General features: G+C 36.4%; 1 protein-coding gene, 3 long non-coding RNA genes and 1 pseudogene across 5 annotated transcripts; 3 read left to right on the top strand and 2 right to left on the bottom strand.

Moving 5' to 3' along the window:
• Nucleotides 1-31,812: 31,812 nt before the first annotated feature.
• LOC108586079 lies at nucleotides 31,813-157,563 on the bottom strand. Its single transcript, XR_001902803.3, has 5 exons — nucleotides 157,503-157,563; nucleotides 140,564-140,610; nucleotides 67,638-67,716; nucleotides 42,185-42,386; nucleotides 31,813-32,033 (listed from the first exon to the last, which is right to left on the bottom strand). It is a non-coding gene; the product is annotated as an uncharacterized LOC108586079 (long non-coding RNA).
• Nucleotides 156,912-165,458, top strand: MAD2L1 (mitotic arrest deficient 2 like 1). Its single transcript, XM_003899132.5, has 5 exons — nucleotides 156,912-157,841; nucleotides 158,681-158,827; nucleotides 162,436-162,556; nucleotides 163,577-163,680; nucleotides 164,585-165,458. Exons 1-5 carry the CDS (start codon nucleotides 157,769-157,771, stop codon nucleotides 164,755-164,757), a joined length of 618 nt encoding a protein of 205 aa, XP_003899181.1. The 5' UTR covers nucleotides 156,912-157,768; the 3' UTR covers nucleotides 164,758-165,458.
• A 13,380-nt stretch (nucleotides 165,459-178,838) lies between these two features.
• On the top strand, nucleotides 178,839-204,404 carry LOC103884594. Its single transcript, XR_647235.3, has 5 exons — nucleotides 178,839-179,050; nucleotides 198,698-199,052; nucleotides 201,576-201,685; nucleotides 202,531-202,720; nucleotides 203,925-204,404. It is a non-coding gene; the product is annotated as an uncharacterized LOC103884594 (long non-coding RNA).
• Nucleotides 181,818-190,991, bottom strand: LOC103884593. The gene is made up of 3 exons (XR_001902798.3): nucleotides 187,689-190,991; nucleotides 187,278-187,374; nucleotides 181,818-182,490 (listed from the first exon to the last, which is right to left on the bottom strand). It is a non-coding gene; the product is annotated as an uncharacterized LOC103884593 (long non-coding RNA).
• An 18,783-nt stretch (nucleotides 204,405-223,187) lies between the features above and the next one.
• Nucleotides 223,188-224,067, top strand: LOC101022084 (annotated as a pseudogene). Its single transcript, XR_160841.5, has one exon. The product of XR_160841.5 is annotated as a signal recognition particle 19 kDa protein pseudogene (transcript).
• Nucleotides 224,068-288,358: the final 64,291 nt, after the last annotated feature.

Genomic DNA, 288,358 nt, shown 5'->3' on the forward strand with positions numbered 1-288,358 from the left:
CACACAGTGTGAATTTTAAAAGATCCTTAACTTTTTAATATATATCTGGTATGGCTAGATGCCCAATTTTTAAAAAGATTTTTTATGGAAACTATTTTTTGTAATTTTATTTTCATATGAACATTACAATTAAATTAGTTATGGCTACAGCTAAGGTTACCATTAATGTGAGGATTAGTTTTGGTGTAAGAGTTGCCATATTTTTTATGCTCCATCCTTCATGTCTTTTGTAGTTAGGATTTTCTTAGATTGCAAGTAATGAGAAATTAAACCAACCTGACTTTCAAATTAAGGGACTCTTTTTCTCACAAAACAAGAATGCTAAAAGTTAGCACCCATTGTTATTAATTCCACCGTTCAAAAATACAAGGATGGATTTCCCAGTTCTCTGGTTTTCTCCTTGTTGTCTCAAGATGGCTACAGCTCCAAGCATCAAGTCTTCACAGTGTATTTGAAGACAAGGCACAGGACTTTCCACAGTTCTTCTACTAAATCACCAGGTTATACCCATCATTATTTTCCTTATACTCCCAAATTCCCATGCCTTTCTTTCTTTCTAAGTTAACTGTCTGGAAAACACAAGACACAGAGGAAACAAATCTCTTCCTTCCCACTACTACTATGCACTGAGACCCTAATTGTATATGAAAAGAAACAGACCGCCACATTGACTCCCAAATTAGCAGCTGTAGTTTGGACCTCTCAGGTGAACTCCATATTCATAGAGTCACAAAATACTTAACATCTATACCTGGATGTATAATAGACATCTTCATGTGTTTTCATGTCCAAAATGAAGCTCTGCACATTTCCGTCTGAATGCTATACTTCCACTGACTTCTCTTTAATTTGCGTTGTTAATATTTTTACCCTTAATATTCCTGGTTGTTTTTTTTAATGCCCTAGATGAATGTTTCTTATTCTCTGTGTTTTCCTTCTTTAAACATGTTAACATAGTTGTTGCATACTCTGACTTAATCATTTCAATACTTGAAACCTTGGCAGTCTTTTCCTGATATCTGTGCTTCTGCTGAGGCTTGCTTTTTTTTTTTTATGTGTTTGGGTATATTTGTATATCACTCATTACCCTATTCTGACATTACACATGAAGGCAAACCAGCTGGATATAATGGAGCATTGGCTGATCTTGTCTCTTTAGCGGTTTCTAATCTTTAATCTTTAGGAAATTAGAGTGAGTCCCATGCATCTATTTTCCTTTATTACAGTATTTGCAATTAGATCAATAATTTATTTATCAATGATTTGGTAGAGCACATTTATTTCTTAATGTTTTGTTCTATGTGGCTTTACCACACAGTATTTAAAGGATTATCTATAAAAGCTTACTTTGTAATAGGATTTTGCTGAAAAACACACCGGCAGGAATAAAATATATTTAATATTTTTAGTTTGAAATTTCTCCTCTCATCATTTTGTTTATGCCAAATCAAAATAAAAGATAGTATATGGTTAGCTTCATTTTTATTCAGAATATACTTAAAGACTTAAGTATGTTTTCTAAATCTTACTGATACTTTTAATAAAATGTTCAGTGTCAAGAATTATGATACTTGAATAACCAAAAAGACTAATAATGTTCCTGGTTGAGAAAATTCAACATTGTAATTGTAGACCTGTAAATTTTTTAAAGTATACCTGCAAATTTAATGTATTACCAATTGAAATACTATGAAATAATATTTTGGAGATTGACAATTGACTCTAAAATTTATGTTAAAGAATCACTAATAAAAAGAAATGCTGAAAAAGAATAAAATTAAGGAAACTTTTCCAACTAGAGGTTAATATATATTCCTGACTCAGGAATAAATAAATCAATGAAGAACATAAAAGATTCAGAGACAAACTTAGTATATAAGATCATATATTTATAGTGAAAATAACTATTTAACTATTGGTATTTGGACAAGCGTTTAACCACTTGAAAAAATTAAATAGCAAAATACTCACTATACATTAATATAGTTTCCAGATAGAGTAATAGTTGAAAGCAATGAATATGGTATTATGAGAATCAAGCCCTACTAAGTTTTGTAATGTAGAATCCTGAGAATAACAGATTTCAAAATTACTAAAAAAAAAATGGGTAAATAGTCATATAATCTTAGGGATTACATGCCGAAAGCAAAGATCATGAAGGAAAATAAATGGTTTTCTACATAAATTTTAAACCATTAGATAATTTTTAAAAACCACAAAAAATATTTGAATATTTTAAAAACCACAAAAAATATTAACACATTGAAAGATAAATGACACACTGGAAAAAATACATTTTCAAAAAATTATTTAGTCTCATTATTACTAGATAAATGCTGAATATAATATTTTTCAATTATAAATTTGATAAGTATAAAATATTTATATTTAATACTAAAATTGGTGACCTTTTCAAGAAAATAGGTAATTTTATAAACTATCGTTGAATAAATTCTGCCAATTTTTCTGAATACTTTAAAAATGTTTTATCGGCCGGGCGCGGTGGCTCAAGCCTGTAATCCCAGCACTTTGGGAGGCCGAGACGGGCGGATCACCAGGTCAGATGATCGAGACCATCCTGGCTAACACGGTGAAACCCCGTCTCTAGTAAAAAATACAAAAAAACTAGCCGGGCGAGGTGGCGGCGCCTATAGTCCCAGCTACTCCGGAGGCTGAGGCAGGAGAATGGCGGGAACCCGGGAGGCGGAGCTTGCAGTGAGCTGAGACTCCGGCTCAAAAAAAAAAAAAAAAAAAAAAAGTTTTATCTTTAACCCATCAATTTTACATCTAGGAATTTTTTTTTTAATATGGAGAAAACATTTTACTTATATTTCACATTTATAATGCAAATCATTTTTTAAAGCCGGAAATACACAGTAGATAATTGCCAAATAACATTTATTGGATCCATGTATGGATATAATAAATATTGTATATTATTTTTATTATTAAGAATGTATTTAATTATTATCAAGTAAAAATACACAGATTGTAGGACAGTATTTACAGTTTATTTTTATATATACTCATGTAAAATTAGTTTTATGGGTAGGGTAGAGTTGGGTAGTAGGGGAGTCTAATAAATATGGTAGCAAATCTGAAGGGGCCATTTACTAGCTATATGAACATATTCTATAACTCTAAAACTCCATTTCTTTATATTATAATGCACATGTGTGTCTGGATATATATACAAGAATGTTCATAGCAGCATTATTCATAATAGCTCCACCTGTAATAAAATGGATTTTTTTAAATGAAGCATATTCACAAAGCAATGAAAGTAAATTGAATGTATATAGGATATAGCTACACACAAGTGTGGCTCTCGTAAATATAATGTTGAGCCAAATAAACCATAATTCAGCCATACAGTATGATTCTATTTATATAGCTTACAATTGTATTAAAACAAAACCACATTATTTATGGCAAACAAGTATATGTGGCAAAATTATGAAGAAAAGCAGGGGAACCATTATCACATAAGGATAGTAGTTACTTCCAGAGGCAGGTTATTATGATCAATGATCCTATGGCTTCTGGGGTACTAGTCATATTCTAGTTCCTAATTGCTGAAGAAAAAGGAAGGAATTCCATGAGAGTTCACATTATAATTATTCACTAATTCACACATTTATGTTTTTACTCCTTATATATGCTATGGATTACAATAAAATAAAGATTTTTAAAAGTTGTCATTATCAAGTCCTTTAATCATCTGATTAATGAGCTATCACATATTGCTATGGTTTGAATGTTTGTCTCCTCCAAATTTCTTGTTGAAATTCAATTGCCATTGTAATAATATTAAGAGGGGCCTCTTTCAGAGGGGATTAGGGCATTAGGGCTCCACCTTGATGAGTAAATAATGCTCTTATTGCAGGAGTAGATTCCTTGTAAAAGGGTGAGTTTGATCCCGTTATCTTTCTCTCTCTCTCTCTCTTCCTCTCTGCCTCTGTTTGCCTTGTCATGTGATGTCTTCTGCCATGTACTGATGCTACAAGAAGGTCCTTGCAAGATGCCAGTACTTTGATATTGGACTTCCCAACCTCCAGAACTATACACCAATATGTTCTTTTCATTATAAATTACCTAGGCTCAGGTGTTCTGCTATAGCAGCCCAAAATTAACTAAGACATACACAATGAGTTAGGAAGGAATGGGTTGATCCTCTTCAGTGTCTATCGTTCTGTTCGTGTCTATATGTCTCATGCTGTAGGGAATATACATGAGTTTTTCCAGTAGCGGGGTACATTTTGCTGCACTGTTCCTACCCTTAACCCTATTGCCACTGGAATTAACATGAAATATTCACAAAGCAGGTGGCCAGGTTTGCATGCCATGACTTTTATATGCTCATATGCAGTTTGAACTTATGACCTCATTAGTACCTACTGTAAATAACTGAAATAACTACCTCAAGCTAGTCCTAAAAGGAACAGTAAGTAGATAACAAAACATAAGAAAAAATAGGAATGTCCTTTACAGTAATTAATTAAAACAACTATTAGTTCTATGATGAAAACTTAGAGAAACTGATTAATAATGTCAAGGCAGGTAATTTTTATATGGTGTTAGGCTGTAATATTGAGATGTATCTTTTATTTGGAGCAAAAGAAACAAAAAGAAAAATGAAAACAGGTTAAGCACCATCTTGTGTGTGATGTACAGTCCATTTTTTATAATTACTCTATATGAGACACATAGCTAAATATAAAGAATGAAATTTTAATTATTTTCTAATATCTAGAGAAGGAAATAAAATTGGGATATTGATAATTATAAGTTATTCTTTAGAGAATAACTATTGATAAACAGAATCTAAATTACATATTTATATATTTTTAAGGTAATAGTTCAAAATTCAAGAAGGAAATACATGCAGAAGGAGATAAAGACTATATTAAATATTCCGTATCAACTATTATTTATCCAAATAATACTGTAATTAAATTTGAGATAAGCATTATAATTGCCTCAATCACTCAAGATTTAAAATAAACTCTATCTGGAAAGCATGCTTGTTTATATAGGATATTAGAATCATTTTTACTTTTAGTTTTATTAAATAAAATTATGACTAAGCATCTTGAAATTTTCTTAAAAGGAAAAATTAAAAATTTAAAACAAATGACTGCTTCTTATACTGATCTGATCATTTCTTCTCCGATTTTCATAGACCATTGACCAAATATTTATCCATTTCTCCCAATTTAAAAATGCTTAGTTTCTTTTAGATTTGCAGATTGTTATGAAAATAGATAATTTTTTTCTGATTTTGAAATTATTTAAACATATGTTTGTTTTAGTGTTAGCCTTAGCTTACCCTTTAGTTCGCCCCTCCTGCTTTGATGTAGAAACGATGAAAGGTAAAATGAATCTTGAGGAGCCCATTTATGTAAGTCTGAAATATTCAGGAGTGGACAATGTTCCTTTTCAAGGCAATGACCCTTCCTGATTTATTCGCTTCTCCTTCTGGATTTATCCATGTGGGAAAACATTGCCAAAGCTCATTTGTCTTTTCCTGCCTGTATCCTTATGCCATGACATTGAGGCACTTTGTTCTGAAAAAGTATTTTTAAAAGGTGACAAGCCTTTCCCTGTGGAACATTTAAATAATAATAAAAACCAGTTTTAATTAGGATCTGGAATGACTTCTAAGAAGGAAGTAGGAATGGAGCACAGCTCTCCACAGTTCTTACATGTGATTCATTTTATGTTTCTTGAGTTATCCTTGTCTACACTTGAATGTATCTCTGGTATATTTAAGATGTTTTTCTTTGGGAAAAATCCAGCTCTCTCTCCTCTCTCTCTCCCTCTCTCTCTCTCTCTCTCTCTCTCTTCTTGGTAGAGTAAACATTCTCTTATGCAGGGCTGTGAAGATTATTACTCCCGAAACTACTCCCCAAGATAATTAAAAACATTTCCACTTTAGTTCTCAAAATCATAGTTGCTCTCAATATTCAATTCAGAATATCAAGAAAACTAGATAGCCTAGATATTTTTCACCATTCTAATATTTGAAGCAATGTCTTCTTACAGGTATAGTTAAACATTTACAATATTTTTGTTGGGCAACATATTAGCAATATTAACAAAATAGTAACAAGATAGTATATTTTACCCATTTTATGGAATACAAAGCCAAGAACAAGAAACACAGAGTGGAAAATTTATTATAAACAATGTTAAATCTCTTGCTTTCCATTATAGTGCACCCATTTGATGAGTATAATAATTTAAGACTTCGCTTCAGAAAAATTAAAGATAGACAAAAGAACTTGGAAATAAGAAAATTCAGGAAATTCAGAAAAAAAAATAATAAAATTTTGGCCTTATCTATACAACAGTTTTATGAAGAACATTACTCAGAAATTTGCTTTTTCTTTATAAATGAATTTTTTTTCACACACATAAAAATAAGGTTTCTTACTTCTTACTCTCACCACTTGCATACATCTGATATCCCAAGCACAGACAATTGTCCTCTCATACACCTACCTGATGAAGAGTTACTCATTCTTTAGGAGGGAATGCAAATGATGCCTCATCTATGAAGTCTTCCCAGACACCCCAGTTTGTTCTCCCATTACACTTTGTACTTCCATCTGCTCATATTGTACTAATATATTTCAGTCTTTTCTATCAAAACGTGAGATTCTCCCAGGGAAGGGAACATACCAGGGAAGGGAACATATCATTAATTTTTCTATCTATGGTGACAGCATTATGGTAGTCATTCAATTAGTATTTGCTAAGTGAATCAATACATAAATTATTGCTTTGTGTTAATTTCCCTGAGGTATTCTTGAGTCTCTCACATATAATTTTTGTTTTATTTTTCCAAAAGTGTTCTCAGTGTTAATAGATCCACCTACCTAGGTTTCAGAACAATAAACCATCTATTTTCCATCCCCCTTCTCCCCTGCATATAACCATAATCTCAGCCTCCAAGGAGGATTATTATAAGGTATTCACGTAGTAATTACATGTTAGCAAACTATGGAATTTCAAATAGAGATATATTTAGGTTTACCACTCCCTTTATTATGTTGTCAAATTATTTCCAGTATGCTTCAAAGCCTAATACAATGCATTAATTAATATTCTGATGGTTTAAAAGGATTAATGTAACCCCCAAAAGTTTAATGTAATACAAGGGAATAACAAAGGTCCAAAGTAAAAACATATAGAATCATTATTAACAATAATACTAATAAGATATTTTATTTAGTTGGGGTTTCACAACTTAGAGATACGAAGAATTTAGAAAGGTTACAAAAAAAAAGAATTATGATACCAAAAGATAAGAAATTAAAAACTAAAGAAGAGAACTGTAAAACAAATAATAGAGAGAAGCATGCCTAGGTATTGTTCTTTTACCACTGAGTATAGAACTAAAGAATATGACACCAACAAGAATTATTTTAGCTATACAGAAGTTACCAGTAAGATTATGAGAGCAGAGGTGTTAACTCCTTCCTTGTTAATTTATGCACCTTTCAAAACATCAATAAACATTTGTTACTTTTTATAATTATATGAAAATAAAATAAATAACTAGAGAAATTGTTCAGTACTCGTGGTTCTTAAGCATTGAAACATTTTACTAAAAAATTTTCTGAAATATCCATCCCTGGAGATTATTAGAAATAGGATAGAGACAGATTACTTTGGAACAGGTCAAGTAAAACTTATTTAAATAGTGACCTCTACATCTGCCTTCCATTTCATAATGTCTATGATTGACTCTAAGTGTTGTTTAAAACAGTAAAATTGCTATTAAAAAATATAATCTACCATGCAACAGAAATAGATTTTTGTTTTGGGAACTAGTAAGATCCATAAATGCATACCTTACTGCATTATCAAATAAATCTTTTTTTTCTTGTTTTTTGAGATTTTCCTAAATTTCAGATTGTCTTTTGCTTTTTTCTCTTTCAATAGATATTTCCTTTGAGAAAATTCAGGACAAATCATACATAATGATAATAGATTATTTAATGCAAATCCCTATAAGGTACAACTATTGCCATAAAATAGATAAATGGTCTCAGCCACAAGTTAACTTAAATTTACAAAATGCTGTACATGAAAAATATCATGAGCCAAAGAAGTCAAAGATTTCCCAATACTCCCAAACTACTATGCAATGGAAATACAAAAAGAAAAAATTAAGCTCTGATACACATAAAAGTTGAATATTTTGAAATTGTTGGAACTTGGTTGCTTTGACTTAAACAAAAGTCATGTAATTTTTCATGTAATTCAACACAAGTCATGGCCCTTTCAAAAATAATTATTATACAATATTGTATTTAACAAAATAAATAGCATTAAGATAAATACTATTTAGATGTGAAATAGGAAATTTTTGTTTAACTCTTTTTAGCTTTTTTCATTTAGAAATTTTGTTTTATCTTTTCTCTTAGTATTTTAACCAAAAACTGCTTTCTGATAAATCCTTTAAAAATAAGTAATAAAGAGAAAATACACGATTTAATAATTTCATATGTATTAAAAATTAAATAAATTAAATAAACCAGGCAAAATTTAGTTATTATAAAGAGATAACATGCACTTCCTATGGCATATTTTAGTTTTCAAATCCCAAATGAATCTCGGTTAAGTTTCACTTTTCTGGCTATTTTCAGGTCTCTGATACTACTACTGCCAATGATACATACATGCATGAGAATTTGTGTAAGGATTTTATCTAAATTTTTTTCTGCATTTCTTTATTTCACATGTATATAATCTTAAAATTTTAAAATTTACAAAAGACATTGTAAATGAAAATTCTTAAAAAACAATGTAAAAATATATTAATTCATTAAAATCTAATGTATTTTAAATATGCAATACAATACCCCCTACATGGCAAGCAATATTCATAAGTAATGTTATTTTATCTTCAATTCATAAGGAAATAAATACTATGCTTGACTTTGAAATAAATTAAAATTCTTCAGCTAGAGTAAGAGGCTAGAAGACTCAGCTCTTGTAAATTCACATATTGAGAGCATCTTGCTTTATTTATAGAGAGGATACTTCTGCCTCATCTATCAAAATGGAGTCTGATTTCGATTATACATGATCAGACTCCTGTACCAAATGTTATTTCTGACAAAAAGAGGAAGTATCCCAGAATATCTTGGCAAAATTCATACACCATATCAGCTCCTGCCAGTACTTCTCAAACTGAAAGCATAAAGCTGTTTGTTGACATTTAAATCTCCAAAAACTCAGGACAGGATAGGACAGTCACATATTTGAACATGGAAAACTACTACCTGAGGGCAACTCTTCAACTTGTATTCATATAAAAAGGCAATGTCACACTAAAGGCATTTATTCTAACATCAACTTTTTCTAAGATTTGTGTTTTTCTTTAGTATTTCTATGTGTTATTTTTGAAGTGTACTGTTTAGTGCAGGAATATTGTTACTAATAATCCTCTCTTGATTAAAAAAACAAAAGAAAGAAGTCCCTCACTGGGTTGGTTTTATAATGGAAAAATGATGTCACTGGCATCTCTTTTAGCATCTCTGATCTCAATATGTAACGGAAATCAAATTACTGAAAACAAAAGCCATGAAAGGGATTATAAATTAATTTTCTCTACACTTAAATAAGCAGCAAGAGAAAAATTTGTCCTGTGATTAAAAATGACATCATGCTATTTTGTACAAAATAATATCCCCCAAGGTAATTATATTTTTAAAAAATTTTATTTAGTCCTTTATTATTTAAACTACAATAGATTGTTTCAAAAGATTTTTCATATTTTAAATGAAGTTAAATATTACATATTACATCATCTGGTGCCCAAAGTTGGAGAAATTAATGGGTTATTTGACTTTCTGCTATATTATTTCAAGCTTAAAGAAAATCACCTTATCTGTAATTAATTTCTTCAGTTAAAGAAAAAACTAGTAGAAAAGAGTGTTAAAAGCCTTATACAAAACAAAATGAGCAGAGTTTGAGCAAAGAATGATTTATAAATTGGGCAGCCCTCAGAACTGGGAGTTTACTGAGCTCCACTAAGCACTGTGGGCAGGTGGTATTTATAAACAGAGAAAGGAAATGACATTCAGAAACAGCCAATGACATTCAGAAACACCACTGTGTGGTGTTTACCTTATTTGTGCATGGCGTGATGAGATATTTGCCTTATATGGACATGGTCTGATTGGGGGTTACCAGCCTGTGATTGGCTGAAGCTCTGCTGCTGTGAGTGGCTGAAACTCACGCTATTTGTTACAATAATATACTCTTAAGCTAGGTTGCAGTTGGGTATGTAGGAACTAAAAGTATGGGGACAGCCTCAGACCAAATTTAGTTTAACAAGTGGCAAGCAGCCGGGCGCGGTGGCTCAAGCCTGTAATCCCAGCACTTTGGGAGGCCGAGGCGGGTGGATCACGAGGTCAGGAGATCGAGACCATCCTGGCTAACATGGTGAAACCCCGTCTCTACTGAAAATACAAAAAACTAGCCGGGCGTGGTGGCGGGCGCCTGTAGTCTCAGCTACTTGGGAGGCTGAGGCGGGAGAATGGCGTGAACCCGGGAGGCGGAGCTTGCAGTGAGCCGAGATCAGGCCACTGCACTCCAGCCTGGGAGCACAGCGAGACTCCGTCTCAAAAAAAAAAAAAAAAAAAAAAAACAAGTGGCAAGCAAGTATTTAGCAAATATATACCTTCATCGGTTTACACTCAGTCTTCCACTTCTGTTGATTGAAGAAATTACACATACCATTCCTGTTACACGAATTTGAAGAAAGTTAAAAATTCCACAATGCTCTCACTATAGTCTCTAATCATTTGCAACGTATGAAGTTTGTGATTAAGACTCTGTGTGTGTGTGTGTCTGTGAGTGTGTGTGTGTGTGTGTGTGTGAGAGAGAGAGAGAGAGAGATCATGGTGGGAACAAAGCAAGCAGGGAGGGGAGAGAGAAGTGAGTTGGAAAGGAGAAAGAAACAGATCTCTTTTCTCAAAGGAAGAAACTATTTAAAATCTGTACACTGAAAGTACTATCATCTCCTCATTCTATATGTGTTCAAAATCAAACTCTTGAATATAATTAAGGATGGACAATAGTGATATCCTAGAGTCATCCCATATGCTTGAAGACAAGGAAGAGGATCATGTGCATAGAAACTTCTCATGTTTTATCAGGGGAGCCACTCCCTGTGCTCTGCAGTGTTTCCACAGATGGAGCATATATCACCTGCCTCCCCACAACACACACACACATACACATACACACACACACGCATGCATGCAAACAAAGTACACAAGCTGGCAAAGTTGTTCTAAGATCAATCGATAATTTTCTTCTTGGATTATTCCAGTGTTAGAGTCTGTGAAACTTTCTGCTCTGGCTAAATATTTGGGAACACCTAATTTTACCCAGAGGCAGGTGAACTTAGAAAGGAGTTCCAGAAAGGCTAAAAATTTACCACTATCTCAAACCAATAAGCTATCTTCAGAAGCAATTTAACACTAGCCACAGACCTATATACCTCAGATATATAGTGAAGAGAAAATGCAGATGCTAACTGGACCCACATGCCTTGTGAGACAATTAAGTTGTAAGCTGATTGTTTATTGTTATTGCTGCAAGGTCTCTGAAGTTGTCTCAACCTTCCTTCATCCCTTCAACAACCCCAAGCCCCTTTTTGAACTGTTCCTTCCAACACATCCCATGTTGGAAGGTAAATGTGTGATTTCTATCCCATGGTGGAAGGTAAATGTGTGATTTCCATTTTCAAATGTGCCTTCAATGCTGCATTAATCATATTGTATTTATTTCCTTAATCTATTCACTATCTCTCCCATTCATTCAAGACAGATAATTACTGTGGCCTTTATGGAGCTTATATTCTAGCATAGGAAGACAAATTAAAAATAACTAAATTATATAATATTCCAGAAAGATTTGAGTACTATAAAAACATTAAGTAAGGACGTGGAAATGAAATACATGTTTGTTTGGAGGAAACTATTTCCAAATTTAATAGTTAGATCAGGCACCTAGTTATGTAGACATCTGTGGGAAGTGCTTTTAGGCAGTGGGTCACTGTAAAGGCCCTAAGGAAGAAACACATTATACATGTTCCAAAACATTAAGTGTCCAGTCAGCAAGGGGGACAGTAATCAGGGGTGATGTCTTAGAGGCATCAGGGGCTGAAACCATGGAGGTCCCTGTAAGCCCATTGCAAAGATTTGGTTCATGCTCTGAGTATGAAGGGAAGGCACTGGAGGCTTTGAACACAGGAATGATTTGATCTGACATATGCTTAAATGCTCTATTTGGCTGGTTTTATCAATAAGCAATAGAGGGACCAATTGTGAAAGCAAGGACACCAAGTAGGAGGCTATTGGAATAATCCAGGAGAAGAATGATGTAGCTTGAACCAGTGAGGTAGTGGTATATGTGGGTTAAAAAATGGTTGGATTTTAAGTGTATTTTGGCTCAGAATTTCATGAAGAACTGAAAATCTATGTGAAGAGGAGTCAAAAATGCCTCCAATGTCCTTGGCCTGAGTGCTGGCTGTCTTCAAACCCAAACAACCCCAATCCACTCTCATTCTTTGTTGATGACCTTACCTTCTATTTCACTGAAAATTTAGAGCAGAACTAGCTTAAATTCTCACCAAATGTATGTCACTGCCTTTATCTGTGCTCATATTTCTCTGCCTTTCCTCCTGTTACTGTGGATGAACTATCTGTGCTCCTAAGGTCAAACTTTGCATTGGCACAGGACGTCCCATTGCTTCTTGCCTACCTAAAAACACTGCTCCAGGTAATCTCTTCTTTCTCTCTCATCATTTTTTCCCATTTTTACATGATCTATCTCTTTCACATTCTTTTACCATTTTGATTCCCTCTCTCCCACCAGAGCCTCATTGCTTCCCTCTAGAAACCTATTTATTTACTCTCTTCAGCACTCTTCTAAAATGTTGTGCACATTCATTGTTGGATTCTTCCTTTCTCTCACCATTTCATGAACCCACTTCAACTATGTTTCCTCTCTAACACTCCATTGAAATTACTTCTATCGAGGTCCCCAGTTTCTTCCATTTCACTAAGTCCAAGGTCAACTTTCAGTCCATATTCTCTGATGTTAAGTAAGCATTTCATAATTGGTAACTTCCTCCTTATTGGACCACTGCCTTCAACTGAATGATAACACCATACTCTCCTGATTTTCAAGCTGCTTGATGTCACGATGAATCCTTTCATTATCTGCTGGCACAATGACCCAAAGTTAAAGCTATAGTTTTTATTTTTTGTTTTTTTGTTTGTTTGTTTGTTTTTGTTTGTTTGTTTTGAGACAGAGTCTCGCTCTGTAACCCAGGCTGGAGTGCAGTAGCGTGATCTGGGCTCACTGCAAGCTCTGTCTCCCGGGTTCATGCCATTCTCCTGCCTCAGTCTCCTGAGTAGCTGGGACTACAGGTGCCTGCCACCACACCCGGCTAATTTTTGTATTTAGTTTAGTAGAGACAGGGTTTCACTGTGCCAGCCAGGATGGTCTCGATCTCCTGACCTCGTGATCCACCCATCTCGGCCTCCCAAAGTGCTGGGATTACAGTCGTGAACCACTGCGCCTGACTTATAGCTTTGATTTTTATTGGTACTTTTATTTTGCCTCCTGGTAAGAGTAGGAAACAAAAACTTGTAAACCCATGGAGCTTAAAGTTGTACAGATGGATACATAAATTCCTCCCCAGTGAGTCACTGAGGGTGATGTGAGCAAAACGACTCCTATTTTCATGTTTTAGTTGCATCCAGGACAGCTCCTCTCCTTCCTAACGTGTTGACTCCAACTGTGCTACTCAGCAATTCCTCCAAGATGTTGATTTATAATTTATTTGGCTTCTGGGTGGTACAGGAGATCATCGGACCATTGCAAATCATGATCCTCCACTTTTTTAGTCTACTTGTTCCACTTCTGCTTTTTGGTATCTTAATATTAAGGCATCTTTGAGATTCTTCTCAGTCCTTAGATCTCTTTATCTACACCCTAGTCATTATAACCAGTCTCATGGCTTTGCATACTATATTCTCTTCCGAATTCACATCTCAAGCTTAGACCTTTGCACTTAAATGTATATATCCAGGCTTGGATATATCTAAAGGCATCTGAAATTTAATATGTAAAATACTGAGTCTAGATGTTCCCTACCACCACCAACAAAACCACAACAGAAACAACCTGCTTTAAAAAAACACTCTCAGTTGACAACCACCACATCCTTCCAAGTTCCTCACGACAAAAATCTGAGCCCTTGACTCCTCTTTCTCTCACATACTATATTTAATGTATTAGCAAATCCATGTAGATCTATCCCAAAAAATATATCTATAATCTGTCCAGTTCCTTTCAAGCTCACTACTACTCCTCCTTAGATCCAAGTCACTGTCATCTGCCACATGGATTAGATAACTTTCCAACTAATCTTTCAACTTCCACCTTCTTCCTCTTCAGTCTATTCTCAACATAGCAGCCAGAATGGATTTGCTTTTATTTATTTATTTTTTTGAGACGGAGTCTCACTCTGTCGCCCAGACTGGAGTGCAGTGACACGATCTTGGCTCACTTCAAGCTCCGCCTCCTGGGTTCATGCCATTCTCCTGCCTCAGCCTCCCGAGTAGCTGGGACTACAGGCACCCGCCACCACACCCAGCTAATTTTTTGTATTATTAGTAGAGATAGGGTTTCTCCATGTTAGCCAGGACGGTCTCGGTCTCCTGACCTCATGATCCTCCCACCTCAGCTTCCCAAAGTGCTGGGATTACAGGCGTGAGCCACCACGCTCGGCCGAGAACGGATTTGTAACTCAGCTCATTTTTCTCTGTTCAGAGTAAAATTCAAAGTCTTTACATTCAGTGCACAAGTCAAATTAGCCCCTTTTACTCTTCCATTAATGATGCCTGGTATGCTTCCTATCTCAGAGCCTACCTTTCTGACATTTTCTAAGCCTGATCACTCCTCTCTCAGGTATCCTCATCACTAGCTCCCTCAGATCCTCAGATGTTTACTGAAATGTCTTCTTCTCAGTGAGGCTTTCCCTGACCACCATACTTAAAATTACCTGCTTTCTCCCCACAAATTCCCAATCCTACTCTATTGGTTTATTTTTCTCTATAGCACTTATTGCCAACATTCTACATATTTTACTATATTTTTACACTCTACATATTTTTCTTTTTAAACTAGGATGTAAGTTTCCTGAGGGCAGGCTATTTGCCTATTTTGTTCCTTTCTGCATCTTTTATTCCTAGAAGAGAGACTGTGTAGTAACTGTTCAATATATGTTTCTTTAATGGATAAATATTGTTTTTTCAGTTGATAAATAATAAAATACTCTCCCTGAGAAATTAAATGAGGGTTTAGCTTTCTTAAACCATCAACCACTACTTTCCCTGATATCTTCCTCCAACTGAGTAATATTAAGCATATCATTAACTAAATAATTATTACTAACATTATTGTGACTATCTTAAGACCATTCACTACAGAGACAAGCAGTGCACTATGACTGTGTTTCCCTTTTTGTTCAATACTTGAATTTTTGCTGGAGTAAATTACTTATTGCTTTTTCAGTTTTCTTACTTATAAAAATATACTTCTACCAATTTGTTAACTTCTCCAATGTATCTGTCAAGCACCTATCCACATCATCATGTGAATGCTCACATAAATCAACAATCTACCATTGCTTTTTTTCTTTTTCATTTCCCTAAGATCTGCTCCCCAAAGTCTTATCTTCCTGCTCCAATGTGAACAGAGTATTTCCTGACCCTGTTGTTCAACTGTCATTCTAGAATTGCCTACAGTCTTCATCTTAGTTTTAGTTTACCACTTTGTGGTTTGGAATCTCCTGTTATCCTGATAACCTATCTTCTTCCATCTTTGTGAACTTTATCATTTTGCTGGAGTCAATCCTTCAATAATTTCCTACGCTAACATTCAATGGGAGGTTTAATCCTTGCATGCAATTGTTCTATTCTTATACTTGATCGAGAGTTTGGCTGGGTAAAGAATTACAAGATGAAAATACTTTTCTCTCCAAATTATGACATCATAACTCACTCTCTTCTGTCTTCTCAATGATGCCGTTAATGACATTATAATTCCCTATCTGGTCTTACTGTGCTGGGCGAATGAATCCCAGTTCAGTTCCATACCTATAGTATGAATAATTTCTGTGATCTCTAAACTATAGAGGTGGTCCTAGTTGCCTGGTATCTGTTCCTGGGATTATTAAAGGGGAGGAATATTGACTTCTGAGGGTCTCAGGCCAAATAGAGGAGGTGTGGCTCTGGATTGGTTAGTCTGCATAACAAAGACATGTTCCTGGTTGAGCCCTTTGCTGTCTCTAATTGGCTAGCCCTAGGAAAGGCAGTATCTCCCAGGCAGAAAGGTTGGGGTTTTCTTTGGAGGGGGGCAATGTTTTTTTAAGATGTCAAAATATAATATAGAAAAAAAAATATATATATATATATATAAAATCTATCTATCTATGTACCTACCTACCTACTATCTATCTATACATGGTCTGATCTTTTAGTGTTCTTACATTCTCTCATCTGTTTTCTGCCTCTTTTTGTTTTCCATTTCTCTTTCTGGGGGAATATCTGACATTATTTTCCAAAATTTCTGGGACTCAATTCTAATTTTCAAAGTGTTTTTATTGGTTATTTTTTATTTTCATGGCTTCAGATCTTCATTTATGGATAAAATACATTATTTTATGTGCACGGGGATAGTAATTCAAGTTTTCCTTATTTATCCCAGATTTCCTCTTCTATTCGTTTGTTTTGATCTCTTTGTATCAATGGAGGCTCTCCTAGAATATATGTTAGCTCTGTTTGCTCGTTCATATTTAAAAGTAAAGCATTAAGAACCTAGTGGAAGTTCCGTATTTGGAGTATTTGGAGGTGGTGATTATTTTCACTTGGGGCTTCACTGTAAGATCTTAATGTGAAGCCATTTTTTTTTTTCTTTATTTCAGGGGTCCTTATATGTCAGCATTTAAAGGCTGTTTTTTTCTGTGATTATTAAAAGAAGAAGCTTACTCTTTCTTTCCTTGGGGGTCATAGACCTTATCAACAGCTGATATTTTGAAATTTTGTTAGTAAGAAAAAAGGGCTGATGTTCTCACTTTCAGACGGGCTCTTAATTCCCATTTTTAGAGATGTCATTTGGCCCTGCAGGATCTACTGTGGTTAATGTTTCTGCACCAACCATTCTGGATGAAGCCACTCAATCACTATAAACTTTCCTCTTAATACTGCTTTTGCTGTATCCCAGAGGTTTTGGTATGTTGTATTTCCATTATCATTTGTTTCAAGAGTGTTTCAATTTCCTTCTTAATTTCTTCATTCACCTACTGTTTGCTCATTCATGAGCAAATTGCTTAATTTTTGTGTGTTTGTATAGTTTCCAAAGTTCCTCTTGTCACTTATTTCTAGTTTTATTCTCTTGTGGTCAGAGAAGATATTTGATGTTATTTCCATTTTCTTTTTTTTTTTTTTTTTTTTTTTTTAATGTTTTAGGACTTGTTTTGTGACCTAACATGTGATCTGTCCTTGACAATGATCCATGTACTAAGGAGAAAATGTGTATTCTGAAGCTGTTAGATGAAGTGTACTGTACATTTCTATTAGGTTCATTTGTTTTATAGTACAGATTAAGTCTGATGTTTCTTTGTTGATTTTCTGTCTGGGAGATCTGCCTGATACTGAAAGTCGAGTATTGAAGTCTCCAACTATTATTGTATTGGAACCTATTTCTCTCTTTAGCTCTAACAATATTTGTTTTATATGTCTGGATGCTCAATTGTTGGGTGCATATATACTTAAAATTGTTATGTCCCTTTGCTTAATTTTGATCCCTTTATCATTATATAATGACCTACTTTGTCTCTTATAGTTTTGGTCTTAAAATCTATTTTGTCTGATGTAAGTATAGCTGTACCTGCTCTTTGTTTGTATTGGCCTGCAATGTCTTTTTCCATGCCTTTATTTTTAGTTTATGTGCCTCTTTATAGGTGAAGTGTGTTTCTTGTAAGCAATAAATCATTGAATCATGTTTATGCATCTATTCAGCCACTCTATGTCTTTTGATGGGAGATTTTAGACCATTTACATTCAACATTATTATTGAAAGACAGGGACTTACTCCTGTTATTTTGTTATTCGTTTTCTGGTTGTTTTGTGGTCTTCTCTCTTCTTTTCTTCCTTCCTACTTCCTAGCTTCCTTTTAGTAAAGGCGATTTTCTCTGGTGGTAGGCTTTGATTTCTTGCTTTTTATTTTTTGTGTAATAAAAACTCTACATTTTGACTCCATCTCCCCCACTTTTTAACTGTTTGTTGTTTCTCCTTGTGTCTTATCATACTGTCTATCTCTTCAAAAGTTGTTGTAGTTATTATTTTTGATTGGTTCATCATTTAGTCTTTCTACTTACATTGAAACGTTTACATACTGAAATTACAGTGTAACACTATTCTTGTTTCCTGTGTGCTTACTATTTCCAGTAAGTTTTGTACCTTCATATGATTTCTTATTGTTCAACTTTTTCTTTCAGATTGAATAACTCCATTTAGCATTTTTTGTAGAACATGTCTGGTGTTGATGAAATCCATGTTTTGTTTGTCTGAGATCTTTATTTCTTTCATGCTTAAAGGATATTTTCACCAGATATACTATTGTAGGGAAAAGTTTCTTTTTTTCGGCAATTTAAATACATCATGCCACCCTCTCCTGACCTGTAAGATTTCTACTGAAAACTCTGTGGCCATATGTATTAGAGCTCTGTTGTATGTTGTTTCTTTTTTCCTCCTGCTTTAAAAATCCTTCTTTATCCTTGACTTTTGGGAGTTTGATTATTAAATACCTTGAGGTAGTCTTCTTTGTCTTAAATCTGTGTGGTGTTCTGAAACCTTCTTCTATTTGAAGTTGGTATCTTTTTCTAGGTTTGGGAAGTTCTCTGACATTATCCCTTTGAATAATCTTTTTACCCTTATGTCTTTCTCTTTCTTCTCTTTAAGGTCAAAAACTCTTAGAATTGCCCTTTTGAGGCTATTTTCTAGGTCCTGCAGGTGTGCTTCATTGTTTTGGATTTTTCTTTTTTTTTTTTTTTTGTCTCCTCTGACTGTGTATTCCCAAATATCCTGTGTTCAAGGTCACTAATTCTTTCTTCTGCTGAATCAATTCTGCTACTAAAAGACTTTGATGTATTCTTCAGCATGGCAATTGCATTTTTCAACTCTAGAATCTCTGCTTGATAGTTCTGAATTCTTTCAGTCACTTTGTTAAATTTATCTGATAGAATTCTGAATTGTTTTCTCTGTGTTATCTTGAATTTCTTTCAGTTTCCTCAAAACGCTATTTTGAATTCTCTCTCCAAATGATCTTAACAAATTATTTTTCTCCAAGATTGGCCTCTCAGTGCCTTATTTAGTTCGTTGAGTGAGGTCATGTTTTCCTGGATGGTGTTGATGGTTGTAGATGTTCTTTGGTGTCTGGGCATTTAAGAGTTGGGTATTTACTGCAGTCTTCACAGTCTGGGCTTGTTTGTGCCTGTCTTTCTTGGGAAGGCTTTCCAGGTATTGAAGGGACTTGGGCCCCAAGCCCAAGAACACTGTGTTTTTTGCAGACTCATAGAGATACCATTTGGTGGTCTTGGATAAGATCCAAGAAAATTCTCTGGATTACCAGACAGAGATTCTTGTTCTTCTCCTTTACTTTCTCCCAAACATACAGAGTCTCTGCGTGCTGAGCCACCTGGCACTGGGGGTGTAGTGATGCAATCACCCCTGTGTGGTCCCCACCACTGGAACTTCACTGGATCAGACCTGAAGCCAGCACAGCACTGGGCCTTGTCCAAGGCCCTCCCCTTCAGGGTGGCAGGTTCCTCCAGGTACTTTAGGCATGTCCAGAAATGCTGTCTGGGAGCTGGACATTCAAGTCAAAACCCTTAGCAATTTACCTGATGTTCTATTCTACTGAGGCTAAGATGGCATGGAAACCACAATATAAAGTACTTCCTGCTCTTCCATCTTCATTCCACAGGCAGAAGGGCATCGTCCTGTGGTCACAACCATCCCCAGTGCATGGGGGTGGGGGGTTCTGGCAGGCCATCACCAATGTTTGCTTAAAGGCCAAGAGCTCCTCTGTCAGCTTGTGGTGAATGTTGACAGACCTTGGACTCACCCTTCAAGATAGTGGGATGCCCTCCGACCCAGAGAAGATCCAGTAATGTATCCAAGCTCCTAGTCTGTACACAGTGCCCCCAAGAGCCTGGTTGTTCCTCTCCCCTACTATGGCTGTGCTGGTACCTAGGATGCAAAACGAAGTCCCCTTTACTTTTCCTTCTGCTTTTCTCAAACAGAAGAAGTCTTTTGCCATAGCCACCAGAGCTGGGAATGTGCTGGGGCTCCCTTGAAGCCAGTATATCTCAGAACTTGAGGCTCAAGGCATGCTCCCTGGCTATTGCTGGTGGTTATCCAAGGCCTATGAGCCCTTTAGTAAGCACTTCAGCTATTCTGCCAGTACCAGGTCTTTCTCTTCAAGGCAGTGGATTCCCTTTTGGCCCAGGGTGTGTCTAGAAATGCCATTCAGGAGCTATGGACTGGAATGGGGTCCTCGTGACTATGCCCAGTGCCCTATTCTACTGTGGCTGAGCTGGTATCCAACAGGCAAGACAAAATTTCTCTATTCTTCACTCATCCCTCCTTAAGCAGATAGAATAAATTCACTTTTGTTGCTACATGCTGCACTGCCTGGGGTTGGGGGAGGAATGACACAAGCCCTCCCTTAGCCATGCCAGCTGGTGTCTCCCTAGGTCATGTGCTACTCTAGTTCACCAGCTCTAAGCCCAGTCTAGCACTAGGAGTTGCCTAGGAATTACAGTCCTTTTATCCTAGACTGCCTTTCAAGTTTACCTAGGACCCCAGAGCACTTCAGCCCACAATGACAAGGCCTCCTGTGAAACTCAGGTTTTGACCACTGGGATGAGCAATTTACTTCCGGCTAGGGTTGGTCCAAATGATCCCTCCATGTGCAGGTACTGGCTGAGCACAGCATAGCTTTATTCTCCACTATAACATGGCAGCACTGAGTTCAGTGTAAAATCCCCCAGCGCCTGTACTCTCTCTCCCCAAAGTGCACAGATTCTCTCTCCACACTGCAGGCCCACTGCCAAGAGATTAGGAAGGAATATGTTAGTGCTTCAAGACTGTTTCTCCTGTTTTTCTGAATGCTTCTTTCCACAATGTGAAGTTAAAACTAGGTACTGTGATTGCTCACCTGATTTTTGTTTCTTGTGACAGTGCTTTTCTGTGTATAGTCGGTTGTTAAAATTTGGTCTCCCAGTGGCAAGGATGAGTGGTGTAGGCTTCTATTCTGCCATCTTTGCTTTGCCTTTCCTTAGATTTGATTCAAAACAGGCACGGGTTTTTAAACTGTTAGATTTGTTCATTTGTGGGAACCAACAACCAAAGAAAATTAGCCCTATATTTTCTAAACAGATCAATACTATCATTTCCACTATTACGTACCATTGCACCATTAGTTCCTCAAAGAAAGTCTTATTTGAATGATTTCCAAGAGTTCAAAAATGGGCCTGAGATGGCAATGTCAAGTATTTCATAATAGTGAATTAATTCTCATCTTAAAAATATAGAATCTAGTATTTTATTCCAAAATTGGAAGCAGAAGTCAAGGTTGCTCCAGGGTACCACAGGGATTCATATCAGTACATCAGGTTGTCAACAGTCTCACACTTTGTCTATCATATTTGGGGGAAAGTCCTCAGGTTTAAAATTCCCTTGTTGAAGAAGGTAATTTTCCTGCAGTGAAGAGTCTGGATGGTGTATTTGTCAGGGTTCTTCACGGGGGGGTCAGAACAAATAGGATATATGTCCACATAAAAGGGAGTTTATTAGGAGGAATTGATTCACATGATTACAAGGCAAAGTCCCACAATAGGCTGTCTGCAAGCTGAGGGAGAGAGAAGTTGGTAGTGGCTTAGTCCAAGTCTGAAAGCTTCAACACCAGGCAAGTCGACAGTTCCCTGTGAAGCTGACAGTGCAGCCTTCAGTCTGTGGCCAAAGGCCCAAGAGGCTCCTGGAAGCCATTGGTGCAAGTCCCAGAGTCCAAAGACAGAAGAACCTGGAGTCTGATGTCTAAGGGCAAGAGGAGTGGAAGCAAGCATCCAGTATGGGAAGAAGAAAGAGAGCCAGAAAGAGCCACACTTATCCCTCTTCTTCCCTCTGTTTTGTTGTAGCTGCGCTGGCAGCCTTTGGAAGGTGATCTGAGGGTGGGTATTTCTCTCCCAGTCCACAGACTCAAATGTCAGTCTCCTCTGGCAACAGCCTCACAGACACACCCAGTTCTTTACCAGCCACCTATGCATCCCTCACCCCAATCAAGTTGACACCTCATGTTAACCATCACAGACAGTCATATATTTACTATGTGAAACGAGTATACAAAATAGATCCAAGAAAGAAAAAATTAGGCCGGGCGCGGTGGCTCAAGCCTGTAATCCCAGCACTTTGGGAGGCCAAGGCGGGCGGATCACGAGGTCAGGAGATCGAGACCATCCTGGCTAACATGGTGAAACCCCGTCTCTACTAAAAATACAAAAAACTAGCCGGGCGTGGTGGCGGGCGCCTGTAGTCCCAGCTACTCGGAGGCTGAGGCAGGAGAATGGCGTGAACCTGGGAGGCGGAGCTTGCAGTGAGCCGAGATCGCGCCACTGCACTCCAGCCTGGGTGACACAGCGCGAGACTCCGTCTCAAAAAAAAAAAAAAAAAAAAAAAAAGAAAAAATTGGCTTTGATTAGGAAAGCTTTAGATAGGGCTCTTATTTTCTTCGTCTTTGTTTATTATTTATCATTTCACAAGAAATAAATGGATGAGTAAAATTGAGATGTAAACTTATTTAAGGAAGTCTCTGTTTTTAGCTATTTGCCTGGGTTTAAATTGTTAATGAATGCTTTAAACTAACAGAGACATTTTTGTGGTGATTATTTCCAGAATTTCTCCTGAATTACAGAACAACCTTGCTTAGACCTTGACTTGAAGACATCAATGTGTAACTTGCCTTCAATATGTGAGGTTCATACTTTGCCTATTTCATTAGTACATGATAATGCTATTCTTTTGTGAGACAGGTATCTTGAGTTCATTACAAGATACATGCTTAATAAATTAATAATAGGATCACTTGGGAATCATACTCAATGCTGAAGCCTTATATTTTAATAATGTAAATCATGTACTTGGCATGCTTTCATATAATCAGGCCTTAATCAGGCATGAAAATAATAAATACCTAATTTGAAGGCTGATTTTTGAGCCATAGATGTATTTGTGTAATGCTCACAGCCTGATTTAAACACCTACCTATGAAATGACAGAGAATCATTGAAGTAGATTTCTTTGTTTCGCCTTGAAGTTTTTCAGAATGTACAACTTTGACAATCATAAGAGAAAAAGAAACTGTGTTTGATTTGTGATTTTTATGTTATGGTTAAATAGAAACATGGTTCTTGAGTTCACTGGGGACTTGCAGGCCACTCCATCACTTTCTCATGCTGTCTGACATCTTAAAGGAAAGACAAAGTGTAGATGAAAGAAAGTACATGAACCGAGAAATCCAAGGAGAGTACCAAACGATGCTGACTTTCAAGGAAGGTGAAATATTATTTCTATGTAGATTCTTCTGATAAAATTCTGCCTTTCTAGTCACTCAGCACTTGATCGAGTAATCTGTCATTGTGCCCCCACAGTGATATTTTACCCAAATGCAGTGTATCGTAAGAAAAACTAATTAACTTTGACTTCTCTGCATCTATCCCCAGAAGACTCAGGTCTCTTGTTGTTTGCATGGAATAATTAAAGAAAAATAAAATTTCCCCAAAGAGAAGAACTTTTGATTCTGTTACTGTGAAACACAGAAATAAAGTAATTTGTTACCTTGGAAAGAAATGAACTGCAAACTCTTTCCATCTGTTTATTTAGGAGGGAAGGCAGGTTACTTCATCCTCACTGCCATACATGATTAGCTTTTTTGCTCTGGCTTCTGCAGCATGGAGAACTATTCTTCTGTCTACAGCTTCACACACCAGGCCTGGCTATGCCTATCCTTACTACAGGACGGGCAAGTCATGTAGGATGCCCAAAGTTGTAGACAATACTGAGGTAATGTCAGCTAACCAGGCAAATTTGTTACATGTTAGCTGCAGCTCAGAGGGAGACATGAAAATTTAAACCTCCTAGGCAAGAGGCAATCACTGAATCTCCAGCCCAAAGCCTGACATGTCATCCCCAATCAATCAGTTGTGAGGGATCACAGAAAATTTTCTAAGCTTTTATTCTGGAAGAGGTTAGAGATTGAGTATTACTTGAAGAAACCAGAGCTTATCACGCATTCCATCAACATCACTTTTGCAAGTAAGATAACAAATGAGTAAACTTTGTCACGGGTGGCCAGAGTCTCATTAATTGGACAGAGGACTTAGATGTTGGGTAAAAGATACATAATTCTTCAAATTAGAAGCAGTTTCATAAAATTAAAGTTGACTTTGTAAAAAACAAACCTTTGGAAAGCTCTAATCCATTTTCACCAAGTGTCATGAATTGCAGGACTTTCTGGAATTGTTAATATAAGATAATCGCAGCACTTTGGGAGGCCGAGGCAGGTGGATCACAAGGTCAGGAGATCGAGACCATCCTGGCTAACACAGTGAAACCCTGTCTCTACTAAAAATACAAAAAATTAGTCAGGCATGGTGGTGGGCACCCATAATCACAGATACTCAGGAGGCTGAGGCAGGAGAATCATTTGAACCCGGGAGGTGGAGCTTGCAGTGAGCCGAGATCAAGCCACTGCACTCTAGCCCGGCAACAGAGTAAGATTCTGTCTCAAAAAAAAAAAAAAAAAAAAAAAACAAAACACAAAGATAATAGGAAACGTTTATGAAACTGATGTCTTTGATTTACTTTTTATGCTATAAGTAAAATGTGTACAAAACAAACTTATCACCCATATTCAGAATGACTGGCAAGAGTAAATACAGAAGGATTAAAAATAAAATTACCCTGCATATTTCGAAAGCATAAAAAGAATTTTTAAAACATATTAAGCATTCTTATTGAGACTGGCAATGACTTGGGATAATCAGTTTTGACTTGAAAACAGATAGCAGGTTAGCAATTTTTTGTCTTCACATTCTGAAACTCAAAGAGAAATGTGAGATCTCTGAATGACAAAGTTTTGTCATTTCAGTCAAATCATATTTGAGAACAAATATAGTCCTTTTGATATTGCTCTGAACAACTGAATTACAGGAAAGTTTGGTATTAAAATTCTCTTTCTTCTATATGTCACTTTTCCTTCATAGCTTAAACATGAAATAAGTTTCCAGACCTTCAAATAATTGAACAAAAACATCATATGTCTTGCTTAGTGGACAATGTTTTCGGTTTTTCTGTTCTTAATTTTAGCAGCATTTTATCAGGTGGGGCTTCATACCTATGGAACCTCATTCTTTTGCTTTTAGTCACAGAACGGAGGACCTACTAAATGACTGTAGAAGACAAAATAGAAATTGATATTGGCATATATAAACTAAGCCCAGTTACAGGATATGTTAACTTCCAAAGACAAAAAATGGAAGAAAAGCCATGAGAATTTTTGGCTGTCTGCCTCTTTGGGAGATATGGCAGGGAATATAACACATTCTACATATATTCTTTTGTTTTGGGATTTAACATTAAATTCTGTACTCTTTTTTTTTTTTTTTTTTTTTTTTCCGATAAGGAGTCTCGCTCTATCGCCCAGGCTGGATGGAGAACAAGGATGCGATCTTGGCTCACTGCAACCACTGCCTCCTGGGTTCAAGCGATTCTCCTGCCTAAGCCTCTCGAGTAGCTGTAATTACAGGCGCCCACCACCGCACCTGACTAATTTTTGTATTTTTAGTAAAGATGGGGTTTCACCATATTGGCCAGGCTGGTTTCAAACCCCTGATCTCAGGTGATCTGCCTGCCTCAGCCTCCCAAAGTGCTGGGATTACAGGTGTGAGCCACTGTGCCCACCCTTAAATTCTGTACTCTTAAGTAAAATATTTCCAAGGTATTTTCATGTGGAATTTAAAGTGGGCTTCAACTCACCATAAGCTGAGTGTACAACCATTCAACAAGGTACAGGGGCAGATACAGCTGTGCTATGTTAAGGTAATATACTTAGCTGAGGGATTTTTTGTGGTCCCATTACTTTTTAATCCATTCACAAATAAGAGAAGGCCCAGTCTAGCTCCAGGATAGAATTTTTTTTTTTTTTTTTTTTTGAGACGGAGTCTCGCGCTATGTCACCCAGGCTGGAGTGCAGTGGCGCGATCTCGGCTCACTGCAAGCTCCGCCTCCCAGGTTCACGCCATTCTCCTGCCTCAGCCTCCGAGTAGCTGGGGCTACAGGCGCCTGCCACCACGCCCGGCTAGTTTTTTGTATTTTTAGTAGAGACGGGGTTTCACCATGTTAGCCAGGATGGTCTCGATCTCCTGACCTCGTGACCCACCCGCCTCGGCCTCCCAAAGTGCTGGGATTACAGGCTTGAGCCACCGCGCCTGGCCTCAGGATAGAATTTTTAAAACATTGTGTGGAGAGGAAGAAAAAAATAGAGCCTGTTTTGTTTCTGCCTTTCAAAATTGATATTGGAAACACACAATGGGGCAATTATGTTAAAGATAAAGTTTTCAAATCTCAGAAGGCTAGATGCTGAGGAAATCAAAGCATAAAATTAATGTCAAAAGAACATATTTGGAAGAATTTACAAAATATAAGAGCAAGTTTTTACTATTCCAGTGATGAAAAAAAAAAATCCTCTGAACAGAAAATGAAGCATCAGTGGGGAAAACAGTCATGTTTTCCTCATGTGTGAGGGGGTGCTGTGGGCTCTGAGAAGAGGTTAGAGTGGGCAGCAGATCCCTTTCCAGGTTTGAGGTCCAAAAGTCGAGGATCCCTCGTGATCCCTGGAGATGGCAGCCCTGCAAGACTCCACCCACTAGTGTGCAAGCTTCAGCATAAAGATGGCTGCATGCATGACAGTGCTAGAGAGTTTCTCATAATCCCAGTGGGGTATAATAGAGCAAGTAAATATTCACAAACCCCCCAAACAGAGTGGAATTTAGATAAGAAAGAGTTGGTGAGCTTGGAGAGGCCTCATAGTACAGACAACAGGTCTGTAGAAACAAACACAACATCACCAAAGATGAAACAGGGAACTGAAGTCCACCACATCATCATGGTGAGTCAACAGTGACTGTGGACTAGAGGAGACATTTCAGCAGATGCAAGCATGGAGCAGTGCCACACAAGGCCCACAGCGCTCTATTTTGATGCTATGTTATCCTCCACAATTTAGATATAACCTGGGACAAGGGGAAGAGTGAAAGTCTTGAACTACTCAAGATAAAGGAAGTGTAAAGAGTTCTATGGAAAGGATTTTAAAATATGAAGAAAGTTCAGTCATAGAGAATATATTTCTCCTGAAACTGAAGTTTTGGCACACATGTGTTTGTGTCCCAAAATTTCACACCACTTTATATATGAAAGGCTAACTTTAGTAAGATTAATTGCTGTCTAACTAGATACAGGAAGCAGTTCCTTAAGTTTCAAAATTATAGGGATACAGGAAAAGGCTGACATCTGAGGAAGAAAATTGTGCTATTTCATTTATATAAAGTCTTGTGGTTACTTAACATATTTGCTCATCTAACCCACAGTTTAGCAATCTATGGCCCCTGGACCAAATCTGGCCCACAAGTTGCCTATTTCATTATAATTCACCAGCTAAGAATTAGTTGAGTATGTTTAAAGGATTAAAAACAAACCAAAAGAAGAATTATATTCTGTGATATTTGAAAATTATATGAAATTCAAAATTTCAATGCCCCCAAATAAAGTTTTATTGGAACATGGCCAAATCTATGTGTTTATATAAAGTAACAGTTTGCTATAATAGCAAAGTTAAGTAGTTGTGACAGACTGTATGATCCACACAATCCCAAATACTTGCTACCTATCCATTTATAGAATTAATTTGAAAACCCATGGACTAGTAGCAAACTTCCTGGTTGAACAGCATCAGAGGAACCAAAATGCACCAAACAACTCTTAAAATACATTTCTTAGAACTCCCTAGTGGTTGCATATTAAATTAATTAAACCCATGCTTCCTTGAGTGAGTTACTGTGTGGAAAGGCTTTAGGTGAAGAATCTAAGTGAAACATAGTGGTCTTCTCATTTGTGATTTTGCATAATCTGAAATTAGACCTCTAGGTGCTGCTAGTATTTACTTCTATGGGTTCAATACTAATATTTTATTTTTTATTAAAGTAAAATATTTATTCTATTTTATTCAATGTGTTTACCAAAGTTAAAAAGTCACACCACTTTATAAGTAAAACCAGTACATTGTAATTATGCCTTGTTTGCCACTGAAATAAAGACCCACATTATTTTTTAAATGCCAGTATTTCTCCATGATCAGTAGTAGATAAATGCTTTCAATTTTTTGTTTCCAATAAAATAATAGAAGTAATAATTAGCATTTATTGCATTCCTTCCATATGTTAAGCATTTTAAATGCATATTTTCACTTAATTCTTATCACCACAGGCTACTGCCATACCCACTATATAAATGAGAAAATTTGAGCTCAGGGAGAAAAGGGAACTCACTCATGATTGTCAGTCATAAGTGGCAGATCCCACACCCAAATATTAGTCGTCTCTGCTTTCTCCACTGAAGCATATCATTTTTCTTTATAATTTCCAGTGTATTTCTAATTTATTCACATATCATTCACTGTCTCCTATTCAGTCTTCTTTTTGACCAAAACCTCACATTTACAAGTTGGTTAAGGAGAGCCAATTGGTGACCAGCAAATTTAATTCTCCGAGCGAAGACCCTGGGTAGGACCTGAGCTCACAGCCTTGCTGCTTTCACACCATGTTTGTAAGAACTGCTTCCTTGGGCAGCAGCAGCAGTTTGTGTTGCCCGTTGATTCCTGTGATGACAGTTTGGAATATGGCAAATAAGTACTTACTGTGCTTTGTTTTGTGATATCTACACAAAATTTTCTTGACCTTTGCTCGCAGAGATGGTGCCACCATCATTCTTTCAAAAAGGATAATTTGACTGAAAAAATTAATGAATGTGCATGTCTTTTGACTTTAAACATGAATTCTGGCTTCTCTTTGCTGAACATTTTGGTTTTTATAAACCCATTTCTTTGATCCCCAGTCACCATATTCCAGACATGACAGGTGTCAATGTTCTTTTTAAAAATTCACTACTTCAAAATGAAGACAACACAATAATTATTACCTAATTTTCAAAGTTAGCCAACTTATTAGCCCATCTGGGAAAAAAAAAAAAAAAAACTCAACTGATAATTATTTTCTTCCTCACTCATACCTCCAAAAATTGAATTTGCCAGTCTCTGTTGGTGCATTTGAGACCTTTCTCTCTGCCAAATTGAGATTTTAAAAATGTGTTAATAACTACTTCCATATTTGAGGCTTTATAACATCTCACATATTATTGACGCTTAAAACTAAATATTTCTTGGCATCCTCTGAATACTTTTATGATCATCCCAAACATGTTTAAATAAACAATTGGATTCAGTTCAGAAAAAAGTTGAACAATGAGTAAATTTTGTGTGCACAGCAGGTACAAAATGAAGAGGATATCATTTCCATCCTGCAGGAGCTTTGCTAGTCAGAGTGGTAGTAAGGTAAAGATGAAAAATGATGCAATGCTTACTCTCAAGTATGCTGGCTATTACTTGAATTTTGTCCCCTCCAAAACACACAGTGAGGTCCTAACCCCTCGGTACCTGTGAATGTGGCCTTATTTGAAAAACAGGATCTTTGCAGATGTAATCACATTAAGATGAAGGCATTGTAGTGGGTCCTAATCCAATATAACTAGTACACTTTTAAAAGGGTGAAGTTTGGACACAGACACATAAGGGGAATGCCATGTGAAGTCACAGACATACAGAGAGAACACTAAGTAAAGACAGAGATTGGAGTCATACTGTCACAAGTCAAGGAACACCTGGGCACTTCCAAAAGCTGAAAGAGGCAAGAAGGGATTTTCCCCTGGGGACTTCAGAGGGAAAGTGGCCCATCCAGTCCCTTGACTTTGGACTTCTTGCTTCCAGAACTGTGAGAGAATGCATTTCTTTTTTATTTTTCACTTTTATTTTAGGCTCTGGAGTACATGGGTAGGTTTGTTATATGGGTAGACTTGTGCCATGGGGGCTTATTGTACAGATTATTTTATCACCCAGGTACTAAGCCTGGTACCCAGTTGTTTTTTTCTGTTCCTCACCCTCCTTTCACTCTTCGCTCTCAAATAGGTCCCCGTGTCTGTTGTTCCTTTCTGTGCTCATATGTTCTCATCATTTAGCTCCCACTTATAAGTGATGACATGCAGTATTTGGTTTTCTGTTCCTGCATTACTTTGCTAAGGATGTTGGCCTCCAGCTCATCCATATTCCTGCAAACAACATGATCTCATTCTTTTTTTATGGCTATGTAGCATTCCACAGTGTATATGTACCACCTTTTCTTTATCCAGTTTACCACTGATGGGCATTTAGCTTGATTCCATGTTTTTACTATTGTGAACAGTGCTGTAATGAGCAAACACGTACATGTGTTTTTATGGTAGAACAACTTATATTCCTTTGGGTATATATCCAGTAATGGGATTGCTGGGTCAAATGGTATTACTGTTTTTAGCTCTTTGAGAAATTGCCACACTGCCTTCCACTATGATTGAACTAATGTACACTCCCACCAACAGTGTGTAAGCATTCCCTTTTCTCTACAACCTCGCCAGCATCTGTTATTTTTTGACTTTTTAATAATAGCCATTCTGACTGGTGTGAGATGATATCTCATGGGGCTTTTGACTTCAATTAAGAGAACAAGTTTCTGTAGTTTCAACATGCCCAGTTTATGATACTTTATTACAGCAGCCTTAAGGACCAATATTGTGGAATATACAAGTCTTCAGACATAAATGACTATGGTAAAAAGTGAGTGTTCAAGATTCTAAAGGTGGTATAAAAAATGTGAGGAAGGCTCAGAATTGAGAATCAGAAAAAGGTTTCTGGGGCAGAGACACAAGATCTAGGCATACAGGAATGATAAAATTCCTGATCTAGACATCTGGAAATAGGGTGCAGGGCATTCTAGATGGAGGGAAGAGGATGTGCATTTGCTTAGATGGTTGATAGCAAAGAGGGGAAGCATAGTGTGGTGATGGAAAAGGAGAACTGAACAGGTAAGCAAGAAGGAATGTGGGACTAGATGACAGGTGTAGAGTTTCAATGTTAGGCTGAGGATTTTGGTCTTAGGGAAATAATCATTGAAGGCTTTGAAGAGATTAGTGGCAACACCAATACTCTGTTTTAATAAAAATATGTAATGACTTTTATATAGATAGGTTGAACAAGGGAGAGACTTGGAGGCAAGAACACCAGTTAATAAGCTACCACCATAGTCCAGAATACAGGCAATGAGAAAATTGACTGGGGTAGTCAATAATTCAACAATAATTGAAAGGGAATGAAGTGTGAATGAGAATAGCACAGAGATATCATAGCTATCACTGAACAACTAATTGGACTTGGGAGATGAAATATAGACAGATAGGTGTTACATCTGTTATCCCTTTCCATAATAATCCGATGTAACACAAATTACAAAACTTTGGTGACATACAACAATAAGAATTTATTTTTGCTCATGTGTCTATGGGTTGGCTGGATAAGTCAGCTCCCTGAGTTGGGCTGTGGAAACGAGGTACTCACTCAGGAATCTGCTTATCTTGGAGGGGCTCTAGACTATGTATGGAGCCCTATCTGGGACAGCAGGACTGACTCCGCTCTTTCTAGTCTCTCATCCTCCAGCAGGCTGATGCAGACATATCCTAGTAGTGAAGGCAAAAAAGTAGGAGTGTGAGCAGAAAGGCACAGAGTGCTTCTAATTATATGTAGCATATTTGGTCTCATTAGTCAAAGCAAATTATGGGATGAAGCTCTGGGTCAGAGTGGGAAGGGACTACAAAGTGAAGGAGTCAAGGATGATTTCAAAATTTTGTGTCTTCCTTCAAAACTCAGTTCAAGAATCACTTCTGTAAAATCATGCCCACAGCTCATCTGGGGTCTCACTGTTTCTTTTGCATGTTTGCAATATATAAATGATCATATATTACACTTGTCCATTTGTGTGTCACAGAGCAGAGACCATACTGCTCTGCAGTCCAAAGGTCTAGGTTCAAATGCCAGCTCTACCCCTTACTAGCTATATGATTAGTTCTTCTTGTGTCTCTATCTGTAGAAGGGACATAAAAGCACTGCCAACCACATGGGTCATTGTGTGCATGACACAAAGTAATGTGTGAAAAGCCTAAGGAATATGGATGATTATTACGATTATGTGTTTTTATTTTCATTGATACATACTTTGTGCAGTGCTTAACACATAAAAGTCATTTTTTAAAAGACTTGAAGAAATGAATAGAGGAATAGGCAGATGAAATGTATGGGATGAAGCAGGTGATACTGAACATGAAACACAGCAGAGGGATATTTGATTGGATGGGCACTAAACAGGCAGAAGGAGATGGAATTAAGAGAATCAGAGAAAAGGCTGGCCTTGAGTGAGGAAGAACATTTTTGCCTGAGCTAACATGTTTATTTTGAAAACCTCTTTGAATATCCAGCATTTTAATTAATCGCAGTTATATTTTTGGTTTTTGATTTTTTTTTTCGCTGTTTTAATATGGTTTATGGTATAGAGTGTACATCAAGTGGTACTTTCTCTGGGTCAGTTACGATCAAGGAAACCCAATCTATCCCACCAGATAACATGTTGTTTTAATTTCTAAATGTAATGAGCTGCAGGAGATATTTATCAAGTTCACTTAATGCTTCTTAATAAACATGCCTAATTTAAAATGTAAAGAAAATAATTTCTTTTTCCAAGATATTAAAATATTTCAGCCTTCTAAAACTGTACCGCAGATTTCACAAAACACAATGCAATAATTGCTTTGCTTGATTTGTTGAAACAGCCATTTTCTTGACTTGACCATTGGGGCATAAGTATATTTATTCCCCATATAATGAGGCCACAATGCTTATAACTAGGTGAGAAGTTAATTTAGAGCAATACTCCTGATAATGGTCTGCTAGGAGCAATAAAATTTAACACAGCACATAACAGTTGAGGTACATGTATTAAAACACAGTATCTAAGAGGAAAAAAACCTACTACCTATTATCCAGGAAAGGAGCACTAAGTGAATGGGAAGCCATGTTGAACTTTCACCAGCTTCCTATTTTAGAAAAGGATTCCTATTAGAGTCAAATGTGTGATATCTGACAATCACGGAATAAAAGAAGTTACAGTTGGATAGGAACGTAAAGTGTCCCATCATTTCTCTGATAGTGTTAGGGCAGCCAGGCAATTTTTCCCAAGGACATGAAGAGAAAAAGCCAAGTAGGATTGTGCTAGTTGACTGTTGTAGGGCCAGCACCCCAACACTACCTTGTGCTCAGTAAGTATTCAGAAAATAATTAAGTAAATAATTGACAGAAACCTATGTGTTAAAATCAAATATTAATATTAAAATGTATTTCTATTGAAAAATTGAAGAGTTATAAAGAATATGTAATATGCCATCTTTTAATCAAGAAGAGATGTTATTTCTCTAACTCAATATTTATCTCAATGATGCTTTAGGAAATAAGCTAAAATAGGAAAAGTGCAAAAGTGAATTTAAGGAGAATTAGTTTGCCTCCAACGAAAGATCATTTTAAGTAAGTTCACGAACAGTGGAGATGAAGAATTTTATATTACATAGTGAAAAGAAATCAACTAGCCCTTAGCCTTGAAAATTGAAACTAAGAATTATGAAAATGAGTTGATTTAGATCATATCTCTACAATCATGTTATAATAGAAATTTTGCAATAGTTTTTAGAACAAATCAGAAATGAATCATTGATTTGTGGAAGGAATATTTTTCTAAGAAAATTGTGTTATACCACATTATTCCCTTCAAATTTGAACTTCATATCACAGATGCCAACAGGCTCATTTTTGTTTCCTAGACTCATCTCTTCATTTTATCATTCTTAAATCGTTGTCTATTTTTTATAGGATGTATCAGTCATTTAATTTTATTTTATTATTTTTTGTGGGTACATAGTAGGTATATATACTTATGGGTTACATAAGATATTTTGATACAGGCATACAATGCATACTAATCACATCAGGGTAAATGGGTATCCATCACGTCAAGCATTTATCTCTTCTTTGTGTTACAAACAATCCAATTATACTATTTTAGTTACTTTTAAATGTACGATAAATTATTATTGACTGTAGTCATCCTGTGCTATTAAATACTAGATGTTATTCATTCTACTTAACTATATTTTTGTAACCATTAATCATCCACATCACGCCTCCCCAACTACCCTTCTACTCTCTATCTCTATGAATTCAATTGTTTTAATTATTAGATCCAACAAAAAAGTGAGAACATACAAAGTTTGTCTTTCTGTGCTGGGCTTATTTCACTTAACTTAATGACCTCCAGTTGCATCATGTTGTTGCAAATGACAGGATCTCATTCTTTTTTTATGGCTGAATAGTACTTGATTTTGTATATGTACCACATTTTCTTTATCCATTCGTCTGTTGATGGACATTTAAGTTGCTTTCAAATCTTGCCTATTGTGAATAGTGCTGAAATAAACGTGGGAGTGCACATACCTCTTTGATATACTGATTTTCCTTCTTTTGGTTATATACCTAGCATTGGGATTGCTGGATCATATGGTAATTCTATTTTCAGTTTTTAGTGGAACCTCCAAACTGTTCTCCACGTGGTTGTATTAATCTACATTCCCACCAACAGTGTACAAGGGGTCCCTTTTCTCCACATCCTTGCCAGCATTTGTTACTGTCTTTGGATAAAAGTCATATTAACTCAGGTGTGATGATACCTCATTGTAGTTTTGATTTGCATTTCTCATCTAATGATCAATGATGCTGAGAACCTTTTCATATATGTTTGCCACTTGTATGTCTTCTTTTGAGAAATATCTGTTCAGATCTTTTGTCCATTTTTAAATCAAATTATTAGATTTTTTTTCTGTAGAGATGTATATATTCTAGTTATGAACCCTTTGTCAAATGGATAGTTTGCAAATATTTTCTCCCATTCTGTAGGTTGTCTTTTCACTTTGTTGATTGCTTCCTTTGCTGTGCAGAAGCTTTTTAACTTGATGTAATCTCATCAATGTTGTATAATTTTCATTGTAGAAATATTTCACTTCTTTGGTTAATTCCTAGCTATATTACTTAATTTGTAGATATTGCAAATGAGATTGCTCTCTTGATTTGTCATATTGTTCACTATTGACATATAGAAATGCTACTGATTTTTGTGTGTTAATTTTGTATCTTGCAACTTTACTGAATTTATCAGTTCTAACAGTTTTTTGGTGGAGTCTTTATGTTGTTTCAAATAAATATAAAATCATATCATATGCAAACAAGGATGATTTGTCTTTCTTTCCAATTTGTATACTTTTTACTTCTTTCTCTAATTGCTGTAGCTAGGACTTCCACTACCATGTTAAATAACAGTGGTGAAAGTGGCCATCCTTGTCATATTCTAGATCTTAAAGGAAAGGCTTTCACTTGGTCCCCATTTAATATGATACTAGTTGTGGGTCTGTCATATATAGTTTTTATTATATTGGGGTATATCCTTTCTATATCTATTTTTAGGGTTTTTAACATGAAGGGATGTTAAATTTTATCAAATGCTTGTGTAGCATTAATTGAAATGATCATATGGTTTTGCCCTTCATTCTGTTATGATGTATCATATTGATTGATTTGTGTATGTTGAAACACCCTTGCATCTCTAGAATAAAAGAATGATCTTCTTAATGTGCTGTTAAATTCAGTTTGCTAGTATTTGTTAAGGATTTTTGTATCCATATACATCAGGGATGTTGGACTGTAGTTTCTCTTTGTTTATGTGTCTTTGTCTGGTTTTAGTGTCAGTGTAATACTAGCCTGATAGAATAACATTGTAAGTACTCACTCCTCTTCTATTCTTTTATTTGAATAGTTTTGAGTAAAGTTAGAATTAGTTCTTCTATAGATATTTGGTAAAATTCAGCAGTGAAGCCATCAGGTCCTGGACTTTTCTTTGCTGAGAGACATTTTATTATGGTTTTGCTCTCATTACTCGCTATTGATCGGTTCAGGTTTTGGACTTCTTCATGGTTCAGTCATGGTAGGTTATATGTGTCTAGGAATTTGTCTATTTTTTTTCTGGGTTTTCCCATTTATTGGCATATAGTTGCTCATAGTATCCTTTAATGATCCTTCAAATTTCTGCCATAAAGATTATAATGTCTATCTTTTCATCTTTGATTTTATTTACTTGGGTCTTCTCTTTTCTTAGTTACTCTGGCTAAAGGTTTGTTCATTTTATCTTTTTTTAAAAAACAGCTTTTCATTTCATTCACCTGTTATATTGTTTACTTTGTTTCCATTTAATTTATTTCTGCTCTGCTCTCTATGATTTCTTTTCTTCTGCTTATTTTGGGTTTGGTTTGTTCTTGCTTTTCTAGTTCATTAAGTTGAATCCTTGGGTTTTTTATCTGAAGGTTTTCTACTTTTTGCTTGTAGGTTTTTATAGCTACTAACTTTCCTTTTAGGACTGCTTTCCCTGTATCCCATTGGTTTGGGTATGTTATGTTTCCGTTATCATTTGTTTCAAGGAATTTTTTGCTTTCCTTCTTAATTGTTTTATTGGCCCACTGGTCATGCAGGAACATATTGTTTAATTTCCATGTGTTTGTACAGTTTCAAAAAATCCTTTTGTTATTGATTTCCAGTTTTATTCCATTGAGGTCAGAGAGTATACTTGATATAATATCAAGGTTTTTGAATTTTTTAGGTTATTTAGTGGCCTAAAATATGGCATATTCTTGAAAGTGATCCACGTGCTGAGAAGAATGTGTATTCTGTAGCCACTGGATGAAATGTTCAGTAAATATCTATTAGGTCAATTTTGTGTATAGTGCAGAATAAGTCCAATTTTTTATTAATTTTCTGTCTGGATGATTTGTCTAATGTTGATAGTGTGGTGCTAAAATCTCTTGCTATTTGTATATTGGTATCTATTTCTCTCTTTAGCTGTAATAATATTTCATTTATATGTCTGGATGTCTATACATTTACCATTGTTATATCCTCTTGCTGAGTTGACCCCTTTATTATTGTATGATGATCTTCTTTGTCTCTTCTGACAGTTTTTGTCATGAAATCTTTTTTTGTCTGATATAAGTATAGGAACTCCTCTGTTCTTTCTTTGGTTTCCATTTGCACAGAATATCTTTCTCCATCACTTTATTTTTAGTCTATGTGTGTCTTTATTGGTGAAGTGTTTTTCTTGTAGGTGACATATCATTGGGTCTTTTTTTTTCTCTCTATTCAGCCACACTGTGTTTTGACTGTGAGTTTAGTCCATTAATGAGGGCTTACTCCTAGCATTTCATTATTTGTTTTGTGGTTGTTTTGTGACCTTCTCTTTCTTCTTTCCTTCCTTCCTATCTTCGTTTTAGTGATGGTGATTTTGTCTAATGGTGTATTTTGATTTCTTTTTATTTTTGGGTATCAATTGTATATTTTATTGATTTGCGGTTACCATGAGGCTTGCCAATGATATTTTAATTTTTTTATTTTTTATTTTTTTGAGCACAGTCCTGCTCTGTCACCCAGGCTGGAGTGCAGTGTCATGATCTCGGCTCACTGCAACCTCTGCCTCCCAGATTCAAGCAGTTATCCTGCCTCAGTCTCCTGGGTAGCTGTGATTACAGGCATGTGCCACCACTCCCAGCTAATTTTTGTATTTTTAGTAGAGATGGGGTTTCACTATGTTGGCCAGGCTGGTCTTGAACTCCTAACCTCAAGTGATTCGCCTGCCTCAGCCTCCCAAAGTACTGGAATTACAGGTGTGAGCCACTGTGCCCAGTGCAAATGATATTCTATAACCAATTATTTTAAACTGATGACAGTTTAACGCTGATTGCATGAGTAACAAACAAGCAAAGAGAAAACTATTAAAAACTACACTTTGCCTTTATTCTACTATTTTTAAACTTTTTGTTGTTTTTAGTTATCTTATAGTAATAAGACATATGTCTTGAAAAGTTGTTGTAGTTATTATTTTTTGACCTTTAGTCTTTCTACTCAACATATGAGTAGCTTGCAAGCCACAATTAGAGTGTTACAATATTCTGTGTATTTACTATTACCAGTGAGTTTTGGACATTCAGATGATATCTTATTGCTTATTAACATCCTTTTCCTTCGGACTGAGGTACTTACTCCCTTCAGCATTTCTTGTAGGACAAGTCCGGTGTTGATGAAATCCCTCAGCTTTCATTTGTCTGGGAAGGTATTTCTCCTTCATATTTGAAGGATATTTTTACTGGATATACTATTCTAGGATAAAAGGTTTTTTCCTTCAGCACTTTTTGTCATGCAACTCTCTCTTGGCCTGTAAGGTTTCTACTGAGAAATCTGCTGCTAGATGTATTGGGGCTCCATTGTGTGTTATTTATTTATTTTCTCTTGCTGTTTTTAGGATCCTTTCTTTATTCTTCAGCTTTGGGAGTTTGATTATTAAATGTCTTGAGGTAGTCTGATTGGGTTAGATCTGCTTGGTGTTCTATAATTTTCTGGTACTTAAATATTGATATCTGTCTCTAGGTTTGGGAAGTCCTCTGTTATAATCCTTTTCAGTGAACTTTCTACCCCTTTCTGTGTCTCTACCTCTTCTTTAAGGCCAACAACTTAGATTTTCCTTTTTGAGGCTATCTTCTAGATGGCACTGCCATCTAGGCAAGCTTCATTCTTTTTTATTCTTTTATCTTTTGCTTCCTCTGACTGTATTTTCAAATAGGTATCTTTACGATTACTAATTCTTTATTCTGCTTGATCAATTCTGCTGGTATGAGATTCTGATGCATTATTCAATATGTCAATTACATTTTTCAACTCCAGAATTCCTGCTTGATTTTTTCAGTAAATTCAATCTCTGTTAAATGTATCTGATAGAATCCTGAGTTCTTTCTCTGTGTTAACTTCAATTTTGTTGACTTTCCTCAAAAGAGATATTTGAATTCTCTCTCTGAAAGGTCACATATCTCTGTCTCTCCACAATTTGTCATTGGTGCCTTATTTAATTGGTTTGGATAGGTCACGTTTTCCTGGATGAGCTGATGCTTGTGTAAGTTCATGTCTGTGTATTGTAGAGTTAGGTATTTATTGTAGTCTCTGAAGTCTGGGCTTGTTTGTACCCATCCTTCTTAGGAAGGCTTTCTAGGAATTCAGAGACTTGGGTGTTGTGATCTAAGTTTCTGGTCACTGCAGCTGTATCTGCATTAGGGGCACACCAAGCCCAGTAATGCTGTGGTTCTTATTGACTCATAGAGGTACCAACTTGGTGGTCTTGGATAAGAGCTGGAAGAATTCTCTGGATTACCAGGTAGAGACTCTTGTTCTCTTCTCTTACTTTTTCCCAAAGAAACTGAGTCTCTTTCTCTGTGCTGAGCTGCCTGGAGCTGGGAGAGGAGTGACAGAAGCACCTCTGTGGGCACCATCATTGAGCCTGCTATAGGTCAGACATGAAGCCAGCACAGCATTGGGTCTTGCCCAAGGCTCACAGTAATCACTTTCTGATTATCACCTATTTTCACTCAAGATGCTAGGGCTCTATAATCAGCAGGTGGCAAAGACAGCCAGGCTTGTGCCCTTCCTTTTATGATAATGAGTTCCCCCTTGGTCCCTGATGGGTTCAGAGATGCCATCCAAGAGTCAGGGTCTGCAGTTGGAAACCTTAATTTTTGACTACCAGAGTCAAAATCTACCTGATGCTCCATTCTACTGCAGCTGAGCTGGGACCCAGGCCACAAGACAAATTCCTTTCTACACTTCCCCTCCCTTTCCACAAGCAGAGGAATCTCTCCCCACGGCCACCACCAGCCCAGGCCCATGGTGAGTATTGCCTGGCTCCTGCTAATGTTCACTCCAGGCCCAAGAGCTCTTCAGTCAGCTTGTGGTGAATGCTGCCAGGCCTGGGACTCTCCCATCAGGGCAGTGTGTTCCCCTCTGGCTCAGGGCAGGTCCAGAAATGCCATCCAAAAGCCAAGCCCTGGAATCAGGGCCTCCAAGAGCCCACTGTGGCAGAGCTGGTACCTAAGCTGCAAAACAGAGTCCCCTTTAGTCTTCCCTCTCCTTTTCTTAAGCAGAAAGAGGCCTAAATTATTACCTATTGAAAGCCCCTCACATATAAATCTTGTTGCTTTTCTCCTCTGACCTAAGCTTCCACAGCCTCATGTTTGTTTTATTGGCTGTGGATGAGATTCAAACAGTTCTCTCAGGTCACTTTATAAATCTTGAATCTTTTGTACTTTTAGTCATTAATCAAACTGAATTACATAATTGAACAGCATAAGCAACTGATAATCTTCAAAGCACTGATTGACAAAGATGTTGCCTGACACCACTATTGGTACTACAAAAGAAGAGATGTTTGAATGGGCATTAATTTTATGGTGCTTAGTTACTAATTAATACTTTTTTATTTATATAGTTTGTGTTCCTAAACCAAACATAGCTGTCTATCTTCAGGCAATCAATATAATAGATGAATAATATTATTCATTTTGAGTACTTTATCTGAATAGCAGTTAAGGGATTCATTGGCTGTGTACAAAATATCAGTAGGCATTAGATTCAAATGGGATTTTCTGAGAAATATTACTGTTTGAATTATCTTAGAAACACCTAATTTCAGCTTACCTGCTCCTCTAAGAGCCTCCATTCAACATATATAAGTACAACTCTCTAAAGCCTGTTATCCCTACCACACCTGACTTCATCAGATTCACTCATCAAAATAGTCTTTTATGAAAAGTCATCACTGTTTCATTTAAACCAAGTGTGAAGGCCATGGGAAAAAAGAGAAGTTAAAGTATGTGATATTTCTTCCATCAGACTAAAAATAAGGCCTTTTCCACCTATCTTCAGTTCAGTTCTTATTTCATTTTCTAGAAGTTGGAAAGTGAACTCAGGAAGAGATATATATTCACTGAGACTACTTTTTAGGGCTAGATAAAAGTTAAATGCATAGTTACTGCTGAATATACAAAATTATGCAAATTAACTTCCTACCCAAAGCCATAGTTAAAAAATGACAGCTTAATTGCTTAATGGTAGAAATTATAAGCCTTCAACTATCGTAAATGACTACCTACAAATATTATGACTTAATTTATTATATCCAAAACAAGCATAGACTACAAGTTAAATGAAATAACCTTTCCCTCTTCCTTACATAACTTATGTGGTTATATATCATACAGAGAATGATAACATTAGAAGAATGTTATCAATGTATTCAAACTCTAAGAACCATAATTCTAACAGCCAGAAAGGCAAAGTCCTGTGATTCTTCTATATTCAGTAGGGCAAAAATATTTTCTGATCAGTTTATTTTATAACAATTTTGATAGTACAGTTTCATTTGTTTTCTAACATAAATCTTCTGAAAGTCTTACAAAATTAGTATCCATACTGTAAAATTGACTCTACACATAACATTTTTATATCAGCAATACTATTTATAGCCATTCTTGTCAGTATGAAAAACGAGTCTCTTAATTCAACTTAATTTGCTGCAATCCAAAAGTACTTATTGAGCAACCGACCCCAGGGTAGCAATTGTGAAGATTCAGGTTATAAGATTTATTTGCTCCTTTAATTAGATTATAATCTTGTGGCACTGATAACATTTACCAATATGAAAATATCTCAGACTTCAGAAATAAATTAAAGTTGTTTCAAAATTGTGTGACTTCCATAGACAGCTACTTGAGTGTTCCCAACTTTTTGGAACTCCCTTTCCTTTAATATTTAATATATAGCATTGCTTCAGTCTCATGTACTATAAAAAAACAAATAACCACTCCAATACCTGAGAATTATTGGTGAGGCATTTCTCCTAGTTTCCTCTTGCTACATTTTCTGATTCTGTTCTTTCACTGTTCACACGCGGCATCTCACCTCTGCAGCCACTGCCTGTGGTTGGCAAACCTGTGCTCCCATTGGCCACAACTGACTCCTTCGCTACTCCAGAATACCAAAGACACAGGGCAGCTGTGTGTAATGGAATTTCACTGAGGATTTGAGATAGTAGAAGGTGGGGTTACAACATAGGACAGCCTTGAATTCAAAACTAAATGTTTATACTCTTCAGTTAGTCCTAAGCATGAGTAACTTCTCATTGTCCACTCTTCCCTAAAACTATTGAATTAGCTACATTTTCTCAAACTCTCTCTCACCTCTTCTTCTTCAGTTCCTACAAGTTTCCTACTCTCTCTTATCCAGGACATCAGATAATCTCAATTTCTACCCTTTAATTTTGAAGATCAATTTGGCATTCTTGTAAATTCATCTCCCAAGGAATCCTTATTTTCCTAAAAAAAAACAAGAATCATCTCTCCTAATGTAATAATGCCACTTGCCTAGTATGTGAAAGTGGTTGTAGTCAGTTCGTGTTTTATACAGAATTTTTTAAATGATCATATTACATGAACAAGTGAGAATCAGTAAGAGAGAGCTCTCTGCAGGTTGGACTTGTCAATCAGGCTTCATGAACAATAATGGTAATTAGGGCAGACCAAAGGGTCCTTAGTATTTCAACAGATTGAAAAGAAACAGGAAGATATTACATGATAGCAGAACAGAAAAAAGAAGGGTTGGGATGTGGAATTGTGCCTGATTATGTAGGAGAAGGAGAGAAGAGTTGCTTGACTAGAATTGCGACATGGTGGGTAGTACAATATGAGCTCAGAGAAATGGTTTGTAACCAATTATAGGATAACTAGAGAGGACAAAAGGAATTTAGATTTGGAACAACAGAAAACAAGAAATAGATGCTTTTCAAGATTCTTTAACAGAAGTGAGAAATGGTAAAAGAAATATTTGGAGAAGATTAATCTGGTGATATAATAGGAAATATGTTGATGAAGAAAAGGCTGGAGGCAGAGAAATTAGTTTATATGATTTGACAGTAACTGGGAAGGGCACTGAGGAAGTGAGTGAGCCTTATGACACAGGAAGGGAGGACAGTGGTAGGAACTGAGAACTAATGCAAAGGACCCACCATGTTCAGGCTCAAGGCTACTGATCATCAACGTGACCCCCGACATATTTAGTGATATCTGGGACTCAGAGGTGAATAGGGGAGGAGAAGAAATCTTCCTTCTGCACAGCTGGGGTCATGCCATGCGCTAGATTTAGTGGTAATTTTCCACCTCATCTGTCTTTTGAGACATCATTTGTACCTATCAAGACTTATGTACTACTGTTTACTAATATAGTTGTGAAAAATTTTTAAATATTTAAATATCTTAATCTTTTACAAATTATTTTTGTTGCTTTTTATAACAAAGGTAACCAATGTTTAAAAGGAATAAATGGTAAAAAGGATATAGGATAAAAACATCAATCATCTACTATCGACAAATATACCCTGCTAACATTCTGCAGTTAAATGTACTGTATTTTAACAAATTAACATAAAACATATTAAAGTCAGTTTTGTCTTGTGCCTAGTCCATATCACGTTTCATATTATATTTTCTATAAAGGTTTTAAAAATAGAACAGTTATTAAGTTTTCTGCATGTTTTCTCCCATTTAAAATAATAAAGAAAATGAACACTTGGTATTAGTATTGACAGGGTAGAATGATTAAAATAAAGAAGCTGATAAAATAATGCACGTTTCTCAAAAGAGCCCCATTAACAGAAATGTGTCTCAGGTTTCGATTCCATTCATTTTGGCCCATGACATTAGCTGTCTCAGAAACGTCATATTTGCAAATCACTCATGTTTAATAAAGACAGGCATTGTGCAAGTACTGAAGCTGAGGAAGATCTCTTGCATTCTGAGTTTACACTGGCCCCAAGATCTACAAAGTATTTGCTTTTTAGGCACTAGCCATTTGAAGAGTGGTTTTCTTTCTGCCACTTATGGCAGCCAAGAATGAAAAAATATAGTAAAATACATTATTTGAAGCCAAAGACAAAGCAGAATGCTCTCAGATGCCATTTATTTTACTTAATAACTCTAGCCATAGAAAACTCAGCAAATCCTATAGAGAGCTATTTTTTTTACAATTGAGAACTATTTTCTGTCCATAAATGATGACATATGTATAAAGAAGAAAAAATGACTTGCCATTATCTCCTTAGGGCTCTAAACATAGCTAGAAGTAAATTTTAAACTCTGTTATAAGTTTGCAATGTTTTTGATACATAGCAGTTTAGCCATAGCTTTTCTGGGCTTACATCTGACAACAAAATATATTTCCTATTTAGTAGGAAAGTTTTGTAGACCTTCACTACTCCCTGGAAAATAAGATGTCTAGGAAGAAAGAATGAGCTAACCTGGTACAATTATGTGGGGTTTTGGAGATAAGATCTGGTCCATATTTGTCAATGACCAGTGTGTTGACCTTGGGAAGGTTATTTAATCTCTCTATATTTGAACTTGATGCTAATATACTTTCAAGCATCCTTCACATTAGCCAAGTCATTACTTAATATGGAATACTAGAAGAAAGCAAACCAACAATGATTATTTAAGCAGAGAGTGTTGAAAAGACTGTTTACATATTAAGCAAAATTATACACCCATCACAGAGCGGGGAGCCAAGCTGCCCAATCATTCCATAGGATCACTTCATTTTGCACATTTGCAAATAGATTCCCAGTGATTAAGCAACAAAACAGAACAGTACACACCTTTGACATTTTCAGTAGCCAAAAATGCTTAGGAGCAATTTTAACTAGAAATAGTATGAATAAATTGTTTCAAGGACAATGTCATATTAGAAGAGAGGTCAAAGTAATGTACATATAGTTCTACATGACTATCTATTGATGCTTTAACATTAAAAAGAACTTTCAAGGCATTATCCTCAGCCTTCTGTTTCCTCCTTACCTTCCCTTGAAGGGTTTATGACTCTAACATGTTGGGCTAGTGCAGTTCTTTTATTTCTATGGGTTGAAGAAAGCAATAGTCCTAGAACATATTAAAAACGGGGAAAGCAGAGGATAGGAAGAAAGAAGCAATCATAGATTTGTCATTAAAGTTTCCTAAATAACCAGAGAAATGACCAGAGAAATAATTTCCAGAATTTGAAAATAGTCTAGTGACCCAAATAGGTAGGTCTGGCTGCCCTTTCCAAGTTCTGTGACTTCTAGTGTAGTTCTTATAAGTTCAAGTTGCTACTCTCAGACAATACCACTATCCTGAGTTGTACCAAATAAATGTAAAAGTTGAAAAGAAGCCTCCTTGGTTGTTCATACCTTCTGAAAGAAAACAAAAATTAGGTCATCAGAGAGAGATATGTCTTCTACTCTTGCTTTATCTTTAGATAAGCAACACATATTTGTGGAGCACCCATTAGATACCTAGTGCTGTGCTTGGCACTGCTGGGGAAAAAACGAAGGTATGTCAGGTCTCTTTCTTTAAGAGATTTCATTTAATTCAAGATGAAAGATAAAAATACATCACAGAGCCTGCCTATCAAAGTGAAGTTCAGTGGGCCAGCAGCACTGGAATCATCTGAGGTTGTTAGAAATGTGGAATTCCAGACCTTACTCCAACCCTAATGAAGTGGAATCTGCATTTTAACAACCACCCCCAGGTGATACATATGCACATTAAAGTTTGAGAAGCAATGACAAATACAGCAATATTTTCTCCCTCTACAAATCTATGTCCCACAATTATATATGGTCACGGGTCCAACTACATGCCAAGACTATTAATGTGCATGTTCATGGAAGACAGGGAATCACTTAAATAAAATTTGCTCAAATGTATCTAATATACATTAGACAATCTTAGCAAAGAGGCTGTTGTTTATTTTTTAATGCTACTGTAGTACAAAAAAAAAAGACTATTTTATTTAGTGTGCTATTTGTAGACTTCCAAAAGGTAACAATGATTTTGTTAAAGGGGGACAATATCTACTATCTGAAATATCTTTAGTTTACAAGGCTATGAAGATAACACCAGAGGTTATCCAACTCTATTTATTAAAGATTTCGTGATTTGGTGATTAAAGATTCTTGTCTCTTTATCCTTTTTCTGGAACTAGAATATCTCTAGGATATGTCAACAAAAAGAGATACCAGCTAGTGAAGGATTTTACTCAAAATTTGACGTTTAAGTTTGTGTGTAAGAATAAAAAAGTAGCGGGTTGAACTGTAGAAGGTTAAAGCATGTAGGTTAAGTATATCGTAAGTAATATAATATCAAAGCATTTTTATATTTAAAAGTTATTTGAAATCAATGACAGACCATTTCTGTACTCAATAAAGAATAAACTTGAAATCAGTTTAAAAGTGATGAGTGATACGAGTATAAAATGTACATTTGCTTTGTATCACTGAACCATGAAGCAAATACCTAAGAATTCTTAATGATGACTAAATTGCTCTTCACCGTACTGATTACACGTTGTACTATATTGTGCAATTAGGTTGATGTATAATTACACATTACATTCATATCACTATTTTTATACATTTATTCTTTATTCTTTTAGACCCCTTAAAGAATCAATGACATTCCTTGAAGTTAAAATAGATTTCATTTACATTAATGAAGATTTTGATTAGTTAATGGAAAATAATTCTATGCAAGTTCTTGTATTGAATTACCCTTTACAATTTTTTCACATGACTTTCCACTCTTTGTTTGATATTAGCAATTGTGGTGTGAAATGCAGTATGAAAGAAGAAGAAAGGTGTTCTTACTTTCTTTTTTCTAACTCCTTTTAAATCAAAGTTATAATTTCTGAACATCACATTTGGGTCAGGCTCAGTGGTTCACACCTATAATCCCAGCATTTTAGAAGGCCGAGGCAGGAGGATCGCTTGAGCCATGGAGTTCAAGACCAGCCTGGGCAACATGGTGAAACTCCATCTCTACTAAAAATATTTTTTAAAAAATAGTGGAGCATGGTGGCATACACCTCATCCTAGCTACCTGGGAGGCTGAGGTGGGAGGATCACTTGAACCCAGTAGGTGGAGGCTGCAGTGAGCCATGATCATGCCACTGCACTTCAGCCTGGGTGACAGAGCAAGATCCTGTCTCAAAAATAAAATAAAACCATGTTTTTTCATTGAAGAATGATTTTTTTTCCTATTTTACGGACATCAGTTCCCAATAGTGATGAAATCTTACCATTAACTATGAGAAATAAATATAGCTATGATCCTAAAATAAACTTAAAGTACACTTACATCCCTCTAGATCTGTAAAAATGGGAATATACATTTGTGAGAACACTGCAAAGGCATGTGCTTCCATCCAAGGTGTTTGTCTTGCTTATTCTGATGCTCTAGGATACAGGTTAAGAGATTGAAAAGGTAAGAATATAAATAGCCAATGCATTCTCAGACTAGAGGATTTGTGCTGTTGTTCTCTTTGTTTGGTTTTGTTTTTAAATAAGAAAATTGTCACTACCTCTAAAGTATTAGGTGGTTCTAAAATGCAAACACTTTGGAAAATAAACATAAATATGTAAGTATATTATAAGGAGAAGTACAAAATACATATAAAAATGTGTTTAAATTTTTATCACTTAAAATGCCAAAACATTAGGAATATTTGTTCCAGAATATAAAAGTTCTGATTTGCCATATACCTTAATTAGATACAAAACTCTTTTCCCTAAAACAAACACATTTGTTATAAAAATATTATTTCAATTTCACTTCTAGTAGGAATCTCTTATAATTTGAGACACATAAAAAATAATTTTACTCATATGCATGAAAGAATAAATATCCCATCTTTTTCAGTATGAGGTAGCCAGTTTTGTGGGACAGCCCCATAAAGACTTATGGAGATGATTTTTCAAGTTTTATACTGAAATGTATACATTGGACAATGCCAATTCTATTAGAATGAAATAAAATAAAAAATTGGAAAGGAAAGACAAAAACTATTCCAACAGCCCTCTGCAATGAGGCCAGGATCAGGATAGAAGAAAATTCTTAGAATTACAGGTTTCATATTAAAGTTTCTCTGTTCAGTTTCTTAATGTTTATTCAGCAATCATAGCCAAGATTTTCCCTTACATAATGTTTTGTGAGTGGATATCTGAATCATCATGGAATGGTTACATATTTTTTAAAACAGTGTCCTGCCATTAAAGACTTCTATAATGATGGGTAAGGAAAATGGCATTATGAAAACATAATGATTCCCAAGTGCAGCCACAAGATGCTTCACCTGCTTTACAGAGCTCAGAGTAAATTTTCTGCAAAACTATCGCAATGTCACAGACAGAATTTTGCTAAAATCTGATTATGTTAGTTAAATGTCATGTTTGTGTTCCAATCCACTCAAACATGTGATAAGTGGTATGTGATACCCCCTTGTCTTATAGTGTGTTGTATGAAAGGATCTTTCCTGGAATACAAACTAAATGGTATTGCCTTCTTCATAATTCTGTTAATTTCAGAGTATATTATTAAATATACACAAGTGCCTACTACGTGAGTAGTACAAGGCACTGTGTTAGGTTCTACAAGGGAAGGGGATAGAACAAGACAAATTGGGACACAAACGGACAAGAAAATTGCAATCTAATAAAGAAGAAGAACAAGCAGCTAATATTAGTCACTCTAATAAATTCTCTCTCCCCAAAAAAAAGTGTCATGAGAAAGGTTTAAACAAGGAGCAGACATGTAAAGAAGACAATTTCTTCATAGAGAACACTGAAGGAGGAGACATGTGATCCCATGATCCATACAGCAGTTGTAATGTTTTCTTTTTTTTTTGAGACAGAGTCTCGCTCTGTCCCCCAGGCTGGAGTTCAGTGGCGTGATCTCGACTCACCGCAAGCTCTGCCTCCCGGGTTCATGCCATTCTCCTGTCTCAGACTCCCGAGTAGCTGGGTCTACAGGTGCCCACCACCACGCCCGGTTAATTTTTTGTATTTTTTATAGAGAGAGGTTTCACCGTGTTAGCCAGGATGGTCTCGATCTCCTGACCTCGTGATCCTCCTGCCTCGGCCTCCCAAAGTGCTGGGATTACAGGAGTGAGCCACCACGCCCAGCCTGTAATGTTTTCAAGCTACACATTCAGGTTCACATTAAAAAATTATTACTATCTTAGTTCCATGATTTTCGATCATCAGATAATGCCTCCTTGGGATCATGTAGGATGTGCAAAATTCTCCCACAGTCTACATCATCGGTTTTGTGTTCAGTCGTCTCTCATCCTTACTCCCAGGAGTCTTTCATAGCCCCTCCATGCTATGGAAGACTCTGGCACTATTACAGCCCCTCTCTTCTTAGGCACACTGAGCTGCTCTGGGGATTCCTAATGAGAAGTTGGAAATTCCTCCTTTGAACTTCTCCCTCTAATTTCTGGGGTCCCATAAATATTTCTGTAGTTATTATCACCTGTCTTCTAAGGATGAAACAACTTTGAGGTGGAGAGATTTGGTGGCAAAGATCCTCACGAGTGTGCCCAAATGTATAGCTTCTTGAGAAATGGCTAAGATTTTGCCATACTGAGATGACAGAATGAAGCACACCCGGGAGATGGCAAATAGGTAACTTTAGAGGTCAGCAAGGCATCCAACTTTCCTGGGTTTGTGAGAAGTAGCAGAAGGTGACTCAGTCAATTACTCCACTCACAGTAAAATCAGAGTACAGTACAGTAAAACAGTCATTCTTTCATTCTGTTTTACATGAACCCAGTATATCTATCTTATACTTTATCCAATCACATGTCTCTTTGCGGTCATGCCTGATTATAACCACCGTCAGCATCTATCTGAGTACCTGGCCTAATCTAGGCTTATAATTGATTAATTAAGAGTACCTATAAAGGGACTTTGGGGGTTTATATTAAATGGTGGTACTAAGTATTAAATCACTGGATACTTGGAAGGAAAGGTTAAAGAGAGATTATACAGCTCTGATAATGTTGCTTATGTATTATCTACTTCATTTCAACCCCCTCACCAGTTTTGCTGAGAAGCTCTCACCCTGAATAAGCACAGAAAACAGCGGACACCGCTGTCATTGACCCTGCACCTTAAAAAGTGTAAAAGCCAGATTGTGACAATATATCCATATGAATCAGCAATCAATGCAGCATACATTTAAATATATAATGCTCTTGCAGAGTTAGCTGGATTATTAAAACATTCCCTTATAATAGGGTATACCTCAAGTACATCTAGAGGTACACTGAACAACTACTTTTTAAATAGAACCTAATCATTGATAAATTTATGCAATCATCTACATAGAGATGATATATAATTCCCCTCTATTTACCAGATGACATATCTGAATTACCAGTGAAGAATTTAAAGACCACTGATTTACAATATGGCCTTGACTTTTCCACTATTCCTGTACAAACACATTTTTTACCAAAACAAGGGTATTTTGCATATTGCACTATTCTACCTCTATACATTTATCCATGGCTCTCCTCTGCTCTCTTTTCTCTATTACTGAAACTGAATTACTCCATACCCTTCAATGCCCAGTGCAGAGACGATCTCCTTCAGGATGTTTTTGAGGTTTACGCCTCCTTTTAACCCCAAGCACTTGTTAGCATTAATGATTACTTGGCATTCAGTAACCACTTGCCTGTTTTCCGGCCTGTGTGTATGTACATGCATGTGTGGTTTCCGTATTTAAGTTCACATATATTTTATTTATCTAAGATCAAAAATAATAATAATTATGTTTATTGTGTCCTTTCCATATGCTATGAAGAGTCCTATGCATTTACATGATTTAATACATTGAATTATCACAAACTTTCACTTACTGCATATTGTGAATCCCATTTTATGGATGTAGAAAATGAAGCTTACAAATTTGGTAACCTACTAGAGCAAAACTGAGTTATGTGAAAATATAATTATGTTACATACCCTTAAAATTAAGCCCAATATTATTATTTAGGTTGTCAAAATAATATTTTAAAAATTAGAGACATCATAGCCTAATACTTCTCCTTCACATACATAGTACTCATTTGTACTTTTGCCAGAGAGCACCATGCAGTGACTATGACAAGGTGACCCTGGCCTCAGTTCCTCACCGTAAGCATGTAAAACCTCTGGGCATCCCAGTCTGGAATGAGAAAAACATATTACTGTGTTTCCTAATTCACTGGTTTTTTATATTTTTATTTTTATAGATTCAGTTAGTATAAGTGCATTTTTGTTACATGGAAATATTGTGTAATAGTGAGGTCAGGGCTTTTAATGGAACTGTCACCTAAATAGTGTACATTGTACCCAATAGGAAGTTTCTCTTTCCACACCTGCCTCCCACCCTCCCATCTTTTCAAGTCTCCAGTGTCCACTACTCCACTCTGTATGTCCACATGTCCACACTGTTACACTCCTACTGAGAATGTGCAGTATTTGACTTCCTGAGTGATGTAACCTAAAAAAAAAAAAAATGGTTCCCAGTCCCATCCATGTTACTGCAAAAGACATGATTTCATTATTTTTTATAAATGGATAGTATTATATGGTGTGTGTGTGAGTGTATGTGTATAATACCGTGCGTGTGTGTGTGTGTGTATATATATATTTCTCCAAGAATGTATACACATTTTCTTCATCCAATCATCTGCTAATGGACACATATTGATTCCATATCTTTGCTATTGTGAATAGTGCTGTGATAAACATACAAGCACAAGTGTCTTTTTAATATACTAATTCTTTTCCTTTGGGCAAATACCCAGTAGTGGAACTGCTGTATCAAACGGTAGTTTGACTTTTAGCTATTTAAGAAATAGTCACAGTGTTTTCCATAGAGGTTGTACTAATTTACATTCCCACCAACAGTATATAAGCATTCTCTTTTCTCCTCATCCTCACCAATATCTGTGTTTTCTTGACTTTTTAATGAAAGCCTTTCTGACTGGTGAAAGGTGCTATCTCATTGTGGTTTTAATTTGCATTTCACTGATGATTAGCAATACTGAACATTTTTTCACGTTTGTTGCTGCCTGTGTGTATTATTTTGAAAAATGCTCATGTCCTTTGCCCACTTTTCAATGGGGTTATTTGTATTTTTCTTGTTGAGTTGTTTTAATTACTTGTAAATTCTAGGTATTAGCCTTTCATCAGATACAGAGTTGGCAAATATTTTTCTTCCTTTTGATAGGTTGTCTGTTTGCTGATTATTTCTTTTGCTGTGGAAAAGCTTTTCGGTTTGAGTCTCATTTGTCTATTTTTGCTTTGTTGCATTTGCTTTTGAGATCTGAGTTATAAATTATTTGCCTAGGCCAACTACTTCGTTGCATTTGCATGCGAGAGAAAAAAAAACAGATGAGAAGGGTTTCATGAGCTATCAAAGATCATACAAATTTAAATGGTATTCTAATATTTTCCTCACACTACTGTGTATTAAGTATGGACTTAATTGTGAACATTGTACAAAGGAGGCAAATAGGTTCAGTGAGGCTAAGAGACTCTTCACGGGCCAAGGAAAGCACCAACGGCTGCCGTGAGGCTGGACCTCAGTGATCTGAGTTTCCTTCCAGTGCCCTTCTACAGCACCATGCCTCCGCTCTGCAGATGGAGATTTTGGTAGAGTTTCACATTACCATGATCAACCTTCACCTTCAAAATCAAGAGTAAAAGAGACTGAAACTTTGTGATCTAACTTAAAGGTCTCAATGTTGGATGAATAACTGAATAAAAATGACAGCCTGCACTGTCAACTTGTGTTATTTTTCCATTAAGCAAAAGTACCACTAACCACCACTTTGCAAGTTTTCACATGCTACCATGATGATCAGCTTCAGACCTCTCTGCCAAGTGGGAATAGATTTAAAGCTTTGTGCTAATTTAGTCATTTTCTTCTCTCTTGAGAGAGGCAACAAGGCCACCAGTTGGCATCCTTTTGCTTTAGCATTTAAAATAGTTCATGATAACAGTGGAAAGATCCTGTTGTCATTTTTACAAGGTTAGTTTTATTGGTGGCTTTTGTTCTAGCTCCAGTCTTTTACACATTGTGTCCCTACCATAAAGCAGTGAACCCACTGCACAGACTGATTTGATAGATGAAGGAAAATATGTAAGTGCCTCTGACATGTCCTGGGGCCACCTGAGTCAGGTTCCCCTTTTGGAAAATAAAGACGAATACATTATGTGCAATTAGATTTACCACACAAATATGTTTACATTTTTCACTCTCTCATACAAAAACAGAACATATTTAAATTTTTCACTGACAAAGCCAATAAGAGCAAAAGAATATGCCTGCTAAGTGTGTTTGCTTTGTCACCTTCCTTGAAAAGCCTGGAGTATACTTCCTTTTTGGTACATCATGTGGTATCAATTTTGCTTACTCGAATTAGGATCTAGTTTCAACTGTTCAGTTCCTGTGCAGTTTGGGCTCCATCATACAATGTTATTAAAAACAAGAAACGGTATTAGCAGTGAGGGTGATGCATCCCATTTCCATCTCCCCCAGGGAAATAATGGAAGTGCTGTTTCCCAGAGGCTGCAAGTGGGCTCTGGATTTTCATACCCTGCTCTGTACTAACTGTAGAGCCATTTTGGCCAAGTCTTTGAACATCTCTGGATCTGAATTGTTTAGCTTTAAAACAGGAGGATAAGTTAACATCTTAGACCTCCTCCACTTTTAAATCTTCTGTGAGCCTATGAAATATTGAAAAATCTACTGTACACATAACATATGGTGGGGAATACAAAGATGTCATCATTGTCCTCAGAGAGTTAGTGGTAAATGTGGAAAAGATGTAAGAAACTGAGGATAGAGATATTGCAAGTGAAAAAGCTTAGCTTTTCTATTAGTTATCTGAGGCTGCCATAACAAAATACTACAGACTGGGTGAGTAAACAATAGAAATTCATTTTCTCAAAGTTTTAAAGAATGGAGGAATTCCAAGATAGAAGTCCAAGATGGAAATGACATCAGGGTTGATTTCAGGTAAAGCCTCTTTCCCTGGCTCATAGTTGGCTGCCTTCTCACTGTGTCCTCACAAGGCCTTTCCTCTGGTCACATGCAGAGAGAGAGTGGGAGAGAGAAAAAGAGAGAGGGAGATGCATACTCTGGTGTCTCTTCTTATAAGAACACAAGTGTTATCAGATTAGGGTCCCACACTTAGGACCTCATTTGACATTATTACCCTCCTGAAGACCCTATCTCTAACTCAATACAGTCATATTGGGGGTTAGGGCTTCAACATATAAATTTGTGGTGGGGAGGACACAATTCAGTTTATAACAGCTCTTTTTTCAGCACCATCACATATAGCTGAATGGCTAAGACCAAATTATTTAACCAGAGATCTTATTTTCTTCCTGGACAAAAGAATAATCATACATTCTTCAGAAACAGGTTATAAGGACTGGCTAGAATAAAAGATTGTAAGAGGCTATATTAATTATAAAATGCTAAAGAAATCACATTCAATATGATTATAAAAACTATTAGTGCTGAGAATATTAAGTGCACTAGGAGTTGAAAAAATTAGCAAAATTTGTGGATTGGAATTGTCAAAAAAGAAAGTATTGGGACCAAAACACAAATATAGAATCTTAGTTACAAGTATTGATTTTTAAATCACAAAGCCCAGAGTCCAAATCCTGTTCCTGATTTACTTCTTCTGTGAATTTGGGCAAGTTTTAAAAACTTTTAAGATTTAACTTTCTCTCAAAATGAAAATAACATTCTGCCATAAGAGAGACAGTATTACGACTGAACAGATTACTAACAAATAAATATTAGTTGTCATCAATAGGATCTTAACAGGATTTATGGAAAAATGGAAAAGTTGTGTCAATAGGAATGGAAAAGCATATTTAGAAAACAGAGAAGAGACAAGAAATAATGGGCTATGTTAGGCAGAAAAAAAATGATGTATTTGAAAACATAAGATGGACCTAAGGTAATAGAGGTTAACTATCAGTCAGCTGCTGCTGTATAACAAATCACTCCAAAAAATTGATGGTCTAACACAAAAATTATTTATTCTTACTGGGTTTGCTAGGCTTTGGCTGATGTATGCTGAGCGCAGATCAGTAGTTCTGCTTCAAGTTGTAGGTCCACCTGTGCCTGACTCCTCACATTGTGTTGGGCTTATGTATGCTCTATATTTCTCTCATCCTTCTCAAACCAGCAGTCTAGCTAAGCGATGTGCCTCTCACAGGAATGGCAGAGTACAGTCAAGCAAGCCCAATAAACTATATGCATTTCATGGTCCTGCTTGTGTCAAGTCTGCTAAAAGTCTATTGCCAAGGCAAGATACATAGATGAGTCCAAATTAAGGGGTTTAGAAGTATACCCTGTTTATCATGAAGTCAAAGCAAGTCTCAGGACCAAGCCCAGTATCAAATGGACAGGAAGTATCCTCCCATGGAGGAGGAGGAGAGGGAGTAACAGTTTTGAATAGGAATCCAATATACCACTCTAAGAAATACAAGGTTTTATCTTGAAGGTAAATGAAAACAACTCTAGAGTTTTTTGAGCACTTGAACTATATGGCGTCCACGTATTTCAGAGAAAAATCAGCTTCTATAGGTGTACAATGGAGACTAAAAGAAAAGAATCAGGGATACTGGTTAAAAGGCTAAGCAATACGGCCATGTGGGAGGCAATACTCTCTGTTAAATTTGGGGTAACATGGCAATTAAATTTCAAAGGAGCAGATACGAAAATCACTTCAAAGTAAGAAGGCATGAAACTTAATTCTTCATATATGGTCATGTGATGCAGAATGATGTTTTGGTCAATGATAGACCACCTATATGATGGGGGACCCATAAATTTATAATGAGTTGAAAAACTCCGATCGCCTGTGATGTCTTGATGATCCTGACCTTGGGAATGCCTAGGCTAATGTGTGTGTAGATGTCTTCATTTACAACAAAAAGTTTAAGAAGAAAAAATAAAAATTTTAAATATAGAAAATAACTTATAGAATAAGGATATAAAGAAATCAAATACTATTGTACAGCTGTACAATCTGTTTGTGTTTTTATCTAAGTGTTATTATTACAAGAGTCCAAAAGTTTTTTTTTAAGTGTACAAAGTAGAAAACTTACAGTAAGCAGTTTATTTATTATTGAAGAAAAAATCTGTATAAATTTAGTGAAGCCTGTGTACCTTGTTTATAAAGTCTACAGTAGTGTATAGGAACCTCCTAGGCCTTCTTATTCACTCGTCATTCCCTGACTCACCCACAGCAACTTCCAGTCCTGCAAACTAATCTGTGGTAAGTGTCCTATACAGGTGTACCATCTTTTAATCTTTCATACCATATTATACTCTACCTTTTCTATATCTGGATATATTTAGATACACAGACACTTAACCATTGTGTTACAACTGTCCCCAGTATTTAGTGCAGTAACATGTCATATAGGTTTGTAGCCTAGAAGCAATAGTCTATGCCATATAGCCTAGGTGTGTAGTAGGCTATAGCATCTAGGTTTGTGTAAAGGCACTCTACAATGTTCACAGAACAAAGCTGCACAATACATTTCTCAGAATATATCGCTGTTGTTAGAAACTAATTACGCCGGTACATAATAATGCAAATGCAGAGTGGCTGTTGGAAGTGCTGGAGATGGCTACTACTGCTGCGTAAGCTACTACCCCAAAACTTTGTGGCATAAAGTAACAGTATTATCTCATAGACTTTCCTGCTTATGAAGCAGGATTTCAAGAAAATTTATCATGCCTTGTGGCTAAGCTAGAATCTCTCCTTAAATTACTATCAAGATGCTCAACAAGTTATCCACCTAAAAGAGACCAATAAAACTACTAAGATCCCACTTGCAAGCTGGCTCACACAGCTGGCCTGCAGGATTCTGGGGGCCACATGATGGAGACGGTTGCCTCAGCATGGACATCTATAGGAGTTGCTTGGCTATTGCCCACTTGAAGTATACTTGACAGCTGGGTGGGGACCTGCAAAGGAGGCTAGGGCCGGGAGGTTATAAATTATGGATTTTCGACCATATGAATCAGGAGTTACCACATGTGGATTCTATCCACATTCTATTCTAAGAAAGGATATTAAGGATTGGCACACCTTCAAGAGAGGATAGGCTCTACTTTTTCTTTTTCTTACTCTTTTCTTTTTTTTTCTTTTCTTTCTTTTTGAGCCAGGGTCTCATCATTTGCGCCGGGAAATCTAAGATGGCAGTGGCTCTGCCTCCCAGGTTCAAGCGATTCTCCTGCCTCAGCCTCTCGAGTAGCTGGGATTACAGGCCCATGCCACCACGCGCAGCTAATTTTTGTATGTTTACTAGAGACAGGGTTTCGCCATGTTGGCCAAACTGGTCTCGAACTCCTGACCTCAGGTGATCCGTTCACCTTGGCTTCCCAAAGTGGTGGGATTACAGGTGTGAACCACCACGCCTGGCCCAGCTCTACTTTTTCAAGAGGATCATGTCAAATAATTTTTGAACACATTTAAAAACTACAACAAGAAAATCTTTTGTAGTACCTAGTTTCAGACTTACCAAGATTTGTAATAAGTATAATAACCAATAGAAATACCAAATAAACAACTTAACTCTTGGAGTAGAATTGGGGTAAAATTATCATTTTTGGAATTACCTACATTGAGGTATTGGGTGAAGACCTAAAGGCGCTGAAAAACATGAAAACGGGGAATTTAGAAAGAGAAGAATGCAATTGTATGTACTATTTGAGAGCAGTTAGAAGAGAAGAGACATAGCAGAAAAGAAAATAAGAAAATAGAGAAGGGCCAGTAATACCAAATTTTATGTAAAAATCAAGGAGAGTGAAGCCACCAATGTTCTCTTCAGGGGCACTGACATTTCTTTGTCAATAGTACCAAATAAAGATGGGATCTAGAGATCAGAATAGCTTGTTTTGTCAGATGGACTCTTATCTTCTTCCTTAGAAGCTAAGAATTAGGAAGATAGGTAATTGGAGGAGAATCAGGAAACTATTCAGAGCTCTGATCAAAGCAATTAAAATATTACTAACCCAGCGCCACCTATATTGAAGACAATTTTATACCCTGTAAGTCATTCTTGAGGTAACCATAAAAAGATATTCAAGCAGAAATATGTTTGTATTGCATAGAAAAAGAAAATTAATGGCAAAATCTAAAAGCAAATCAGTATGTGAGTTAAAATGAAGTAGGGTTAAAATGGGCATTTAAGAACACAATACCTTGTAGTGGCATGGAAAAATATGTCACTATATTGTAAGTAAACTGTGAAGAAGAAATACCGCTAATGTTGACATTTGCAGTTATAGCACTCTCAAAAGATGTTTGCAAATGTGCAGTAGTAGAAAAGGGCAGTAATATCAAAACATGGCCTTCTTTTTATCTTGTTTCTTTGGAGGGTTGCAATTAACAAAATCAACTACATTCTAAAAAATAAGGGAAAACGTTAACTTTTAAAATTGCCCTCAGGAAGACCAAAGCATTGCTAGACAAAAAAAAAATAATGAAATCTTTTTTTTCCAAATAACTCTTCAGCAAAATTATGAAAGGCTCTGTGTGACAAGAACTCCATTTCAAGGACAAGAACTGAAAGTCATCAAGGCAGCTTGGCCAGGTAGAAAATGACATCACCTTATAAAATCCCTTTGATATCCACAGCCTGGTTTTCAAATAACCATTACACGCTTAGGTTAGCTTCTCAATAGCTAAAAGAACTATTTATTGTATACTTTTTCCCCAGGAAAAAGGGTTCTAAGTATTTTGCTTAAGAATTTTGGTTTACTTTGGTTCTTTAAGGAACCATAGTGCAGATCCCAACTCCATGAAACACACTAAGACAAGCTTCACCATTCCTAAGAAGCTGCCTTGCCACAAAGTGGCCATGTGGTGTCTGTCTGTCTGGGTTCTGTGCAGGTTCAATCGCTTCATTTAAAACATAATAAAACTATGGAGAATGGAACTTGGTGACCCTGTTTCACAGTTTTCCAAAGCACAAAAAAGGAATCGAGGGCATTGAAAAGTGAATCCAAACTTTTATGGGTTTTCTTTCCCCCAGACCTCAGACAACAGCATTGTCATGAAGCAGCAGTATTCCTAAAGGAGAGTCTGGGTATTGATATGCAAATGTAGACTACAAACATCCCATTTGGCCTCAGAATTCCTGTGTCTAGCACTGTCACACAAATAGGTTTTGAATCTGTGCAGTTTATTCAGGACCATAAATATGTGTTTCACCCTGTGAACAAATTCTGTTTGCTCACAGAGTTCACAGCAGTGAAATACAAGGTAGACTACAAAACAGCCTCTATTTGATGTGATGCGCCTCACAGTAAAGTTACTTTTAAATGGTCCAGATATATATTTACTACCCAAGATTTCAGTGCAAATGTAGCAGAACCCAGATGGTAAGGGTTTTCTTGTTTTGTTGTTTTTGTTTATTTTTGATTCTCTGTATCAAAATTATTTACTCGCTTTTTAAAAATAGAAATGTAAAAACAACTTTAGTTTACATTGTTGGTAAAATCATAAAAGTCATACTATTAATTCTGAATAGATCTGTGATAGTGGAAAGAAGAAAATTAATTTTGAGACACCTAAGGAGCAGATGGAATGAGGGGTAGATGTTTGCTAAGTCTCTCTCTCTCTTTCTTTTTGTCTGTCTCTCTCTCTCCCCCATCCCTCTCTCATTTTAAAAAATAATAAAAACTTATCCCTGGAAAAAATGTAAATTAACTTTCAAAATAGTTTGGATAAGCATTCCAACCACCAGAATTCTATTTAGTCCACAAAATTTTTATAGCCTCTACCCACATTTCCCGATGCTATTTCCGGCTTTTCCTGGCCATCCCCACTTCTTTCATAACTGCTCCACCTCTAGGAAACTGCTAGCATGGAGCAGACACACTGAATTCTCACCATACTTTCCCCCTGAACATGCATAGAAGAGTGTAAGGCAGAGGGTGGGAAAGTTCTCTTTTTCTATTATTTCATCCTGATTCTCTAAAGTACTGGACCTACCAACCATGTGTCTATTTTCATAACAAACTAAAGCTGAAACAATTAACAAAAAAGCAAATGATTTCAGAGGAAAATATAAAGCATTTGCCTATATGGATAAGCCAATGAGAGCAAATACTATCAGAATAGAGACTAAACTGCCTTAAAATATCTATTGCCGATATGTCTTATCACGTCTTCCGTATGTGAAAGTCCAACAAATCAATTATTCTTCAGATGACTATAAAATAATTAAAGAAATCTAGAGTCTGTAACTACATGTTCTACACTGGTGACCACATAAACTCACAGTATACTTTTTGTTGTTGTTTTGTTTTGTTTTCTCTCTCTCTTTAGTTTTATAACTTAGTATATTTTTATTTAATTTTCAGTATGAGATTGTATGGTACCTTGTCCTCTCCTAAGGCACACATTCTTGATTTTTATTCCTTCTATTTTTTATTTGCTCAAGATAATGACAACAAACATGAAGTAAAACTAGATGAGTCACTGAGTTAGAGAAGGTGAGGAGAAAAAGAGATAGGGAAGTCACAATAGGCCCCTCCCACTTTTGAGACTAGATGGTTCTATTCCTTTCTTTGAACATTATTATTAAATTACAGAATTTTTAAAAATCAACAAATTAAAGCCTTATGTTTTTACATATTAATCCTTAAGAATCCCTAATAGTTATTTAATGCTTAATAATCTTTAATAATTATTTCACCAAAAGCATGATTGAATGATAAAATCTCTCTATATAAATAGCTTCTCAGAGTATTTCTTAAATTTCTTAAGTAGAAGTGCTGTATTAAAGATCCAGTTAAGGGCAAATAAATGTTGTTTCTATGCTTCCACCAAATCATTACTTTGATCTTATTGAAAAAAGTGAGAATAGTTATTACGTTAATACTATCAAACTACTCTGAGGAAGAAACAGGATATTATAAAACTCTGTTTCTTTTAAATGAGTTGTTAATTTCAATCAGCTAATAATATTCATTAGGTTTGAAAAAATAGATTAAAGGGTGAACATATCAAATTTAAAAGTTACAAATAGTTAACAACTAATATAGCCTAACTGCATATAATAAGAAAGGCAGTAAAGATTTTTACTAATAAAAAAATGACATTTTAAGATTTTGTGAGTAAACATTTGTTCATTTCAGATTTTAAAAGAAAAGGAAAACTGTTGATTGCTTGACTGGGAAAAGAACATAACAATATTCAAGAAGGAGGATGTTATTATGAATCAAGGCTTTCAATGCCAAAAAATCTTTCTGAAAAACAATAATTTTTTCAAGTTAAGCTTTAGAAGTATTGGCCTATTCTTGCTTTTCTTCTATAATTTTCAACAGTATCTCATGCATGTCTCTTTCATAATTGTATACAATTGGTAGGGTACTAAAATACAACGAAGACAAGAGACAGCTTAGAAAAAGAAGAAATTGAATAGTTTTTATTCCTTTTTGTGATTATTTTTCATAAATTTTGCAGAGAAGATATGGCCAAAAAGCATCTTGGAGCATGTCCTGACCTTGGAGGAACTTTTTCTTCTGGAATATTTCCCCAGTTTGTGTTTGTTTTCTCCCCTTTGTAGTCTTTTATTTTTCTAGAGTAATTGCGATGAATTAAAACATAAAATTCAGAGAATTTTTTTAAAGATAAATACTTATTCAGCAATTTCATGTTTCATTTAACTATACAGATCTGAATATGTGTGTGATATTCTCTTGGATTTTTATAACATCAGCTTAGTTTTAAGGTATGCATGATCTTACATTTTCTTCAAACTGGAGTTTTAGTTGAGGCACTAGTGCCATCTGCTGGACACAATAAAATTAAAGACTCGTGAACACAGTTTCGTATGTGAAAAGTCCAACCAAGTAGAGCCCTTGTTCCTTAAAATTTAACCTTTATGAAACACTTACTACTCTTTTCAATGTACTCAGAAACGTAGGTTCAGACCTGTTTCCGTTGGTCATTCCAGGAAACTTAATGAAAAGTCTTTTAGGACTACTTGCCATCACAAATACAGTTTAAAAGTACATTCAACATTCAACAAAATTTGCACTGAGCATTCTGGGTACATAAAAATGAAGATGATTCAGAAACCAACTTCAAGATGCTCTCAATCCCATGGATTGATAGACTGAAAAAAGTAATTACAATTGTGAAATTAAAATGCTACAATAGAATAATACCTCACTCAAACAACATGGTAAAATTGGTGTAAAGATATACTTAGTCCTAAAATAACAAATATAATAGCTCTGGGAGAGATTTTAGATGACTGTCTACTTTTGTATTTGAGAAAAATGAGAGTAAAGTGTTCATATCTTATTCAAATCATATTGTTAGTTAGTGTCAAAGTTGAAACCAGAAGCTAGATCAACTAATGCTCTTTTCATGGTTTCCCTTTCTGCCCAATCATTTCTTACCGATTATTTTACATATAACAAAGTGAATATAACAAAGTCAATTTTAATAAAAGCTTAAACATTTAATATGTCATAAAGATAATACTGAAAGCATAAAAAAGCAACAAGAAAGACCATTTCAAAATCTTCTCACATTAGAAATCTATACACTTGTTTTCTTGCTCATTGGTTTAATATGTGTCTTTTGCCACAAGATTTTAAGATTCTGTAACAGAGCTTAGCAGAATGCTTGGCATTTCACAACAGGTACACGATGAATGAATGAATCAATGAATGAATGAATGAATGAATGAATTCTAGACTTGTTTATGTTCTCTTAATGTAGTGAGAAAGGAAGGACTAAATTAAGCATGACAGATTGCTGAAAAAAAAGGAAAATTGATGCAAATGAATGCAATGAATAAGACTTTGTAGATTTATGAAAATGTTTAGAGCTTGCTCTTACTTCTTTCAGGTAGAAAAAAAAATGTATTGACCTTGCCATAAAATTGACTATTTCTAGTGCTAAGAACGGTTATAATTGCAAATCATGTATTAATTTATTTAACCCTCAAAACACAGCTCGAGATATATTGTTGTTAATTCCATTTTGGAGGAGGAAGCACCGTAGCATAAGAAATCTAATAACCTGTCCAATATTACAGAACTAGGAGTGGAGAAGCTGATCTACACAAACAGGCAGTGGGCATCAAAGCCTGAGCTCTTAACCTCTATGTGAGTGGTTCTTAAGGTGTGTTCCAAGGACCTGATTCTCTAATGCACAGAACCTATCAACCATGTGTCTATTTTCATAACAAACTAAAGCTGAAACAATGAACCAAAAAAACAGATGATTTCAAAGGAAAATATAAAGCATTTGCCTATATGGATAAGCCCATGAGAGCACATACTGTCCGAGTAGATAAAACTGCCTTAAAACACTTACCGCCTATATGTCTTATCATGTTTACATTTTATCTGATTTACATTTTTTCCAGGAGGTCCCTGAGATATTTTGAGGGGGTCCACAAACTCAAAACCATATTCATTGTAATATTCAGAAGTTATTTGCTTTTTACATTCTCCTTCTTTCACAAATACATAGTGGAGTTTTTCCAAAGGCTATGTGATGAACTGGATACAGAAATAGCTATGAGGATTCAGCTATATTCTGTTAAGCAAAATAATGAAGAGATTTGAAAAAAAAAAAAATTCACTTTCCTCACAAATATTTTAAGAAAATGTATGTATGTGTTTATTTATTTATTTATTTTTTTTTTGAGGCAGGGTCTCAATCTGTCACCCAGGCTGGAGTGCAGTGGCATGATCTCGGCTCACTGCAACCTCTGCCTCCCAGGTTCAAGTGATTCTCCTGCCTCAGCCTCCTGAATAGCTGGGATTACAGGAGCCTGCCACCACGCCTGGCTAAATTTTTATATTTTTAGTAGAGATAGGTTTCACCATGTTGGCCAGATTAGTCTCTAACTCCTGACCTCAAGTGATCTGCCTGCCTCAGCCTCTCAAGATGCTGGGATTACAGGTGTAAGCCACTGTGTCCAGACTAAGAAAATGTTTAATTTTGATGAAATTATGCACTCATGTTAACATATAATGAGTTTATTACTTTTGATTTAAATTAATTAGTAGTTTAAATAGATAAAATACTCTAAATAAATTAATAGTTCTTGGTTTTAATTTCTAATAGAGTAAATATCTATAGATATAACCTACTTCAACGAAAGCTCCTTGGAGGCCTCAATAATTTATTTATTTCAAAATTGCCTTTCTCTTATTAAGAGTTTTTGTTTGTTTTTTGTTTTTGTTTTTGTTTGCTTTTTGTTTTTTTTTTTGGTTTTTTTTGTTTTTTTTTGAGATAGAGTCTTGCTCTGTTACCCAAGCTGGAGTGCAGTGGTGCTATCTCGACTCACTGTAGCCTCCCTCTCCTGGGTTCCAGGGATTCTCCTGCCTCAGGCCAAGTAGCTGGGACTACAGGCACATGCCACCATGCCCAGCTAATTGGTGTTATTTTTAGTAGAGATGGGGTTTCACCATGTTGTCCAGGCTGGTCTCGAACTCCTGGACTCAGGCAATCCTTCCGTCTCAGCCTCCCAAAGTGCTGGGATTACAGACATGAGCCACTGCACCAATAACTGCAAATGTCAGCATTAGCAGTATTTCCTCTTCACAGTTTTACTTGTGATATAACCTAACAGAGTAAATATCTATAGATATAACGCACTTAAACAAAAGCTCCTTGGAGGGCTCAATAATTTTTAAGAGTGTAAAGAAGTCCTGAGACCAAAATGTTTGAAACTCCTTCCACAAGACTTGTGTATAGTGGGTACACTATAATTTGAGTCCTGTTTTCACATTCACATCAGCTTGTAATTCTTACAATACAAAGAGTGCCTCAATAATGACTGGAGTCCATGGACCTTTGGGCATACTTATTCAATATCAACATCTCAAATATTAAGGTCACAACTTCTTAAGTCCATCCTAGTTCAGGCTGAAGCTCAATTATGTATAAGACATACATATGAGTTGAAAAAATTAAGGTTGCAATTGTAGATTGGATTGTATCACTTAAGGTTTTGGATGCCAGGCTAAGGATGTATTTGTCCATGCTGTAGAAAGTCAATTAAGATTTTGAATATGAAATAGTGGGAAACAGAATTTGAAAGAAGTGAGTAAAATCAAGTGTAGATACAAATATCGAGGGCAGAGGAGAATGGAGAAACACAAGTTCTAATGGAATAAAAATTACTACAAGAAAGTAATGTATGTTTTATTTTTAAAAAATTAAAGACATTTGGAAAGAGGAAATTATTTTTAAATGCTTTAAGTATATAAAGAGTATTCTGTGAAAAGTATAACTTACTTTCTGTTGTAATGCATGAGTTCTTTTATGGAGAAATGAACTTAAATTTTGGTCAAGTAACTTGGTTAAATTTTAGGTTAAATTGTGAATAGATCCTAAACAGAATTTCAACATCTCTCTCTGAATATATTATAGAGATTAGTGGTCCATATGATTATAAGCGACAGCAGATCTCTAATCAAGAGGCAATACAATGAAAAGTACAGTGAAACACAGCTGAGAAGATCTGAATTCTGGTCTGATTATGACATACATTAACTTTTTCATCAGTAACATAGACATATTCTGGGTATCTTTTTTCATATCTTATATGTTATTTATAAGGGCCATCTTGTACATGAAGGTACATGTTGAATATAAAATACTATTCACCAATCGATAACTTATGATGATGAGATCAGGGACATTAAAAAGCCTTTCTATTACTATGACTTTATGAAAATCTAGAATTCATTCTTCTTTTACTCATATGTTTCATTCCAGGGACTGAAAAAATAGCAGTGAGTAAACAGGTAGGATACTTGATGCTCTCAAACTAACAACAGAAACACAAGTTTTTAATAAAAATACTTGGGTTTATACTGGAAATCAATGTTCCCAGATCTTATAACAAACATAAGTATAAAAGTTATACGAAGTCCTGCTAAATGATATTTTCTTGATTCTTTTGGTGATTTTGTAAAAAGTTTAAGAAAAGGATAATTCAAAAATGTGGAAGTTGCAGAAGTTTGCAATTTGTTGATGGGTATGTTCCAAAAGGTACAGTATGCAGCCTGAATTTTATCCAGACAAAAATCACAAAAGAATTCATTAAAAATAAACAAAATCAAATAAAGTTGGTAATTTAATCAAGTTTTGTGGTTTGCTTTTCTAAAATTGACTCAAATACGTTAAAAGATAATCCCCTTTGAGAGGATTTCCTAGATTTGCATTCTATCCTGTAATGAAAAGAGGTAAGTGTACTGTATACACAGACATAAACAAAACTTCTGCTTATACACAAATACATATGCTATATATACATGTTTTTAAAGACAGGGATTTATTTAGGTGAAATATATTATAGTCTTTTGAAAAATGCCTTTAAAATTTTTCTTTACCATAATGAAATACAGTAGAGAAAATAAGATCATCTTACGAGAGAGTTTCATTGTTGCCATCTTTATATTTGAATAGAAACAAAAAGTTAATCTTATGACAAGCCAGGCTTTGATAAACGACTATTTGCATACTCACAGCACATGTAGCAATAGATAATAAGATTGCCACTATTCAGTTGAGTAAGCACATCAATTGACAGTAAGATCAATAACAGAGATATTAATAAGCATTTCCCCAAATACACACCACACACAAACACACACAAACACACAGAGCTATTCCACAAAGCTTTAAACTTAAGTCATTTGACATCAATTCCCTAATAATCAACTACTTTGCAAGAGGAAGGGAAAACCATTGGCTTAAGTTGGTAACTTTGTGACAACAGTCCAACCGCAAGTATATGTCACATTACACACACCAAGAAAGGAAACCTACTTGTTTCCTCAGGTGCCAAAGATAGAAAGATAAAGTTGCATATTGAATGTTCACGGTGATATTAGTAACATTTTAATATCATTAGACATAGACAATGTTTATATCATAACATATTAATATTATTAAACATGGACAACGTTTACAACAGCAGACATTGGAAAAGTATTCCAACCTTGTTTACATTTGGGAAAGTTTCTCCAGCTATATATTCATAACAGGTCTTCAGGGGAAAAATATAAGACTGGTTTAGAAAAGCTCTATATACTCCAGAGATTTTCTTTGAAAAATCAGCAATTATTAAAATTATTATTTTATAATATTCACCTTCTCAAGCATGTTTCTATTATATATAATAAATTTACAGATCAAATTTAAATACTCCAAAACAAGATTTTAAAAATTTTTAAACTGACTTCATTGAAGATAGAAAGTGCACAGTTTGAAAGTGATATTCGAAATCTTCACCAAAAAACTTAAAGACATTATTGACCTTCACTGAGAAAACAAAGTAAATAACTTATATGGCAATATTCAATAAATTGAGAACTTACCTCTTAATGATAGAGAAGAAACTGTTCAAAGCAGATGAAACCATTGAACCACTGCCAATAATTGTGAAATGATGCACACCTATAGAAAACAAGCAAACATTTTAACAGAAAAATTAAAAAGCAGTTGCTCTTATTAAAGGCAAATGGTTTCCCATGGGGGAAAAGTAATTGTTCACAGTAATTGATCAAAAACTCTACTGGCCAAGAGAAAACTCAATAAATTAAGAAAAGAAAATACAAATGACAGAAAAAAATTCAATGGGGTAGAGCTTACATTTAATTCCTTAAATTTCAAAGAGCTCCTTATATCCCTGATGCTTAAAACAAGGCATATATCAAAAGTCGGAGAGGACCACCACGTTATATTCTGGATTATCAGTCCACCAAGAAAGCAGTAGCATTAAGTTGTGATAGTTGAAGGACTGAGTGTTTGAATGTATCCAAAATGTTACCTCAATGGATCTAGAATCATAGGAAAATGGTTCCTCCATCAAGTTACTATATTTTCCAACAATTTCTCCACAGAAGCTTTATGCAATTTATCCTGCTGTCTAGCTTGGCATACTCTCTTTAGACCAGCAGAAACCAAAATTTACTGTCTTTTGTTAACCCTTAGGATTGGGCATCTTCAAACGTTGAATCCAGTAGAAATGACCCAAAGGATGATCTCAACAACTTATGTACACCTAATTCAGGTCCAATCTTTCTTCCTCTGCCTCCTCCCCCAGTCAGAAGTCACATGGGAAAGAAGAGCTCCAGGGGGTAGTTCATAGGAAGAGAACTTTTTTTTCTACCTCTCCATTCTACTCAAGATAACACGGGCATCCCAAAGAAGACTCATCATTGAGAGATACTCCTGGCCTAACATATTTTCCATTAGCAAAGAGAAATGTCTTCATACCCAAGCACTGGGTATTCCCCTATTCCCCCACTCTGTAGAAGAATCCAGCCCTTCAATGAGCCTACTTTGGAAGATTCTGAAGCACAGCAAAATTCTATTGTTTCTGTTCTAAAGAAATGTTGTGTTTTTCTTTTAGTTTCATTACTATTAAGTGATTAGACTATTATTCAGATATAGCTTGATAGAATTCCAATTCAAATATTTTACAAATGCAGCATATTTAAATGTGAGCCTTAAGAGTAAATTGCTTCCATTTTAAATTTATTTTGTCTGTCTTTTGAAATAATTTTGGAAATTTTCCCTTTTAATTTTACTGCTGTTAGGTGAATACTCAATTGCTTATATTGAAGCCTGATAGAATTATATACTTTGAGACAGAGTCTCACTCTGTCACCCAGGCTGGAGGGCAGTGGTGTAATCTCAGCTCACTGCAACCTCAATCTCCTGAGTTCAAGTGATTCTCCTGACTTAGCCTCCCCAGTAGCTGGAATTACAGGCACATACCACCACACCCAGGTAATTTTTGTATTTTTAGTAGAGATGGGGTTTCACCATGTTGGTCAGGCTGGTCTTGAACTCCTGACCTCAGGTGATCCACCTACCTCAGCCTCCCAAAGTGTTGGATTACAGGCGTGAGCCACTGCACCCGACAGAATTATAATTCTTAAAATATTATTTTATAAACATGGATTATTTAAATATGACATTAATAAATTTATATTTTACTCTATTTATAGCTAGTACAAATAAAGCATTTTGGTTTTAGTTTTTAATAAATCCCCTATACAATAAACTATAGTGAGAGTTTTACATGAACAGTTCAACAAATGACAATATTTGAAACTCAAAGGCCATGTCTATATAACCAAGGGCTACATTTAGTCCAATTACAACATAAAAGGAAGTAGCTTGATATCTACCTGAGTAAATGTTAATTCATTTTTAAAAACAAGTACTGATGGCGCCACCTTTGTGTCTAATTCTTTGTTATGTCCTGTGATTTATATATACATATTATACACACACACACACATATACATATATGTAAAGGGAAGTATATACTCTTAGGGAGTTAACAATAAAAAGTAACCATTTCAAGTTTTCTAGTTAAAATAAAAAAATTTTACAAATCACTATCTCCAAGAGCATATATTTAGCATCCTTCTTCTCATATCTGAATGCTATAAGGTTTTCCTGACTAAACATCCTTTGTAGGCAGGGACAATGTTGCAGTACAGTATCTTTGAACGCAGTTGCCCAGTAAACATTATAAATATATTGATATTATGATATTACCCTAACAAGCATTTAAAAAGCACTTTCTTTGTGCAAGACTTAGTCCTAAGTACTTTTAAATAACTCATTTAACTTCATAACATTTGTGAGTTAAGTAGTATTACAACTCCTTATTTAAATATGGGAAAACTGAGTACTAGGGAGAATAAGTAAATGACCTAAGGACACATGGCTCTAAGATGGCTCTGCTAGAATTCAAGCCCAGATGACCTGGGTTTAAAGTCTACCCACTTAAACACTATGCTATGTTGTTTGGATGAAGAAAAATAGCATCTAATGATTGAAGCTACTATCAGCAACGATTATTATGTCATTGTCATTAAAACTCGTACATGCCCCAGTCTGAATTCTTTTTGATCCAGGTAATTTCTTTTACTCTCTGAGACTCTAGTTTTTGCCCAATTGTTTGCACACTTGACGTGTAAGTTTTCTAACAATTCGCTGTTTATTATTTGAAAAGGAATGATATGACATGTTCCCTCTGATGTGTATGGGTTCATTTATGTAGTGTCCTTCTACTTGGAAGAAACATCCTTTTTCTGCCACACTCTTTAGAGGTATGATCAAATGGTTGGCCTTTCTAGTAAAATCATTCCTCAGAGATACTTTCTGACTTCCCAAAAATCAACTAAATATCTCAAGGTAAGACAGAGTCTCTGAGAAGGAGAGAAATTATCCTAAAAGAAAAAGAATACATAATATTCTAAAACAACAATAGCATTTAATAAATCTAAGAAACCTTGGCACTTTCCATACCATAAAATGCTAAGGTTACCACTGATAAATTACCAAATGCTTTTCTCTGTCAATGGGACAAAACTGCCTACTTGGAACTGAGCCAAAGACTGAGGCCTTCCAAAGAAAGAAACTACCCAACATTCAAATGTGTAAGTTATCCTCAGCTAGCATTTCGGTCCTGGTTCACAGGACAAGGGCTCCTGCCTTCCCCTTTGATACTTGTTGGTGTGTAAATCCACAGCACTTTGGAAAATATTATATAACTCTGTCAATACTTAAAGATAGACTTCAAGGTGACCAGGAAGTCCCCAGCCTGTGGGTCAGAGATTCAGTTCCTAGGGAGAATTGGAAAGCAAACATAAGAAGATTTTCTCATCTGCTGTTCAGTATCATTTGGGTACCAAAGCTGAATCAATAATTGGTCTCTTTGGAAGATGTAGTTGAATCAGCTCTTAGTCCCAGGGGGAAAAAAAAAAGTGTAGTAAGAGCCATATAAAGCCATATAACATAGTGATTCCACTAATGATTTTAAAACAGTGTCAATAATACCTGTATGGAACAAAAAAAATTATACTTACTGAATTTGGTTTAAGAATAAGACCAATTAAAACAAAGTCAGAAGTCAAAGAATAAGAAAGTTTAACTGCTATAATAATATCACTACTCCTGAAATTACAGTGAACACATTTACTCAAGAAACCAAAAAGAAAAATAAAATGTAGAGTCCAAAGACATTTTTCAGTGAAACTAAGAACGTGAAAAAAAAAAAAAAAAAAAAAAAAACCTGTTTTTCTTGTTTTCTTCCTGTTTATTAAGAAGAAAAGCCTTTCTTAAAAAAAAAAAAAAAAAAAAGAGCTGGGGATCACGTAAGATTCTCTAGACCTAGACTAAAGAAGGCAAATCTTTAGATAAATAAATAAATAACTTCTAAGGGAAAGGATAAGAGTAACTAATAACTAATTGGAATGGGTAACGTTTGGCTAGTAACTACTACCCTGGATGTTCCAGCACAAAACTTACAGATTAATGAGCTAGTCACTTTGATAGCATTAAAGAAAAAAATATATATATGCATATCTGAAGTTGGAGACAATGTATGTACAGAAGAAAACACGTGAATTTTGGAGTTAGAAGGACCTTTATTTAAATCTAACTTCTGCCTATAACATTTGCAATTAACAAAGTTACTTTGATAATTAACAAAGTAATAATACTTTGGAATTTTTAAAATTCTTAACTCAAATGATATTTTCAAATTCCATATGGAACACTGGCGTAATAGTGGTATGGGTAAGTTTTATGATGGTTTTGAGAAAAGGTCCCTTCTGATTGAATTCCTAGCTATGTCTGTATAAAATCAGATAATGTTTTAAGTGAGTGGTGCTTTAACAAATTGTTGTTGGCCAAAAGCCATTTGATTCATTGATAAAACTTCTAACATTTATGACATTCATGTACAGCATTCAAAAGCATTCCAATGGAACCTCTCTCATCATCCATCAGTTACTTTGAAAACAGGCAGAGCCCTTGAGTGAGACATCTGGCTAGACTCCTGCTCACCTTTGATCTCGTTATCTGGGACTCATCCACTGCAGCAATCACAGCCCTCCATGGCTTTCTAAGTTAATATCTTAGTATGTTTGAAACAATCCATATTTTGTATATCTTCAAATACGTTGTTAATTTAATGCTTTTATTATCTTGGGACAGTGGGAAGAAGGGAGAGATTAGGTGGTCTAGGTAAGTTACATCCTTTTTCGCTCCAGTTTATACGCACAGAACTTCTAGAAAGTTCATTTTACTCCTTTACATATAAGACAGAATCAGTGTGTTGAAGTGGGATTTAGGAGTGAGATGAAGCAACATTTACTGAGCACCTATGATATGCCAGGCACAGTATTCTGTAAATTTAAATATTATGTATTAAGTATCATATATAGTATGTAGAGATAAGTCTGTGTATATATTCATATGTATACATTCTTTGTGTGTGTGATTTAATTTAATAAAGATATAATTCCAATCTGCCTTCCAAGCTCAACCTTACTCTTTAGTTACCATGCGGTCTGAGGCAAATTATCTAATTACTCTGATTTTCAATTTCTTCTATTAAATGAATATATCTACTTAACAAGATTGTTCTGAGGAGTGAATGGAATAAAACATTAAAAAGTATTTAACATACTTCTCAGAACCCAATAGGCACTCAATAAAATCATAATGTCTATTATGTAAATACTTACCATTTAATATGTATCAGGCACTGTTTTAAGTGCTTTTTAAATATTGACTTTTAAAATGTTCATTATAATCTTTAGGTCACCCACTATTATTATCCATCCTTTACTGATAAACTGAGTACTTGAGAGGTTAAATGACTTGCCTGGGGTCACACAATTAATGGAGACAGAACTAAAATTAAAACCCAACCATTTTCATCCCAGAGTATCTGCACCTAATCTAACCATTACGTTCTACTGTCAAAGTTGACCCTGAACTCTCTAGCAAAAAAAAAAAAAGAAAGAAAAAGAAAAAGAAAAAATAAGTTTTCTTTAGGAAATTTAAAACAAAATAATATTTATCCAGTTAAATAAATTATCAGGGTAACTGCAAATCATATTAGTGTTATACAGACATATTCCAAATAACCAACTACTCACTCACAAAGAAGATAAACAATACATAGGAAATGACTGGTACACTCAATTAGGATAATTCAAAGAGGATTTAATTGAAACAATTATTTTTAAAAGTATGAGCTGATCATAGAGAAGAGTGCAATATCTCAGGCTAGCAGTATTGAGGTTGTGTCCATCAGAAAGGACAAAGAATGGGTTTTACTGGAACCCAGAAAGGGCAAGTCATGTGGGGAGAGGCAACCAACCTGAAGCAACTGGGCAGGGAAGGAGGCAGGGCATTTAGACCCTGACTTCACAGTTGCCCCCTGGGGATCTCCTACCAGGCCCCTCACTAGCAGGTAGAAATCAAGGAAACCAGCCAATGTCATCCATACAGGCCAGCCTGCTGGGGCCAGGACCAAGAGGGGAAGACTGTCAGAGGCATTTTTCCAGATTTATAAAATGTTAACATTTTAAGTACCAAAACATAATTTTTTCTTTGTCTTATTGGATATCTTTTTTTAAATTTCTGTCATTACCTTGGCTTCTAACATAAATTACATAGTCCGCTGATTTTTTCTGAACTAGCTCTAAAATAGTAGAGCCTTCGAGCACATCAAAGATGTACAACTGCTGGCCCTACACCAGCATTCAGAAGTGTACTTTTGTCTTTCTCAAAATACAGCCTCCAAGCACATTTTCAGGTGTTATATAAAAAAGGTTTTCTGATCAAAAGACAACATGGGACAAAACCAAACTAAACAGATTTCTTAACTGAGGGATAGCTCCAGAGCTAGTTGCATGGCAAAAATGACAGATTGGAATACAATATGAAGTGTATACATAACTAACTAGACACACAATTTTTTATTTTTTTCTTAAAAACAGATTTGGGCCTACTGTTGCAAGGAACATTCTTTGAGAAATGATTTTTCTTCATACCAAAAGGCCTCAGCATTCTGCAGTTTTCTAACACGTATTCATTTGTTGATCTTGTCAACAAAGACGTGTTCTCCTGAGTGCTGGGTGTTCAGTGGCGTACAGGTCAGATGAAGTCCCTGCTGTCGTGGATGTGCTCTGGTGTTGTGCTTTGTTTTGTTGGTGGAGTCTCTGTCTTTCCCCTGCACTGTCACTACCACTTGTCCCTTGAGTGCTTACTTCTAGCAACGTCTTTGTCCCCAGTCCTCTAACTTGACATTTTATAACCTTGCCTGTGTTTGGATAATCAGAAAATTAAGCCTATAGGAATGATGGGATAAGAGGCTGTTCTTTTTATGTAAGAAGTTAGAACGATTGATGCATATATCATTCATTTTAAATGAATGCATACAGCTATCAGGGCCTTTCTTGCATTCTTCCTTATCAGAGGCTTCTAACAAATAGTTACAGTTTCCAAGAAGGCAGCTTCTAGTTAAATAAGATGGGAGAGCAGAGTGGTCAAACACAGAATATTTGCCTTCTAACAGGCAGGCCTGCCTTCCAGGCCCAATCCTGCCCCCTCCTTCTGTTTAACCCATGCAAGTTCCAGTTTCCTCACCTGTAGAATGATGGTAGTAATTATGCCCACTCACTGGGATTATTACAGGGATTAAATAAGGCTATGTACTCAGAGCTCACAGGAGCCACTAACATCAACCATCATTTTTACAGAGCCTCGCACATAGTAGACATTCAACATATAGTTAGAAATAGGAGTTATGGGCCAAATGATGTGAATGACTTCCTTAATTTTTTTCTTTTTAAAAAATACATATTTTTTGTTTCCAGTGGGGTTGGAAGCTTTCTCAATTTCTTGAGCCAAGATATTACAGACAATTTTATTATGTTCTTGGAAGCACAGATAAAGCTTGGGCCCAAGTATGCTTACAGAGCTTTCTAAAATGCAGAACTGATGAGATTCCTAAAGATCAGGTATTATGGTGAAGTAGATGCAGTGACTCATGCACCACACATTTAGAGGACAACAAAGCAACACTGTGGCCCCACATAAGTGATGAGAGAAGTTCCTGGAATATTCACTTTCAGCATTGGATTTTCCTTTCTTCCCTGCACCTCAAGGCTGCTCGCTGAATACACAGTGGTATTTCCATTTCCTACAGGAGCTTTGGGTCTTTCAAGATGTCAAAGAAGTTTTACAAACTGGGCTTTTACAGGGAAAGTCCCTGAGGTGAACAGAGGACAAGTTGTATGCCATAGTAAAGGCTGCAGAAAAAATGGAGGTAAAGGCAGATACCCTGCCACTTGAATCTGGTGAGGTGGACAGAACAGGTGAGGCCTGGCCTTGGAGGGCAGGGGCCCAGGAAAGGCAGGATGAAATCTGCAAGGAGAGGAGAGATACCTTGTAATGTGCCGGGAGAGCCCCTGAGATGGCTAGCCAAAGGGCCCTGTAGAACAAAGCCCTAGGCCAGTGCTAACATGCACAGCTCCTCATCTACAGAAGGGAGCAGCCCTGAAGCCCATCTGTGGATTATTCAGCAAAGGAGCCAGCCTGTAGTGTCAACTGTGCAAGGCCCCATGGGAATTGCCCCCCTGGATTACAGGTTCCCTGCCAATCACCCAAAAACAGGTGGTCCTTGATAGCCCCACATCCCTCACAGTGATAGTGCTGGTACGGAAGGAAGCATTTCAGTCACTAATTGAGTTAGAACGATTGATGCATATATCACTCATTTTGGGCAAACTCTTTAAATTTAGATAAATTACTGCTGAAAGACAATGACTTTAGTTTTTAAAAATAACAGTAATAATGTGAAATAGAAAAGGCAATAGAGGTCAAAAAGAGCATAAACAAGAACAATGTAATATTAATCATAAACTATGAGCTAGAAACTTAGAGACTCCAACAAGCAAACTTACAAAATAGGGATTTATGGGCATTTTACACATGGTAAATGACAACTCAGAAAAATTAAGTGTCTTGCCCAAGGGTAGCAAGTCAGTTAACAGTGGTCATGAAAACAGCCAAATACTGAGTAATTTATGCCAAGTAATTTTAAGTAATTCTATCTATAATTAGTTATAATACCAAGTATATAATACCAATAATTACCAATTTTACATATTTTCTCTCATGTATAACTCATGCCATTCCTAGAAGGAAGGATTATTATTATTATTCCCACTATACAGATGGGAAAACCAAGGTAGGAAATACTAAGTGACTTCTTCAAGGTCATATTTAATTAGTAGTAAACCAAGGCTGTTTGACTTGGAACCTGTGTTCTTGGCCACATCCTTTCCATCCTCCTGTTTTGTAAACAAATTTCTTGATCATCAGAAATCACACTGAAATGGGAGAGTTCCCTGACCCCCACTGCAGGACATGTGACAGGGGTGTGGCTCATCTGTTGGGTCACTGCCACTGCTCAAACTCCTTACTGGAGGGGGAGCACACAGATGGACAGGTGCAGGAGCCCAAGTGGACGTGTGCTACAGTGCACTCTTTTAGCCTATAGACTAAAACAGTGCACAGCTTAAGTGTTGATATGGTTTGGCTGTGTCAACACCCAAATCTCATCCTGAATTGTAGCTCCCATAATTCCCATGTTGTGGCAGGGACCCAGTGGGAGATAATTGAATCATGGGGACAGGCCTTTCCCATGCTATTTTCATAATAGTGAATAAGTCTCACAAGATATGATAGTTTTATAAAGGGTAGTTTTCCTGGTCAAGCTCTCTTCTCTTGTCTGCCACCAAGTGAAACATGCCTTTCACCTTCCACCATGATTGTGAGGCCTTCCTAATCGTGTGGAACTGTGAATCCATTAAACCTCTTTATTTTGTAAATTGCCCAGTCTCACGTATGTCTTTATCAGCAGTGTGAGAACAGACTAATACAACTGTAACCAGCTCAGCTCAGTGGACCTTTTTGCAAGGGCAGAGGACCAATATGACAGCTTTTGGTATCCTGAGCTCTTGTCCAGCATTCCAAAAGAATGGAGTCACACATGGACTTAAAGAATGGTGAAAGTGGGGGTTTTGTTGAGTGGTGAAGGTGGCTCTCAATGGGATGGATGGAGAGCTGGAAGAGGGATGGAGTGGGAAAATAATCTTCCCTTGGGGTTTGGCCACCCAGCGGTCAATCTCCTCACCAACTGTCCCCAGTTGAATTCCTCTTGGTGTTCAGATGCTCCTTCTCTTTTCTCTGCCACACCACTCTGCTGTCATTCTGCTCTTCTGTTTGTTTTTTCATTTCTCTCTGGGGCTGGGGGTTTGGGGTTTATATGGATCTAGGATAGGGGGGCGTGGTGGGCCAAAATGTAACTTTTGGGTGCTAAAACAGAAATGCCTATTTCCATTTAAGGCCATGAGTATCCAGGCTTGAGGGTGGGACCTTTGCCAGGGAATCACCCTCTTCTACCCAATATTTCCCTGTCTTCTGTCTGTATCAACCCCTAGGTAGCTTATGTACTGTAGGAACACCAGAAACGTATTTTATAATTAGCCAAAAGTAAAGGATTCTTTTATATCATATCTGCTTAGTTACATTTGTAACTAATGTCATTGAAAATATTATGCACAGATCATGGAATCAGCATGTTATCCCCATTTTACAGATGGATAAATACATTGAGTCACAAAGAGTTAGTAGTTTATTATTTTAAAAATAATATATTAAGGTAGAATCCATCTCAGAATTAAATATCTTTTTATTATCACTCTTTATTTTTCATACGATAGATTTTTTTCTTAAAGTTGTTACCATTAACCTTGCTAGAACTACAGTGCATCTGTAAACATGTGCTTGTCTCCCAGCGGGAAGGCCATAAAACGGTTAACAACTGTGTTCAAATACATAGACAGTTTTTAGAGAGAAAAATGACTAACTGTTTTTCATTTGTTTCAACAGCAACACAAAAGGAATATCAAGTTCAAGGAAAGATTTAGACTAGAAATCACACACACACACACACACAAACACACACACACTTAGCTACTAGCTAATAGAATAAGTTTTGTAGGGGTAGTAAGAATTTTTTTTTCCTGGAATTTTTAGAGATTTCACAGATAATTATGGCAATAGTCATTACCTAAAATTAAATTCATAATGCCACTGAAAAATAGGATTTGGATACTTCAGGTAATTTTAGTTTGTGCTTTCTACCCAGTCCACAAAAATATTTGAAGACTGTCTACCGGCCTAGCATTATTATACAGTGATACATTTTGTCAGACAATATATTTATTGTCTGACAGTATATTATTCAGAGGGTGCAATCCCTCTGAAGCCTTGGCAGCTTCCACATGGTGTTGAGTCTGTGGGTGCACAGAAGTCAAGAAATAGTGTTTGGGAACCTTCGCCTAGATTTCAGAAGATGTATAGGAATGCCTGGACGCCCAGGCAGAAGTTTGCTGCAGGGGCAGCGTCCTCATGGAGAACCTCTGCTAGGGCAGTGCGGAAGGCAAATGTGGGGTTGGAGCCCCCACACAGGTGTCCCTCCTGGGGCACCACCTAGTGGAGGTGTGAGAAGAGGGCCACCATCCTCCAGACCCCTAACTGATAGCTTGCACCGTGCACCTTGAAAAGCCACAGACACTCAATGCCAGCCCATGATAGCAGCCAAAAGGGAGGCTGTGCCCTGCAGAGCCACAGAGGCAGAGCTGTCCAAGACCATGGGAACTCACCTCTTGTATCAATGTGGCGTGGATATGAGACATAGAGTCAAAGGAGATCATTTTGGAGCTTTAAGATTTCATTGCCCCACTGGATTTTGGACTTGCATGGGCCCTGTAGCCCCTCTGTTTGGGTCAATGTCTCCCATTTGGATTGGCTGTATTTACCCAATGTCTGTACCTCCATTGTATCTAGGAAATAACTAGCTTGCTTTTGATTTTACAGCTCCTAGGCAGAAGGGACTTGCCTTGTCTCAGATGAGATTTTGGATGGTGCACTTTTGAGTTAACACTGAAATGAGTTGAGACTTTGGGAAATGTTGGCAAGGCATGACTGGTTTTGAAATGTGAGGACATGACATTTGACAGGGGCCATGGGTGAAATGATATGATTTACCTCTGTGTCCCCACCAAAATCTCATTCTGAATTGTACTCCCATACCTCCCAGGTGTTGTGGGAGGGATCCAGTGGAAGATAATTGAATTGTGGGTACAGTTTCCCCTATACTGTTCTCGTGGTAGTGAAGAAGTCTCACGAGATCTAATGGTTTTATCAGGGGTTTCTACTTTTGCGTCTTCCTCATTCTCTGCCTGCTGCCATCCATGTAAGATGGGACTTGCTCCTCCTTGCCTTCTGCCGTGATTGTGAGGCCTCCTCAGCCACGTGCAGTTAAGTCCCATTAAACCTCTTTCTTTTGCAAATTGCCCGGACTTTGGTATGTCTTTATCAGGAGCATGAAAACAGACTAATACAGGGGCATAAATAAGAAAACGCATTTTTCCTACCATTTATTGTGTTCCAACAACGTGTGAAACACAGTAAGTACTTTTATATACAATACAATACCTTATTTGATCATCTTTGCAAATCATAAGTTAGCTATTCTTTTTATTTTTACTTTTTTTGAGAAAGAGTCCTGCTCTATCACGCTGGCTAGAGTGCAGTGGCACAATCTCGGCTCACTACAACCTCTGCCTGCCGCGTTCAAGTGATTCTCCTGCCTTGGTCTCCTGAGTAGTTGGGACTACAGCCGCCCACCACCACACCTGGCTAATTTCTGTATTTTCAGTAGAGACAGGGTTTTGCCAAGTTGGCCAGGTTGGTCTCGAACTCCTGACCTCAGGTGATTCACCCACCTCGGCCTCCCAAAGTGCTGGGATTACAGGTGTGAGCCACCGTGCCCAGGCTAGTTATTCTTATTATTCTTTTTCAGATGAAGAAATTGAGGCTTAGAGAAGTTAAGAAAATTACCTAACCTGGTAAATGATAGAGCTAGTAGTCCAAACCCTATCTATCAATACCCAAAGCTTAAGCTATTCAACATCATGCCACAAAGTGACAAACTGTATTAGCATATTTTAGGCAGTTGTAGATATTCTTGATCCCTGCAAAGGCTTCAATAAATCAATAGGAGTTCTTACTCAAAATTCAGGTCCATACAGCCAGTGGCATCTAGCTTTTTGTGGCTGTTTATTATAAGGTGTACTAGTGGTAGGAAACAACCATATCTGTGAAAGGCTCAAAATAGTGAGTCCAATTCCAGAAAATATATTTTCTTATAAGAAACAAGAAAGCGTTTTCATGAAAAAAAAAATTGTAATAGAAATTAAATTTCTGGATAATGTAAACTTTTCTGTTTTTTCTTAATTAGGCATGTCATATAATGTACATGCTTTATGTTGATTGAAATAAATGCCAAAAGTAATCATAATTATTTCTTTTTCTAAGATCCAAAAAATAATTTAAACTTTATGCCAGATGAATCAAAGTTATGTAAGACTTTTAGAAGTCTTTTTATGACGTCATTCATGAGTTGATCTCATGATCAAATTACCACCACACAAATTTTTCACATCTATAATTCTAAAAAGCCAGATTTCCAAGAAAATCCCCAATTTCCCAGAAAATAATACTTGAAACTCTAAATATTTCCCTTCAAATGACAACAGATAAGTGATAACTTTTTTGGCATTACCACCTTCAGCATTTAACCTCTGATAAGCCTGAACATAGACAAATATTACAGAGATCTTCATTCAACGCAGAGCAGTAAAAATTTCACTAAATCCTGCCTTGGGATATGAATGTCTTTTTACTGAGCCTTTGAAATCTATATATATTTTCTTTGAGAAATATATTTTTATGACCATGGAAATGTTTTCTTCTATGAATTATTGAAAAACATGCTATCTGTTCCTCCACATTAATAAAGTATCCATAATTATATAACAACTTTAGGTCATTCATAGTATTTAAACTGTTTGACTATTACATTGATAGTGTCATTTCCCTGAATAAAACAAGGTCTTATTTTTCTTTTCTTTTTGTTTTTCTTTTTGTCATTTCTTTTCTTTGCAGACCCCAAATAAAGATTTTATTTATTTCTCATTGACTACCCACTGTATTACTGTATCCCATACTAATTTCTTCCCATGGTTTTCCTGGTGTATCTACCAAGTAGAAAGTCCAGAAATTTTGAAGGAAGCAAAAAAGAAAATAGCAGCAGTTTGCAGAGATTCTAGATCGATTTCATCATGACATTCTGTCAAATGGAATTCTTATACCTCTCACTATAACTCAGTAAGGACTGGCTCCTGGAGACATGAACAGTTTTAGATAGTCTGACATTTAATGTCAACCAATGTATTGAGGACAGCCATTGTAACCATAAAATTGTATTTTTACCCTTAAAAACAATGTTTCATCATTATAGGCTGTCATTATTATTCGCTAGTACAATTAAGGTGTTTTTCTTTCTCAGTCTTTGTATGACTGCCTTTAAAAATCACATAATCATGACTTACACTAAACATGACTGAACCGTCTTAAATAGATATTTATGTCTGGTTTATAAGTCTGCATGTCTATGAAACAGGAAGATATTTTTAACTGTTAAAATCTCCCTGTAACATGACTTAAATATTCTCATATATTTCCTCTATTACCAGCTTTATTACTTGCTAACTGTTAATTCATCTATAATTGTTGCTTTAAATTAATATAAAATTTTCTATATACACACACGTAGATAGGCCCACCTGTAATTAATTATAAACCCACCTTTTAATATGGGGTTTGTTTTAATAGTAGAGCCTTTTCCTTCTATGGAACACTCAGGGAAAACAAATTATTTTTCCTCCCCAAATATTTTCTATCATACAATTATGAAACCCAAAACAGCATGATGTCAAAATTATCAACACTTATAGGACTTTTAAGGAAATAAAAGTTCACCTAAATTTCCATTGATTTGTACAAATTAAATTTTATATTTAAAAACATGAAGATAAGAGAATATGCAAGCTTCTAAAAAGAAGCCATGAATGTCTATATGGGTACTCTTACAAGTGCTTTAGGTTTATAATCAAGATTGAATTCATGAAGCTAAACACATCAATCCTGAAAAATCCCTAATTTCTTAAGTGCGGTATCAGTCAGTTTTGCTGCATAACAATTAATCCAAAATCTCAGTGGCCTATAAAATAAACATTTAATTTTTTCTGATTTTACACATCACTGGCTCAGAGATAGCTTCCTGGCTCTGGTTGTCTCTCCTTTATGTGTCTCCCCATTCCTGCTTCCAGGCTAAAGAAGCAGCCCTTTCTAAGACATTCTCATAAATACTTGAAAAGAAGAAAAGCAAGAGGCCTAGTTTAAAGAAGACATTGCATTTAAAGCTTTTGTTTATATGTGGCATACATTATATTTCACTGGACAAAGTAAGCCACATAGCCAAGGCCAAATTATGCAATCAGCAGTGATATGTAATTCTCCTGCTTAGAAGGAGGAAGTGAGTAACTGTAAATACAATCCACCTCGGTTGCCTTTGTTGGTCACAGATACTCACTTTGTTCACTGTACACACAAAATTTACTTACAGCCACATGGAAGACATCCTAAAAGTTTCAACCAATTCACAGCCTTGAAAGTTCATGATCTCATCGCCATCAGATCCAAATGGCAAATCTTGATCTGGACACATGAACTAAGTAAACAAATTATCTTCTTCACAAGCACCCAACACAAAATGGTACAGAAGAGGCAGAATAAACACATAAACATTCCAATTTGAATGTGAAATTTAAAAAAAAAAAAAAAAAAAAAAAAGGAAAACAGAAAACTCAAAGTAGGTAGCAGTTCTGAAATCCCACTGGGCAAACATGCTGGCCTTGGGGATAGAGGAAACTATTTTGATTAAGTCTTTGATTAGGGGTCTGAAACTTGAATTAACTTTCCAGAGAATATTCTCCAGGGTTACAGGCACCAGCCTCTTTCTTCCTTGTTCTTTACCCTCTGTTGCCAAATCTGAAAAAGAGTTATGAAATATTCCTTTCTTGGGGTGAGCAGCTTTTTTGGCCATCTTATCCTCAGAAAGTTGAGTGTAGGCAAGACATTTTAAGCTATAAAAAGCCACACAATCTTCTATTTTTGGCAATACTCTTGGCACTAAAACTTTTTTAAGTTTTAACTTTTCTCCTTTTTAATGTCCGTTTAATCTATTCTCCTCTATGTACTAATAGACTCACTCTCTATTCTTTTACAAATCTGTCTCTCTGTCTAAACTTCATTACAGGTATTTGAGCTCATCAGACTTCATGAGATTATTCCATTGGTTTTCTTTCCCCACCCAAGACATTTTGTCCAACTGAAATGATTTACTGAGAGATGCCTTAATCCAATCAGGTTTTGTGCACAGGCATTAACTTGGTCTTTGTCCTTAAAACGAGTCCTATTTTGAGTCTTAATTAGCCTTTGTGGCTCAAAATATTTATCTTTTCACCAGTTAGAGATGAGAAACAGTTTGATTTTCCAGGCCTGCAAATCCCGGAGTTTCTCAGCTCTTTAGTCTCCTTTTCATCTCCTGTGTCAAACAAGTCACTTACTTTTGCACTCATTCTTTTTCTTGTATTATCAAATGCAGTTTCTGATGACTAATTCACATTAGTAACATTTCAAATCCTCTTTACTGGAAGCCTTCAGTATATGATATATGTGTTGCCCAAAATATTTTGTCAAATATTTTGCTGCTGCATAAAATGTGTCGCCCATTTTCTAGCCTTTAATAAGTTTTCTCACTGCTAGCTGTCTCTGGCCCCCAAAATCAATGCCATATATTTCAAGTTTTTTATTTTGATAACATTCCACTTCTAAGTATCAAATTCTATACTGTTCAGCCTTCTACACAACAACCTTTAAATCCCATGGGCTTACAAAAACAAGCATTTTGTTCTTATTTATGTTTCATATAGGCAGTTATTAGATGGATGTAACTACGGGGGCTCTGCTTAACTCAGCTCTATAGGTTTTTTCACTCATGTAAGCTGAAGTGTGGAATATACCCATTTATGGAGCTGAGAAGAAAACCACAATACTAAGCTATTCCTTAGAATTTCATTTAAAGCCTCTAATTTCAGGTAGCATAGTTATAGCTGTTCACATTCCAATGGCCAGAGAAATTACGTAGTTAAATTCAAAATCAGTGGCAAAGGAGGGGAAACATACACCTTCCACACCAGGAAGCAGGGAAGTGCTGTGGCAATAAGCTGGGAGGGATAAACTGTATATAAGAAAAAGGCATCATGTATAATTGTGAACAGTAATACCACCTGCCAGAAGTGTAGTTTAACAATGTTTTCAAATGCTCTGTGATGCAAACATCCCCCGTAAAAAATGGTGAAAATAAGACTGTACACTCGTAACACTTTCCCAGAAAAGCAAATGATTTATTCAGCTTCAAAAATAACCTATAATTTCAAAAATGGCATTGGGTCTTGTCTTAAATTTCTATCATTAGTTGGCATCATTTTAGAAGCCATTTCTCTGCATAAGAAAACCTCCTATTCTATCTTAATCAGACCAGCTCAGAGCAGCTGTGACTATAATTACCCTTATTTGCAATAATCTCTGACACACACCTGGAAGACTAGGGCCACCCAGCAAGAAAGAGAAAGAAACTCAGAAGCCAAATATCTGTCATTCCTGTTCATTTGTGTGTCTATGGCTATCGCTGTCATTACCAATATGGGCACTGCAGTAAGACACGCCAAGACCTCCGAGGCCAGCCAGTGGCTGGGATATAACAGGCATCTGTAACTACACCCTGTTGAATTAGCTAACGTTATCAGGGCACTGGGATAGAATCTTTAAATGGACTTCACCATAATGCCAATCTGAAGTTTGGAGTAGATAAGCCACATAGTTCCACACATGGCCCTCACTCAGCACTCCGTTTCTCTCTCAAACCATTGCCTGAAAACCAAATTACAAAGTGATGTTGTTTACTTTCTAAAATAATTCACTCTAAGATAGACTTGATTTGATCCTTTTAAGGGATGTTTCATTTTGGAGGAAATATTTTTATCCAAAAATATTTTTCTGGTGGATGGCAATATTTTTTTGTGAAAGAAAGCTGCTTTTTCCTCCCCAATTTCAGAGTTCTGATCCATCAGCTTACTACCACAGTAGTGTAGTTTTCTGTCTCAAAGACATGGTACATGAGGTTTTTCTCTCTGGAACAGTCTCTTCCACACACCATACACTAAACTTCCTCCTGTAGTTAATTCTTCATTGTCTTTTAAAGCTGAGTCCAAGGAAGATTTCATGGCCCTCTAGATCTGCTTATGACCTTCTGATAGAGACTTTTATAGAAACATTAACTTCTTTATAACACTGACAACATTTGAAAATGTAAAATTATCCCTGTAATTTGTTACTGGTCGATTGCCTTGCCAACTAGCATTTTAGCTCCATGAGAGCAGAGACCATATCTAACTTCTTCACAACTCTATCTCTAGTGCTTATCCTATTACATATTGAATATGTATCATACATATTTGTTGACTATATGCATGTATGTATGACCAAATAAAAAAATAGGAATTTGAAGCTCTCATTATGTAATCCCTCTTTTTAAAGACAGTGGCGACTTTCTATATAGTCTCTCAAAGGAGTAAAGAATGCAGAAAAGCTCCTAGGTGCTTTCTTACTGCCTTTCTGAATTCGTCTGCTCTGCCATCTCTTGGTGGATTCTTCCCATTGGCCTGGCATAGTATATTCCCAGAGTATTTTTTAAAGCCTTTAGCACTTTATGACCACAAACAACTATATATGTCCTGAGAAATTCCTCTAGTCATATGATTTCATGTTACCTTGTGTGTTTGTGTGTGTGTGATTTAGAAATTATGTCCTGATTCATTTAGGACATGATTATTTAAGAGAAACAAATAGAAGATGAGGGTTTTTTTTAATTTTATGATCTACGAGGTATTGAAAATGTCGTCATTCCCTAATGATCTCATTCATGATGGGATTGTGAAGTGGATTATGACAATGAAAACATTTCTGGGAGAACTTCCAAAGCCATCTGGCAAGCATAGAGCCTATATTTTTAAAAGTGATAGCTTAGTTTCTAAATATAATGGGCCAGGATTTGATGTCAAATCAGTGGGAAAGTAAACATAAAAGACAGCAAACATAAATGATTGGTATAGACCCAAAGCAAGAGAATATTTTATATTTTGTAATTTGGTTATCGAAGTTTTAATATATTAATATCATGAATGCACATTTACCAAGGTAGTGAATTATTCTACTCTTTCTGACAACTTTTAACGGATTTTTTCCAGATAATGCAATTTTTAGTTAGCTTTATTAAGGTATAAATTATATGCAGTTAAATTCACCAATTTTAAATGTACATTTCAGCGACTCGTAATGTAACTTGACATATTTTTTTCTCCAAACTGGGTTTGCAAATTTCATGAAAAAGAAAAATTATATGATACAAAATGGCATTATATTTATAATTATTTATGTGTGTGCTTATATGTGTATACATTTTTATTTCATCTTACCCTGGAATTTTCAAGCAAAATTAAGAGTAGGAATTATCACATATCAAAAATTCTTTTTCAAAGTGAACTTTCTGTATGTAATTTCTAAGAAATGAATGTGATATTATTCATTATTCAAGTATTATTTTTATATCAGCTTGAGAAAAAACACTCAGTTTATGAAGTTCATATCATCCATTTTATCAAACTTGACCCCTCATCCACTTGACTTCTCAGGTGGGAGTCAGACCCCAGTCTGCTTTTCCCAGAGAATACTTGACACTCCAAATGGTCTTTTCAAGGCCCATTTCTCTTGAATGAGTGTAAAGGCGCAAATTTCACCACCCTGCCCACCATGTGTTAGAAGAGTTATAGCATATAAATATTTCCCTACCAAAAATCTTCTGTTTAATCTTCAATTCTCCTAAATGTTATATATTTTTGAGTGAGTTAAAGAGCTTAAAAATAACAAAAAATAGTTTTTGACATCTCTTTTGACAATTTTGCATCAATATTTTTCTCATCTCACTTTAAAGTCCAGCATATATTATCTTAGTGCACTAGCCAAAATTCCAACCTAATATTGTTTTTATAAAGGTGCATTAGAACATTTCACTAAGACCTAGTCGCTTATCCTCTGAGAACTTAACTGAAAGTTTGCTTAATTAATAATCCCAGACTATTCTTGGGATGGTTGTAGTAAACTGTTAACTGTAGTGAACACTAGGATGTGGGAATACAGAGGATCAGATAATTTTGACTTCCTTACCATGTATATGTGTAACTTTACACATTTTATACTTTTTGAATTTGCCTTCAGAAGCATATACTATTTATGTAATTTAAAACATGTTGAAGATTTAAAATATAAATAAAACACAGCCATTAAAAGTTTAAGAATAAAATAATTTATTAAAGGAGAAAGTGAAAATTTTCCTGTAAGGTATGGAATAGGAATAAAATAAGTAAAAGGGATATCTTTTGAAAATAAAATGTTGAAATTTTTATATTTGTACAGAATCATGCTGATACAGTCTCATCAAAACTGCTCTGTGAAGTTCTTCTCAGTCAAAACGACTGTATGAAAATGAAATTTTAAAATAGCTTCATCAAAGTGTCCTGTTTCCCTCACTATAGAGCCATCACTTGTCAACAAAAACAAGTGGGCGCAGCCATAAAAAAGAATGAAATCATGCAACATAGATGTAGCCGGAGGCCCTTATTCTAGGCAAATTAATGCAGGAACAAAACACCAAATACTACATGTTCTCACTTATACGTGGGAGCTAAACACTGGTTACTCATGGACATAAAGATGGCAACAATAGGCACTGGGGACAACTAGAGGTGGGACAGAGAGAGGGGAGAAAGGGTTGAAAAACTTACTATTGGGTACTATGCTCACTACCTGGGTGATAGAATCAGTTGTACCCCAAACCTCAGCATCACGCAATATGCCCATGTAACAAACCTGAACTTGTACTCTTTGAATCTAAAATAAAAGTTGAAGTTATTTTAAAAAGCATAATGTACTAGCACAGTCATACACATTTTTTAATTCAGAAAGGAATACAAAAAAGAAAAATAAGCAAAGAACAGATCATAGAGAGAAAGAGGCACAATAAACAACATAGAACTGATAGTAAATACAAGAAAAGAATATGAAAAAGTTACGAGCAAATGGTCATGATAATAAACATAAACATACTTATCTATTAAAAGAAAGAGGTTTCCAAGTTGGCTCAAAGAGTAAAAGCCAATGGCATGGTGAATATAAACGACATCTAAAATGAATTGCTTCAAAATGCTGAAAAAGGGATAGGCAAATTATATTAGGCAAAGGGAAACAATCAGAAATAAAGGTTATGATCCTGACATAAGACAAAGTAAAAGTAAGACCAGTGGTCTGGAATAGGAAGTGCAGAACAGCCCAAGTACATATGGAAGCTTAATGTACAACAAAGCCGGCATCTCAAATCACTGAGGAAAAGATGGAATTTTTGACAAATGGCATTAGGACAATCGAAATACCTTTGAGAAAATGATAAATGTGGCTTCTTTCCGTATATTCAGTAGAATGAACTCCAAATGCATAAGAAATTCAATGTAAATGATGGAACCATATAGGTACTACCTGCGGGGAAAGGCTTTGTAACTATACTTGGAGATACAGCTACAATTAAGAAAAACAATGATTATTTAGCTACATTAAAATAAACCTTAATATGGCAAAAACACCCAAGTAAAGTCAAAAGATGAGTGTGCGGCAAAGCAAGCAGTGCTCAAAAATGGATGGAAGCATGACAAAAAGGCCCAGAAGTCATCGTAAAAGGTTTGTATTGGCCAAATTTGAAATAATTTGAGTCTGAAAATTAATAAGGGAAAGTGATTGCCTAGAGTTAGTATAGTGCCTAACTAGGAAGGAACTTGAGGAAACTTTCTGGGGTGTTGGAAATATTCCATATTCCATATCTTGATAAGGGTGTGAATTATCTGCATGTGTATGCTTGTCCAAACTCATCTGAAATATATCTAATATCTGTACACTGCACTATATGCAAATTATAATTCCATTTTTAAAAAGAATAATGATAGTAATAGATTGTAACATACTGAACTAGAATCAAGAATCTATGAGTCTGTAATGATACTAAAAAAACAAAGTTGGGGAAAGAAAAGGTCTTTTTTACAGAAGAATGAGGGCTAGTAAATGTAAAAGAATTATAAAGTTAGAAAATCTCCACCTTTCAACCACCAATATAATAATTGATTCAGAGAAGAAAAATCAATGGATGATAAGATATTAAGTGAATGGGAGTGAATTTTTAAAATCAAGATATTAAAATAATCTCAAAATATCACCCAACAGGTAAGGGGAAAGGTGCCTTTGCAATAAAGAACTCTGGAAGACACCAACTCAACCTAATGATTAAACTTCATTGGTAATGGGACACACTGACGTTACATGATTCAGCCATGGCACTCTGAGTAGGATGCAGCCCCACCTATATATTATGCCCACCAAAAATGCTAACCTTAATCTCATCATGAAGAAGCATTCAGACAAATCCAAATCATCAGGCATTTTTCAAAGTAAGTGATCTAGATTCTTCAAAAGGACAATGTCATAAAAGACCAACAGAGAAAGGAAACTTCCAAATTAAAGAAGATTGAAAAGATATAAACTAAATGTAATTCCTGACCACTGACTGAATACTGAAAAAATATAGCCATAAAATACACTGTAGGAACAGTAATGGAAATTTAAGCATGGGTTACAAATTAAGACACAACTATGACATCTTTGTTAAATGTCTTAAATGTGATCATTATAATGTGGTTGTATAGAAGAACATATATATACACATAAATATATATATATTTTGTTGTGGTGGTGGTTGTTTTTGTTTTTTTGAGATGGAGTTTTTCTCTTGTTGCCCAGGCTGGAGTGCAATGGTGGATCTTGGCTCACGGCAACCTCCACCTCCCAAGTTCAAGTGATTCTCCTGCCTCAGCCTCCTGAGTAGCTGGGATTACAGGCATGTGCCACCACGCCAGGCTAATTTTGTATTTTTAGTAGAGACAGGGTTTCTCCATGTTGGTCAGGCTGGTCTCAAACTCCCAACCTCAGGTGATCTGCCCTCCTCGGCCTCCCAAAGTGCTGGGATTACAGGTGTGAGCCACTGCGCCTGGCCAGAAGAAAATATTTTTTCAACAAAGAGAAAGAAAGAAACAGGGCCTCCAAAATTGTTAATGATTGGTGAATTCATGTGAAGAGAATACGGGTATTCCTTGAACTATTTTTTTTCCAATGGTCGGTTTAAAAATTTTCTAAATAAATTATTAGGGAATACCCTATTAAAAAAAAAAATGGGAAAATAGCACACCCTTTGACAAATGGCTCAAAGCCATCCTTGCCTACTCTTAGCCTGCTTGTTGTACACATGATGCCTACCCTGTTTCCTGATATGAGTTCCACTTCTGTCTTTGGGATTTGCTCTTTGTGATATCTAGTGCTATGAACTGAATTGCATTCCTCCCCCAAATTTCCGTGTTGAAGTCCTGACTCCCCATAACACTCTATTGGAAATAAGGCCTTTAAGAAGGTCACCATGGTTAAATAAGGTCCCAACGGTGGAGCCCTGATCAGATATAACTGACTTTCTTATAAGAGACGGTAGAGCACGGTGGGCCACACCTGTAATCCCAGCACTTTGGGAGGCTGAGGGCAGGCAGATCACTTGAGGTCAAGAGTTCAAGATCACCCTGGCCAACATGGTAAGACCCCATCTCTACTAAAAATACAAAAAAAATTAGCTGGCCTGGTGGTGCACACCTGTAAGTCCAGCTACTTGGGAGGCTGAGGCAGAGAATCCATAGAACACGGGAAGCAGAGGTTGCAGTGACCCAAGATGGCGCCATTACACTCCAGCCTGGGCAACAAGAGCAAAACTCCATTTCCAAAAAAAAAAAAAAAAGACAAAGAGACACAGAACCCCCCTGCCCTCACTCTCTCTCTCATTTTGAGGACACAGTGAAAAAGTGGCATCTACAAGTCAGGAAGAGAGCCTTTGATCAGAAACTGGCCCTGACCTTGACCTGTGACTTCTATCCTCTAGAGCTGTGAGAAAATAAATTACTGTTGTTTATGCCACACAGTCTGTAGTATTTTGTTACCTTGACCTGAGACTTCTAGCCTCTAGAACTATGAGAAAATAAATTACTGTTGTTTAAGCCACCCAGTATATAGTATTTTGTTATGGCAACCCGGGCTGACTTAGACATCTAGCTACTTTATCTGGTAACTTAGCATTGATCCTGGAACAGAGACACTAGAATGTTACTTCTATACCTGAATGCCTCTTGCTGCATCACAAACTGTCTCCTGAACCCTGAAATGTAAGCCTCATTACATGTTCCTTCTGTCTACACATGGGTCCAGACTACATTTCTGAAATCATTTCTTCAGTTATTTTCCCTAGTTTTTCTAATTCTAGGGCAAGGGCACCTAGACACTATGCACATCCCAGTGTCTTCTTCATAATGCTAGCAGGAACACAAATGTACCTCATATGGTATGGTCAGAAGGCACTGAAATAATATTGCCCACCATTGTTTCCTGGTATTTAATTGCCATTACTCAGAAAGTGTCATGATGCTGTGGCCAGTGAAGACATTTCAGGTTAGACTTCAAATATAGAGTGACCCCCACTGAAAGGAAATTTAAATACCTGCATCAGCACTATGGTTCACATATACATAAATCCTGACACAAACCCATAGGCTTCAAAGAAACCACAGGGCATGCATGACTCCAGAGTTTGCACACAGAAACAACAACTAGGATTTACAATGGATATTGGAAAAGAACAGCACTTTTCTAAAAACAATTGATAAAATGTAGAACTCACAGGCTGGACTGCTTACCAGAACAGGACATAAAAATAAATGATGTCCATAAGTCGAGGCTTTACTGAGAACATCTACACCATGCTCTAATTCGAGAGGTCCCTTTAGTTAACCATAGAAATGTCTATACCACAAACTGCTGTCTAAGCTACAGTGTAAGGATCTAGAGGGAATCTATCTTCTTTTACGTTTTTTAAGACTTAGGGCTGTTGGGCAGAAAGTGATTAAGTGTCCAGGAGAACAAGTTGTGTTTCCTTATTGCAATTGCAAGTTGCTTTTTTAACACTGATAATTTTGATGTAGTGAGTCATGAGTTAAATTAGATTTGAACTTTATCTCATCCACATTGATTCCACTGTGATTACTACTGAAGCCAGTTGGTACACATATGATACAGTTTGGCTCCGTGTCCCCACCCAAGTCTCATCTTGTAGCTCCCATAGTTCCCATATGTTGTGGGAGGGACCCAGTGGGACATGACTGACTCTTGGGGGCAGGTCTTTCCCATGCTGTTCTCATGATAGTGAATGGGTCTCATGAGATCTGATGGTTTTAAAAATGGGAGTTTCCCTACATAAGCTCTGTTGCCTGCTGCCATCCATATAAAATGTCACTTACTCCTCTTTGCCTTCTGCCATGATTGTGAGACCTCCCCAGCAATGTGGAACTGTAAGTCCATTAAACCTCTTCCTTTTCTAAATTGCCCAGTCTCGAGTATGTCTTCATCAGCAGTGTGAGAACAGTAAATTTGTACCAGTAGAGTGGGGCATTGCTGAAAAGATATCCGAAAATGTGGAAGCAACTTTGGAACTGGGTAACAGGCAAAGGTTGGAATGGTTTGGAATGCTCAGAAAAAGACAGGATAATGTGGGAAAGTTTGGAACTCCCTAAAGACTTGATGAATGGCTTTGACTAAAATGCTGATAATGATATGCACAATGAAATCCAGGCTGAGGTGGTCTCAGATGGAGAAGAGGAACTTGTTGGGAATTGGAGCAAAGGTAACTCCTGCTATGTTTTAGCAAAGAGACTGGCAGCATTTTGCCCCTGTCTTAAAGATTTGTGGAACTTTTAACTTGAGAGAGATGATTTAGGGTATCTGGTGGAAGAAATTTCTAAGCGGCAAAGCATGCAAGAGGTGAGTTGAGTGCTGTTAAAGGCATTCAGTTTTAAAAGGGAACAGAGTGTAAAAGTTTGAAAAAATTGTAGCCTGACAAGATAGAAATGAAAAAAATCCCATTTTCTGAGGACAAATTCAAGCCAGTTGCAGAAATTGCATAAGTAACCAGGAGCCCAATGTTAATCCCCAAGACAATGGAGCAAATGTCTCTGGGGCATGTCAGAGGTCTTCATGGCAGCCCCTCCCATCACAGGTCCAGAGGCCCAGGAGAAAAAACTGGTTTTGTGGGCTGGGCCCAGGATCTCCATGCTGTGTGCAGCCTAGGGACTCGATGCCCTGCATCCCTGCCACTACAGCCATGGCTGAAAGGGGTCAACATAGAGTTCAGGCTGTAACTTTAGAGGGCGCAAGCCCCCAGCCTTGGCAGCTTCCATGTGGTGTTGAGCCTGCAAGTGCACAGAAGTCAAAAATTGGGGTTTGGGAACCTCTGACTAGATTCCAGAAGATGTATGGAAAGGTGAGGATGCCCAGGCAGAAGTTTGCTGTAGGGGCGGGGTTCTCATGGAGAACCTCTGCTGGAGCAGTGCGGAAGGCATATGTGGGGTTGATGCACCCACATGGAGTCCCTACTGGGGCACCACCCAGTGGAACTGTGAGAAGAAGGCCACCATCCTCCAGACCCCAGAATGGTAGATCCACTGACAGCTTGCACTGTGCACCTGGAAGAGGCGCAGACACTCAATGCCAGCCTGTGAACACAGCCGAGAGGAAGCTGTTCCCTGCAAAGCCACAGGGGCAGAACTGCCCAAGACCATGGGAACCCACCTCTTGCATTTGAGTGACCCGGGTATGAGACATAGAGTCAAAGGAGATCATTTTGGAGCTTTAAGATTTGATTGCCCCACTGGATTTTGGACTTGCATGAGCCTTGTGGCCCTTTGTTTTGGCCAATGTCTCCCATTTGGATTGGTTGTATTTACCCAATGTCTGTACCCCCATTGTATCTAGGAAGTAACTAGCTTGTTTTTGATTTTACAGGCTCATTGGTGGAAGGGGCTTACTTTGTCTTGGATGTGACTTTGGCCCTGGACTTTTGAGTTAATGCCGAAATGAGTTGAGACTTTGGCAGACTGTTGGGAAGGCATGATTGGTTTTGAAATGTGAAGATATGAGATTTGGGAGGGGCCAAAGGTGTAATGATATTGCTTGGCTCTGTGTCCCCACCCACATCTCATCTTGTAGTTCCCATAATTCCTCCCATATGTTGTGGGAGGGGCCCAGTGGGAGATGATTGAATCATGGGGGCGGGCCTTTCCCATGCTGTTCTCATGATAGTGAATGGGTCTCACGAGATCTGATGGTTTTTAAAATGGAAATTTCCCTGCACAAGCTCTCTTTTTTGTCTGCTGACACCCACGTAAGATGTGTTTTGCTCCTCCTTCTTCCATGATTGTGAGGCCTCCCCAGCCATGTGGAACTGTAAGTCCAACAAGTCTTTCTTTTCTAAATTACCCAGTCTTGAGTATGTCGTTATCAGCAGTGTGAAAATGGAGTAATACAACATACAAGTACACACATTGCCCATCAGATTTCTTGTTGAATGCTGAAGAAACTTATTTGTACTGAACCTTATTTGTACTGAACAAAAAAAATCAGAATTGAACAAAACAATCAGTCTTCATCCATGTGCAGAAGTGAGCAGAGACTAATAAAAGGAAAACTTTAAGGTCATTTATGGAGCTGACTTAATTGTGGCCGTCCGCCAGAATCCTGAATGTGCTCTTAATTTTCTCAAGCAAGGCTGGGCACGGTGACTCATGACTGTAATCCCAGCACTTTGGGAGGCCAAGGTGGGTGGATCATTTGAGGTCAGGAATTCGAGACCAGCCTGGCCAACATGGTGAAAACTCACCTCTACTAAAAATACAAAAATTAGCTGGGTATGGGGGCAGGCACCTGTATTCCCAGCTACTCGGGTGGCTGAGGCAGGAGAATTGCTTGAACCTGGGAGGTAGAGGTTGCAGTGAGCTGAGATCATGCCATTGCACTTCAGACTGGGTGACCAAGCAAAAGTCTGTTTAAAAAAAAAAAAAAAATTCTCAGGCATTTAAAGTACTATATATAAGAAGTGTTAAACTTTGTGTCTTAAGAAATCCTGCTGCTTCTGGAAAATAATTAACCCAGGCTCTTCAGGCTGAGTTTTACCAAACAGGCTAAAGACATCCTCCAGGATTTTGAACCTAGATGGATCTACTTGGCGGAGTTTTTGTTGTTGTTGTTGTTGTTGTTGTTTGTTTTGTTACCCCTAATTATATCAATCTATATATCTTCCATGACTCTTTTGATATAGTATTTAAACAGATATGAAAGAATTTTATTTTCTGAGACAGGGTCTCGTTGTGTCACTCAAGCTGGAATGCAGTGGCACTATCACAGCTCACTGCAGCCTCGACCTCCTGGGCTCAAGGCCTCCTACCTCAGCCTCCCATGTAGCTGGGACTACAAGCATGCACCACCACACCAGGCTAATTTTTGTATTTTTATAGAGACGGGGTTTTACCATGTTGCCCAGGCTGGTTGCAAACTCCTGAGCTCAAGTGATCCGCCCACCTCAATCTCCCAAAGTGCTGGAATTACAGGCATGAGCCATCGTGCCTGGCTACCTTTAAGATTTTAACAGATTTCTTTGTGGTGTTAGGTCTATATAGCAAAAAGAATATCTAGAAAATGAAACTATTGCTGGTTCAGTTAACTTAATGGATGTATTTGTTATTATAAAGTTATATCATTTCTTCTAATTTATAGCTGCAGTTGTGCTTTACAGGAGCCTAGTGAAAGTGTCAAATTTTAAGGGTAGTATTTGAAATAGGTTTTAAATGGACTTTTCCTTTTAAAAGCGAGCTAACAGTGAGACAACATTTTTATTTACAAATATGTTACATACATAATTCTGAGGCAGTCTATTTTTGCTACTACTTTATTGTTCAATTATGTACATAAAATAAAAATATGAAAGTTTTGAGAAAATAATGATATGAAAGTCTAATAATTTTTAGTTTGTAATCTATAATCTCACACATGACATTCATTATATGGTTATGAAAAATTATTCTTGTCAAATTATGCCAGTAAAGCAGATAAGAAAATTCTTGCATTTTGAGCAATAAGTTGATATAACGAATTTTTGAAATTTTATTCCATGCCTCTTCAGTAATTTTTTGCTTTGCAAGCCGTATGTGTGATTTAAGTCCATATGTGTTGCTGTTAGTCCAATAAACCTCTTTTCTAAATTACTATGGTTAACATTTATTTTAATTATTATTAATTTTTTAACAAAAATCCAATTATCTTAGAGTGAGATCCCATTCTGTGCACTATAGGAAGTCCACATCTACTAAGATTTTTTAACCTTTGTGTTTTTAAGAATTCCCAGGGAAGGATTACATTGTCTTACAAATATGTCTTGGCTATAGCTTCTCACCTCTGGTTCCAGACATTCCTCTTTTGTCACTTGGGACATCTCACAGGAGCTTCCCTACTAGCGGAACACCCACTAAGTTCTGAGTTTGCCTCCATGTATCAAAAGCATCTCATCTTCTACAGAAGGCAATCCTGTTTGTTCATTTAATTCTGCCTACAGTCTGGGCTCCCACTAACTCTTTAGGACTCCAGAAAGGAAATTATCCTGTTTCTCACATTTCACATCTTATTCACTGCCCAGTGATAGGATGGTTGACCAAATGCCAAGTGTGTTTAAGCAACTGAAATTAATTCCCTAAATCTGGTTTATCTAATCTATCATAACCTTAGTAGTGGAATACCAGCAGTTCAGCCCAGATTTCACTGTGCCAAGCCTAATCAAATCCATTCCCTTTTCAGTCTCATTTCTACTATAAAATAAACAGAAACTCACATATCTATTTCCCTCCTAGTTTGGTCTAGTCTTACAGTTCTATGAGCGCAAAAACTTATAGTGAAATAATGCACATGTTCCCCAAAAATTAATCCTTTTTAATCTGCAGTGCCTTAAATTTTGATTTCGGAAGTCTTCAAGCAAATTCAATTCAGACTTAGAAATAAAAAATAAAAAATAACTGTAAAGGAGCAATGTTACTGAAATGACACTCAACTTATTTTATTAAACAGAACATTTAATTTCTCAGCCTGAAAAATGATTTTAGAATGCTTTTTTTTTTTTTTTTTTTTTTCTGCAGGTGATGAAGGCCCCTTACAGGGAGTTTTAAAAGAATATTTTATGTGGTGAAAGAGTTCTCCAAAGATAAGATCAAATTTCATTTTCTACTCTTAAATTTTAGGAAAAAATTTTAAACCTTCAAAATGGAAGTTTGAGTCTATGTTTTAGCCATTAAGTTTTTATAAATATTGGGATTATTCTCAGAGTATCCTGCTACTATAAAATAATTCCTATAAAATTTCTGGAAATGGAGTGTAACAGTTGTTTACACCTTATGTATGGACTCAAGTTTCCCTCCTGAATCCAAAAGGCTCAGGTACAATACATTTCTTGTGAGTTCAACAAAAAGGGACAGTACTCTGAATGTTGCCAGTGCTATAGCTCAGTTACTGTGATCCCAGGGTAGAAATATAAAGAAAATGAAGCTGGAAATGTATTATTTTAGATTCAATGTTGTCAACTGTGGTCACTCTACTGACCTTCTTCAGGTCCATCCTTGACAATTTCGCCAGTTTGCTGCTTCACAAGAACATAGATGCAGTAGACTGTCATAGTGGCGTGATACTTTATCTTAGGTCTATCCAGACATTTTAACCCAATAAGAACGCTCAAGAACTTGAGAGTGCTGCTTTAGTAACAAACCTTAGATATACATAGAGTCAAGTGAAAAATAAAATTTTTTATTCACAAAATTGCTATTATATGAGTATAACATTGCAATATCTCTAGTGAAACTTAACCACTGTTGCCTTTAATTTGTAGGTCCAAAATAAGATGAGGATAATGATGACAATGCGGTAGCTTAGTCAAGCATCTGACACTTCATCTGCTGCAAGCCAATGTTTAATTTTCAACCTTTATAGCCTACTGTATTTATCTGAAAATAGAGGCCGGGTTAATGGGGGAAAATGCACAAACCTCAGGTGCATATATTTGTTTGATGTGATGCAGGTGTTTGATTTTTCCTCTGGAAGATCCACAGCAGCATGAGGAGATAACCTTAGGCTAGCAGCGACCCACTGGGGCCTTTTTTATATTTGGTCAGCCATTTATCTTGTTGGCACATGGCACCACACGTACGACTTTTACTGCTTTGTTTTTTATTTTCTCTAGATAGCCTCATTACTTGAGAAAGTGTAATAAAACCTTTGTTTTCCTGAGATCAGTCTTATCCTTCACTTTCAATAGCACCTGAGGGTTCTGCAAACATTCTAAAGGAAAACTTACAGCCCAATAGCTTTCTCAGCTCACACATTGCAGCAACACACAGTGGCCACATAAGACATGTATTTCCTGGTATGAATTAGACCCAACAATTCAGTTACAACAGTATGCCTCATGAGACAAAGAGGTCAACATGGACAAAGAAAGCCCCCTCCACAAGATGTCAGAAACATAGTTCTATACAATAATCCCTCTATATAATCCACTGAGACCATATGAGTAGAATAACATCCTGCTCCTTTATCCCAAAGAAAACAAAGCTGAAATATTAAATTCTAGAAATTTCATACAAATGAAAAGTCAGTCATCATAACAGGAGGAGTAAACCAAATAGAGGAGCTTAAAGGGATATTATAGCATTCAATTTTTTAATCAGTTAAAATTGGAAGGAGTTCCCATATAAATGACTAAATGTATGCCTTTAAGGACCCTCTTTGAAATAAGAACCTTCAATTGATCCTGATTTGAGCTACAGGCTAAAAGCAATAATGTAAGATTGAAACTGAAATAACATACATAGTTTACATAATTTACTCATTATCTCAAATGCTACATAAAGAAAAGAGGGAAGAAATAAGAAAAAAGTAGCAAGACTAAAGAAATACTAATAAAAATGAGACAAAATATTTTACTATAGTTGGCCAAGTTTTGGGCTTAGGGTTTCAGGGTTTTTTAAGCTAATATTTAGCATCAGTCTAAAAAGTCTGTATATTACCATTTCCTAAACTCACAGGAAATCATAAACTGGTTGCCTTCAGCATCAATAGCCCCTTTACCTTCCACACATGCACACACGTAGGCATGCATACTCCAGTTTACCCTCTACCATCATTACCCAGCAACGTGTAGGTCCTTACCTTGCTTCCCCTGTCCTTACAGATACCTAGGCAGCAAAGCTGTAAATTGGAGGGGAACATGGAAGATCTTGAGGCACAGATGGGCAACACTCTAGCTAGTCAGTCATCCAAAAAGTTCTAGAGATCATGGAGTGAAAAATATTCACAGGACATCAATTTGAAAAACATCCAGCCTATTTAGTCCCTGAGCACAAGAACTGGACACTATTTGGACATTAGAGTATTGCGTAAGGAGATAATCAGAAATGCAGGCAAAGAATTATGTACCAAGATATTCACAGAAGCAGTATTTGAAATTGCTGAAGAAGCAAAAAAAAAAAAAAATTGGACTGAACCCAAATAACCTCACATAGAATATACTTAAATAACATAGACTATTAAACAGACATTAAATAGCATGTTTTCAGAATATATTTAATTAGATAAAAAATACATGATACACTATAAAGTTAAAAAACATACACAGATATATATATATGTATATATACATATACACAAACACACACACACACAGAGGAGTATGTTTTAAATCAGTGTTAAAAGTGCTACATTCAAGATGAGCTGAGACTTGTGAAAGACAATTAGGATAATAAAAAGTATTTTTCCATCATATTTGAAGCAATAAGAAAAGACAGGAAAGGAAGAAGCTTACTAACTTGGGGAAAGGGGTAATTTGCTAACAAACAATAGAATCTATTTTTCTTTTATAAGCAAAAAGACTTTCAAATTCTAAAAATAGAATATACAATAAAAGTATATGAATTTCAACCCAAAGTAATAAGAAGGGCTAGTCTATAAGCTCTGTAAGGGCAAAATCATCTGTTTCTGTGTCTATAACACCTGGCACACCTATGCATAATAATATTTCAATTAAAATTGCGAAAAACACATGAATATAGAAATGAATACACAATCAGAAGAATTGAGGGCTTTGAAAGGATTCAGTAACGTCTCAAGTTGCTGAAGAAATGTATAGTATTTGTACGTAAGTATTCATAGTATGTGTAGATAAGCTATGAAAGGTTAATGGATCTCAAGTGGTTTCTAAAGAGTATATAAAGCAGATTTCCCAAGTAATGATTTATCCTGGAAATGGAAGAGTGCTACATTTGATCCTGATTCCCAAGGATATTTTACAGCAGGTTGCTAATCAGATGATTTGTAGGAAAGGACTGTGGTGCTCAATGCCAGAATACTTCCATATCCTTTCATCCATATGTGACCCAACGGAAGTTGGTATTGGGCCTCTGCTGGTAATTGCGTTTTATTATTTGGTAAAAGATAATTTTAAAAGAAAAAAAAAAACAGGGAATTTCTAAGATATTTGAACAAGAAAGTGGCAATCGCAGCTGTGCCATGAGCAGGGTAATCTGTCAGTTGTGCTGAACACACCGAAAGAAACTGAAGAGACTGGAGACCTAGTCAACATTCATAAGGCAAATGAAAATGTTCCAGGCAATGGCAATGGTAAGTCTTTTCTTTTTAACAGAGTAGAGAGAGTAGAGATGTAAACAGGTAAGCAGAGGTACAACTGACAGACCTAGCTGGAAGGTTGAACATGGAGAAAAATCACAGATTCTGCCAAGATTTCAAATTTGGACAGTTAAAACAGAAGCTGTGCCATGAGTATAAAGAAGACAGTGAGGAGGAGAAGCAACATGAGGCAATGCTTAATCCAAGCATCGGTCAGAATACATTTGAACTCTCTTTCAAATCGTGCAGCAAGATTACAGAACTGATGCACATTTGAGAGTCCTGTGCCTGAGGTGGTAATGGAATCCAGAGGCAGAAAACCCCCAGTGTTTGCTATAACTGATACTCAGAATGCGTCCATGTCTTCAAGAGAAGGCAAAAGTTCATTTATTTTGAGTGCAGTCCATTTCCACTGACTGCTTCCACTTATCTTACTACCCATTCTGTACCAAAGATGCATCAACAAATGAAGCTGTTTCTCTCTTGAAACTGCCACATAAGACAAAATTTTAGTTTCAATTTTCAGTATGCTACATCTAAGAATAACAGCAAGGTGTGTTACAGAAATATTTCTATCAGAAATGTAAAGAAAAAAAGTTTAAGGTTTGGAATTTACATTTCTATCCTTCAATTATCCAAGAGATATACTGATACACAACAAATTTTCGGCAATGCTGGGAAAATGAAGTGTTACTGTATTCACTTAGCAATATTAAATTATAGATTACATATAGACAGTGAAGTGATTTAGAGGTAATTTTGGGTTCCTCTTTCAAAAGAGGGATCAGAGGGATTTTCTAAAGATAATAATCATCAAATACAGTAATGGCAAATACTCTAAAAATATTGAATGTTGCTAGGCACTTAGTATGTCTATTACACCTCAGGAAAAACTATCAGTCAATATTTCAATCTTAAATATAAACTTACAGAATGCTAAATCCTCTTCCAAAATAAACTTCAAAACCCTCCAAAATGATTGTCTATAATAAACAGACAAAGTGTTTACTTATGGCCCAAAGTCAGACTTTGAAGTTCACTTTTAAAGAACATATTTGGAAGTAGTCCTCAAAAAGAATGTTATTTATGGAATGAAAGGATATTTTAAATCCTTTTAAAATTTTCCAGTCTCTCCTAAACATGCTTTAATGCCTCCTTTGATATGGTATGACTCATATCACCCCTTTAAAAAACATAACGACAAACATTTTGCTAAAATTAGCAATTTAAGAATTCTGTATTCCCACAATCTGTGTGTGTATCAGAATCACGGTACGGTACTGGTTGTGAGGATGCTATTATTTTATGTACCGTGGGGGGAAAATACTGCTAAAGAAGTTATAGTACAATGTTTTCTATAACCCAGAATTTTCACTTCATACTTATTGAAAAGGTTCTTTTTCTTTTTAGTACTTATTGAACTTTAGGTTATCTTATATCATTCCTAGGCCTTTGTAAAAATTAAAATATAAGCAAAACAAATTGGTTAAGGTCTTCCTGAAGTTTACCCACATTTTGGGTTTAGTCTTCCCAAGTATTTTTAATTCAAATTTGTTTACCACACAATACTGTTCTCTAGGTAGTAAGAGTGCTGTTGATGCAGTGCTGTTCCTGGAATTTCTCTCCAAGCTGCTGACATTCATTCTGCAAGTTTTTGATGCACATGGACAGGCAGTGATGAAATCAGGGCCCCCACAACACACAACCTTGTTCCAGAGATGTTAAAATGTGCAAAAAAGAATATTCATGTTATATATCTTGAGAGTTTTGAGATATTATAAAGACACATGGGCTACAATTTTGTTTTCTATAGGTATCTTGGAATTTCTTCACTGTTCATCTGAGTCTTTACACCTGGAATTTGAAAAAGTGTTAACTTTAAAGAGTAACACAGAGCTTTAAAAGAGAAGATGGGCCGGGCGCGGTGGCTCAAGCCTGTAATCCCAGCACTTTGGGAGGCCGAGGCGGGCGGATCACGAGGTCAGGAGATCGAGACCATCCTGGCTAACATGGTGAAACCCCGTCTCTACTAAAAATACAAAAAACTAGCCGGGCGTGGTGGCGGGCGCCTGTAGTCCCAGCTACTCGGAGGCTGAGGCAGGAGAATGGCCTGAACCTGGGAGGCGGAGCTTGCAGTGAGCCGAGATCGCGCCACTGCACTCCAGCCTGGGTGACACAGCGCGAGACTCCGTCTCAAAAAAAAAAAAAAAAAAAAGAGAAGATGGCAGCCTTTCTACTGCTCCTTTTCCACAGTGATAATGTCAGCACCTTCATCAAAATGGAACCAGCAGCAGACATCTTTACCAGCAGCAGAAAACCAGAAATGTGTTTGTAGTTACTTTTTCAGGGCTACTAATTTGCCATAGAATTGCATTCATCCTATTCCCACATTTTCCAAATTAAAAAAAAGGGGGAGAGACCTTGCTTCTAAGAGATTATAATTACTATATACCTGGGAGAGATGGCATTTTTTTTTAAACAAAAATATTTTCATCTCCTTAAGTTTATAGACTGATTTCTGGAAATAAGGTTCAAACATTCTGGGGTTATAAACATTGAGTCAAACATATCATCTTAAAGTAAACATTCTACGAGTTAGACTCCTAGTATGATATATCTGATTGAGATATTGCTATGCCTGCTTTTAGAAGTTTATACTTAAACCAGAGAAAATCAGCTAAAAGAAGAATCTAAACAAATATGCTTCAATATGTTATCCACAGTGAAATTTTAGTTTTTTCAGTTTTCATAGCAGTAGTAACTCAGATCAGCTTTGAGATTTTTTAACTTATCAAAAATCTCACAGGATAGAAAACACAGAAATAGCTAAATGTTTTCTAAAACTTATATGTAAATGTTTTTAAATGCTAAATTCTGATCCATGTGCCACTGACAAAATCATGTAAATCTGCAACTTGATCTTCAGATAGGAAGATTGGGAAAAAAGAAAAGAGCAAGTGATGTATTTCACTACACAGTTTTCTTACATATATTTATTGTTTCTTTAAGACATATCATTACTATCAATCTTTGATTGACAGCAAGCAAAGCAACCCGAGGTGGGTCAACTGTAAGTAAAAAATGAAGTACCTACCAAAAAAACTAAAACTCATCATACATTAATGCATGCCTTTATTTTAAATAAGAAATAGATATAGCCAGAGATTATATCCAAAGTATGTAATAACTGCTGGGTGTGGGTACCAATCAGTCAGGATGGGCACTGCTGTCAGCAGCCAACAGCCTCTTGGCTATCAACGGGATACCAACTCCACTGTCAGCATGATGCGCTCCACAAAATTGCTCAGCATCCTAATATGTAAAATACATTAATGAAATATTTCACTTATTATTTCTTTGTTTACTTACTAGAATATTTTTGTATTTCCTTGGACTAATCAGTTAATGTGAAAAACCTGGTTTTTTTTGTTTAGAAAAAAATGTCTACTTTTTCCACTGGTGGGTCAAGGGGTGACTGAGATATAGCAGCCAGTTAGTTGAATCCTAGAAATGAGAGAAGTATCTGATAGAAGGAGAATAATACATTCAGAAAAATGACAACCAAGGAAAGAGATGGCCAGTGAGAAATTCCTACTAGTCAGCATGGCCAGAGGACTTTTAAAAACTACTGTTCTAAGTTGAGTTTTTGTTCTTTCTGTGTTTAAACTCCCTATGTTATCCATCAAACCCAAGACAGTTACATGGGTAAACTTGTTGCATTATAACTTTGGGGAACTGGAAAACCACATCTGGGTCCTATACTTAAGAAAGAAGCAGAGCACAAGGTCAGAACCTAAAGAAAATAACAATTGAGGATTGAGACATCTATAGGAACAGGAGTTTAAAACAGACTAAAAATTATGCCACCCCAAACCAAGAATCAATAGAAATAATGGACAGAGTCATATGCCTCTCACAATGCTTGAGATACGGTTTAGTTTAATACATCTGGATATATGTCCCCCCAAAAGATAAAAAGTAATGCCAGAAAGCAAAAGTACTTGGGACATCTTTATGATATAACACTTTACTATATAATAATGCTTGTCATTAGTGTTTTATGTTTTAGTGTCAAAGAATCTAAAAAGCCACTGGAAAACAGGTACAAATTTATGCCCAGCTAGTACATATGTTGCTTTCCTTATTTTTCTTTCGAAATGTAGATTTTCTAAGGATTTTACATCTTTTAATTTTTGTGGGTACATAGTAGGTATATGTATTTATGGAGTATATGGTATAGTTTGATACAGGTGTATTTTAAATTACTCATATCTTTGATTCACTGTTTTCTACCATATTTCATCATTTAAAAATATTAAATATTTCCATCAAATAAAACAAACAAAAAAAAAAAACCTCATCACTTATCCTAAAAGATACAGTCAAATCAGCATTATTCTCACTCAAATACATGGATAGGCTGCCATGTATTTATGAACCATTTAGATGAAAATACAGAAAAGGAACATTCTTGAAGTCAGTTAAGCATAATCGCCCATATGGATCATAATTGACACTGAAATAATTGTTTCATGAATGGTTTTTTTATGAATATAGGAGATGGCTTGGAAATAGGCCAACCCTCTTTAAGGCCCACCTGTGTCAAATCAGACCCTGGGAACTGTTCTAGTGGTAGGAATTATGGGATGCAGATAAAATTTTTATTTACTTCTTGGAATTTTATTCTATGTCTAAATACCTGACATAAAAATTCCTAGGATATTGCTGGTTAGAATATGTGAGTGAAGTAAACAAGTCAAACAAAACAAAAGGTTGAAGAACATTATGAATCTCCACAATGAATAACAATCCTTGATTTTTGCGAAGTAATACATTTGTGGATAAAACAGTCTGGAATGCAAGAATTAGATGAAACAAATAAAGAACAGATATAAAATGGAAAAAAGTTGAAAAGTGGCAGAATCCTAAGAATAATTCCAATCATTGCTATTTCAGAAGACAGGCTATAAAGACTCTCAATAAAGAAAACAAAGTAGATTTCAGTCTTTGCATTGCCATTACCAATCTGACATTCATAAAAAAGTGATGCATTCTCACTGGGAGATACTTGACATTCAAAGGGATGTTTCTCCCATTTTGTTGATCCTAAACCTAGTTTAACAAAAATTCCACTAATAGAGGCCATTTTTTCTATTTTACATATACACAAAAGTATTATGACAAACATAAATTGGTTGGGTAGAGTAAGATAGGATGACAATGAATCAGAATTGGTGAACTAATCTTGACATCTAATTTGAAGGGAAAAGAAGCACAAGTACATGTAGCAAACTCAAGTCATTGGTATGGTCTACCTTCCCTTCCCTATAGTTTTCGTGTTTATGACAGTGAAGAAAGCTCTGTAACAATTTGCATTTCTTTATCTAGAGTGAATACTAACTGGTGATATCCTTTTGTCAGATTTTTTGGTTATTGCTATTTGGAGACTGTTTCTATTGGTTAGATAGCAAAAAATGAAGTTATTTGCTTTCCCCATCTTTGATAGGCAGGATCTTTGAAAAAGTGACACAACAGTATCTAAAGATAGTAATTGCGGTATGGTCAGAGGCCTCAGTAACATCGTGGTTAACACAGTGGGAGCTTTAAAATAAAAAATTAAAGGTTCAAAGATCTCTTCTTTACCAGCTACTTCATCTTATGTAAGCTACTTATCCTTTTTGTGATCCAGTTTCATCATCTGTAAAAAGGGCATACTCTATCACATAGGGTTGTTTTGAGCATTGGAGGAGGTAACAGGCATAAAACATGTAGAACGATGCTGGACATACAGTCAGTGCCCAGTAAGTGTGATCTGTTTTATTTATCTCAGGCAGCATCCCAGACACCAACATGTTAGACACACAGATGCCAATGGAATCTTTCCAGTACCTAATGACTGGAGTTCCACCTTGTAGTGCAGCAGAGGTCTTCAGGAGGCTATTAAGAAGACAGAAACCTCAAAATAATTTGGAGGCTTAGTCATTAATAGCCTTGCATTTCCTACCTCCCTACAGAAAGATCTGTGTAGTTATTCTAGAATTGGGAATATGAGGGTGATGGAAACACCATGAAAATGAGAAAGCATTTTGAAAAGGAGGATATGTGCTCCTACAACCCACACATTAGGCCTAATCATTCAATCATTCTTGACCCATCTTGATTATCTTGCTAAAAAGGCAAAAGACACTGGAGAGTAAAACATTCTTACTCTCAGATCCCATTGACTAATTTAAGGCTGCTAATTTTTCTATTGTACCATAGTAACTGTAGTTCATAGGTAGACTTGATATTCATTGTCCCTTTCCACTGTCTCAGGGAGAAACCATTACAAATGGGATTTTAGAAAATTTCCTATACAATGACTACATAAGGCCTTGATTACTGAGGAAATTGGGAATTAGTATCTATAAAAATTGATTATTTAATAACAAACAAGTACAGTTATATGTACTCTGAAAAAGTAAGGTTCACAAGATAGAATTTAGTGTAAAACAAAACCAATTTTAAAAGCTTGTGTCTATGTTACAAAGAATGACTACTAAAAAAACAGACTACATCTCATGTGTGGACTTTTAACTTGACACATTGAGTTCAAGACAATCTCTAAGTGACACTGAGCAGACTGGATGCAGCAATAGTAAATGGGAAACAAAGAGGATGAAGAAAATGGAAACTAGAAGTAAGAAAATAACAAAAAGTAAGAGATGCAAGAGTAGAAACTACAACATGATGAAATCAGTAAGACAGTGGTACAAAAGGATTGGTAGACAAGCACTAATTTTCCATTTGACCTTCAAGCTGACACTTCATATTTCATATTCAAACTCTGCTTGGCCTGACTTCCCCTTTCATCTCTTTCTGGCAGTATCTTGTGAGAGTTTACATATGTACATCAATCATGAATTTATGAATAAAAGGTACTTTAAATCACACTTCCACCTAACATAAAAAGCAGTTGATTAATATACAGACCTCATACACACATTGACATCTTCTCACAATTATCCCAGAAACTTACAGCAAACTTCTAGAAAATAATAAAAATAATAATATTTCTACAAATCTTCACAGTTTAAGAACTTAAGATGAAGAATATGAGGATTAGAGAAGATACATCCATCAACAAATATTAAAATAAGAGCTATTTTAATTTATACTAGCCATACCAAATGCATCATCAATAGTTTGAGGATTTTGCAAGTGATATCTGAAATCTGCCGTACTATGTAGTGTAATAAATATTAGATAGTAATGAAATCATTTCAAAATTAATGAACAGTCAAGTTTATACAATCTACATTTAAATACTTTCGAAGGTAGTAAAGTAGAATACTGTTTTATTGAAGAAAACTACTATAAATAATTACCAAAACAAACTATAAATAATTACATAGGGTCTTAGTAACTCTTTTAGAATAATTGCATAACATTTAATAAAACTCCAATTAAGTGAAACTTGACTGAATCATAATGAAATAGTTAACAACTGGTACAGACCACATTTATTATAAGTATAAAGTGGCCTTAAAGTAAGGTTGTAGTCACTCATATCCCACAATAAAGATCAAGCTTTTATTGAGTATTTATGCTATATCGATGCTTTCTGGGTCAGTTAACAGAGATACTTTTAATCTAATTTAGCAATTTTAATCTAATTGAGATTGTAAAATCATGCAAACATGAAAAATTAACAAATAAACAAGACTATCATTGAGGCAGTAATTTTATTATTCAAACAATTTATTCTTATGATCATTTATTTATTCTTAAGTTAAATATTTATTAATCCCTGCTATGTTTCTAGCCGTTCTTTATCTTTCTATTGTTTAAAGCACACGGTCTGAACAAAATAGAGACCCTTTACTCTATGGTTTTATAATCCAGACCAAAGAAGCAGACAAATAAATATGATTCAATGATAGATTTTAAACAGATTTACTGAGCATGAGATATAATAAACTGCAAATATTTCAAGTGTACTATTTGGCAAATGCTTACATTTCAATGAGCACATGAAACAACCATAATCAAGCTAGTGAACATACTCATCACCCTTGAACGTTTTCTCCTGCCCCTTGGCAATCCCTCCTAAACCTCCACATGCACCATTCCCCAAGACTATCCCAAACAACCACTCATTAGCTTTCTGTTACAATAGTTTAGTTTGCAATTTCTAAAAGGTTGTATAAATAGAATCAGACAGAATATATTTTTTGTCTGCATTTTTTCAGTCAGCATAATTATTCTGAGATCCATTCTTGGGTGTATTATAATTCTTTTATATTGTTCAGTAGTATTTCATTGTAGGGATACATGGTAATTTGTTTATCCATTCACCTGTTTATGGACATTTGCGCTGTTTCTAGTTTTTGGCTATTATAAGTAAAGTTGCTATGAACATTCATTTATAAGTCTTTGTGTAGATATGTGCTTCCATTTCTCTTGGGCATATACTTGGGAGTGATATGGCTGGGACATATAGTAGGTTTAGATCTAACTTTTTAAAAAACTATCAGACTGTTTTTCAAAATTGTTATAGCATTTTACATTCCCACCATGTATGAAAGTTCCAATTTTTACACACCCTTGCCAACAGTTCATACTGTTAGTCATTTAAATTTTAGCGATTCTATGAGTATGCAATGTTATCTTACTGTAGTGTTGATGTGCAATTTCCCTAATGACTAATGATGTTAAAATCATTGCGTGTGTTTTTTTGTGACCCACATATCTTCCTTGGTGAACTGTCTGTTCAAATTTGTTTGTCCTTTTTAAAAGTGAGTTGTGTGTCTTGTTAATGAGTTTGATAATTCTTTATATATTCTAGCTACATCTTCTTGTCATATACACATTTTGAAAATGTGGTCTGTGATCCGTTTCAAGTTAATTTTTCGCTGTGAGGTAAGAGTCAAAATTAACTTTTTGTGCATAGATTCTAACTTTTTAGCATCATTTGTTGAAACTAATTATCCCTTCCTCATTGAAGTGACATGGCACCTGTCTAAAACATCAACAGGCCATGTATGTGTGACATATTTGCTGGACTATCCAATCTGTTTCACTGACCTCTCTATCCTTAAGCCAGTGCCACATCATCTTGATGACCATTGTTGCATAATATGCCTTGAAATTAGACAGTGTAAATCTTCTAATCTTTTCTTAATTTTCAAAGTTATTTTAGGTATCCTAAGGCTTTTCCATTTCTGTAAATTTTAGAAGCACCTGTCAATTTCTACCAAATTGTTTGGGATACTAATTGTGATTGTGTTGAATCTGTAGTTCAATTTCAGAAAAACTGCCGTCTTAAAAATATTGAGTTTTCCAATCTATGAAGACCGTCCTAGTTTGTTTGGGCCATTATAACAAAATACCACAGACTTACAAACAACAGAAATTTATTTTTCACCATTTTGAAAGTAGGGGGACTGAGAGACACCAGCAGATTCTGTGTCAAGTGAAGACTCATTTCCTCACTGTTGGCCCTCTTCTCACTTCAACCTCACATGGCCAAAGGGTGAGGGATTTTTCCAGGGAGCCTCTACAATAAGGGTACCAATCCCATTCATGAGGCCTTTATATTTTCCAGGGAGCCTTTATATTTTCCAGGGAGCCTCTACAATAAGGGTACCAATCCCATTCATGAGGCCTTTATATCTCCTCCCAAAGATCTCACCTTCTAATACTGTCATGTTAGGTTAGGATTTCAATATATGAATTTTGGGGAGACAGAAACATGTATGCCACTGCAATGATGCATTCTATTTAGGTTTTCTTTAATTTCTCTCAATAATGTTTTGTAGTTTCCAGCATACAGGTCTTCCATATCTCTTGTGAAATTGATTCCCAAATATGCTACATTTTTATTCTACTGAAAATGGTACTTTTAAAAATTCAATTTCCAATGGTTTCTTGTTAGTATATAGAATTAAAACACACTTTTTGAATATTGATTTTGTGTATTGCAAATTTACAAATCTAGATTAGCCGTGGTAGGTTTTGTAGATTCTACTGAAGACAATCTTGCCACCTATGAATAGACAGTTTTACTTCTTCCTTTCCAATCTCCAACATTGCTCTTTTTTTCTCCCTTTATTGCACTGGCCAGAACCTACAATATTGACTAGAACTGGTAAGAGCAGACACCTTTCAATGATCTTAAGGAGAAAAACATTCAGTATTTCATGGAGTATAATTTTAATTGTAGATTTTACGTAACTATTAGATTAAGGAATTTTCCTTTTATTCCTAGTTTTCTAAAAGGTTTCGGTCAGGAATGGATATTGGAATTTGTCAAATGCTTTTTCTCACATATTAAGCTAATCGTGATGTATTAAATTGATAAATTTTCAAATGTTTAACTTTGCATTGCTGGGTTAATCCTGGTCATGATGTGTTATCACTTCTATATAGTGTTGTATTACTGACACTCTAAAATTTTGTTAAGAATTTTTGCATCTATGTTTATTATAGATATTGGTCTGTAGTTTTCTTTTTTATGTAATGTCTTTGATTGGGTATCAAGTAATGCTGGCTTCATAGAACAGGTTGGGAAGCATTCCTTCTCTTCAAATTTTGGAAGAATTTACACAATATTGGTATGATTTCTTCCTCAAATGCTTGGTAGAATTCACCAGAGAAGCCTCTGGAAATGATGTTTTCTTTGTGGGAAAGTTTTTAACTATAGATTCAATTCCTTTAATAAATTTAATAGATACAGAACTATTCTGGTTATCTATTTCTTTTTGAAGGAATTTTGACAATTTGTATCTTTCAAGGAATTTGCCCATATTATTTAAGTTATTGTAATTATTAGCACAAAATTATACATAACATTATTATCTGTATAATATCTGTACAATCTGTATTGATATTGCCTCTCTCATTCCTGATATTGGCATATGTATCTTCTCTTTTTAATGTCTGATTAGTCTTATTAGAGTGTTACCAATTTCATTGATATTCTCAATGAATCAATTTGGGTTTTTATTAATTTTCTGCTTTTTTTAAATTCATCGATTTGTGCTATTATTTCCTTATTTCCATTATGTTCTTTCTTCTACTAACTTTAGCTTTAATTTGCTACTTTAATAGTTTTTTTTTAATAGTTTGTTAAGGTTAAAGCTTAAGTCATTGATGACATTTCTTCTTTCTTAAAATATGTGGTTAGTGGCTGAGTGCAGTGGCTCACACCTGTAATCCTAGCACTTTGGGAGGGACTGCAAGGCAGATCACTTGAGCACAGGAGTTCAAGACCTGTCTGGACAACATGACAAAATCCTGTCTCTACAAAAATTACAAAAATTAGCCAGGCATGGTGGCATGCACCTGTAGTCCCAGCCACTTGGGAGGCTGAGGTGCAAGGATGGCTTGAATCCAGGAGATCAAGGCTGCAGTGAGCCATGATTGCACCCCGGGTACATACACACACATGTGTGTGTATTCCATCCCAGGTGACAAACAGACACACGTGTGTGTGTGTGTGTGTGCACGTGTGTGTGTGTGTGTGTTTAGTGCTATAAATTTCTCTCTACACACTCTGGTTACATCCTATAAATTTTAACTGCTGTGTTTTAATTTCATTCAGTCCAAAATATTAATCACCCTTTTGATTTCTGTGACCCATGGTTTAGTTAAAGTATGTTCTTTAGATTCCAAATATTAAGAAATTTATCTCAATACCTTTCTATTATTGATTTCTAATTTAACTCCTTCGTGGTCAGAGAACATACTTAATTTTAATCGCTATACATTTTACTGCTCAGCATATAATGTCTCTTAAAGACTCCTTGTGCTCTAGAGAAGACTATGAATTCTGTGGTTGTTAGATGCAGTGTGCTATAAATGTCAATTAGGTTAAGTTGGTTGATGATTATTAAATCTATAAACTTTCTTATATTCTGTCTTTCTATTAATTATTGAGAACAGGTATTGAAATCTTTATAATTGTGGACACATGTGGTTCTCCTTACAGTTCTATCAGTTCCGTTTCATGCATTTGGAAGTTCTGTTATTGGGCACATCGACATTTAGAATTGTTTTGTCCCAGTAGTACCAAGAAGTGGGGTGATGCTGCAAAAAATACCTAAAAATGTGGAAGTGGCTTTAAAACTGGGTAGTGGGTAAAGGCTAAAGGAGTTTTGAGGTGCATGCTAGAAATATGGACATGAAAAGCGATTCTGATGAGGGGCCAGAAAGAAAACAGAAGAGCTATAGAGACAGTGTCCATCTTCTTAGATAATACATAAATAATCATGAACAGAATGTTGGCAAAAATATGGATTATAAAGGCCATTCTGGTGATGTTTCAGATAGAAATGAGGACTATATTATTAGAAACTGGAGGAAAGGTCATCCTTGTTATAAAATGGCAAGGAAATTGGTTGAATTGTGTTCATGTCCCAGTTTTTTGCAAAAGGTAGAACTCGGAAGCAATAAAATTGAATATTTAGCCAAGAATATTTCTAGGTGAAGTTTTTAAGCAACGGCTTTGTTCCTCCTGGCTGTTTATAATAAAATGTGACAGGAGAGAAATAAATTGAAGATGTAGTTGTTAAGAAAAAAGGAACCAGAACTTGAAGACCTGGAAAACTCTCAGCCTATTTCTATTATAAAACATGAGAGAGTTTGTTCAGAAGAGACTCTTAAGGGTATGGCTGAGTAACCATTTGATAAAAAGATCATGAATGTGGCTCATAAATTTATTCAGCCATTTCAGCAGAGGCCAGGAATACAGATGGAATTATACCAGTAAAGACATTGCCCGTTTGAATGAAAGGGGACACAAAAAGTGGGAGGGAATAAAAGAGGTCTGCTCGGTTTTTCTGATTCTACAAACGGGACCACAGAGCTATTCAGCCATGAACATGTACCATCCTTCAAGAAAAGGAAGAAGGATAACAAACGCTATTTAGATATCATCAGGAATGCCACTATGACCACAGGCCAGAGTGTACAGGCCCAGGGAGCACGAGTACCTCCATGTCAGTTTCAAAGGGAAAACTGCAGTCCTGCAGAGAGCTGCAGTGTGGGTGGGCCCCTGCAGAGAGCTATAGCTCCACCTACCAAAAAAGGCATGGACATACTACCCAGCCATGGGGTGATGCTGCCACCCCAGTGGGCCCACAGGACACAGCATCAAACCAAAGAGGATTATTAATAGTCACACCTTACTATTAATGTTTAGTGAAATTTGCCTTCCTAGATTTTGGACTTGCTTGGGACCTATTACCCCTTGCTTCTTCCAATTTCTCCCCTTTGGAATGGAAACGTCTGTCCTATGCATAGTTCACCATTGTATTTTAGAAATGCATAATTTGTCTGATTTCACAGGTTCATAGCTGGAGAAAAATTCTGCATCAGAATGAATCATACTTAGAGTTTCACTCATATATGATTTAGATAATATTTAGATGAGACTTTGGACATTAGAGTTGATGCTGGAATGAATTAAGCATCATCTTATTAGGGGATGCAATGACTGTATTTTGCATGCGAAAAGGACATATATTTTGAGGGGCCAGGGTGGAATGTTATGGACTACATACTTGAGTTCACCCTTCAAGTTTATACATTAAAACCCTAATCCTCAATGTGATTGTATTAGGAGGTAAGGTCTTTGGGAGGTAATTAAGTTTAAATGAGGTCACAAGAGTAGAGCCCCCAAAGTGGGATGAATATCCTTCTAAGAAGAGGAAGAGACACCAGAGAGTTTTCTTTGCCATGGGAAGACACAGCAAGGAGATGGCACATCTTCAGGCAGAAAGAGGGCCTTCGCCAGGAAGTGAATTATCTGTCACCTTGATCTTGGATGACCAAGCCTCCAGAACTGTAAGAAATAATGTTTGTATTGCTTAAGCCTCCCAGTATATGGTATTTTGTTGGCAGCATGAGCAGTCTCATTCACTCAGTAAAATGTATAGTATTTTTTGTAACTTACAAAATTCAGAGGTTGGAGTTTATTACAAAAAAAAAAAAAAAATACTCCTCTCTAGTACCTTTCAAAGTGCCTGAGTAGATTCTAAATAAACCTGTTACATAGAAAAATGTAGATGAAAAATTCCACAGGAAGGTAGGGTAAGCAAATATTAAATGGATAAGAAGAGGTCTAGTGTTAGAAAAAGGTTACTTTGTGCTGAAATAAACAAGGGAGATGTGCATGGCTGCCCTGGATCTTATAGAATTTTCATAAGTAGAAAGAAGAAAGAGTAATCCAGGAAAAGACAAATTTTTAGAAAAATAATGGAAAATGGAGAGCATAAGGTGCACACGAATAGTGTATAAATAAGTTGCTTACAAGAGTAAGTCCATGTAGAGAACTGTAAAAGATAACACACTGAGGGCGCACCCAAGATGGCCAAATAGGAACAGCTCCAGCCTACAGCTCCCAGCATGAGCAACACAGAAGAAGGGTGATTTCTGCATTTTCAACTGAGGTATCGGGTTCATCTCACTGGGGCGTGTCGGACAGTTGGCACTGGTCCATGGGTGCAGCCTGACCAGCGAGAGCTAAAGCAAGGCAAGGCATCACCTCACCTGGGAAGCGCAAGGGGGAAGGGAATTCCTTTTCCTAGCCAAAGGAAATTGGAACACACAACACCCGGAAAATCGGGTAACTCCCACCCTAACACTGTGCTTTACCAAGGGTCTTAGCAAATGGCACACCAGGAGATTATATCCCACACCTGGCCCAGAGGGTGCCACGCCCACGGAACCTCCCTCATTGCTAGCACAGCAGTCTGAGGTCTAACTGCAAGGAGGCAGTGAGGCTGGGGGAGGGCCGCCTGCCATTGCTGAGGCTTAAGTAGGTAAATAAAGCCCCTGAGAAGCTCAAATTGGGTGGAGCCCACCACAGCTCAAGGAGGCCGGCCTGCCTCTGTAGACTCCTCCTCTAGGGACAGGGCATAGCTAAACAAAAAGCAGCAGAAACCTTGACAGAGGTAAATGCCCATGTCTGACGGCTTTGAAAAGAGCAGTGGATCTCCCAGCACAGAGGTTGAGATCTGAGAATGGACAGACTGCCTGCTCAAGGGGATCCCTGACCCCTGAGTAGCCTAACTGGGAGACATCCCCCACTAGGTGTAGACCGATGCCTCACACCTCACACGGCAGGGTACACCCCTGAGATGAAGCTTCCAGAGCAAGAATCAGAGAGCAACACTCGCTGTTCAGCAATACTCTATCTTCTGCAGCCTCTATGCTGATACAAAGGCAAACAGGGTCTGGAGTGGACCTCAGGCAAACTCCAACAGACCTACAGCTGAGGGTCCTGATTGTTAGAAGGAAAACTAACTAACAGAAAGGACACCCACACCAAAAGCCCATCAGTACGTCACCATCATCAAAGACCAAAGGTAGATAAAACCACAAAGATGGGGAAAAAGCAGGGCAGAAAAGCTGGAAATTCAAAATATAAGAGCGCATCTCCCCCTCTGAAGGAACGTAGCTCATTGCCAGTAACAGAACAAAGCTGGACAGAGAATGACTTTGACGAGTTGAGAGAAAAAGGCTTGAGTCGATCAAACTTCTAAGAGCTAAAGGAGGAACTACGTAACCAGGGCAAAGAAACTGAAAACCTTGAAAAAAGAATGGATTAATGGATAAAGAGAATAATCAATGCAGAGAAGACCTTAAAAGAACTAATAGAGATGAAAACCATAACACAAGAACTACATGACACATGCACAAGCTTCAGTAACCAACTTGATCAACTGGGAGAAAGAGTATCAGCGATTGAAGATCAAATGAATGAAATGAAGCAGGAAGAGAAGTGTAGAGAAAAAAAAAAGAGTAAAAAGAAATGAACAAAGCCTCCAAGAAATATGGGATTATGTGAAAAGACCAAATCTACATCTGACTGGTGTGCCTGAAAGTGACGGGGAAAATGGAACCAAGTTGGAAAACACGCTGCAGGATATCATCCAGGAGAACTTCCCCAACCTAGTAAGGCAGGCCAACATTCAAATTTAGGAAATACAGAGAATGTCACAAAGATACTCCTCGAGAAGAGCAACTCCAAGACACGTAATTGTCAGATTCACCAAAGTTGAAATGAAGGAAAAACTGTTAAGGGCAGCCAGAGAGAAAGGTCGGGTTACTCACAAAGGGAAGCCCATCAGACTAACAGCAGATCTCTCGGCAGAAACTCTACAAGCCAGAAGAGAGTGAGGGCCAATATTCAACATTCTTAAAGAAAAGAATTTTCAACCCAGAATTTCATATCCAGCCAAACTAAGTTTCATGAGTGAAGGAGAAATAAAATCCTTTACAGACAAGCAAATGCTTAGAGATTTTGTAACCACCAAGGCCTGCCCTGCAAAGAGATCTGAAGGAAGCACTAAAATGAAGAAAGGAACAACAGGTACCAGCTATTGCAAAAACATGTCAAAATGTAAAGTCCATTGATGCTAGGAAGAAACTGCATCAACTAGTGAGCAAAATAAGCAGCTAATATCATAATGACTGGATCAAGTACACACATAGCAATATTAACCTTAAATGTAAATAGACTAAGCGGTCCAATTAAAAGAGACACGAACTGGCAAATTGGATAAAAAGTCAAGATGGATCAGTTTGCTGTATTCGGAGACCCAACTCACATCACCGAGACACATAGGCTCAAAATAAAGGGATGGAGGAAAGATCTACCAAGCAAATGGAGACAAAAAAAAAAAAAGCAGGGAGTTGCAATCCTAGTCTCCTGATAAAACAGACTTTAAACCATCAAAAGATCAAAAGAGACAAAAAGGCCATCACATAATGGTAAAGGGAATCAATTTCATCAGGAAGAGCTAACTATACAAATTATATATGCATCCAATACAGGAGCATCCAGATTCATAAAGCAAGTCCTTAGAGACTTACAAAGAGACTTAGACTCCCATACAATAATAATGGGAGCCTTTAACACCCCACTGTCAACATTAGACAAGTTAACAAGCATATCCAGGTATTGAACTCAACTCTGAACCAAGCGAACCTAATAGACATCTACAGAACTCTCCACCCCAAATCAACAGAATATACGTTCTTCTCAGCACCACATCGCACTTATTCCAAAATTGACCACATAGTTGGAAGTAAAGCACTCCTCAGCAAATGTAAAAGAACAGAAATTATAACAAACTGTCTCTCAGACCACAGTGCAATCAAACTAGAACTCAGGACTAAGAAACTCAATCAAAACCGCTCAACTGCATGGAAACTGAACAACCTGCTCCTGAATGACTACTGGGTACAGAACGAAATGAAGGCAGAAATAAAGATGTTCGTTGAAATTATGAGAACAAAGATACAACATACCAGAATCTCTGGGACACATTTAAAGCAGTGTGTAGAGGGAAATTTATAGCACTAAATGTCCACAAGAGAAAGCAGAAAAGATCTAAAATTAACACTCTAACATCACAATTAAAAGAACTAGAGAAGCAAGAGCAAACACATTCAAAAGCTAGCAGAAGGCAAGAAATAACTAAGATCAGAGCAGAACTGAAGGAGATAGAGACACAAAATACCCTCCAAAAAATCAATGAATCCAGGAGCTGGTTTTTTGAAAAGATTAACAAAATCGATAGACCGCTAGCAAGACTAATAAAGAAGAAAAGACAGAAGAATCAAATAGATGCAATAAAAAATGATAAAGGGGATATCACCACCGACCCTACAGAAATACAAACTACCATCAGAGGATATTATAAACACCTCTATGCAAATAAACTAAAAAACCTAGAAGAAATGGATAATTTCCTGGACATTTATACTCTCCCAAGACTAAACCAGGAAGAAGCTGAATCCCTGAATAGACCAATAGCAGGCTCTGAATTTGAGGCAATAATTAATAGCCTACCAACCAAAAAAAGTCCAGGACCAGATGGATTCACAGCTGAATTCTACCAGAGGTACAAGGAGGAGCTGGTACCATTCCTTCTGAAACTATTCCAATCAATAGAAAAAGAGGGAATCCTCCCTAACTCATTTTGTGAGGCCAACATCATCCTGATACCAAACCCTGGCAGAGACACAACAAAGAAAGAGAATTTTAGACTAATATCCCTGATGAATATCGATGCAAAAATCCTCAATAAAATACTGGCAAACCGGATCCAACAGCATATCAAAAAGCTTATCCACCATGATCAAGTGGGCTTTATCCCTGGGATGCAAGGCTGGTTCAACATACGCAAATCAATAAATGTAATCCAGCATATAAACAAAACCAAAGACAAAAACCACATGATTATCTCAATAGATGCAGAAAAGGTCTTTGACAAAATTCAACAGCCCTTCATGATAAAAACTCTCAATAAATTCGGTATTGATGGAACGTATCTCAAAATCATAAGAGCTATTTATGACAAACTCACAGCCAATATCACACTGAATGGGCAAAAACTGAAAGCATTCCCTTTGAAAACTGGCACAAGACAGGGATGCCCTCTCTCACCACTCTATTCAACATAGTGTTGGAAGTTCTGGCTAGGGCAATCAGGCAAGAGAAAGAAATCAAGGGTATTCAGTTAGGAAAAGAAGAAGTCAAATTGTCCCTGTTTGCAGATGACGTGATTGTATATTTAGAAAACCCCATTGCCTCAGCCCAAAATCTCCCTAAGCTGATAAGCAACTTCAGCAAAGTCTCAGGATACAAAATCAATGTGCAAAAGTCACTAGCATTCTTATACACCAGTAACAGACAAACAGAGAGCCAAATCATGAGTGAACTCCCATTCACAATAGCTTCAAAGAGAATAAAATACCTAGGAATCCAACTTACAAGGGATGTGAAGGACCTCTTCAAGGAGAACTACAAACCACTGCTCAGTGAAATAGAAGAGGACACAAATAAATGGAAGAACATACCATGCTCATGGATTGGAAGAATCAATATTGTGAAAATGGCCATACTGCCCAAGGTAATTTATAGATGCAACGTCATCCCCATTAAGCTACCAATGACTTTCTTCACAGAATTGGAAAAAACTGCTTTAAAGTTCATATGGAACCAAAAAAGACCCCGCACTGCCAAGACAATCCTAAGCCCAAAGAACAAAGCTGGAGGCATTATGCTACCTGACTTCAAACTATACTAAAAGGCTACAGTAACCAAAACTGCATGGTACTGGTACCAAAACAGAGATATAGACCAATGGAACAGAACAGAGCCCTCAGAAATAATACCACACATCTACAGCCATCTGATCTTCGACAAACCTGAGAAAAACAAGAAATGGGTAAAGGATTTCCTATCTAATAAATGGTGCTGGGAAAACTGGCTAGCCATAAATAGAAAGCTGAAACTGGATCCTTTCCTTACTCCTTATACGAAAATTAATTCAAGATGGATTACAGACTTAAATGTTAGACCTAAAACCATAAAAACCCTAGAAGAAAACCTAGGTAACACCATTCAGGACATAGGCAAGGGCAAGGACTTCATGTCTAAAACACCAAAAGCAATGGCAACAAAAGCCAAAATTGACAAATGGGATCTAATTAAACTAAAGAGCTTCTGCACAGCAAAAGAAACTACCATCAGAGTGAACAGGCAACCTACAGAATGGGAGAAAATTTTTGCAATCTACTCATCTGACAAAGGGCTAATATCCAGAACCTGTAAAGAACTCAATCAAATTTACAAGAAAAAAACAAACAACTCCATCAAAAAGTGGGCAAAGGATATGAACAGACACTTCTCAAAAGAAGATATGCATACAGCCAACAGACACATGAAAAAATGCTCATCATCACTCGTCATCAGAGAAACGCAAATCAAAACCATAATGAGATACCATCTCACACCATTTAGAATGGCAATCATTAAAAAGTCAGGAAACAACAGGTGCTGGAGAGGATGTGGAGAAATAGGAATGCTTTTACACTGTTGGTGGGACTGTAAACTAGTTCCACCATTGTGGAAAACAGTGTGGCAATTCCTCAAGGATCTAGAACTAGAAATACCATTTGACCCAGCCAAACCATTACTGGGGATATACCCAAAGGATTATAAGTCATGCTGCTATAAAGACACATGCACATGTATATTTACTGCGGCACTATTCACAATAGGAAAGACTTGGAATCAACCCAAATGTCCATCAGTGACAGACTGGATTAAGAAAATGTGGCACATATACACCATGGAATACTATGCAGCCATAAAAAAGGATGAGTTCGTGTCCTTTGTAGCAACATGGATGCAGCTGGAAACCATCATTCTCAGCAAACTTTCGCAAGAACAGAAAACCAAATACCGCATGTTCTCACTCATAGGTGGGAATTGAACAATGAGATCACTGGATACAGGAAGGGGATCATCACACACTGGGTCCTGTTGTGGGGAGGGGGGAGGGGGGAGGGATAGCATTAGGAGATATACCTAATGTAAATGACGAGTTAATGGGTGCAGCACACCAACATGGCACATGTATACATATGTAACAAACCTGCACGTTGTGCACATGTACCCTAGAACTTAAAGTATAATAAATTTAAAAAAAAAGATAACACATTACAGAGCCATTTGATTAATATTGTGCAGGGACTTGCATCACAGGCCACTGTATTAGAACTTTATCATAAAGAACACTGGAGAGCTTTCAAGAGGAGACAGACACTTATGAAACATCTGCTATACCCTGCTTCATTTTCCATGCTTCTTCCCCTGAGCTGAATTAACTACTGCAGTTTCCGCCCCATAGTAGTTTACAACTTCACTGCCACTATCAGATTGGCCTCTCCAGGTCTGATGATCCAGCACCGACAGATGGACTACCATTACCTCAAGCCTACAGCCTCTTTCATCACCAACATACCTAGGGTCCAGTGAACTAGGTATAAGCTTGGGGTGATCATACAGCCATACCTTGTTGTTCTAAACCATCAGACTGAGCTTCTGGCTCCTGGCTCTAGTCTCCCTCTTTACTTTCTGCCATGTTACCTGGCCTAAAATCCCAGCCTCCGCATTCAGTTTATCCTACTCTATCCCATATACAAACTATAGAACTGAGATCCGCCCTGAACCTCCATAAGTAACTAGGGGTTCCTAGTCCTCTTTCTCTATCATAAGCCCTTTTCTTTAACTGATTATTGTACACTGAACTTGTCCCCCAATGGCAAGGGACCTGCTAAATGGGAAGACTTTGTGACATGCACTGTGACCCTGCCCTCTGACTTCCATGATTGCTATATATTTTTATTGCTGTTCCCCAGGAGAAAGAATGATTCCTGCTACTATAATTGCCTATTTACTACCTGAGCTTGTGAGCTTCTCATGGACCAGACTATATATGTGGGCCAGAATTCCAAGGCTCAGTTTTATCTGTAGAATTTTCTTCTCCCTTTCCTCACTTGCTATCACTATTGTCCCAGGATGTCACATACCTCTGCCCATCCAAATTTAACAAGGCTATCATCCATACCATTTTAAAAAGTCATTCAGTAACTTAAAATATATACTGAGTAAGTAAAGTCCAAATGACTTGATCCAAATTTAGGTTTCTCAACAATCTGGTCACAAGCTTCCTTTTCAATTATCTATTACTATCCAACAAAACTGATGACTGAGCTGTCCCCAGAATATTCCTAACATTCTCTCTATTCTTGGGCTTCCACTGGCAATTATTTCTTAACTAAGCATAAGCAACTAACTCCCCTCCTCATACTAAAATAATATTCCCATTACAAGACCCAATTTAAATCCCCTCTTCCCTCCAAAGTGATTGATTTTAGGGTACCCTCTCTGAGCTGAAGTAGGACTAAGTGATGGGTAATAAAAGCTAAACTTGAAGAAGTTCCACAAAGGAAGGTACTCACAGTAGACTCTAAGGCCTCTTGAAAGCCAAGACATAGAGAGCATATCCTTAGCCTTTGTCCAATAGACTTTTCTCCTTCATTATCAGACCAAAAAAAAAGCTTCTACTATAGCCAGAGTATTGTTTATATTACCTAAATTATCTTTTTAATTAGAAATAGCAAGATCAGAAGCAGTGCAATGAAAATGGCAGCAAAACAAAGCCTATCACTTTTAGAAGTGTAAATGAATGCTCTGTGGATTTTTTTTTTTCCCAGTTTCATGAGAGGAGACAAGGAAATGTCTCCATAAAACTGTCACTTCTCAGGGAAACGTGTTAATGCTATGTAAATTAAAATGTGAAAGTCTACTTAACTGAAATCAGCAACACCAAGAGTTCTGCATATGGAAAAGCACAATTCATCAGGCTAAGAAAGAAGCCATCCCGCCTGCTGATAGACAGTCATATCTCTAGCTTCGCCATTTTAGGGAAAGCACTACTCACTTTATGTTACAATGTAAGCAAGGAGTTCTAATTGGCTTTAAGGAGATTTTCCCTGGTTGGGAACTGGGAGGGTTAAGAAAGAGGAAACAAACATCATTTCTCTCCCTGAGAAAATTTAATAAAAGCTAAAGGATTCTTATGAAATAGAAGTTAACTGCACATGGATCCCCTGAAGAAACTTTTGGTCCAATGTGACTCATAAATTACTCTGTAAGATAAATATAATATTTAAAAAGCATGAAATGAACTTTTAAAAATGTGGCTATAAATATTAAAATATAAATTAAGTCGCATAACTATTCTTCTTTTTACATTCTTTAAATGTTAAAAAAAAATTCGATTTCCATTTTATCCCTCATTTCTTAACAGCTTCAGGCAAACATTCTTTAACCATGTTACTCTCCGGGAGCACTGTTAAAAGAAATGATTACTCACAGTGTGTATAATCTTTATCAATTTTAGCTTTGTATTAGCTAAGAAAAGCCTGAGGCTTTCTGACCTGGAAAAGAAATATGATTGACTTGCTAATGAATGTAATACACTGACTTGCTAATGAATGTAAAATTTGTTTAGATGACCAGCTACAATGACTGAAGAGAATTTAAGGAGTGCTTTACATTTAAAAAAATGCCAAATCAATAATTTAAGCTGAAAAACCCCACAATTTTCTATTTGCTGAAATAACATTTGCTGTACAGAGTGATTTGCCATTTTCAGAAATACACAACACAGCTTTATTTATTCATTTATTTATTTGTGTAAGGAGCTGTGCAACTTGCTGAAAAAAACAAAGACACAAAACTTGACCTCAAGGAGCACTGTCCTCTAAGGAAGACCAACAATCTAAAAATTAGCAGTGGTACAAAATGACACACTGTAATACAAGCTATTTACCAAATACTACAAGGAAGGGAGAAAGCAAACATTTGGGAAGCTTTAGTGGTGAATTAAATGTGTTTGGAGAAAATTTCATAGAGAAGATGACCTTTGAGTTAGATAAGTCTCGAAAATGAGAATGATTTCATTAAGCAGAGAAATGAGGAAAGGTCATTTCAGACAGTGAGATCAGATTAATTAGAAGAGTAAAAGTTACAGGGACACAAAACAACCTTGCAAGAACTTTAAGTACTTAGTGCTACGCTTCTCTAAGTGTGGTCCAGAGAGCAGAAACATCTGCAGGAGCTTATTAGAAATGCAGAACCTCAGGCCTCATCCAGATCTTTTGAATCAGAGTCTGCATTTTAACAAGATGCCCTGGTGAGCTGCAGGCACATTAACGTTTGAGAAGCACTACTCCAGTGCATACAGTAGATGGGAGAAGAATGATGTGGGAAGTGAAGATGCAAAGACAGATGGATGGATATCTTTGCTGTATGCCATGAAGTTTATACTGATCAGAAGAAATTAAGTGGTTTCTTAAGCAAAGAAGTGATGTAATCTGTGACTTATAAAGATAGTTCTGGTGACAATGCAGCAATATTTTATGGTGTAGAGACAGAAATGGACCATACAGAGATCAGTTTGGGCCTACAATAACATGTTAAGAATGATAGCTACCATTTACTGAGTGCTTAATGCATGCCAGACATTATGGGACAAACCTTGTATTTTATATGTTATTTTAATCTTCCCATAATCCCCATTCTGCAAATGAGAAATAAAGTAGGAAAGGTTTTAAAAAATGTTCAAAGTCATATAAGTAGTTTGCAGATAAATGCTAGCCCAAATCTGATTTCAAAATTTGAGTTCTACTTCCAAAATACACTCCAATCTATTTATTTCACTTCGTTTCCACCCAAGTTCACAATACCATCATCTTCAGAATCACCACAATAGCCTACTGTCAGCATCCACTCTTGCTTGCTACAATCCATCTTTTATGCAGCAGCCTAAGTCATCTTTTTAAAACAGAAATTCATCTATTTAGCATCACACAGAACAAAATCTAATTTTTAACCACAGCCCACAAGTCCCTAATAATTTGGACCCGACCACATCTGAGAGCTCATCTTGTAACACATGGCCCCATCACTGTATTCTGTCACACTGTACACTGAATGGCGTTAAGCTCTTTTCCCTCTCTAGATTTTGGATTTGTAGTAAGCTTCACCTAGATCGCTCTTGTCCCAGCTCTATACATGATGGCTGGTTCCCAAACCAAGATAACTTACTGATCTGAGCCAGTAGGGCTCATCTCTCATCCTGTCTCCACTGCATAACTGTTTACATATTAGCTGATAACACCTTTCCTCCTCTTTTAAGGTCATTAGCGTATCCTGTTAGTTCTATTCAGTGGCTCTTTTCACAGTTGAGTAAAAATTATCAGCATAATGATCGCCATTCTAACTGGTGTGAGATGGTATCTCATTGTGGTTTTGATTTGCATTTCTCTGATGGCCAGTGATGATGAGCATTTTTTCATGTGTTTGTTGGCTGTATGAATGTCTTCTTTTGAGAAATGTCTATTCATATCCTTTGCCCACTTTTTGATGGGGTTGTTTGTTTTTTTCTTGTAAATTTGTTTGAGTTCTTTGTAGGTTCTGGATATTAGCCCTTTGTCAGATGAGTAGATTGCAAAAATTTTCTCCCATTCTGTAGGTTGCCTGTTCACTCTGATGGTAGTTTCTTTTGCTGTGCAGAAGCTCTTTAGTTTAATGAGATCCCATTTGTCAATTTTGGCTTTTGCTGCCGTTGCTTTTGGTGTTTTAGACATGAAGTCTTTGCCCATGCCTATGTCCTGAATGGTACTACCTAGGTTTTCCTCTAGGATTTTTATGGTATTAGGTCTAACATTTAAGTCTCTAATCCATCTTGAATTAATTTTCGTATAAGGAGTAAGGAAAGGATCCAGTTTCAGCTTTCTACTTATGGCTAGCCAATTTTCCCAGCACCATTTATTAAATAGGGAATCCTTTCCCCATTTCTTGTTTCTCTCAGGTTTGTCAAAGATCAGATGGCTGTAGATGTGTGGTATTATTTCTGAGGACTCTGTTCTGTTCCATTGGTCTATATCTCTGTTTTGGTACCAGTACCATGCTGTTTTGGTTACTGTAGCCTTGTAGTATAGTTTGAAGTCAGGTAGCGTGATGCCTCCAGCTTTGTTCTTTTGACTTAGGATTGTCTTGGAGATGCGGGCTCTTTTTTGGTTCCATATGAACTTTAAAGCAGTTTTTTCCAATTCTGTGAAGAAACTCATTGGTAGCTTGATGGGGATGGCATTGAATCTATAAATTACCTTGGGCAGTATGGCCATTTTCACGATATTGATTCTTCCTATCCATGAGCATGGTATGTTCTTCCATTTGTTTGTGTCCTCTTTTATTTCACTGAGCAGTGGTTTGTAGTTCTCCTTGAAGAGGTCCTTTACATCCCTTGTAAGTTGGATTCCTAGGTATTTGATTCTCTTTGAAGCAATTGTGAATGGAAGTTCATTCATGATTTGGCTCTGTGTTTGTCTGTTATTGGTGTATAAGAATGCTTGTGATTTTTGCACATTAATTTTGTATCCTGAGACTTTGCTGAAGTTGCTTATCAGCTTAAGGAGATTTTGGGCTGAGACAATGGGGTTTTCTAAATATACAATCATGTCATCTGCAAACAGGGACAATTTGACTTCTTCTTTTCCTAACTGAATACCCCTGATTTCTTTCTCTTGCCTAATTGCCCTAGCCAGAACTTCCAACACTATGTTGAATAGGAGTGGTGAGAGAGGGCATCCCTGTCTTGTGCCAGTTTTCAAAGGGAATTTTTCCAGTTTTTGCCCATTCAGTATGATATTGGCTGTGGGTTTGTCATAAATAGCTCTTATTATTTTGAGGTACGTTCCATCAATACCGAATTTATTGAGCGTTTTTAGCATGAAGGGCTGTTGAATTTTGTCAAAAGCCTTTTCTGCATCTATTGAGATAATCATGTGGTTCTTGTCTTTGGTTCTGTTTATATGCTGGATTATGTTTATTGATTTGCGAATGTTGAACCAGCCTTGCATCCCAGGGATGAAGCCCACTTGATCATGGTGGATAAGCTTTTTGATGTGTTGTTGAATCCGGTTTGCCAGTATTTTATTGAGGATTTTTGCATCGATGTTCATCAGGGATATTGGTCTAAAATTCTCTTTTTTTGTTGTGTCTCTGCCAGGCTTTGGTATCAGGATGATGTTGGCCTCATAAAATGAGTTAGGGAGGATTCCCTCTTTTTCTATTGATTGGAATAGTTTCAGAAGGAATGGTACCAACTCCTCCTTATACCTCTGGTAGAATTCAGCTGTGAATCCATCTGGTCCTGGACTTTTTTTGGTTGGTAGGCTATTAATTATTGCCTCAATTTCAGAGCCTACTATTGGTCTATTCAGGGATTCAACTTCTTCCTGGTTTAGTCTTGGAAGAGTGTAAGTGTCCAGGAAATTATCCATTTCTTCTAGGTTTTCCAGTTTATTTGCGTAGAGGTGTTTATAGTATTCTCTGATGGTAGTTTGTATTTCTGTGGGGTCGGTGGTGATATCCCCTTTATCATTTTTAATTGCGTCGATTTGATTCTTCTCTCTTTTCTTCTTTATTAGTCTTGCTAGTGGTCTGTCAATTTTGTTGATCTTTTCAAAAAACCAACTCCTGGATTCATTGATTTTTTGGAGGGTTTTTTGTGTCTCTATCTCCTTCAGTTCTGCTCTGATCTTAGTTATTTCTTGCCTTCTGCTAGCTTTGGAATGTGTTTGCTCTTGCTTCTCTAGTTCTTTTAATTGCGATGTTAGAGTGTCAATTTTTGATCTTTCCTGCTTTCTCTTGTGGGCATTTAGTGCTATAAATTTCCCTCTGCACACTGCTTTAAATGTGTCCCAGAGATTCTGGTATGTTGTATCTTTGTTCTCATTGGTTTCAAAGAACATCTTTATTTCTGCCTTCATTTCGTTATGTACCCAGTAGTCATTCAGGAGCAGGTTGTTCAGTTTCCATGTAGTTGAGCGGTTTTGATTGAGTTTCTTAGTCCTGAGTTCTAGTTTGATTGCACTGTGGTCTGAGAGACAGTTTGTTATAATTTCTGTTCTTGTACATTTGCTGAGGAGTGCTTTACTTCCAATTATATGGTCAATTTTGGAGTAAGTACGATGTGGTGCTGAGAAGAATGTATATTCTGTTGATTTGGGGTGGAGAGTTCTATAGATGTCTATTAGGTCTGCTTGCTGCAGAGATGAGTTCAATTCCTGGACATCCTTGTTAACTTTCTGTCTCGTTGATCTGTCTAATGTTGACAGTGGAGTGTTGAAGTCTCCCATTATTATTGTATGGGAGTCTAAGTCTCTTTGTAAGTCTCTAAGGACTTGCTTTATGAATCTGGGTGCTCCTGTATTGGGTGCATATATATTTAGGATAGTTAGCTCTTCCTGTTGAATTGATCCCTTTAATGGCCTTCTTTGTCTCTTTTGATCTTTGATGGTTTAAAGTCTGTTTTATCAGAGACTAGGATTGCAACCCCTGCTTTTTTTTGTTCTCCATTTGCTTGGTAGATCTTCCTCCATCCCTTTATTTTGAGCCTATGTGTGTCTTGCATGTGAGATGGGTCTCCTGAATACAGCAAACTGATGGGTCTTCACTCTTTATCCAGTTTGCCACTCTGTCTTTTAATTGGACCGTCTATTTACATTTAAGGTTACTATTGTTATGTGTGAACTTGATCTTGTCATTATGATATTAACTGGTTATTTTGCTTGTTAGTTGATGCGGTTTCTTCCTAGCATTGATGGTCTTTACATTTTGGCATGTTTTTGCAATGGCTGGTACTGGTGGTTCCTTTCCATGTTTAGTGCTTCCTTCAGGGTCTCTTGTAAGGCAGGCCTGGTGGTGACATAATCTCCAAGCATTTGCTTATCTGTAAAGGATTTTATTTCTCCTTCACTTACGAAACTTAATTTGGCTGGATATGAAATTCTGGGTTGAAAATTCTTTTCTTTAAGAATGTTGAATATTGGCCCTCACTCTCTTCTGGCTTGTAGAGTTTCTGCCGAGAGATCTGCTGTGAGTCTGATGGGCTTCCCTTTGTGTATAACCCGACCTTTCTCTCTGGCTGCCCTTAACAGTTTTTCCTTCATTTCAACTTTGGTGAATCTGACAATTACGTGTCTTGGAGTTGCTCTTCTCGAGTATCTTTGTGGCATTCTCTGTATTTCCTGAATTTGAATGTTGGCCTGCCTTACTAGGTTGGGGAAGTTCTCCTGGATGATATCCTGAAGAGTGTTTTCCAACTTGGTTCCATTTTCCCCCTCACTTTCAGGCATCCAATCAGCATAGATTTGGCCTTTTCACATAATCCCATACTTCTTGAAGGCTTTGTTCATTTCTTTTTCTCTTTTTTCTTTAGGTTTCTCTTCTCTCTTCATTTCATTCATTTGGTCTTCAATCGCTGATACTCTTTCTTCCAGTTAATCGAGTTAGTTACTGAAGCTTGTGCATTTGTCACGTATTTCTCGTGTCATGGTTTTTATCTCTGTCAGTTTGTTTATGGCCTTCTCTGCATTGATTATTCTAGATATCCATTCTTCCATACTTTTTTCAAGATTTTTAGTTTCTTTGTGCTGGGTACGTAAATCCTCCTTTAGCCTTGAGAAGTTTGATGGACTGAAGCCTTCTTCTCTCAACTCGTCAAAGTCATTCTCCATCCAGCTTTGATCCATTACTGGCAATGAGCTGTGTTCCTTTGGAGGGGGAGATGTGCTCTGATTTTTTGAATTTCCAGCTTTTCTGCCCTGCTTTTTCCCCATCTTTGTGGTTTTATCTGCCTTTGGTCTTTGATTATGGTGATGTACTGATGGGGTTTTGGTGTGGGTGTCCTTCTTGTTTGTTAGTTTTCCTTCTAACAGTCAGGACCCTCAGCTGTAGGTCTGTTAGAGATTGCTTGAGGTCCAGTTCAGACCCTGTTTGCCTGGGTATCAGCAGCAGAGGCTGCAGAAGATAGAATATTGCTGAACAGTGAGTGTACCTGTCTGATTCTTGCTTTGGAAGCTTCCTCTCAGGGGTGTACTCCACCATGTGAGGTGTGGGGTGTCAGTCTGCCCCTAGTGGGGGATGTCTCCCAGTTAGGCTACTCAGGGGTCAGGGACCCACTTGAGCAGGCAGTCTGTCCGTTCTCAGATCTCAACCTCCGTGTTGGGAGATCCACTGCTCTCTTCAAAGCTGTCAGACAGGGTCGTTTGCATCTGCAGAGGTTTCTGCTGCTTTTTTTTGTTTGTTTGTTTGTTTAGCTGTGCCCTGTCCCCAGAGGTGGAGTCTACAGAGACAGGCAGGCCTCCTTCAGCTGCTGTGGGCTCCACCCAGTTCGAGCTTCCCAGCGGCTTTGTTTACCTACTTAAGCCTCAGCAATGGCGGGCGCCCCTCCCTCAGACTTGCTGCTGCCTTGCTGTTAGATTGTAGACTGCTGTGCTAGCAATGAGGGAGGCTCCGCGGGCGTGGGACCCTCCCGGCCAGGTGTGGGATATAATATCCTGGTGTTCCGTTTGCTAAGACCCTTGGTAAAGCGCAGTATTGGGGTGGGAGTTACCCAATTTTCCAGGTGTTGTGTGTCTCAGTTCCCCTGGCTAGGAAAAGGGATTCCCTTCCCCCTTGCGCTTCCCAGGTGAGGTGATGCCTCGCCCTGCTTCAGCTCTCGCTGGTCGGGCTGCAGCAGCTGACCAGCACCAGTTGTCTGGCACTCCCTAGTGAGATGAACCCGGTACCTCAGTTAAAATGCAGAAATCATCCGTCTTCTGTGTTGCTGGCGCTGGGAGCTGGAGACGGGAGCTGTTCCTATTCAGCCATCCAAAATATTATTTTCTTCTACTGAAATCCTGCATCTGTCTCTGGATTGGTTCAAGGTTTAAGATGGGGAAGAAAGGGATAGATCCCCACTAAACTCCAACATCTTGGTAGATATACAAGGAATCTTGAGAAATAAATAAGAAATTGACCAGGTGGGTAGGTTTTAGCGGGCAAAATCACATGGGAAATTATAGTATTTTGATCCAGGGCTGAGGGCTTCAGTGTGATAACCTATGTGGGCTTTCAACCCTGAGTGAGGCACGGAATCAGGCAGATAATTTAAGACTTTGGGCTGCTTTGGTTGACCTTGCGGTGTGGCTGAGACAGAGAGTGGGTGTTTCCAGGCATTGCTGGGTGGAATATTTGCAGCTTTCATTGTGTCTCTGAGCCAAGACTTCAGGTTTTTATCACAAAATCCAAAGGCAGAACTGTGGCAAGGCATTAAGATGTGGCTACTAACTGGGCCTTGTCCACTCCTGGGATGTAATGTCACCTGCTCTGTCTGGGACACTCAGGTGTATAGTTGCTGTTTTGTGGGGAAGCCCTACACAGTTGCAGAATGAGTTTGGGAGGGGGACATTTATAGAGGAGAAATATGTGTCTTTTCACATGGTCCACTCAAATCAAAGAGATTTTCAGTAGCAGATATCAATGTATCCCAGAGGAGTTATGTTGTCTACACATTTTTTTAAAAAACGATAAACAAGGTGAGTAAAACAGAGGAAGTTATGAAGTGTTTTGATGATGGCTGTGACAACCTAAAGCATCTGAAAGAACCATCTGGGCCCTCAGTGCTTATTCCCCTCATTCCAAAAAACACATCAGTACATGCAGGAAAAGAGATGAGAAAGAAGAAATTTTGTAATTCCAGGCCCTGAAATTAATTTGCCTTAATCAATGTTTACATCAGAGTTTAAGGAAGACATTAGATAGTTAATGGATTATGGATGAGAAAAAAAAAGTGAAAGCAAGGAATAATGACTGATTTTCAAAGCCTATTTTCAGATGAAGATTATTTATCTGCCTGGGAAAATCTCACAAAGTCATAGAAAGCCACTTTTTTAAGGAAGAGGAAATGTGTTGTCATTTCATAGAGTATAACTTCCTCAGTCCTAAAAATAAATGAGTAGCTGACCCTATAAAAAGAGAAGTTTGAGAACTTTTATGAACAATATGATGATTTTAAGATTGTAGCTCTGGATGATGACAAATTGGAGGGTTTCATTCACATAGACAGAGTGAACTCGAGTTACTTGAGCAATCAGTTACACAAAGTTTTGAATGACTGATACAAAGAAAAGGCAGCAAATTGTGTAACGCTGAATACTCCTTAAGCTTCTCAGGATAAAATTGTCTGCCAGTAAATGAGATTGATGAGTTGGAGGAGGTAGAGATAATTCCCATAGTTCTAAAAGAAGCAAAAGCAAATTGATTAAGAATCCATTTGCAGTGCATGCTCACATTTATATAACCATCTTTAGTTTATTCAGCATCAACCAAAGCCTAACAAATCCAAAAATCTGAAACAGGAATATCTCTCAATGGTTTGCCAAAGGAAGAACTCAATGCAAATCAAATTGAATATGTGGAGGTGATTAATGGCAAGGATCTGCATAGGTATTAAACTCACATTCTAAAAATGAAAGCAAAGAAAATAAAAGAGCAAGAAAGCAAGTTGTAAAAGAGCACAAGAGAATGGAGAAGAAAGCTAACAAATGAACCTTCAAACTAGAGAAAAGAAGGCACGAAAATGAACTGCTGAACCTGAAGAAGAATGTTGAGGGTCTAAAGTTATCACAATGGGACATTTAGAAAAAGGCGCATTCCCCATTAGGAACTCCTCATTATGTTCAATTATGAATCAGAACATTTTTACTGCCATTTTTTACTAATGGGTATTGAAAAAGAAAGTATAGTATTTTAATTAATTCTTTACCAAGGTTTTCCTGCTAATCCTCTTGTACATATTGTCATACTTTTTATTTTAATTTCTGTATTAATGTTATTTTAATGTTTAATTTTCAATGTTGACATTAAAATTAATGTTATAACCTTAATTAGAATGTAAGCTAAGCTTACATTAGCTCTTAAATAATTTGATTTAATGAAAATAAAATATCTGGACAAATTAATAAAAAATATTTTCAGAACTTGAAAAAAAAAATCCAAAGGTAACAGAGCTCCAGAAGGGCGAGAGTACTAACATGTAGAGTGCTAGCTTTACATTCTTAATGCAGGCCTTTGATAAGCAGCGGTAGATCAGCTATTCCAAATCATTTTTCTTCTTATTCTGTTTTAAACCATATTCACAGCCAAAGAAGAATATGTGAAAGGGCTCACTTCTGGAATCATGTAGCTTTGTCTATGGCTTCAAGAGCTACCCCTTCATCACCATATCACAAGTTATCTTTGATACACAAATTCTCATAATAGTTTTTGATATTAAAGACCTAAACTTTTATTTCACCAAGATAATGGTGATATTTTAACAATGAGAAAATAAAAACGGAGAAGGCTCTTATTATAAAGAGAATATATCTTTTCTTTTAAGGTAGAGAAACAACTTTGAAAATAAGGCAACCTAACGTGTAAGAAAGCAATCTAACAGCATTGTTCCTAGACCATTCTGACTCTAGACATCAGGGATACTCTAGAAATTAAGAAGGAATGGGAGAGATTTGAAATTATGCTAGAGTATTATTAGCAGAACAGGAGCAGTTTGAAAATAATAACAAAGAAAGGAGGACAGTATCATAAAACAGAGAGTACTAGAAGAACGGTTGAGATCTTAAAAAAACAGATGAGACATAGGTGAAAAAGGGAAATTAAATGATCAGAGGCCAGGCTAGATAGATATAAAAGGCAAAAAAGAGATGCACCCAAGTATAACAGCTACTACTCTTAATGAGTTTATTAAATGAAAGCAGTGATGGTTTATCAGTATTATCAGATCAGACAGTGAGATTTATGCCCAAAGACGTCTAATAAAGAGTGGCAATATATTTAAGAGCAGACTGAAATAACTACCTAAGGAATCAAGATGCAAAAAACAATGGAGAAATGTGCTCTTAGTATACCTATCAGTGCTCTACAGATTGTATTCAGAAAGACTGGAAATAGGTACTGAGGTACTATAAGAAAGACCACTGTAAGACATTTCAAGTACTGTTCGGTGAGTTACATGGTAACGTAGTTACTGTAAGTGGGATTCAGTTCTTATCTGTGTCCTGAGGAAGAGATACACAATATTTATGAAATTAGAATTCTAAGAAAGTATAGGGAAGGTAAGACATTCTAAAACCATATAAATATTAGCTATTATCTTGCTATGACTACTACTACATTACAGTTACTATTACTTCTATTGCTGCTGCTATAAAATGGTGACATGAAAAAAAAAATGATAGACTTAGTCTGGTTCTGTCTGGATGATGAAGTAGAACAGGATTTGTATGATACCTTTGGTCAACCTAGAACTATTTTATATCTTTTATTATGAGAAGACTGACAGAACAGAATCTAGAAAAGAATGTTAGAAAAACACATGTCTGGGCCCCAAAGACAAAAACTCAGATTCAGCAAACAGCACTATCTCTGCATGACATAAAAAAAGAAACAAAATAAACAAGTTACTTCATTAAAAATTCAACTGACCTTCCGAAAAGGATTATAGGAAAATAGAAAGTCAAACATTGGTGGTATAGTCTACTATTCAAGTCCTGGCACATTTAAAAAGTAGTATGTTGAGTCAGAGATAATGATTTTAATATGCCCTAAGGGAATGTCTTCAAAAACCCCTAGAGTAGCTCTGCACTATGAATCAGCTGTGGTAGTCAGCCTCAAACATACCCCATTGATCCCTGTTTTGTGATATTCGCATCTTTGTATAGTCCCCTTCCACAATGCATATGAGTTGGTTGGTGTGACCAACAGAAGATAGCAAAGGTAATGATATGTCACTTTGAAGGCTAGGTCAGAGAAGGCGCTGTGATCTTCTCTTTGCTTTCTCTTGAATCACTTCCCTGGACGGAAGCCAGCTGCCATCTTGTGTGAACAATCAAGGTATCCCGTAAAAAGTCTAATGTGGCAAGGAACTGAAACCTATCAAAGCCAGTGAGGATCCAACAGGTCCCACTAACAACCATGCCAGTGAGCCATCTTGGAAGTGAAATCCCTGGTCCCTATCAGTCAGATGACTGCAGTCACTCTCTCACACACACACATGCAAAGACTAAAGAAAAAGTTTATCTCTGAAGTATTATGGCCACAGAAGGTTTTTGTTTTCTCTATAATTTTCTAAAATTGGCATTGTTTTAAAATTTAAGAGAAGGCAGAGGAGAAACAGACACAGAAAGTATACATTGCTGATATGGTTTGGCTGTGTCCCCACACAAATCTCATCTTGAATTCCCACATGTTGTGGGAGATACCAGTGGGAGGTAATTGAAACATGGGGGCAGGTCTTTCCCATACTGTTCTCATGATAGTGAATAAGTCTCATGGGATCTGATGGTTCTATAAGGGGGAGTTTCCCTGCACACGCTCTCTTTTTGCCTGCTGCTATCCATGTAAGACATGACTTGCTCCTCCTTGACTTCTGCCATTATTGTAAGGGCTCCCAGCCACGTGGAACTGAGAGTCCATTAAAACCTCTTTTTCTTCCCAGTATCAGGTATGTCTTTATCAGCAGCAAGAAAACAGACTAATATAACTGCCAAGAAACTGACTTGAACAAAGAGTCAGAAATGGAACCATTTTGCAGCTGAGTGAGATTGGAATTGCCCAAAAAGCAGACTTTAATATTAAGACTTGATGCAAGTGGATCCTGGAACGAGCAGTAGAAAAGAGGAGACAAGGAAAGAAGGAAAGGCAACACGGGCTGTGGTAAAGATTTTTTATCAGTGTGTGTAACTGGGATTCAAGTCCACTAGAGACTCCTGGGGGACCCATTCAAGGGAGAAAACAGTTGAGCAATTTCTCATTGGATGAGAGCTATTACCAGTGGTATTTACGACACTTACAGCAATCCTGCAGTCAATGTACATGTGGTAAGAAGTGTATAGGAATGCAGACTACTGGAGAAAGATGGTCACACATACCAACAGACTCTGCTGGTCTGTCACATCAGCAGAGGATATATGTAGTAGACATTGGCCAATGACATTGGAAACACAGACTGGGATTGTTTTGTGTCTCTGAATTCCTAAATAAAGAGCCTGGATTCTATTTTATAAGCACTGAAAGAAATAAATGATTGACTTAATTTTTTATTATGCAGAATTTCAAATGTAAACATATGAGATTGTGAAGAAAAGTATACTGAACTTCCATGTACCCATCATCTAGTCCCAATAAACAACAATTCTGGCCTATCTTACCTTATCTATACTCCTATCCGTATTCTCCCATTCCATATTACTTGAATCAAATTCCAGACTTACATCAATTATTCATAAATATTTCAGTATGTATATATAAAAATAAGGACCTCTTTTTAAATACAATACCACTTTCTTTTTTGGGTTTTTGTTGTTGTTTTGTTTGTTTGTTTGTTTGTTTTGAGATGGAGTCTCACTTACTCTGTTGCCCAGGCTGGAGTGCAGCGGCAAGATCCCGGCTCACTGCAACCTCTGCCTCCTGGGTTCAAGCAATTCTCCTGCTCCAGCCTTCCAAGTAGCTGGGATTACAGGCATGCACCACCATGCCCAGCTAATTTTGTATATTTAGTAGAAACAGGGTTTCACTATGTTAGCCAGGCTGATCTCAAACTCCCGACCTCAAGTGATCCGCCTGCCTTGGCTTCCCAAAGTGCTAGGATTACATGCATGAGTCACCACACCCAGCCCCATACCACTTTCAAACCTAAAAACATTAGTAATAATTCCTTAATACCATCAAATATCCAAGCAATATTCAAATTATCCATTGACAAAGTTTTAAAGAGAATTGTGTGATTTAAAAAATGATTGAGAAAGGTTACTCTCCCATCGTGCACAGGATGGATTAAAGTCAAGAGGGCCAAAATACAGAAGGGGCAGTGTAAAGGCCACAACAACAGGAGAGAAATGAAATGAGACAGCCACGGTGTGAGCTAATGTAACTGGGATGAAGACATGGACCCTGAGAGACATGACAGGCAGGGAAAGCAAATATGAAGGAACACAAAAGTAGGAAGAGCAAAAATTCTGCTGGGACACACAGGCAAGCACAAGGGATTATTGGTTTAGTATGGGAAATGACAAATTTAGTCACGGACCTATTAAGTTTAATAGGATGGACGTCTGGTGGAAGTATATAGGTAATACCTCAAAGATGCAGAACCACAGTTTGAGGGAAAGACTGACATTCAAGATTTCAACTTGAGAATCACAAAGGTTATGACTAATTGAAAGTTTGTAAAAAAAAAAAAAAAGTAAAGGCAAGACAGAACTTCGTGCTTTCCTTAAAGAACTTGAAATTAAAGCAAAAAAAAAGTGAAAGAAGGCAAGAATGAAGTAGTCAAGGAAGTGAGAAAAAATACAACAAGCACTGAGATTTATCAAAGTAGCCAATTTCAAGAAGGATGAAGAAACTCATAAAAGGTGCAGGGAAATATTCTGGAGAATCTAAAGTCCATCAAATGCTCAGTAGTATTCATTTATATTCAGATATTCAGCAACTATTACAGAGTTCCTATTATGTGTGAAACACTGTCCTAGGTCCCGGATATACGATGGTGAAAAGAGCAGGCTCAAACCCTTCCTTCTTAGAGTTTACAGCGTAATGAGGGAGGCAGACATTAGTCAGTTGATGGTGCAAATAAATAACTATAAACCAAACTGAGTGCAACAAGGGGAAATCCAATGTGGCAGAGATGAGAATGCACAACAGAGGAACCTGATCTCTTCTGGGACAGTAGCAGAAGGCGAAGGATGGTTTCCTTGGGCGGCAGAGCGAGACTCCGTCTCAAAAAAAAAAAAAAAAAAAAGAGACGTTGAATGTACTAGATAGCCACAGCCTCTAGTACTGCTATTTGACCTGTGAGTAAAGAATGACATCATTGTTTTTGTCATTCAAAAAAGAGGTCTGGTAGAGGAAATAACCAGACCTCAATTCTAAAAGAAAAGGGATTTTTACAAAGTTCTTATAATCAGTTAACTGTTGCAACACTTTGTACAAATGTTTACTAACGAAAGGAAACATCATCAAAGGCAATATGTGAGAACATTCTAAATTATTTTTAACAATGTCTGACATATTATATGAGTGTCATAAAAGAAAATGTGTATTTTGGCTTTAGTTTCTGGTAATATACTGTTACCACTGAAACAAACCTTTTTTTTTTTTTTTTTTAATTGAAATCAGTATTTTGGTTCTCAAGCTCAAGCAAAGGTTTTGTTTGGAAATTCGTTTCTTTTGTACTTAACAGGAGGACAGAAATCTAGAATAGTGGAGCACCATGCCAAAATAAATCACTAATCAAACTTTTATTTTTTCCTATGCTGTTTACATCTGCGTAATTAATATACAAAAACTTACCTCCAGAAAGTCACAAAGCAAAGGTTTTAAGAGCTAGCCCATCTAATAAATAATAAACTTTAAATTCAATTAATCTAAAACTTAAGAAATCAGGATCAGAGACTTAAGCAGTGCTTGAATATTTTATCAAGTAACTTCAATGAAAAGTAAACTCTTAAAATATCCTTCAGAATGTGCTTCAGATTATCTTATTATGATTGAAATATTACAATTTATTTTTTTTTTAAGCAAAAGTTAGGCACCTTTCAGAAATCTTCCTTAAGAAATAGGCTAGGTTCAAAAGTCTGAAAATTGATTTATATAGTTTTAGATTTCACAATGCAACTAATCTGTAACAGACTATCACTGGTTGAGATTCACTGTAATATTAAAGAATATCCACAATCAACTGAAAAAGTTATTAAAATACTCCTTCCTTCTATAATTACATATTTGTGTAAAGCCAGATTTTACTTTAAACAAAATACCATATTGCCTCCAATTGAATGCAGAAGCAGGTAAGAGAATCCAGCTGTCTTCTATTAAGCCTTATATTAAAGGCATTTACAAAAATGTAAAACAGTGCCACTCTTCTCACTATATATGTGTGTGTGTGTGTGTATATATACACACATATATATACTTGTTTGTTTTGTTTTGTTTCAGAAAACTATATTACATATGTTAACATGTAATATGTTTTCATGGTTTTTAAATGATTTAGTAAATATTTTAAAAATGTTTCTGCTTCAATTTCTAATATGATAAATACCAATAAAACCTGCATAAACAAAGTTATTTGCAAAGGTCTTCAATAATTGTTAACAGTGTAGAAGGGTCCTAAGATCCTGCAGAGGTATAATTTCTGTTTACCATGTTTGCAGTTCGTCTTGGATCATTCCTGGGATCCTTTAAGCATAACATACCCCTTGCAGTTTACAATTATTACACTGTAACTTCCAGAGGGGTTTATATCAACACCATGAACAAATTAGTAATGCCAAGGAAAGAACAGGATATTTGCTCTGGCAGGTTTTTACAGATTCAAGAGGATAGGAAAAAATTATTGTCAACATTTATTATAAAATTTTTGTGAAAACAATATATCACCTATACTGGGATTGTCATATATGTTTTTGAAAATGAAAATAGCTGTACTCTACCGAATTATAAAGTAATCATTAAAAATTTAAGCCTGTATAATACAATAAAGAAGGTTCTACAGATCACTCAAGTCTATACACTGTCCAAAACATAGTAATGTATTGGTATGTTTTCTTTCAGACTTTATTTTTTCATATTATGGGGGGGGGGGGTGTGTGTTTGTGTCTGTAAAGAAGAAATAACCCAAGTATAAACTTAGCCACAAGAGCATCATGATAAAACAAATTTCAGTTTGAAAATCTCTGCATTCTGAAAATCACTGATATCTGAGTTAGAAAGCTATCATAAGAGCCTAAGTGTTAATGTTATTAAATCAAATGTAAACTGCCTTACATGCTATACAATTAAATTTGCTTTAAAATTAAATTAAGTTTTAAATCTAAAATGTAGCTGAGTAACAGATCTAGACATCAAACTGTTTTCTAGTTAAAAACTTTAAGACTGTAAATATGCTGAAGCCATTCTACTGACCATATTAAAATGCTCTTACAAATTAGAATAAGGAAAAGTGAATTGTCACAGTGCTTTTTGGTATTTTCGTATGACTAAGAATGTATGTATTTTTCAAATCTTGTATGAACATCTAATTATCTCACTGAATATCTACTTTATCTATCAATTTAGCTTTAAAATCTCACTTAAAAAGTAATGTAATCCTATACACTTACCAATATTTAAGTTGTGCGAAAAAGTAAGAAGTAATTAGCATCAAATGTTTCTTAAATTAGAGATCATCTGTTTTTAATTCTTCCTCAGATGTCTTATCACCCTTCACTATGGAAAATATTAAATTTCCATAGATTCAGCAGATTGAAACAATTTTTAGAAGGAGACAAAAACTGACAGAACTGACCATAGGCAATAAAGTCAAAATGATAAAATCCAAAATATGTGGTGAATGCTTTTTTTCTCACCTACCTTGCAAATGTTTCAATTTGGTGCTTTTGATTATGTAATCTGCTCTCCTAAAAAAGGAAATAGGTATTTATGTAGCCTCCTGAAGTGTTTTATGCATTCAGGTATCACTGACAAGTTCCAGCAATGAGATTTTGAACGATTATCTAAAATAATTTATTGAGGCTCAGGGTTTTTAAGTTATACTATATTGAAAATTATTTCATTATATTTCAATTTATCTTAGATCAAATGAGTTTTGAGCAAAATAAAGTCAATCTATTATTTTGACTTAATATACATTGTTTATAAAATTTAATTTTATATATTTTTTCCTGGTTTCAGAGTTATCTCACACACTGCCCATTAACACAAATTACAAGTATGAACTGAACAGGCATCAGATAGGAAGAAAGGCACTTATAAACTAATGTAAAAGTAATCCAAATAACAAATATGAGAATCATATTAACTTGTCATATTTTCAGTTCAAACAATGCTACTGTAATAATTAAGTTATTGTTATTAAGGAGCATACTGAATATATATGAAAGCACCTACTCAAAATATATAAATTCATTTTAGATTTTATCAAAAGCATAGTTAATTCAAATGGACATAAATATTTTAGACTGCAAATAGTTCCATTTATATGCATATAGATGTTCTCACAGGCTATATGAAGTCCCCACCATGTTCATTTGAAGATAAATATATACAGCATTTACTTCAGTTCACAAAGTGTGGGCATAAAACAATCTACAGAAGCTTTTTATAGGGTTTAAAAGAGTTCTAATCACCCATGCCAACTGCAGTCTTCTCTCAACACAAAACTTCTTTTGAAATCAAGCATTCATTTGCTAAAACAAGGCATCTGCTGTTAAGGAGATTGATTATCCTGGGGCCTGACCTAATTGGGAGATTAGATATGGTTCTCTACGCTGGATGGCATGGCTTACAGAAAAAAAAAAATGAGACTGAAAAAAGAGCAAACTTCTTTCAGCCTCCAATGCCCTTTATTTAATTCTAATTTTCTTTAAATAGAAACAAACAGAATTACAAATGTTAGGTTGGTGAAATTAGTGTGTTTTGAGTTACAAATTCATTGAGCTCACCAGGTCATTTCTTTAGTAACAGATACATATTTGTTCTCATTACATAAGTCAAACATTGCCAAATAAATGACTTTTGTCATATCCCACTGAGTGAAGATGACTACATAATAGGTATACACACACACACACACACACACAGACACACAAATCTGGTCTTTTGCTAATGGCATCATTCCAGTGTTTTCTGTTGCCATTTAGGTATTGGTTCTTTTTCCCTAAACATAGACATCACCTCATTGCTGTGGCTAATTGCATTTTTCTTCCTAGCCTTTGACAACCAGACCTTTGTTAATGCTATTCACCAATATATCAGACTCAGGTCATCCATCCAAAACATGACAAAAGACCCAGATGCTCATGTAAATTGCACTCCCCAAAAGTACTGCCCTCTTCCTCAGGGCAGATACAGATTCATGACCCCCTCCCATTTTTGTTCACTCCCTTTGTTTTCACTTAATCTGTCATGCTTGAAAAAAGTGGTTATTTATAGACTGTAAGAAACATTATGCATTTTTACATTATATGTAAACATTATGCATTTTTACATTATAAATCAACTTGATTATGAAGATATAATTTTCTATACAAAATTGTAAAACAGCCTGCTTCAGTTGAACTTCAAAATGAGTCCCTTTTCAGAATGAAGACTTCCTTCTATTCACTTTTTTCACCCTTTCTTGAACTCTTGAGTTAAAACCAAGTTTGATTGCCCTCTTTCACTGAGGAAAAAAGGAAGAAAAAACTTTCAAATAGAAGTGTTCAAGCAGAAGTGCAGGATTGAATCATTAATAAAATATTTCATTTATAATGAAAAAGTCAATTTTACTTGATGCTTATTATTGCCTTCAGTAAAATTTGCATTAAGCATCAATTACTCAGAATTTCTACTTTCTAAAGCCTTAAGTAACTTTTTTAAGTAACGTAAAAATAATTTCAAGATACTTTCAAGAAACTACTATAATAATGCTTTCAAAGGAAGCTTATTATAGATTAAATGGCTTCAGGAACATACTATGTTTGTATAAATATAGCCATATTCCAGAATCAAGATTTCTTTCTATTCATTCTTCATCTTTTATATATTTTCACCTATATATTTTAATATTCACCATTTTTGGAAACTAAGTCACTACAAAAGATGGCAGAAACAGATAATTAAACAGAAAAACAATTTATCCAGATAGAAACAAGCACTAATATTTTGATATTTTAGGAAAAGCACCAAGATCAAACTAACATATAAATTTCTGACCTTAATTTTAAAGACTTTCAAATTTAATTAAAATTGAGTGAAAACTTAGTAAAATGGTAAGAAACTTACAGGGTTACAAGTGCTACTATCCTTATCTTCCACTCACAAGTACAACCACACTGAATTTAATATGCTCACCTGTTAGTCATAATACCAAAAAAATCAGAAATATCTTATTGAGCTTATTAATAGGATAGCATAAAACATTAATACGACTAAAGCTTAGCAAATATTATGGAATATATCAGTAACATTAGGAAATGAATGACACACAGCATTATCAGTTTATTGGAATTCTCTATTGTGAAGTTGAAGTGTGCAGGTCTACGCTGAATAACTTCAGAACAGAAAGCAAGAAAGTTCACACAAAAAAAGAGCACAGAAAAACAGAGGAGGTCAAGAAAGGACGGGAGCTAAAGAGAAGACTGAAAATTTGGCAGAATTAAAGGACTAAAAATCATCAGACACGGAAGATACATAAAACGGTGAAACTAATGAATCTATGACAATGAGGCAAAACTAGAGATTTTCCTGGCAATTTTAGCACTTTCTGGAGTTTAAATAGTGAAGATAATTAAAATAGTGAAGTCTTAAGTGCCTCCACCTGGACTGTCACTATAGCTTTCCAATCTGTACTTCACCTCTGCTACAGTAATGTTACTAAAACACAACTTTATATTGTCCCCAGGGTAATTCCATAAAAACGTTTAGCATCTCTCTAACGTCTCCTGAGAAAAGTCCAAACTTTTAGCCTGTCACACAAGGCTCTCTAGAAAAACAACCCAGATACAATCTGATTACGTGAAGACTCTGTCCCGGGGAAAAAGTGTGCTAATTTGATGCTTCCACATTTTGTCCCATAGATTTTAAGTTCTGTGCCTGTGACATCCTCTCTCTACACATCTATACTTATAAAGGTATTTATCCCCACCTTTACTTTATTGTCCAGACTGGATTTTAATCATCTCCATTAAACCTTCTCTAATTGCCACCCATCTTTGCCTGCCTAAGTTCTAAGTACTCTTCAAGTTCTAAGTACTCTTCAAAATCTTTATAACATATACTATACCTAACACTGTGGAAAATGTTTATAACTCTTCCAAGTTTTACGTCCTCCAAGAAACACTTCTTTTGCTATGTTTGAAATCGTTTGGCAATTACTGCATACATTCACTTGTTTCTCATCCTGTACCTTCTCATGTGCAGCTATTTTTGTGTATTGATTCCCCAACTAGATTCCCAACTAGATTTTTCCTCTTGCATCCATACAGCACCACACTGTAAGATAAATAGTACTCAATAAGTATCTATTTAGGAAAATAAATATTCATTTATTTCTCCTTCATTGACTTCTCATCACACTCCTCAAAGTGGCTGCTTTAAAAATCTTTCCAACTCTTGGCCAGGCGCAGTGGCTCACCCAGCACTTTGGGAGGCCAAGGCGGGCAGATCACGAGGTCAGGAGATCGAGACCAACTTGGCTAATACGGTGAAACCCCATCTCTACTAAAAAATACAAAAAATTAGCCAGGCGTGGTGGCGGGTGCCTGTAGTCCCAGGTACTCAGAAGGCTGAGGCAGGAGAATGGCATGAACCCGGGAGGCGGAACTTGCAGTGAACCGAGATCTCGCCACTACACTCCAGTCTGGGTGACAGAGCAAGACTCTGTCTCAAAAAAAAAAAAAAAAAAACAATTCCAACTCTTTTCACTTATGTGACATTATCTTTCCCCTCTTCCACTTCCCTATCTCACCTCCTCCTCCTCTGAGAAGCTAAAGATTATCCTTTACATGCATTTCAAGAAAAATGAGAATTTATCTGCATCCTCACCTCTCCCTTCTTCCTTGTTTTCAATTTCCAAGAGGGAATTGTCTCTTCTAAGGTTTATTCTCTACTTGGGTCCTTGATGCCATTGCTTTCTGTGGCCTCAGATGCCTGGCTCTATTAGTTAGGCCTTTCCAACTTTCAACTTCAGTATTTATATTTCTTCTGGCTCTCTTTACTCTAAATATCCTAAATAAAAAAATTCCCAAGATCCAGCAATTGCTTCTGTGGTTTCTCCACTTTCCATTTCTCTTGCAAACCTTTGACTTCTATCTTCTTAGCCTTACTTCCAAACTCCTTGTAAACGACTTTTATACCCTACCATGTGAACCAAATTGTCTCCTCTTAGTTCACCAAAAAATCTTTCAAGTACAAAATCTGTGACTCTTCCTGGGTCACTCTTATTTGTGCTGAATTATTTACTAAACTACTAAAATAGTACCTTTCTACCTAACCCAAATTTACTAATAGGTTCTGACATTCCTCTCACAATTTGCCTCCTACTTCTCCATTTCTTCTGAGTTTCCTTCACTGCCTCTTCTTCCTCAATGTGTCATTTTACTAGCTATTACCTCAAAAAAAAATTTTTGTTTTTTTGCCTGGCCTAAAACCACTTGAAGGAAAACTAATCCAATGCCACAAACTTATCTATATCATCTCCACGTATAACAGTTCCACCATGATCCCCCAAAACCCAGGCTGTTCTTCGGAGTACATCCAAACACATCTCAATACATTTTTTAAATGCCTCTCAAATTTGTCATCTTTTTACATTCCTGCTGTATTGCATATTCTCATTTCCTTTTGCCTGAGCTATCAATGTTGGCAAAACAAACAGTAGGCTATTTCAACTGCCATTCTATCCCTTGGCCAAAGCATTTGTTTAATGCCTCCTCTTAGTTCACTGAAGATCTTTTAAGTACAAAATTGACAAGATCTTTTAAGCACAAAATTTTTAAAAAATTTCTGTCTTTGCAGCCCTAATCCAGGTACCCCTTTTGGCCATCCACTCTTAGCCCGATGAGCTAGTATTGTACCCTGGATCCCTCTTGTTTCTTTTCCTCCAGTTTTGGACTCTTTTCCTCAACTTTTGGATTCTTTTCCTTGTTCCAATTCTGTGACTTTCTAGCCATTCATCTCCTTTGGTTTCCATTGCCGAATGGGTCTCAGGAGTTACACAGCAAGGATGGAGGAACGATAAGGACCCGCTATAGTTTGCGGGTCCAAATTAGAGTATCTAAAATATAGTCAGATCTTCTACGCTTCCAGGATTCATATTCTGGTATCGTCTAGATTGCTTGGATTTGACTCCAGTTCTCCTAGCTGGGTGACTTTGGCTAAATCATTCAACTTCCTTCTGTAACTTAGTTTCCTTAGCTATAAAATTCAGGTAATAGTAGTATCTAACTCTTGAGCTAATGAGGGATTAAATAAAATGATTCTTGTAAAGCACATAGAAATGTGCCTGGCAGATAGTATGTGGTTAATAATGTTGGCTATCATTATTGTATCTTATATAAGAGTTTCTGTCTCATCTGTGCCTTAAGTTGTATTATCTAAAGAATCCTTCAGTTATGCTAAACTAAACATGTACCAACCCAGGAACGGTGCATGGAAAAGTGGGTGAAAAGCTGTCTTATTAACAACAACAGTAACAATAATAATAATACAACAATAACATATTAGCATTAAGCCAAAGTTTCATTTAAATTATCTCATGTAATACTCAGAAAAATTATATGTGACAAGTACTACTGTTACATCCATTTTACAGATAAGGAAAATAACTCCCATATAATTCTTCTTAAATTGTCCAGATCGTCTGCTTCTAAAAAGTTTCTCTGGAACATGCTAGGCTGACATCTTTTTTTTTTTTTTTTTTGGCATATCTGCATGTGATGTCTGCTGTTGGTAGATTTCTTGGAGATTCCTGCTTCTTTTAGACAAGACCATGACACTCTCTCATTATGCAACTGTAATAAAGTTTTTTTTTTTTTTTAATGTGATCTAAGTGTACTTTTATGACAGAATTTGTTGAAACTCTTAAGATGGCTTTTATTCTGTGCCTTGGGCAGTGTTAAATAGATGGGGTTCAAGAGTCTGGAGCACTCCTTCCCAATAAGAATGTATTTTCCTTACAGGATTTTTCTGGTAAAGTCCATTATAAAGAATGATAGCTCAGGCCAGGCACAGCGGCTTACACTTCTAATCCCAGCACTTTGGGAGGCCAACGTGGGTGAATCACTTGAGGCCAGGAGTGCAAGACCAATGAAACCTTGCCTCTACTAAAAAATACAAAAATTAGCTGGGTGTGATGGTGCATGCCTGTAACCCCAGCTACTCAGGAGGCTGAGGAAGAAGGATCATGTGAACTCGAGAGGTGATGGTTGCAGTGAGCCGAGATGGTGCCACTGCACTCCAGTCTGGGTGAAAGAGCGAGACTCTGTCTCAAAAAGAAAAGAAAAGAAAAGAATGATACCTCAAATTTCCACACAGGCATACAGGTCAGCCATCCTAATGAGGTCTATTCCATATTTACCTAGAAGAGAGGACAAGCACGAAACACTACTATTCCCAACTCAGGTGCCTCATCACTCAATCAGTAAGGTTTCTGCAAACATCCTCAAAATCAGTGACTTCCAAAGTGGAATATATGCAAAAAATAATCATTTTGGGGGTACAGGAAAGAATGTTACAACTTCTACTTATCTTTTAACCTCAGAAAATAAGCTTTAATAAAAAAAATGGATTTCAAAAAATGGACTGACATTGCACACTCACACAGTCTCCATGTCGGAAGGTCACATTCTTATTCATATTTAGAAGTTAAAAAAGTTGATCCCACAGAAGTAAAAAGTACAACAGAGAATACTAGAGGCTGGGACGGGTGGGGGAAAGAAAGGACAGAGAGATTTGTTAAAGACAACAAAATTACAGTCAGATCGGAGTAAGTTCTAGTGTTCTATAGCACCTGTAGGATACTATAGTTAATAATAGTTTAAAATAGCCTGAATGGTGATATTGAATGTTAGAAACACAAAAAAATTATAAATGTTTAAGATGATAGATATGGTGATTACCCTGATCTGATCACTATATATCGTACAGACCACAACATCACTATGCACCCTAAAAATATGTACAATTATTATTTGCCAATTTTAAAAATTTAGAAAAAAAGGTAGGCATAGGCCATGATTGGTACCCTGAGGAAATGCAAGTTAACTGTTCCAGATTTACTGGCTCTTTCTCTTTGCAGTACTGTGCTAACAGGAACTTCAGAAAAAATAACATTTTTTCATTCCGTTTTTAAAAAGTCACTTATACTATGGAAGCAGCATGTTTGAATAAACTTTCTTTTTTTTTTGAGACAGAGTCTCGCTCTGTCGCCCAGGCTGGAGTGCAGTGGCACCATCTCAGCTCACTGTAAGCTCTAGCTCCCAAGTTCACGCCATTCTTCTGCCTCAGCCTCCTGAGTAGCTGGGACTACAGGCATCCACCACCACGCCTGGCTAATTTTTTGTATTTTTTTTTTTTACGGGGTTTCACTGTTTTAGCCAGGATGGTCTTGATCTCCTGACCTCGTCATCCGCCTGCCTCAGCCTCCCAAAGTGCTGGGATTACAGGCATGGGCAACCATGCCTGGCCTGGTTAAACTATTTTTTAAAGAAATCTTCTCATCTGAACATTTGAAAAGTTTGGAAACAGAGTTCTCTAAACTATAATTTTTCTAAATTACAAATTAGTTCTAAAACTAACTAAAAGGTAAAACAATGCATTTAATTAGTTCCCAAATTAATATGAAGTTATTGTGTTTTGATATTTTTAAAAAATGGGTTAAAAACTGCTTAAACCATTGTTTTTGAACACATTCATTAAAATTATTAAAATATCATACGTCACTTTTTAATCAGCGTGTAAGAACACCTAATTGGTACCATTAAATTGAAATTTAATAATCCCTTTTCAACAAAAACTTTGCATAATTGCTAATACAGGTAAATAAAAAGAATAAGAAGTCAACAATGTACTTTCTTCCATTTCAACCTTCGTATCTTTGTGATGTACCTTTTTTAGCTCTGCTGGCCAAAAAACACAAACTTCCCAAAACAAACAAAAAAACTATTAAAATAAGCTTAATTATTAGACTTGTAAACTACTCTTTCAAAAATAATTAAACCATGATTTTTAAAAGTAATGAAGCATATTCACTGCAAAAATCTTAACATGGTTAATATTTTAGTGAAAGTAAAATACATGTTCTAATAATATAAAAAGAATTATTTTTAAAGTATTTCTCATCTTTATTAACTTCTAACAACTGGTATGATTTAAACACATATACTATACCTAACACTGTGGAAAATGTTTATAATTTAGAGATAAATAACCTACATTTACATAGGGTATACTCATTACTTTTTCTGTTACTGATAGTACACACTATTTTGGACAACAAGACCTTTGAGAAAGAGAAGAGAAAGGTGCATTCACATTTCCAGAGGGCTTCAAATAATCTCCCTACAAGTTTCAGTCTCCCAGCAGGTACAGGCAAGTGTACTTGGGGCTTAAGTTGAACTATGACCTCCCTTTTCCACACTCCTGATCTTTTTCCTACAGCAGGCAGGCAAGCATTGTAAGTGTGCAATGCTATACCTATAATGTCCTGAAGATGTTCATCTTCAATGTTATGAGTACTTTTGGCTGCTCTTGGGAGTTAAGTATTGTAATTTCTTATTATTTCAATGTAGACTAACTCAATAAGAATCTTATTATTCTTAAAATAATAGCTCAAAATTAATGAATCTTAATGTAAAATTCCAAAAACTAAAAGAACCTATCTTATCGTCTAACTATACAATTAATAACCATACCTTACATTTAAACCTCAAAATTCTGTGAATACATTTAAAAATAACTAAATGCTATGATCTATTGTTCCTCATACTACAGTCTACAAGAATATCCTTGGAAATATTCTTAAATAAAACTTCAAATTTTCTTTTATTTTGTTGATGTAACACAGATTAAGAAAAATATATTATGGATCATCTGAAAGATTACCTTAAAACAGAGAATTGCCATCTATTTGAGTGCAAAAAGTTAGAATCCGTATTTACAACCATATTAGGATTAAGCAATCATGAAAGATACCATTTATTTTTAATCCACTTGATCTCCAAGTTTAAACCAAAAGCTCTGAAGTTCAGTAAGCCTTTTAGTTGTTGTTGGCTGATGTTAAAAGTGTACATTATTCAAGAATAAAAAAAAAATTGCCATATTAAATTTATAAATTGAAAAGTTCGGCACAAATAATGGAATTAATATGCATGACTGATCTGAAACCTGATAAATACGGCTTGACTACCTTATTGTTTGAATGAGCTATAAGGCGAGTTCAAGGCAAGTTATGAGAAAACTGTTCCAGTCAAAAAGCTGAGTTTATCTAAATAGAAAAATACAAACAAATATAAATGATATTTCATGCTTTCAGAAAGTTTTGTCAACCTACAAATGTCTTATAAAATGGTACTGACAAATATTCAAGAAAGACCCAAATTTGTAGTCTATTTATTTTATGTATGGAACTCTTTAAGAAATATTTTCCTACTTACTCAAACAACACCTTAGTTTTATTGAGTTGATAAATTTAGCAGAACTAATTCACCAATATTTACATATTGAATAGTAATAAAAATAACGCCACATACAATGTATTTAGAAGTAACCAGCTAAAATTTACTACAGGCATAACATGACCAAATTTCATAAGTAATTATAAAATCATTTAACTTATTAAATTTATTTCTATTCATTTTAATAGGACTGTGGTTTATTATTGCTTCACAAACGCTTTGTGAACTGTTCTGAGTTCACAACTCACAACTATTCTGAGCTGTTCTGAATTTCAATTATATTTTAAAATATTTTGTGCTGTTAAATCCAGTTGATTGTACCCAGGATTCATATATATTTATACATATACACATACACACATATAGTCTATATAATATATATTCCATATTCAACATATATATGGCCCACATCTATATTCAGTCTCTGAAGATCAAATCTTAATAAATTATCATCTACCTTTCAAATTCTATCTTTCTGTACCTAACTGTGATTGAGATATGAGAAGACTAAGTGACTACATATCACTGACAAAATAAAATTATATCAAAATAAAATCATACTATAACATAATATCACTTTCTGGGAAAAAAAACTACCTGTAATTTTCATAACAATACATTATGGAATTATGTTTTCATAATATTTAGTATTTAACTACAGCTAAAATCTTAACAGCCTACATATGCAACTGAATCATTAAAAATTATTAATTCTGCCAGTATGGATATATACCTGTTGACTTTATTAAGCCATGTCTTATTGATAAAATGTTATTAATCAAATTTGTTGTGCTATTTTTTTGAGTATGCAAACCCAAATTGAAGAAGCCTTAGGAGAAAAGTATGGGACATGAGGGGACTTTAGGAGATGTAGATTATGCACTTTAATTCTTAGGCCCATGAAAAAAATCTACAAAATAAACCCTAAGTAATCAAAGCAGAAAATTACTGAATTATTGCCCTCACATAAAATGAAAAATAATCTCTATGATACAACAGAATAACCCTAAGTTTTATGACAGATTTGTTAAAAACGTAAATTCTCAAACTGACATAATCAAATGCACATGTGCAAAAATATTTTTTCAAAATTTGTTCTTATTAAAATTATCAAATTATCATAAAAATAAGTATCCCTTACTGTTTTATAAAATTTAAAAGAAACTGCTCTGTTTCAAGATGTTGGCCTCAGGAATAAAATAACTTCCATTTAATTTAAAAAAAAAAAACTCTGTAAGTTTATGAGAATAATAACATACTTTAAAAAATGTTTTCTAGGCCGGGCGCGGTGGCTCAAGCCTGTAATCCCAGCACTTTGGGAGGCCGAGACGGGCGGATCACGAGGTCAGGAGATCGAGACCATCCTGGCTAACACGGTGAAACCCCATCTCTACTAAAAAAATACAAAAAAACTAGCTGGGCGAAGTGGCGAGCGCCTGTGGTCCCAGCTACTCGGGAGGCTGAGGCAGGAGAATGGCGTAAACCCGGGAGGCGGAGCTTGCAGTGAGCTGAGATCCGGCCACTGCACTCCAGCCTGGGCGACAGAGCCAGACTCAGTCTCAAAAAAAAAAAAAAAAAAAAAAAATGTTTTCTAAGTACGAATAAGCAAATTAAATGGTGTATGTGCACACGCGCACACACACACCACACACATATACATGAATCCTCACACAGCATAAGTACCCTTTATCTGAAATGCTTGGGACCAGAAGTGTTTCAGAGTTTGGATTTTTTCAGATTTGGGAATATCTGCATTATATATATTTACTGATTTAGTATCCAAAATTTGAAATGCTCCAATGTGCACTTCCTATGAGCATTATGTCAGTGCTCAAAACATTTCAGATTTTACAGCATGTCAGATTTCAGATTTACAGATTAGGGATGCTCAACCTGTGTATGTGTGTTTTCAGTATGTGTGCATGTGTGTATGTGTGTATACTAAATGCTTAAGAGGATATTAAATGTTTAAAAGGACATCAGTTCTGGGCCAGGCGCGGTGGCTCACACCTATAATCCCAGCACTTTGGGAAGCCAAGTTGGGTGGATCACGAGGTCAGGAGTTTGAGACCAGCCTGGCCAACACAGTGAAACCCCGTCTCTACTAAAAATACAAAAATTGGCCGGGCAAGGTAGCAAGTGCCTGTAGTACCAGCTACTTGGGAGGCTGAGGCAGGAGAATCGCTTGAAGCTGGGAGGCAGAGGTTGCAGCAAGTCGAGATCATGCCACTGCACTCCAGCCTCGGCAACAGAACAAGACTCTGTCTCAAAAAAGAAACAAACAAAAAAGGATACCAGTTTTGTAATATATTATGATTCCACATGTCATTCTGAAGTATTCCACACATATTAATACCTTAGAAAATAATAAATTCATTTTTCCTTGAACTAAAGCATGTACTACTGGTTTTAAAAGGTAGTATTTATTTCACATGCATACGGTGCCACCTTGTGGCAGTTGCAAGTCTTTGTGTATCTACATAAAATTATGGTTCGTACAGAAAACCAAACACCGCATGTTCTCACTCATAGGTGGGAACTGAACAATGAAATCACTTGGACTTGGGAAGGGGAACATCACACACCGGGGCCTATTATGGGGAAGGGGGAGGGGGGAGGGATTGCATACTGAGTTTTACCTGATGTAAATGACGAGTTGATGGGTGCTGACGAGTTGATGGGGGCAGCACACCAATATGGGCACAAGTATACATATGTAACAAACCTGTATGTTATGCACACGTACCCTAGAACTTAAAAGTATAATAATAACAAAAAAAATTATGGTTCGTATTAAATAACTGCCATTTTTTTGGACAAGTTATGTGTATAGGTTATTGAGTAAAAATCATTAGCGTAAAATCAGGTGTTTTTTTTTTTTTTTCAAAATAACCTTTGAAAAAGAACATTTTTCAGAATGTCTTCAAATGGATATAATTTAAAAGGAGACTAAGTCAGAAACCCTAGATTGTCTGCTAACTATACCACTATCAAGATACTGAATCTGAGACTAACTGTATAGCCATTCTGGACCTCAGTTTCCATATCTTTAAGGTTGTTCAACTAATCATTAATTAAGTCACTTTCATCCTAAAATTTTATTTGATTTTAGCTTTAGAAAATTATGTTTCTGTTTTTAGCACCTTAATATAAAATATAGGCCTGTTTATGACACACTTTATCTCTTTTATTAATATGAGTTTGTTTGGTTATGCATTCTGCTTGAATTTTCTTCAGAAAAAAAGTCTTAATTTATTATTCTCCCTGTCCAAATAGCCTTCCCCTAAACAATACACATTAAAAAGATTTCATTGAATTATAAAGAAAAGTAAGCTAAAGTAACTGAAAACAAGTTTTGAAACATTCTGTAAAGATAAGTATGCATGTATTTGATAAGATGCGGTCAATGGCAAATAAAGTTCCCAAAAGTTAATGTGGAAGAAGTCCCTCCAAAGCTTTTAGAATCTTGGGTGCTACTCTGATAAACAAGAACTAGCACAAGTTCAGAGTTTGGGCAGCTATTCCTACCATAATGTGGATCAAATACTACCCTGTACTGCAGACGTGGCACCTCAGATTTATCTGAACTACCACTTCATTCTTCCATTATCAATCATCAACTCAGTCCTTGTTTCAAAATATCTTTTCCTAAAGTATCTCTTCTTATTCAACCTCTCTGGCATCCATTTATTTCAGACACTCAACTTCCTAGCCCTGCATGCTAAAATATCCATCACAGTATCTTGTTTTTTAGAGACTGGTCTAAGAGCTTGCATCAGAATCACTTGCAATGCTTGTTAAAACATATCATTCTCTAGACCCCATACTGTAGACAAATACTGTCCAATAAAAATATACGAGTCACATACATAATTTTAAATGTCATGGTAATCACTCTGAAAATAAACTAAAAAGAAGCCAGTGAAATCATTTTAATAATATATTTTATGTAATCCAATGCATGTAAAATATTCTTTCAAGATGTAATCAATGAGAAAACATATTAACATAATACTTTATATCCATTAGTTTAGATGTCTTTGAAATTTGGTATTTTACACTTGCAGCATGTATCAATTTGGATCAGCATACTTCAGGTGCTTCAGTGTGGCCTGAACCAGTTCTGGAGAAGGTGGAATAAAAGCCAGGAATTTACAAAACACACAGGTAATTCTTCTACATGATCAAGTTTGAGGTCACTACACTAGACTGTCCTGTACACAATCCATTCTACAACCATTACTGAATTAACATTTTTTAAAAATGCCCCTTTAATTATGTCAATCCTAAGAACCTAGAAAACCCTGGTACCCCCTATAAAATCAACACAGATGGGTATTCACAGTTCTCTAAAAGTGACCTCATTCATCCATCCAACCTACTCTTCAATTAGAAAACGTTTTGGATTCTTCCATAAAGGTCTCCTAAGCAAATATTCATTCATTCAACAAACATTTATTGAAAATCCACTAAATGCCATCATGGATCTTACAGGTGTTAAAAATAAATAAATAAAATAAACATGGAAGTCACAGTTTAGATATACATCAAGGCCAACTGCCCATAACCACATAACCGAAAGCTTAAGTCATCCTGATTTCCCTGAAATGCTCTAATCATAAACACAAAACACAAGCTTTACATCTTTGTTAGTATGATTCTGTGAAATTAAGCCAATCAACTATAGACAAATCAACTTAAACAGCTGTTTGCCCCCCACAAAAAAATCTTAATGTATAAGAACCAATCATGGAAAAGCTCCAAATGCTTCCTCCTTTATCCTTATAAGCTGTGCCATTATTGCTGAGTGCAAGTTTCTTACCACCCTTTCCACTTGGTTTGAAGTCTCCTAGAGTCTGATCTGTACTTTTTCTATGACAATAAACTTTTAGATTCATCCTAATTTTATTTTTGATACAAGAAAACAGATCAGGTATAACACAAATCATTATACAATTTTTTACAATAAAAGAAATGCTCTGAAGTAGCACTATGAATGCTATGAAAATACTTCAGAGAGGTCCTTATACAGTTCCGAAGGGCCAACGAAAATGTCTTTAAGCAAAGTAACATTTAAGTTAAGAAAGAGTGTGAATATAATTAGGAATCTGAGCAGATAAAGTGAAATTTCTGGGTAGAGAAGTAATGTACATTATGGAAAGTACTAAGGTGGAAAAGAACATGGAGGGCCAAGTTATTGAAAGGAGCAGACAGACGAGGAAAGTAATCTGATAGCAGGCTTCCCATGCAGGCAGAAACCAGATAAGGCCAAACTCATGAACTTCGAATTTTCATTAAAAAAAAAAAAAAGTGTAAATATTTAAACCGAAGTAGACTACAAACTCCTCAAAAGACACAGACCATTCCTTCTAAACCTCATGTCTTATGTCTCCTCATAGGGTACAGATATTTAGTACTTCCTCTGTACACAGAAAAATCGTAATTATGCCAGTCTTTTAATTTCTAGAATTTCCAGGTTATACTAAATTATTTGTAGCTTCAGGGAACTTAAAAACTACAATACCATGAAACTCAAGAAAATCTTTCCGGAAGTGCTGATTGTTAATATCAAGTTCCTTAGAAACAAGAGGCAGTTTTTATGTGGAAAAACATGGGCACCATGTTCTACCAGCGTGATGCCAAAATTCTAGCTCTACCCAAGCTTCCAGTGGAAGGCGCGAAGGACATCCAACTCTCTTGCTTCTTACTCCGCACTTTCCCTGACACTGTTCTTCACATCAAGGATTGTGATTTATACACACACAGAGATGAAAGGATTTAAGGAAAATTTACTGGGTCAAGTCAGCCTGCAACCTATCACACCCATCCCTTACTCTTCAAACTGATCAAAACATGATATACAACACTGTACAGGCAGAACTCTTAAGACAGTTCCCCACATTCCTGGCCCCTAGAGAGCACATCTACATAATCCCCTCCCCGGAGTCTGGGTAGGAAAACTACAAATATGAGCAGATATCACTTCTGGGACTAGGTTCATCAAAAGGGAGATGTGACTGGATCTGACTTAATCCGGTGAGCCTTTAAAAGGGGCTGGGGTCTCCCCGAAATCACAGAGATGGGAAGTGTGAGAAGGCTTGTGGAAGGGCTAGCTGACAAACATAGCTGGCCTCTGGCCAACAGCTGGCGAGACAAAATGGACCTCAGTCCAACAACCCCAAGGAAATTCTGCCAGAGGGCTTAGAAGGACCCCAAACCTCAGATGAGATCCCACTTGCAGACCCTTCGATTTCAACCTTGTGTGACTGAGCAAAGCAGTCAACAATGCCACGTCCAGACTTCTGACCTACAGGACTGAGAAAACGAATAGGTGTTGTTTTGAAGCCACTGATGTGTGTTAATTCGTTATGCAGCAAACGGAAAACTAACAACACTCAAGTATTTCTCTTATAATGTCTGGCAGATATGAGAGTTTTTCAGGCGTCGTTTTACAAATATCTTCCTAGCTGCTTTAAGAATAAACTTCTTTCAAAATGGACATGAACATTAATTGTGCAGTATCTCCTTAATAATTCTCACCCTTTTCAATGAAAAGTCATTGAGTTTGGTGAGTCAAGATTCATTGAAAAATTCTTCAATGTTGATGGGCCTCTTTGGTGAGGTGACCTTATTTCTGTCCTGCCCCCTAAGGGTGGGCAGGGTGGACAGAACGCAGCCTGGACTTCCGGATGCAGCCCCCTACCGCCCGACTTGCCTACCCCGCTGGCCTCGGAGGGGTGGCCCTAAGCCCAGGACAGACGCGGACAAAGGGCAGAAAAAAGGATGCAGTTCTCTTTAATCCCTAACCCAATTTCTCGGGAAAAGCCGCGCTCCCACACAGAAGGCGAACCCTCTAAAGCTGTGGGTTGGCTGCCGTGCACGTAGTCGCTTTAGGAATTCCCAAAGCATCTAGCGGAAGTTTAGATCTTTCACTAGTGGTCACATGGGCCAGTACTGGCGCAGCTGGCAAACCGTTCCTTTCAGTTTGAAAGTATCTTTGAAACTCGGAAACTGTGCTCCTTGGTCTTTCAGTTCATAAGCCTAGAGAGCGGCTACTGAAATTAGAATCGACATATTCGTCCCTCGGCCCCAACTAGTAAACCACGACCAGAAGACACAGCCTAACCTAAACCTACCGGAGTGTCACAACCGGCAAGCGCGAGCAGGTCCACCAACTGCGCCTGCGCAAACCGGCCGTTCCCGCGAGATCGCAGGAAGGCGGAGAGAAAGGGCAGGACCCCGCCGCGTGGGGCGGGGCTTAAAGGCTCGTCGCGCCTGCGCAGAGGACCGGACAACGTGCTGCGTCGTTACTTTTGAAACGCTTGGCGGGGAAGTGCTGTGGGAGCCGCTGTGGTTGCTGTCCGCCGAGTGCAAGTGCGTGCCTTTGTTTGTGTCCCTGGCCATGGCGCTGCAGCTCTCCCGGGAGCAGGGAATCACCCTGCGCGGGAGCGCTGAAATCGTGGCCGAGTTCTTCTGTAAGTCCTCGCGCCGGCCAATATATTGGGGGGAACTGAGTCGTGGCGGCTCAGTAGGCCCACAGCTCGGCCTCTGAGACCGGAGAAGTAATCTGGGAGCGGCGGCTGCAGGCTGTTCCTCCTGACGCGTTGCTATAACGTGGAGCTGCAAGCCTGCGTGCTGCTGGGGCCTACCTCGCGGCGTAGCCTGTTCCGGAGCGTTTCTTCCTTTAAGTGCAGATCCGTCCCACCTCCCACCCCTTACTTTCCGATACAGGACACAGCGTGACTGGGGTGGGTCCCAGTGTGGGTGTGTATGTGTGTGTTTTTTTTAACTGCGAGAGCACCCTCACCCTCCCACTCTAAGTGATTATTAGGCATGAGGCTGGCGGTAAACAAGATTTTGGGAACCCTTGTTCTCGAACAGGCCAGCTGCACGTTGTAAAGGAACCTGGCAGGATTTGGGAGGGAAAGGGGAAGATACAGGCTTGTCTGGAGCACAGTGACTATTCAGTCAGTTGCTGACTCGAATGCAACAGCCTATTTTGACATCCTCTAGCCTCATAATCTGAATTTGGACTTGGATTACAATGAGGTGAAATTTGGCAATAGTAGGTTGATACACTTTGGCTTTTTTTTTCCTTGGCACGTGAAAACAATTATCTTTTTTTACTTAGATACAAGACTTTTAAGGATTTTTAATGCCACTTTGTACCTACTCTGCTTTCAGCAAGATACACGTGTGTTCAGTCATTTATAGCTGTATAGCCTAATGAAAATATAGCCACATCTAAATATATTTTATTTTCCAGAGTTATGCAGTGATAATGAATTTTCTGTAACATTTCTTTTGCTTGCAGCATTCGGCATCAACAGCATTTTATATCAGCGTGGCATATATCCATCTGAAACTTTTACTCGAGTGCAGAAATACGGACTCACCTTGCTTGTAACTACTGATCTTGAGCTCATAAAATACCTAAATAATGTGGTGGAACAACTAAAAGGTATTTAATCATTGGAAATAATTTGAGTCTTGCAGATTTTCTAGCATCTCAAGTGGTCATTTTTCCGCTCTGCAAATAGAAGTGTACTCACATCTCAAATATATTTTAAGTTGAGAGGAAGCAAATAATATACAAAATGGAAGAAATTCACTCTTCCCCCACTACATTGTGAGTGGGCTGAATATTTTGATGTAAGAAATCTGATATGGCTGAAAAATAGTCTTCATCAACTCCCTTAGAAGTGGCTTTTGCAGTTAATGTGGCCAAATGGAACAGGTTGGAATTTTACATAATTATAATGGTGTTCACTATCTGAGAAAATATACACTACATATTCTCAATATAATGTATTTTCTGTAACTAATTAGTTTTCTGTAGTCTAATGTTATCATTAGATTAATATCAAGGAAATTGGATTCAACCAGATAAACTTCAAAAAAAGAAAAAGATTAGCTGCTAAATGACAGAACACTCACAGTTTTTTTTGTTTGTTTGTTTTGTTTTTCACGTATTTCTGTTTGTCGTTTTCAAAAATTCTGCCGGTGATTCAGTAAGCCTTTTCTGTCTGAACGTTCGTTTTTCTTTAGTTCGAGAAATTGCTGTATTACCTGTCGGGTGAATACTTGTTCTTCATCTATTTCTTTTTCCTTTCTAGAATTCCTGTTAGTTTCTCTTTCATGTTACCCTCCACTTAGGATTCTCATTTCTAATTTTTCAAATGTTTCTCCCATTTGATCTTCTAAAATTTTTGAAAGTACTACAGTGGCCATCTTTTTTTTTTTTTTTTTTTAGAAATTATTTCTTTTGTTGTTGACCAGAAATGTGTCTTTGTTTTGCCGTTTTTATTGCATTTTTACTAACCCATTTTTAATATGCCCTTCCGATAATGGCCGTGTGAACTTTTTTAGCTTGATAACTCTCTTTCAACCTATACTGTCCTCTAGATAAACTGTTAACATTGCCTTGCCTTTTATGTGTACAGGAGTGGAATGCCTCAACAACCTGTGGATGTTACGTCTTAAATTGACAGGCAAGGGAAGATAGATAGCCCTGTTGACATTTTGGCCTGGATATTTCTTTGGTGTGGGTGCTTTTCTGTGTGTTATAGACACACAGAAAATGTTTACCAACATCTATGGCCTTTACTAACCAAATGCCAGTAACAAACCACCTTGCTCTGACAACCAAAAGTGTCTCCATAAATTATGTTGCCAGATGTGCCCAAGGGGACAAAATTGCCCTTAGTTGAGAACTGCTGCTGTAGTAGATTGGTATTGTCAAAATAGCAAGATGAGACCTCTTTTGGTGTGGGAATAGACCTCTGTTCTCAAGTGTACACAGGAAAGACATTGATAGGAGTGTCCACCTCTCCCAGAGTTGCATCCAAAATTGGGGTCAGGAATAAATCATCTGTAGTGATTCATAGGGCTGCACTCAGATCATTTGGCCTGGAACCTCTAGGCAACTATGGATGTGTGTTTCCATCTTAATTTGCTAGAGAAGCAAGCATTGCCTAAGCCAATGGTTTTTAGGTTGTCTCCTTTGAGACTGCATTGAAGCCAATGGTTTTTAGGTTGTCTCCTTTGAGACTGCATTGATGACACTTCACGTTATGTGTGTCTAGACCTTCCTATTTAACTTCTCCCTTTTATTTTAGTTAAAGTGGAAAAATTGCTTTTCCCTAGAGGCAAGTTGTTCTGTTTGTTTTTTGTTTGGAGTCTCACTCTGTCACCCAGGCTGGAGTGCAGTGGCGTGATCTCCACTCACTGCAACCTCTGCCTCCCGAGTAGCTGAGATTATAGGCGCCTGCCACCATGCCCGGCTAATTTTTGTATTTTTACCAGAGACGTGGTTTCACCATTTTGGCCAGGCTGGTCTTGAACTCCTGACCTCGTGATTCACCCACCTCCGTCTCCCAAAGTGCTGGGATTACAGGCGTGAGCCACCACACCCAGCCAGTTGTTTTGTTTTGAATGTCATTTCCTCTAGCCTTTTTTAGGGTCTTGATCCTGTTCTCTGTTATATTTTCTGCTTCTGTGTTTTGATTTTAATTATCCCCATTGTTTTCATCTCTCCAGTTTTCAAGGAAGAACAAATTACCGCCCAGTCTCCTCCTTTTCAGAGTGAAACTCATAAAAAGTTGTTGATGAATGCCAGGGATCACAAGGCCCACAGGCCGCATCCAACAGGTGGCCTGTTTTTGCACTGCCCACAAGCTAAGAATATTTTTACACTTACAGATTTGTTTAAAAATAAGCAACAGAGACCTTGGTGGCCTATAAGCTTAAAATATTTACTAATTACTCTTTTTTGTAATTTTTCTTTACAAAGTTTCTTTACAAAAACTTCGCTGACTCCTGAATATGCTGTTTCAATTTCCAAGATGACTTCAAGGCTCAATCTGAGCCCCCGTTCTGTCTTTATAATTTCTCTATAGGTGATCTCTGACCTGTGTATAGCTTCACTAGCAACCTCTGTGTAGTCAACTCACAAACTTATATATCTATCCCAAAGCCTCTTTCTCCAGACTCTCATATTCAGCAGCTATATCTTTATGTAGCTATCCCAGAGATAACATATACTCAAGCATACTAAAAATTAAATTTAGGATCATATCCCAAACTGATACTCTTTAATTTTCTCTCTGTCAGTGGCTAAACCGTCCAAACAGAAATAAAAGAAACTTGGAAGCTGTTCCTGAATCATGCTTCTTCCTTACTACCATGACTAAACCCAATAAATTTTAACCATGAAATCTCTTACATTTACCTACTGCTTCGTCTCTACCAGTTTATCCTCCTACAAGCTTTCATTAACTCTTGCTCGAATTACTGATGGACCAACTAGTGTCTCTAGATCCCCTCTTTAACATCTCCAGTCCACTTTCCATATCACAGCTAGAATGATAGTTTTGAAATACAAGACTAATTGCTTTACATCCTGCTTCACACACAGTAATGACTTCACTGGTCTTGAAGTGCATATTTTTTTAATTTGATCCACCATGCTTTGCGTGGTCTGGCTTCTATTAATCTTGCAAGGATTGTATTGTTTTATTTTGTTTGTTTGTTTGTTTCTTGATTGCACTTGTAGTGAGCTGCTTCCAGTCTTCTAGTTATATGCTCTTCCCTTGTGAGTATTTGAGGCCTGTATCTTCTTTCCTATCCTTTTGCATATTTAATGCTGTTTATCCCTAGAGCTAAACTCAAACCTTTTCTGACCTCCGTAAGTGGCTCAAATTTTCCTTCTTTTATGCTCTCATTGCATCTTACATCTCTCTTTCATAGCAGCCATTACAATGATAATTTGTCATTTATTGGTGTGATGAGTAGATGAATGCCCATCTCCTATGCTTTTATCTTGGATTAGGATGAAAGTACCACATGTTCAGTATTCTGTCCTCAGCACCAATTACTGTACCTGGTACAGATACTGAGAATTTGAAAACAGAAGTTAGAGTATTGATGGTGCAAATTTTCTTGCACGTAGGAGGAAGTCCAAGATAGCAGTGGTAGGAATTTGCTGAGGATAGGGAGTAGGACCTGAGAAGAGAGCTACTTTATGATGCAGTGGACCAAGAAAGATGCCTTCATTTTTATGTGTTGCAGATTGGTTATACAAGTGTTCAGTTCAGAAACTGGTTGTAGTTATCTCAAATATTGAAAGTGGTGAGGTCCTGGAAAGATGGCAGTTTGATATTGAGTGTGACAAGACTGCAAAAGATGACAGGTAAGTAGGAATTACATTATTTCTACTTTGATACATTTTTTTCAAAACTTCTTTTTATTACCAATTGAGTTCTAATTATATTGAACTAGTTTTATATAAAATATAGTTTGTTTCTAATTTATATTTTCTAAGATATCCTCAGTCACCTGTGGAAAAGAATTGTCGGTTTAACATATCATTGATTTGTATATATATAATTGCCTTTAGTCTAAATCAGTAATTTTCAAACAGTATTTATGGTGGTATATACAAAACTACACATGATATACTAGATGAACCATTTAATGAATTGTTCTAAGATGTTTTTAACTATAAGGAATTATATTAGATTCACACAATTTATGATGTAGCTCTGCTGTACTTCCTTTAATGCCATCTACTTCCTAAGACACTTGATAAATTTCTGAAAGTTCCAGACTCCCTGGAAGAGAAGTGTCTGTCTTTATACTCTAATGTTTAGCATTGTCCTAGGCATGCTTTTCTATAAACTGGGAACCATTTCTTATAGTGAAATGTAGTTTGCTTCTGAAGGCTTTGGTTTATTTTAGGAAATTTTTAGCTTATAAAATAATTTGATACACAATTTAATGTTTTATTTGAGAAAATAGGAATTTAGACATTTAGGCATTACTAAAAGTGCCGAAATGATTATACCAATTAAATATTTTAGATAGCATTTGTTATTTTATTTCAAGAGATGCTGAAGTTTCCTGAACTTGAAATGATTGGCAGATTTTCTAGTCATCTGATACTAAATGACCTGACACTAAGACCAGCTCTAAAAGATGCCTGGCAGGATAAATGAAGTAATGAGGATGTATGTTGTACCTACTAGGTTATAGGTCCAAAGGATACTTTCATTCACAGTTTTTACAAACCTCCTTTTTAAAGCACTGCTTATTTGATGTTGAGAGCATTTAATCAAATAAATAATCTTACCACTATGTTTGAAATAACTTAAAACCTAAAATGAATTAATTGATTGGGTGCACTGTGGTTTTTTTTTTTTTTTTTTGACAGTGCACCCAGAGAAAAGTCTCAGAAAGCTATCCAGGATGAAATCCGTTCAGTGATCAGACAGATAACAGCTACGGTGACATTTCTGCCACTGTTGGAAGTTTCCTGTAAGTATTATACAACTTCTTGTTGAATTAAATTGATTGGCAAAAAGACTAAGCTACTGCCTTAATCACCCCTTTATTCAATTTTGTCTTGTCAGATTTATGTAATATAAATTGAAGAAAAAACATTATAAAGCAAAATTAATGTATCATAGTCTCCCTTTCCACAAGGAGACCCACAGTGACTACCTGAAACCATGGAAAGTATGAACCTTGTATGATGTTTTTCTTATGCATACATACCTGTGATACAATTTAATATGTAAATTAAGCATCGTAAGAGTTAATAAACTGGAACAATTATAACAATATGCTGGCATCACTATTCTTGTGCTTTGGGACCATTATTTTTATTTATTTATTTATTTATTTATTTATTTATTTTGAGACGGAGTCTCACTCTGTCGCCCAGGCTGGAGTGCAGTAGCGCCATCTCGGCTCACTGCAAGCTCTGCCTCCCAGGTTCACACTATTCTCCCGCCTCAGCATCCCCAGTAGCTGGGACTACAGGCACCCGCCACCATGCCCAGCTAATTTTTTGTATTTTTAGTAGAGATGGGGTTTCACCATGATAACCAGGATGGTCTCGATCTCCTCCTGACCTCGTGATTCGCCCACCTTGGGCTCCCAAAGTGCTGGGATTACAGGCGTGAGCCACCGCACCCACGCTTGGGACCATTATTAAATAAGATAAGGGTTACTTGAACACAATCACTAAATTGCACAGAAATTAGATACAATATTTTCTTTATTAAGATAAATGTTCATTGAGCAAAATAAATTAGTGATTAGAGACCAAGCCAAATGACCTTTTCCAGCAGTGAGTTGTTCAAAGTAGAAGAGAGGCAACAAGATTAGTTTTACTTTTAGAAAGTAATGTACTTTAATGATCTTATCCCCAATTTAGGTTCATTTGATCTGCTGATTTATACAGACAAAGATTTGGTTGTACCTGAAAAATGGGAAGAGTCGGGACCACAGTTTATTACCAATTCTGAGGAAGTCCGCCTTCGTTCATTTACTACTACAATCCACAAAGTAAATAGCATGGTGGCCTACAAAATTCCTGTCAATGACTGAGGATGACGTGAGGAAAATAATGTAATTGTAATTTTGAAATTTGGTTTTCCTGAAATCAAATCATCTATAGTTAATATGTTTTATTTCATTGGTTAATTTTTACATGGAGAAAACCAAAATGATACTTACTGAACTGTGTGTAATTGTTCCTTTTATTTTTTGGTGCCTATTTGACTTACCATGGAGTTAACATCATGAATTTATTGCACACTGTTCAAAAGGAACCAGGAATTTTTTTTGTCAACGTTGTGATGTATATTCCTTTGAAGATAGTAACTGTAGATGGAAAAACTTGTGCTATAAAGCTAAATGCTTTCCTAAATCAGATGTTTTGGTCAAGTAGCTTGACTCAGTATAGGTAGGGAGATATTTAAGTATAAAATACAGCAAAGGAAGTCTAAATATTCAGAATCTTTGTTGAGGTCCTGAAAGTAACTAATAATCTATAAACAATGAAATATTGCTGTATTAGCTCCTTTTGACCTTCATTTCATGTATAGTTTTCCCTAATGAATCAGTTTCCAAATTTGACTTTAATTTATGTAACTTGAACCTATGAAGCAATGGATATTTGTACTCTTTAATGTTCTGTGATACAGAACTCTTAAAAATGTTTTTGTGTGTGTGTGTGTTTTATAAAATCAAGTTTTAAGTGAAAGTGAGGAAATAAAGTTAAGTTTGTTTTAAATTTGTCTTAAAAATTTTGATACTGGTTTGGTGTTGATATAGTTAAATGGTAATTAGAATTGATTCAGCATAACTATTGAATTCTTGTTCCTATGAAGTTATAGAACTTAAAGATACAAAGGTGAGTGAGTCTTGAGGTGTCTTCAATCTAATGGATAAACTTTGATCACATCCTGTTGATCTCATAGCAATAGACAAAGCTATTACTTCATCATTGTGAAAGGATAAATGTCCTTTGGAATTAGTCCAACAATTCCAGTTGAACAAATGTTGATTTTAGTACTTTACTATACTCTTAGCCTTATTATCAGCCTACTTTTCTTTAGGTATTTAAATACTATGCTTATTCCTATGCTTTCATTAATACCTTCATCTGGTACATGCTTTCTATCCAGTTCTCACCTGTTTTTCCAAGGTCAATTTAAGGCAGATTTGTAAAGTCTTCTCTCATCTCTAATCTAAATCTGACCTCATTTTGTAAAAATTCAGTTTATTAATGCTTATTATTAGACACTCTTAAGTTCTTTATGTGTATGAAGTAATTGCAGATAGTCTGAATGTGTTCATTCAGAAATTACATATTGAGCAAATACTGTGGATCAGTGGCAGTTTCTGGGTTCTCAGTGACAAATTTGTAGACTCTTCATATCTTTATGGAATAAATGGAGCACTGGTGTTACCCAGCTAGATGATACCAAGAAAATGGCAAATAAATGCTTCATTTGTATTTTAACTATTTGAGATGTCAGACTAAATTCTGTGAAATCACTTTTTTTTGCCCCAAGATGGAATCTTACTCTGTCGCCCAGGCTGGAGTGCAGTGACGCAGCTCAGCTCACTACAACCTCCGCATCCCGGATTCCAGCAATTCTGTCTCAGCCTCCCGAGTAGCTGGGATTACAGGCATGTACCACCACACGTGGCTAATTTTTGTATTTTTAGTAGAGAGGAGGTTTCACCATGTTGCCAGGCTAGTCTTGAACTCCTAACCTCATGATCCACCTGCCTTAATGTCACAAACTACTGGGATTATAGGCGTGAGCCACCACGCCCTGCTGAAATCACATTTTTAAAGGTTGTGTGAATACTCTGGTCATTTCAACTCAGCTACCGTTATTAACAGGATTCAATTCTTAGATTTTTGTATCATTTGCATGTTACTGTTTACTCTGAGGTTTCTGGGGAGCTAGTCATGACGAGTCATTTTAACCCTTACAGATTATATTATATAATCAATTAAGAAATACGCATTTTGGGCTGGGTGCGGTGGTTCACGCCTGTAATCCCAGCACTGGGAGGCCGAGGCAGGTGGATCACTAGGTCAGGAGTTTGAGACCAGCCTGGCCAAGATGGTGAAACCCCGTCTCTACAAAACATACAAAAATTAACTGAGCATGGTGGCGGGCACCTGTAATCCCAGCTACTTGGGAGGCTGAGGCAGGAGAATCACTTGAACCCATGAGGCGGAGGTTGCAGTGAACCAAGATCGTGCCACTGTACTCTAGCCTGGGCAACAGAGCAAGACTATTTCAAAAAATAATAATTAATAATGTATAAAATACACATTTTGGAGCTAAGTGGGAGCCAAACTATGAACTTTATTGAGGTGAAGCTAGACTGGAAAAGCTTTGCCCTGTAGCTCCAAGTGGACTGTCCCATCCTCTTTTTAGACCTTGAGGCTTACCTCAGGAGGAAGACATTTAAACCAACAGCTGAAAGACTTGTGAGTGGTTTCTACACCATGTTAAAGAGAAGGTTCTTCTTAAGACAGCATGATGGGTCTCTAGGCCTGGCCTGGACTCTGGCTCAGTGTTGCTTACCATATGTAGAGGGATGAACAGAGGTCATAAGCCCATCATGGTCTGAAGTAGAGCCCAGGAGGAGTGTAAATACATCTGGCTTTCAGGATCCTTTTCCCAGTGTCATCAGAGAAGTCAAACCTCTGTGAGAATGTTTATGCTGAGGTATAGCAGTCTCATGTATTGGTTGACTTTTGCTGCACCTAGCTCATTCTGTTGGAGGGACATTGGTTAGGACTCTGAAAGCCAGCTTTTTCACACTGACCAAAGCAAGTGAAGGCCAAGCCAAACTTTAATGGGATGGGACCAGGAAGTATACTCCTCCCATGGAGGTGGTGGAAAGGGCACCACGAAGTTTGATGACAGTTATCTAATGGACTAGAGACTGGCAAACTTTCTGTAAATGGCCAGGTAGTAAATAGTTCTGCTTTTGAAGGCATATGGTCTCTTGCACCTACTCAAGAGGCTGAAAACAGCCATAGACAATACATAAATGAATGAGCATGAGTGTGTTCCAATAAGAAAAAAACATAGCTGTTTGCTTTGACCCTAGGGTTGTAGTTTGCCAGTCCTGTAATAGATCACAGTTTGCTCTTTTGATCACAAATATTCAAACCCCTCCCTAGTTCAGAGCATTTGATATTGTAATATTTAAAGCTCACTTGTAAAACATAATTTGTTGCCTCCATCCATAGTATCTCAAACAGAATGTCTCTCCCAAATATACCTAAATTCCATATTCTCCAAAGCACAACTAGCTATTTTCTTGACATACATCCTAACACACCCCACAGTTCACAATTTGATCTGAAAACTTGTTAAGGGAGGCTTTTTGGCATGTGATGCCATAAAAAGAGAGGTATGGGCTCTCCTTTAAATAGAGGCATGGACTCTTTATCCTATTGTGAGTCTCATAAAGAGACCCTTTTTATCATTTTTTCACTATATGGACATGCATGCTGAAAAATGCTTTTATTAGTATAATGCACTAACATTTCTTATGTTCATTAACCTATATATTTTAGCATATAGATTCAAAGATTATTAGCACAATAAGGTAGATAACTTCATAGACCATTTCTTCATCTTGTTTTCATTTAGTATGTAAAATTTATTTAAAATTTACGTGAAAGATCATAATAGCTATATAATGCTACATTGTAACTCTTATATTTTCCACCAGATGTCACTAATGCTGTAATATTCAAATTAAGATGACTTACTTTTGGTTCTAAAGGCTATAAGGTTATTGGAAAAGCAGTGTTACGCATAACATTGGAATTTCTGGCTGCAAATATATAAATACATGAGGGGAATAAACACTTAGCGTTTATTATTTACTCATTACGTGAATTTTTATTTAATTCTCATGCTTTTGTGTACAAGTAAAACTGGGGTCAATGGGCACACAAATTGTGTCGTGGTTTTTGAAGTTTAATGGTCTCTTCTATCCCTGGCCAAGGAAGTATGCAAATTATGTTGTGGTTTTTGAAGTTTAGATGATCTCTTCCTTCTATCCCTGGCCAAGGAAGTTCATCCTGACTCCCCAACAAGCATAACAAAAGGATTGTTTCATCACCTTTTTCCTCTTACCTTTTACATCCTTTTAGCAATAAAGTGTTCAGAACAAACTGGCTTTCCTTTACTGTGCTTTGCAAAACTTGTTCATGTTTTATTGGGTGACTTTGTATTTACACTTTCCTCAGATAGTCTGTTGTCAGATGACTGACCAATGACTGGGAGGAACCAAATACAGAGGATTTTATCCTATGCCTAATCTATATTGTCTACAGAATAAATCAGGTATCAATTTGTGAACAGTGGTGAAACATAATTTTCCAACTAATCAGAAGAATTGTTTGTTAAGTAACCTAAATTACGCAGTCTTTGGTGAATTGTTTTTGGATAATTTCTTATTCCTTTTTTTAAATGTATGAAATATTTCTAGTTATTTTGTTCAATGTGACTGATAAAAGTTTATGTTGGAATAGCTGTGAAATGGAAACTGTCTACTCAATTTTAAATTTTATTAGTTATATTTTTTTTAAAAATAGATCTTTTAGAGATCTTTCCATTCTTCATAATTATGACTTTTAAAGCCAGCAGTATTCACTAAGGCTTAAAAAAAAAAACCAAAACCTAGTTGGGCAAGCTACTTAATCTTCATTAGAGTTGACAATTCTGTTCCAATCTGGCAAAAACATTGTAGCCCTAGCAACAAGACTATTAGAAAAGGCCTAGAGAGAAAAATGTCAGACTTGACCCTCTGATTACACAAGTCGGTTTATGTTACCATGTCACCTATTTTTGTCCTCCACCATGTGATCTATTTTTATACCAGAGAAACATAATATAGTTACATTTATTTGTACAAAGCCCATTTCATCTACATTTATCTGCACCATTTTGCTATGCAAGCTTGTTTACACAAAGGAACTTACATGAGATCAAAGTCTTTTTGTCTTGGAATTTTATCTGTGCTGAAAAAGGCATCCCAAATATAAGCTGGACCACCCCATAGTCCATTTCCTTGCAAGGGAAAGACTCCAAACACTTAAAAAAGCTTTCTAGATATGGACATATCTAGTGGATGCCTAGACATGGATATGAATTTCTTTCTGAAATTACAGTCTCACTGACCAAGTACGGATGCTGGTGGTTTTAAAGATTGGGTCTGTGATGTGCAAAGTATTTCATATCTCACATGCAGTTATTGGATCACTGTGTTCATACTCAATAATAGTCAGTATAGCTCTGTAAAAACAGGCTGTAAAGCCTACAGCCTCCAAGTCTAGGAAAGGAAATTCATGGGTATTGATCATCTACTGTGTGCCAGGCACCTTTGAAGTGTTTTACATCTGTTCATCTGTCTCCTAAATGAATGGAGGTTGGGGTTAGTGGGGAAATGGGAGACTTGGGCCATAAGCTGTGGTCTTAGAAACTGATAATGGGACATGGGGAGAGCCATGAGATAAAGGAAATGAAGTCTGAGTTCCAAATGAGGAGTCCTCTGGAGCAAGGAACAGCCCTCAAACCTCAGTTTACGGCTGTGCAGGGAGAAGAGGGTGGGGAGAGAAGGACTGGATCCAAAATGGAAGTTCTACAACTCTGCTGATGCCTCCATGGCCTCAGAGGAGACCCATAAAGCAAAACCATGAAGAAACACTAGGGAGTCCAAATCCTTTATAGAGCATCTTTAGCTCGGTTTGTGGGCAGGGAGGGGATCAGACTTCAAATTCATTCATTAAATGCATTATCTCAATCCTCACAACAGCCCTGTGAGAATTGCTATCGCCACTTCATAGATTTAAGAACTAAGATTCAAGAAGGTTAAGTAATTTGCCCAACTGCAAACATCCATAATCCATGTGCTGGCCCAATTCCCAAACCAATAGGAACCAAATCCTTTTATTATATCTTGTTTCCTCTCAGAGTCTAGGGGACAGAGGAGGGTTCTCCTGCTCCAGACTTAGCCACAAAGAGATTAGAATACCACGTGAATCTCCAAATTGAGGAAGTGAGAACTTGTAGTCACAATATTAGAGTATTGCATTAACTTTTTCATAATACTGCCATTAAATGTTCACACAGGGCATTTTGCTTTAAAACAGGAGTATTCATTTTCTTTCCAGCAACGTTTCTTCTCTAATTCTTTCACTTGTTTTTGTAACCAATGATGTGTTGGAATTTGTGTTCAACATGTAATCCTGATCCTTCTACTTTGTGAGTTTTAACCAACTTGAGACAAGATGCAGGAAACAGAAGGAGATTGAAATTTATTCTATGTATTATTACCAAAATTACAGCACTCTATAGTAAAGCTGGGTTGGAGAATGAGCCTTTGCTACTCCTTCTTAAGTGAACAAGCAGCCTGTGGAGTCATAGGTGGAAGGACCAGACAACTTCATTCTTCCTTCTCCAGCCCAACTCCAACCTGGGAGGAAGCCTTGCATGCTGAGTTGCCAAGGGCAAAATTAGAAAGTGCTGTACTTGAGCTCCTACAAGCCATAGAAACGTTTCTTTGCTGCTTGGGATGGACTGAGAGAAAAGGTGGAGGGAGGGCCCCAGAATATTATTCCAGTGCTGTTTTCTGTCATCAGGATTGAAACAGAAACCCTAAGAGTGGAGTAACAAGCATCCTTCCTGCTATTTGCCAGCTTTTTCGTCTCTTGGTATATTACAGTGTGTGTTCCACTGGCATTATGTAAGTTGATTTTAGGTAGCATGATGACAGACTTTTTTTTTTTAAGTTTTAGTTATTATATATATGTTGTAATCAGAAAAATATGTGACATTTTAGCACATTGTTTATCATGAGTAAAAAATTGAGCAAAAGATTTTAAAAGTATATACAATATTTAAAGAAAAATATTATATCAGTATTAGTGTGGGTAATCTGCAGACATGAAGGCCACATACATATGAAGGAAGGTTGGGAAACAATGTCATAATCCACTGGACTTAAGCAGCTTGGAAGTAAGCCAGGGTGGGCTGTTCCTCTCAGTGGGGAAGTTGCTTGCTCACAGGACTGTTGTGTTCTCACTTTCCTAAACCCTCCTTCTTTCCACACTAATTCCCTCCAGAGCTGCCAGTGGACATTTCGCTTTTTGCCAACAAAAGTCTCTAGCAACATGAGTCAGACAGAACTGCATGCAGCACCCTAAGCAGAAAATGTATTCCCCATTCTATTACTAATTATGCTTAGTCATGTTGTCCAGAATGAATGAATGTATTCATTTTATATTCACGTATACATTCATTAATGTATTCATGAAATGAATGCAAAGACCAGATCAACAACATAAAAATATTCTAAAGTTGAACAATATGAAACTCTTCTCATTTTTTAACCCTCCAAACTAAATTCCCTTGCAAATGAAAGGCCCATAGAAATTAAAGTCAAATTCCTTCATTCCCAATTCTATACAATTGGCTCATTCTCAGCCAGAGGGTCTTACACTGATCCCTGGGTTCCTAAACGTTCAGCTGTAACCTGGGCCAGCTTTCATAGGAATGGGTACAGCTTCTTCAGTCTCTTCAAAATTAATTCAAATTTCTAACTAGTTCAGCTCTCCAAGGGGTAACTAATCGCAAAAGAAACTGCGGCTCCGCTACACAAGTTATTACAAGCAAAATTATGGTCCCCAAGTTAAGTGAATGGTGTAATTTTTTTGACACAGCTGTTGCCACCCAAAGAGCATGGCAGATAACTTAATGGTACCTGTGTTGTAGACAGAAGGACCTGAAAACAGCTGGGTTTCAGTTCCAGTGAAGGCCAGTCAGCTGCGCCAGTGTCAAGAGTTCACAGGCTGTAAATCTATATACACTAAGCAGAAACTGCCCATCAACAATTGTGCTTTCACATGTTGTGTGTGTCTCTGTGTGTGTGTGTGTGTGTGTGTGGTGGGGTGGTGGTGGTGGTAGGTGTGGTGGCAATGCTTCTGGCAAAGTCCCCATGTATATTACCTACTTTCTCAGTAAATGGCATTTGAGATATTATTCCTTCTTAGAAAATGTAAATATTCTGGTTTCTTCATGTCTAGCTTTCATGCTTTTAGCACTTCAATGCAAGACTGTGATTAATCTAAATATCTACTCCCAAGTATCTTCAGGTGCACTCTCTCCAGGAGCGTGAAGTCTCTCCTTTGTGGAAACATGAGGAATTGAGTAGTGACCATCACTCTACTCCCTTAGCACTATTTTAACTTAATAATATATCACATTTTATTTGTTCAGATAATAGTAATTGTCACCACTATTGCATAGGCTTTTCATTCCTACCTAGGCAGGTCAGGTTGGTCCCAGCTGACCAATAGTTAACCATAGTCAAAATTTAAAAAAATCAAGGATCACAGACAGAGCCGGTGAGTCAAGCTTCCTCTTCTCAAGAAATAAGAGAAGGGTGTCAAAGCTTAGCAAAGCTTTAAGAAGATTCTAGATCTGATGGATTGAAATTGTCAAAAGTTAGTATTCCAGAGAATTAGGCCCCTGTAAAGACAAAACACAGTAAATTGAAAGAAGACCCCAGACACCCTGAACTTCAGGGCAGGTACTTTTTCTGTTGCCCTTTTATTTATTCCTGTCTCACTTGGACCTGACCATGAGTATGAAGAGAGTGACTGCAGCTGGGGAAAGAAAGAGTGCCAAGAGCTGCAGCTGCAGAAAGTTTTGTTTTCATTCTTTTAACTTTTATGGTGTAAAATTAATATACTTATAAGTTAATAAAATGAAACAGTACAGAATGGTACCAAATGAAGTGTAAATTATCCACCTGTCCTCATTTCCCCACTCCCCACTTCTAATCTAACTCCTTATTTTAAAACATGTTTTGTTCTGTTAGTGGTTATCACCATGCCTTTAAGCATATGTTAATATTCCTATTTTTTTGTTTGTTTTTCAACTTTAGGTCAATTGAAAGATGAGAAACTTAGTTCATATTTCTTTATCCATCTACTCCTGAGTTTTTCTAGTCATATTATTTTTGTTCTTCTGGTGGTTATTTTTATAATTTTAAAGAATATGTTCAAACTCTAAATTTTGTTACATCAATGTTAGTATGTTGATTCTTTGCTATAGGAGATATGAGAATTTGTGTCTGACATTGCTGGCCACATCTCTCTGCTACCTTAACATTCAGACTTTTGGTTTTTTCCATGATCAATTTTAATACTAGTTAGATTCTCTTTTATAGTTATTACTGTCTTCCAGTTGTGTTGATATGTTGACTCAACAAATTGAAATAACATTTTCATTATCCTGATTATTAAATTACCCCTTGTTGATGGATCAAATAGCATGAGTCTAGCTATTAAGGGGAGAAAATGTAATCTAGTTCATTAAAACTGAACATCGAATGTTCCAAGTGTCAAGATCAAAAAGGAGTCCATAAACTCAATCTTCAAGCCTTCTTATTAAATTATTTGGCCAATGATATATTTAATATCCAAGAACTTAAACAGAAAACATAAACATTTTTGATTGTACTTGATTCTAGCCACCCATTCATTTGCTTCTTGACTATGAAGATGTTAATATTTGTTAAAAGATCAATTTTTCTTCTGTTCTCTTAATTACCTGCTTTCTTCAGGAGTCACCTAGTATATCTGTTCCACTTGGACCTTCTCATTTTTGCTGTTTATTTCTCCTAAATTTTGTGAATTTTAAAAATCTATGTGAATGATGGAAAAAAGCTGATCAATACTGGTAGCATGGTTTTCCACTGTGATACTAGGACTCTCCCTTTAATAAAAAGACAGATGCCAGGGCTTGTGTACACAGAAGCTAGGAGTACAATTTAGGGTACATTTAGATATTTTGTTCATCTTTTTACAGTTATTTTGACTTTTTAACACATTGCATTAAAATATTACTTATCTGATTTAGTTAGTTAGGGGGTTCACCCTCAAAATTTTGTGTTCCGGACTTCGTTCTTCTCACTGTGGTACCTGCTTTGAGACAGGGCCTGAAAGAGTAACCATCATTTCCAGTTACGGTCAGCAGAGGGCAGCAAAGGGCAATGGAGTACGTGCTTGCTCTCGGGGCCTCGGTATCCTTCACTTTATGCAGGCAAAAAACAGGGACTGGGAAGTAGAGGTCCAGATGGCCAGAATCAGAAGGGAAACTACTCACAGTGACAGTGACCCAGGATGGAGACCAAGCTGAGCAGGGAGTGAAAAGGTTTAGTCAAAAGGGAGCCACAATTCGCAGCCCGGTATCTGCCATAGAGATGTGAGCAAGTAGACCTCGGGGGGGGTGAATCCTCACTTGAGTTCTTTCGCGGTCCTGACTGTGACTCCCAGCATCTCTCAAGCCCACGGTGTGGCTCCTTAAAGTCTCAGGCATCTACTATCCACGTAGGAGAGAATGCAAACTTCCTGTCTGAGAGTCGGTAACATACTGCCACGTGCTTAGGGGTTCCAGAACCAGCCATTTTGGGGAGGAGAGATTGAGTGGAGTATGAGCACCAAATACAAACGCTGAAGGATGATGACGATATTCGCATGTATATGCCAGCTAAATAATTTGGGAACCTGCCTAAATGCGATGTGCTTTAAAATATAGTCCTGCCTCCTAACCCAACACACATCGGGGAGGAAACATTGTTTCGTTGTGGAAACTGTGTGACTTTAGAAGCAGACACACTGGGCTCTCTGAATTGTTAGGTATGTGGCTCTTGGTTACTTAACTGACCGAGCCTCAGTTTCTCCATCTGTAAAAATGAAAATACTGATTCTTATCTCATAAGGCTACTTCGAGGAAATACAAATGATGTGCATGAACTACCTGGCAAAGAGCTTGGTCACCTGTAGTTGCTCGATTGACTTTACTACCTTTTCTCTGTTCCTTCCCTTTGGTCATGGAAGACGATTAGTAACATTGCTTGCTATTTTGAAATGTAAAGTCTTCCCATAAGCATAATTGACATTACTGAGAGATTACTGTGTTGGGTACCATACTAAGTTTTCTATGGTACTATTTAAAATTCATAACAACCCTATGAGGTAACATCATCATCTCTGTCTTGCAGATGAGGACATTGAGGCTTTAACAGTATAACAGGTTTTCCCAGTGTCACATAAGTAGTAAGTAATAATCAGGGATTCAAAACCAGGTAGTAGTTTGATTCCAGAACTCATGCTCTTAACAGTGTACAACCTCCTTTTCTATATAGACATTTCATAATCGATTGAAACATTTAAGAGAAAAAACAGAATTAAGAAAATAGTGTTGTTTGTCAGGCATGGTGCCTCATGCCTGTAATCCCTGCACTTTCGGAGGCCGAGGTGAGAGGATAGTTGAGCTCAGGAGTGTGAAACCAGCCTGGGCAACATAATGACACCCTGTCAAAAGAAAGAACGAAAGAAAGAAAAGAAAAGAACGAACGAAAGAAAGAAAGAGAAAGAAGGAGCAGAAGGGGAGAAAGGACGAGGAAGGGAAAGGAAGAAGGGAAAGAGGAAATGGGAGGGAAGGAGGGAGAGAGGAAGGATGGAAGGAAGGAGAGAGAAAAGAAGAAAAGAAAGAAGAGAGGGAGAGAAAGGAAAGAAAGAAAAAGAAAGAAAGAGAGAGAGAGAAAGAAAGAAAGAAAAGAATGAAAGAAAGAAAGAAAGAAAGAAAGAAGAAAGGAAAGGAAAGGAAAGGAAAGGAGTGAAAGGAAAGGAAAGGAAAGGAAAGGAGTGAAAGGAGCGAAAGGAAAGGAAAGGAAGGAAAGGAAAGGAAAGGGAAAGGAAAGGAAAGGAAAGGAAAGGAAAGGAAAGGAAAGGAAAAGGAAAGGAAAGGAAAGGAAAGGAAAGGAAAGGAAAGGAAAGGAAAGGAAAGGAAAGGAAAGGAAAGGAAAGGAAAGGAAAGGAAGAGAAAGAGAAAGAGAAAGAGAGAGAAAGAGGAAATAATGTAGTTTGTCTTTGGGATGTGCCTAAATGTTGGTGTTACTGGCATAGCATCACTTTGTACTGTCTCTTCTATTTGATTTTTAGGGTGAAACTTCAGTGTTTAAAGAAATACATAAGAGACTGCTATGGACTGAATTGTGTCCCCCTAAATTTGTATATTGAAGCCCTCACCTCTCTCTCTCCCTGCCATGTAAAAATATAGTGAAAAAGTGGCTGTCTACAAGCCAGAAAGAGAGCTCCTACCAGTAACTGAAAATGCCAACACCTTAATCTTGGACTTCTAGCCTCCTGTGAGAAATAATTTTTTCTGTGAGAAATTTATTTTCATTGTGAGAAATAAGCTTTTGTTTATTTCTGTGATAAATAAATTTTTGTTGTTCAGCCCAGTCTATGGGATTTTTTCTAGTTTTTAAAATTGTTTTTATATAACATGAAATTTGCCATCATATTATTTTAAGTGTACAATCAGTAGTATTAAATACATTCATAATGTTGGGCAACCATCACCATCATCCATCTCCATAACCTTTTCCATCTTGTAAAATGGAAATTCTGCTACCATTACACAATAATCCCTCATTCTCCCCTCCCTCCAGCCCCTGGTAACCACCATGCTTCTTTTTGTAGTCATAATTTTGTCTGATAGATCTAGCTGATTCATGTGTTATTTAAGTTCACTATTTCCTACCTATTTTTGTCTGGTTGTCCTATTCATTATTGACAATGGGATATTAAAATCTCCAACTATTATTGTAGAACTGATTATCCATTCAATTTTCAGTTTTTGCTTTATATATTTTAATTGACTGTTTTTAGATGCATGCATGTTTATAATTGTTATAACTTCTTGTTGGGTTGAGCCCTCTAAGTGTGCAATGTCCTTCTTTGTCTCCTCCTTTGTCCTTGTTCTTTTTGTCCTTTTGATTTAAAGCTTTTTTAAAAAAAAATTTGTATAGTCATCTCTTCTCTCTTTTGGTTACTGTTAGCATGGAACATCTTTTTTTCATTCTTTCATATTCCATCTATTTGTGCCTTTGGATCTAAAGTGAATCTCAATGCCAGGCACAGTAGTATATGCCTGTAGTGATAGCAACTTGGGAGTCTGAGGCAGGAGGACCATTTTAGTCCAGGAGTTCGAGTCCAGCCTGGGCAACATAGCGAGATCCCATCTCTCATTAAAAAATTTAAATAAAAAAAATAATAAAGTGAGCCTCCTGCACAGAGCATATATTTGGATTATGGTTTTTAATCCATTTGGCCAATCCTTTAATTGGCGCGTTTAATGTGTTTACATTTAAAGTAATTACTAACAACAAAGGCTTACTTCTAACAGTGTGCTACTTGTTTTCTATATGCCTTGTAGTTTTTTGTCAATAATTTTCAGCACATGAAAAGAAGTTCAGCATAATTAAATTCAAGTTAAGTCCACAATAAGATATCACTCCACACCTGTTAGCACAGCTTGCATGAACAGTGACACCAAATACTGGTGTGGATATGGGAAAAGTGGATCACTCGTACAGTGCTGGTGGAAATGTGAAGTGGTACAGACACTCTGGAAAACTGACCGTTTCTTTAAAAATTAAACATGAGACTACCAGCCAGAAATCACATTCCTGGATATTCATTCCAGAGAAATGAAGGCTTACGTTGATTTGAAAACCTGTACACAAATGTTTATAGAGGCTTTATTTATTATAACCCCAACCTGGAAACAAACCAGAAACCCATCAACAGGTGAGTAGTTAAACAAACTGAAGTACAACCACACCATGGAATACTACTAAGTGAGACAAATAGATGAGCTATAAATATCTGCAACAATCTGCATGAATCTCCAGTTATGTGAATGAAAAAAAAATCTACAAACGTGCCATTCTTTATATAACATTAATGAAAAGACAAAATTATAGACATGGAGAACAGATTAGTGGTTGCCAGGGATTAAACATGGTGGAGATGGAAGGAAGTTGGTGTGGCTGTAAAAGGGAAATATAGAAGATCCTTGTGGTAATGGAAATGTCTAGTATCTTGATTGCATCAATGTTAATATCCTGGTTTTGTTATTGTACTAGAGATTTGGAAGATATTATCATTGAAAGAAACTGGATGAAAGGTTAATGGAATCTTTCTGTATTATTTCTTACAAGCACATGTGAATCTATTATACAATGATCTAACAATAAAAAGCTTAGATTTAAAAAGTTAAAGGATGAGCACAATCTGGGAAAGGAGTATGTCAGTTTGTCAATTATCCGATGAGCCTTAGAACCTTGACATCATAATGGTGAGTGATCTTGACTACTGAGGAATCCTCACGCTTCAAAGATTTGCCTGTGCTGCTCTGCGAGGTGCTGCAGACATGACTGATTTTCAGCACCAAGAATGGAAGAATGAAGGATGTTCACATCAATCGAAAAGGTGGTCATTTAAGGCTTCACTGCGAAAGATATTCTTTTAATGTATAATTTTTGATCATCAAAAAAGTTTTCTGTCTTGTTTCCTCTAAAACATATGAACTGATTCTTAACTTTAGAATGAGTTTCGTGGAGTTAGGTATGTTCATGAGATTTAGTGCTGCTGAGCTCAAGAGAGGTGTCTTTATATTCTCAGGGAAGATACTTTCTTGGCTCCATAGGAGACAATTTTCTGTAGGTCTACGAAAATGTCTGCCCTATTTTTAAAAGACTTTTGCTGATGTATTCAACCTAACTGGTATTACCTATTATGACCACAGAGTATTATTGGATATTGATTATAGCTCAACCAAATAATATTTAAGCACTTTGTTCAGTTTAGCAACTTTTCGACGTTTCCAGTATTATTTGGTCTTCTTTAGCAGTTTTTCTACCAAAATTTACATATTTATTTCAATAAGATGGGAGTCAATTTTCCAGGATCCTCAGTTACCTAAATTTTCATGCTGATGAGGAACCAAATTTTAAATACTTGTTTGCAAGTCTCTATATAATTTTGTTTTCTATATGTTGGGATGTCTAGTGTCTATGTGCTTGTTTTTATTTTTATTAGAATTTAAATGCTTGGTATGCAAAAAACATCAGATCCATCTGAGTCTTTTTTTTTGTACAGTGCAGCATAGTGGCTTAGGTAGAGTAAATGTTAGGTGATTCAGTGGAAAGATACTTCTAAAAAGTATAAATTGGTTTAAAACATTAGGGAAACATGATTATATTTTTAAAACTAAAGTGAAACCCTGTCTCTAAGGATGACATATCTGTGACTTTTATTCAGAATTAACTAGTAATAAATATTTATGGAGAGCTTTACAGTTTAAGAATGCTTTTCATAGCTTACTTCATTTTAAGTCTCATTATAACCCTATGAAGATACTATTTTTCCAGATTACATGTTCTATTTTATTACTATCATTGACATTTTGCCAGATTAGAGACCTGGTAATTTAAATTGTTTTAATGGTTTTTTGACATATATTACATATGCAAAGCATAGTGTATATTATATTATTAACTTTAAAAGTCTCTCCAAGGACACTTCAAACATAATCTTCTGTGGCTCTTGGCTCCACCCTCTAGGCCCTTGGTTTTCTCTCCGGACTTTGGGCACTGCTTTCTGTGTCATGTTTACATTTTCATGAAAACTAGCACATGTTTGCAGCAGAGTAGTTTTATCTTGTCTATTTTCTGCCAATAGGATTTGTGGTTCTGACAGCCTTCTGTTATTCTGCACTCTTTCTGTCTTTTTCGAGCCAACTTGATGGTGTTTCTGCTAATATAAAATTCTCAAGAACTTTATGGGTCTCCATAGTTACCATTCCTACTCATCGCCTCATTAGCTAGAAATTAGGTCTACCAAGTTTTCGGACATAATCCCTTTGTGTTTTTCTCTGCTGCCTAGATGGTTGCAAGACAATGCCCCTAAGCTTTTTGAGTCCTTCTGGTCATATTGAGAGGATCTATGACCCACATCTTTAATCTCTTCAAAGAGCCTTTTCTGTGCCTGAGTAGTGTCATCATTTGATCTTTATGAAGGTTTAGTAACAGATTGTACAATCACACTCTGTATTTTTCTATGCCACATTTTCTGAAGCATCGTCTTAATTTTGCCGTCTTTGACATCTGGATAGGGTGAGAATCTCCCAACTCCTCAAGTGTGGGTTCTCTTTCATTGAACAAGTTTGGGTTATCTTTTGTTGAACAATTTCTCTTTCAACTTATCTTTCTCTTCTCACGTATTACTGTAAGTAGCAAGAAAAAACAAAAAGCCACTTCCTTCAACTATCTGCTTGAAAATCTCTTCACCTAAAGATCCAAGTTCATCATTTAAAAAGTCCATTTTCCACATAACTAGAGGGCACTATTTTACTAAGTTTTTTGCCTGCTTATAATAAGGATCTCCCCTCTCCACTTTTCAATAGCATGTTTCTTCTGAACCCTCAGCAGCAGTGCCTTTAAAATCCATATTTCCACCAACAGTTGTTTGTTTGGGGTGAGGTAAGTATTCTCTAAGGAAAGTTAGATTTTTCCCTATAATACTCCTCAGTATCTTCTGAACCCTCACTGGTAGAGTCTTTAATGTCCATATTTTTTGCTAGCAGTCTGTTCAAGACAATCTAGATAGTTTTTTTTTCCATTATGCTCCTCAAAATTCTTCCAACATCCACTTACTGCTGATTCCAATGTTGCTTCTGCATTTTAAGTGTTTATTATAGTAGCACTTCACTTTCAAGTATCACAATCTGCATTTGTTTTTTAGCCATTATAACCAATTACCATACATTTAGTGGCTTGAAGCAACAAGAATGTATTATGTTACAGTTGCATACATCAGAAGATAATGTATTCTTGACGGGGTCCTCTGATTGGGGTCCCATAAGACTGATCAAGGTGTTGTCAGGGCTGCATTTCTTACTGGAGGCTCTCCAGAAGAAATTGTTTCTGATGAGCTCTTTCAAATTTTGGGGTAAATTCAGTTACTTGAGGTTGTGTATTGAAGTCCCCTTTCCTTGCGAGCTGTCACCCAGGGCTGGGGTTTGTTGCTAGGGCCTAGCAGTATTTCTTCTCATGCTTTCCATGTGGCTCCTACCAGCAGTGATAGATCGACCATAATTTTTAGCATTGTATCACCCTTGAAATTTGGCATAAAACTCTATCATATGTTTGACTACTGACTCTTTGTTTTGTTGTGTTCAATGTCTTGCAGGAAAAGCTCTTTTTCTGAGATGGACACCCACAGTGAGAAGGGTGCCAATCATACCCTGCTAATCCATGGCTCTGTAGAACTCAGAAGAGGCTGGAGGAGGCAGAAGTGGCACCTCTTTCTGTTTAGCAATTTGTTGCTTGTGTCTAGTAGCAAGTACATGTACACAACATGCTCTCCTGATTATCGTAAAATGCATTTTTACTAACAAATTGCATTTTCACTAATTGTTACTATATGAAAATATAATTTTTTCTTCTGCTTTTGCAAATGCCTTGATCCTTCATTTACTCAACAGGTATTCTTGGAGGCCCTGTTGTGTGCAGCATCCCTGTAGAGAATATAATCAAGAATGTGCCAGGCAGGGTCCCTCTTGCCTGAGGCATAATGACAGATGATAAAACTAAGAGAGGGGAAATTACAGATTGTGAATAGTGATTCTAAGAAGGAGACAGATAGGGTACCATGTGGAGAAGGTGTCACAGAGTTAGAGAGGTGTCATCCAAAAGGGCTTCTGTGAGGTGATGACATTTAAACTTGAGCTCTGCGATGAGAAGCACCAGCATTCCTCGACCAGGTGACTGAACCTTCTAGGCTGAGAGGACAACAGGCTTATGGTGGGTGCAGCTTGGTCCTTTGGAGGGAGGGGCTCAGGGAAGGCTGATGTGACTGGATACAAATGCCTGGAGACATGATGTCAGATATGAGAGTGGTCACACAGGTCTTCATAGGGCATAGTGAGGGATTGGAATATTATTCTGAAGGGTCAGTAGAGGAATGACCAAATATGGTAAATATTTTTGTATATTGTTCTGGCTGTTGGTAGATAATGGATTGGAGGGCAAGGAAAAGTGGAAGCAGGGAGACTAGTTAGGGAGGCAATAGTTCTGAAAAATGATGACAATGGCTCTATGTTGGGAGCAACAATAGAAACAAATGATGCAGAAGGCAGATTTAGAATCTATGTTGGAGGCAGAACCAACTGCATGTACTTTCCTCTCCACATGCAACACAAATGCAATACTAGAAAAATGATGATTTCTTAACAAATATCTGACATCAGGGAGATGGAAAGAACTGAATGGATGGCCATCTGTTTACCTGCTACATTTCTGTTTTCAATATTTATAAAATATCATGAAAAACAAAGAATATTTCAACACGTAAAATCACATCACAAAGTTTTGTAATCACCAGGGCAGAAAAAAAAAAAAGAAAAAAAAGAAAGAAAGAAAAAAAAAAACACCTTTTCTCTGCTGCCCTCATCCTGGTTTCCAATTAATCTGTGTCATAGATAAGACATGCAAGATCAAGTGATAATTTTTTAAATGCCATATTTAACCGGGGTGGCAGTCATGATAGGTATGATTTATCAGGGGCAGATTATGTGTCAGGTTTTATGCTAAGGACTTCATGTGCCCAATCTTGTCTAATCCTTACAGCTTCTCTTGTAAGATTGAGATGGGGCTATTTTCCGTATTTTACAGAGGGACTTGAGGCTCAGAGGTCTAATGGCTTCCCCCATGTCACCACGTTATTAGTTAGTGGAGTTCACATTTGAAATTCGATCTGTTTATTTCAAAGCACAGGCTTTTACCCAACATGTAGTGCTCCTGCCTTTATTCTTCATTTCTTTTTTTTTTTTTTTTGATTTTATAGAAGATTCCACAACTATTTGGTTTTTCTCTTACCAGCAAAATCGACCTTTCCCTTGCAGTGAGAAAAAGACCAACTCGCATCTGCTTGGTATCTAGTAAAAAATGGAGCAGATTGCACAGTGAGTGGAAAAATGAATGAGAAGTCCAGCTATGAAAATAAGTCAGAGACAAAAATGAAGACAATAAAATATATTTTGGATAAGCGCATTGCCTAAATATGTAGCTGTCAAGCTGGTGAGGTCATAAAGAGAACAGAAGATTGTCTAGGTCTGGGCGTGAGGTCCAAGTGAAGTGCCCTGAAAAAGCAACTGATAGAGAATAAGTTACTATTTTGAAATATGTTTAAATTAGTTACTATTCTCTGTATTTAACCCAGGTAAGTAAATATAGGAAACTAAAATTTACTGGAGAGACTCACAGGACCATACTAAGAATATCTCTGAGGGCTCATCTAGTTTTCCAAAGTACCTTCCAAGACAAGTATTATCATCTCCAGGTTTTAGATATGGAAATGCAGGCTGAGAAAAGAACAGTAAGTGGCCCAAGATCATACACTGGGAAATTGCAGGAGAGACTGGAGTTCCTTGGACTGGAGTCCAAGGCTGTGCTCTTCCTGCTACCCCTTATTGTAACCAACCGTGCTCAGCCTGAGAGATAAACAAGCAACCAGAGTTCTCATTCTCTGCTTCTTAAGACCTTGGCAACCACTCATGTTTGATTTTTAAGGGACACATGTTTTACTTTACTTCTTTTTTCTTAACTTTTGTAATTATGATAGTATTTAGGGAGAGTAGAACTTAATTTTCTTACCAGAAGCCATTTATGTCCTAGACACTGATAACCCCTTAAAGGGTTTTATAGAACCTGTAGTGTTCTGCTAAAGACATTTCCTATAAAGACAATGTTCCCTCTCTGCTAGAAAATTTCATATATTTAAGAGCTGAATTTTTATTTTGCTTGGCTCATTATTACACACATGCGCAACATTTTTCATTTTTTGAATACTGCCTTGAGACTGTTCTTTGTATCCATGCAAATGTTTTCATGATGTGATGAAATATATATAAGGTTATTTAGTAATATCCTTGTTTAAGATAGGCTGTTCCTGAAAGATCATTTTTATATACATTCTACATTCATTGGGATTATTAGAAAGTGTAAGTCATCTAAAACATCTGAATTTGGTTTGTAAGTCCAAGATCTTTGAGATAGAGAAAACAGATTTTTTGAGAAAGTGGCTATCAGCACTGAATGCTACCACCTTGTACAAGTTTTTACCATAGTATTTAGGAAATTAGCTACAAGTGTTTCTATAGCAAACATTTGGGTACATTCATGATTGTGATTAATATTACAAATTTTTTTGAGAAAGAAAAACTGCTAAAAAGAAATAGCCGCTTGCAGTAACAAACTTACTTCTTCCCTTTCACATCTCATTCTTAGATGGAGGTTATGTTATGCCTTGAATCAATTAATCTGTTAAAATTAATAATCTGAATTTGGTGCCTAGTTTTTCCACTTATCCATAAAAAGGGAGTGGAATCATGTAGGTTTCACTGGGCCTCAGCTCACCTCTGGGCTCTGGTTGGAAGCTCTCTCACTTTTTATGTTGATGCTACAGTAATCAACTCAAGTGGAAAAAACAGTTAATCAATTGCCACATTAGTATTTTGTCAAAATAAGTGAATTTTAGTTTGTGTGTAATAATAAAGAGAATTTAAATGTTTGTTTCTTCACAATGGGTTTTAGTTGGGCTCGATGTTAATAGAAAAAAATTGTTTTGAGATTGTCATTTATTTTATACTACATTAGAAAACTCTGCTCTCAAATATTAAAGTCAGACGAGGCCTTTATGATTACTCTTTATATTCATTAGAATGACAAATAGAAAGTTGTTTTTCCAATAAAATTATGACTTTCATTTTTAAGACAGAATTTGCTTTATAAATATTAAGGTGTTAATACTAGTGGAGGTCCATGAAGAATTTACAAAAAGAAAGAGGCTGTACTTAGCTCACACCCTCTTTAGCCACCATTGCCATCTTATTTAGTTTTTAAAAAAATAGAGAATGAAAAATTAATTTTGTTTAGGTCAAAAATGAAGATGACTATTGACTTATTATCGATGGAATTACTAACAGATACTTAGGGAATATGCCACGACCCTTACTCAGAAGCTTCTAAGGGAACATCTCTATCTTAGAACTGTGGAAATAACCTTAGAATCCTGTAAATTTTCATGGTTCACTAGGGTTTCCACTCCAGTATAAAGACAGGTAGATCTCCTTCTCATCCTCCTCCTTCTCCTTTTTCTTCTTTCTCCTCTTTCATCCTACTTCTCCTTCTCTTCTTCCTCCTCCTTTTTCTCCCTCTTCTCTTCCTTCTTCTTCCTCTTTCCCTTCTGCTGCTGCTAGCCCTACTCTTCCTCATCTTCCTCCTCCTCCTATGAGCCAGTTTATGTTAGATTCATACTTTCTCATTTCTACTGAAACAGCATTAACAGTGTCAGTGATTGAAGAAACACAGAGGGACCCTACGAGAATCCATTTGAACACAAAGCTATGTTGTAATACATTTTAAACATTAGGTAGCTAGCTTTGTTGTTATAATGCCATGAGATTTATCCCCTCATTCTCAAAGAGAAATTCCATCAGGAAACCTGATGACTCTGGGGAAAAGAAGGGTGAGGTTAAGAATGATGAAAGGACTGTTCTTCCATGCAAGAGCTTTAGGAGGTGGGTCAACACCTACAGATGCTAAGTAATTTTGAGGATAGGCTTGCAAGTTAGGTCATCTGTGTTATATTGCGGGCAATTTATTTAAACTCTCCATGAGTTTCTTCATCTTTAAAATGGGGCAAATGGCTACTCTTTGATATAACTATTTGGGGAGTAAATAAAATAAAATAATGTGCATAAAATATTTAGAAGACCTATTAGCACATGGTAGATGCTTAATAAATATTGTAGGGGAATGGAAACTATGTTCTGGACTTTAATAACTCTTTGGTTTGGTTTCAAGGAAGTGGGTAATCTTAGCACTTTATTGAACTAAAGGGAAAAGTACTCAAATAAGTTATTCAGGTCAATATATATGGAAGTTTCCATACAGAATCTTAGGTATTTGTACAGATAGATACCTACATTAGAAAATTTAAAAATCTGTAAAAACAAGCAGGTGTGTGTCTGTATTCTGAACAGAACATATATTTTTAGTTGATTAATACCTTTAGAGCTGCTACCGAGAAAAATAATTTTATATGATAATTTTTGTGTTTCATAAAAATCTTCAGATACACAAACATAGGGTAAAAAATGTTGAAAAATATAGAAAGATGCCACCTTTTATCACAAGGCACTTTTCTATCCTATATTCTTATAATCAATGTGCCCTAAGCTTTGCATCTAGATTATTCTTCATGTATGCTTCCAGCAAAGTTATTTCCATTTCGTAAATTCCATTGAAGAGTTTTAACATTAAGTGCCCCATGAATGAATGAAGTCACAGGGAGATTTCCACATGAGATGTCTTTGATCTTGTTGTAGCTTTACTGTTTCCATAAGTACTTCTGACCAGTGGGAAGTCCCCGAGTGCTGTGCTCACGGTGCCTGGGAATCCTTCATCAGGCTTATAGCTATTTAAAATGCAATAACTCTTTAAAATTTGTAAATTAACCCAGGAGATATGGTGGTTTCTCTGTTAGAGGTCAAAGGTGGATTAGGCAGAAATGGTCAAAAAGTAATTTCACTGCTGACAAAGTCGATCACCTTCTTACTCTCTATAGATAAATGAAAAGTGTGTCCATCACTTACATAGAAGACCCGCTGGCCCCTGGTCGGGGTTGGTTTAGTTTTGTTTTCTAAGTTAGATTCAGTCTGTAGGCCATAGTGTTTCAGTTTTAATCAGAATCTATAAAAAAAAAGCAGCATAAAAAAATCTTAAGAAAGGAAATTTAAAATAACCTATGCTTTAAAGGCTAGAAAGTATTACGAAAATCAGAGTTAAAATGTGTTTTACGTCCCTCTAATCCAAGATTATATTTTTTAGTCTCTCTCTTTAAGTACAACTTTTATAAATATTTTTAAAAATCATGCACTTTTAAATTTTTGTTCAGACCCTAAATTTTTTGAAGTAAGCAAGACATAGATAATAAATGAATTAGTGGCTCTGTAAAAAAAACAGTATCTTCATAAGATGATGTATGGTCCATAGCTGTTTTCTACCTTCCATAAAGTATGTGGCCAGGCTTCTCTCAGGACACACTTTGTAAATGCCCATCTGGCTATTCCATGTCATGTGTCCAGTAATAGAGATGAGTGAGGCATGCTTTGCCCTGGAGCAGGGAGAACTGGTGTCTTCCCATGAGCAGAGCTGCTCCTACAACATTTAAGAAACAAACAGAGATTATCTTTCTAGGTATAGAATTTTTTGCTTGATTGTCTTTCTAGGTATAGAATTTTTTCTGATAAAAAATAAAATACCTCTGAACAAACTGTGGACAGCTGACTGTGTGGACAAAGTCAGGAAAGGCCACACCCATGCCAAGAGGTGCCTTTTCTTGGGCTGGCCCATAGTGAATTTCATGGCCACCTTCTAGTAAGACCGCAGCTACTGGTAAGACCCCAACTTGGACCTGTGTTAAAGGAGTTAGCTATGAAAGAACACAGTCAACTTCATAGTGTCTAGGACAGGTAGAAAAATGTAATTAAAATTTTCCCTGAACTTTCTTGAAATGCAAAACATTATAATATGATGTCTATTAAGCCAGTAACTCACTTTTGACCTTCTCCATGACACTTATATGCTTTGTACTTTCCCCAAAGAGGTTTTTATGTGTCGATATGTGTAAATGGACGTTAAATTGTGAGAACTATTGGAACAATTTTCTTCGACTTTGATCAGTCGTTTTTCGACAGTGCTCTTTGAGTACTTGGGGAGTGGGTGTTCAGGGGCTGTGGAGAGTGGAGGGAACAAAACTCTAGGCCTCCTTCTCCAACATCCTCCTTCCATTATGCCCAGTCTTATCTGTGGTTTTAAACTTCTAGAATAGACCATTCTTCACCGAGTATTATTCAATAGTCCATTTAAGTTTGAAAAAATGCTTTTATACTCCTAAATTTATTTCCCAAATAAATAGTATTTAATGATACAAATAGACCTGGTGCAGTGTCTTATGCCTATAATCCTAGCATTTTGGGAGGTGAGGTGGGAAGATCACTTGAAGTGAGGAGTTTGAGACCAGTCTGGGCCATATAGCAAGACCTCATCTTTAAAAAAAAAAAAAAAATGTATATACATACAAATAAAATTAATGATATCACCAAATACCGGGTTGCCTGAATTGTTATGTAGCAGATTATCATATTTGGTATCCATAGAGAGGTAACAATCTAAAAGAATAGTTGGATTAATGGAGCGTAGGCTGGTTTTCCAATATACATTCTTAGTCTGGTATGAGGATGAGTAATGTGGCTTCCTACCCTGGATATCCTTTCGCTGATATCGGGTTCACAGGGATCATGCAACATGTATCTCCTGCTCTGAGCAGCCACACGTCATACTTGTTTTACATGGCAAGGGTTCAACGCATGCACTTAACACTCTTCGTTTCTCCTCACTCCACTCCACCAAAATCTCATGCATCATCATAAAGTTGAAACAACTAAAATATTTCCAAGTTCTTAATTTACTAAATTCTATAATTCACCTATTTACTTAAGGAAAACATTTCCAAAGCTTACTGGAAACAAATACATGTTTGTATCATTCCCTGCATATCTTGTTTTCCGTGACAGATTTCCGTAAAGGTGATCAGTTTCTATAGCTTAATGCCTTCGTGTTGCAGGTAAAAGCAAGCAGTTTAAATACCTTTTAATCAAAGAGAAGCCTTTGATTAGAAGGTTTCCAAGAAAGTTTTTTTAATGATGGAGAAATGTGGAAACCAGGTTTGCAAGTGTCATATTGGCTATAAAGCCATGTGGATATGTAAAAGGCAATTACAACAATGCCTGGCAACTAGTTCTTTTGCTATTTGCTGTTATTACTCTTCTGCAATTCGGCCTGAGTAATAAGACACTGTATCCATGTAGGTATACAGATCGGGGGCAGCGGGCAGTGGCAATTGGGAGTGGGAGAGCTGTTGCTAGTGGATATATAAAATGTGGCAGACCCTGCGGAAAAGTTTATGGTTCCATAAGAAGTTAAACACAGAATTCCCATTTGACTTGGCAATTTATTCCTAAGTATAGACCTAAGAAAAATTTTTAAAAAAACATGCATCTACACAAAACTTTGGCACAAATGTTTATAGCAGTATTGTATTAACATATAATTGCTAAGAAGTGGACACAAACAAATGTTCATCAACTGATGAACAGATAAACAAAATGTGGTACAGGTGCCGAGGGCAGTGGGGAATGAGGGGTGAGTGACTGCTTAACAGGCATAGGGTGTGCTTTAGTGGTAATGAAATTGTTCTGAAACTAGAATGTGTAGCTGGTTTCAAAATATTATGAATGTACTAAATGTCACTCATGGGCAATTGTATGCTATATGAAATTTGCTATTTTTTTAAAAAAGCTAGAGGTTTATAAGTCCTTACATGAATGAGCCTTAAATTATTCTCAATTTGGATATTGAACACTGCAGTGAAATAGTGGAGAAAATATTAATCATTAGTAAGCAACAGGTGAATTGATCTCAATCAGAGAATCGTAGCAATGAAGAGTAAGTTTTCTAGGAACCAATTAACCTAGTGCAATTTATGTATCTTGTAAAGAAATAAAATATGGTGGGTTTTTTTCTCTAAAAAATGTGTTGTTTCTTGGCCAAGAGTGTTCCTTCTAAATGCCACATTTCTTAAGTCTGATTTAACCTGAAAAATAATATTCTTTATATTTGAATAACACTTCAAGCTATAAGAACACTTGGAGGTTTAATTAACCCACTTTTCAGTTGTGGAAACTGGAGCTCAGAGCAGTTCAGTGGCTTGCCTGTGAGGACATAGCTTGCATCACATAGTTACAATTAAGTGTTTAACTTCCAAACCAACCTGTCTTCCACTCTGAGATCTACTTCCCATCACTGTAATACTGCCTGTGAAAGAGCAGGGCCCATCAAGGCCCAGTTATGAGGATGGTACAATTTACACATGTACCCACATCAGTGACAACCAGCTGCTGACATTTTTATCTAGAACGACGGTCTTAATATGTTGTTATAAATATTTTATGTAGTTTAACTTTTTCTCCCATTTTTAAAAATTGTAGTTCTTCCGAACTAAAGGAATGCTGGTGCTCTTTCCTAGAAAGGCATTTTATTTTGTCAGTACATGTATTTTAGATATTTAACTTGTGATTAAAATGCAAATCTCTATTCACATTCCCCTTTTTTTAAAATAAATTTTTAGACTATCCTCAAACAATTTATCCTGGCTGCCTTGTAAATAATGTTCTCTCATTTACCTGCATATTTTTTTTAATTTTTATTTTTGAGGAAGTACTGATTACCACTCTCATCTTTCCCTTCTCTCCCCACTATAGATGGGAGATAACATTATTCTTTTATTTATTTTTGAGACAGGGTCTCACTCTGTTGCCCAAACTGGAGGGCAATGGCACAATCGTGGCTTGCTGCAGCCTCAACCTCCCTGGGCTCAGGTGATCCTCTCATGTCAGCCTCCAGATTACAGGTGTACAACATTATGCCTAGCTAGTTTTTTGTATCTTTTTGTAGAGGAAGAGTTACACCATTTTGCCAAAGTTGGTGTCAAACTCCTGGGCTCAAGCAACCCACCCGCCTCGGCCTCCCAAAGTGCTGGGATTACAGGTGTAAGCCACCATGCCCAGCCTATTCTTAAGACATATATTAAATTTCCAAGCCAGGAATGGTGGTTTGTGCCTGTAATCCCAGCTACTCCAGAGGCTGAGGCAGGATGAATGCTTTAGACCAGCAGTTCAAGACCAGCCTGGCCAATAGTGAGACCCCCATCTCTACATTAAAATAAAAATTAAAAAATAATGGAAGAAACAAATTTTCATAAATGTAGGTTACTCTCCTGAGTGATTCTCAAAGCAGCTGCTACTTTCTACTCTTGAACCCAGAAAGATGGTAGGCCTTCCAATCCAGGCAGGAGTGAATGAGAATGAGATTGGTTCTGCAGCCCAAATATTTTATTACAGAGCAACCTGTTATTTTCTGGAACATGTCTTGTTTTCCTGAAATATTCTGTGTATTTTCACAACCCACAATTTGATCTTGCTTAGTCTAGTCATACATTTAATAAAATAACATAAATTGTACTAAAAATATTAGCAATGAAGATTCATTCGATCATAAGCTCTTAGCTAATTTATGCCACTCTGGCGCTATTATTAAATCTAATAATAAATTACATTAGGTACATAAATCTAGCCAAAGAAAAGGACTACCCAAAGAACATTGCCCTTCAAATCTTCACAGAGGACATCAAGAAATGTGCCTCTGTAAGTGGTTTTAAGACCAAACATTAAATTCAAAATTCCTGACTTAGGCAGAATGAAAGGGAGATATAGACAGAGTTGATAGAGCCAGAATGGGGAGGAAGCGAAGGAGTGATAAAGGGAGGAGAGAAAGAGTATTTTAAAAGTACCATATGGAAAACTGTATTTTTATATATTCATGAATGCTTTTGTATGTATAAAAAGAAAGTGCTAGGCAATATGAAGCAAGAGGAATCCATGTTGACTGCAGTGCTTAAGCTGGAAAGGAATATTGCATATTAAATGTCTGTAAACTCTAGTGGTTTGTTGTAGTAAAGTGATTTTCGCAAGCAGGAATTTCTTGTTGGAATTAAACTTCTTTTTTCCAATTGTCACTACTTACAGAGTAGTTTTGGTTGTTTCCATGTTTTTAAAAATGTTTATTTTATTTTTAAAAATTATTCACTTAGAAATAATTGTAAACATACAGAAAAATACAAAATAATGCAAAGAACACCTGTATGCTATTTACTCAGATTCACCTATGTCGTAGCAGTTTAGCACATTGATTTTCCATTTATTTGCATTCTTTGTCTATCTCTGTCTCTCTCTCTTTTTTCTCCATTTATGTGTATGTGTACACCTGTTTTCGAAGGACAGTTATATACACCATGGCCCTTGATTCTTAAATACCTATGCATTTTCCAAGAATAAGGTTATTCTCTTCATAACCATCATTCAGCTGTCAACTTTAGTAAATTTAACATTGGTCGCATATTTTAATCTCCCATTCACGTTCCAATTTTGTCAGTTGACCCAAATAATGTTCCCTTTCTAGCACAGGTAATGCAGTTAATTGCTATGTCAAATATATGGAGTTTTGAGTCTTTTATTCTGAAGAATGTCAGGATTGAACTGAGCTGAGAGGGACATCACTTTCAAGTGATCGGCATGTGTCTACCTCTTTTTTTTTATGCTGTTGGTTTAAAAAAATCAAACTTTTACCTTCAAATATTGTGTAAGTTTTTATATCTGAAGTTGTAGTGCAGTAGCCAGGTTGTTCATAAAGATGACAAGATACTCTTCATATATTTTGATGGCACCTTACTCTTACAGCAGCTCTGATCATACAAAATAGTATTTGTAGGAGGAAAAATGGTATTTCAAAAACGCTATTTCCTGGCCAATGGCAAAAGTCATGTGAATGTTGTGACCTATTTCCAAATACCAGATGCATTGCTTGAGGGAGCTGAGACTAGAGAGGCCTCCTGTGGGGAAGGACACTCTTGTCTGCCTGCTTTGATTTGATTGTGGCAAATGGTAACATTCAGCATTTTTCATGGAAAATTGCCCTGAAATTTAAAAAAGTAAACTTTATTTAGTTATAATTTACATGAAAGAAACATTTCTAATGCTTATGATTCATTTCTGAAGCTCCAAGTTTCCCTTTAATACTGTTTCATTTCATTTTATAGAAAGTTTTCTTAACATTTCTTATAGTGTAAGTCTGGTGCCAACAAATTTTCTTAGTTTATTTTTAATTTTAAAAATGTCTTTATCTCACCTTCACTCTTGAAAGATATTCTCATTAGACATAGAATTTTCCTTGCCAATATTTTTCTTTCAACACTTTAAATCTACTTCACTGTTTTTTGGTCTCTTTGCTTTCTGATGAGCAGTCTAACATCAGTAAACATCGATCCTCTGTCTTTGATTTTTCATCTTATTTTTACTGCTTTCAAGATTTTCTGTTTTGTTTTTTGGCCTTGAGTAGTTTGACTATGATGTGTCAAAGCCCAGTTTTCTTCGAATTTAGTCTAGTTGGCATTTTCTGAAGTTATTGATTTTGTTATTTTTTATGTTTTGCCAAATTTGGGAAAATTTTAGCCATTATTACTTTGAGCATTTTTTTTTCTGTCCCATTTTCTTTCTTCTGTCATTCTGGGATTCCAGTTACATGTAAAACTTTTTTTTTTTTTTTCCTCTTGAGACAGGGTCTCACTCTGTCACCCAGGCTGGAGTGCAGTGGCATAATCTCGGCTCACTGCAACCTCTGCCACCTGAGTTCAAGCAATTCTCCTGCCTCAGCCTCCCAAGTAGCTGCGATTACAGGCACTCACCACCATGTCAAGCAATTTTTGTATTTTTAGTAGAAACAGAGTTTCACCATGTTGGCCAGGCTGGTCTGGAACTCTTGACCTCAAGTGATCTGCCCTCCTCAGCCTCCCAAAGTTCTAGGATTACAGGTGTGAGCTACTGCACCTGTCCCATGTAAAACTTTTTAAAATTTCATTTTTATTTTTAGACACACAATTATACACATTTATGGGGTAAATGATGATGTTTCAATACATACCATGTATAATGGTCAGATCAAGGTAATTAGCATATTCATCATCTCAAATATTTACCTTTTTTTGTGTTGTGAGCATTCAATTTTCTCTCTTCTAGATATTTGAAAATGTATATTATTGTTAACTATAATCATCCTACAGTGTGGTAAAACACTAGAAGTTATCCTTCCTATCTAGCTGTAATTTTGTATCCTTCAACAAATCTCTCCTTATCTTTCCATTTCCCGTGCCCTTCCCAGCATCTAGTAGCCTCTATTCTCCTTTTTAATTTCCTAAGATCAAGGTTTTTTTTAGCTTTCACATATGAGTGACAAAATGCATTTATTGAAACTGCTGATATTGTCCACAGGTCCCTTAGGCTCTGTTCATTTATTTTTAATCCTTTTTTTAATCCTTCTTCAGATTGGACACTTTCTATGGATTTATTTTCAATTTCACTGATTCTTTGATTTGTTATTTCATGTATTTTTCAGATTTAAAATGTCTGTTTTGAAATATATACTATGTCTATGATGAGATTGTCCATATTTTGTTATTTGTGAAATTATTTTTCCTTACATAATTGAGCATAATTATAACAACTGCTTTTTGTTTCATAATTTGAACATCTAGATCATCTTAAAGTTGGCCTCAGTTGGAATTGGCCACATTTTCCTAGATTTTCATATATTAAGAAACACTTTAGCTCATATGAAGAAAATAGCCACATTTCAATTTTTTTTTTTTTTTAAATTTATTTATTATTATTATACTGTAAGTTGTAGGGTACATGTGCATAACGTGCAGGTTTGTTACATATGTATACTTGTGCCTTGTTGGTGTGCTGCACCCATCAACTCGTCATTTACATCAGGTATAACTCCCAATGCAATCCCTCCCCCCTCCCCCCTCCCCATGATAGGCCCCGGTGTGTGATGTTCCCCTTCCCGAGTCCAAGTGATCTCATTGTTCAGTTCCCACCTATGAGTGAGAACATGCGGTGTTTGGTTTTCTGTTCTTGTGATAGTTTGCTAAGAATGATGGATTCCAGCTGCATCCATGTCCCTACAAAGGACACAAACTCATCCTTTTTTATGGCTGCATAGTATTCCATGGTGTATATGTGCCACATTTTCTTAATCCAATCTGTCACTGATGGACATTTGGGTTGATTCCAAGTCTTTGCTATTGTGAATAGTGCTGCAATAAACATACGTGTGCATGTGTCTTTAGAGCAGCATAATTTATAATCCTTTGGGTATATACCCAGTAATGGGATGGCTGGGTCATATGGTACATCTAGTTCTAGATCCTTGAGGAATCGCCATACTGTTTTCCATAATGGTTGAACTAGTTTACAATCCCACCAACAGTGTAAAAGTGTTCCTATTTCTCCACATCCTCTCCAGCACCTGTTGTTTCCTGACTTTTTAATGATCGCCATTCTAACTGGTGTGAGATGGTATCTCATTGTGGTTTTGATTTGCATTTCTCTGATGGCCAGTGATGATGAGCATTTTTTCATGTGTTTGTTGGCTGTATGAATGTCTTCTTTTGAGAAATGTCTATTCATATCCTTTGCCCACTTTTTGATGGGGTTGTTTGTTTTTTTCTTGTAAATTTGTTTGAGTTCTTTGTAGGTTCTGGATATTAGCCCTTTGTCAGATGAGTAGATTGCAAAAATTTTCTCCCATTCTGTAGGTTGCCTGTTCACTCTGATGGTAGTTTCTTTTGCTGTGCAGAAGCTCTTTAGTTTAATGAGATCCCATTTGTCAATTTTGGCTTTTGCTGCCGTTGCTTTTGGTGTTTTAGACATGAAGTCTTTGCCCATGCCTATGTCCTGAATGGTACTACCTAGGTTTTCCTCTAGGATTTTTATGGTATTAGGTCTAACATTTAAGTCTCTAATCCATCTTGAATTAATTTTCGTATAAGGAGTAAGGAAAGGATCCAGTTTCAGCTTTCTACTGATGGCTAGCCAATTTTCCCAGCACCATTTATTAAATAGGGAATCCTTTCCCCATTTCTTGTTTCTCTCAGGTTTGTCAAAGATCAGATGGCTGTAGATGTGTGGTATTATTTCTGAGGACTCCACATTTCAATTTTTTAGGAAATTATTTAATAGTTTATTTTTTAAAAAATACTTGTTTATAAACAGCACTACCTACTGGAATTTATTTTGTCTACAAGGAGAACAGCATTAGGAAGAAATACACATATCTTTGTAATTATTATTTTGGACTTAATATGTTCCTTATGCCATGAAAACCCATTATCCTACACACCACATAAAGTAAGAGATGCATATTATCATTTCAAAAGAGATTTTTACTTTACCAAAGATTTCATGGTAGAATTTTAAAATTATATGAAAGGACGTTCAGACATTTTTAAAAAATAGCAGAACCTTTCCTTCTAATTAAATCCCACCCTAGAACCCAGAGCTTGCACCCTCCTAGATACTTTAGCATAAGCAGCCCCTGATATACCTGAGTTTGGGTTCTCTGAGCCCTGCCGTTGGATTCTGAGACATTTTTTCACAATCCTTAGATCTACAAGCAGCACAATTTGAAATTGATGAATATAAGATGACTTTGTTCATAAAAATCCAATTAACAGCTTTCAGGACCATCTGTCATGTCAAGCAGTTAGGCTATCAGGAAGAAAAATACAACGAAAAGAATAGCAATGAATTATAAAAGGGTTTCCTCTAATTTCGTTTTTAACATCATCTTTACGGCACATGGGAGTCCACTTAAATTTTTTTTGTCTTCTTTAAGCACTGTTTTATCAGAGAAAGGAGCCCTCATTATGGACGCATATGCATAGTAAATGTTCTTAGTTACATATTGCCTTATTTTAAAATAATGTCTTTTGAAATTCAGAGTGCAGTAGTTGTCATCTTGGAATCCTATTAATCCTTTTGGGTTATTTTCTGCAAATTGTCTTCCTGTTTTTATGGAGCAGTTTCTCAATGTGAAGTGCAGTAGAGAGCTATTATAGATACCCTATTCGTTGACAGAGTTGGGAATGGAACTTAAATTTCTAAAATTTTATTTAATTGCCTCAATAGATTTCAACAATGAAGTTCTTAGTAACCATGATATCCCGCACAGAGAAAATGCTTGCCACACAGGGGTTTTAAAAATGTCTTTTATAGCTAGTTCTTATTCTGATTTTACTAGAACTGCATTTGTGATGTGCAAAGATATAAGCCATATGATAAAAACACAACCCGGGAAGAGAGAAAGGGCCCAGCTCCTCCTTTTTAAACTGTTCTCTCCATTGCCGAAGTGGCCTCCTGAGGCTGAGGGGCAGCCCCTGTGCCCTCTGTGAATTCTCAGTCTTTCTCTTTCTTGCCTGTGCTGTTATATCACAAGTGCCACAGGTCCTTTATTTTAAGAGACAGATACATGTTTTACTGAAATTCTTTCTACTGGCTTCATGTTATATAAAGGAATGAAAATAAATTATAATTAAGGATTCATGCTCTACATGTGCTTAACTTTGTCATTACCTGGAAACAAGCTTTGTCTTTGAAATACAGGTAATAATTTGACAATAATTATTTAATCTTATGCATTAAAATTCCAAATTTATAGTAATTTTTCTCATTTCTTTTTTACAGTCTATAACCATAACAATAACAAATTCAGACACAACAAATGACATAATCAATATGTCACTACTAAAGCTAGCAATAACTGTAGGTTATCTATGTTATTTTTGTTAAAAACCAACTTTGATTTTTGAATTTATATATATTCAACTATATATGTCTATATGTATATGACCACACATACACACATGTGTGTTTGTATAATGAACCTCCCATCATAAGACAGCTGATTATTATAGACATCAAAGTCATATTTTATACTCCCACATTTAGGAATGGAAGGCAACAAAGTTATAATATATTTTAAATTTGGCGTGAACTGAAAGGGAAAACATAATGAAATCAGGCTACAATCTTAGAGCACCAATAACATATATATTTATACATATATGTTAGTGCTCTAAGATTCTAGCCTGATTTCAATATATAAATATATATTGAAATTTGATGTATATTTAAATATATAATCAAGTATATATTGAAATTTGATATATATATCTACAATTTTAGAGGACTAATATAATTATGCTAGCACTTTGAGTTCGCACCAAATTTAAAATGGAAATACAAGACGTGTACTCATATATAAACTAATATTATATTATACCTTTGTTGTCTTCAATTCCTAAGGGTGGGAGTACAAAATATGACTTTGATATCTATAATAATCAGCTGTCTTATGATGGGTACACATATACAACAGAATTTTGTAAAATTCTTGATAAAAAGTTCCAAACTCCTCGACTGCACTGTTCTTTCCATATCTTCTTTCCTGGTTCCTCTCCTCTCACACTTATTACTCACTCTGATTATCATCCAAGGGCTCAATCTCACCATGATGAGTACTAAAGGATGTATTTTGTTGGAAGTTTGGCACAAAGAACACCTGGTTAGAAACCACATCCCCCGGATTCTGATCCTGAGAATTCGATATCTGATGCTTCTCCTGAATTTATAAAGGAAGAGTGGTGTGTGCACAAGTGCCCACAAATCCATGGCCTCCAGGTTTGCATGACTGTTTTGTTTTCAAGTGTCTGTTTACCAATCAAAAAGGGCCATGCACAGAGAAAATTGGGTAACATAAACTCATGTAGAGTCCTGAAGGAGAAACTCAATTCAGGAGATGAAGTCAACTTGGACAGTGAGTCTGTTGGCGTGGTGGCCTCTGTCTTTAAGGTAGGTAAAGTTTTTGCATTATTTATGCACAGGATATCTCTGAAGTTTTATGATTGGTTTCTCTCATCATGATTGCCTAAGAACAATAATAGGCATAGTCTTTTAAGAATCTGAAAAACTGAAAAACATTTGACAATGTCAAAATTTAAGAAAATTGATTTCCTCTGTTTTTCAAAACTTTATATGATAGATATGCTGTCCTTTCTCATCACACACCAACCTTTCCATCTTCACTCGTGATCACTCCATGCCAAATAATAACAATGATTAGTAACCCTAATACAATAAATGTTAAAATACACAATTATATATAGAGAATGTTTATCAAATTAAGCATCCTGCATTTGATGACTTCCCACTGCCTAAGACATCTCCACAGCATGCTTTGACCTTGACGTTGAAAGTGGTATAGCAATGCCTCTACTATGGTGCCTTCTTTCACCTTTACCACCCATAGCTCACTTTGGGAATATTTGTTACACATTACCTACCACCCACAGTTATAGTTATGCAATCACCAGCTCTTACCACGAGCCTCTTGTAAATCTGACTTTTAATGTGGGTGCAGCAGCCAGAATTAGTTTGGAATTCAGAAAATTCAATTTCTACAAAAATAGATAAGTTTTGAATCGATACAGCAAAATCACAAGTGTTTAGGTACATTTCTACAAGGGAAAATAATAAGGAATTTAATCAGTCCATTTCAGTACATGTTAACTGCTCTGAAAAAAATTATGATGATGTGGTAATGACTAAACAGGTTTTTAAAATTGTCTTAGAATCTCAGTTACTTTTGGTCATTTCTTATCCCCATTAATGTTCAGCCGTGTGATAAATAGCAACATTTCTGTAATGATGTATAGTGGACTGCTACTATGCTAGGACCATAGTGATATACACTAGTATGCAAATCACTAGTTGGGTGCTGTCCTCCCTGAGGTACACACATGAAATTGATTTAATATTTCACAAAGACTTAGAGTTATTATCTGCAGATTTTGCAATCTTAGTCTTGATACTATGTCAAATAACTGGAGAGTTGGTTTAAACCAGAAATGAATACATGATTTGTACTACATTGGGCCTGCCACTGTGCTGTCTATAGACAGAGGTCAAACAGCAAACACCCTTGGCATAGTCTGCTTGGCTCCTGTTCTAGCTTCACCACTCATCTCAATCAATGGACTCTGCAGCACAGAGTCCAGGAATCCAGAGAAGAGACACATGCTCTGAATGCATGTAAGTGTAGTACACATCAGAAAAAGTTGTTCCTGAACTCAGCCTCCTAGAGTCAGCCAGAGCTGGGGTGTTTCCTTCCTCCTAACATATTGGGACCCTTCCATGGGTCCCATAACTACCAGATATGGGTGTAAAACATAATCACAGTACATAGTGATGGTGTAGGAGGACTGAGACTTCACATTTTTCACTCTTCTGTCCTCAGTCCTCCAAAGCATGCCTAGCACAAACCACAGTTCAATAAATGTTAGAATGAAGGAACAATTACTGGATTTTAATCATGATAGCTGCCTAAAGGTATTTCCTGAACTAGTCACTATTAAGAGGAGCATTGGGCTGTTTAGTGAAACCAGTGGAAACAGGGTGTGCCTTTGAAGCTAGCAAAGTAGTAAGATAACTTCCCCTTTCCCTCATTGTTTTACACACACACACACACACACACACACGCACATGAATGAAAACTTCACAAATTTTAATTGGCTCAATTGTATAGTACTAAGACTTGTTCATCAGTCCAATAATGTGAGAAATTTTCATGCACCACTTAGGAAGCTTACATTGGCATGCCTCTAGCACTAATACTCAGAGGACTGAAGTTAAGATATATCTAAATTTTGATTAAGCCTTTCTGTGGAGGGTGTTTCTGTTCCAGCCCAGAGGTTTAAGGAGTAACATGTAGTTACTCATGGGAGATTTCTGTATATATCCAGCAACTTTCTACTTATAAGTAAAGAAGTGACGTATTATACAGTTAAAGAGAGAATGAAGCTATTGAGAGAGCTTTCTCCCCAGGAACACAGATAGCCCAAATCAGAAGGTCCAGTCCTCAGCATGTGTGCATGAGCACATGGGTGTGTGACTTTAGTTCATTTGGTTCTGAAATTTTCTTGCTAGAAATTAAAAATACTGTGTCTAAATAAACAACATTTTTATGTTGATTTCTTTTTAAGAAAATGATAGGATTTAGGGTGCTTTATCACCAGATCCTGTCAGTTTGTACAAGTTTGCTAAAATATACATAAAGAAGTTTCAGACCATAGGAGAAGACTTTTATCTTCTTTCCCACCGCTGCCCACACTCTGCTTGTTTGTATGCTGCTGGTTTTCGTTGGAGAAAATCCAAGCACTTGCTTCTGGGGTGTGCAAGTCAGTGGAGAGTCAGAGCTACGAAGTTGGGTAGCTAGGAAGGAAGTGAGGACTAAGCTGAATTTTTCAATTAAATGTTTTCTTTGTAATTTCTCTGACATACATTTGCCATAAAAAATAATTCTCTAATCTATGTAAGGATTTTCTTCGAAACATCCAAGAAAGTACATTTTCATCCCAACTCTTTGATAAGTGGCATGGTGTTATTGATCAGGAGAACAAGGAAGAGATAATAACTGCCATCTAGAGGTAAGGAAGCAATAATTACTGTATTCTAGGCACATTTCAAAAAACCAGCTAACATATTCTTTAAAAAAATATTGGTTTATTGTATTTTTCAGTTTTATGCACTAAAAAAATTGACCAGTGCCAAAGTGGTTTATGGGGTCATACACATAGAGTCCAGTTTAAAAATAAATGAATACCTTAGTACTGTCATTGAATTCTTGTTTTTCTCCTAATATTATTAATATAGAATGTTTGACCATTGCATATTCTGAATACATAACATTGATAGGAGATGACATTCTTTGGCCCAAGAAAAGTAACAGAGGACCAATCTACCAGTGGTATAATCTTAACTTTGTCAAATGGTCAAATAACCAGAGAAATCAATATCTGCTTCAGGAACTGAATTCAATAAAATATTTTTGTATGCATTCCTGCATGGAATGAGTCTTAGATAACAGATAAGCTTTGGGTACTTATCGTGTTTTTGGGCAGGAGACAGCATTCCTGTATTGCTACTTTAGAAGTGAAGGGAGCCCTTGAAAATGAATTGTTGTTTCACATTATCAGTAAGTTTTTGTTGAACATACTATGAAATGTTACAGGGGTTTTAAATATGCTATTGGATTTTAGTAATGTTTTCCCAAGTTAAAACACACTGTAGTGGTTACAGGGAAATATTTTCTGATATATTTCCTAAGACACATTTTAGTATGAAGACATATTTGAACATATTTCTCTATTCTTTTGTATTTTCACTGAGTCGTGTAAATGCTCTATGAAAAAAAGTACTTGTTTTATTTCTCTGTATTTACAACTTCCTGAGTAAAATTCCTGGCTTTAAGAGTGTGTATTTTTGTGTTTAGGCTTTTAGACCAGCTGCCAAAAATCAATGTTGTTCTCTTGTGATACCTTTTGGGAGTGTTACATAACATTGAGCAGCATTCCTCAGCCAATCAGATGACAGCTGATAATTTATCCTTATGTATAGCCCCAAGCATTCTTTGCTTGCCAACTCCCTGCAGCTCAGAAGTGGTAAATGAGTTCACCACAAAGGTAATGAGGTCTTTCATTGTTATTCCCTGGGGAGCAGAGTTCCCACTTTGAACCTGAAATTTAGAATATTAACTCTGAGGAACCACTTTTTTTAAGATGCACACTTTAATTACACCTCTGAAGTGGCAGTTTCCTTAATACTATTCTAGGGGTGGTAGAAGGTAGAAGGTATATGAGAAGGTAGATTGTTAAATGGGAAATTGAGAGCAGCGAGTCACTTTTCCTTTCCCATCTAGGAGACAAAACAGTAGATTGACTATACCACAGAGAGATAAGAAAGTGGTGTGACATGATAGAAAAAAAAAAAAAATCTGTTCCTTGGAGTTTGACAAGCCAAAATTCAACTCTCAGTCTCATCACTGAGGGATGTGTAACCTGGGGCAAAGATTCCAAGCCACAGTTTCCTCATCTCAACAATGGCAGTGGTGATAACGCCCAGTTCCTCTGGTCATTACTGACACCTTATTGGTGGTTTGAATAATATCAACACTCATTTCTCCACACATATTGCCTTTCTCTGTCAATCGGGGCTCACAGTTGGCATTCAGGGAACTACTTGGCTACTATTTTGTCTCTGCTGCTGGAATGAGAAAACTAGTAAAACATTCTAGAATATCCGATGGAGCTACAACATACCTAATAATAAGACCCCAGCTCTCTGCCAAGATCACCCAGAGAGCAATCCTGAGGCCAAGCAACCCATGGAGAGGGACTGCAGTTAGATGAGCAGACATTTTCTCTCCAGCTGCCTCCTTCCTTCATGAAAGACCCTCAGAGAATATCTGCTTCCCAAGTTTAAGATACTTAACAAGTGAATTTCACAAGTTTTTATCCATTGGGTGCTTTATACCTTTAATTAGAGAATGTATATCATTACCCCAAACATCATATATGAATTGCTTGAAAATTATCCTATTTTTAGGGATGTGACAATTGATATAAAATGTTAGCTATTAAGCTAAGCTATAAATTATAACTTTAGCCCACTGATTACAAGTATTTTAAGATACGTGCCCTAAATGCTGTTGAAAAGATTATAGTTGTTTATTAGAGAAAACTGGTTCATATCTTCCTACATCTACTCTGATTTTTTTCTTAGAATTTTGAATTTCATGTTTTTTCCCACTCCAAGATTCATAGTTGAAATATGATTTATAACTATGCCAAATAAAACAGCACCTTATTTTTCCCTTTTGTGTTACAGGTTTCTATTGTACAATTTCTCTTTGAAAACTGCCTCAGCATATTTGGAGAAGACATCACTTCCCTCTTGGGGAAGAGCTCAATGACTTGTGAAAACAGTGATGCTTCAGGTACCTTGAAAAATTCAGCTGGTTTTGATGAGAAACAGTGAGTGGGGCTGCCAGGAGTCATGACAGATGCTTAGACAGTGGCTGTCCTGGAGTCCAGGGCAAGCCCTAAGCACAATGATGCAGGACCCAGGACTCCATCTGCTCATCTGCTGAGAAGGTCATCTGCTCCTCCTTCACTGTGCTCACTGAATGAGGACATTCCAAGATCCCAGCTCATCCCATTTGAGCTTTCATTTTCCTAATCCCATGCATCTGTGTTCAAGAAAATCTTCCCACATGATATTCTATCTTCCCACATGATCTTCTATCTTCCCATTTCTTCCATGCTGTATTACTTTTTTATTATTAATAATAAATGCACATATTGTGTACATGTGTATTAGTCTGTTTTGTGTCGCTATAAAACAATACCTGAGGTGTGGTCATTTATAAATAAAAGAAGTTTATTTGGCTTGAGGTTGTGCAGATTTTACAAGAAGCATGGCACCAGCATTTGCTTCTGGTGAGGGACTCAGGAAGCTCTTACACATGGCAGAAAGTGAAGGGGGAGCAGGCAGGTCACATGGTGAGACAGCAAGCAAGAGAGATGGGAGGAAATACCAGCCACTTTAAGCCATCAGTTTTCCTGTGAACTAATAGAGCAAGCCCTTACTCATTACCTTGGGGAGGGCACCAAGCCATTCATGAGGGATCCACCCCCATGACCCAAACACCTCCCACTTGGCCACACCTACAACATTTCAGATCATGTATCAAAAAGAGATTTGGAGTGAACAAATATTCAAACTATCTCATTTTGTGATGATTTGATACATTCCTAAAATATAATCAAGGTAGTTGGAATATCCATCATCAGTGGGGCTCACAACTGATATTCAGCGTGCCATGCCCTGATATTTCTCTCTTTAGGGATATTTTCTCTTTCATACTGGCAAAGAGATTTTTTGTAATTTGACTGTTGAATGTCTTACTTTTTCCCAGTGATCGCTATTAGTCATCTCATTCTCAAGCTCAGTTGTTTTTTTCTTTCAGCACTTCACAAATATCTTCTCACTCCCTCCTGGACTGTATGGATTCCATTGTCACTCTGTTGCCCAATAAATTGGAGCTCTTTTCTATGTTCTTTGCTTCTTTTCTCTTGCTGCTTTTAACATCCTCTTTTGTCCTTGACTTTTGAGAGTTTAATTATTGTGTGTCTTAGGGTTGTCTTGTTTGGGTCAAATCTGTTTGGTGTTCTCTCACTTTTCTGTACCTGAATACGCAGATCTTTCTCAAGTTTGGTAAATTTTTTGTTATTTCTTTGATTAAGCCTTTCTACACCTTACTCTTGTTTCACTCTTTCTTGGGCAGCAATATTTCTCAGATTTGGTCTTTTGAGGTAATTTTATCCTATAGGCGATGTTCATTCCTTTGTATTTGTATTCTGTGTGTGTGTGTTTTTTTTCTCCTCTGACTGCGTAATTTCAAATCGTCTGTCTTTGAGCCCACTGATTCTTTTCTTCTCTTGATTCATTCACTGTTGAGAGCCTGTGGTGAATTTTTCAGTTTAGCAAATGTGAATGTATTTCTCTGCTTCAGGATTTCTCTTTGATTTTTAAAATCATTTCAATATCTTCGTTAAATTTATTGATAAATTTTCAGTTGCATTTTTGTGTTATCTTAGAGATTACTGAGTTTGCTTAAAATTGCTATTTTGCAATTTTAAAAGCTCACATATCACCATCACATTAGGGTCAGTCACTAGTTCCTTGCTTTGTTCATTTGGGGAGGTCATGATTCCCTGTTTGCTGCTGTTTCTTGTGGATGTGTGTTTGTGCCTTTGCATTGATGGATTGGTTATGTATTCTAGTCTTCTCTGTCTAGCTTGCTTTGGCTTATATTCAGTATGCTTGCTTAGAGATTCTTTGTAATTTGACTGTTGAATTTCTCACTTTTCCCCCACAAGATTGTTTCTTTTTTTTGCACTAGATGGCACATTAAGCCCAGGTTTGTCTTGGCTCTAGCAAGCAATCAGAGCACTGCCTACCCTGAACATGGAAAGTCCTAAAGGGAATAGTAAGGCAGTGTGGACAGGCTGGCTAAGGATTCATACGCAGGGCCCCTGTGCAACATACATCTTACAATGTGGTGCTGCTGAACCATGACTCTGATTTAACATCTGCTTTGGTGGAGTCACAGAGCAGAGTTTCTAGGGCTGGGGATAGTAGTCCCACCTCTTCCTTTTGTCTTCAACTGTCCTCAGGGATATTTCTTTCCTCAGGCACCCCTGATGCTTCCTGTGGGGTGAGGCAGAGACAAGCTTCCTGCTAGGAAACCCAAGATGGTGAGGAAGCTGATGTTCACCTCAATCTCATGTTTTTCATTATAGAAACCATGATTCAGGGGAAATTTTCTGCATTTTGGTGCCAGGTAGATAAGGGGTTGGGGAGGGTCATCACAAGCATGAAAATCCAATATTCTTACCATTTGCTCAGATGTTTTTCACTTTTTTGTGACTCTGAGAACTGATGCATTCTCATATTTGGTTTCTGACAGTGAAACTGGCTTGAATCTATGATGGTATTTTTAAATCAGGAGTCTCTTGTGCTACATTTTATTGTATGGTATTGTGTATATATTTACTGATGCAATAAAAATTATTCTGCAACTCGATGGCATAGGCAACCATTTTATTTGTTCATTAGCTCTCACTCACAAAACCACTCACATTAGGGTTTTGGTGGAGGCTCAGCTGGGCAGTTCTTCTGGTCTTACCTCGGTCCTCATGGATCTTCAGTCAGCTCACAGCTCCACTGAGGCTAACTTACATGTCTATTGGTTAGTATTTGCTCTCATTTGGTCCTCATGTCTTTAATAAGCCATCTCAGCCTTATTTGTTTGGAGGAGGAAGTGTACACAGCAGCAAGAAAGGGTAAATGCTGTTTAAGCTTCTGCTTGCCTCACATTTGCTAATGTCACGTTAATCAGTGTCCACAGTCACATGATCAAGCTTAGAGTCAATGCAGGAGGAGACGGCACAAGAGATGTAAAGACAAAATACAAAGCTTCAAAACAAAGTGTCATTCATTGCTATTGAGAGCTGTTGGTGTAATCTGCCACACATAATAATCACAACTCAAGGCAGCATCACTACTACACACATCCTTTTACTGATCAGTTTATAACCCTCCATTCTTTAGCATTTCCTAAAGAGTATCCCTGAGTGGAAGAAAATATCTTTAAAATAATAACAAACTTTTTTCTCAGGTATTTCTTGCCCTCACCCATCTTCCTTTATGGTAATTGGGCCCTTAGCTCAGTGAAGAGAAGTTATAGCAGAAATATGAGAAGAAAAGAGCTCTTGTGGCTTGTGAGTTTGAAAAATGTAGTCTCCTAACAAAACAAAATCTATTTGTGGCATAAAGATTTAGGTAAAATCTCATGGGAAAAGCCGAAAACATTAGGTTTATGAGATATGTGTCCACTTCCTCAACAGGCTTCTAAACGAAGCAAGAAGCCTTCATAGAATAAATAGCTAAATGATATGTCTAAGAAAGATGGAGCTCTGCACATTCATACAGTTTCTTGTACCCCATCATAGAACAAATCAGGACAATTATTCTATCAGCCTAAGAATAGTATGGAAGTAAAGAGAGCCAGTGGATTTGAATGAGACATGTGTCAGCAATAGTTGTACAGACCAATTGTTTGGGACCAGGTAGTAGTTAGAACATCTCACAGATGCCAACTTATGTAGATGACAGAGAGGACCAGAGAAGTGCCACTCCACTATTCTACAACTCTCTAATTCCTTGACACAATTAGACTCCAGGACACATACTCATGGGGAAAAAGAAGAAATCTTGAGGTTCTACAATATGAGAATAGAGGATCACAGTAGAAATTAAATGAGATACTTAAAATGTGGAACAGTACGTTTCTTACATATCTCAGTTTATAGACTTAGATTGGTACCACCACATATGGGATCCTTGATCCATGCATGGTTTTCCTAGAAAGGGTTCCCTGGTCACATTTGCAAAATCCTATATTTTTGTTTAGGAGAGTCAAAATGTCTATTAACATCTTAAAGTCGTAGAGAAAATTTGCAGTATTTTCTATTTTCCACATGTATTTGATCTTGCAGACACTTTTGTAGTAACCCCATTAATTACTATTCCTAGAGCATAGATAAATAAATATTGCTCTAAATTTGTTTCTTAAATCACAGATTTTGCCATTTCATTTACCAACTCAAAACCTCTAATGGATCTCTGCTTTTTTTTTCCCCAGTAAAATGTCCTTTTTACGATCCTCCACAATGCAACCTGCTCTTTTAATCTAATTTTAACTTTGCTATTTCCCAGTGTAGATCCTTTGCTTTCATAAAGGTCAGACACTTTACTCTTCCCTAAACAAGACTTACTCTATTTTGTAACTATAATCCTCTAGTCCCCTTGATCGCTATATATCCACGCACAGGGTAAGCTATTTAGGCTCTTCTCTTCACTATGTTTTCCCTGAGCATTCTAGCTCGAATTAATTGTTCCCATAGTACACACAAGCACCCTAACCAAGTAGGCAATGGTTTACATGCTGCTTTGTACCACTAGGAATATATTAGTATGTTTATACATTGTCCAGCAAAATAAAGTTGTTGTGGTAAATGACTATATCTTGTATTAGTTTTGTGTTTCTTTTATTTTTTGTTCTAAGAATGTTACTTAAAATATATTACTTTTAAAGGCTTGCTCAGTGTCTGCTAAAATATATTAACAAATATGTGCACATTTCTAAGAATGTAGAGATTTTACAGGATTAGTAATGTCTGTATATTTTAAAACTGAAGAGGTAGAACATATATAAAATTTCAATGACTGGTAATACATTCATTTGACTAATTTAATATGCTTTAAAAATATGACTTATCATTTATTTATTCACAGGGACATACTGGAATATAATATATGTATTCAGCTTGCAAAAAAATATAAATATTGATGTGGTATATTTGGGGATAATTGCGTTTTTGTGAAAATTCTTTTAAATATCTTTGCATTTGTGTGAAAAGAATTTTAGACTATCTTATCCACAATTGCAGAATACAAGAGGCAAAAAATATGCTTTGCAATGCATCTGTGAGTTTTTGAGCTGGGAAGATATACAGAATTCTCTGAAATGTGAAAAGGAGGTAGAAAAAAAGGAAGTAAAGAAAAGCTGAGATTCCATCAATTTGTCAGTTGCAACTCATCGAGGAGATTCTTGCCATGTGGAAATACTGCAGTTAGTAAATGATAGTTTTCTCCTCAGGGTGTTCAAGCAGAGGGTCTCCTCGAGAAAGGCAATTTAGTTGTTAATTTTAAAGAAATATCCTAGGGACTGATAAACTGTAAAAGGACCAGACAGTGTAATCTAGAGTGAGTCAAAGGCAATTAGACTGGCTGATATTGGCCTTTACCACAGCTGGGAGTAAGATTGTATAATCATTAATCAGTCTGTATGTACTGTTGTAATTAAGATTAAAGGCTTCCAAAAACAGAGGAAAGGTACATAAAATGGATATCTTATTTTATTCCAGAGAGAAAACACTCATAGGCTACCTGTGTCAGAAAATGAATTTTCGTCAATGGTGGGGAATTAATTACTATGATATATTTATTGAGTGGAATATATATGCACACACACTCAGTTACATAAAAGCAGCATGTAAGACTTTGGGGGATGGAGTATGCAATAACAAAAAGCCACCTTTTGTTCAGAAAGCACTGGCTGACTTTCGCTGAGCACTGCCTTTCTACACTTCTTTCCACGTTAGCCAAATGAGCCAGTACTCTCAAGATCTGTAGTGGATGGTGATTCCATTTTCCATTTCTGTTTCATACTTTACTTGTCCATAATATTATTGGTACTATGAAAACACTGATTTCATTTTGACCTTGGGCCTCAATGCCAGCATTAATTTGTTGGCTTTTAACCCTTTCAAAGAAGAAAATAGCTCCTCGGACAAGTGAAAGAAAATGCTGGAATATAAAACTGTCAAAAGAGAGCTATAATTTCCTAAAAGAGAAAAAAAAGAAACTATATTGTGAGTTATTTTCACAAATGTTAAGTTACAAATCCAGTTGGGAGGTTATACGTGATTATCAGCATCTTAACAAACATCACCCTATTAGTTCTGCAGCAAAGAGCAAAGCTCCATGGGAGTTCTGAAATAATTTGGATGGTCCACAGTGGGATTTGGGGATCTAGGAAGGATCAAAAATGAGGAAAAGTATAGAAAATGAAGGTGTGTGGTCTAAATTACAAATGTACTCTATTTTCAATCTTTTTTCAGAAGACTAAAGATAGCTGAGAACGTAAGGGAAGGATCTCCAAAAATTCTTGATTAAAAAGAATGAGGTTAAATCTCGGCCCTCTTGATCTTAGGGTCCAATATCACACAACATAAAAGCACCAGTAGTGAAACGTTTGGTTATTGCCCAGTATTTAATTAAATAATACCTAATATAAATGTACAATGCTCCTTATTTTATATGTCATTTGTAGATACTATGGCTTCTTTGTGAATAAGACTACTTAGTACTTACTCTTTCAACTATTAGCAAGTTTCGTCCAATTCCCTACCTTTCCCAAAAAGCTTGTATAATTGGAGGCCTAAAAATAATCAACATGCTATATTTTCTGCTTTGTGATATCAAGGTTAGGCCAAGATTAAACCGTGCTTTTTGGCACTCCTAATTTGAAAAATAATTACATATTAAATGATCTAGATAATTGCCCAATTTAAACATTTTATATTATACTGTGCCCTACAAAGGATAAATTAAAAACTTTCTAAAGAAGGTAAATCACCACTTTTCTATGCTATTACTAAGTATTTTGTTTCAGATACCATTCAAAATAAAATATTTTGTTTCTTCAAAATACAGAAAGAACTAGCTGAAAAAGAAAAAAAAAAACGAAACAATATTGACCTCAGTATAATGGCTACTTCTGTTGGGGGAAAATGCAATATGAAGAAAAGAGATGGAAAAAAAAACTTCAAGCATATATGTATTATTTTCTTACTTTAAAAAATATTTTAAAATTCTAGCATTATTCCATATGGTTCAATTACTAATAAAAAGTTATAGGTAATTTTATTACATGAATATCTACAGCATACATATGTATGCATGTATATGTATGTATGCACATATACATACATATAAACATATAAAATATTGTTCAGTTAATAACTAAACAAGCAAACTATAGAAATTTTAATCACAACTTTATTTCTTTTCTTAATACATGTTTTTGTGATTTCTCTATATTGCCACATGTGGATATGAGTCACTCAGTCTAGTTGATGTATAATAGTATTCCGTTATATGAATAATGCATTAATCTTTGCATGTATATATATTTTAATAAAACTTCTTAGAGACTTTCCTAGATTAGTAGCTTTCAAGGAAACAGTTTTAAAAATCATTTTCATGAATGATTTTATCAGTTATTAAGTTGTGTTTTGTTTTTATAATTATCTTCAACTTTCTTACTGTTCTTTCCAATGCATCTAGCTTCTTGCATTGAATGCTTAACTATTTTATTTGTAATAAAGATACTGAAACTCTTAATAACATCCAGATATTGTTTTAGCTGCATCTCACGAATTTTGATTTTGCTTTTTATATTTTTAGTATTTTAGTATTTTTCAGTCATTCAATCATTGTATTTTCTAGGTTTCTTGGGGATTTATTTTTTAAAGCCATTTATTGTTTGGGCTTTGTTTTCTTAGATTTTCTAAACATAATAAAAGATTTTCTAAACATAAAAAAGACTCTTTTATTACTATTTGTAATAGTTAATTTCTAATGTAATTGCCTAGCGGTCAGATAATATGCTTTAAATAATTATGATTGTGACCTAGTATACAGTTAATTTTTTAGGGTATATGTGATAATTTGATACATTCACATATTTGTAAAGATCAAATCAGTGTACTTGGGATATCTGTCATGTTAAATATTTTTCTTTTTTATGCTAGAAATATTCAAATTATTCTCTTCTACATATTTTGAAATGTACAATACTATTGTCAATTGTAGTCAACCTACTGGTCTATCTAACACTAGCTCTTATTTCTTCTATCAAACCATATATTTGTACCCATTAATCAACTCTTCATCATCCCACCTATTACTCTGCTTGTCAGCTTCTGGTAACAATCTACTCTCTATCTTCAGAAGATTCACTTTTTTGGCTCCCATGTATGAGTGAGAACATATGATTTTTGTCTTTCTGTGCTTTGCTTATTTCAGTAAACCTAATGATCTCCAGTTCTATTCATGTTGCTGCAAATGACAGGATTTCATTATTTTATGATTGAATAATATTTTTTTGTGATATCCAACATTTTCTTTATCCATTCATTCCTTGATGGACATTTAGGTTGTTTCCATATTTTGGCTATTTTGAATAGTACTGCAGTCACCATGGGAGTGTAGATATCTCATTGATACATTGATTTCTTTTCTTTTAGATATATATTCCACAGTGGAATTGGCAGGTCATATAGTAGCTCTATTTTTAGTTTTCTGAGGGACCTCCATACTGTTCCCCAGAGTGGCCGCAATAATTCATGTTCCCACCCACAGTGGAAAAGAGTTCCCCTTTCTCCACATCCTCCCCAGAATCTGTTATTTTTGATCTTTTTAATAAAGGTCATTCTAATTAGGGTAAGAGGATATCTCATTATGTTTTTTATTTGCATTACTCTGATGATTAGTGATGTTGGGCATTATGTCATATGCCTGTTGGCCATTGTATGTCTTTGTAAAAATGCATATTCAGATCTTTTGCCAAATTTTAAATCAGATTATTTGTTTTTGCTGTGGAGTTGTTCGAACTCTGAATTTTTTCTGGTTTTTAATACCCTGTCAGATGGGTAGTTTGCACATATTTTCTGTAATTCTGTAGACTGCCTTTTATTTGTTGATTCCTTTACTGTGCCAAATTAGCTTGATATAGTCCCATTTGTGTATTTTTACTTTGGTTTCCTGTGCTTTAGAGGTGTTAGAAAAAAAAATTTTTGCGCAGAGCAATGTCCTGGAGTGTTTCCTCAAAGATTCTTCTAGTAGTTTCAGAGTTTCAGGTCTTAGATTTAAGTCTGTAATCCATTTTGATTTGATTTTTGTGTATGGCGAGAGAAAAAGGTCTAGTTTCACTCTTCTACATATAGTTACTCACTTTTCCCAGCACCATTTCTTGAAGAGACAGTTCTTTCCCTATTGTATTCTTTTTGGTGACTTTGTGAAAGATGAGTTGGCTGAAAATGTGTGGATTTATATCTGTGTCCTCTATTCTCTCCTATTCATCTGTGTGTGTGTTTTCATGCCAGTGCCATGATAATTTCGTTACTGCAGCTTTGTAGTACATTTTCAAGTCAGGTAAAGTGATGCCTCCAGCTGTGTTGTTTTTACTCAGGCTGACTTTACCTATTCAGGCTCTTTTAAATCTTAGGATAATTTCTTTTTCTATTTCTGTGAAAAAAGTAATTGGTATTTTGAATAGAGATTGCATTTCTGTAAATTTTGGGGGTACTATTGTCATTTTAACACTATTCATGTTTTTAATACATGAGCATGGAATATCTTTCCACTGTTTTCGTATGTCTTCTTCCATTTCTTTCATAAGTGTTTTATAATTTTCATTGTATAGATCTCTTACATATCGGGTTAAATTGAATCCCAGGTATTTTATATTCTTTGCAGGTATTACCAACATGATTGCTTTCTTCATTTCCTTTTCACATTATTCACTATTGGTGTAAATAAATGCTACTGATTTTTATATGTTGATTTTGTAGCCTGCAACTTTATTAAATTCATTTGTCAGTTCTAACAGTTTTTTTTGTGTAGTCTTCAGGATTTTTTTACATTTGTTTCACTTTAAGTTCTGGGATACATGTGCAGAACATGCAGGCTTGTTACATGAGTATACACGTGCATGGTGGTTTGCTGCACCTACCAATCCATCATCTAGGTTTTAAACCCTGCATGCATTAGGTATTTGTCCTAATGTTCTCTGACCCCTTACCCCTGGCCCCCCTTGTCCATGTGTTTAGGATTTTTTAAGTATAAAATCATGTTATCTGTATACAAGGCTAATTTGATTTTTTCCTTCCCAATTTTGATGTCCTTTATTTCTTTCTCTTGTCTAATTGCTCTAGTCAGGACTTCCAGTCCAGTGTTGAATGAACATGGTGAGTGGGCACCTGGGTCTTGTTCCAGTCTTAGAGCAAAGGCTTTCAATTTTTTCTCTATTCACTATGATGTTAGCTGTGGTTCTGCCAAAATTGTCCTTATTATTTTGAGATATGTTCCTTCTATACTCAGTTTGATGACAATTTTTTCATAAAGGGATGTTGAATTTTATCGAATGCTTTTTCAGCATCTATTGAAATAATCATATGGTATTGTTCTTGATTCTATGAATGTGGTGTATTACATTTACTGATTTGGGTATGTAGAGCAATCCTGACATTCCTGGGATGAATTCCACTCGATCATAGTGAATTATAATTTTTAATGTGCTGCTGAATTACATTTGCTAGCATTTTTCAAGAACATTTACATCAATATTCATCAGTGATATTACCCATGTTTTTGTTTTATTCATGTCTGGTTTTGGTATCATGGTAATGCTTTGCCTCATAGATTGAATTTGGAATCATTCCCTTTCCTTCAGTTTTTTTTTTTTTTTTTTTTTTTTGAAGACTTTAAGTAGAATTGGTATTAGCTGTTCTTTAAGTGTTTAGTAGAATTCAGCAGTAATGCCATCAGGTCCTGGATTTTCCTTTTAATAGAAGACTTTTTATTATGGTTATTATCTCGATACTCATCATTGATTTGTTGAAGTTTTCTATTTCTTCACATTTCAACCACGGCAGGTTAATGAGTTCAGGACTGTATCTGTTTCCTCTAGGTTTTCCAGTTTGTTGTGATATATTGTGCATAATAGTTTCTAATTATTTTTCTATTTTTATGGTCTCAGTTGTCTCCTTTTTTGATCCTGATTTTATTTATTTGGACCATCTCTTTTTTATTCTTAGTCTGGCTAAAGCTTTGTTAATTTGTTTATCTTCTTAATGAACAACTTTTCATTTTATCAATCTTCCATATTTTTGTATCAATTTTATTTATTTCTCCTTTGGCCTTTATTATTATGATGATTTTGCATTAATTTGGGGTTTGGTTTATTCTACTTCCTTGAAGTACATTGTCTGACTATTTATTTGAAGTATTTCTACTTTTTTATTTCGGTGTTTATTGCCATAAATTTCTTAGTACTGCTTTTACAGTATCTCATAAATTTTGGTATGTTTTATTCCCATTTTCATTTGTTTCATGAAATTGTTAAACTTCCTTCTCAATTTATTTATTAACTTATTGGTCATTCAGAAGCATGTTGTCTAATTTCCTTGTGTTTGTAGTTTCCAAAGGTCTTCTTTTTATTGATTTATAGTTTTATCCCATTGTAGTCAAGAATAAGCAATATAATTTCTACTTTTAAAAAATTATTCAAATTTGTTTTGTGGCCTCAGATACGGTCTGTTCTGGAGACTGTTCCACGTGTTGATGAAAAGAAAGTGTATTTTACAGCAGTTGGGTGGATTAATCTGTAAATGTCAGTTAGGCCTATGTGGTCTAGTGTGTAGTTTAATTCTGATGTTGCTTTGTTGATTTTCTGTCTATGATCTGTCCATTACTGAGGTTGTGGTGTTAACGTCGTCAACAATTACTATATCACAGTCTACTCTCACTTTAGGTCTATTTGTATATTTGGGAGCTCTAATGTTGGGTGTTTAACATTATTTAAAATGTTAGATTTTTAAAATTGTTATATCTTCTTGTAAAAGTAACCCCTCATCATATACATGGATTGAATATGATGAGCTATATTGAACTATAAATAGAGTGACCTTTATCTCATTTTTAGAACCTTAAATTGTAATCTGCTTTACTAAGTACACCTATTCCTGTTCTGCTTTTGCTTTCTTACTGCCTCCTTTGTGATTGATTTTCTTTGGTAGTATGTTTCCCTCTTTTTTTTTTTGAGATGGAGTCTCACTCTGTTGCCCAGGCTGGGGTGTAGTGACATGATCTCAGCTCACCACAACTCTGCCTCCCTGGTTCAAGCAATTCACCTGCCTCAGCCTCCCTAAGCGCCTGCGACTACAGGCATGCACCACCACACCTGGCTAATTTTTTGTATTTTTAATAGGGACAGGGGTTCACTATGTTGGCCAGGCTGGTCTCGAACTTCTGACCTCAGGTGATCTGTCCTCCTTGGCCTCCCAAAGTGCTGTGATTACAGGCATGAGTCACTGCACCTGACTTCATTTTTTTTTACTTATTATTGTTAGTTTATCTATTATAGGTTTTTTGCATTGCGGTTACCATAAGGCTTATAGAAACATCTGATAGCAAGTTATCTTAAAGAGATGACAACGTCTTAGATCACAAAAAAATAGAACCAACGAAGAAAAAACTAAAAAAAAAAAATTAATAACTTTAATGTCATTCCCCTCACACACACATTTTGACATTTAGTTGTCTCAATTGACGTATTTTTATATTACCAATTTCCCTTTTACTTTATATTTGGTTTTTGGTTCTCTGTCTAGGAGTGTGAAGCCAGTTTGCTTCTATTCCCCTATTTTGGAACCCAAAGTCCTATGGTTAATTTTATAAATATTTGAAAATGTTGCATTCGTGATTTAGAATACGTATTCTTCTTAGGTTCTCTGTTGATTGCAGGAAAATATCTTTGTTACAGACAGTTAGATAGACATGAGGAGGGCAGGAGAGGGCTCTCCCCCACCATCCCCCACCTCCCACTAGGAATATCAGGTGAGGGTTCAACAATGATCACACTGCCCCTCTAATAATGATAATCTGACAGGCGCCAGGGCCTCAGGGAGGGATCATCTCCCGATGATCCACAGCTACTAACATTAAAGTGTTAATTGAATACAGTTACCAGGAAAAAGAAACTTCCTGGGCATGCGCACTGAGAGACAAAATGGTGAAGTATGATGTTCTCCGTGCATTCCACTGGAAAAGGGAAGAAAGCCACAGATGGGCATGTGTACAATGGCCTAAACACACTGTATATGTTCATTTCCCAAGGGTAAGAAGGGCACTGAGCATGCGGGAAGCCCATCCTAAGGGAAGAATCATGGGAAAGAGGCAAGCCTATAAACTCCTAGGATCAAATTCAAACCTGCCTTTTTCTCTTGTTGACCTTCTGGTGCCCACTTGGGTCTCTTCCAAATAAATTTTCCCTTCTTTCTTGTTTTAAAGCCTTTTAAAAATAAACTTCCAGTCCTGCTGTAACACTTGCCTCGGTCTCTTTTTCTGCTTTATACTCCTCAGTTTAATTCTTTCTTCTGAGGAGGCAAGGACTGATGTTGCTGCAGACCCGTATGGATATGCCACCAGTAACTTAGGGTATACTCCCCTCAGTGAAAAACTAAAAAAAAAAAAAATTTCACTTTAACGTCATAACCCTCACACATCTTGACATTTAGTTATCTCAATTCACATATTTTTATATTACCTATCTATATCCTTTTTGCTGTATATTTGGTTTTTGGTTTTTTGTCTGGGGGTGTGAAGCCAGTTGGCTTCTATTTTGCCATTTTGAAACCTAAAGTCCTATGGTTAATTTTATAAATATTTGAAAATGTTGCATGCATGATTTAGAATATGCATTCTTCTTAGGTTCTCTGTTGAAGAAAATATATACATATATGTACTATAGTACATATATAGTACATACATAGATACTATATGTACTATACATATATGTAATCTATGTGTACATGTGTTTATATTAAATATATAGTACATATATGCATGTATATATACATATATGTATATATAGGTACTATATATGTATGTATTAACTATATATGTATGTCCTATATAGTATATAGGTACTATATATGTGTTCATTAATAATATATATAGTACATACACATATAATACTAATACATATATACATATATAGTACCTATGTAAATATATGTATGATATATGTACATTATACTATATATAGCCCAAGCATGTTATATATGTCACTCAAATCTGCTACATATTCTCCAAATATATAGTTTCTGAGACAGGTCTTAAATGCTTTCATTAGAATTGTGAGTTTGTCAATTTATTTTGCAATCTGAGTTTTACAGTTTTTTGATGTTTTGAAGTTCATGTTGTTTAAAGATACAGAAATTTATAATTATTATGGTCTTTTCAAGGATTTTGGTTTATATGTTTTATTCATATTAATGGTTTTCCTTCATTTCCTATTTCATTTCCTATTTTGACTGATACTGCTATATCAAGTTTTTTGGTTCATATATGCCAGTATATTTCTTAGTCTTATTAATTTTGAAATTTTCTGGGGTGTGTGTGTGTGTGTGTGTGCGCATGTACGTACAATTGTCTATCATAAGCAGCTCATAACTGATTTTTTATACCCAAGCCAATGATTTCAGATTTTTAATAAGGTCATTTAATCCATTTACATTATTGTTACTATAATGTATTTGGAGTTACGTGAATCATCTTGGTTCATGATTTTGTTTCATCAAAGACTTTTCCTGACTTCTTTTTTTCCCCTCTAATTTTTGTTAGATTGGTAAACTAAGGGTTACTCTTTTCCTTATCAATTTTTATTTATATATATATATTACAATTTCTTTGTCATCTTTTTGAATATGCTGTTCCAACATTCCTCTATTATCCTTTGCTGGTATCCTATTAAACTATTAAATAAAGTACTCACGGACTCTCCAGATCTCAGTTCTTTCTTCCATTTTCTTAATTCTTTCCTTACTTTTGTTGATTCTGTAGTAACCCTTTCAGTTTTGAGTGTTTTTAGATGCCTATATAGTTTCTAGGATTAGTAACTATTTTTTTATTCATATAATTTTTTTTTAAAATAGAGAACATTCCTTCCTTTGCCTCTCTGAGGACTTTAAACTCTTATTTTAAACTCATTTTAGGGTTGCTCCATTTTAACATTTTATCTGGAATTAATTCATCTCCTGAGCAGTTATTTTTGGGCCAGCTATCTTCACATCTCTCATTTTGTTATTTTCGTTTGTTGACTCTTCTCAAGTGGGAAATTTTTTAAAGCTCCCCCTCTCTGTGCTCTTACCCTTTCCATCTAATGTTTTTCAGCTGCTCCCATCTGCCCCACTGAAGCTACTGTTCTCAAGAAAGGTTTTTATATGAGTAGCTTAGAGTTTCATCCAGCACAAATGTTGGGATGTCATGGAGTCAGTCCCAGTGCTTCAAGGCTTAGTCTGCTTCTTGCCTCATAATTCGTTCCCTAGGTAGTATTTTGGTCTTTTTGGCCTCCTTTCACGTTTGTTGATAACATCTTAGGATATTCTGGGCTATATTTAGTAGACCAGACCTATGTGCCGGGTAGCCACAACTTCTGAATTACAGTTATCGCATCTATGTGATTGAACCCTATCTTTTTATGTTCTGTATTATGCTGATTTGACACGCAGGGCTTGCTGAGCTTAGAGAGACTGCTCCTCCTAGGATTAGCCAATTCCTAGAGATAATATGCAACTCTCCCTTGAGCACAACTTTAAAATGCAAACCAACCAATCCAGAGCCCATAAGTCAGCCACCTCCTTTATCAGGCCCTTGTACTTCGGGTCACTATCCCCCTGTCCTAATACCCCAGGGCCAGATATCAGACAACTAGAGAGAGTGACTATGCCCCAGAGTCTGCTAAAAGTATTCAAATTAGCCAATTCTAAACCATTTACACTATCTGGCCCATAATTTCCAAAGGAAACCACAGTAAAGACTTCTACCCCCATGTTCTCCCACTCCCTCTGCCTTCTGACCAATCCCCTTGCATGCTTGCCAGCCCCCTGTTTCTAGGGATCTATGAGTATAACAAACTTCGTCTTCATGACAGCCATTTCTGAGCATGTGTGTCTTACTATACCTAATTAAGGCAAATCCCAGGTATCATTAAAACAGTGATATACTACTTGAATGACAGCAAAATAAAGTGATTTGTAGCACTGGAAAACATGTCTCTGTGCTAGCTTAGTTCTAGTCAATTTAACGTCATAATTATTACAAAGTTTTGAGTTTGGGGAATATGTGATTTTATAATATTATGAACGCAATAGTTTGAATCAGTATGGGATTGTTTAAAAATGTACTTGCATGAATGGTTTAAATATGAGGCCTATGGGAGAAAATAACCCAAGATACTTTTCAGATTTTTTTTTAAAAAAAGAAATTGCCGTCTCACTACCTCCTGTATCAAGCAAAATTTCACTTTATATTTAATTTTAAATGCCCAGTGTAGCAAGGACAGTTCTAAATGCTGGATGTACAGAGAAGATCAAACCCTTCAGGTGTTCTGCCCACAATAAGGCTTCTCAATCAATCTAAATTTATCTCAGCTACTTACAACCCAGGCTCTTCATTCTACACTGCTTAGTACCCAGGTTCTTCATTCTACACTGGTCAGTTTCCCAAAATCAATTTCAGTCATTTCTTCTCCAGCACTTCTGCTCATACCGTTGCCGCTCCCAAATGATTCCTCCTCATGTCCTCTTTTCCTGTTACCTTCCCTTTGAAATCCATCTCCATTTGTTCAGTCACATTGTTGCCCTTCTCTTTTGCATCTCTATAGTCTTATGACTTTTTACACATAATATCTATGAAATTTGGTTTTTAAAGCATGCATTTTTAAAAAATTAAAAATTTCTGAAATTGAAGTATGTCTCCCTCTCCACCTCCATGTACATGGGTTTGTATGTGTGTGTGTGTACACACATATGTATTCACACACACACAGGTTTTTTAGTGATTCTCTTTGCTCCAATATTTTAAAATAAATAACACACCTTATAGGTGTGTTATTCTTATAATCCATGCATTCTAGGAATTGAGGAAATAGAGAACCTTGACTTTTCGATGATCTTTGGATGGTTTTCCTGGAACTCCAGGAGCAGGGCTTCAGCGGTGGAAAATTGAGATAAACTAGTGGGGGCCTGCTCTGGTCATTCCTATAACCTCGAACAATCAGCTTAACTTTTGGGGTAATTTTTATTTTATTATTTTATTTCCAGATCTAAACAAAAGGTTTGGGAACCTGGGAATATTGACATAAATGCTTAATATTTTAGCTTTGTCTCTCTCATTAGATTACAGCTTCCGCACCCAAAGGGCCTGGCACAGTTATGACTAGATAATTGAGTCAGCTTGTTCCTGATTGGTTTGTGTGCAAACATGCAGACTACATCTACAGTGATCATTTCTCTTAATTTTTCAAACAACTATTTGCTACTCTCTAAATGTTAGTTCCTTTCTGTGTTCTATTTTCTTTTAAAAAATGATGTTTTGGGCCTCCCAGAATGAATGTGAATTACAGTTCTATTATGTCTTTATAGATAGCAAGTTTTAGGTTTCTTTCCAAAGTACACAAATGGATTTTAATGATATTTGTAAATGACTATAATTTAAGATCACAAGGTATTATCTTTGAGATAACATTAGAACTTGGCAGGAAAGAAAACTTTTATTTAGAAACTTGGCTTCTTGAACACAGAATTCTGCTGCTGTAAGATTTCACGTTAGACATTTAGTTGAAATGCAAAAAATAAATGTTGGAGAACTGGAAGTAGATGAGTTTGAAAGGACTATTCAATGAGTGAATTTACAATTTAAACTATTGTCCACTTCTCCACTTCATTTTGTTGGATTATAAAAATAAGTGAAGAAAACGTCTTTTCTTATAACAATCACAGCAGACCTGCATTAGGGTTCTCCAGAGAAACAGAATCAACAGAATATACATACACACACACACATATGTATACACACTATACATACATATATATACACACATACATATATATACACACACACATATATATATATAGTGGGGGAATGTGTGTGCATATGTGTGTGTGTATATGTGTATATATATGTATATACACATAGATGGAGATACATGTATATATATCCATTGTATATCTATCCATTATATATCTATCCATTATATATCTATCGATTGTATATATCCATTATATATATATATATATATGGAGAGAGAGAGAAAAAGAAAGGTTTATTGTAAGGAATAGGCTCACTAAATTGTAGGGGCTGAGAAGTACAAAATTTGTAAGGCAAGCTAGCAGGTTAGAAATTCAAGTAAGAGTTGATCATACAGCATGGAGTCCAAATTTCATAGATAGGTAAGAAACTCAGATAAGGTTTTATGTTCCAGTCTTTAGGCCAAATGTCTTCTTCTTTGGAAAACATGTCTTTGCTCTTCAGGCCTTCACCTGATTGGATGAGGCCCATTCACATTATGGAGGATAATATGCTTTACTTAATATCTACTAATTTAAATGTTAATGTCACCTAAAAGTTATCTTCATGGCAACATTTAGACTGGTGTTTGCTAAAACAACTGGGCACTGTGGCCTAGTCAAGTTGACACATTAAATTTACCATCACAGTGTCTTATTGTTTGTTAGGCTCCTTTTTCTGACATCGTCTTCTCAATTAGCTCTGCTCAGTTTCAGCTTACTCCGTGAAATAAAATGCAACATGTTCTCAGAAATTTGTTTAAGGGGTCTCCAATTTTCTACAGAACTGAAATCCCTGATTTGTATTTTGGAGAACTCTCCAGATGAGAGCCATTTGGACCAAATCATAGAATAAATTCTAGAGTAGCTTTGTTTGTCAAAGGTTTGGTGAATGAGGTAATGAGCGACAGAAGAGGATAGTATTAACACAGATTTGTAATTAAATTGATGTTATTATGGATGGAGTATCCCTTGTGTCATTATTGCTATAAGTAAATTTTCATGAACTTCTTGAGGCAGTCCATTGGTCAGATACATACATCAAGCCTAACAGAGTAATGAGTAAGGGTAGATCTGGATCTGTCCAAATTCCTACCTCTGGAATCTCAGTGTTCCTCTCGACGGATTTGTTTTAAGCAGAACTGAGGCTTTCAGCACTAAATTCAGGCTCTCAAAATGCCAATTGCCCATACAATTGTAAGTGGCCGCACAAAGTGAGCAATAAAAAAATGAAGTTGGCGGGCTATCTCGGAAACTTGGAGCCGGGTTCCTCCCGGGTTCCTACCTACGGCTCCTGGGCTGTTGTTTAGACTCCTGTGAAGATGGCTTGCGCTGCCGCGCGGTCCCCAGCCAATCAGGACAGGTTTATTTGTATCTATCCTGCTTATTTAAATAATAAGAAGACCATCGCAGAGGGAAGGCGAATCCCCATAAGTAAGGCTGTTGAAAATCCTACAGCTACAGAGATTCAAGATGTATGTTCAGCAGTTGGACTTAACGTATTTCTTGAGAAAAATAAAATGCACTCTACAGAATGGAATCGTGATGTCTAATACAGAGGCAGAGTCCGGGTCCAGCTCAAACAGGAAGATGGCAGCCACTGCCTTGTGCAGTTCCCATCACGTAAGTCAGTAATGTTGTATGCAGCAGAAACGATACCTAAACTAAAAACAAGGACACAAAAAGCAGGAGGTGCTGACCAAAGTCTTCAACAAGGAGAGGGAAGTAAAAAAGGGAAAGGAAAGAAAAAGAAGTAACCTAGTATCAGCATCAAGTATGTGGTACTACTGTAAGAGACATGAATGGAGACTTCTAATTTATATCAGAGGGAAACAGAAGCTTTTTGTTTGCATCATTTAACTGAACTGCGAATGCTTGTGCCTCTCATCTTTATCATCGGAGTTGTTAGTGAAACAAATTTACATCAGAAGTTTGCATCTCGCTTTTATGGTGTATAAAAGAATTTTTTTTGTCTTTCAATGCAGTTTTTTTGGAAGAAAGAATATTTTTAAGTGGACAATGGACTGTAAAATAAGTTACTTGAAATGAGTTACTTGTTTCAGATAAATTTCAATTCGATTTAAAATAAACATTTTGTCCACCTTTTAAGTTAATGAAATAAAATTTGAAACTGAAAAAAAAAAAAATGAAGTCAACCATTGCAGCTCTTTATGAACCCTTGCATGCTGCTTGAGTTCTTTTAGAGCTATGATAATAAAAAGTTTTATTGTAATAAAACTTACACTGTAGAGTTTATTGCAATGTTTAAAAAGCAGCACATGTGCATTTACATTTGATTCTCCTTTCAAATAACATTATGGACAAAATATTGTTGTTTTACAGATATGAAACTGGGAGTTCAGAACTCAAATTTCACTTGCTAAAGAACAAATAGTAAACATTGGGGTCAGAACAAGAACTACATCATCTGGTCTGTTAAGCATTCATAATTGCTGTTCTGGAGAGCAGAAAACATTATGTTTCTGAAGCAAATTAGTGGCCAGTGGCACTGAACTACTTGTTTTAGAGGTAAAAGTTCTGACAGAAAAAAAAGAAAAAAAAATGTGAAATCACTTTGAAAGGCTTTTATTGTAAGTTGCCAGAGAAAAAGTAAAATTTACATGAAACTACTGATTTTAAATGTAACATTAAAAAAAACTGGAAGAAGAAAGAAATGGTTTTTTTTAGTTATGATAATAAAGGAAGTAATTTTCTTTTGTGCCTGGTAATTATACTGAAAACATAACTGCAACTCAAATTTAACTGCATCTTTGAAGAAGGTTTGGGGGATGAAAGACATTCATTTGTGGATTCTGAGGATCAGCTTGATCTTTCCTTCTTCACAGAGATCAAAAGGTTCATTGTTATTTGAGAAAAGCAGGATTCAATTATGGCTGAGATGAAAGACAGTGAGAGCTGAGTAGCTGCCTTGGCAATAGTTGTTAATTGAGTATCCAACTAGAGACTCTTCTAATTGATTCTTCAAAATCTTAATTCCAATAATTATGCCATTTAGACATCAGAGGAATGCTAACAAAGCAACAAAACTCAAAATCATTGCAAATGACTAGAGTGGCTAAGTAATAAAGAAATTAGAAGAACTACTTTCCTGGCCCTCCAAAATTAGTGTGTAATGCCTCAAATCGATTCATTTATCTTCCACAGGTCAAATAATAGGTCTTTGGCATCCCCGAACTTGTTTCTCTTTATCTAAATAACTCCATCCTTTGTCTCAGGTGCGAAAGCAAATTATTCCATCTCAGTTACCCATTCTGTCATCACCTACACCCTGACCTCTGAGCGTTGCCCATTAAAGGACTCTTTTCTGAATTCAGCAATCAGTTCCTGCTTCTATACAGCATATAGAAGGTTCAGTGTAATTCAGTTTAAAAGGAGTGGCTTACTATTTCTTATATTGCAGATTTTTAGAAGTTTTGTCAAAAAAAAAATTTGCTCTAGGAAATTAATCTGTGTAGAAATAAAAATATGGGTAATTTTTAAATTATTAGTTATTTTTCCAAAAGAATGTTAGGGGCTCTAATTATGTGAAAAAATTTTCTCAACTCTCCTAAGTCAAACCCATCAAACATAATAAAATAACTTCTAGAGATTAAACACACACACACACACACACACACACACAGCCATGACAAAAGTAGGTGATAAACCTTCAGCTGTATTTAATTTGCATGACATGAACAATTAAATGTTTTCTAAGAGAAGATCAGACATTCTACAGAAAATAACTTCAGAAAGAAGATCTTAAATTTCTTAATCCAGAAGCTTAAAATTAGGGCCATGTATTTAGATATGATTTTAACTGCCATTGTTACACTCACTGTTTGTACCTGCCTGACATATATAAGCAAGCATATTCTTAACACAGTCTCCATTTTTTCCCGTGTACTAAATATCAATCATGTAGGGGCAAGAGTCAGGATGGAAATGAGTATTTCTTGAATACCAGTCACTTTCTTTCATATCAACTGGTTTTATTTACTTCAGAGCGTTTTATCACACCCGAAGTGACTTTGCTTGTTTATTGAGATGTTCGTAGTTGATTTTCCCTCAAAAGAAGCTAAAAGCAGAATTCTTGTTGGTCATGTGCTCCTCTGTACCCTGAGTACCAAGGAGAGTGACTGGCATATAGTAGGTCTTCATGTTTTTTAATAAATTCCAGGCACAGGAATAGACACGGTGTGATTATTATCTCATAAATTCTCGAAGTGATCTTGAAATGTAAATATTATCATCCCTCTTTGACGATGAAGAATCAAGACTTAAAGGAATTCAGGTATCTTGCCAAAGATCAAACAGTTAAGAAGAGGCGATATAAACTCAGGTCTGATGTGTATTCTGTTTGGGGGTCATGGGATAAGGCATGCTTCCCAATGTGGGTCATGGCTGTAAGCAATGATTAGAGATAGTAAGCAAAATGATACTAAGCAGCGCACGTTAGATCATTTAAAAAGTTGCATCCTTTAAAACTTTCCTCCAATTAATCTAATTATGTGAAGGATAAAGTCCCATATTAGTACCAGTGTGTATTTCATGTTTCTCTAATAATTTCTACTCTCTCTCTCTCTCCCCTCAGTTCAGTTAAGGGCAGGTAAGAATATAAAGCTAGAATTTTGTTTTCAGTGTGTTGCTTTTGACCAAGACTTATTTAAGGCAAGATATCCACTTGCAAGTTTTCCACAGTTTCGTTGTAGATAGCATTCTAGGTAAGGCTCTGAATTTATTTAAAGAAAATATTACTCAATTAGATAATAGTACAAGTGACTTATTTGGCAAAAATTATGGAAGAGGTATACGATGTCTAGTTTTGAAAATCCTTCTCTGAAGCAATTTATAAAGCCCTGGAAGAAAGAAGATATTGAGCAATACCTTCAAACAATAGAAGGTATTGCTATGATAGAGAAATTCAGATATGTATCTCAAAATTATTTTAAATGTACTGCACTTAGGTATCAAATTTAAAGACCACCAACTCCTCAGCATAACTAGGATAAATACCACTGTGGTACAAAAACTAGGACTACAATAAGGTTGCAGTCCTTACCTAATAGTTCCTATAATATAGTTGAGGAGATACATAAATAATCAGTATACAAATTAGGAAACAAAAAAATGTGTAAAAGAAAAAAAATATGATATGGGAATTTATGGTTCTACAAGATACTAATTACTGTTACTAAATTTATTAATTATAATTAATAATTCATTATATTATTTCTATAATTATGAACTACAACATACAAATTATATACCTATATAAATGTTAAAAGTTAATTATACATAATTATAATGAAAAATTTTGTCATGCTTGCTCATAACAATAGTAAATATCCTTGCTAATTCTAATATATAAACATAGAAATGAGAACATAGAGCTGCAACCCTGTTTTGGATGCGTATACAATAGAGAAGTAGTCACACTGGCAAAAGTGAGGAGTACCCTTTCTTATAGTTGCAAGAAAAGCCTTAAGGGGTTGGCAAATATGACCTTCTAAATTGCCAACCATTTAAAAATAATCAAATTCATAACCCCAGTAAAACTGACATATCTTTAATATGGCACAAAGTTAGTGCTTTACTAAGGTATGGTGCTGCCTGAGAAACTGTCATCGCTTTGTATACTTTAGGGTAAACTTTTAACAATGGAGCGACTGGTTTTCCTCTTAAATTCTTTATGCTGACATCTGTTTATAGAGAGTATTAGAGTAAATTCACGTGGTTCAAAGACTTGGGTCTCATGTGGGGCCATTTGTCAGTCTCTCACTACTTTCCAGAGCCAACGTTTAAAGGCATAAATTTCCAAGGACATCTGGTGCTTTCTTAAGAAGGGAAGGATGTCTGTGTGGTCACGAGAGCATGGCCCTTAAAAGCACGAGCCCTAGATTCAGATTCCGACTCTCATTTACTGGAGCAAACTGCTTGATTTCTCTAAGCCTCATTTTTTTTCAACTGTAAACTGTAGGAAAGAATAATGCTTATCTCAGGTTATTTTGAAGATTAATTAAAATAAAGCGAGAGAATTGTCAGTGAATTGTCTGGGATGTAATAAGCCCTCAGCGTGACCTGCTGTTGGCCTGTGTTATGAACCACAATGTTCTCTTTTCAGGGCTTTTCCAGAGACCTCAGGTAACATGATCCCTGTAACCTTACAGCACTCTTTAGGGTTGGGACCCACTCCAGTGCTTCAGGCCAGTTGCACATATGTGAAATTTGGGCTCTTTCCTGAGCTTCTTCAAGCTTTTTTTTTTTTTTTTTTTTCCCTTAGCCGAGGGAAGTGCAAAGTCCATGACCCATGACTCAAATCCATCTCCTTTTCTTAGCACAACCAAAGAGAAAGTCTACACTCAAACTTAATCAGGGACTGTTTGATTTCTGCAAACTGAATGCCTCTTCACCGTATCCCTTGCAGATAAGGGTGGAACATCCATCTCATTCGCCATTCTTTAGCTGGATTTTCTTGCTAAGGGTAACATTTAGTACAGGACCTATCTTAATCTTTTTATAGCCACTGACTGTAGTTCCCTGGCAACTGTTACATTTTGCCTCTGACAAACATTATGTCAGATATTTTCCCAAACAAAACATAAAGAAAATGTTTGAACTTGGCCTGTGTCATTTTTACACACCTTTTCTTTATAGCCAAGTGTTAGGATAAAGAGGATATATAAGTTCAGTGAGATAAAAAGAATGCAAGATCTTTAGACTCACTCATTCACCTGTGTATAAAACAAAATGTTTTAATTCTTTGGAACCTCTATTCAGAGGAAGAAACATGCGTAAAATTCATATTTTCTCATGGATATATTGATCCAGTACAAAGTAGCCCCCGACTGCTGTAACTTGCTGCTCTTCTCTATGGCCCTGCTAGGCTAGCCAAGGCTGATGGATCCAACAGTGAATTAGATTCCTGAGAATGGAACTGAGAAGACACAAGGCTCTTATTTCTGAAGTCCCTGGAGCTATTGTTATTTTTACTCTTCCTAGGGCTTGATGAAGTATCCCTGGAATTCCACCATACCTGAATATCCTTATTGCAAATTCCCTTTTTTGGTTTAAGAAACCCAAGTGGATATCTGTTGTATGTAACCCAAATTACCCTAATATATGATTTAAATAAAAAATTAAAAATATTAAGCTTATTAGCTCTATTAAATTAGGCTTTTGTATGTGTTTAAGCATATTAAACACAGGACTAAGAAAATAGTACAATTCTTTTCATTATAAAATGCATGTTACTTGTTTTAGCAGCCAACAGGTAGGGTTGGCTACCTCTTTAAAAAATATCAGTAGAGAAATACACTCTCATTCAGTGAATGTCCAAAATGGTAACACATATTTAAAAAAGAAAAACATACACACACACAGCATTTCAGACTTTTCTATTTTATCTTCACCAAAATTATCTTTTTTAAAATGACCTAAATCTTTTGAATTAAAACAGTAGGAATTTCTTGGGATGTTTAAGCTGTTAGTAATATATGTTGACTCTAGAATGTCAAGTAGTCACATGACATTCTTTTGCAAATGAGTTATCATTTCTTTCAGCAGCGGATTTAAAACAATTTGATGTACTGGTAATTTCGCCGTAGCTATTTTACTCCTTCTATTATCATCCATATCATTCAATTAGCCATGTATATATAGATATGAGACAGGGGTCTTGCTCTGCTGCTGTCCACGCTGGTCTCAAACTCCCAGCTCAAGTGAGAGGGCCACCTCAGCCTCCACAACGGCTGAGGTTATAAGCGCACACCACTGTGCCTGGCTAATTTCTCAGCTTCTTCTTTCGTCACTACACAAACCCTTCAAACATACCATGCACTTTCTTATCTTCAAAACTTTCTTCAAGTTGTTGATGCTATTTAAAATTCTATCTTCACCCCTCCCCGGAAGCTGTGTGCAAGGAAAACTCGTATTCATCCTACAAGGTCATACTTAAATATCACCACATCTGGGGAGTATTTTCTGTGCAACTTCTGTCCACACCTCTTTGAGCAGAATTAATCTTTATATCCAATTTATTTTTCATCATATTATTTTGTAAATACCTATGGTACTTCCATGTTCTCATCTATTAGTAGTTCCAGGTCTGTCCTTGAAGTTGTCCATGAATCCCTTTATGGCACAACCCCTGTCTTGTACATAATTGTGTCTTTCCAGCCTGTTAGACTATTCCTCACTAATTATTGACACTCAGTAAATGTTTGTTCTTGTAAATAAAAAGTTTCAGTTCAGAAAAATGCGAGGAGGAATTGAGGTGTTTGTGAATTATTAGAACATTCTTAAATGTAATACTGAGATATTCTTTCATTTGGATATATTTCCCAATTTATGAATTTATTAAAATTTGCTAAGAGATTTTCAAAGTGGGTTTTAACAATTTCTCATTCTAGCAGCTCAGCAGTGTATAAAAGCAGTTGTTCCATATCCCCGCTGACACTTAGTATCTCACATTTTGAAATGTATATATTCCTTGATTTGTTTTGACATTTCATACAGCATTTTTGTTTCTAATGTTTGTAAGTAAAATCGGCCTACATTAATTTTTGTTCTTAATTTGATCATTTCCTTCATTCGACTTTCCTTGTGTACACAGTTGCTTTTTTCTATTTTCTTTTTTTTTTTTTTTTTTTTTTGAGACGGAGTCTCGCTCTGTCGCCCAGGCTGGAGTGCAGTGGCCGGATCTCAGCTCACTGCAAGCTCCGCCTCCCAGGTTTACGCCATTCTCCTGTCTCGGCCTCCCGAGTAGCTGGGACTACAGGCGCCCGCCACCTCGCCCGGCTAGTTTTTTGTATTTTTTAGTAGAGACGGGGTTTCACCGTGCTAGCCAGAATGGTCTCGATCTCCTGACCTCGTGATCCACCCGTCTCGGCCTCCCAAAGTGTTCTATTTTCTTATATTGCATACTTAGGTCACACACTTTCATTCTTTTTTTGTTTCTAGTAGATGCATACTATATGCAAAACATGTTGTAACTCTTTCTCTAGTACTATTTGAGCACCATTGCACAAGTGTTGAGATATGGAATTTTCATCATTTTTTTCTATGTATATTCTTTTTCTTTCTTTTTTTTTTTTTTTTTTTTTTTGAGATGGAGTCTTGCTCATCGCCCAAGCTGGAGTGCAGTGGCGCGATCTCGGCTCACTGCAAGCTCCGCCTCCGGGATTCACGCCATACTCCTGTCTCAGCCTCCCGAGTAGCTGGGACTACAGGCGCCCGCCACCACGCCCGGCTAGTTTTTTGTATTTTTAGCAGACACAGGGTTTCACCGTGTTAGCCAGGATGGTCTCGATCTCCTGTTTTCTATGTATATTCTGACTTTTTTAATGTATTCTTTCACTTGAGACTGGTTTAGAAGTGTAGTTTTCGGTTTCCCAAATATATATGCTGTAGGGAGATAATTTTATTGCATTTTGCCAATATGTCACATTTTAATTGTTGACAACTGCTGTAAGAACTGATACAGGTATCCCGGAAATGAACGTGCTCCCTATCTGTTGGGTACTCTACATGCCTGTTCGACCAAGCTTACTGAGTTTTAACTACTTGATCTAACCTTCCTAATTTCTTTGTCTGCTTTATCTATAAATATTCAAGAAAGGTATATTAAGATCCATCTCTATAATTGTGGCTTTATCAGTCAGTCTTATTTTATACCAGTTTTCTTTGTAAGCTTCATAGCTATGTTTTAGTTTTACACATATTCAATACTATTTTACATATATTAAAATATTATTAGATATTAAACTGCTTTTTTAAATTGACAATTAAAAATGTTATGTATTTATGTTGTACAACACAATGTTCTGTTACATGTGTATATTGTGAAATGGGTAAATTGAGCCATTTTACATTATGTATTACCTCACACACATTTTTTTGTATGTGGCAAGAACACTTAACATCTACTCACTTAGCAATTTTTACATATACAATTTATTGTTATTAGCTATAACCTTCATGCTGTACAATAGATCTCTTGAACTTTTTCCTCCTGTCCAACTGAAAGTTGGTATACTTTGACCAATATTTTCCCAATTCTCCCACCTGTCAACTGCTGGTAACCACCATTTTACTCTTTGTTTAGACTTTTTTAGATTCTACATACAAGTGAAATAATGTGGTGTTTGTCTTGCTGTTCCTGGTTTGTTTCACTTAACATAGAGTGTCGCAGGTTCATCTATGTTATTGCAAATGGCATGGCAGAATTTCATTCTTTTTTATAGCTGAATAGTATTTCATTATGTATATATACCACATTTTCTTTATTCATTACCCATTATGGACACTTGGTTGATTTATATCTCACCTATTGTGAATAATGGTGTAATGAACATGGGAGTGCAGATCTCTTCAGCATACCGATTTCATCTCCTTTAGATATATAACCAGCAGTGGGATTGTGGATCACATGGATACATTTTTAATGTTTTGGGGAGCATTCATACTGTTTTCTATAATGGCTCTACAGATTTATATTCCCATCAATAGTGTGCACAAAGGTTCCCTATTCTTCACATCCTCATCAACACTTATCTTTTGTCTCTTTGATAATAGTAATTCTGACATGTGTGAGATGATACGCCATTGTGGTTTCAATTTCCATTTCGCTGATGACTAGTGATGTTGATCATTTTTTTCATATACCTGTTGCCCATTTGTATGTCTTCTTTTGGAAATTATCTATTTATGTTCTTTGCCCTTTTTTTTTTGAGACAGAGTTATGCTCTTGTCACTCAGTCTGGAGTGCAATGGCACGATCTCAGCTCACTGCAACCTCAGCCTCTGGGTTCAATCAATTCTCCTGCCTCAGCCTCCCAAGTAGCTGGGATTACAGGCACCTGCCACCAAGCCCAGCTAATTTTTCTATTTTTAGTAGAGATGGGATTTCACCATGTTGGTCAGGCTGGTCAACTCCTGATCTCAAATGATCCACCCGCCTCGGCCTCCCAAAGTACTAGGATTAGAGAAGTGAACCACCACACCTGGCCCTTTGCCCATTTTCAATCTGGCTGTTTCTTACTACTGAGTTATTTGAGTTGTTTGATTTATTATATGTTTTGGGTATTAACACCTTATTATATGCATGGTTTGCAAATATTTTCTCCCATTTTGTAGGTTGTCTCTTCTCTATTATTTACTTTGCTGTACAGTTGTTTCAGCAATTATTGTTCCCTTTCCTTTCCTTTCCTTTCTGATACATACGTACCTCAGGACATGAACCTCATGAATCTATAAACATTTTTTAAAATTTAAAAAATAGATTTTAACTAAATTTAAGTATAATTCTGAAAAACCTTTTATTCAACAGTAATTATGTTAAGTGGTAAGTGTGCTTAAACATAATTTCCACATTTTTTAGTTAAGTTTATGAACCTAGTCTAACATAAATTAATGGATAATCTTTGAATGTTTGGATAATTTATATGCAAGACAGAATACTGAAATATTAGACCATAATTTTTGCTCATTATTTGCATATGTTATAAAATTTTATTCTTTTGATTATAATTTTGAACATGTTCATTTTTTCCACTTTAAGAAGGTGTAAAAATGGCGCATACAGCTATAAGTAGTTGTTTTGTGTACTCACTTACTTCCAAACTTTTTGTAAATGAGAAATTAGATATTTTGGCTAAAGATGAACATTGAAGTTATCCTGGGAGCAATGGTTTCAGAAAAGACCAAGTATGTATGCGAAGTATTTGAACGTGTTTTTATTCATCAGTGGGAAAAGAGGGTAGTTTTATCTTAAAACAAAGAGTCTGATTGTTGAGAAAATTAAGGAGGGTAGTGAAAGAAAAAACTTGTATGGACAGAGAAAATTTAGAAGGTTTATATAAAGCATGCTCGTCCAACCCACGGCCTGCAGGCCACATGCAGCCCAGGATGGCTTTGAAAGCGGCCCAACACAAATTCGTAAACTTTCTTAAAACATTACGAGATTTTGTTTGTGACTTTGATTTTTATTTCATCAGCTATCGTAGTGTTAGTGTATTTTATGTGTGGCCCGAGAAAATTCTTCTTCTTCCAATGTGGCCCAGGAAAGCTAAAAGATTGGACACCACTTATATAAACTTTATTTGTCTTAATTTATAACAATTCCAAGTGAGTCTGAAGAAAAGCAATGAAAGCCATTAAAATTTTGGCAATGTTAACTCAGCTTTTATGAGTTTAATTATAAGATAAAAAGAAAAAAGCCCCATGAATTCTGTACTGCTAAAATATTATGTTAACATGGTTTCCTCTATTAAAATGACAAATTGATGTGGGAGTCTTCAGTCTGCTTTTAAGTGATGTAAAATTATTTGTTACTTTTCATGTAAACTACTCAAATAGCTGAGATTCTCTTTCTTAGCAGATTAACATTGTATGTTTATGTTACTTTATGTCCTTGATTACTTAAAAAACAAAAATTTCTTCCTTCCAAAAGAGTTAAGTTTTCTTACAGATGTCCTACTTTCCATTTATGTTTGCTTAAAAATAGTATGTTGTCATTTTGATTAGCAGGAGATCCAGCTGCCGCCATTCATTGTTCTCAAGCACTTATGCTCCCATCTTAATCAACTGAACTGCTCTTCTAATAATGCTTTGGATATGGTCTCCTTAAGGTCATACGCAGAATTTGAAAAAATAAAATATAAATAAATAAATGAATAAATTCAAGATGTCTTTTTATACTCTATAACATGTTTTGATTTCCTTTTATAATTTTATAAAAGGAACACTAATAGAAATGTTCTTAGGGTTTTTTTGTATGCTCTATATTTTGTACTTTATACTATAATATTGTAAAAGCTGGAGAACAATAGTCATGAAACAGAGAAGTTTCACCTTTACTGGTTGAACTGCATTCAGGTAAGTATATTATCAATCTAAATATATTTCAGAAATTATATACTTTATAGGAAAGCTCTCACATGCTCATAATATGTTACTACCCTAAAGTTGAGTTGTTTGAGTACCTTATGTACTCTGGTTATTAATCATTTGTCATATGGACAATTTGCAAATATTTTCTCCCATTCTGTGGGTTGTCTCTTCATTTTTTTTTTTTTTTTCTGGAGTTCTTTTCTTTTTTTTTTTTTTTTTAATTTATTTATTATTATTATACTTTAAGTTGTAGGGTACATGTGCATAACGTGCAGGTTTGTTACATATGTATACTTGTGCCATGTTGGTCTGCTGCACCCATCAACTCGTCATTTACATCAGGTATAACTCCCAATGCAATCCCTCCCCCCTCCCCCCTCCCCATGATAGGCCCCGGTGTGTGATGTTCCCCTTCCTGAGTCCAAGTGATCTCATTGTTCAGTTCCCACCTATGAGTGAGAACATGCGGTGTTTGGTTTTCTGTTCTTGTGATACTTTGCTAAGAATGATGGTTTCCAGCTGCATCCATGTCCCTACAAAGGACGCAAACTCATCCTTTTTTATGACTGCATAGTATTCCATGGTGTATATGTGCCACATTTTCTTAATCCAATCTGTCACTGATGGACATTTGGGTTGATTCCAAGTCTTTGCTATTGTGAATAGTGCTGCAATAAACATACGTGTGCATGTGTCTTTATAGCAGCATAATTTATAATCCTTTGGGTATATACCCAGTAATGGGATGGCTGGGTCATATGGTACATCTAGTTCTAGATCCTTGAGGAATCGCCATACTGTTTTCCATAATGGTTGAACTAGTTTACAATCCCACCAACAGTGTAAAAGTGTTCCTATTTCTCCACATCCTCTCCAGCACCTGTTGTTTCCTGACTTTTTAATGATCGCCATTCTAACTGGTGTGAGATGGTATCTCATTGTGGTTTTGATTTGCATTTCTCTGATGGCCAGTGATGATGAGCATTTTTTCATATGTCTGTTGGCTGTATGAATGTCTTCTTTTGAGAAATGTCTGTTCATATCCTTTGCCCACTTTTTGATGGGGTTGTTTGTTTTTTTCTTGTAAATTTGTTGGAGTTCTTTGTAGGTTCTGGATATTAGCCCTTTGTCAGATGAGTAGATTGCAAAAATTTTCTCCCATTCTGTAGGTTGCCTGTTCACTCTGATGGTAGTTTCTTTTGCTGTGCAGAAGCTCTTTAGTTTAATTAGATCCCATTTGTCAATTTTAGCTTTTGCTGCCGTTGCTTTTGGTGTTTTAGACATGAAGTCTTTGCCCATGCCTATGTCCTGAATGGTACTACCTAGGTTTTCCTCTAGGATTTTTATGGTATTAGGTCTAACATTTAAGTCTCTAATCCATCTTGAATTAATTTTCGTATAAGGAGTAAGGAAAGGATCCAGTTTCAGCTTTCTACTGATGGCTAGCCAATTTTCCCAGCACCATTTATTAAATAGGGAATCCTTTCCCCATTTCTTGTTTTTCTCAGGTTTGTCAAAGATCAGATGGCTGTAGATGTGTGGTATTATTTCTGAGGACTCTGTTCTGTTCCATTGGTCTATATCTCTGTTTTGGTACCAGTACCATGCTGTTTTGGTTACTGTAGCCTTGTAGTATAGTTTGAAGTCAGGTAGCGTGATGCCTCCAGCTTTGTTCTTTTGACTTAGGATTGTCTTGGAGATGCGGGCTCTTTTTTGGTTCCATATGAACTTTAAAGCAGTTTTTTCCAATTCTGTGAAGAAACTCATTGGTACCTTGATGGGGATGGCATTGAATCTATAAATTACCTTGGGCAGTATGGCCATTTTCACGATATTGATTCTTCCTATCCATGAGCATGGTATGTTCTTCCATTTGTTTGTGTCCTCTTTTATTTCACTGAGCAGTGGTTTGTAGTTCTCCTTGAAGAGGTCCTTTACATCCCTTGTAAGTTGGATTCCTAGGTATTTGATTCTCTTTGAAGCAATTGTGAATGGAAGTTCATTCATGATTTGGCTCTGTGTTTGTCTGTTATTGGTGTATAAGAATGCTTGTGATTTTTGCACATTAATTTTGTATCCTGAGACTTTGCTGAAGTTGCTTATCAGCTTAAGGAGATTTTGGGCTGAGACAATGGGGTTTTCTAAATATACAATCATGTCATCTGCAAAGAGGGACAATTTGACTTCTTCTTTTCCTAACTGAATACCCCTGATTTCTTTCTCTTGCCTAATTGCCCTGGCTAGAACTTCCAACACTATGTTGAATAGGAGTGGTGAGAGAGGGCATCCCTGTCTTGTGCCAGTTTTCAAAGGGAATTTTTCCAGTTTTTGCCCATTCAGTATGATATTGGCTGTGGGTTTGTCATAAATAGCTCTTATTATTTTGAGGTACGTTCCATCAATACCGAATTTATTGAGCGTTTTTAGCATGAAGGGCTGTTGAATTTTGTCAAAAGCCTTTTCTGCATCTATTGAGATAATCATGTGGTTCTTGTCTTTGGTTCTGTTTATATGCTGGATTATGTTTATTGATTTGCGAATGTTGAACCAGCCTTGCATCCCAGGGATGAAGCCCACTTGATCATGGTGGATAAGCTTTTTGATGTGTTGTTGAATCTGGTTTGCCAGTATTTTATTGAGGATTTTTGCATCGATGTTCATCAGGGATATTGGTCTAAAATTCTCTTTTTTTTGTTGTGTCTCTGCCAGGCTTTGGTATCAGGATGATGTTGGCCTCATAAAATGAGTTAGGGAGGATTCCCTCTTTTTCTATTGATTGGAATAGTTTCAGAAGGAATGGTACCAACTCCTCCTTATACCTCTGGTAGAATTTAGCTGTGAATCCATCTGGTCCTGGACTTTTTTTGGTTGGTAGGCTATTAATTATTGCCTCAATTTGTCTCTTCATTTTTAATGTTTCCTTTGCTGTACCAAAGCTTTTTAGCTTGATGTAATCCCAATTGTTTATTTTTGCCTTGTTTATGCTTTTGAAGTGTTTGAAAAAATACTTGCCCAGATCAGTGGCTTGGAGTTTTTTCCCTAACTTTTCTTCCAGTAGTTTCATAGTTTCAGTCTTAGATTTAAGTCTTTAATCCATTTTTTATTTGATTTTTATGTATGGTAGGAGAAAAGGGTCTAGTTTTATGCTTCTGCATATAGTTATTGTTTTCTCAGTACCACTTATGTCCTTTCCCTATTGTATGTTCTTGGTGCCTTTGTCAAAGGTGAGTAGGCTGTAAATGTGTGGATTTATATCTGTGTTCCCTGTTCTCTTCCGTTGATCCAGGTGTCTGTCTGCATGCCACGGCCATGCTGATTTGGTACCTAGAGCTTTGTAGTAAATTTTGCAATCAGGTAATGTGATGGCTTCAGCTTTGTTCCTTTTGTTCAGGGTTGACTTGACTCTGGGATCTTTTGTGATTCCATATATTTTAGGATCATTTTTATTGTTGTGAAGAATATCATTGGTATTTTCATATAAATATTTATATGAATATTCATATACAAATCTATAAAGTCATATATGTTTATATATGAATATTCATATAAATATTTATATCAATTTATATTTCATGTAAATTGTTTGGGGTACTATTGTCATTTTAACAATATTAATTTTTCCAATCCATGAGCATGTGATACCTTTACATTTAATCTGATTTAAAAATGAGCAAAAGATCTGAATAGACAATTTCCCAAAGAAGATATACAGTTGGTCAATAGGCATATGACATAATGCTCATCACTAATCATCAGAGTAATTCAAATAAAAAACGTGGTGAGATGGCTTCTCACCCTTGTTAGAATGGCCTTTATCAAAAAGACTATAAATAACAGATGCTGGCCAGGATGTGGAGAATGGGGACCCTCGTACACTATTTTTACAACCACTATGGAGAACAGTATGGAGGTTCCTCAGAAAACTAAAGATAGAGCTAGCATATGATCCATCAGTTCCACTACTGAATATATGTCTTCTCAAAGAGGAAATCAATATATGAAAGACATATCTACACCCCCATGTTGATTGCAGTCCTATTCAAAATAGCCAAAATACGGAAACAGCCTAAATGCCCATAGAGGAATGAATGAACAAAGAAAATGTGGTATATATACACAATAAAATCTTATTTAGCCATAAAAAGAATGAAATCCTGGCATTTGCAGGATTAATAGAACAGGAGATCATTATATTTAAAGAAATAAGCCAAGCACAGAAAGACAAAAATTGCATGTTCTCACTCATACATGAGAGGTAGAAAGTGAATCTCATGATTGTAGAGTAGATTGGTGGTTACCAGAAGCAGAGAAGGGCAGTAGGAGGTGGGATGACAAGGACTTGATTAATCGGTACAAATGCACTGTTTGATAGAAGAAATAAGAGCTAGTGTTAGACGAGTGGGATGGCTATAGTTTACAATAATCTGTTGTACATTTCTAAGTAGGTGGAAGAGAATAATTTGAATATTTCTAGCATAAGGAAAAGGAAAATATTTAAGGTGATGCATATGCCGGATACACTGATTTGATCTTTACATATTATATGAAGGTATCAAAAAAAGTAACTATGCTGTCAGTCACAAACATAATCATTAAACTGTGTTATCTGATCATGAGGAAACTAAATTAGAAATTAACTTACAAATAGTAATTAAAAGGTCACAGTTTGGAAGATGTAAAAAAACAAAGCCCAAAAAATTAATGGCTTAAAAAAAATAAGTCACAAAGAAAACTATAAAATGTAATAGGTGAATGACAGCAAAAATACTAAAATAAGAAAAAAAAACAAAATCAAAATTTGTGAAGTGCAGCTAAAACAACATCTAGAAGTTATTAATAGCCCCAATATCTTCATTACAAAAAATAAATTAAGCATTTAATCTAAGAAGCTAGCTAGAGAATTGGAAAGAACAGTAAGAAAGTTGAAGATAATTATAAAAACAAAGCACAATTTAATTAATCTAGAAAAAAGTTAATGGAGATGATTTTTTAAAACTTCCTTCGAAAGCTAACCATCTAGGCAAACCTACAGGAAGTTTGATCAGTATATATATCTATATTGATCTATCTGTCTATCTATCCAGAGATTAATGCATTATTCATATAATGGAATACTATTGTATAGCAACTAGACTGAGTAAATCAGATCCACATGCATCAATATAGAGAAATCACAAAAACATCAGAAAAGAAAGTTGTGATAAAAATTTCCATAGTTTACTTGTTTAGTTATTGAGCAAGGTTTTATATGTTTATACATATACATGTATGTACTTACACACACACATTCATGCATATGCTACAGATATTTATGTGATAAATATCTATTTTTATAGGTAACTGAAGCATATGACATAATGTTAGAATTTTTAAATCTTTTTTTAAACTAATGAAATTGTACACATATGCTTGATGGTTCTTTTTCGGCTTTTCTCTATCCCATTACCTTTTTCCCTCCACAGAGGTAACCGTTATTCTGTCAGTGTTTTTATTGTTATTTCTTTTAAAATTTCCCAGTTAGTTCATTTTTTATTTTGAAGAAACAAAACTTTTTATTTCCCAGTTTTATCTGAAACATAATCATGAGTAATAGGATAGAAAAGTAGAAATTTGCCTTCTTTAGAAAGTTTTTAATTTGTTCTTTGTAGCACACGGTATAAAACGTTTAAATCGGGCAATGATCTAGATTATTTAACATGTAATTATTTTTCAGATCAGAAGTACTAGAAACATATTTAAATATTGGCCTAATCTTGATATCACAAAGCAGAAAATACAGCATGTTAATTACTTTTAGGCATCCACCTTTACAAGCTCTTTTTGGGAGAAGCAGGGAACTGGACAAAAACGTGCCAATTGAAAGAGCAAGTACTAGTCTTCCCACAAAGAGGAGATACCATAATATCTAGAAATAGCCCATAGAATAGGTAAAATAGTATGTACATTTATATTAGATGTTGTTTAATTGAACATTGGGCAATAATCAAAAGTTCCAATGTTAGTGCTTTCATGTTGTATGATACTGGACACTACAAATAAGAGGTCCAAGATTTAACCGCTTTTTTTCTTTTCTTTTTTTTTAATTTAGAGACAGTGTCTCACTTTGTCACCCAGGTCAGAGTACAGTGGCATGATCTCAGCTCGCTGCAGCCTCTGCCTCCCAGGTTCAAGTGATTCTCCTGCCTCAGCCTCCCCAGTAGCTGAGATTACAGGGGTGTGCCACCATGCCCAGCTAATTTTTATATATTTAGTAGAGATGGGGTTTTGCCATGTTGCCCAGGCTGGTCTTGAACTCCTGGCCTCAAGTGATCCACCCACCTTGGCCTCCCAAAGTGCTGGGATTACAGCCATGAGCCATCGCACCCCACCTAACAGCATTTTTTTTAATAAAAAATCTTTGGAGAGGCCAGGCGTAGTGGCCTCTTCCTAGGTCCTTCTTCCTAGATCTCCCAACATAAATGTGGATAATCCAAATTATTTCCTCCCATGCTGCAGAACTAATAGGGTGATATTTGTTAAGATTCTAATAGTCATGCATTGCCTCCCAACAAAATTTATAACATCTGTGGAAAAAAAAACCTCACAATGTAGTTTCTCTTTTTCTATTTTAGAAAATTATAATTCTTCTTTGACAATTTTATTTTCTAGAATTTTCTTTTACTTGTCCAGGGAACAATTTCATTCTTTGAAAGGACTAAGCCAGAAAAATTAAGATTGACATTGAGGACTACGGAAAAAAAAAAATGAGTGTTTTCCTAGATGCTATGGACAAATAAAACATAGAATAAAAATGGGAAATAGAATTGGCGTTAACTACAGGTCTTTAGAGCATGGGCTCATTTGGCTAATGTGGAAAGAAGTGTAGAAAAACATGACAGGCAGTGCTCAGTGCTTTCTGAACAAAAGGTGGCTTTTTGCACTGATATATACTCCATCCCCCAAAGTCTTACATGTTGTTTTTGTGGAATAAAAATTGTGTGTGTATATATATTTCACGCAATATATCATAGTAATTAATCCCTACCGTCAACAAAAATTAGTTTTCTGACACAGGTAGCCTATGAGTTTTTTCCCTCTGGAATATATGTTATCCATCTTATGTACTTTTCCTCTGTTTTTGGAAACTTTTAATATTAAGTGTACCAGTACATGCAGACTGATTAATGATTACACAGTCTTACTCTCAGCTGTGGTAGAGGCCAATATCAGAAACTCAAATTGCCTTTTACTCACTCGCAATTACACTGTTGGGTCCTTTCACAGTTTATCAGTCCCTAGGATCTTTCTTCAAAATTAAGAAATAAATTGCCTTTCTCAAAGAGATATTGTGCTTGAATATCCTGAGGGGAAAACTATCATTTACTAACTACAGTATTTCCATATGGCAAAAATCTCCTCTATGAATCGCAATTGACAAATTAGTCAAATCTCAGCTTTTCTTTATTTCTTATTTTTTTTTTCATGTCGTCTTCATTTCACATTTGAGAGATTTTGCATCTCTTACTTTCTAGCTCAAAAACTCATAGATGCCTTTAAAGGTGTTTTTATTTTTTGTCCCTTTTATTCTGCAGGTGTGGATAAAATATTTAAAAGAATTTTCACAGAAATGCAATTATCCCCAAATATATCACATTAATATTTCACTTTTGGCATGCTGAACAAAAATAGTATATTCCAGTACCTACTTGTGAATAAGTACAAGCTGTGAAGTCATATCTTAAAACTCTATCAAGTATTAGCCTGGGCAAAATAGCAAGATCCAGTATCTGCAAAAAGTTAAAGAATTAGCTGGGCACAGTGGCACATACCTGTGTTTCCACCTGCTTGGGAGACTAAGGCTCCCTTAAGCCTGGGAACTAGAGGTTGCAGTGAGCTATGATTGCACCACTGAACTCCAGCTTGGGTGACAGAACAAAAACCTGTCTCAGAAAAAAATGTACCGAGTTAGTCAAATTGATGTCTTTTTACTATTCATTGAAATTTCATGTGCTCTTCTACCTCTTCAGTTTTGAAGTGTACCGTTACTAGCAATTCATGTAAAATCCCTACATTCTTAGAAAACTACACATATTCATTAATACATGCATTTTTACTAGACATTAAGCCAGGCTTTAAAAGTAATATTTTTAAACATTCTTAGACCAAAAAAAAAAAAAGTTATATAAAACTCAAGATATATTCGTTTACCACAACAATTTTATTTTTCTGGACAATACATAAACATGCCAACATATTCTTAGTGGTACAGTGCCTACTGAGGTTGGGTCCTCATGTGTTATATAGGAACAATTAATTTGAGTTGGAATGCTCAGGGGAAACATGGTGAAGAGGAGATCGTAAATGGCTTACCCAGTGTGTGGATATATAGAGACCAAAGGGAGTAGAGGATTATAGTTAGAAATTTGAGTAAGTCTTGTTTAGGAAAGAGTAAAGTGTTTGACCTTTATGAAAACCAAAGATCTACACTGGGAAACAGCAAAGATAAAATTAGACTAAAAGAGCAGGTTGCATTGTGGAGGATCTTCAAAAGGACATTTTACTAGAAAAAAAAATAGGCAGAGATTCACTGAATGTTTTTGAGTGGGTAAGTGAAATGGTGAAATCTGTGATTTAAGAAAATAAATGTAGAGCAATGTTTATTCATGTATGTTCTCAGGATTATTAATTAATGGGGTTACTCCAAAAGTGTCTCCAAGGTCAAATACATGTGGAAAAATGTGGGCTTCTTTACTGCAAATTTTCTCTAAGATGCTAATATGTTAATGGATGTTTTGACCGTCCTAAAGAAAAATACAGGATTTGGCAAGCATGACCGTGAAACTCTTTCTAGAAAAATCTGCATGGATCAAAGATTAATGGCAAAAACTGTAATTATTTTCACACCAACATAAGATAAAGAGATAAATATTTAATACGATAAATATTCCAACCAATTACCTTGATTAGATTTCTGAATATATCAAGTTATCACCTGGTGATATAGTTTGGATATTTGTCCACTCCAAATCTCTTGTTGATACATGATCCCAAATGTTGTAAGTGCGGCCAAGTGGGAAGGTTTTAGTTTATGGGGGTGGATCCCTCATGAGTGGCTTAGTGTCCTTCCCAAGGTAATGAGCAAGGGCTTGCTCTATTAGTTCACAGGAGAGCTGGTGGATTAAAGAGGCTGGCATCTCCTCCTATCTCTCTTGCTTGCTGTCTTGCCGTGTGACCCTCCTGCTCCCCTTTACCTTCCCTCATGTGTACGAGCTTCCTGAGTCCTTCAACAGAAGCAGATGCTGATGCCATGCTTCTTGTAAATCTGTACAACCCTAAGCCAAATAAACCTCTTCCCTTTTTAAGTTACCCCACTTCAAGTATTTTTTTATAGTAACACAAAACAGACTAATATGCATGTACACACCAAAAATATGTGCATTTATTATTATTAATAACAAAGTAATACCACATGGCATAAATGGGAAAATAGAAGATCTATCATGTGGGAAGATTTTCTCAAACACAGATGCATGGGATTAGGAAAAGGAAAGCTCAGATGGGATGAGCTGGCATCTTGGAATGTCCTCATTCAGTGAGCACAGTGAAGATGGTGAAGATGACCTTCTCAGCAGATGACCTGTGAGCCAACCTTATGAAGAAGGAGCAGATGGAGTCCTGGGTCCTGCATCACTGGGGTTGGGGCATTCCCTGGAATCCGGGACAGCCACTGCCTAAGCATCTGCAGGACCCCTGGCAGTCCCACTGACTGTTTCTCATCAATATCAGCTGAATTTTTCAAGGTACCTGAAGCATCACTGTTTCTTCAAGTCGTTGAGTTCTTTCTTCCCCAAGAGGGAAGTGATGTCTTCTCCAAATATGCTGAGGCAGTTTTCAATGAGAAATTGTACAGTAGAAACCTGTAACACAAAAGGGGAAAATAGGGTGCTCTTCTCATTTGATATAGATATAAATTACATTTCATCTGTGAATCTTGGAGTGAAAAAAACATGAAATTCGGAATTCTAAGAAAAATTCAGAGCTGATACATAAAGGCATGAACCAGTTTTCTCTAAGAAACAACTATGATCCTTTCAAGAGCATTTAGGGCATGTATGTTAAAATGCTTATAATCAGTGGGCTAAAGTTATAATGTATAGCGTAGCTTAATAGTTAACATTCTATATCAGTGGTCTTATCTTTAAAAATAGGGTAATTTTCAAGTAACCCCTGTAGGATATTTGGAGTGAAGATATATATTCTTCAATTCTTGTAAAATATGTACAACTTTAAAGCACCCAATAGAATTATAAAACACCCAATAGATAAAAACTTGTGAAATTCACTTGTTAAATATCTTAAATTTGGGAAGCAGACATTCTCTGAGGGTCTTTTGTGAAGGAAGGAGGCAGCTGGAGAGAAAATGTCTGCTAGTCTAACTGCAATCCCTTTCCACACATTGCCTGGTCTCAGGATTGCTCTCTGGGTGATCTTGAGAGAGAGCTGGAGTCTTACTATTAGGTACATTGTAGCTCCATTAGGATATTCTAGAATGTTTTACTAGTTTTCTCATTCCAGCAGCAGAGACAAAATAGTAGCCAAGTAGTTGCTTGAATGTCAATTGTGAGCCCCAATTGACAGAGAAAGGCAGTATGTGCGGAGCCATGAGTGTTGACATTATCCAAACCACCCATAAGGTGTCAGTAATGACCAGAGAAGCTGGGCCTTATCACCACTGCCATTGTTGAGATGAGGAAACCATGGCTTGGAATCTTTGCCTAAGGTTATACATCCCTCAGTGATGAGACTGAGAGTTGAATCTTGGCTTGTCAAACTCCAAAGACCAGGTTGGTTTCTATCATGTTACACAACTTTCTTATCTCTCTGTGGTATAGTTAATCTAGTGTTTTGTCTCCTACATGGGAAAAATGAAGTGACTCACTGCTCTCAAATTCCTGTTTAACAACCTACCTTCTCATATACTTTCTACCACTCCTACAATAGGATAAATGACTCTGCTACTCCAGAGAAGTGTAAAGTGTGCACCTTAAAAAAATGATTCATCATAGTTAATATCCTGAATTTCAGGTTCAAAGTGGGAGCTCTGCTCCCCAGGGCATAAAAGTGCGAGACCTCATTATCTTTTTCATGAACCCATTTTCTACTTCTGAGGAGCAGGAAGTAGACAGCTAAAGAATGCTTGGGGCTATACACTTGGATAAATTATCAGCTGTCATCTGATTGGCTGAGGAATGCTGCTCAATGTTATGTAACACTCCAAAAAGGTATCACAAGAGAACAACATTAGCCTTGCATTACTGTGCCCTGGATGTGAGACATGGAGTCAAAGGAGATTATTTTGGAGCTTTAACATTTAGTGACTGTTCTGCTGGGATTTGGACATGTAAGAAGTCTGTTGCCTTGTTGCCCCCTTTTTTTGGCCAATTTATCCCTTTTGGAATGAAAGCATTTACCCAATGCCCGTACCCTAATTGTACCTTAGAAGTCACTAACTTGTTTTTGATTTTACAGGCTCATAGGCAGAAGGGACTTGCCTTTTCTCATATGAGACTTTGGACTTGGAATTTTGAGATAATGCTGGAATGAATTCAGACTTTGGGGCATGGTTAGGAAGGCATGAAATGTGAAAGAACATGAGATTTGGGAAGGGCCCAGGGCAGAATTATATGGTTTGACTCTGTGAACCCACCCCAATCTCATTTGAATTGTAATCCCCGGTGTTGGGGGAGGCACCTGGTAGGAAGTGGTTGGATCGTGAAGGTGGTTTCTAATGGTTTAGCATCATCCCCCTAGTGCAGTCTTATGACAGAGTTCTCAAAAGATCTGCTTGTAGCACTTCCCCTTTCTCTCTCTCTCTCCTGCTCCACCATGGTAAGACAGCTTGCTTCCCCTTCACCCTTCTGCCATGATTGTAAGTTTCCTCAGGCTTCCCCAGCTATGCTTTCTGTGAAGCCCGTGGAACTGTGAGTCAATCAAACCTTTTCTCCTCATAAATTACCCTGTCTCAGGTAGTTCTTAACGCAATCACTAATTTTTCACAGATGTTGTCAGTTTTGACTTTGTCAAATTTTTAGCCAGGGCTCCTCAAGAGCAGGTGTTTGCCTTTGGGCTTTCCTCCCACTGCTGCTCTACCTGGGAGGAGGGTGTCCTCATAAGTACCAGCCGGGGGGAGTCTGCAGGGTATTAGAAGCCCAGAAACAACCTGCAAAACAATGTTTACAGAATGGAAATCCACACTGCAATCACCAGGAGTTGTCCACTAACGGATGTGTTTTCCTCTTTTATGTTTTATGGCTTCCTCACCATAGAACACTTGCTGTGAGGTAGATTGTTGCTTAAAGAATAAAGTTCCCTTTCTTTCATTTCTGATCTACTACTAAGTGCATATTGGTGAGCTCTTGCTTTTCCTTTTTATCTGGCATGGATAGTATGTCAATATTCCATTTAGAACATAAATTAAAATTTGCATTTTGTAGGACAAAGGAAGCTTTCATAATAGCTATACAATAAAATCAATATAATACCTACACAATAAGTAAAACATATACAGTAAAACCAAATCCTTAGGGTAACCAGCAGTTAATCCACAATGAAGAATTGAGAACATGTTAAAATATGCATTCAGCATGGCCGCTCAGGAGCCATGATGAGTTGTGCCGCTGTAAGCCTGAGCGTTTTCTGTCATCTAGACACTGTTTTAACTAAATTAATGCATTTTACTTAAGCAAATATATTTCCAGTATTCATTTACTTTTTTTAAACTTACTTTTTTTAAACTTACTATTTTTTTAACTTACTATTGCCCAGCAATACTGGCAATCTTGCCACAAATGTATCTAAATTATGTAGACTCTGCTGAATTGTTGTAAATAGTCCTTCAAGAAAGGCTGAAGCAAAAGCGTGTTTCAAATGAAGTTATTCTTGATAAGCACTATGATTGCCCTTCATTCCTTAATAAAAATCATGGCCTTGTCCTTATGGAATGTCCTAGGTATGGAGGCTCTCTGTCTCCCTCTCTGTCTCTCTGTCTCTCTCTCTTTCATACACACACACACACACACACACACACACACACACACACAGAGAGAGAGAGAGAGCGAGAGAGAGAGAGCGCGCTAATCTGCTCAAAATTGTGTTGCAAATAGAGAGTACAATCTAAAAATATTTTCTTTTAATGTAAGGCTTGGAAACATCATGTTGGAATCTCTTAAGTCAGGTATACATAAATATCTGGCCAGATAGCCTCAATTCTTGATTGCAACAGGAATTCTTTCTTGTCTGGTAACACGAATCACTTTAACAAAAGGAAAATCACAAACCCGAAAAAGCTATATTTTATTTTAAATCAATCTCCTAAGCCCTATCCCTCTTCTACTCCTCTTCTTCCAGATTAAATTTTTATTTAGGGCACACACATCATATAGGTTACGAAACAATGCAGAAGTGTCTGCTTTAATCAGCAAATATAAATTTAATTTTATTTTAAATGTATTACAGAAATCCACTAGTACAGAAATAATTGATTTCTTAGGCCAAATTCTGGTTGCCCTGAGTTTTTTAGAGGTGTTATTACATCATGCAGTCAAACTAAATATAAATTAAAATATTGGACTTCATGTCACAACAGCAAGAAATTTTCACATTTTTAGGGAATTTTATGTAAGGAACAATGCTATACAAATATTTTCTTGTTTTTGTCTATCTGAATGTCACTTTCTTTAATAAAAGTTCTCAGTTACGTAGACTTCCATCTTTCTTTTTCTACAACCCTCATCCTCATCCTCACCCTCACATATGCCCACCTCTCCACCAGAAAACCTCAACAGATGACACCAGTTCTATCAATGTAAAGGAATGGACACTTAAAAGAAAAACAGGGTTGAAGTGGTGTGCACACAAATGCCCCCAAATCTATGGTGTCACGAAAGGCTTGTCTCCTTTTTCACCAATTCGGGAGAGGCATCCGTTACCTAATTCTTAGGACCAGCATCCAGGGGATGTGGTTTCTAGTCAGGTGTTTCTTATGTCAAAATTTACAACAAAACATGTACTTCAGGACTCCTTATACTAAAATTGAGTCCTTGGATGATAATCAGGGTAAGTAGGGATGGGAGGAACCAGGAAAGAAGATGTTCAAAGAACAATGTGGTAGAGAAGATTGGAACTTTCTTATTAAGATTTTTACAAAAATTTTATTATATATGTACAAATATATATGTTATTAGTGCTCTAAAATTGTAGCCCGATTTTATTATGCTATCACTTTCAGTTCACACAAAATTTAAAATAGGAATACAAGAAGAGTATCCATCTATAAACTAATGTTATATCCTTGTTGTTTTCAATTCCTTAATGTAGAGGGACAAAATATGACCTTGATATATATATCAAGCATATACATATTTGAATATATATGAATTCAAAAATCAAAGTTGATTTTTAACTAAAAATAGTTTGTTGGTAACTTAAAGTTATTCCTAGCTTTAGTAGTGACAAGTTGATGATGTCATTTGTTGTGTCTGACTTTGTTACTGTTGTGGCTATAGACTGTAAAAAGGAAATTTAAAAATGGCTATAAATTAATAATTTTAATGCATAAGATTACATAATTATTTTCACATTATTATCTGTATTCTATAGGCAAAGTTTGTTCCAGGTAATGACAAAGTCAAGCACATGTAGAGCATGAATCCTTAATTATAATTTATTTTCATTCCTTTATATAACATGAAACCAGAAGAAAGAATTTCAGTAAAACATATATATCTCTCTTAAAATAAAGGACTTGTGGCACTTGTAATGTAACAGCTCATGCAAGAAAGAGGAAGACCGAGAAATCAGAGAGGACACAGGGGCTGCCCCTGAGCCTCAGGAGGCCACTTCCGCAATGGAGGGAACAGTTTTAAAAGGAGGAGCTGGGCCCTTTCTCTCTTCCTGGATTGTGTTTTTATCATATGGCTTATTTCTTTGCACATCACACATTCAGTGCTAGTAAAATCAGAATAACAACTAGCTATAAAAGACATTTTTTCAAATCCCCAGGTAACGAGCAATTTCTCTGTCAAGCATCACAGTTACTAAGATATTCGTTGTTGAAATCTATTGAGACAATTAAATAAAATTTTAGAAATTTAAGTTCCATTTCCAACTCTGCCAGATAGTAGAGTATCTATAATAGCTCTTTATTGCACTTCACATTGAGAAACTGCTCCATAAAAATAGGAAGACAATTTGCAGAAAATAACCCAAAAGGATTAACAAGATTCTGAGATGACATCTATTGTACTCTGAATTTCAAAATACATTATTTTAAAATAAGGCAATATGTTACCAAAGATATTTACTATGCATATACATTCATAATGAGGGCCCCATTCTCTGATAAACAGTGCTTAAAGAAGACAAAAAACCTCAGTGAACTCCCATGGACCTTAAAAATGATGTTAAAAAATGAAGCTAGAGGAAATCTTTTTTATAATTCATTGCTTTCCCTTTCATTTTATTTTTCTTTCTTATGGACTAACTGCTTGACATAACACATGGCCCTGAAAGTTGTTAATTAGATTTTTATAAACAAAGGTATCTTAAACTCATTGGCTTCAAACTATGCTGCCTGTAGCCCTAAGGATTGTGAAAAAGTGTCTCAGAACCCAACAACAGAGTTCAGAGCACCCAAACTCAGGGATGTCAGGGGCTGCTTATGCTAAAGTGTCTAGGGGGGTGTGAGCACTGGACTCTAGCATGGAATTTAATTAAAAGGAAAAGTTCTGTTATTTTTTTAAATGTCTGAAAGTCCTTCCATATAATTTCAAAACTCTACCATGAAATATTTTATAAAGTAAAAATCTCTTTTGAAATGATAATATGCATCCCTTACTTTATATTGTTTGTAGGATAACAGGTTTTCATGGCATAAGGAACATATTAAATTCAAAATAATATTTACAAGGATATGTGTACTTCTTCTTGAGGTTGTTCTCCTTGTAGATAGAGCTCTTTGTAAGCAAATGCCTTTTTAAAATAAATTTTTATCAAATCATTTTTTAAAAAATGAAACATGATTTTTTTTTCCGCATATGAGCTAAAGTGTTTCTTGATGTAGTAAGAACTAGGAAAATGTGAGACATTCTCAAGAGTTGAGGCCAACTTTAAGATGATCTAGACACTCTAATTATGAGACCAAAAGCAGCTATTACAATTATGCTCAATTACATAAAAGAAATTAGCTTTCAAGAGTGAATGTGAAAGGATAAAAATATATGAAAGTCTTACCATAGAAATACAAATATTTTAAAATGAAAGTTTTAGATCTGGAAAGATCTGCAAGAAAAAATTTCCTGGATGAGCCAAATAGCATAATTGAAATGACAAATGGAAGAGACAGTGAATTTGAAGACAAATCAATAGAAAGTATCCAGTCCTGGGCCAACACAGTGGCTCACGCCTGTAATCCCAGCACTTTGGGAGGCCGAGGCGGGTGGATCACGACGTCAGGAGATCGAGACCATCCTGGCTAACACGGTGAAACCCCACCTCTACTAAAAATACAAAAAAATTAGCTGGGCGTGGTGGCGGGCACCTGTAGTCCCAGCTACTCGGGAGGCTGAGGCAGGAGAATGGCATGAACCTGGGAGGTGGAGCTTGCAGTGAGCCGAAATTGTGCCACTGCACTGCACTCCAGCCTGGGCAACAGAGTGAGACTCTGTCTCAAAAAAAAAAAAAGTAGCCAGTCCAAAGAAGGGGAATAAAAGGGTTGAAAAATATTAACAGATCCTTGGGAACATGTGGACAATAACAATAGGTTTAATAACTGCATGTACTCACTCACATGTAGAAGCTAAATAAAAGTTGATCTCACAGACATAAAAAGTAGAACAGAGCTTACTAGAGGTTGATGGAATGGAGGGATAGAGAAATATTGGTAATGGACACAAAATTACAGATAGCTAGGAGGAATACTTCTACCACTGTAGGATGACTATATTGTATATTTTCAAATAGCTAGAGGAGAGGATACTGAATGTTCTCAACACAAAGAAATGATAAATATTTGAGATGATGAATATGCTAATTATTTTGATTTTGTCATTATACATTTATGTATCAAAAGATCACTATATGTCCTATAAGTGTGTACAATCATGTGTCAATTAAAAAATAAAAATTAGGCTAGGCGTGGTGGCTCACACCTGTAATCCCAGGACTTTGGGAGGCCGAGGTGGGAGGATCTCAAGACCAGCCTGACCAACATGGTCCAACATTTTAGTAGAAACCCCATCTCTACTAAAAATAGTAAAAATTAGCTGGGCATGGTGGTGTACGCCTGTAATTTCAGCTACTTGGGAAGCTGAGGCAGGAGAATCGCTTGAACCCAGGAGATGGAGATTGCAGTGGAGCTGAGATCATGCCACGTCACTCCAGCCTGGGCAACACAGCAAGACTCTGTCCAAAAAAAAAAATTAAAACTTTAAAAATTTTTAAATAAATTTAAAATTAATTTTAAAATTAAATTTGGAAAAGTTTTAATATACTAATAACTGTAATCCCAGAATGAAAGAAGAGACAAAATGGTCTAGAAAAAAAAAATGCTTGAAGTAATAATGGCTAAAATTTTCCCAAGTTTGGCAGAAGATAAAAATTTACAAATCCAATAACTTCAGAAAATGTGAAACACAATCAGATTCAAAGAAAACCATGCTTTGAGATATTATAGTCAAACTACTCAAAGCCAAATATAAAAAAGAAAATCTTGAAAGTAGTAAAAATGAAATGAGAAATCACAGACAGGTGATCAGTGTTGAATGATCATATGCTACTCATCACAAAGCAGAGACCAAAATACAGTGAAATAACTTTAAAGTGTTGAAAGGAAAAAATGGCAAGCAAAATTCTATGTTTGAAGAAAATATCTTTCAAGAGTGAAGGTGAAAGACATTTTTAGATAAAAGAAGCTAAGAAAATTTGTTGGTGCCAGACCTACACTATAAGAAATGGTAAGAAAACTTTCTATAGGGGGAGCTTCAGAAATGAATGATGAGCATTAGAAATGTTTATTTCTTATAAATTATAACTAAATGAATTTTACTTTTTAAAATTTCAGGGCAACTTTTTCATGAAAAATGCTAAATGATACCATTTGCCACAATCAAATCAAAGCAGGCAGACAAGAGTGTCCTTCCCCACAGGAGGCCTCTCTAGTCTCAGCTCCCTCAAGCAATGCATCTGGTATTTTGGAAACAGGTCAAAACATTCACATGGCTTTTGCTATTGGCTGGGAAATAGCTTTTTTGAACTATCCTTTTTTCCAACCTACAGATACTATTTTGTGTGATCTAGACATGCTGTAAAGGGCAAGGTGCAAAAAAAAAAAAAAAAAAGGAGAACATCTTTATGAACAACCTGGCTACCGCACTACAACTTCAAAAATCAAAGCTTACACAATAATTGAAGCTAAAGGTTTGATTATTTTCCCCAGTAGCATTAAAAAAAATGAGGTAGACATATGCTGATCACTTAAAAGTGATGTCCTTCTCAGCTCAGTTCAATCCTGACATTCTTCAGAATGAAAGACTCAAAACTCCTGTGTGTTTGACATAACAGCTAACTGCATTACCTGACCCCAGAGTGGATCCTGTGCTGGAAAAGAAACATTGTTGGGGTCAACCAACAAAACTGGAACATGAATGGGAGATTAAAACACGCTACCAATGTTAAATTTACTGAAGTTGATAACTGAATGGTGGTTATAAAGAGAATACTCTTATTCTTAGGAAATGCATAAGTATTTAATAATAAGGGGCCATGGTGTATACAACTGTCCTACAAAAATAGGTGTGCACATACATATGTATGGAGAAAGAGTCAGAGAAAAAAATAAATGAAAAAGCAGTGTGGTAAACTGTTAACAAATAGGTCAATCTGGGTAAATGGCATATGGGTATTCTTAGTGTTATTTTGTACTTTTCTGTATGCTTACAATTATTTCCAAATAATTGAAAGCTTTTAAAAATAAAATAAGTAAACATTTTTAAAAGGTGGAAACAACCAAAATCACTCTGTATGTAACTAGTGAAGATTGGGGAAAAAAAAAAAAAAGTTTAATTTCAGTAAAAAATGTCTGCTTGTGAAAATCACTTTATTACAACAAACTATTAGAGTTTATAGACTTTTTTTTTTTTTTTTTTTGAGACAGAGTTGCACTCTGTTACCTAGGCTGGAGTGCAGTGGCATGATCACAGTTCACTACAACCTCTACCTTTCAGGCTCAAGCAATCCTCCTGTCTCAGCCTCCTGAATAGCTGAGACTACAGGCCAGTCTCACAGTGCCGGGCTAATTTTTTGTATTTTTTGTAGAAATGCAGTTTTCCCATGTTGGTCAGGCTGGTATCAAACTCCTGAGCTGAAGTGATCTGCCTGCTTTGGCCTCCCAAAATGCTGGGATTACAAGCCTGTGCCTGTGTGCCTGACCCAAGTTCATGAACATTTAACACGCAATATTCTTTTCAAGCTTAAGCATTGTAGTTAACATGTATTCCTCTTGCTTCATATTGCTTAGTCCTTAATTTTTAAACATGTGAAAACATACATGAATATAAAAAGGTACACTTTTCCACACAATATTTTCTAAATATTTCTTTCTCTCCTCTCTTTATCTCTCCTTTCCTTCCTCCCATCTCTATATCATCCCTGTTTCTATCTCCTTCTCATTCTACCTAAGGCAGAAACTTGGAATTTAATATTTGGTCTCAAAAACAGTTACAGAGACCGATTTCTTGATGTCCTCAGTGAGGACTGGAAGGAGAATGCTTTCAGGTGGTCCTTCTCTTTGGCTAGATTGATGTACCTAATCAAATTTAATAATACCCCAAAATAGAGTAGGATAAATTAGCTAATTGCTTATTTTCAAATCAATCTATGTTGCTAATATTTTTTAATATACTTTATATTATTTTTAAAAACATGGGGCTAGATTCAGCAACATCAAATCATGGGTTGAAAAAACAGGCAAAATATTTCAGGAAAATAAAGCATGGCCTCCAAAATAACAGTTTGCCCTGTGATATCAGATTTGGGCAGGAGATCCAGTCCTCAAACACTCCTGCATGGACAGGAAGGCCCAACATCTTCTTGGGTTCAAGGATAGAAAGTTGAGCAGTGTAACTTGCATGTATAGGAACTTTTTCCTTTTTTTTTTTTTTTTTAGAGACAAGGTTTGGGTCTGTCACCCAGGCTGGAGTGCAGTGTTTCAATTACAGCTCATTGCAGCCACTGCAGCCTCTGCAATCTTGATGCCCTGGCCACAAATGATCCCCCTGCCTCAGTCTCCCAAGTAGTTGGGATAACAGGTCAAGCTACCATGCCTGGTTTGGAAATTTATTTTATTTATTTATGTGTTTGTTTTTAAAGGCTAGTGAAGTGAAGCAGTGGAAGTGGAGAAGGAATAAATAATTCTGTAGCTTGTTGTGATCAATTAGTTGTAAACACCACTGCATTCGGACTAGCCTGGTTTGGAAAATTTATGTTTTAAGAACAATGCTAGCTCCAATCCACAGAATGGAGAGAAGGAAAAGTGAGAGTGGTAATCAGAACTTCCTCGAAAATAAACAAAACATACAGGTAAATGAGAAAACAGTATTTACACAGAGGCAGCCAAGTTAAATCTAAATAAAAAGTTGTTGGAGGATGGTCTAACAATTTCTATTAAGGAAAAGGGGAATAATTTTGGAATACTGCTTTGCAGAGATTTGCATTCTTTTGCTGCAAATTAAAGATTTAAAATATATATACTGACAAAATACCTTGGAAGGGAAGAGCACCAGTGTTCCTTTAGTTCTGAAGAACTACAGTTTTTAAAAATGGGAGAAAAAGTTAAAACTACATAAAATATTTATAACAACATATTAAGACTGTCGTTCTAGATAAAAATGTCAGCAGCTGGTTGTCACTGATGTGGGTACATGTGTAAATTGTACCATCCTCATAACTGGGCCTTGATGGGCCCTGCTCTTTCACAGGCAGTATTACAGTGATGGGAAGTAGATCTCAGAGTGGAAGACAGGTTGGTTTGGAAGTTAAACACTTAATTGTAACTATGTGATGCAAGCTATGTCCTCACAGGCAAGCCACTGAACTGCTCTGAGCTCCAGTTTCCACAACTGAAAAGTGGGTCAGTTAAACCTCTGAGTGTTCTTGTAGCTTGAAGTGCTATTCAAATATACAGAATATTCATTTACAGGTTAAATCACACTTATGAAATTTGGCATTTGGATGAACACTCTTGGCCAAGAAACAATATATTTTTAGAGAAAAAAACCCACAGTATTTTATTTCTTTATAAGATAAATAAATTGCAATATATGCAATTTGCTAAAATTGATTCCTATTGGCTCCCAGAAAACTTACTCTTCATTACTACGATTCTCTGATTGAGGTCAGTTCACCTATTGTTTACTAATGATTAATATTTTCTCCACTATTTCACTGCAACATTAATATCCAAATTGAAAATGTTTTAAGGTTCATTCATACATGGACTTATCACCCTCTCGCTATTTAAAAAATTGTAGTAAAGTTATGTATAGCATACAATTGACCGTTAGTGACATTTAGTCCATTCACAATATTATGTAACCATCAACACTGTCTGGTTTCAGAACATTTTCATTACCCTTAAAGCAAACCCTATACCCATTAAGCATTCACTCCCCATGCCCCCCCGTTCCTAGCACCAATACCACATTTTGTTTACTCATTCATCAGTTGACAAACATATGATTTATTTCCACTTTTAGGCTATTATGAACAATGCTGCTATAAACATCTTGTATGAATGTATGTTTTTATTTTGCTTGGTTCTATATGTAGGACTGAAATTGCTGAGTCAAAAGGTAATTCTGAGTAAAACTTATTATGGAGTCATCAAACTTTTCTGCAGAGGCTGCCACATTTTATTTATCTACCAGCAGTAGCTTCCCCACTCCCTATCTCCACACCACCTCAGGATGAGGGAGTGGGCCACCTACTTGGCCCAAAATATGCATAATTACATATATCCCATGTCTAATTACTCATGCCAGTTTGTAGAAGAGTAATAACAGCAAAAGAAATAGGTGTCAGTCATTGTTGTAAATACCTTATACATATTCATATAGCTTTATAACCAATATAACAGCATAAACCTGGTTCCCATTTCCCCCCCCCCATTTAAAAAAAGGCTTTTGAAAACTCTCTCATCGAAGATTTTATGTTTCCAGTTTGAGCATCCCTCTTTTACCTGCAACATAGAGAAGACATTAAGCAATAGAAACTGAAAACCTTTACAGAAATATTCTACGAAAAAGAAGATATGCAGGGAATGATACACACATGTATTTCTTCCCAATAAGCTTTGGAAATGTTTTCCTAAAGCAAATAGCTGTATTAGAGATTCTGTTAAATTAATAACTTGGAAACATTTTATTTGTCTCAACCTTTTATGGTGATGCATGAGGTTTGGTAGAGTGGAGGGAGGAGGAAAGAAGAGTGTTGAGTGCATGTGATGAAGCCTCAAATAAGTATGAGACTTGGTGTGTGGTGGTTCAGAGCAGGAGCTACAAATTGCATGATCCCTGTGAACCCAAGAGTGTCGACCCTGGATGTCCACGGTAGGAAGCCACATTACCCATCCTTACGCCAGCCTAAGAATGTGTATTAGAAAACTAACCTGCATTCCATGAATCAAACCTTTGTTTGAGACTGTCACCTCTCTACAGATAGCAATAAATAATCTACTATACAAAAATTCAGGCAATCCAGTATATGATTATTTGATTAATTTCATTTGCATGTTTTTTTGTGTGTGTAGATGGCATCTTGCTATGTTGTCCAGGCTGATCTTGAACTCCTGCCCTCAAGTGATCCTCCCAAAGTGCTAGGATTACAGGTGTGAGACCACCCTGCCTGGCCTATTTGTATTATTAGACTACATTTATTTACAGAGTTAATTTGGGAGTATAAAAGCAATTTTTCAAACTTAAATGGACTATTAAATAATACTTGGTGAAGAAGGATCTATTTTAGAGGTTTAAAAACACAGATAAGACTGGGCATTGGGGGATGTTGGAGAGGGAGTTCTAGAGACTTCCTCACTGAACACTCCTTCCATAGCCCCTGAACACTCACTCCCCAAGTACTCAAAGAGCCCTGTTGAAAAACCACTGATCAAAACTAAAGGAGATTGTTCCAATAGTTACCATAATTTAACTACCATTTTCACACATTTGCACTGAAAAAAGTACAAAGTATGCAAGTGCCGTAGAGGAGGTAAAAAAGTTAGTTACTGGCTTAATAGACATCATATTAAAATGTTTTACATTTTAAGAAAGTTTGGGGAAATATTTAATTACTTTTCTCTACCTGTCCTAGACAATATGAAGTTGACTGTGCCCTTTCATAGTTAATCCACATAAACCCAGGACCAAGCTGGGGTCTTACCAGAAGGTGGCCACTAAATTCACCATGGGCCAGGCCAAGAGAAGGGATCTCCCAGCACAGGTGGGGCTTTTGCTGACTTTGTCCACACCATTGGCTGTCCACAGGTTGTTCAGTGGCATTTTATTTTTTAATCCGAAAGCATTTTCTGTACTTAGAAAGATGATCAAGCAAGATCTCTGTCAGTTTGTTTCTTAGATGCTGTGGGAGCAGCTGTGCTCATGGAAAGATACCAGTTCTCCCTGTTCCAGCAAAAAGCAGGCCTAATTCATCTCTATTACCTTGTATGCATAACACAGGGGATAGTTAGATGAGCGTTTACAAAATGTGTGCTGAGAGAAGCCTGGCTCAAGAAGGTGCTGCACACACTTTATGAATGTCAGCAAATAGCTATGGACTGACTGGTCAATTGAGTATGAACCATACTTTACCTTTTAAAGATGTTGCTTTTACAGAGAACCATTAATGCATTTATTATTTATCTCTTACTTCAAAAACATTTTGAGGAACTGAACAAAGACTAAAAAATGCATGATTTATAAAAATAATAATATTTATAGAAGTTTTACTTAGGAGAGACAGACTAAAAAATATATAACCTTGAATTAGAGGGATTTAAAATACGTTTCAACCTTAGTTTTTATAAGATATTTTAGCCTTTAAAGCAGAGGTTATTTTAAATTTCTTAAGATTTTGTTCGTATCACTTTTTTTTTTTTAATATATTCTGGTTAAAACTGAAAAACTATAGCCTACAAACTGAATCCAACTTAGAAAGCAAAACCAAACATATCCCGACTAGAGGCCAGCAGGTCTTCTATGTAAGTGATGGACACATTTCCCATTTATCTCGGGAGAGTAAGAAGGTGATCGATTTTTTCAGCAGTGAAATTGCTTTTTTGACAATTTCTGCCTAATCTACCTTAGACCTCTAATATGGAAACCAACATATCTCCTGGGTTATTTTACAAATTTAATGCTCAGATGGACCTGCATTTTAAATGGTTATAAAACTGATGAAGGATTCCCAGGCAACGTGGGCACAGCACTCGGGGACTTCCCACTAGTCAGAACTACTTGGGGAGACACCAAAGCTACAATGACATCGAAGACGCCTCATGTGGAAATCTCCCTGTGACTTCACTGATTCCTGAGACAATGCTAAAACTCTTCAGTGGAACTTATGAAATGAATAATTTTGCAGGAAGCATGCATGAAGGATAATCTAGATGCAGAACTTAGGGCACATTGAATATAACAATACAGGTTGAAAAAGTGTCTTGTGATATAAGATGACTTTTTTCCTGAAATTTTTAAAAATGTTTTTTACCCTATGTCTGTGTATCTGAAGATTTTTATGAAACAATCAGTTATCAGATAAAATCATTTTTCTAATTAACACCTCTAAAGTCATTATCAAATAACAATATATGACCCATTGGAAATGCAGACAAACACCTGCTTGTTTTTACAGATTTTTAGATTTTCTACCATAAGTATCTATGTGTACAAATCTGAAGATACTGTGTGGAAACTTCCACATATGTGAACTTGGAAAAATTTATTTGAGTAATTCTTCTCTTAGTTCAGTAAAGTGCTAATACTGTCCACTTTTTTGAAACCAAATCAAGGAGTTATCTAAAAGGCCAGAACAAGAGGCTAGTGCAGTGGCTCATTCCTATAATCCCAGCACTTCTGGAGGCTGAAGTGGAAAGATCGCTTAAGCCTGGGAGTTCTAAACCAGCCTAGGTAACATAGTGAGAATCCCATCTATATAAAAAAAATTTTTTTTAATTAGCTGGGTGTGGTGGCATATGCCTATGGTTTCAGCTGCTCCAGAGGCTGAAGTATGAGGATCCCTTGAGCCCAGGAGGTTGAGGCTGTAGTAAGCTGTGATCATACCACTGCACTCCAGCCTGGGTGACACAGTGAGACCCCAGAACAAAGTTTATATTCTCCTACAATATTTACTAAGCATCTACCATGTGCCAATCACTCTCCTAAATATTTTTTGCACACTGTTTCATTAGATCCTGAAATTGCAAAAACAGCAATTACTTTTGCACCAACCTAATACATCATATAGTCTCTATTAGCCCCATTTTATAGATGAGGAAACTCATGGAGAGGTAAAATAAATTGCCCAAGTTATAGCACAGACAACCTAACCTGAAAGCTTATCCTGGTAACCACTTGACTTCTACGGGTGTTGACCCACCTTCTAAAGCTGTTGCAGGGAAGAATAGTTCATGAAGCACTCCCTTCATCTTTCCTACTCTCACCCTTTCTCCCTCCCCAGGACCCTCAGGCTAGCTGATGGGATTGCTCTTTGAGAATGAGGGGATAAATCTCATGACATTCTATCAACAAACTAGATACTACCTTGGAAATGTTTAAAATGTATTACAACATAGCTTTGTACCCAAATGGATTCTCTTAGGGTCCCTCTATGTTTCTTCACTCTCAGTCACTGACACTATTACACTATTTCAGTAGAAATGAGAAAGTGTGAATTTAATATAAACTGGCTCATAGGAGGAGGAGGAAGATGAGGAAGAGTAGGAGGAGCAGCAGAGAAGGGAAAGAGGAAGAAGGAAGAAAAAACGGAGGGCGGGAGAGAAATCTACTTTAGTATTTATGCTGGAGAAAAAGCCCCAACGAACCCTGGAAATTTACAGGATTCTAAGGACATTTCCCCAGTTCTAAGGTAGAGATGCTCCCTTAGGTGCTCGGGAGTAAGGGTCATGGATCACGGTATATTTCATAAGTATCTGTTTACAATTCCATTTATAAGAAGTTAATAGTCATCTTCATCTTTTGACATAAACAAAATTCATTTTTCATTGTTTCTGTATTCTTTTACAAGTAAATATAATGGTAGTGACGACTAAGGAGGCTGTAGGCTAAGTACAGCCTCTTTCTTTAAAGTTTTCATCGATCTCTGCTAGTAATAATACCTTAATAAAGCAGATTCTGTCTTTAAAAAGTCATAATTTTATTTGAAAAAATAAATTCTCATTTAACATTCGAATGAATACCAAGAGTGCTCACAAAGGCCTCATCTGACTTTAATTAATGAGAACAGAAGTTTTTAATGTCATATAAAATAAATGACAATAATCACAGAACAATGTTTACTATTAACCTCCAGCAGAACTGGAGCAAATATAATGCGTTTGTGAAGAAACAAACATTTAAATCCTTTTTATTACTATACACAAGCTAAAATTTACTTATTTTGAGAAAATACAAATATGGCAATTGGTCAACTATTTTTTCCACTTGAGTTGATTACCGTAGCATCAACATAAAAAGAAAGAGAGCTTCCAACCAGAGCCTGGAGGTGAGCTAAGGTCCAGTGCAACCTACATCATTCCACTCCCTTTTTATGGATAAGTGGAAAAACTAGACACTAAATTCAGATTATTAATTCGAACAGATTAATTGATTCAAGGTACAATACAATGCTCCTTTTTAAAGTGAGATGTGACAGGGAAGAAATACTTGTTATTGCAGGGAGCTATTTCTTTTTAGTAGTTGTTTTTCCCTGAAAAAAAAAATTGTCACATTAATAGTAAACATAAATGTCTCCAGATGTTTACTGTGGGAAGGCTTGTACCTAATTTCCTAAAAATTGTGACAAAAACTAGTACAAGGTGTCAGCATTCATCACTGATAGGAAACTTCTTTAAAAAAATCTATGTTTCTATCTCAAGGGCCTTGGACTTATAACCAAATTAAAATAACTTATATCACTTTCACTTTCTAATATTCCCAATGAATGTAAAAAGTACATAAAAATAATCTAGGAACTGAGTCTCTTAAACAAAGACATTATTAAATATTTTTATACCAATTTTGTCACATCATAAAAACCCTTGCTTGGATGCAAAGAGCCATCTCAAAAGCATATGCAAAAAGTGAAAAACGTTGCACATCTTTTGTGATAATAAGTCAAGCAAAATAAAAATTCAGCTCCTCCATAGACGCAATTTTTTAGCAGACAGAAAGGGAACATCGTCTTTATGGGACATGTTTTTAGCAGAATACTATAGATTCTGTAAAGGGTTATTGGTGTCCAGGACAATAAATGGCTTCTGGTGAGAAAATAAAGGCCTACTCTTTCTAAATACTATCATAACTACAAAGATTAAGACAAAATAAGTAAAGAAAAATATATTCCCCTTAAAAGCTGAATGTGAATGCTCTGCAAGGTCCGAATAAGGACAAAATGAGCACTCTTGTTGTTTATCTTTCTGGCTCAGCACAGTTGGGTACAATCAGGGGTGGCAGAAAGAGCACAGTCTTGCCTCGAAAGCCGGCCTGGACTCTAGTCAGTCTCCCCCAGCAATTTCCCAGGGCCACTTACTGATCCTTTCTCAGCCTCTGTTTTCATATCTAAAACCTAGAAATGATAAAACTTACCTTGGAAGGCAGTAGGGAAAGCTAGGTGATACCTCGGTAATGTTTCTAGTATGGTTCTGAGAACCTTTCCAATAAATTTTAGTTTCCTATATGTATTTACTAGGGTTAAATACAGAGAACGGTAACTACTCTTAATGTTTTTAAAAATAGAGACTTTGTCAGTGGCTTTTTCAGGACACTTCACTTGGATCTCATGCTAAGGCCTAGACAATCTTCATTCTGTCCTATTTATGATATCACCACCTCGACAGTTAAATTTGTAGGCAATTGCTCTCATCCAAAACATATTATCTTCATCTTTGTTTCTGACTTTTTTGATTGCTGGACTTCTCATTTATTTCTTCTTTCATTATGCAATCTGCTTCATGTTTTACTAGATTCCAAGCAGATGAGAGTTGTTTTTTTATGCACCACAAAGGAAAGGTTGATTTCACTGGTGACGGAAAACCAAATGGTTGTGGAATCTTCTGCAAACCCAAAGAAAAGAAATAAAGAATAGAGGCAAGAGCACCAGGTGTTGGGTAAAAGCCTGTGCTTCGAGGTAAACAAATCAAATTTTAAATGTGAACTCCCCTAACTACTAATGTGGTGACCTGGGGGAAGCCATTAGACCTTTGTACACCAAGGACCACTGTAAAACACGGAAAATAGACCCATCTCAATCTTACAAGAGCAGCTGTAAGGGTTAGACAAGGTTGGGTGCATAAAGTCCTTAGCATAAGACCTGACCCATGACCTGCCTGTGGGAAATCATACGTATCATTATTATCACTCAGATTAAATATCAGATTTTTTAAAATGAGTACTTAATCTTGCATGTCTTATCTGTGTCAGGCATAACTGCAAGGTAGGATGCGGTCAGCAAAGAAGCACTTTATTTTTCTCCAATGACTAAAAAGCTTCTTTGTGAGATTTTGTGTGTTGAAATATTCTTTGTCTTTCAGGATATTTCATAAATATTGAAAACAGAAATGGAGCAGGTAAATAGATGGCCATATACCTCAATTATTCCCATCTCCCTGCCTTCGGACATTTACTAAGTCATCACCATTTTTCTAGGCTGGGTAATCGTTGTGTTCAGTGTGAAAAGGAAAGTACAACTGTTGGTTCTACCTGCAACATAGATGCCAAATCTCTCTTCTGCATCTTTCATTCTTATTGCCACTCCCAGGATGAAGCCTTACCATAATTATCAGGACTATTGCCTCCCAAACCAGTCTCCCTTCTTCCATTTTTGCCTGCCCTTCGACCTATTGTCTCCCAGCAGCCAAAACAATATACTAAAAATGTTACCTGATTTGGTTACTCCTATAGAGGCCCTTCAGGATAATATTCCAACTCCTCGCTTTGCCCTATGGATACCTGTGGGACCACTCTCATATCTGACATAATTTTCCCAGGCATTTTTCTCTGGTCACATCAGCCTTCCCTGAACCCCTCCCTCCAAAGGATCAAGCTGCACCCACCTTAAGCCTGTTGTTCCCTCAGCCCAGAAGTTTCAGCTGCGTGGTCTAGAAATGCTGCTTCTTCTCATCCCAGAGCTCAGGTTTAAATGTTATCATTAAATGTCACCTCAGAAAGGCCCTCTTGGATGATACCTCTCTGACCCTGTAACATCTTTTTCTCCGCATGGCAGCCTATCTATCTTCTTCTCAGAACCACTAATTATAATTTGCAATATCCCCTCATATTTTATCATCTGTCATGAAGCCCCAGGCAAGAGGGACCCTGCCTGTCACATTCTCAGTTATGTTCTCTACAAGGGTACTGCACACAACAGGACCTCCAGGAATACCTGTCGAGTAAATAAAAAATCAAAACATTTGCAAAAGCAGAACAATTACTTTATATTTTCTTATGGTAAGAAATAGTGAAATGCAATTTGTTAGTATAAATGCATTTTATGATAATCAGGAGAGCATATCATGTATACGTAGTATACATACTTGGTATTAGACAGAAGCAACAAATCACTGAACAGAAAGGGATGCCGTTTCTGCTCCCTCCAGCCTTGTCTGAGTTGTTCTGAGCTGTGGATTAGCAGGGTTCATTAAGCACCTTCCAATGATGTGGTTTTCTTATTGTAGGTGTCTATCACAAAAAAGTGCTTTCCTGTACACATCAAATACTAAAGAACAAAAAGTCAGTGGTCAAACATATGATAGCATTTTATGCCAAATTTCAAGGGTTATACAATGCTAAAATTCTGGTCCATCTATCACTGTTGGCAGAAGCCACATGGAAAGCATGAAAAGGAATATAGCCAGACCCTAGGAGCAAACTCCAGCCCCATGTGACAGCTTGCAAGGAAAGGTGACTTCAGTATACAACCTCAAGCAACCGAATGTACCCCAAAGTTTGAATGAGCTCATTAGCAAATTCTTCTCCCAACCCTCCAGTAAGGAATGCAGCCCTGATAAACACCTTGATTAGCCTTATGGAACCCTAAGCAGAGGATCCAGTCAAGCCTATCTAATCTCCTGATCATGCAACATAATAAATTCTCATTGGTTTCAGCCACTAAGTTTATGGTAATTTGTTATAAATTCATAAAACCTTTATACTTTGGTACCTGAAAATGGTGTGCTGCTGTGATAAGCATCTAAAAATTCAGAAGTGGCACTGGAATCAGGAGTAAGTGGATGCTAGAAGAATTTTGAGGAGCATTAGAGAAAACACCACCTAGATTGTCTTGAACAGACTCTTAGTAAAAATATGGACATTAAAGACTCTGCCAGAGAGGGCTTGGAAGTTATGGAGGAGCATTATAGAGAAAATCTAGCTTGCCTTAGAGAAGAGTTAAGTCAGAACAAACAAACTTTGGGTAGAAATATGGATTTTGAAGACATTGCTGATGAGAGTTCAGAAGAAATGCATTGAAAATGGGAGGAAGGGAGATCCTTGCTGCAAGCAGGCCAACAAAATAAAATTGCACCCTCTAGTTATGTAGAGTATGGACATTTTAAATGTGAACTTGCATAGTTAAGTGAATAGGTTTTCAAGCAAATAGGTGAAAGAAGTGCTTTTTTTTTTTCTTATAGGAAAATGTGAGAAGAGAAAGATAAGTTGAGAGAAGAATTATTAAACAAAAGAGAATCTGAACTTGTTAAATAAAAGAGAATGAGACTTGATGATTTGTGAGATTCTTTCCCTATTCAGGTACCAGTGATGGCAAAATTAATAGGATGCTTCAGAAAATGTGGCAGAGAAAAACAAAAGTTGAACATGTGATTATACAATCTGTTACTAAACCTTCATAAAGATCAAACAATGAGAGTACTCAGGTACAGTAAAGGCTCTTTGAAGAGATTAAGGATGTGGGATATAGATCCCCTCAATATAACTAGAAGCACTCAAAAAGCTTAAGGGCATTTTCTTGCAGCCATCTATGCAGCAGACAAAAATACTATAGCGATGATGTCAGAAGACTTGATGAACCCAAATTCTGCCTAATGAGCGAATATGAGTGACAACCATGGGAAACCCATAAAGTTCTTGAGAATTTTATATCTGCAGAAACACTGCCAAGTTGTCTTGAAAAAGACAGAAAGAGTATACAATAACAGAAGACTGTCAGATCCTCAAACCCTACTGGTAGAAAACAGGCTGATAAAACTACTCAACTGCAAACATGTGCTACTTTTCATGAAAAGCTAGCAGATGACACAGAAAGCAGTGCCTAAAGTCCAGAGGGAGAACCAATGACCCAGAGTCAGGGATCAAGAGCCACAGGGCATTGTGTTTGAAGTATTCTTGGAGATATTCTTTTAAAGTTACTGATAGAATACATAGTATGCCTTGCATACACAATAAATGTCAAAAGACCACTAAGAAATTTGCAGTACCCATGTCTCTAATCTGGCAAAATGTCCATCATAGTAATAAAATAGAACATGTAATCTGGAAGAATAATATCTAACTATGGAGTTATAATGAATTTAAAATGAAGTAACCTATCAAAAGCATTCTTAAACTATGTAATGTTCTCCATAAATATTTATTGTTAGTTAATTCTGATTTGAAGTGACAGAGAGATCATCTTCTATCCAAAGAAAAGTTTCCACTGCTTTTTAAAGGAAAAATAAAATCACATTTTCCTAATGTTTTAAGCCAATTTGTCTTTTTGGAAAGTGCATTTCTATTGCATCACCTAAGCCACTATAGACTGTTATTCCTGAGAGAAGTGTCCAATCCCTGTGAACCGTTATTTCTGAATAACAGCCAGCATTTAAAATCTGGTTAAAAATAAAAAGGGAAACACAATTTATGGCCCAACATGCATAAAACAAAACAACACAGAGACTTGCAAAGAAGTAATTACAATTTGGTTACACATTAGCATAAAAATGTAGATAATTAAGGATTCTGAAAAACTGACGCCTATCTTGTCTAAATTAATACTCAAATTTGGGGGAAAATTGCTAAAGAACACCAAACAATACTGGAAACATCAAAAAGTTTCTAAACCTAACAAAGTGCTTAAATGTTATTTGGTTGAGCTATAACCAAGCTCATGTGGTCATAATAGGTAAGGCCAACTAGACTGAATAGAACATAAAAGCTCAAAAGAGGGGCATACATTTTCATAGACGTACAGAAAATTGTCTCCTATGGAGCCAGGAAAGCATCTTCCCTGAGAATACAAAGCATTCTCTCAAGCTCAGCAGCACTAAATCTTATGAACATTACTAACCCTACAAAACCGGTTCTAAAGTTAAGAATTAGTTCATATGTTGTAGAGGAAACAAGACAGAATGCTTCCTGAGACCACCAGGCTTTTTTGATGATCAAAACATGTATATGAAAAGAATACATTGTGCAGTGAAGCCTTAAATGATCACTTTTTGATTGATGTGAACATCCTTCATTCTTCCATTCTTGGTACTGAAAATCGGTCATGTCTGCAGCACCTCGCAGAGCAGCACAGGCAAATCTTTGAAGCCTGAGGATTCCTCAGTAGTCAGGATCACTCACCGTTATGATGTCAAGGTTCTAAGGCTCATCCGATAACTGACAAACTGGCATACTCCCTTCTCAGATTTTCTACCATCTTTTAACTTCTTAAATCTCACCTTTATATTTTTAGATCATTGTAGATTCACAGTGGTTGTAAGAAATAATACAGAAAGATTCCATCAGCCTTTCATCCAGTTTCCCTTAGTGATAATATTTCCCTAACCTATAAGTACAATAACATAACCAGGATATTAACATGGATGCAATCAAGATACTGGACATTTCACTTGCCCCCAGGATTTTCTGTATTTCCCTTTTACAGCCACACCAACTTTCTTTCCACCTCTGTCACCTTTTTAATCCCTGGCAACCACTAATCTGTTCTCCATTTCTATAATTTTGTCTTTTCAAGAATGTTATATAAACAATTATATAGTACATAACATTTGTGGATTTTTTTCATTCAGCATAACTGGAGATTCATGTAGATTGTTACAGATAATTACAGTTCATCTATTTGTCTCACTTAGTAGTATCCTATGATGTGGTTATACTTCAGTTTGTTTAACCACTCACCTGTTGAAGGACTTCTGGCTTGTTTCCAGGTTGGGGCTATAACAAATAAATCCTCTATAAACATTTGTGTACAGGCTTTTGAATCAACATACATCTTTATTTCTCTGGAATAAATACCCAGGAATGTGATTTCTGGGTTGTAGTTTCATGTTTCATTTTAAAGAAATTGTCAAAGCATTTTTCAGGTATCTGTATCATTTCACGTTCCCACCAGCACTGTATGAGTGACCTACTTTCCCTGTGTCCACACCAGTATCTCGTGTCACTGTTTATGTTAGCTGTGCTGACAGGTGTGTAGCGATCGATACCTCATTGTGGACTTAACTTGAATTTCCCTGATGGTTAATGATCCTGAACCTCTTTTCATATGTTGATTCACCATCTGTTTATCTTCTCAGTATTATAGAACTTATGGTATTCTGCTAAAAACATTTTATGTAAAAATAGGGTTCCCTTTCCAGTAGAAGAGTAACCTTTTCACAGAGGAGGAGGTGGCTGCACAAGTAGGTGAAATGCCTTGAAGCCATGCAGCCATGAGGTAACACAGGGACTCAAATCCAGCTGATGTAGGAGGTCACACAAGCCTAGGGCAGTCAGGCCCCGTCAATCTTCTCATGTGGAGAGTCTCCTTGTTTTGGCAACCTTGTAGGCCTGAAATTTGATCTTCCTAATAAAATTTATTGTTGCCTTTATAGTATCCTGAATCATTGTTTGAATATGTATATTTTATTGCACAGTAGCTAAAGACTTCAAGGAGTCTGTATTTGATTTATCATTTAATTCTCATCGACTTTGGCACATTGAGGACATTTTTGAATGAATACATAAAACCATTTTCTGCCATGGATGGAGACAACAAAGTCTCTTAGATTTATTCCACTCATTTAACAAGTAGTGTTTGAACCTGTAGTAGGGGAAAGGCACTTAGGTTGGGGCAGCAGCAAACAAAAGGGAGCCAGGCCCAACTCTTACATAACCTACATTTGAATGCGAGAGACAGAAGTTTACCAAATATTCACACCAGTAACTGTGTAACACAAGACTGATAAATGCTGCAAAGAAAAATTACAGAGTGAGACGTGAGATGTAAAGAGGGAGCGATATCTGATTTTGTTGTGGAGAGGCAGGCAAGGGAAGCCCTCCTTGAAGAACCCATTTGAAATACGCTTTTTAAAAAATAATTTGGAATTAACTAGAAAGAGAGGGGGAGAAAAAGGGAGAGAAAGTGTGAGAGAAAGAGGAGTGTGTATTGAGAAGAGAGGTTTCATTGCTTAATGCAGAAGGGATGTAATTTGAGTATATCAAGTTTCAGAAACATGAAAGAGTTTGCAGGATTGGAGACACCAGAGAGTGAAATAATCCTGAAGACGTAGGAAGGGACCAAAAATGCAAATCTCATTTGTCCTTTTCAACCTTCAAGGTTTTTTATCCCCAAACCAAACTGATAAAAGTGGTATATAGATAGTGGCTTACAGATACTTCTAACAGCTTGTAAAGGGACAATACTAACCTGGGACAAGCTTGACTGTATTTGGTACTATGGAGGTTCATTGGGTAACACTTTCTGGCCCCTCATCAAACATCCGTGATAATGTATTTAATGTATGAAGCATAGCTCGACTTATCTCTGTACATTTCCCAATGACCAAATTATTACAAGGTGATTTCCTCTTTCTGCCTCTCTCTTTCACAGAGTAAGAGACCTCTCTCCTTCTAGAATCTAGTGATTCATAATCAATTATTATATGCATTAGAATTACTTGAGGAAATTAAAAACCCTCCTACTCCCATTCCCTAAAAGTTCTGATTTATCAGATACCAAACCCCTAAATTTTTAGAAAGTACTTTGCAGGTGATTCTTGTATATAACCAGGATAGTAAATGACTGTTTTTAAGGCATGCATTGAGAAATATGTTATGCTTTGATGTCATCTTCTCCTTTTAGTGAAGCCAAGGAGAGAAAACATTTGCTTAGGAAAATCCAGGGAACTTTCCTTAATACGATAGTTACCTTTACATGTAATAGCTAAAACTTAATTTATTCTGAAACAACATTGTGGAGAGGGTTCTGGGAAGAGTTGGAAGCACCAGAAATGTGTCTCCCACCTAGACAAAAATTGCACTGGCAGAATCTGTCTTATGTAACTATTTTGGAGCTCTGGAGTCTATTGAAGGCTTGCATTTCCCAGAAAGAAGGCTTAGACAGTAAATTGCAGCTAATTTCAGTCCATTTCAGCTCTTACCTCAGTAGCAATGTGGCAGGAAATGTGCCCAGCAATGTGGCAGGCAGCTGTGCACATGGTCCTGAAGCAGCTCCTTGGAAGGAGCCAGGGTGGGCAAAAAGAACACTGTCTTCAAATATCAGCAGTCTGTGTCTAATCCCTAATTGCTGCTCTGATCACAAAGGTGCAGACAAAGAGGTGGGCAGCCATTATTGTTGTGCCTCTCCCCATTGTTGCAGGCCCCTGCCCCTCAGGCTGAAGTGACTTCTAAGGGATGTAAAGGGCCACTGGTCTTTCCCCACTTTATTTTTGCTTTTCCCCTGTTGATAATGAGACAGTATAGACTAGGACATTCAAAAGCAACTGCACATATGGGGAAAATTAGGAAGTGACTAGGTATGCCCAGAAAAAGGTACAGGCTGAGAGAAGGCCTCAGAAGACTTCAAATTTACACTTCGGGCTGATCTTTCTTGTAGAGACAGCCTGCAACAATAAAAAACATACACAAAACAACGGAAAACAGCAAACCCAGGTAAAGGGCGACTCTGATTTCCAGAGTTAGTGTTTATTATATTCAAATATCATTTTCAACAGTAAAATCACACCACCAACAAAAAAAAGAAAACAGGCAGGTATGGCCCATTCAAAGAAAAAAAATTATTCAACAGGCACTGTCCCTGAATTAGACCTAATGGCAAATCTACTAGACAAAGACTTTAAAACAACTGTCTAAAAGATGTTCACAGAACTAAAGGAAGATGTGGAGAAAGTAAAAAACACATGTATAAACAATATGGAAATATTAATAAAGAGACAGAAAACAAAAGAAACCAAAAATAAATTTTGGAGCTGAAAATTATACTAACTGAAAAGAAAGAATCATCACATGAATTCAAGGCAGATTTAAGCAAGAAGAAGAAAGGATCAGCAAACATAAAGATAGGACAATGGAAATCATCATATCTGAGGAACAGAAATGAAAGAGAGTACAGAAAACTAAACAGAGCCTAAAGGATATATGGAATATCATCAAATAAGCCAACATATGCATTGTGATAAACAAAAATGGTAGAAGAGAGAAAGAGTAAAATAGAATATTTGAAAAAACAATGGATGAAACTTCCCAATTTGATGAAAGACATGACTATAACTATTCAACAAGCTCAACAAACTCCAAATAAGATGAACTCAAAGAGATCAACACTGAGACACATTATAATTAAACTCTGCAAAGTAAAAAAAAAAAAAAAAAAGTGAGAGAGAGAAAATCCGGAATGCAATGAGAAAGGTGACTCATCACATGCAAGGGATCCTCAAGAAGGTTATCAGCAAATTTCTCAGCAGAAACTTTGGAATCTAGAAGGCAAGGGGCCAATATATTCCAAGTTCTAAAAGAGAAAAAAAGCTGTCAGCCAAGAATACTATATTTGGCAAAACTGTACTTTAAAATTAAGGGGGAAGTTAAATTCCCGGATAAACAAAAGCTCAGGGGGCTTGTCACCACTAAATTTACTTTGCAACAAATTCTAGAGAAAGTCCTGGAGAGTGGAATGAAAGAACACTAACTGTAACTCAAAGTTGTACAAAGAAATAAGGATCTCGATAAAGGCAAATACATGGACAATTGTAAAAGCTGGTGTTATTGTATCAATAGCATGCAACTGCACTTTTTGTTTTCCATATAATTTAAGATTTTTTTAAAAAAATTCTTAGTATAAAAAGCTAGTATTATAGTAACTTTGGTTAGTAACTCCACATTTTGTTTTCTCCATAATTTAAGAGACTGATGCATTTAAAATAATTACAGGGATATCTTGGAGATATTGCAGGTTTGATTTTAGACAACGGCAATAAAGCAAACATTGCAATAAAGTGATTTACATAAAATATTTGGTTTCCAAGTGCACATAAAAGTTATATTTATGCCACTCTAGTCTATTACATGTGAAGTAGCATTACATCCAAAAAAGTGTATACCTTAATTTATAGTCCTCTATTGCTAAAAAATGCTAACAATCATCTGAGCCTTTAATGAGTTGTAAACATTTTGCTGATGGAGAGTCTTGCCTCAGTGTTGACGGCTGCTGACTGATCAGTATAATGGTTGGTGAAGATTAGAGTAGCAGGGCATTTCTTAAAAGAAGACAACAATGATGCTTGCCACATTGCTGTGTTCTAAAATCAAACATTCCTTTCATAATAGGAAAAGTATGCAATGCTGTTTGATAGCATTTTACCCACATGAGCACTTCTCTCAAAAATTGCAGTAAATCCTCTCAAACTCTGCCACTTCTTTATCTGCTAAGTTTATGAAATATTCTACATTCATTGTTGTCATTTCAACAATGTTTACAGGATCTTCACCAAAAGTAGTTTTCATCTCAAGAAACTACTTTCTTTGCTCATCCACAAAAAGCAACTTCTCATCCGTTTAAATGTTATCACAATATTGCTGCAATTCAGTCCCACCTTCTGGCTCCACTCCTAATTCTAGTTCTCTTGCTATTTCTACCACATCTGCTCTTACTTCTTCCACTGAAGCCTTGAACCCTTCACACTCATCCGTGAGAGTTAGAATCAACTTCTTCCAAACTTCTGTTAATGTTGATATTTGGAGCTCCTCCCATCAGAGGAATCACTGTCTATGGCAGCTATAGCCTTACAAAACATATTTCTTAAACAGTAAGACTTGAAAGTCAAAATTACTCCTTGATCCATGGGCTATGGTATGGATGTTGTGTTTGCAGGCATAAAAATAATGTTAATCTCTATCAAAGCTGTTGGTTGAACAGGTATATTGTCAATAGGTAGTAATATTTGGAAGGAATTATTTTATTCTTAGCTTTAGATCTCAGAAATCAGCTTCAAATATTCAGTAAACCAGGTGTGCTGTCATTCAGGCTTTGTTATTCTATTTCTAGAGCACAGAGTAGATTTAGCATCATTCTTAAGGGCCCTGTGATTTTCTGAGTGGTAAATGAGCATTGGCTTCAACTTAAAGCTACCAGTTGCACCAACCCCTAGAAAGAGAGTCAGCCTGTCCTGTGAAGCCAGGCATTGACTATTACTCTCTAGCTATGAAAGTCATAAATGGCATGTTCTTCAAATATAAGACTGTTTCATCTACATTGAAAATCTGTCGTTTACTGTAACCACCATCTTCAGTGATCTTGCTTAGATCTGGATCACTTGCTACAGCATTTACATCAGCATTTGCTGCTTCACCTTGCCCTTTCATGTTATGGAGGTGGCTTCTTCCCTTTAACCTCATCAACCAACCTCTGCTAGCTTCCAACGTTTCTTCTGCAGCTTCTTCACCTCTCTCAGCCTTCACAGAATTGAAGAGAGTTAGGCCTTGCTCTGGATTAGGCTTTGACTTGAAGGGAATACAGTGGCTGGTTTGACCTTCTATGCAAATCACTAAAACTTCTTCATATCATCAATAAGGCTGTTTGGCTTTCTTATCATTTGTGTCTTCACTGGGTTAGCAATTTTACTTCAGGAACTTTTACTTTGCATTCACAACTTGGCTCACCATTTGGCTCAAGCATCCTAGCTTTCATTCTATCTTGGTTTTCATCATATCTTCCTCCCTAGGCTTAATTGTTTGTATTAATAGCTTTCGATTTAATCCAAGAGACATTCTTCCTTTCGTGGAACACTTAGAGGCCATTGTAGGGTTATTAATTGGCCTGATTTTAACATTGCTGTGTCTCCAGGAACAGGGAAGCCTCATGAGAGAGACAAGGAATGGCCAGTTGGTGGAGCACTCAGAAAGCACAGATTTATCTATTAAGTTCACCATCTTATATGGCATGATTCATGGCACCCCCAAATGATTACAATAGTAACATAAAAGGCCACTGACATAGATCACCATAACAGATATTAAAATGATGAAAGAGTTTGAAATTTTTGAGAATTTCCAAAATGTGACACAGAGTTATGAAATGAACATGTGCTGCTGGATAAATGGTGTCAATGTATTTGCTTGATGCAGGGTTACCACAAACCTTCAATTGAAAATGAAAACAAAAAACCAATACCACAATATCTGTGAAAAGGCAAAGTGCAATAAAAATGATGTATGCCTATATAAAATACTGATCGGTCATCTTCAAAAGTCTCAAGTTCCGAGAGCCAAAGACTGAAGAACTGTCCCAGATTGAAGCAGGTAAGGAGACATGACAATAAATGCAATATGTGCTCCTGGATTGAAGCCTAAGGCAAAAAACGACATTAGTGGGTCAACTGACAAATTTGAATAAAATATGCAGATTAGTTAATGCTTTTGTATTAATGTTAATTGCCTCATTTTGATCATTGTACTGTGGTCCAAATGTTAATATTCATGGAAGCTAGATGAAAGGTGTATGAGGATTCTTTGTATTATTTTGCAGCTTTTTAAAGCCTGAAAATTAAATTGTTTAATTAAAAAACCAAATTTAGTATTAAAAAAGTCAATAAGACCTAGGAATAATAATGGTGGGAAAACACAAAATGTTATTAATGAAAAAATATTTCAGAATGTGATAATTATTGGTGTAATTTCCCCAACTTTCAAGAAACAACTGTGCTTTTTATTTTACACTTTTTCATCCAAACATTACAAAAGTGGGAAGCTATCAATTGTCAACAAGATGTATTTTATTCTAACTTTCAAATGTGGTAAAATACTACATCTATACTATATTCAGATGCTAGAAGTCACATTGTCACAAGAGATCTAGTGTTGGTTCTAACATGAGAGAAATGACCAAGTCCTGTTTACCTCTTAAATAGCGTCTGAACCTTCTCCTGTCACTCAAACCTCACAGCACTAGATCCTGCGATCAGATTGAACTGGTTAGAGTCATATGCTTGTTTCTAAGTTAGGGGAGTGGACAAGTTATAGTCCCGTTAAACTAGACCCCATGGAAAAATAATAATAGATAGTTACAAAACAAAGTACAAGTGAACTATGAAATAATAAAGAGCACATGGACTTTGAATCTCACATACCTGAAATTGAGTCTCAGTCAACAGCTCACTTGGCTTTGCGACTGTAAGTTGCATGACTATTCTGAACTTCTGGTTCTTCTACTAGAAAACAGAATAATTTCATCTGTTGGTTTGTTTTGAGGATTAAATAAAGTAATTCAGGCAAAGCATTCAGCAGTGAGTGTGAACACCACAAGAGGCTCTCAATAAATCTTTTTCCTCTTCCCTATTTTTTTCTCCTTTCAACAGAATGAATTAACTACATTTGGCATTAGAATTTTCTTACTTTTAAGTGAAGACTGGTTAAGTAGAAAAACATTTTTATAGGCTCACGAGTTAAAACATCTTTGCTATATTTAGCTTCAAACACAGCTTGATTTGGGACGCAAAGGGCGTTAGATGTGGTTTCCCTGATGTTTATTTACCCTGCACCTGTAACAAATCTGCCGGATTATATGGGGGAAAAAAAACAGCCACACAGACCGGGGTCCCTTTCGAATTTAGTACTACAGATCTCAAAATGTTCACAGCATTGGTTCTGCAACCCTACTATATTTCTCTTTTCACTCTTCTCAAAAGGTCAACTCCTTTGAAGCATAAGTAAAGACTATTTTCTCCTTAACAAAGTCATCTACCAAAACCCCCAAAACTTCTGATTTCCTAAAAGTTTTAGCATCTGATCTATTGTCTTTGTGTTTATTACAATCATCATGTTCACCAAATTTAACCATCAAATGGATGATTCAAATAACATGTTGATTAATTCAATATCATGTCCTCTTACTCCACACTCTTATGGGCATGCACGAGGCCCTATCATTACTGATAACTTTACTACCAACAAAATATTTCAAGCATCAACTTTTTAAACCACCAATTCAAATCAAGTAAACTCATTTCTACAATTCTGTATACTAATGAAGACTCTTAATGTGTTGACCTTATCACTTCCTGCCACATAATATACTATTCCTATACACATTTCCCTCACTGTCTATCACATCACCATAATCACTTCCTTGCATACTTTCCCCCAACACACACTGACACAAACACACACATTTACACATTCAATGTCTCTGTGTCTCTCCCCTCTATTGTATTGATCTAACAAAACCCTAGCTCTGATAAAGTCAACTATATGCCTACTCCCTGCCTGAGTATAATCAGCTGAATCCAGTAAGAAAGAATTATACCCTCCTTCTGACTAGGTTTATAACCATTAAACTTTGGTAAGTATTTAGCTCTGCCTGGTCATGCTACTACATCCTCTAGTTGATTTTCCTTCCCACATTTTAAGACTATTTCATACCTGATTCTCTCTCAATCAGGCATTTAAATATTTGTTTAATGAAAGGTTGAATGAATGAATAATTTCCCTAGTCTTTCATATATCTATGTTAATATTTTTCTTTATGTTTTGGCCTGACAGTAAAAATAGCTTCAAGCTTCACATACTACATTAAAAAAGAACAGCTGGCTCTTCTATTCCTGCAAAGTCATTTTCCTGCAAAGTCAAATTCCTGCAAAGTCATTGTATCTTATGCTTCTGTTCAAGTCATATGCTTGTGTCTGAATCTGTCACCAAAAGGTACACGTACTGTATTATTGCCACTGGTCTGGGTCATATCCTTCATGCATGAGGATTGAGTATGGATTGAGAGTGGGTGTGGGTGACCTTTCTAGGAATTTTGTAGACGAGTATAGTATGTGAAGCTTGAAGCTGTTTTTACTGTCAGGCCAAAACATGAAGAAAAAGATATATGAAGGACTAGGGAAATTATATGTACTGCAATGACAATCAGGTATTTGACACAAGTCAAGTCATTTGAGGTCAATCCTTAGCTCAATAGTAAATGCAGTGAAAGGGTGGTCATTAAGAACCTAGGCTCTGTTTTGAGTGCTACCTTAAAAGCACAGGCAATAAAAGCAAAATTTGACAACTAGAATTACATCAAGCTAAAGACCTTCTACACAGTGGAGAAAACAGTCAACAAAGTGAAGAGACAATCTACAGAATGGGAGAAAAAGTTTGCAAACTATCACTCTGCCCGAATATATAAAGAACTTAAACAACTCAATAGCAAAATAACAAATATTTCAATTAAAAATGTGCAAAAGATCTGAATAGACATTTCTGAAAAGAAGATATACAAATGGCCAAGAAGTCCATGAGAAAAATGCTCAACATCACTAATAATCAGGAAAATGCAAATCAAAACCACAATGAGATATCATCTTACCTTAGGTAAAATGGCTATTATCTAAAAGATAGAAAACAACAGACACTGGTGAGGATGCAGAGAAAGGGGAACAAACACTCATACACCATTGGTGGAAATGTAAATTAGTATAGCACTATGGAAACCAGTATGGAGGTTTCTCAAAAAACTAAAAATAGATCTACCATATGATCTAGTAATCCCACTGCTGGATATATATTGAAAAGAAAATAAGTCAGTATATCAAAGAGATATCTATACTCTCATGTTTTTTGCAGCACTATTAATAATAACCAAGATATGAAATCAACCAAAATGTCCATCAATGAATGAATGAAGAAAATGTGGTACATATATAAAATGGAATATTATTCAGCCATAAAAATGAATAAAATCCTTTCTTTCTTGGCAACATGGTTGGAACTGGAGGATATTCTGTTAAGTGAAATATGCCAGGCACAGAAAGACAAATATTACATGGTCTCACTAATATGTGGGAGCTAAAAAAATTGACCAAATGGAAGTAGAATGATGAGTAGAATGATGGTTATCACAGGCTGATAAGGGTAGAGAGGTGCAGGGATGAAAAGGGGTTGGTTAATGGGTACAAAATACAGTTAGGAAGAAGGAGTAAGTTCTAGTGTTCAATAGCACAGTATGGTGACTACAGTTAACAACAATTTATTGTATATTTCAAAATAGGTAAAGGAGGGCCTTTGGAATGTTCACAACACAAAGATATGATAAACATTTGAGGTGACAGATATCCCAAAAACTCTGATCTAATCATTATACATTGTATGCATGTATCAAAATATCACATGTACCTCATAAATATGTAAAACTATTATATATCAATTTGAAAAAGAGTTTAAGCTCTGGAAACAGAGTAAAAAGTGAGGAGTATTTCTGTTATACACTTTTATAAGAGCATTTGATATTATAATTTCTTATATACATTTCCTCTTTAATTTATGGGCTATTGGGATTTTCTTTACCTATTTTAGTGTAGGTGACTTGTCACAAAATTATTCTAGTTGAAGAAAATTTTATTTCTCTAAAAAGTTATTTTTAATAATAGTAAAATTAAAACTAGATCCACAATTCTTTCCTTTTTAAAATACAAATATCTGAGTCTTTTCATTCTATCCTCAGCATTTAGGGTACAAAGCTGTATCTCAAAAGCCTTAAATATATTAGCAGGGGTGGATAAAAAGGTTTTCATATTTTTGAAATGCTGATTTTGAGTATAGGAACCAGGCTATTAACATTTTTTCCATCTCTAAAATAAACTTTATTGCTGCTTATGCACACCCAAATACACAGAATTGTGTATGATCAATATAAACTGAATCATAACAGTGGTTTTCCTATGTTTCTTTTACAGAAATTATCAAAAGTTCGAGAGAGAGATAAATTTTGAAATAAATATGGAGACAAGTTTCTAATAAAGTGTGTTCACAATTACTCCCTAAAAGTGTTAATATTTAATTTAACCCCTATTATTTATGTGATGTCTTAACAAGGTCTAAAATATGTGTTGATGTAATACACACATACCACTTTGGGAGAAGAGTCTAAAAGTTTCCTTTTTCCAAGATTTATTCTTGCCTGGATTTCTTCTTGGTAGTTCCATATTAGTTGCTTTGTGCTGGAAAAATATATGTTTTTAAACATGATTGTGTTAACTTTAATGGCATAAGAAATACCACAATGACATAACTATTTCAATTAGAAAGATCTGTTTGACTTAATTGTGTTGTGTTCTCATACAGTACTAAATTCGGTAAAGTCTTCTTAAAACCAATACTGTAGGCCGGGCGCGGTGGCTCAAGCCTGTAATCCCAGCACTTTGGGAGGCCGAGACAGACGGATCACGAGGTCAGGAGATCGAGACCATCCTGGCTAACACGGTGAAACCCCGTCTCTACTAAAAAATACAAAAAACTAGCCGGGCGAGGTGGCGGGCTCCTGTAGTCCCAGCTGCTCGGGAGGCTGAGGCAGGAGAATGGCTTAAACCCGGGAGGCGGAGCTTGCAGTGAGCTGAGATCCAGCCACTGCACTCCAGCCTGGGTGACAGAGCGAGACTCCACCTAAAAAAAAAAAAAAAACCAATACTGTAGAGAGAGAGAGAGAGAGACGGACAGAGAGAATGTGTGTGTGTGTGTGTGCGTGCACATATGTATGTTTGTGTTGGTGTCTTGAGTCCTTGCTAAACAAGATAGGATGCACAAACATTCATACATATATACATACATATTATAAGTAGGAAATATTTTGTATATATTCTCATAAACTGTAGGTATTTTTCAAATAGTTTATTAAGCACTTGCTATATAACAAGCATCATTCAGTCCCCTGGGGATATAGCCATGAACAAAATAAACATCCCTGCCCTCATAGAACTTACATTCTTGATAGACAAATGATAATGATAAACATAATAAATAAGTTATCTAGTATGTGAGATGATGACACATTCTATCACTTTCTAGAGCTGGAAAAGGGAATCAGAAATTCCAGGGACTGTGATTTTAAGTAGGGTGGTGTCAGTAGGCCTCATTCAGAGGCTGACACTTAAGGAATGGCTGGAAAGATGAGAGAGTGTGCCATGCAGATATGTAAAGAAGAGTAAGGAAGAGGAAATGTCAGTGCAAGGCTCTGGGGTGAACACATGCCTGGAGGGCTCGAGAATCAGCAAGGAGGTTAACATGGCTGGCGTGGAATGGACAGCAGAGATCTTGACTCCCAAAGTAGAGAACATGGAATCTGAAGAAAAAGAGAAATATTGGTTATTAATGTGAAACTTCAAGAATTCTTCCAGAATGGGGATTTTATGAAGTGAATAAAAATAACTAAAAAGAAATGCTGGGTGTTAGGAACTCTGAGAATTGAGGTCTGAAGAAAGAAAAGCCTGAAAGTATAAAAAAGAAAGGTTAAGGATTGAATTTTAAGGTTAAATGGGAATGAGGTGAGTGGTAAGATTAAGATGGAAAGAATCTGTATTGAGCATCTCACGGTTTATATACATTACTTATTTAATCAAGTTTCCCAACAGCGTAGTTTAGTACTGTAGCACATCGGTAAAATGTAACAAGTAAGTCGACTTATACTTTAACTTATATTTTCATTTTCCCTGCTATAAAGGGAAGTAAGTCCCTGATGCATCATTAGGGGAAAGGGGTGAGTGTGAGTCATCAGAAAGATTAGAAGGTAGCTCCCTACCCCCAGGAAGAGAGATAAACCTTCTTGTATCAAAAATCTGGGCCCTTCCTGATGTATCTTCAACTGCTAATGTGAAAGATTAGAAGGAATTTTTTGTTGTTGTTGAGAGGTCTAAAGAGAGAATAACAGGATTCAGGGAAAAGAAAGTCAAGTGGAGAAGTAAAGGGGATCTGGGTCTGAGAGAACTGCATGGCAGAATCTCATTTCATCTAGTGGATTGAGAACATACTGCTAGGATGGGGATGATGGGAATGCACAGGGCCCGTCATAGCCTACACCCTGACCAACTTACCAGGGCAGCTCCCTCATCATCATTAGAGAGCCTGTGTTTAAAGGTGTCTAGTATGACTCTTTGAGAGTGAAATGCTTGCAGGGCCCATGTTTCTAGTCACCTAAGCACTACATGATGACATAGCTAAACTACAAATATTCATGCCTTCTAGCAGATTGCTGAGCACATAGTATTGTGGTAGAAGAGCTCATATTCATATCTTTTTGGAAGCAGAATTAGAGGCATGAGATCATCCTGCTCTAGGGAAAAAAGGAGTAGAGAGTTTTTTTTCATGAATACAATTACAAACGTTTTATTTATATATACACATACATTTATACATACTCACATTTATTTATATGTGTATACATGCATAAATTTACATACATTCATATATGTAAATTTAAATATGTTATAAAAGCAATGATAGCTTATTTAACTCATAAAACCAACATAGGAAATTTAGGAAGTTTAAATCATGAGAAGTTTAACTGTGGTCCTGTTCAAAACAAAATATTGTTATTTAGTTTTCTCTCTTTCTTTCTTTCTTTCTTTCTTTCTTTCTTTTTTTACTTTAAGTTCCAGGATACATGCCCTGCAGGTTTTTTACATAGGTATATGCTGATAGGTTTGCTGCACTTATCAACCTGTCACCTAGGTTTTAAGCCCTGCATGCATTCGCTATTTGTCCTGATGCTCTCCCTCCTCTCACCCCTACTCCTGACAGGCCCCAGTGTGTGATGTTCCCCTCCCTGTGTCCATGTGTTCTCATTGTTCAGCTCCCACTTATGAGTGAGAACATGCAATGTTTGGTTTTCTGTTCCTGTGCTAGTTTGCTGAGGATGATGGCTTTCAGCTTCATCCATGACCCTGAAAAGGACACAGTCTCATTCATTTTTGTGGCTGCACAGTATTCCATGGTGTATATGCACCACATTGTATTTATTCAGTCTATCATTGATAAGCATTTGGGTTGGCTCCGTGTCTTTGTATTGTGAATAGTGCTGCAATAAACATATACGTGCATCTATCTTTATAATAGAATGATTTACATTCCTTTATGTATATATCCAGTAATGGGATCGCTGGGTCAAATCGTATTTCTGGTTCTAGATTCTTGAGGAATCACCACACTGTCTTCCACAATGGTTGAACTAATTTATATTCCCACCAACAATGTAAAAGCGTTCCTATTTCTTCACAGCCTTGCCAGCATCTGTTGTTCCTTAACTTTTTAAATAATCGCCAATCTGACTGGCATGAGATGGTATCTCACTGTGGTTTTGATTTGCATTTCGCTAATGATCAGTGGTGTTTAGCTTTTTTTTCATATGTTTGTTGGCCACATGAATGTCTTCTTTTGAGAAGTGTCTGTTCATATCCTTGGTCCACTTTTTGATGGAGTTGTTTGTTTTTTTTTTTTCTTGTAAATTTGTTTAAGTTCCTTGTAGATTCTGGATATCAGCCCTTTGTCAGATGCGTAGATAGCATAAATTTTCTCCCATTTTGTGGTTGCCTGTTCATGCCGATGATAATTTCTTTTGCTGTACAGAAGCTTTTTAGTTTAATTAGATCCTAGCTGTCACTTGTGACATTTGTTGCCATTGCTTTCAGTGTTTTTGTCGTGAAGTCTTTGCCCATGCCTATGTCCTGAATGGTATTATCTAGGTTTTCTTTCTAGAGTTTTTATGGTTTTAAGTTTTATGTTTAAGTCTTTAATCCATCTTGAGTTAATTTTTATATAAGGTGTAAGGAAGGGGTCCAGTTTCAGTTTTCTGCAAATAGCTAGCCAGTTTTCCCAACACCGTTTATTAAATAGGGAATCCTTTCCCCATTGCTTGTTTTTGTCAGGTTTGTTGAAGATCAGATGGCTGTAGATGTGTGGTCTTATTTCTCAGGTCTCTATTCTGTTCCATTGTTCTATATGTCTGTTTTGATACCAGTACCATGCTGTTTTTATTACTATACCCTTGTAGCATAGTTTAAAGTCAGGTAGCATGATGCCTCCAGCTTTGTTCTTTTTGCTTAAGATTGTCTTTGTTATGTGGGCTTTTTTTTTGGTTCCATATGAATTTTAAAGTAGTTTTTTTCTAATTCTGTGACGAATGTCAATGGTAGTTTGATGGGAATCGCATTGAATCCATAAATTACAGGATGGCCATTTTCACAATATTGATTATTCCTATCCATGAGGATGGAATGTTTTTCCATTTGTTTATTTCCTCTCTTATTTCCTTGAGCAGTGGTTTGTAGTTCTCCTTGAAGAGGTCCTTCATGTCCTTTGCTAGCTGTATTCCTAGGCATTTTATTCTCTTTGTAGAGATTGTGAATGGGAGTTCATTCATGATTTGGCTCTCCGCTTGTCTATTGTTTGTGTATAGGAATGCTTGTGATTTTTGCACATTGATTTTGTATTCTGAGACTTTCCTGAAGTTGCTTATCAGTTTAAGGAGTTTTTGAGCTGAGATGATGGGGTTTTCTAAATATAGGATCATGTCATATGCAAACAGAGACAATTTGACTTCCTCTCTCCCTATTTGAATTCCCTTTATTTCTTTCTCTTGCCTAATTGCCCTGGCCAGAACTTCCAGTACTATGTTGAATAGGAGTGGTCAGAGAAGACATTCTTGTCTTGTGCCAGTTTACAAGTGAAATGTTTACAGCTTTTGCCCATTCACTATTCTTTTGGCTGTACATTTATCATAAATAGCTCTTATTATTTTGAGATATGTTCCATCAACACCTAGTTTATTGAGAATATTTAACACAAAGGATGTTGAATTTTATTGAAGGCCTTTCTGCATCTATTAAGATAATCTTGTGATATTTGTCATTGTTTCTGTTTATGTGATGGATTATGTTTATTGATTTGTGTGTTTTGGACCCACCTTGCATCCCAAGGATGAAGTCTACTTGATCATGGTGGATAAGCTTTTTGATGTGCTGCTGGGTTTTATAGAGAATTTTTGCATTGATGTTCATCACGGATATCGGCCTGAAGTTTTCCTTTTTTGTTGTGTCTCTGCCAGGTTTTGGTGTCAGAATAATGCTTGCCTCATAAAATGAGTTAGGGAGCAGTCCCTCCTTTTCAATTGTTTGGAATAGTTTCAGAAGGAATAGTATCTGCACCTCTTTGTACCTCTGGTAGAATTTGGCTGTGAATCCATCTGGTCCTGGCTTTTTGGTTGTTGTTGGTAGGCTATTAACTACTGCCTCAATTTCAAAACTTGTTATTGGTCTATTCAGTGATTCGATTTCTTCCTGGTTCAGTCTTGGGAGGGTGTATGTGTCCAGGAATTTATCAGTTTCTTCTAGATTTCCTAGTTTATTTGTGTAGAGGTGTTTATAGTATTCTCTGATATTAGTTTGTATTTCTGTGGGGTCATTGTGATACCCCCTTTATCATTTTTATGGTGTCTATTTGTGTCTTTTCTTTATTCATCTAGCTAGTGGTCTATTTATTTTATTAATTTTTTCAAAAAAAAAAAAAAACTGCTCCTGGATTCATTGATGTTTTCGAAGAGTTTTTCGTGTCTCTATCTCCCTCGGTTCTGCTCTGATCTTAGTTATTTCTTGTCTTCTGCTAGCTTTTGAATTTGTTTGCTCTTGCTTCTCTAGTTCTTTTAATTGTGATGTTAGGGTGTTGATTTCAGATATTTCTAGCTTTCTGATGTGGGTATTTAGTGCTATAAACTTCCCTCTTAACACTGCTTTAGCTGTGTGCCAGAGATTCTGGTATGTTGTTTTATGTTCTCATTGGTTTCAAATAACTTCTTGATTTCTGCTTAATTTTGTTATTTACCCTGGAGTCATTCAGGAGCAGGTTGTTCAATTTCCATGTAGTTGTGTGGTTTTAAGTGAGTTTCTTAATTCTAAGTTCTTATTTGATTGTACTGTGGTCTGAGAGACTGTTACGATTTCCATTCTTTTGCATTTGCTGAGGAGTGTTTTACTTTCAATTATGTAGTTGATTTTAGAGTAAGTGCCACGTGGCACTAAGTAGAATGTATATTTTGTTGTTTTGGGATGGAGAGTTCTGTAGATATCTATTAGGTTCACTTGATCCAGAGCTGAGTTTAAGTCCTGAATATCTTTGTTAATTTTCTGTCTCATTGATCTATCTAATGTTAACAGTGGGATGTTAAAGTCTCCCACTATTATTGTGTGGGAGTCCAAGTCTCTTTGTAGGTCTCTAAGAACTTGTTTTATGAATCTGGGTGCTCTTGTATTGGGTGCATGTATATTTAGGATAGTTAGCTCTTCTCATTGAATTGATCCCTTTACCATTATGTAATGCCCTTCTTTGTCTTCTTTGATATTTGTTGGTTTCAAGTCAGTTTTGTCAGAGACTAGGATTGCAACTCCTGCTTTTTTCTGCTTTCCATTTGCTTGATAAATTTTCCTCCATCCCTTTATTTTGAGCCTATGCGAACCTTTGCACATGAAATGTGTCTCTTGAATACAGCACATCTATGGGTCTTGATTCTTTATTCAATTTGCCAGTCTGTGTCTTTTAATTAGGGCATTTAGCCAATTTACATTTAAAGTTAATACTGTTATATGTGAATTCGATCCCGTCATCATGATGCTAGCTGGTTATTTTGCACACTAGTTGATGCTGTTTCTTTATAGTGTCATTGGTGTTTATATTTTCATGTGTTTTGCAGTGGCTGGTACTGGTTTTTCCTTTCCATATTTAGTGCTTCCTTCAGGAGCTCTTGCAAGGCAGGCCTGGTGGTGATGAATTCCCTCAGCATTTTCTTGTCTGGAAAGGATTTTGTTTCTCTTTTGCTTATGATGCTTAGTTTGGCCAGATAGGAAATTCTGGGTTGAAAATTCTTTTCTTTAAGAATGTTGGATATTGGCCCCCACTTTCTTCTGACTTTTAGGGTTTCTGCTGAGAGATCTGCTGGTAGTCTGAGGGGCTTCACTTTGTAGGTAACTCGGACTTTCTCTCTGGTTGCCCTTAACATTTTTTACTGCATTTCAACCTTAGAGAATCTGATGATTATGTGTTTTGGAGTGGATCTTCTCATGGAGTATCTTAGTGGAGTTCTCTGTATTTCCGGAATTTGAATGTTGGCCTGTCTTGCTATGTTGAGGAAGTTATCCTAGATAATATCCTGAAGTGTGTTTTCCAACTTGGTTCCATTCTCCCCATCTCTTTCATGTACTCCAATCAGTTGTAGGTTTGGTCTTTTTATATATTCCCATATTTCTCAGAGGTTTTGTTCATTCCCTTTCATTCTTTTTTCTCTAATCTTGTCTGCCTGACTTATTTCAGCAAGCTAGTCCTCCATCTCTGATATTGTTTCTTCTGCTTGATTGATTCAGCTATTGATACTAGTGTATGCTTCACAAAGTTCTTGTGCTGTATTTTCCAGCTCCACCAGGTTATTTATGTTTCTCTCCAAACTGGTTATTCTAGTTAGCAGCTCCTTTAATCTTTTATTAAGATTTTTAGCTTCTTTGCATTGGGTTAGAACATGCTATTTTACCTCAGTGAAGTTTATTACCCACCTTCTGAAGCCTATCTGCTTCTGTCAATTTGTCTATCTCATCCTCTGTACAGTTCTGTGCCCTTGCTGGAGAGGTGTCCTTGGAGGAGAAGAGGCACTCTGGCCTTTTGGGTTCTCAGCATTTTTTTGTTAATTCTTTTTCATCTTCATGAGTTTGTCTAGTTTCTATCTTTGAGACTGACCCTTTGATGAGGTTTTGGTGAGGACTTTTTGTTGTTGATGCTGTTGTTTTTGCTTCTGTTTGTTTGTTTTTCTTTCAACAATCAGGTCCCTCTTCTGTTGGGCTGCTGCGGTATGCTGGGATTTCACTGCAGGCCCTATTCAACTGGTTCATTCCCACACCTGGAGATGTCACTCAAGGAGGCTGGAGAACAGCGAAGATGGGTGCTTTGTCTTCCTCTGGGATCTCTGACCTCCAGGGGCACTGACCTGATGTCAGTAGGAATGCTCCTGTATAGGATGCCTGACAGCCCCTGTTGGGGGGGGATCTCACCAAGTTGGGTGGCACAGTAAGCAGGACCCATTTAATGAGGCACTTTAGGTGTCTCTTGTTGGAGGGGATGTGCTTTGCTGGGGGGAAACCCACTCATCTGGGCTGCCCAGATTCCTCAGAGCTAGCAGGAGTAACGACTAAGTCGGCTGGTTTGCAGAGACTACAGCCACCCCTCCCTTTAGGTGCTGAGGCCCAGGGAGATCAGAGTCCTGTCCCTGAGCCCTGGCTGGAGTTGGTGTTCCTGCAGGGACACTCTGCAGCTACAGTGTTGGCTGTCCTGCCCCACCTTCCCCAAGGAGCTCAGAGGGCTTAAGCTGCAGGCAGCCACAGCAGTGGTGATAGCCACTCCTCCCTCTGGGAACCTGGCAGGCTTAGGCCGATTCTAGCCCAGTGGCTGTTGAGAATCTGTAGGGCTCCGTGGTTGAGACTGAAGGCCTGGGTGGTGTGGGTTCCCGAGTGAGATCTTTCAAGCCATAGGTTGCACAATTCCATGGAAAAAGCATTGTTTCCCAGGCTGGGTAGCACGCTCACCCACCACCTCCTTTGGCTGGGGATGGGGGCTCCCCTGCCTGCTGTGGCTCTCAGGTGGGCCGCCGCACCATGCTGCTCTTGCTTCTTCACCTGGGGTCATACTAGCCGTTTAGTCAGTCCTAAAGACAGAACCCGGATACCTTGGTTGCTGGGGCAGAATTTGCACATTATTTTGGATCTTTCTGATGGGAGTATCTGGTCGTCACTGTTTCTAGTTGGCCATCTTGGCCTTTCCTCTAGATAGTTTTTATAAGGTATCATAATACCCTTAGTACTTTTGGGGAACTGACATTTGTGGAGGTGAAATAACTTTTCCAAATCCATGTGAATAAATAGAAGATATAGTCTGTTTTCCCTCAAAGCTGTTTACCTCAAGATACCTCCTAAAGCAGGTGACATAGACCCTATTACCAACCAAATAGTGAATTAAGTTCCTATAATCTTAGAAGAAGAAAACTGAGTATTGGATCTGATTGAAAGGATTTTCAGCAGGCAAATAATTATACTTAAAAAAGGATGATTTTAGGCAATTATGTGTTTTTCATTTTTGAAAAAATGATATGAAATTTTTTCTGTTTTTCTCTTTTATTAATTAGGTTTTGAAAATACCTGGTTTTTTGAATGCTGGATATACTAAAAGAAGAAATAACCTTGATTAATTC

This window comes from Papio anubis, chromosome 3 (genome assembly GCF_008728515.1).
Source record: "Papio anubis isolate 15944 chromosome 3, Panubis1.0, whole genome shotgun sequence".
Lineage (NCBI taxonomy): Eukaryota > Metazoa > Chordata > Mammalia > Primates > Cercopithecidae > Papio > Papio anubis.

Coding starts and splice junctions, on each gene's coding strand:
- MAD2L1 (XM_003899132.5), top strand. CDS start 157,769: ATGGCGCTGCAGCTCTCCCGGGAGCAGGGAATCACCCTGCGCGGGAGC. Junction 157,842..158,680: donor AATCGTGGCCGAGTTCTTCT/GTAAGTCCTCGC, acceptor TTTTGCTTGCAG/CATTCGGCATCAACAGCATT. Junction 158,828..162,435: donor TGTGGTGGAACAACTAAAAG/GTATTTAATCAT, acceptor TATGTGTTGCAG/ATTGGTTATACAAGTGTTCA.